The sequence below is a fragment of the Pelobates fuscus genome, chromosome 3, assembly GCF_036172605.1.
Source record: "Pelobates fuscus isolate aPelFus1 chromosome 3, aPelFus1.pri, whole genome shotgun sequence".
Taxonomy (NCBI): Eukaryota; Metazoa; Chordata; class Amphibia; order Anura; family Pelobatidae; genus Pelobates; species Pelobates fuscus.
The window spans coordinates 4302022-4559779 of NC_086319.1; the positions used below are offsets into that span (position 1 = coordinate 4302022).

Consider the following 257758-nt stretch of genomic DNA (forward strand, 5'->3'; position numbering starts at 1 on the left):
AGGAGGTGATAGCCGTTAGTGATAGTATATAGTTATTATGAGGAGGAGATAGCCGTTAGTGATAGTATATAGTTATTATGAGGAGGAGATAGCCGTTAGTGATAGTATATAGTTATTATGAGGAGATGATAGCCGTTAGTGATAGTATATAGTTATTATGAGGTGATGATAGCCGTTAGTGATAGTATATAGTTATTATGAGGAGGTGATAGCCGTTAGTGATAGTATATAGTTATTATGAGGAGGTGATAGCCGTTAGTGATAGTATATAGTTATTATGAGGAGGAGATAGCCGTTAGTGATAGTATATAGTTATTATGAGGCGATGATAGCCGTTAGTGATAGTATATAGTTATTATGAGGAGGTGATAGCCGTTAGTGATAGTATATAGTTATTATGAGGCGATGATAGCCGTTAGTGATAGTATATAGTTATTATGAGGAGGTGATAGCCGTTAGTGATAGTATATAGTTATTATGAGGAGATGATAGCCGTTAGTGATAGTATATATAGTTATTATGAGGTGCTGATAGCCATTAGTGATAGTATATAGTTATTATGAGGAGGTGATAGCCGTTAGTGATAGTATATAGATATTATGAGGAGGAGATAGCCGTTAGTGATAGTATATAGTTATTATGAGGAGGAGATAGCCGTTAGTGATAGTATATAGTTATTATGAGGAGGTGATAGCCGTTAGTGATAGTATATAGTTATTATGAGGAGATGATAGCCGTTAGTGATAGTATATAGTTATTATGAGGTGATGATGGCCGTTAGTGATAGTATATAGTTATTATGAGGAGATGATAGCCGTTAGTGATAGTATATAGTTATTATGAGGAGATGATAGCCGTTAGTGATAGTATATAGTTATTATGAGGAGGAGATTCCCGTTAGTGATAGTATATTGTTATTATGAGAGGTGATAGCCGTTAGTGATAGTATATAGTTATTATGAGGTGATGATAGCCGTTAGTGATAGTATATAGTTATTATGAGGAGGTGATAGCCGTTAGTGATAGTATATAGTTATTATGAGGTGCTGATAGCCGTTAGTGATAGTATATAGTTATTATGAGGACGTGATAGCCGTTAGTGATAGTATATAGTTATTATGAGGAGGAGATAGCCGTTAGTGATAGTATATAGTTATTATGAGGAGGTGATCACCGTTAGTGATAGTATATAGTTATTATGAGGAGGTGATAGCCGTTAGTGATAGTATATAGTTATTATGAGGAGGTGATAGCCGTTAGTGATAGTATATAGTTATTATGAGGTGCTGATAGCCGTTAGTGATAGTATATAGTTATTATGAGGAGGAGATAGCCGTTAGTGATAGTACATAGTTATTATGAGGAGGAGATAGCCGTTAGTGATAGTATATAGTTATTATGAGGAGGTGATAGCCGTTAGTGATAGTATATAGTTATTATGAGGTGATGATAGCCGTTAGTGATAGTATATAGTTATTATGAGGAGGTGATAGCCGTTAGTGATAGTATATAGTTATTATGAGGAGATTCCCGTTAGTGATAGTATATAGTTATTATGAGGAGGAGATAGCCGTTAGTGATAGTATATAGTTATTATGAGGAGGAGATAGCCGTTAGTGAGAGTATATAGTTATTATGAGGAGATAATAGCAGTTAGTGATAGTATATAGTTATTATGAGGAGGTGATAACCGTTAGTGATAGTATGTAGTTATTATGAGGAGATGATAGCCGTTAGTGATAGTATATAGTTATTATGAGGAGGTGGTAGCCGTTAGTGATAGTATATTAGGGATAACAACACACGAAAAGGACTTGGGAATTGTTATAGACAACAAACTATGCAACAATGTGCAATGTCAATCAGCAGTGGCCAAGGCCAGTAAGGTATTGTCATGCATGAAAAAGGGCATTCATTCTCGGGACGAGAATATCATTTTGCCTCTCTATAAATCACTGGTAAGACCACATATTGAATATGCTGTGCAATTTTGGGCACCTGTTCTAAAGAAGGATATCATCGCACTAGAAAAAGTGCAGAGGTGGGCTACAAAATTAATAAAAGGAATGGAACATATCAGCTATGAAGAAAGGTTAACAAATTTAAACCTATTTAGTTTAGAAAAACGTCGCCTGAGAGGGGATATGATAACATTATACAAATATATTCGGGGCCAATACAAACCATTGTGTGGAAATCTATTCACAAACCGGTCTTTACATAGGACACGAGGCCATGCGTTTAGACTGGAAGAAAGAAGATTTCGTCTAAGGCAAAGGAAAGGTTTTTTTACTGTAAGAACAATCAGGATGTGGAATTCTCTGCCTGAAGAAGTGGTTTTATCAGAGTCCATACAGATGTTCAAACAGCTACTAGATGCATACTTGCAAAGACAGAATATTCAAGGATATAATCTTTCAATGTAGGGTAATAACTGCTTGATTCAAGGATAAATCTGACTGCCATTCTGGGGTCAATAAGGAATTTTTTGTCCTAGCTTGTTGCAAAATTGTGCTTCAAACTGGTGTTTTTTTTTTTTTTTCTCTTTTGGATCAACAGCAAAAAACAGGTGTGAGGAAGGCTGAACTTGATGGACGCAAGTCTCTTTTCAGCTATCTAACTATGTAACTATGTAACTATGTAACTATATAGTTATTATGAGGAGGAGATAGCCGTTAGTGATAGTATATAGTTATTATGAGGAGATGATAGCAGTTAGTGATAGTATATAGTTATTATGAGGTGATGATAACCGTTAGTGATAGTATATAGTTATTATGAGGAGATTCCCGTTAGTGATAGTATATAGTTATTATGAGGTGATGATAGCCGTTAGTGATAGTATATAGTTATTATGAGGAGGTGATTGCCGTTAGTGATAGTATATAGTTATTATGAGGAGGTGATAGCCGTTAGTGATAGTATATAGTTATTATGAGGAGGTGATAGCCGTTAGTGATAGTATATAGTTATTATGAAGAGATGATAGCCGTTAGTGATAGTATATAGTTATTATGAGGAGGTGATAGCCGTTAGTGATAGTATATAGTTATTATGAGGAGGTGATAGCCGTTAGTGATAGTATATAGTTATTATGAGGAGATGATAGCCGTTAGTGATAGTATATAGTTATTATGAGGCGATGATAGCCGTTAGTGATAGTATATTGTTATTATGAGGAGATGATAGCCGTTAGTGATAGTATATAGTTATTATGAGGTGATAGCCATTAGTGATATTATATAGTTATTATGAGGAGGTGATAGCTGTTAGTGATAGTATATAGTTATTATGAGGAGATGATAGCCGTTAGTGATATTATATAGTTATTATGAGGTGCTGATAGCCGTTAGTGATAGTATATAGTTATTATGAGGAGGTGATAGCCGTTAGTGATAGTATATAGTTATTATGAGGAGATGATAGCCGTTAGTGATAGTATATAGTTATTATGAGGAGGTGATAGCCGTTAGTGATAGTATATAGTTATTATGAGGAGGTGATAGCCGTTAGTGATAGTATATAGTTATTATGAGGAGGTGATAGCCGTTAGTGATAGTATATAGTTATTATGAGGAGATGATAGCCGTTAGTGATAGTATATAGTTATTATGAGGAGGTGATAGCCGTTAGTGATAGTATATAGTTATTATGAGGAGGTGATAGCCGTTAGTGATAGTATATAGTTATTATGAGGAGGAGATAGCCGTTAGTGATAGTATATAGTTATTATGAGGAGGTGATAGCCGTTAGTGATAGTATATAGTTATTATGAGGAGGATGTTACGACACTCACCGCCTGGAGAGTGAAGCCGCCGTTTAGTCGATAATCCCCTTTCTCCAGAAATGCAATGTTAAGACACCTTTTGTCTTAATAAGTAAATCACCGTTTAGTCCACCTTCCCCTCTCACCGTATCAAGTCCTTGTTCGTATACTGTATAATCCACGAACCATAACCAGGGGAAGCAGTAATCTCTCGAATAACGATATCCACCAAACGGCATAAGTTCCCAATAATAGTCCTTAAGCGTAAATAAGAATCCCCCCAATAACGAGACTGAAGCTCCGTGTTGAGGGTCAAAACAAGATCTGAGGACTGGAACATCCAGCCTGCTTTTTATTAGGAAAAGGCACACACAGGGCACTCCCAGGGGGAGGATGAAAATAACCAATTATACACAGGGTAACACCCCCACCTCTCCTCCCCTCAGATAACCACATAACACAATTATACTGTACAATAATTTACCCCAGTTATGGATGTACCCCAAAACCAGGGGGTACACCTTTAAGTCCAGCACCGCTTGAAAGGTCTTGGTTAGGGGAACACTCTGTCCAAATCCCAGCCCATTCGGTTAAGGGGTTCGGGAGTTATGGATGATTGAAGTTTTGACCGACTGCACGGATCTTCTAGCCGAAAAGAGTTCCATAAGTTTTGGCCCTGCAGTCGGTCTCCGTTCGCCGGTTAAAATCATACGAAATCCTCATCATCCACAACTATCTCCGAGTTCGCTGGATTCCCCATAGCCGATTACAAGTAACTACCGAATGGCTCGTCGTTCGGTATTTCCAACACGAACTTCTGGGTGTATGGAGGTCTCAGCGGTGTTCGCCTGTTTGGGTATCCGTTTTTAGTTCCACGCGTTCACAGGCAAACACCGCTGTTCGCACGCAAGATGGCCGCGAACACGTGCAAAAGTCCCAAAATGGCGGCCACCCATATGTTAGACATGGAGTTCGTGCGAAATGAGGTGAACGGCTGGAAAACAGGCTGGAACGGTAAAACATGCTTCATAACATCACAAATCAGTCCTTTAGACGGATGGCCTAAAATAGTCGAATCCACTAAAGCACCAGACAGACGGATGGTTCCGTCACACGGCTCCCCCCTTGTGGAACACTCCGGCAGACCCGGCTTGAACCTGTGGCGGGTCAACTTGGGGATGTCCGGACTAAGAGGTGGTGGATATGTCGGTCTGCCGTGATAAGCCATCCGCATTTCCGTTCAGCTTACCGGGTCTGTAGCTAATAGTAAAGTTGTAAGGTTGTAATGCCAAGCTCCATCTCAGCAGTCTCCCATTGTCGCCTGAGACCCGGTTAAGCCAAACGAGGGGGTTATGATCTGTTACAAGGGAAAATTCTTGCCCATACAAGTAGGGACTTAACTTTTTCAATGCCCAGACTAGGGCTAAACATTCTTTTTCAACTGCCGCATAACTCACTTCTCGGGGTAGTAATTTTCGGCTGAGGTATGCGACAGGATGCTCTCCTCCATCTTCCCCAACTTGGCTTAACACAGCCCCCAGTCCATACATGGAAGCATCTGTGTGAACGAGAAAGCGTTTGTTAGGGACTGGGGCAGCCAAGATAGGGGCATTCACGAGAGCTTGTTTCAGTGCCTGGAACGCAGCTTCACAAGCCGGGGACCACAGGACCTGCTTAGGCAAATTCTTTTTCGTCAGATCTGTCAGGGGCTTAGCAATAGAGCTGTAGTCAGGAACGAAACGTCGGTAGTACCCTGCTGTCCCTAAGAAGGCCAATACCTGGATCTTAGTAGTGGGCGTGGGCCAGTTAGCCACCGCTTCTACTTTGGCGGGGTGGGTGTAACCTGGCTCCTGGGAGAAAGTTGCTTGCTTCTCCCATAACAACTGTTTCGCTTGGATCCTTTCTGTGGGGTTTAACCTGTCTCCTAACTGTACGAGGGAGGTGAGGTCAGTCTGGGGGTCCCTTTCTAATAGATCAGGGAGAGGCAAATTCTCAGGGTCATCTGTAGCTGGGGCACATACGGCTGCAATGTTCTCAGGTCGTTCTTGATACTCTTTCAGCATGTTCACATGAAAGGATCTCTGGACCCTTTCGTCTGAACAGCTGGCTATCAAATAGGTAGTATCGCAGATCTGCGCCACTATTCTGTACGGGCCTTGCCAAGAGGCTTGCATCTTGTTGGCCTTCACAGGTTTGAGCACTAATACTTTTTGCCCCACCTGGAAGGCTCGCTGTCGGGCACCCTGATCGTACCATCTCTTCTGTTTCCCCTGGGCCGCCCGGAGATTCTCCCTTACCATCAGGGACAATTACCATCAGGGACAGTTTCTCCATGCGGTCCCGAAGTTCCAGAACATATGGCACTATGGGGGTCCCTTCTTGCTCAGTCTCCCCTTCCCAGTGTCCCCGGATGAGATCTAGGGGTCCGCGGACCCGTCTCCCATACAGTAACTCAAAAGGGGAGAACCCAGTAGATTCCTGGGGCACCTCCCGGTATGAAAACAGAAGGTGCGGCAAGAATCTCTCCCAGTCCCTGCAAGTGTCCGTAAAGGTCCTCAGCATCTGTTTGAGGGTACCGTTAAAACGCTCGCAGAGACCGTTAGTCTGTGGATGGTAAGGCGAGCTAAGCAAGAGTTTAATGCCACATACTTTCCACAGCTGCTGGGTGAGCACCGCAGTAAATTGGGTTCCCTGGTCGGAGAGGATCTCTTTAGGGAACCCAACCCTGGTAAAAATCCTAACCAGGGCATCAGCAATCGTCTCTGCCTCTATGTTAGACAGCGCTACTGCCTCTGGATAGCGAGTGGCATAGTCCACTACAGTAAGAATATACTTCTTGCCTGATGGACTAGCCCTGGCCAGTGGACCCACAATGTCAACAGCTATGCGGGAAAAGGGCTCCCCTATAATAGGCATCGCTGATAGTTTAGCCTTAGGGTGGTCCCCCCGCTTTCCTACCCGTTGACATGTGTCACAAGTACTGCAATATATCCGCACAGCCTGGTTGAAGTTGGGCCAAAAGAAATTCTTGGAGATCCTATAGGCTGTGCGACAAGACCCTAGATGTCCTGCTAAAGGGACATCGTGCCCTATCCGCAGAAGCTCCTGCCGGTATTTCGCGGGCACCACCAGCTGGTGATTCTGCGGAGGGGCTATCTTCTTCTGGGAAGGTTTCGGGATTCTGTATAGCCTGTCCCCCACCCACTTATACCGCTCCCCGTCTATCCCTTCCTCTCCAGCATCTGCTCTGTCCCTGTACTTTTGTAAGGTAGGATCTGCCCGGGTTTCCCTCCCAAACTCCTCTGGGGAATCCCAACGTAAGGGGGTCTGAGCTAAGGTGTCAGTCGGGGAAAAGGGTCTTACCTGGGCCTCCTCGGCAGGTGGGCTGGTTCCAGAGGCACGGGTCTGAGAGCGAGTAGTCACTGGGTTAACGTCCAAGAGGCCCATTGGAGCATAGGCCGAAACCAAAGGGGCCAAATCATTCCCAAGAAGCACATCAGCGGGCAAGTCTTTCATAACCCCAACATCCACGTGTCTAGCGCCCACTCCCCAGTCCAGGTGAACACGGGCAACAGGTAACCGGAATATGGCTCCCCCTGCTACCCTCACGGCCACTGTGTCTCCGGTGTGCTGGTGTTCTGAGACCAAGTTCTTTTGGAGCAGTGTCATGGTGGCTCCTGTGTCTCTAAGTCCATTTACCACTCGGCCATTTAGTTTCACAGTCTGCCGGTGTTGCTGGCGATTGTCCTGATGGGCGGCTTGCACCGGGTCGGCTTCGTGCAAGATGCCCCAGAATTCCTCCTGCTCTACACAGTGAGCAGCAGGCTGTGGTGGTCGCTGATTCGGGTTGGCTGATCTCCTCCAGGACTGAGCTTGGTTAGCGTGGTTCAGTGGACACTCCGGGCGCTTGTGTCCCAACTGTTTGCACAGAAAGCACCGGATGGGTTGGGAATAATCCCTGGCATTAAATTTGGATGGCTGCACATAAGTATTGGTCGGTGGTACTACTGGGCTGCGATGCACTGGGGGTTGGTATGTTGTTGGAATCGGAGGGGCTGCTGGTCGGTATTCCACTCTGGTCGGAACTTTAACAACGGTATTGTCCAGTTTGCGAGCATCAGTATATTCGTCTGCCAACCGGGCCGCCTTGGGTAGGGTAGAGGGTTTTCTATCTCTGACCCACTCCCGGACCCCGGTAGGCAATTTCTCGAAGCAATGTTCCAGTAAGAATACCTGCAGCACCTCTTCCCCCGATACTGCTTGGCATCCTGCCATCCAGTGGGCTGCAGTACGGTGAACTCTGCAGGCCCATTCCACATAAGAATCGCCACTTTGCTTGTTGGTTTCCCTGAAGCGCCGTCTGTAAACTTCTGGGGTCACCGCATACCTGGCTAGGAGCGCATCCTTCACTGCCCGGTAGCTGGTGATCTCCTCCTCTGGGATGGCCCGAAATGCGTCACTAGCCCGGCCGGATAATTTCCCAGAGAGGATGGTGACCCATTGGTCTGTGGGTACCTGATGGAGGGCACACTGCCTCTCAAAATCGGCCAGGAACCCATCGATCTCTCCTTCATTTTCAATAAATTTTTTAAATGCAGCAAATGGTACCTTTTTCCTTCCGGAATCGTTATTGGGTACCTCTGCTGCTGCAGCTCCTCTTCCTTGGAGCGCTTGGTGTGCTGCTACTGCGGCTTGCACACGTTCCACAATGTCTGCTGAGGGGTTGGGGCCAAAGTGTGCCAGCCTTATTTGCACTGCCCGGTTAAATTGTATTTCCTCGGGTGTTAAATCCAAACTGCTGGGCACATTAGCGCTCTCCGTTCCCTGTGTTGCATCCATTTCCCTTAGCAAAGCAATAATTTCCCGTTTCTTTAAATTGCTTGCTGATCGACCTCGGCGTTCTATTATGTCCTTAAGAGTAGCACGTCTTAACTGTTCATACTGCATTTCTTTCCTTCTGTGTTGTGGGATTCATCCCGTCGCTTGCCACCAATTGTTAAGACACCTTTTGTCTTAATAAGTAAATCACCGTTTAGTCCACCTTCCCCTCTCACCGTATCAAGTCCTTGTTCGTATACTGTATAATCCACGAACCATAACCAGGGGAAGCAGTAATCTCTCGAATAACGATATCCACCAAACGGCATAAGTTCCCAATAATAGTCCTTAAGCGTAAATAAGAATCCCCCCAATAACGAGACTGAAGCTCCGTGTTGAGGGTCAAAACAAGATCTGAGGACTGGAACATCCAGCCTGCTTTTTATTAGGAAAAGGCACACACAGGGCACTCCCAGGGGGAGGATGAAAATAACCAATTATACACAGGGTAACACCCCCACCTCTCCTCCCCTCAGATAACCACATAACACAATTATACTGTACAATAATTTACCCCAGTTATGGATGTACCCCAAAACCAGGGGGTACACCTTTAAGTCCAGCACCGCTTGAAAGGTCTTGGTTAGGGGAACACTCTGTCCAAATCCCAGCCCATTCGGTTAAGGGGTTCGGGAGTTATGGATGATTGAAGTTTTGACCGACTGCACGGATCTTCTAGCCGAAAAGAGTTCCATAAGTTTTGGCCCTGCAGTCGGTCTCCGTTCGCCGGTTAAAATCATACGAAATCCTCATCATCCACAACTATCTCCGAGTTCGCTGGATTCCCCATAGCCGATTACAAGTAACTACCGAATGGCTCGTCGTTCGGTATTTCCAACACGAACTTCTGGGTGTATGGAGGTCTCAGCGGTGTTCGCCTGTTTGGGTATCCGTTTTTAGTTCCACGCATTCACAGGCAAACACCGCTGTTCGCACGCAAGATGGCCGCGAACACGTGCAAAAGTCCCAAAATGGCGGCCACCCATATGTTAGACATGGAGTTCGTGCGAAATGAGGTGAACGGCTGGAAAACAGGCTGGAACGGTAAAACATGCTTCATAACATCACAAATCAGTCCTTTAGACGGATGGCCTAAAATAGTCGAATCCACTAAAGCACCAGACAGACGGATGGTTCCGTCACATGCAATTCCAGTATAACCGATCATAAAACTCCCGAACGGAGCATACGAATGCGGTAACTCCCGATCAGCAATCCATCCGAAATCCTTCCACAGCTAGAAATAAACGAAAACGCTGTCCCAATAGTCAATCCCTCCGAGACAAAGCTCCGTTTTGAAGGTCAAGCAGAATGTGTTTAATGGGGGCTACCTGCCCAGTATTTATGCAGGTCTCCACCAGGTAGACACTCCCCTAGGGGACCTGGTGGAAGACTGAAAAACATATTAAACAGTAGCCAATCACAGTGGCTATAACACAAGCTCTTCCCATTTTACCCATAATACATCTCTTCCTATCCTGGAGATAATTAGGGAGAAACCTAATTAACTCCGAGGATAGGAACCATCGCCATTTTAAACCCAAACACAAAAAATGCAATAAAATACATAAAATCAGAAGTACCGAATATATAGTGTTCGTGCAACGTATCCCCAGATAGCCTGGATCTGAGGGCATATTCCTACCGAATAGCGCTCAGGTCCGATGTACACAGTCCAATCGCCATGGAGTCAAAGTCTCTCATAAGTCCTTCGGTATACGAATGACTCCATGGGACGGCTATCTGGGTAAGTTCATACGGATGAAAGAAACTCCCGAACGGAACAGTGTTCGTATGCCTCCAAGGGAATAGAAGGGGAGACGGCCGTCTCCAGCGGTGTTCGGTAGATAAAGAGTCCGTTTTTAGATCCATGGGTTTTGCACCGAACACCGCTGATTCGCCTCGTGTCCAAAATGGCCGCCGCCTCGTGTTCGGCATACGAACGACGACCACCCGTACAAAATGGAATGGAGAGGTGTTTGCGGTTAACCACAACGTTCTAATTTGTGGTCAAGGTGTTAATGAGCCACACACTCCTCTCCTGGGTGGCCGATGTTCGGTAGTTTCAATCGGTACTTTAGAAAACGGACGAACAACAGCGTACGGACAGGAAATCCACGAATCCAATGAAAACAGACGAACCAGCAATACAGGTCTTATGCAGCAGGGTTCGTCACACGGCTCCCCCCTTGTGGAACACTCCGGCAGACCCGGCTTGGCCCTTTAGCGGGTCAACTTGGGGATGACCGGACTAGGAAGTAGCAAGGACGTCGGTTTGCCGTGATAACCCATCTGCATTCCCATTCTGCTTACCGGGTCGGTAGCTAATGGTTTAGTTATATGGTTGTAATGCTAAACTCCACCGCAGCAGTCTACCATTGTCTCCTGAGACCCGGTTAAGCCAAACAAGGGGATTGTGGTCCGTGATAAGGGAAAATTCCTCTCCATACAAATAGGGACTCAATTTTTTCAATGCCCAGACCAGGGCCAAACATTCTTTCTCCACTGCCGCATAACTCACTTCCCGGGGTAACAGCTTTCGACTGAGATATGCGACAGGGTGTTCTCCTCCATCCTCCCCGACCTGGCTTAGCACAGCCCCCAGTCCATACATGGAAGCATCTGTATGAACGAGAAAACGTTTGTTAGGAAGTGGGGCAGCCAGGACAGGGGCATTCACGAGAGCCTGCTTAAGTGCTTGAAACGCAGCTTCACAAGCTGGAGACCACAGGACCTGCTTAGGGAGGTTCTTCTTAGTCAGGTCTGTCAGGGGTTTAGCTATAGAGCTGTAGTCGGGGACAAAGCGTCTGTAATACCCTGCTGTCCCTAGGAAGGCCAATACCTGGGTCTTAGTGATAGGTGTGGGCCAGTTCGCTACTGCCTCTATCTTGGCCGGCTCTGGTCTCTGGCTCCCACACCCCACCCTGTGACCCAAGTATTGTACCTCAGCCATGCCTAGATGACACTTTTCTGGCTTCAACGTCAGGCCAGCGGCCCGAATTTTATCCAGTACTACCCCTACGTGCACCAGGTGTTCCTCCCAGGACTCACTGTAGATCGCAATATCATCCAGGTATGCACAAGCAAATTCCTGGAAGCCATCAAGGAGCCTGTCCACCATCCGTTGGAAGGTAGCTGGGGCATTCTTCATCCCAAATGGCATAACCTTAAATTGGTATAAGCCAAAGGGGGTGACGAAGGCCGACTTGGGGATAGCGTCCTTGGCCAGGGGAATCTGCCAGTAGCCCTTACACAGGTCTATGGTGGTCAGATAGCGTCCCCTGGCAATGCGGTCTAATAATTCGTCTACCCGTGGCATCGGGTAGGCGTCAGTGGTGGTCCGCTCGTTGAGCCTCCTGTAGTCCACACAGAACCGGGTGGTCCCATCTTTCTTAGGCACCAGGACTACAGGGGAGGCCCAAGGGCTATCGGAGTGCTCGATGACCCCAAGCTGGGTCATCTCCTCTATCTCCTTCCGCATTCCTTCTCGGACTGCTTCAGGGATACGGTAAGGGGGCTGTCTTAAGGGGTTCTGTCCAGGGGTCTCTACCTTATGTACAGCTAGGGTAGTGTAGCCGGGTTCTTGGGAGAACGTCGCCTGCTTCTCCCACAGAAGCTGTTTCGCCTGTTCCTTCTCTGCGGGGCTTAACCTGTCCCCTAGCTGTACGAGATCAGTCAGATCCGTCTGGGCACCTCTTGCTAATAGGTCGGGTAAGGGTAAGCTTTCGGTATCGTCTGCAGCGGGGGCACATACTGCAGCTACATCCTCAGGTCGTTCCTGATACTCCTTTAGCATGTTCACATGAAAGGATCGCTGGATCCTGTCATCTGAACAGCTGGCTATAAGGTAAGTAGTATCACACACCTGAGCTAATACTTTATACGGGCCCTGCCAAGATGCTTGCATCTTGTTCGCCTTCACAGGTTTGAGCACTAGTACCTTCTGCCCAACCTGGAATACTCGCTGTCGGGCACCCCGATTGTACCATTCCTTCTGTCTCCCCTGGGCCACCTGGAGGTTCTCTCTTACCATCAGAGACAGTTTCTCCATGCGGTCCCGAAGTTCCAGAACATATGGCACTATGGGGGTCCCTTCCTGCTCTGTCTCCCCCTCCCAGTGGCCTCTAATGAGATCCAGAGGTCCGCGGACCCTTCTCCCATAAAGCAGCTCAAAGGGGGAGAACCCAGTAGATTCCTGGGGCACCTCTCTGTAGGCAAACAACAGATGAGGCAGGAATCGCTCCCAGTCCCGGCAAGTGTCAGAAAAGGTTCTCAGCATCTGTTTGAGGGTGCCATTAAATCGCTCGCAGAGACCGTTAGTCTGTGGATGGTATGGGGAACTAAGTATCGGTTTAATGCCGCATACCCTCCACAGCTGCTGGGTGAGCACAGCGGTAAATTGGGTTCCCTGGTCAGAGAGAATGTCTTGAGGGAACCCGACCCTGGTAAAAATCCTAACCAGGGCATCAGCAACTGTCTCTGCCTCTATATTAGACAGCGCTACTGCCTCTGGATAGCGAGTGGCATAGTCCACCACGGTGAGAATGTATTTCTTACCAGATGGACTAGCCCTGGCCAGTGGACCCACAATATCAACGGCTATGCGGGCAAAGGGCTCCCCAATAAGAGGCATCGACATAAGCCTACCTTTTGGGTGGTCCCCCCGCTTCCCTACCCGTTGACAAGTGTCACACGTGCTACAATATATCCGCACAGCCTGGTTAATTCCTGGCCAAAAAAAATTCTGCATAATCCTATGGCCTGTGCGGCGGGACCCTAGATGTCCGGCTAGCGGGACATCATGCCCTATCCGCAGAATCTCCCGCCGGTATTTCGCGGGCACTACCAGCTGTCGATTCGGCGGAGGGGCAACACTTTTCTGGGACGGCTTAGGGATCCGATATAACCTGTCCCCCACCCACTCATACCGCTCCCCCTCTGCTCCTTCTTCTCCAGTGTCTGCTCTGCCCCTATACCTCTGGAGAGATGGGTCTGTCTGGGTTTCCCTCCCGAACTCCTCTGGGGAATCCCAACTAGCTAACGTCTGCCCTGGGGTGTCAGTCGGGGAATCGGTTCTTACCTGGGTCTCAGCAGCAGGTGGGCCGGTTCCAGCAGCACGGGTCTGAGCACGGGTAGTCACTGGATTGGCTTCGCCAGGTCCCATAGTAGCATAGGCAGAAATCAGAGGGGCCAAATCATTTCCCAGCAAAACATCGGCAGGCAAGTCCTTCATAACCCCCACATTCACATGTCCAGCTCCCACTCCCCAGTCCAAATGAACCCGGGCAACAGGCAGGCGGAACACGGTGCCTCCTGCCACCCTTACTGCCACAGTATTCCCGGTGTGTTGGTGTTCCGAAACCAGGTTCTTTTGGAGCAAGGTCATAGTAGCTCCGGTGTCTCTTAGACCAGTGACCTCTTTCCCATTCAACTTAACGGTCTGCCTGTGGTGTTGGCGGTTGTCCTGCTGAGCTGCTTGGACTGGGTCTGCTTCGTGAAGGAAACCCCAAAACTCCTCCTGCTCAAGGCAGTGAGCAGACGGCTGAGGTGGCTGCTGGGCTCCGCCGGCTGGGTTTCTCCAGGACGGTGCTTGGTTGGCATGGTTTAAAGGGCATTCTGGTCTTTTATGTCCCATCTGCTTGCATCCATAGCACTGGACCTGGTTGGAGTAACCCCGTTTGTTGAATCGGGCTGACTGCCCATGGTTGGTTGCTGGCGGTATAGCGGGGGTACGTTGTGCTGGGGGGTGATATAGGTTGGTGGTTGGAGGTGCTGCCGGTTTGTATTCCACTCGGGCAGGGACCTTGGCTGCTGTCTGATCGAGCTTACGGGCATCAGTGTATTCGTCAGCCAGACGAGCAGCTTCATGGAAGGTAGCGGGTTTACGGTCCCTGACCCACTCACGAACTCCTGCAGGTAACTTGTCAAAGCAGTGTTCTAGCAGGAACACTTGCAGCACCTCTTCCCCAGTTACCGCTCGACACCCTGTCATCCAGTGGGCTGCCGTGCGGTGTACCCGGCATGCCCATTCCACATAGGAATCACCAGCCTGTTTATTATTGTCTCGGAATCGCCTCCGGTACGCCTCAGGGGTAACAGCGTACCGGGTCAAAAGGGCATCTTTTACTGCCCAGTAGCTAGTGAGTTCCTCCTCTGGGATGGCCCGAAAAGCTTCACTGGCCCGGCCGAATAATTTCCCAGAGAGGATAGGAACCCATTCTTCTGCGGGCACCTGGTGTAAAGCACACTGTCGTTCAAAGTCCGCCAGGAACCCGTCTATCTCTCCTTCAGTCTCAATAAAATTTTTAAAAGCAGCAAATGGTACCTTTTTCTTCCCATTGTTATTATGGGGTACCTCTGCTGCTGCAGCTCCGCTTCTCTGGAGCGCCTGTTGTGCTGCCACTGCGGCTTGTACTTGCACCACAATATCCGCTGCAGGGTTGGGGCCAAAGTGTGCCAGCCTTATCTGAACTGCCCGGTTAAACGCTATCTCCTCGGGTGTTAAATCCAGCAGGCCAGGCACATTAGCTATCTCCCTTCCCTGTGCTGTATCCATCTCTACCAATATAGCAATAATCTCTCTTTTCTTGAGATTGCTCGCTGATCGTCCTCTGCGCTCCAAAATGTCTTTAAGGGTAGCACGCCTTAATTCCTCATATTGCATTTCCAATCCGGGGTGTGTAGCTGGCCTTCAGGGCGGTGGGATTCATCCCGTCGCTTGCCACCAATTGTTACGACACTCACCGCCTGGAGAGTGAAGCCGCCGTTTAGTCGATAATCCCCTTTCTCCAGAAATGCAATTCCAGTATAACCGATCATAAAACTCCCGAACGGAGCATACGAATGCGGTAACTCCCGATCAGCAATCCATCCGAAATCCTTCCACAGCTAGAAATAAACGAAAACGCTGTCCCAATAGTCAATCCCTCCACAAACGAGACAAAGCTCCGTTTTGAAGGTCAAGCAGAATGTGTTTAATGGGGGCTACCTGCCCAGTATTTATGCAGGTCTCCACCAGGTAGACACTCCCCTAGGGGACCTGGTGGAAGACTGAAAAATATATTAAACAGTAGCCAATCACAGTGGCTATAACACAAGCTCTTCCCATTTTACCCATAATACATCTCTTCCTATCCTGGAGATAATTAGGGAGAAACCTAATTAACTCCGAGGATAGGAACCATCGCCATTTTAAACCCAAACACAAAAAATGCAATAAAATACATAAAATCAGAAGTACCGAATATATAGTGTTCGTGCAACGTATCCCCAGATAGCCTGGATCTGAGGGCACATTCCTACCGAATAGCGCTCAGGTCCGATGTACACAGTCCAATCGCCATGGAGTCAAAGTCTCTCATAAGTCCTTCGGTATACGAATGACTCCATGGGACGGCTATCTGGGTAAGTTCATACGGATGAAAGAAACTCCCGAACGGAACAGTGTTCGTATGCCTCCAAGGGAATAGAAGGGGAGACGGCCATCTCCAGCGGTGTTCGGTAGATAAAGAGTCCGTTTTTAGATCCATGGGTTTTGCACCGAACACCGCTGATTCGCCTCGTGTCCAAAATGGCCGCCGCCTCGTGTTCGGCATACGAACGACGACCACCCGAACGAAATGGAATGGAGAGGTGTTTGCGGTTAACCACAACGTTCTAATTTGTGGTCAAGGTGTTAATGAGCCGCACACTCCTCTCCTGGGTGGCCGATGTTCGGTAGTTTCAATCGGTACTTTAGAAAACGTACGAACAACAGCGTATGGACAGGAAATCCACGAATCCAATGAAAACAGACGAACCAGCAATACAGGTCTTATGCAGCAGGGTTCGTCACAGAGGAGATAGCCGTTAGTGATAGTATATAGTTATTATGAGGAGGTGATAGCCGTTAGTGATAGTATATAGTTATTATGAGGAGGTGATAGCCGTTAGTGATAGTATATAGTTATTATGAGGAGATGATAGCCGTTAGTGATAGTATATAGTTATTATGAGGAGATGATAGCCGTTAGTGATAGTATATAGTTATTATGAGGAGGAGATAGCCGTTAGTGATAGTATATAGTTATTATGAGGAGGAGATAGCCGTTAGTGAAAGTATATAGTTATTATGAGGAGGAGATAGCCGTTAGTGATAGTATATAGTTATTATGAGGTGCTGATAGCCGTTAGTGATAGTATATAGTTATTATGAGGAGGTGATAGCCGTTAGTGATAGTATATAGTTATTATGAGGAGGTGATAGCCGTTAGTGATAGTATATAGTTATTATGAGGAGGTGATAGCCGTTAGTGATAGTATATAGTTATTATGAGGAGGTGATAGCCGTTAGTGATAGTATATAGTTATTATGAGGAGGTGATAGCCGTTAGTGATAGTATATAGTTATTATGAGGAGGTGATAGCAGTTAGTGATAGTATATAGTTATTATGAGGAGGTGATAGCCGTTAGTGATAGTATATAGTTATTATGAGGTGATGATAGCCGTTAGTGATAGTATATAGTTATTATGAGGTGATGATAGCCGTTAGTGATAGTATATAGTTATTATGAGGAGGTGATAGCCGTTAGTGATAGTATATAGTTATTATGAGGAGGTGATAGCCGTTAGTGATAGTATATAGTTATTATGAGGTGGTGATAGCCGTTAGTGATAGTATATAGTTATTATGAGGAGGTGATAGCCGTTAGTGATAGTATATAGTTATTATGAGGAGATGATAGCCGTTAGTGATAGTATATAGTTATTATGAGGAGGAGATAGCCGTTAGTGATAGTATATAGTTATTATGAGGTGCTGATAGCCGTTAGTGATAGTATATAGTTATTATGAGGAGGTGATAGCCGTTAGTGATAGTATATAGTTATTATGAGGTGATGATAGCCGTTAGTGATAGTATAGTTATTATGAGGAGGTGATAGCCGTTAGTGATAGTATATAGTTATTATGAGGTGCTGATAGCCGTTAGTGATAGTATATAGTTATTATGAGGAGGAGATAGCCGTTAGTGATAGTATATAGTTATTATGAGGAGGTGATCACCGTTAGTGATAGTATATAGTTATTATGAGGTGATTATAGCTGGTAGTGATAGTATATAGTTATTATGAGGAGGAGATAGCCGTTAGTGATAGTATATAGTTATTATGAGGAGGAGATAGCCGTTAGTGATAGTATATAGTTATTATGAGGAGGTGATAGCCGTTAGTGATAGTATATAGTTATTATGAGGAGGAGATAGCCGTTAGTGATAGTATATAGTTATTATGAGGAGGTGATAGCCGTTAGTGATAGTATATAGTTATTAAGAGGAGGAGATTCCCGTTAGTGATAGTATATAGTTATTATGAGGAGGAGATAGCCGTTAGTGATAGTATATAGTTATTATGAGGAGGAGATAGCCGTTAGTGATAGTATATAGTTATTATGAGGAGGTGATAGCCGTTAGTGATAGTATATAGTTATTATGAGGAGGAGATAGCCGTTAGTGATAGTATATAGTTATTATGAGGAGGTGATAGCCGTTAGTGATAGTATATAGTTATTATGAGGAGGAGATAGCCGTTAGTGATAGTATATAGTTATTATGAGGAGGAGATAGCCGTTAGTGATAGTATATAGTTATTATGAGGTGCTGATAGCCGTTAGTGATAGTATATAGTTATTATGAGGAGGAGATAGCCGTTAGTGATAGTATATAGTTATTATGAGGAGGTGATAGCCGTTAGTGATAGTATATAGTTATTATGAGGAGGAGATAGCCGTTAGTGATAGTATATAGTTATTATGAGGAGGTGATAGCCGTTAGTGATAGTATATAGTTATTATGAGGAGGTGATAGCCGTTAGTGATAGTATATAGTTATTATGAGGAGGAGATAGCCGTTAGTGATAGTATATAGTTATTATGAGGAGGTGATAGCCGTTAGTGATAGTATATAGTTATTAGGAGGAGGTGATAGCCGTTAGTGATAGTATATAGTTATTATGAGGAGATGATAGCCGTTAGTGATAGTATATAGTTATTATGAGGAGGTGAGAGCCGTTAGTGATAGTATATAGTTATTATGAGGAGGTGATAACCGTTAGTTATAGTATATAATTATTATGAGGAGGTGATAGCCGTTAGTGATAGTATATAGTTATTATGAGGTGATGATAGCCGTTAGTGATAGTATATAGTTATTATGAGGTGATGATAGCCGTTAGTGATAGTATATAGTTATTATGAGGAGGTGATAGCCGTTAGTGATAGTATATAGTTATTATGAGGAGGTGATAGCCGTTAGTGATAGTATATAGTTATTATGAGGTGATGATAGCCGTTAGTGATAGTATATAGTTATTATGAGGAGGAGATAGCCGTTAGTGATAGTATATAGTTATTATGAGGAGGTGATAGCCGTTAGTGATAGTATATAGTTATTATGAGGAGGTGATAGCCGTTAGTGATAGTATATAGTTATTATGAGGAGGAGATAGCCGTTAGTGATAGTATATAGTTATTATGAGGAGGTGATAGCCGTTAGTGATAGTATATAGTTATTATGAGGTGATGATAGCCGTTAGTGATAGTATATAGTTATTATGAGGAGGTGATAGCCGTTAGTGATAGTATATAGTTATTATGAGGAGGTGATAGCCGTTAGTGATAGTATATAGTTATTATGAGGAGATGATAGCCGTTAGTGATAGTATATAGTTATTATGAGGAGGAGATAGCCGTTAGTGATAGTATATAGTTATTATGAGGAGATGATAGCCGTTAGTGATAGTATATAGTTATTATGAGGAGGTGATAGCCGTTAGTGATAGTATATAGTTATTATGAGGAGGTGATAGCCGTTAGTGATAGTATATAGTTATTATGAGGAGGTGATAGCCGTTAGTGATAGTATATAGTTATTATGAGGCGATGATAGCCGTTAGTGATAGTATATAGTTATTATGAGGAGGTGATAGCCGTTAGTGATAGTATATAGTTATTATGAGGAGGTGATAGCCGTTAGTGATAGTATATAGTTATTATGAGGAGGAGATAGCCGTTAGTGATAGTATATAGTTATTATGAGGAGGTGATAGCCGTTAGTGATAGTATATAGTTATTAAGAGGAGGAGATTCCCGTTAGTGATAGTATATAGTTATTATGAGGAGGAGATAGCCGTTAGTGATAGTATATAGTTATTATGAGGAGGAGATAGCCGTTAGTGATAGTATATAGTTATTATGAGGAGGTGATAGCCGTTAGTGATAGTATATAGTTATTATGAGGAGGAGATAGCCGTTAGTGATAGTATATAGTTATTATGAGGAGGTGATAGCCGTTAGTGATAGTATATAGTTATTATGAGGAGGAGATAGCCGTTAGTGATAGTATATAGTTATTATGAGGAGGTGATAGCCGTTAGTGATAGTATATAGTTATTATGAGGAGGAGATAGCCGTTAGTGATAGTATATAGTTATTATGAGGTGCTGATAGCCGTTAGTGATAGTATATAGTTATTATGAGGAGGAGATAGCCGTTAGTGATAGTATATAGTTATTATGAGGAGGTGATAGCCGTTAGTGATAGTATATAGTTATTATGAGGAGGAGATAGCCGTTAGTGATAGTATATAGTTATTATGAGGAGGTGATAGCCGTTAGTGATAGTATATAGTTATTATGAGGAGGTGATAGCCGTTAGTGATAGTATATAGTTATTATGAGGAGGAGATAGCCGTTAGTGATAGTATATAGTTATTATGAGGAGGTGATAGCCGTTAGTGATAGTATATAGTTATTAGGAGGAGGTGATAGCCGTTAGTGATAGTATATAGTTATTATGAGGAGATGATAGCCGTTAGTAATAGTATATAGTTATTATGAGGAGGTGAGAGCCGTTAGTGATAGTATATAGTTATTATGAGGAGGTGATAACCGTTAGTGATAGTATATAATTATTATGAGGAGGTGATAGCCGTTAGTGATAGTATATAGTTATTATGAGGAGGTGATAGCCGTTAGTGATAGTATATAGTTATTATGAGGAGGTGATAGCCGTTAGTGATAGTATATAGTTATTATGAGGAGGTGATAGCCGTTAGTGATAGTATATAGTTATTATGAGGAGATGATAGCCGTTAGTGATAGTATATAGTTATTATGAGGAGGAGATAGCAGTTAGTGATAGTATATAGTTATTATGAGGAGGAGATAGCCGTTAGTGATAGTATATAGTTATTATGAGGTGATGATAGCCGTTAGTGATAGTATATAGTTATTATGAGGAGGTGATAGCCGTTAGTGATAGTATATAGTTATTATGAGGAGATGATAGCCGTTAGTGATAGTATATAGTTATTATGAGGTGATGATAGCCGTTAGTGATAGTATATAGTTATTATGAGGAGGTGATAGCCGTTAGTGATAGTATATAGTTATTATGAGGAGATGATAGCCGTTAGTGATAGTATATAGTTATTATGAGGTGATGATAGCCGTTAGTGATAGTATATAGTTATTATGAGGAGGTGATAGCCGTTAGTGATAGTATATAGTTATTATGAGGAGGAGATAGCCGTTAGTGATAGTATATAGTTATTATGAGGAGGTGATAGCCGTTAGTGATAGTATATAGTTATTATGAGGTGATAGCCATTAGTGATAGTATATAGTTATTATGAGGAGGAGATAGCCGTTAGTGATAGTATATAGTTATTATGAGGAGGAGATAGCCGTTAGTGATAGTACATAGTTATTATGAGGAGGTGATAGCCGTTAGTGATAGTATATAGTTATTATGAGGTGATGATAGCCGTTAGTGATAGTATATAGTTATTATGAGGTGATAGCCATTAGTGATAGTATATAGTTATTATGAGGAGGTGATAGCCGTTAGTGATAGTATATAGTTATTATGAGGTGATAGCCATTAGTGATAGTATATAGTTATTATGAGGAGGTGATAGCCGTTAGTGATAGTATATAGTTATTATGAGGAGGAGATAGCCGTTAGTGATAGTATATAGTTATTATGAGGAGGTGATAGCCGTTAGTGATAGTATATAGTTATTATGAGGAGGAGATAGCCGTTAGTGATAGTATATAGTTATTATGAGGAGGAGATAGCCGTTAGTGATAGTATATAGTTATTAGGAGGAGGTGATAGCCGTTAGTGATAGTATATAGTTATTATGAGGAGGAGATAGCCGTTAGTGATATTATATAGTTATTATGAGGTGATGATAGCCGTTAGTGATAGTATATAGTTATTATGAGGAGGAGATAGCCGTTAGTGATAGTATATAGTTATTATGAGGAGATGATAGCAGTTAGTGATAGTATATAGTTATTATGAGGAGATGATAGCAGTTAGTGATAGTATATAGTTATTATGAGGTGATGATAGCCGTTAGTGATAGTATATAGTTATTATGAGGAGGTGAGAGCCGTTAGTGATAGTATATAGTTATTATGAGGAGATGATAGCCGTTAGTGATAGTTTATAGTTATTATGAGAGGTGATAGCCGTTAGTGATAGTATATAGTTATTATGAGGAGATGATAGCCGTTAGTGATAGTATATAGTTATTATGAGGTGATGATAGCCGTTAGTGATAGTATATAGTTATTATGAGGAGGTGAGAGCCGTTAGTGATAGTATATAGTTATTATGAGGAGATGATAGCCGTTAGTGATAGTTTATAGTTATTATGAGGAGATGATAGCCGTTAGTGATAGTTTATAGTTATTATGAGAGGTGATAGCCGTTAGTGATAGTATATAGTTATTATGAGGAGATGATAGCCGTTAGTGATAGTATATAGTTATTATGAGGAGATGATAGCCGTTAGTGATAGTTTATAGTTATTATGAGAGGTGATAGCCGTTAGTGATAGTATATAGTTATTATGAGGAGATGATAGCCGTTAGTGATAGTATATAGTTATTATGAGGAGATGATAGCCGTTAGTGATAGTATATAGTTATTATGAGGAGGAGATTCCCGTTAGTGATAGTATATAGTTATTATGAGGAGGTGATAGCCGTTAGTGATAGTATATAGTTATTATGAGGAGATAATAGCAGTTAGTGATAGTATATAGTTATTATGAGGAGGTGATAGCCGTTAGTGATAGTATATAGTTATTATGAGGTGATAGCCGTTAGTGATAGTATATAGTTATTATAAGAAGGTGGTGACCGTTAGTGATAGTATATAGTTATTATGAGGAGATGATAGCCGTTAGTGATAGTATATAGTTATTATGAGGAGATGATAGCCGTTAGTGATAGTATATAGTTATTATGAGGAGATGATAGCCGTTAGTGATAGTATATAGTTATTATGAGGAGGTGATAGCCGTTAGTGATAGTATATAGTTATTATGAGGTGATGATAGCCGTTAGTGATAGTATATAGTTATTATGAGGAGGTGATAGCCGTTAGTGATAGTATATAGTTATTATGAGGAGGAGATAGCCGTTAGTGATAGTATATAGTTATTATGAGGAGGTGATAGCCGTTAGTGATAGTATATAGTTATTATGAGGTGATGATAGCCGTTAGTGATAGTATATAGTTATTATGAGGAGATGATAGCCGTTAGTGATAGTATATAGTTATTATGAGGAGATGATAGCCGTTAGTGATAGTATATAGTTATTATGAGGAGATGATAGCCGTTAGTGATAGTATATAGTTATTATGAGGTGATGATAGCCGTTAGTGATAGTATATAGTTATTATGAGGAGGTGATAGCCGTTAGTGATAGTATATAGTTATTATGAGGAGGAGATAGCCGTTAGTGATAGTATATAGTTATTATGAGGAGGTGATAACCGTTAGTGATAGTATATAGTTATTATGAGGAGGTGATAGCCGTTAGTGATAGTATATAGTTATTATGAGGAGGAGATAGCCGTTAGTGATAGTATATAGTTATTATGAGGAGGTGATAGCCGTTAGTGATAGTATATAGTTATTATGAGGTGATGATAGCCGTTAGTGATAGTATATAGTTATTATGAGGAGGTGATAGCCGTTTAGTGAGAGGCGATAGCCGTTTAGTGAGAGGCGATAGCCGTGTATCTCGCGCTGTTCGCGGGAATCTGGCGCAGGCTGAAGGTGCGCGCGGCTCTGTTTGTAGGGGGCGGGATTTGTGGCAGGTGCATAAATGCCGGTGGGGGCGGGGTTGGTGTTAGAAGGCGAGTTTGCTGATGGGGGCGGGGCTAGTGGAAGAAGGCGGGGTTTCATTGGGGGCGGGGTTGCTGGGTTGCGCAGCCCTTGCCTGTGGGGGCGTGGTTGCGGGTGGGGGCGGGTCACAGTTTGATTTGTAGCGGTGGACGCGCATGTGACGTTGCCCGCGGTGCTGTGAGCGCGCTGCGCGTGTTTCCCCGTAGTGAATGCGCGCCCCCGGCGGCGGTGACAGACATGGCGGCTGCTGCGGACTGGCTGAGCTCCCTGCCCGGCTCCTGGGGATACGGCATCACACAGGGCGGCCGGGTCTACTTCATCAAGTAACCACCTGGAGGGGGAGGGGGAGCAATACGGGGGATATACTGAGCTGGGGGGCAATACTGAGCTGGGGGGCAATACTGAGCTGGGGGGCAATACTGGGGGGGGCAGATATACTGAGCTGGGGGGCATTACTGGGGGGGGCAGATATACTGAGCTGGGGGGCATTACTGGGGGGCAGATATACTGAGCTGGGGGGCATTACTGGGGGGCAGATATACTGAGCTGGGGGGCATTACTGGGGGGCAGATATACTGAGCTGGGGGGCAATACTGAGCTGGGGGGCAATACTGGGGGTGGCAGATATACTGAGCTGGGGGGCAATACTGGGGGGGGCAGATATACGGGGGGGGGCAGATATACTGAGCTGGGGGCAATACTGGGGGGGCAGATATACTGAGCTGGGGGGCAATACTGGGGGGGGCAGATATACTGAGCTGGGGGGCAATACTGGGGGGGGCAGATATACTGAGCTGGGGGGGCAGATATACTGAGCTGGGGGGGCAGATATACTGAGCTGGGGGGGCAGATATACTGAGCTGGGGGGGCAGATATACTGAGCTGGGGGGCAATACTGGGGGGCAGATATACTGAGCTGGGGGGCAGATATACTGAGCTGGGGGGCAGATATACTGAGCTGGGGGGCAATACTGGGGGGGGCAGATATACTGAGCTGGGGGGCATTACTGGGGGGGGCAGATATACTGAGCTGGGGGGCATTACTGGGGGGCAGATATACTGAGCTGGGGGGCATTACTGGGGGGCAGATATACTGAGCTGGGGGGCATTACTGGGGGGCAGATATACTGAGCTGGGGGGCATTACTGGGGGGCAGATATACTGAGCTGGGGGGCATTACTGGGGGGCAGATATACTGAGCTGGGGGGCATTACTGGGGGGCAGATATACTGAGCTAGGGGGCAATACTGAGCTGGGGGGCAATACTGGGGGTGGCAGATATACTGAGCTGGGGGGCAATACTGGGGGGGGGCAGATATACGGGGGGGGGGCAGATATACTGAGCTGGGGGGCAGATATACTGAGCTGGGGGGCAATACTGGGGGGGGCAGATATACTGAGCTGGGGGGCAATACTGGGGGGGGCAGATATACTGAGCTGGGGGGGCAGATATACTGAGCTGGGGGGGCAGATATACTGAGCTGGGGGGGCAGATATACTGAGCTGGGGGGGCAGATATACTGAGCTGGGGGGGCAGATATACTGAGCTGGGGGGGCAGATATACTGAGCTGGGGGGGCAGATATACTGAGCTGGGGGGGCAGATATACTGAGCTGGGGGGGCAGATATACTGAGCTGGGGGCATTACTTGGGGGGGCAGATATACTGAGCTGGGGCAGATATACTGAGCTGGGGGGCAATACTGGGGGGGCAGATATACTGAGCTGGGGGGGCAGATATACTGAGCTGGGGGGGCAGATATACTGAGCTAGGGGCATTACTGGGGGGGTAGAACTACTGAGCTGGGGGCAATACTGGGGGGGGCAGATATACTGAGCTGGGGGGCATTACTTGGGGGGGCAGATATACTGAGCTGGGGGGCAATACTGGGGGGGCAGATATACTGAGCTGGGGGGGCAGATATACTGAGCTAGGGGCATTACTGGGGGGGTAGAACTACTGAGCTGGGGGGGGCAGATATACTGAGCTGGGGGGCAATGCTGGGGGGGGCAGATATACTGAGCTGGGGGTGGGGGGAGGAGACAGTAGCTTGACCAGAGAGGGTAATGATGTCAGAAGTGAGGCAGTTACCTTGATGGGGCAGTAGTTGGGGACACGTTGGTGACTGCGCACCACATGGGCATGTTATGCCATTTAGGGTCTCGCACAGTATAAACTTTTATTGGTGGGCTTTATTAAGGGGCACCACATGGGCATAGTATGCAATTTAGGGACCCCCACACAAACTCACAATGTTATATCCATACACCACACACAGACATGGTACAGGAGAGCCACACAGACACACAATGGTATACCCTTGCACTACACACAGACACACAATGGTATACCATTACATATGTACGGTGTAAGGGTATACACACATTAAACCCGTTGAAAGCCAAAGCATGAGCACAATATACTCTGAGAGTACCACCGTGTACCCTGACTGGCATCATAGTAGCACTCTATACCCTGATTGTGTATTGCCCAAGCACCTTATACTCTGTGATATCCCTCTCGTGATATTAAACTTCACACGGATACATTCTAGCCTGACATGGGCATTACACAGGCACATTATACTTTGACAGGGGCCCCAAACAGACTTATTACATGAAGATACACATGTTGATTGACCACATATACAGACATATTCTGACTGCGCATTTACCCAGATTCACACAATGACTGCCCTCTTAGATGAGGATATGAATTAGTTTGGTGTATAAACTGTCTTCATAGATGGGGATATGCTTATTAAGCACCTACTCTGTACACAAATATAAGAATGCACTCAAATGCTGAATACTTATTGTAGATATACGTACTAACTGACACAAATACCATCCAAGGACTGGGCACCTACTGTAACCTATTTACATATACCACGTTTATATAGGCATGCTGAGATATATAGAAATGTAGTCCATATACTTTATACATCTACTTAAAGATATCCAAAAATGTGCATACATTGGCACACCTTTATGTAGGAATACACATACTGATCACATATATTCATTTGATTCATTTGCATGTTTAAGATTTTGCATTATTAACCAAATTTACCCATGTAATCGCAGATTGATGGCATGCAGGGTACATACATTTAATTATTAGGAGTACGTGAAAAAAAAAAGTGATTTTACAATTTCTTTATTTTCTCTCCACAGTGAAGAGGCTAAGAGCACTACATGGCTGCATCCAGTTACTGGGGAAGCCGTACTTACCGGCCACAGGAAGACTCCAGGTAAAATCTCATCTGTTAGCACTTCCTGAGCACCTCCATAATGTGTGTGCCACATTTAAAGCTTGCTGGACCTGTTAGCAAATGGAGATCCCTGGACCTGTGTATGTTGGGAACCATAAATTCATTATGGATCTTTTATCTGGCAGCTGGTTACCAATCAGATTCTTCCCCTGATTCTGCACCTGGTCCCACATTGGATTTTGTTTTTGCTTGATGGTCATATTCTTTGAATATTTTTGTGACCTGTATACACCATGTCTGTTTGTGTCCTAACACATTCTGGATCTCGACTTCTAAGGGTATCTCTGGACTCCATGGATTGGATTTTATTTTTATTTTTTTCTCTTGCCTAAATACACACAGGAACTTTTTTTTTTTTGTTTGTTTGTTTTTTTCGTCACATTTTTACCTGTGACCCCACTTAGTTCTCACATTCTCACCTATTCTGACCCCACTGGTTTAGTGTTTTTTTTTTTTTTCTTTTTTTTTATTCAAGTTGCCAACCCATTCCGGGTAGGGCTCTCCGTTGCCAGCCGCAGTCCCCCTTCCTGGTAGGGCTCTCCGTTTCCGGCCGCAGACTTCCCCTTGTTATGGTGCAGTGTTGTAACGCTGTATGGTTAGAGTGCTACATGGTTATGCTTGTAGACTATGAGCGAGGATGTTCCATTACTTTTTGAGTGCAGGTGTCTCCCAATTGACACAGTTTGTCCCCTGACCCTGGCAGCAGCACCACTGTTGTTGTTGGGTTTTCCTTATAAAACTCTGCAGAATGATTTTGCTCTTTGGAATTAATAGTCTAGTGCAGGCATAGGCAACCTTCAGCATTCGAGATGTTTTGGACTACACCTCCCATAATACTTTGCCAGCATTATGGGGTATATAGTCCACAACATCTGGAGTGCCAAAGGTTACCTATCCCTGGTCTAGTGTCTGGTGAGGGAGTTAGTAACTCGGACATTAGACTTAAAGGGACACTATAGTTACCTGAACAACTACAACTTAATTGTTGGAATACCTCCAGTGGCCGTCACTCAGACGGCCACCAGAGGGACTTCCTTTTATAATGTATGGCCCTAAAAAGGCCATTTACCCGTCAGATTTATTAAAATACGTCTAACGTGTGCAGGAGAGAGAAGGCACTGTGTGCGCGCCTTCTCTCTCCTGCCTGTCTGCAGAGGAGAGGGGGCGGGCAAAGACTGCAAGCTGATCTGTCAGTCAGCTCAGCTCGTGACCGCACTCATGTACGGTAGTGCGCTCAGGACTTCATAGGGCTGCATGACTACCACACTATGAAGTATGTGCTGCGAAGCCGCGCCTGCGCACAAGGGAGCAATGACGCTTCCACATGGAAGCGTCTGATTGCTCGCGCCCGCATATTTCGTAATTTTGATGAAATTGGCGGCGCGGCTTCACGAGGCTCCCGGCGCTGGAACCAGGTGAGTAAAAACGGCTGCCTGGAGAGTCCCTTTAAAGTGAGGACTTTTCCTTATGTGTACCTGTATCATGTCAGCTGTATAGAAGTGCATGGATTCTTGCCACCAGTGAGTGAGTAGCAAGATGCACACGCTTTCACGGTGCAGAATGTGATTTATAATCCACATTTTGTTATTGCCATTTATATAGCGCCAGCATATTCCGTAGCGCTTTACAATATTATGAGAGGGGAGATTTAACAATAAATGAGACAATTACAAAAACTTACAGGAACGATGGGTTGAAGAGGACCCTGCTCAGACGAGCTTACAGGCTATAGGAGGTGGGGTATAAAAACACAATAGGACAGGTAATAGAAGTCAAATTAGGTGGGTGTGGAGCAGAGCTGGAGGAGAGAGCAAGAGACCCGGTATGTGAGGTAGAGGTTACTCTGGGAGGCAACTCTCTTTCCTGAAGAGATGGGTTTTAAGGCACTTTTTTAATGATTGAAGAATAGGGAAGAGTATGATGGTCACTCGTCCAGCATGGGAATAGGACATTTCATTTTAGGCCGTTTCCTGGGCTGCCACGTAATAGTTTTATTGAATAACCTATCTGGGGAAATTCTAGTATTATGATCCTAGGTGTCATGGAGTGTCTTGCTGGCTCAGCGTCACAGGAGTTGTAGTTTGAACAAGTGGATAGCTATGTTGACAAAATATGTTATTTGAATCTAACTTGTATCTTTATGTATCCCCACCATGGTCCCTCTGCAAAAATGAATCTCATTGTGCAGATCGCTGCCTGTGCAGTTTCCAAGTGAGCAACCTGTTTAGTGAATAGGTGTTGTGCAAATGACCGCTTATAGCGTGTTGCCTTGTCATGCTTTGTGTATTTTATTATTTATTTTGTTTCAGTTCACACTATAAGTGGAGAATACATATGCAGTGAAAGATGGTTCTCTGTAGACATTGCCAAGTTGAACATCTCCCAGTTTATTTAGACAGCCGTGGGAATGATTTGCCGTTTCCAAATGTTTGTGTTCAGTGTTTTCCTTCAATCGTATGAGCATTGGCTGCCGTTTTGAGACTCTAATAATCATTTGGACAGTATTCACAGGAGACCAAGCTGGTCACAGATTAGAGGGTTATTTTTGCTGCATTTTTTATCCGTTTGTTGTCCTCTAATTTTTCTTAACCGGAGGCCGCCTATGGAACTTTATTATTTGTTTAAATTATTTGTATTTTTTTTTTTTCTCCCTGCAGTAATTCTTAGCACGTACATTGTTCACAGGTTGAAGGTATGACAGTGGCTGTACTCTGTGATTCTTCTCTATGGCTCACAAGGCTGCCACAAATACTCCCATATTTGCTTTTTGATTGAAGTGTGCAACAAGTTTCCTGATTTTCCTGATTTTAGGATCTAGTTTACTGCCCAGACACCCCTAGTGGGTACTGATATTGATAAGATGCCTGCTGGCTGCTTAATTGCTTGGTAGACTGTGATTTGCTGCACCCACCAGTATTTATTGCAACGTTCGCCCACTCGTGGTGTTTGTGTGAGATGTGCTTTTTTTGTCACATCCACTGTTAGGGCTATTATTTGTCTGCTAATGATAATGTGGAAAGGCGAACAGATTTTACCAGCCCTGCCGTGCAATATCACACAGCATTTAATTCCTCACCAAACTGCCAACCAGAGCCTGTTATTTGCTGTTTAGAGCCTTCACAATGTAGGTTATTGATATTTTCTCCAAAAATCAACAATGAAAACCTGCGTTTTCTTGAGTGTAGCGCTGAATGTGATAGAATAATACAACAGTGAATAGTGCTCTTAATTGCACTTACCCTCTTTTACACACTTGTATACATGAAAAAAAAGGGGAAAAATAGACAAATAATTGTGCAGTATGTTTAAGCTGAATTAAAAAATTTTTTTGTGAATTCTGAAGATAGAGTCAAGTTCACTCACATTTATTAGAGCCTTTTATAGATATAGGGCTCTAAACTTCCTGGCATCTGTGTCTTTTAGGGTAGACCACACGACCCCCCTCTCACGATATACGTATACGTGTTCTCCTCCAAGTTTAGATAGAAAAAAGACACAGGTAATCTGATCTGAGCGTAGTATTTCCAAATACTATAAATATCAATGAAAAAATAAGATATAGTATTGCTCACCTTTTTTAGAGCCTTTGTTAACCGGCTCTAAGTATATTGGCCTAGTGTCAATTTGTGGGGTGACACTACCCCTTTCTGGAATCACTTCGACAGGATACAGCAAAGAAGGTTGAGTATAAAAATATATTTATTATAAAATGAATATTCTAAAATTATGTATACAGTTTTACTAGAAAATAATAAAATCTGAAATATCATATATAAAATACAAATATTTGTTGCCAAAACGCGTTTCGCCGTCACACGGCTTCCTCAGTCGGCTTCTGATCTTCTTCTGAATGAAATCGCTTATATGTCTTTAAATCGACCGCCAAAATCTCCTAATTTTTAGTCCGGTGTGTTTCCAGTGGCTCGGATTGATGTCGTCGCGTCACTTCCGGTCCTCCGTACTACATCTCCCATGGTGCTGTGCGGATCTCGGCGTCACTTCCGGTATGTGTCAGCGGTGTTATGGGGAATTGAGTCCAAAGTGACATCGTTGAATAGTTCGTTTTTAGTCCATGATTGTATTTAAAGTATATAAATCATATGTTCCGGGTGGGAGTAGAACGAGATAATTGTGACGTTAGTATTCAAGAACAATTAACAGAAATGTGTAAATATTAAGATGACAATAAATAGAAATAAAATTATAAAAAAGAGTAATACATTATAGATTTGTCTATATTTGGTTACTTTGTTTAGTGTCATATGTCCACCCCTGCAGGTTTGGCTGGGGGTTGTTTTTATCCTTTAGACAGTGAAAGTGGAATACGATAAAGATGTAATAGAAGTAATTGGATCCCTTAATATTTCTAGCAGCATAGATTCTGAAGATTCTAGGGGTTACAAGTTATTTCTATTTTAAAGAGTGTAAAATTTGTGATTTGTTCTGACATAAAAAGTCTCCGAGTCTTTTCCAATATGGGTTGTGATCATATAAATGTCCTTAATTGTTATTTAATCAGGGATGGGGATGAAAAGTGAATATTAGTAATGTGATATATTAGTAATAAATTTTATAGAGAATACAGTCTGTTGAAGGAATATTTGACTTTGAATTGGTCTTTGAGTTTATTTTCAAGAAATTCTTAATTTGGTTGTGGTGCAATTGCTGTAGGCATAAAATTCTTAGAAGGGTTTGATTTTACAATTAAGATTTTAAAATTTAAAATTTAAAAAAAAAAAAAAAAAATCTTTTGTATATAAATATGAACTGGACCTCACCTTTTTTAAAATTTATTTAAAAGGTCTAAAAGGTTAAGAGGTTAAAGGAAATGGCAAAGTTCGAAATCCGCATTCAAACCATGGGGGGCTAGGGTGTTCAAATTAAAAATCCACTTTGTCTCGATTTTTCCTAGCTTCTTTATTTCATCCTCCCCTCTCCAATTTAAGGTGATTTTCTGTATAGCTGAAAAACTTAGAAATTGGGGATCGTTGTTGTGTACCTCTTTAAAATGGTTGGAAACGCTATGTTTATCATATCCTCTCTTTATGTTTCGTATATGTTCATTTATTCTCACGTATAAAGGACGCTTGGTTCTGCCCACATATAGGAGATTGCAGGAACATTGTAGTAGATATATCACTCTCTTTGAAAAACATGTAGTCATTTCTCGTATTTTGTATTTGTTTTCTTTCTTTGAATCCGAAAATTCTATAACGTGTCTTTTTACACTCTTTGTGTTTTTGCAGGCTGAGCATAGGCCACAGCCGAAAAAACCTTTCTTTTGAAAGAAAGGGGTGGGTTTTTTGTCTTTTATATGGTTGTGTACCAGTTTTTGTTTCAGATTGGGTGCTCCCCTGTATATAAATCTAGGCTTCTCTGGTAGAATCGAGTACAGCATTGGGTCGTTCCTAAGCATCGGCCAGTGTTTGCTAATTATTCGTTTTATTCTGTTGCTTTCTTGATTAAAATTACTAATGAAGGGTAGGATGTTGTGTTCTTTTGTGGTTTTTTGTTTATATTTCAATAGAGAGGATCTGTCCATTGTTTCTATTTGTTTAATAGTGTCCACAAGGGATTTTTCTCCATAACCCTTCTCTATAAACTGTTCTTTTATTCTTATGGCTTGGGTTTCAAACGTGCTTATGTCTGTGCAGTTTCTGCGGATCCTCATTATCTGTGCTTTTGGGATATTTTTTAACCAGGGTGAAAAGTGACAGCTGTTTAAAAAAATGTAATTGTTTACATCTACTGATTTAAAAAAGGTTTTTGTCTTAATTTGGTTTTCTTCTATAAAAATTGTGAGATCTAAAAAATTTACGCTTACTTTACTGTATTCTGTGGTTAATTTAATTCCCCAGTCATTGGTGTTTAAAAAAGTTAAAAATGACTTTAAAAGATCCTCTGAGCCCTTCCAGATAAAAAATGTCATCTATGTACCGCTTATAGGAGACCAGGTTCGTCTCCCAGTCCTTGTTGTTATTTATGAATCTCTCCTCCCAAAATGCCATGAAGAGATTTGCATAGCTAGGAGCGAACCTGGTCCCCATAGCAGTACCGACTTTTTGTAAAAAGAATTCGTTGTTAAACCAAAAATAGTTATTATTTAAAATGAGTTCTATTCCCTCTGTTATAAAATTAATTTGTTCATCTGGATAAAAATCATCATTCTTCAGAAAAAATTGTGTGGCTTCTATTCCTCTAGTGTGTGAGATGATTGTGTATAGTGAGCTCACATCTGCGGTGACTAGAATGTAGTCTGGTTCCCACTGTATTTCTTGTAAAATTTGAATTGATATTTTCTAATCTCATTACATCCGGTAGTGCCCAGCTACTTTGCTTATCTGCAGTTTATGGCTTTCACATTGAAACCTGTTTATTTTTCTTCTAGATTTGCCCACGGGATGGGAGGAGGGGTACACGTTTGAAGGTGCCAGATACTACATCAAGTAAGTGACCCTGGTTTCCCTATATGTTGGGACAGTTTAGGAATGGCCGTATTCACATCTGATGTTTAATGTATGTTTGTTACTGGTTGGGTTTTTACTTATGTTTACATTTTTTTTTGTTCAGTCTTGAATCCACCAGTTCTATAAAATAAACATGCAGGTAACCTTACCGGAGTGTCCCTTTAAAAGCTTGAACACTACTTCAACATTCTCATAGAATGGAAGTAGTGAATAGACTGTGTGCACTTATTTGTCTGTCACACCTGTTGACATGTGTTGCCTTACAAACTATGTATTATACTCCAGGCTGGAGACAAACAATCAATTGGATCCTAAGCCCTGGGTGGGATATCGTCCCATTTCTCAATGTCGCCGTATGCACATCATTTCACATTTGGAAAAAGCCAATTAAGAAGTATGTTGTGTGGTTTTTAATTTCAGATATCATATATTCTTTTGCTTTAGAAGAATGGTTCGTGAATAGCAGGTACATCATTTTCCTCACTTAAACAAAAAAAAAAATTCTTATGTAGATCAGGGCTTAAAATGTGTAGATATCTGCTTCTATCCAGGCCTTAAAAATTACTTGCTATAGCATACCCTCCTAGCGTGAATTTCTATTCATCAGGGCTTCGTTTTCACTCACTGGTGGCTTGATTAGATAATGTGAGCAATTTGTATATTCTTAAGATATTATAGATTTTATTTTTTTAAGCCACTTTGCTGTAAATTCATAATCTTCATATCTTGGTTTGAACTCTTCCACACCAAGAAATGGAGAATCCACAGCCAATCATGGCTCTGTTCAGTCTGTGGGAATTCTTGGCACTTTATATAAAACCCTGCACAGTTGACTTTACTTCATATTTAGTAGCATAGCGTTATTTATATATTTTGTGTCTGCGCGTTTTTTTTTTTTTTCTACCGATTTTTTTTAAATGATTATACCCACCTCTATGCAGCAGGTAATTGTAATCTATATCTATTTCATTATGTTTATATTTTTTTTTTTTTTTAAATTCTTTATTTTTGATACGGTTGAACACCACATGTACAATACACATCGATACAAATAACGCCACCTGAACATATGCAGGAGTCAATAGAAACATAAGGCACATCATATAAGGTACATTATAAGTCTCTTGAAGCTTCGTCGATGTCATCGGCGGGTTGGTATCGAGGATTGCACTTGAGGTCGTGGTGTCCCTCCATTTTCATATATATAAAACTCAAAAAGAACTAGAATGGCTATAGCATGTGATATACATGGCATTGAATATTTTACATATGTAGTAACATATCCTTCGGGCTATAGAAAAAACTTTGTCCGGCCTCGCCTGTTGGAACGCCTAATAGTGCAATCGTACATTTCCAAGAAAAGCTCCCTGTAGTAGCGTCCCTGTCTAGACAGGACGAGGTCTAAGCCAAGGTAGCGGAGAAAAAGAATATGCAGCCATTCAGAAGAAATAAAGAGAGAAACGGAAAGGAAGGAAAGATAGAAAAGACATAGAAAAGCGGGAACAGGAAAGATTATAGGATGAAGAGCCAGGAAGGGAAAACCAGGGAAGGGGGGGGGGGGTGGGAAAGGGAGGGGATAGTAGTCGCATGTCCTCCGCCTGTAGTTCGCAAAGTAGCGCCAATAACCCTAAACCTGTTGCGCTGTACGTAGCCCCGAATCTCCCTGCCCCCAAAAAGCTTGCTGCCTCCCGGAGGCCGCCAAATGAGAGCCTCAATATGCCTTCTAAAGGGAGGTAAACCGTGTTCACATCCGTCTTGCACCCAATCATAGAGGGAGGGGTCTGTAGGGCTACGCCTAGGACTCTTGCGCCCTAATCACTCATACCGCTGTCCATCCAAGGTGCCCAAACTTTATTAAATTTGGCAATTGTGCCCCTGACCTTTGCTGTGAGTTTATCCATAAGGAATGTATCTTTAATCTTCAGAAGCACTACCTGGATCGGGGGGGCGGAAGGTTGAAGCCAGACCTGAGCCAAGGCCCGCCTTGCTGCCAGGTTAATTTTGTGTACCAGTTTCTGCTCAGTTCTGGTCCATCCCTCTAGAGGTCTGGCCAGAAGGAACACCCATGGGTCCAGCTTAATCTCCCTGCCGAAGATATCCTTCAGCAAGTCCGCCACCCGTTTCCAAAATTCCTGGGCCTCAGGGCACTCCCACCACATGTGCAAATATGTACCTTTGTGACCGCAACCTCTCCAGCACATGTCCGTAGACAACCTATGCATTCTACACATCTTCACCGGGGTGGTGTACCACCTGAACATGGTTTTATAAGCTTGTTCCTGCATGGAGACACATATGGAGGATGTAGCTGCAGCCTCCCAGATCTCCTGCCAATCCACCCCCTCCAGCTCCTCTCCTAAGTCAGCCTCCCATTGTGCTATGTAAGTAAGTTCCCCCCATTCTGACGTGGATGTGCTTAAATGCGCGTATAAAGTTGTTATGAGGCCTCTTGGAAATTGCTCCTTTAGGCACATGTTTTCGAAGAAGGTGGGCGGCCGCAGCGCGCAGGCTTTATTAGCCGGGGTCTGTGCGTAATCCCGGAGTTGGAGGAATCGAAAGAAGTCAGAGGGGCGCAGAGCAGCCCTGGTCTCCAAGTCCTTAAACTGAAGGAGTGAACCTCCTTCGTACAGGTGGCAAAGGCGTTGAACGCCCGTACCCTCCAGCCCCTTAAATTCTCTAGCGTCCATTCCTGGGGGAAAAGCCTTATTCCTCAAAAAGGGAGTTAGTGGAGATGCCTGGGAGGACAACCTATATTTAAGTGACACAGTGTCCCATAATTTCATCGAATTTGCGATAGCCGGACATTCTATATGCGTCGTCGGTCTGTGTTCCCGAGGGACCCACATGAAGAACTGGGGAATATCCGGACCCATGAGGGATGCCTCCAAGTCAACCCACCTCCTTTCTTCCGGGGGGGAGTGCCAGAGGGCTACTTGTGTGAGCTGGGCCGCTAGATAATAAAAATAGAAGTTTGGTAATCCCAGTCCCCCCCTCGACTTCGCCCTATACAGAATGTTTCGAGAGACCCTGTGTTTCCTGTTCTGCCAAATGAACTTTCCAGCTGCCTGCTGGAGCGCGCCCAGGTCCGACTTAGTGAGTCGTACCGGGAGTGCCTGAAATAGGAATAAAATCCGGGGGAGTACATTCATTTTTACCGAGTGGATTCTACCAATCCATGAGATCGGTTTGTCTTGCCAGTGCTCCATATCCGCAATAAGAGTGCGAATCAAGGGGGTATAATTCTGTTGGAATAGCCGGGCGGGGTCCGCCGTCAAGTAAACTCCCAGATATTTAATATTACTCTTTGAGATTCGAATATTGTGTGCAGATCCCACGTGGGCAATTTCCGAGTCGCGCATACAAACAGGGAGTGCGCTAGATTTGGGTAGGTTCACCTTATAGCCGGCCAAAGCTCCATAGGACTCCAGTACCGTTGCTAACGCATGCATTGATTCCGTCGGTTCCGTCAGAGTCAACAACACGTCGTCCGCGAATGCGGACACCACGTACCGCTGATCTCCTATCGAGATCCCCCGAATCTCCTGGGTACAGCGCACTGTTTGCAGCAGAGGTTCCAGTGATAGGGCAAAAAGCAGAGGTGACAGAGGGCAGCCCTGCCTGGTTCCATTGCCCAAGGTAAAGGGTTTCGCGTTCGAGCCTGCTATGCGGACCCGTGCCTGAACACCTGTGTACATTGCCTTAATTGCAGTGACATAAGCGACAGGGAGGCCAAAGTGCCGAAGAACCTCGAATAGGTAAGGCCACTTAACTCTGTCGAAGGCCTTTTCTGCATCAAGCGATAGGATCAACGTCGGGATCTTCCGAGTCGCTTGCCTCCATATAAGGTCAATGTTGCGTCTAGTATTCTCATATAACTGTCTGCCGGGTATAAATCCCACTTGGTCTGGATGAATTAAGTGTGTTAAGAAGGGGCTTAGGCGGGTCGCCAGTATTTTGGCCAAAATCTTAGAGTCATGGTTTATCAGCGATATCGGGCGAAAGTTCTCAGGAAGCGAATCGTCCCTGCCCGGTTTTGGTAGGAGAACCACGTCGGCCAATGACATGTCCCTGTCCGGTACTCCCCCCTCCATGAGATCGTTGAACAACGTCTCAAGATGGGGTGTAAGCTCTTCACGAAAAACTTTATAGTATCCGCCCTCAAAACCATCCGGGCCTGGGGCTTTATTGCCCTTCAATGACGTAATTGCCGCGTCTATTTCGTCGGCCGTGATCCGCGCTCCCAGGACAGCAATGTCTCCTTCCCCCAGCTTCGGCATAGCCAAGCGATTCAATAAAACTCTCGTTTCCTCAATCTCGCGATGTTGTTGAGTGCTGTCGCCGCCGTCAGAGTGGTTATATAATTTGGAGTAATACTCTGTGAAAACCTTCGCGATATCGGTGGGATCTGTGCGATACGTACCTGTGGCGTCTTTAATCCGTGTGATATGGGAGTGACCCTGTCTCGGGCGGAGAGATCTAGCTAGTAACGTGTCCATCTTATTGGATTTTTCATAGTACGTCCTCTTAGACCATACCACTGCCCTAGCTGTATCATCCATAAGTGTCTCGCGTACTGACGTGCGTAGTTTCTGCACGTCCGCCAACATACTGGCGGACGGGGCAGCTTTATGTTTCTCCTCAGCTTTTCCCAAGGCCTCCAGGAGGGATGACAATAGTTGCATTTTGCGTTTCTTTTTTAACGTAGCTTCTCGAATAAGTATGCCCCGTATGACCGCTTTATGAGCGGCCCATACCGTAGCCGGGCGTACGTCGGACACCGTATTCCGAACGAAGTACTCCGTTAGTTCCCTGCGGACTGTCTCCACTACGGCCGGATCTTGTAGTAACGAAGTATTCAGTTTCCAGGACCATGGAGACGCCGAACACAAGTTGTCCATTGTCAACGTGACTTCAGCATGGTCCGACCAAGTGATGGATCCAATTGCGGAGTCCGAAACCCTGGACATCGCATGAGAGTTCACCAGGAACAGGTCGATCCTGGAGTAAGTGCCGTGGGGTGCAGAATAGTAAGTAAAGTCACGGTCATCAGGATGGTGGGCCCTCCAAACGTCCAATAGGCCCGTGCGCTGAATAAACGTGCGGAGCAGTTTATCTTGGCCCCCCCTACTGTGTGACCTTGGTATCCCGCTTCTATGGCTCCGGTCAGCCGCTGGACACGGGGCAGCATTAAGGTCCCCTCCTACGACAATCATGCCGTGGGGTAAACCATTGACAGTTTGGGCCATATTGTCCCAAAATGCAGCGGAAGGGTCATTGGGGGCGTAAATATTTAGAAAGTGGATCGTGTGGGAATACAGACTCCCTGAAAGCAGTAAAAAGCGTCCAGCCGGATCCATTATCACATTTCCCAATCGAAAAGGGCATCTATGGTGGATGAGAACAGCTACTCCATTCTTTTTATTTAGGGCTCTCGCCTCAAATACAGTCCTGAACGTATGATCCCTCAAAGTGAATTTCGCTGGTGCTGGCACATGTGTCTCCTGCAGGAATGCTATGTCTGGGTTTATACGTTTAAGTTCTCGAAACATAAGGCGCCTTTTTCTTGGGGCATTAAGGCCCTTAACATTCAAGGATAGTAGTTTCAACGGCATTACGGTGGGTTAAAAGGTGAGCTCGTCTCAACAGGCAGACCCACCAGGGGTCGACCCATATAAAGCAAATGAGGCACAGCGACAACCCCTCCCAAAGAGACGTGGGCGGGGAAGGGGAGAGAGGAAGGGGGAAGACTGAGGAGGGTAGAATAGAGGGGAAAAAGAAGAAGAGAACAATAGAATAATAGAAAGAACAATTGCCTGGTCTTACCTATCGCCAGGACAGGACGGGGTATATGTTGAAGCTCCTCCATAGCGCCGAAAGGGCGCCGGAGATGCCTAAACATAGACCAACTAAGCAAAGCACCCCTGGGGTGCCAAGCGAACCTATATTAGAGACAAAAATCGAATAAAGGGGGACAAAAATCCCCATAAAGGCAGGGGAAGTCGGACGGGCCGCAGGGAATGGAATCCCGAGGGACTCGCATCCCACTTCCCCGGTTCACGACAGCGGGCTGTTGGGCAAGGTATCTACATGGTAAACTGCAGGGCCTCAACAAAGAGGGGGAAGCAACTTAGGATGCCAAAGAGGAAGGCTACCATAGCAGGCCCAGTTGCAAGAGGGCACAGCCAGGAAATACACGGGTAATATGTAAGGGGCCACATAGCGTGATAACATGACCTGAGCTAAACATGTCAAACCTCAATTTACGCATGTATAACAAGATTGGCAACATATGTTAAGTGCACAAACGGATACAAACAGTCTAGATTAAACCCTTATCCCCTGTTGCATAGTGCCTCGTGGCCACTGAGGGCATTCTGGGGGGGGGGGGGGAGTGGAACACTAGCATTAAGAAGAAGCCCAAGGCCAAAACCCCTGAGAACCTGCCTGCCCCCCAATAAAACCCATTTTGCAACGATACCGTCAGTTGGGAAGCTATTATGTAGGGGAGGTAGGGGCATAAACGGCTTTCTTCCCCACAAGCTTAAACTTGGGCCCCGTATTACAGGACGGACCGGAAAACATAGTATGCACAGTTTCCCACATAAAATCCCCCGCCGCACCGGGTCCCAACCCCTCCCGGCGAAATACCCCACCGCCACACAATGAGCATATATCACAATCGGTACAAATATATTTGCAATATACAATCCGAGGGCGCCAGGTGACTTCCTAGAGCCCAGCCCGCCGCCCACCGCCCGCCGCCCGAAACCATTCCCGCACCCCAACATCAAAACCATCAAAACGAATATAAGACCCCAATCTCGAGGAACCTAACAATAAAGTCATAAACAAAAGGGTATGTGGCATTACAAGCCAACAGTCCGCAGCTGAGGGTCAGCCCAAGGAAACTAACGCGGGAGCCAAGGTGAGGCCCAGGGACGTGAAGCAACCCTAACCCACCCAAGTAGAACCAAGCCCACCCTCGAGACCGGGAACCCGTCGACCCACAGGAGCTATATCGGGGATCCCGCCATACTGGGCCCCAAAAAAGAAAATATAGGGAGCGGGGCTCCAGACCCACCCTCCCAAACAATATTATCCCCCCCGTGAGGCCTTACCAGCCGGTACAACAGCCAGCCAGCCTGGAGTTGCAACAGGAGATCCGCCTTCCTCATTCATCTGCCGCATACCACTCACGGGGGAGAACGGCGAGGACCTCCGCCGACGCCCCCGGCACCGCGAAGTCATCAGGAGTTTGGATCCCAAAGTCGCCAAGAAATTTTGTCGGGTCGCCATCAGGGAAGAGAAGTTTAGTGCGGCCATCTTTGAAGGCCATCAGCCGAAAGGGGTGCCCCCAGGCATACCTTATGGAATGTTGCTGTAACAGTTCCGTAATCGGGCGCCAATTACGCCGCCTCTGCAGTGTCAGCGGGGTGAGGTCCTGGAAGAGAGCGAGGCTTACCCCTTTGTGAACAATCGGGCGGTCCCTGCCATACTTCATCAGGGCCTCCTTCGTTTGGAAGGAAAGAAATTTAATTATCACGTCCCTGGGGTGCCGGTCGTCCGCCCTCCTAGCCCGGAGAGCCCTATGCGCCCTTTCGATGTGCCACAGATGATCCGGGACGTCGGGGAGCAGCGGTTTAAAGATCCCCAGCACGACTTCTCCCAGAGACCCTTCCCCCTCTTGCTCCGGTAAGCCCCGGAGGCGGACGTTATTCCGTCGCGATCTATTACCGAGGTCATCTATTGCCGATTCTGCGGTAAGTAGTTGGGAGGTTAGACGGTTGATTTGGGTGGCGGCAGCATTGTGGGCCACGACTGTGGATTCCACCCGGTGCTCTAGCGCCGCTGTCCGCACCCCCAAGGCCTGGATTTCGGCCTTCACTTCTGCTGTGTTGCGGGTAATCTCAGTGGCCAGGTACTCACGGACTTCCGCCAATTTAGCCAGGATTTGGCCGGTATCGGAGTCTGAAGAACCCATGGTCACGCCGCTCGCTGGGCTCGAGGGTGAACGGGGCGCACCATGACTGTCCCGTCCGCCATCTTGTGTGCCTGAGCGCACTGCTCGAGAGGCCGCGAACATATCGGTCACCGTTAGACCTGTTTCCGTCACTCTTTTCGTTTGTTTTCTCGAGGCTTTCCTATCCATCCTGCTTCCCCCACCGAATTCAGATGTTTTTAGGTATTTGTCTCTGCTTTTGTTAGCCGTTGGCACCGCGGTCGCAGCAGAGCCTTACCCGGACACGTCCAGCTCGCTCGGCCGCTAACCACGCCCCCCCATTATGTTTATATTATAGTGTCAATATAAGGTTAAACACATATCTGCACACCAATCAAGCCATAAGAATTGTGTGAAGAAAAAAGCATGCCATTCGTGTCCTTTTTATGTTTTATTGGTACCAACCCCCTCCCCCCCGCCTCATTATCTTCAAAGGACAGCACAGATTAAATGCTCTCCCTGTGTGACTGCCGTTTGTATAGCCGAATGACATGTGCTAGAGAAAACGGCGGCCATCTTGTTCGCACAAAAGGAGGTAGCGGGACTTGGTCGTATAGTGTCTAGAACTAAATCGGACGCCTGCTTCCTTTTCCCGAACAGCCAGGAGAGCGCTGTTCGTTAGTTTGGTTCCCACGAATCAGGGGAACAATCGTTACTATGAGCTAGGCGGCTCTGTTCGTGCATTATTTTGTTTTTATGACTTTTCGAAATGGATCGACCAAACAGCCTAAACTCATGGAACGGTTTCTGGGCAGGAGCCTCGTGTGCGGTCGGTCCATATGGGACTTCCTTAAAATTTGAAAACCCCTGAACTGATCTGGATGATATTTGGATATGTTGGTCACCCAGATCAGGGCTATCAGGGAATATAACATTTATGGGGATTTTGTTTTGGGGGTACTTTTCTAATTTTTATTTATTTATTTTTACGAAAAATGTTTTTTTTTTTTTTTTTTTTTTTTTTTGCCTGGAGATAATTGAGTTATTACTTTATCTGACTAAATCATCTCACAGGCAGAGAGGAGGGAATTACTTGTTTGTATTGGGAGTGTCACACTTTGTCATTTTATTGTCATTGGTTGTAAACTTTGTGTCCCTGTTCCCCACAAAGTCCATGTGGAGTGCCCCTTGCATGGGGACTTGCATAAAAGCCAGTGTGGCACCCATTAAAATCATTCCTGTTGTACCCTTCATGAAATCTAGGCTCATGTTTGGGTAACTGTCTACTTGGATGCTGCATTCGTCTGGAACCGTTCAAATCTACACCCGAACTGCCTGCTATAATCACTCAGGCTCAGCAGTTCGGGAGGAAATAGGCGTACAGGGTATCTACTATACCAGCGTTCGTAACAACTCTTTTCTACTGCAAAGGATTCATATGCAAATTAGTTTAACAAAGAATCAAATTTTTGCCTCGTTCCATTTTAACCCTTTAGTGACCAGACCGCGTTTCAATTTTTTTTTTACCGTTAAGGACCAGGGCTCTGTGACAAAATGCCTTTTGTCACTGGGTTTTCATGTGACAAACTGCCCTGTTCCACTGGCTTATGGAGAGCCGGATTGCCAGCCTCCTATCTCTTGACTATGGTACTGGGCTGTATGAGCCTTTAAAACAGTCTGTGGGCATATTGAGACTGTGACAATGCCCCTTTAAGACTGTGTCCCCAGACTGTTAAAATACTTTGTTCGTGGCTTTTTCCTATATGGTTCGGTAAATGGGGCTTACCGAACAGGCGGACCACACGCAAGTGGAAGTGTGCAGGCAATGTACCTCCCAGGATGGCGGTTAACCGCAGGTTAATTGCCGACCGCTGGGTGGGCGCCGTTCGTACAGTCTAACACGTGGCGGCGGCCATCTTTATTAGTCGAACGAGGTCAGCGGTGTGTGCCATCAAATCCATGGAACTAAAATTAGCTACACGTTTGCACGAACACCGCGGACCCTTACCTTCTCCTCCACTTCGACGATTCGAATGCACAGTTATAATAAGCTATTTGCACGAACGGTGCCCCGTTCGTGCATTCGAATGGGACTTAGTTATTTTTCTACGTGAACTGACTCAAACATTGGAAATAGACCGACCGCACAGCCAAATTCTGTGGAACTGTTTTGGTCCAGAAATCCTGCGTTCGGTCGGTCAAAAGAGGCTTCCTTAAAACTTTAACCCCATGGCAAATTTACTCTGTTCGTGGGATCTGAGCGCTGTTCACCTATATTGGGCGCTGAGATCCGAACTATCTGGGGATATGTTAAATGTGGGTGTTCTGTTTAATATAATAGGAATTATGTATTTTACTGTTGGTGTGGAATGGAGATATATTCTGTACCTGGAGATAATTGAGTTTACTGCAGTACCTTAAGCCAATTATCTCCAGGATAGAGGGGAGGGATTTTACTGTGTATGTGGAAGTGTTATTTTGTTAATTAGTGTTCCCATTGGTTTGTCCCTTTTGTCACAGTTTACCACCAGGTCCAGGGGGTGTGCCTCTGGCCTGAAAACTTGTATAAAAAGTTATTTTTGTGTGCATTAAACAGACCTGCTTACCCCTTCATGAAGTCTTGGCTCATGTTTGGGGGATTGGAGAATTGCCTATACTCTGGGGAATGCTATATCACAATACTCCAGAGAGTAAGCTCTTGCAAGAGGTTGTTCTTGTTCCTGCTCTTTGGACTTGGGAGAGGTTCACCCACTGGAAGCTGGAGCGCGGTCCAGGGTGGGTGGAGGACGGCGAAACCCCAACCAAGCTAAGGCGGTTCGTGGGGTTGGCGGTGGCTGTGGTGTCGAGTGCGGTGCTGATGGTCCTTGGCGAGCACTAGGAGCATCTTTTGACGGAGGCACCCAGTTGGGGTGGCAGGCGTTCTGTTACAGGCTCTTTTTACATTTGTGCGGTGTTTGTTTAGCTGTAATTTTCATCTCTCGTTTACTGTACCCACACATTATACAGTTTCTCGCCATTAAATGGTCTTTCTAAAGGTAAAACACACTATTTCAAACTTTGACCCCCAAAATCTGTTGTGCATCTACAACCGCCAAAAAACACCCATGCTAAATAGTTTCTACATTTTGTCCTCAGTTTAGAAATACCCAATGTTAACATGTTCTTAGCTTTTATTTATTTATTTATTTTGCAAGTTCTAGGGCTATAAGTACAAGTAGCACTTGGCACCGAAGGTATTAAACTTGGGGTATTTTGACTTTTTCATTGAACCATTTTACCATCAATCTATTTATAACAATGCACTCACAGGTCTTCAAATTCAAAGTTTTAGTATTTTAAATCTTATAAGCTATGTACATCCAAATCAACATTTCGACCCTATTGAAAAAGTCCTGAATTGGATGTACGCAGCTTATAAGATTTAAAATACTAAAACTTTGAATACCTGTGAGTGCATTATTTCTTTTCTATATAAATTTAACGTTGACGATTTGCACCCAGGCAGGTATCAACACACACTATATAGAACGTCATACAAAGTGTATCTTTTTCTTTTTTTGTGTCAATCAGTTTTTATTACGTTTTCAAAAGTAACAATCAAAGGTACAGTAGGTACAATGCTTATTCTGTACAGTGTTGACAATGGTAGACAGTTAAACTGAGGGCTGGCAACTTGTACACAGTAATGGGGTAGGTTCGATGACATGCAAGTTCACTTAGTAATTCGTTACGGAAGGTAGGTCGAGCTCTGACAAGCAAGTGCACGGTACAATGAAGAGTAACCCTCCAGACCTAGTTTCAACCCATCTCCCTATGCGTCAGGTTTTGTGTGTGGGCACAAAGATTAGAAATTGTGAAGGTATAGGTGGTCCTATTCTGATGTTCTAGTGAGTGTGTGTGGTAGGATTCACCTAAGGGCGCATTCTGTTTAGCTCTGGCTATTGTTTGTTCTTACGTATGGACAAACGCCTGGGGTAGTTATCCCGTTTTCTGCCCAGTCTCCGTCCTTATAGTAGTTAGCTTAGGTCCCACATCGGTCTGGGTATTTTGCCTCTTGGTTTATCTGCGTCCGATGTCTATGAGGGTTAGCCTGGTATCTATCAGGACCGTATCTCGACCTTCTTCCCCCATGGGATCTATCGAACCTAACGGTACAGTAAGTGTCAGGGTCAGTCCTGTCGGTGGGAGTTAGTAGCCTGAGCGTTCCTTGCTGCGGTCGCGTCCATCTCCCTGGTCGGATTCCAACCTGTCGGGTTGTTCCGTCTCTCGTCGTGTATCTTTTTCTTAATATATACATATATTAATAAAAAAAAACACATATTGAAATTACATACATATATATTATAAAATAAAATGTAAATATATGGAATTTTAGTCTAACTGTATTTTGAGATATATATATATATATATATATATATATATATATATATATATATATATATATATATATATATATATATATATATATATATATATATATATATATATATATATATATATATATATATATATATATATATATATATATATATATATAAAAAAAAAAAACCAGGAAAGGTACATTCAGATTACTCTGGTTTCCAAGTACGTCCTGGGGATGTTGCCTTAGCCCAACATCCAGGGGTTGTTTCTATCACCCAATTTAATGGTACTCATTTTATCTACCTCGGAAGGATGAAGGGCTGAGTCAACCCTGCCGGGGTTCTGCTGATGCATTAGCCCACTGAGCTATTTCACCTATACACATTTATATCAAATTATATATGTATAAATAAATTATGAAATTTACAAAATGAAAGCAAGTTACATTGTATCACTATCTGTCTGGAATCCCTGAATAACCCTTCGTGTGTGTTTGTGTGTGTGTGTTTGTGTGTGTGTGTGTATGTGTATGTATGTATAAATGTGGTGTGTGTTTTTTTTTTTTTTAAAGAAGGCCGTCTAAGGTATTAAACTTGGGGTATTTTGACTTTTTTTTTTTTTTTTTTTTCATTCAACCATATTACCACCAATCTATGCCAAATGCCAGTCTATTAGTATATTTTAGTAGCCACTTAGTCACAAACACTGGCCAAAGTTAGCATTTATATTTGTGTGTTTTTAAAAATGCAAAAAACAATTATGAACGCTAACTTTGGCCAGTGTTTGTGACTAAGTGGCTACTATAAAAGACTGGACATACCCCATTTGCAATACCTTGGGTTGTCTACTTTTGCAAATGGTATGCCATTATGGGGGTAAGTCTCATTCCTGGGCTACCATACGCTCTCAAAGGCAGCATAACCAATCTGTCAAATTTTAAATGTGAAAAAACTGCCTTATATTTGACCCTGTAACTTTCAAAAACACTAATCTGTATATGGGGGTTGCTGTTGTACTCGGGAGACTTCACTGAACACAAAGTTTAGTGTTTTTAAACGGTATTCTAACTGGCGGCGCTTCCGGAATCTAAACAGACCTCCAGTGTCACATTTTCCCCATAGGAAAGCATTGAATAATGCTTTCCTAGAGGGAGGTCTAATGCGCGAGCGGCCATCGCTGTGCATGCACATTAGGTCTCCGCCGCTGGCTGATGTTGGTGGGGCAGGAGCATGGGCGGAGCCTGACCCACCTGACCCAGCACCGAGGGACATCAGCGCTGGATTCAGGTAAGTGGCTGAAGTAGTTTCAACCCCTTCAGCCCAGCGGGGCACTGTAGGGACCTATGGTGCCAGGAAAACGGGTTTGTTTTACTGGCACTATAAGATCCCTTTAATGCAACTTACTACTGCAAAGGAATCTGGGTGGGCATATGCAAATTAGTCCAACAATAATGTGTGTGTGTATATATCAATACATACCGATCCTCCCTAGATTTATTTTATTTTGCACATGTAAGGGACATCTCTTATTCACTAACTGATATTCCCGTGAGCTGTTTCAGTTAATGTATAGAGCTGTCAGAAGCTGGTTCAAATTCTGTCTTTTGCCATGAATTGTTGCAATAGACAAGTTAGTCTGTCCTCACTCACAGGGGTTCAGGCATTTCCTGGAAGTCATAGTTTTGACCGACTGTGCACATGGTCCCATGCCCAAAACTGTTCCAGGGAAATCAATGCCAACAGTCGGTCAAGTTTGATGGTCTTTTACAGGTTTCCCTGCAAGGCCCATAGTCTGTGGGCAGGAGGCTGGCAAACGGGCTCCTCCAGTAGCTACATTTGAACATTGACCAATGTTTTGACTTTTTTACAAAAGAAGGAAAAAAAAAGTTTAGGAAATGAAAATATTCAGATCGTAAAGGTATCCTTTAACTTTCAATATTTCCCACATAGTCTGAAATGTTCACGTAAAAGGAAAAAGATGTTTTTTTTTATAGAAAAACAGATGCAATTGGTCAAATAACTTGTTTATAGGTATTTGTAAGGAACCTGAAGTTACTTGCGGTAAAAGTTACTGAAAATCGCAACATAAAGTAATAAGAATGTCTGTCTTAACGTAATAACTAAATCCAGTTAGATCTATATTTATAGATGTATATGTATGTTTTTTTTCTTGTTTTTTTTGGCCACTGGTGCCGGTTGTCTCCGTTCCACAAACGCTGCGAACGGAAGATCCCCATACAGGGCCACATTGCTCCCTTCTAATTGCACCGTGCCTACCTTTCTTGAGCAAGACATGATAGCGGAGCGGGTTGTCATATCTTTCGTGATTGCTGTAGTGTCTCTGAGAGCGTCACCTTGAGCTGTTGCCGCTTTGCGGATTCGATACTCTGAAAGTATCATGCTTGGCTCAGTGCCCCCTTTAATGCCCATGACAGTAGTTGGATGTAGGGCAGTAAGGCATCTCCTCCAATACTCTCTGGTATTCCACAAAGGTGGATATTCCGCCGTCTGTGCTGTGCTTCCAGTGATGTAACAGTCCGTGTGAGTTTCTGGACCTGCACTGTAAGATCCCTGCATTGCGTCTTGGGAGTGCTGTAGTTGGTGCTCCCTTGTGCTTTCTCTGGAGTCTACTGTTGTAAGACGCTGCCTGAGATCCCCCACTTCCTTCTGAGTGGTCAGCCTTCCACACTTCCCTCATCTCTGCCAAAAGGTCTTGTGTGTCCTTCATTATGGCGGGGGATGAGTTTTCTCTCTGAGTCTTGGTATTGGGCTTCTGCCAGAGGCCTCGCAAACGAGCCGAATATCGGACATTTTGAATGTCTCTGGAAGGCAGAATTTTTTTTATTTTTTTAACATTCTCCCCCCCACCCCCATTGTTGGCCCTGCGTGGGCGGCGGCTATGTGCGGGAGCTGACAGAGGTTTTGGCGTATTTTGTCGGTCTCTGGTACGGAGCTTCCCTAAAGCACGTCCGACTTGCAAGGAAGTTGGCCACGCCCCCCTATATGTATGTACTTTAAACTGCTAGAGCAATCATTATTAACATTTTTTGTAATGCTTATGCTGACCTGGAAATGGTAGATTCCATTTACTCCTCCTCCTACTTTTTTTTAGAAATGGTATGACGCATTGAAACTTCCTGTACCGTTTTAATGTAGGGAGAAGCTAACATTTTCTGCAAACTTACGATGTTCTATCCATGACTAGTGTCGTCTGACAGACTCTTAACTAGAATATAAATGAGGGTAAGTGAGGCTTTATGGACTAGATATCATGCTGCAAAATACATAAAAATGAAAATGTTTAACCCAAGGCTCGACAACTCCCAGGTGCTAGGCTGTCATGGCGACTAGAAATTTCCTCGACAACTCCCTGAGGTGGCCGGCTGAGGGAGAATGGAGGCGGGCTTGCAGAGGTAGCAGCAAAGAAGCTGTGATCTTATTTCTCTGCTGGGAGCTGGGATATTGCATCACTCTTGCCCTGGCATTACCAAACCGCATGCAAGGAAGCAGATCAGGAAGATGACAGTAGCCACTAGACCCCAGGGAAATGATCCACTCCAGCTCTGCAAAAGGTAGGTAGGCTCGGTGGACTTAAATTAAAAGTAAAAATACATAATTTGTGTCTGTCAGTGAGTTTCTGTTTAGGTGACCAGTCCCCCTCCAATCGCATACAAAAAGGATTTTTACTCACCCACAGCCTCCATGGCTGAGATCTCAGCCAAACCAATGATTTCCCATAGTAACGTATTCAGAGACTATTGCACGCCAAAATGCCATTCCTCATAGAGATACATTGAATCAATGCATGTTCAGCATATTGGAGACCCTGAAAACACGTGTCTAGTAGGGAAAACAAAACATACGGTTCATCCCTGAAAGGTAAAAAATACTTTCATAGAGTAGTACAGCAATAACCAATTTTTGGAAGGTACATTCTCTTTAGGTAGTTAACTCACATTTTAGTGAGCCTGTTCCAAAACTGGCTCAGGTAATACAGCTTTGTGTGTAATGTAGATATCATTCAGGAGTATTGGATCCTCACAGTGGAGATAGATGGGGGCACCAGCTCTTAACTTTTAAAACCGTATTTATTGCACCAAAGATTAAAAGCTTACATACCAAGTGCCTCTTATTCACAGTTCCATCAGTCCAGACTGATCTGATATGGGGCCCTCATATTGGTGGAATAAAGTGTGATTGGGTCCACGCTGTTTACAGCTGCATGTGATTTTTAGCACCAATTATATTGCACATTCTTTTGTATAAGTACTGTAAGCTTTTTCTCTGAAAAGGGAGTGTTTAAATTGAAAAACCTGCATGGACAGGCTAACACCAAAACCAGTCCATTAAGCTGTAGGGGTTCTGGTGACTATAGTGTCCCTTTTATAGTATGTGTTCTTGAAAATAAAACTTTATTTTAAAACAAAATAATCTGTCTCCTAGATGGTTTAACCTCTTTTGTACAAAACTAGAGTAGAAAGGACAAGTCACCTCAAAACTATGTATGTATGTGTACACATGGTGACCCAAAAGAAGGCATACTGTATATAGTTTATTTGCATTTTATGACATTACTTTTATGTTGAACACTATTTAATCTCGTAAGTGCTTGCAATGTCTTCCACCAACGTTGCAACATTTCTCAAATCTGTCTTGTACATTGACGTGTTACGACACAAGCTACGGTCCGCATCAATGTCCATAAATGCTTCTGAGATTAACTCTTTTATTTGTCCATTATCTGAGGCTTATTCTTATCTACACACAAAAAAAGAAGTCCCTGGTTCTGAGTTGTGGCACTATCATGTCACCCAGCAAGCTTGGGTAATTGTCACTATTAAAAGTTCTTTTGAAGACAAATGGTCCTGCAACACTTTTGCTGGACAGTCCACACTGTGATGCTTGACTGGCTCAGTTGAGATTTGATAACCAAACGAGGATTTTCATCTGCCGAATACACACATTTATGCCTGTTCACGTGGTCAGAATGGTTACACATCATCTGAAGAACTGCAAACGATGAGCTGGGTTGTCCTCCAGAAAATCATGTTGAATGTATTGGATGGTAAAGTTTCAATTTACACATTAAGCATTGTGAGGAAGTTCTCTATATGGATAGCTGCCAAGGCACACGTTGTGTGAACTTTTTAGGATTTATCACAAATATCAAAGCAACTTTCATCTCCTTTTTCCTTTGTCATACACGTCTTAGATCATCCAGATTTCGGTGCTTTAAGGAACACTATAGTCATCTAAATAACTTTAGCTAAATAAAGCAGTTTTAGTGTATAGATCATTCCCCTGCAATTTCACTGCTCAATTCACTGTCATTTAGGAGTTAAATCACTTTGTTTCTGTTAATGCAGCCCTAGCCACACGTCGCCTGGCTATGATTGACAGAGCCTGCATGAAAAAAAAACTGGTTTCACTTTCAAACAGATGTAATTTACCTTAAATAATTGTATCTCAATCTCTAAATTGAACTTTAATCACATACAGGAGGGTCTAGCAAGCTATTAACATAGCAGGGGATAAGAAAATCTCAATTAAACAGAACTTGCAATAAAGAAAGCCTAAATAGGGCTCTCTTTACAGGAAGTGTTTATGGAAGGCTGTGCAAGTCACATGCAGGGAGGTGTGACTAGGGTTCATAAACAAAGGGATTTAACTCCTAAATGGCAGAGGATTGAGCAGTGAGGCTGCGGAGGCATGTTCTATACACCAAAACTGCTTCATTAAGCTAAAGTTGTTCAGGTGACTATAGTGTCCCTTTAACCACTGCACCCGTTGCTTCAAATTTATCTCTAATACTATAAATTGTCAAACATGTTTGGTGGAGAAGCTTCAAATGCTTCTTGCCATGCTTTGCACACTCTCTGGGCATTTTCAGTCTTTCAGGACGGTTTTAGATGTTTCATTACATCGTTACTGCACCCCCGTAATATCTATTATTTTCACTTAATATTGAGTGCCATTTGAGTGATTTTGGGCACTGGGGGAGTTGCACACTTATATAAAATATTAAGCGCCAATCCATCACCCCAGTTTTCTTATTCCTGGTTATTCGACATGCATGATATAGAAAGGCTTGTGAAAGGCCGGCATGTACTTTATTACTCTGTTCTGAATAGAAACATAGAATGTGACGGCAGATGAGAACCATTTGGCCCATCTAGTCTGCCCAATCAAATGATCAAACTTGCGTATATTTATCTGGAAGTGGGTGTATAAGTCGTGGGTCTCTGTACACTTTGCTAACGCTTACTATTCAACTGCTAGAATCCTACAAGCGCTACGGAATCTGTTGGCGCTATATAAATGGCAATAATAATAGACGTAATATTAAAACTATTCAGCATTAATAGGTTATATTAGGTCTTCATTGGGAATCAATCAAAACCCCGAGTTATTACCTGGTAAGTTACTGGCAAACATTTATGCCCCTATATGCCAGTTTAGGTTATTCTCTATCCCTATCTCTAATATAATTACTTAAAGGGACACTAGTCACCAGAACAACTACAGCTTATTGAATTTGTTCTGGTGAGTAGAATCATTCCCTTCAGGCTTTTTGCTGTAAACACTCTTTTTTTTTTTTTTTTTTTAATTTTTTTTTTTTTGCAGTGCATATTAAGATAACATACAGGCATGTGGTGCCCCAAAGGCAGTCCACTTGCACAATTCGAAACATAGGTTACAATGGGGTACATAGGAACAATGCACAATTTTATATATATAATTAGATACCAGAGGATAGGTCACGAGTTTATACATAGTAAACATGCTATTCAGATTAAGAGGTCACGAGTTTGTATATAGTAAACATGCTATTCAAATTAAGAGGTCACGAGTTTACACATAGAAAACATGCTATTCAAATTAAGAGATCACAAGTTTATACGTATTAAACATGCTATTCAAATTAAGAGGTCACGGGTTTATACATAGTAAACATGCTTTTCAAATTAGGAGTAAGTAGTTATTATATAGTAAGTCAGCGTGTAGATTAGATGATCTGGCAATACCCTTATATCACAGTACAATGTATACTTTGCAGAGCCCCCAGTATAGACATAGGTTAACTAACTTTTCTGGGGTATGTGTAAAGGATCGTCACCGCTAGGTGGCTAGGCACCATGTTGAGCATACACAGGGTGCAGGAGGGTTTTCACTTAAAACCTAAGTGTAGCTTACTAACTCTTCGTAAACACTGTCTTTTCAGAGAAAATGCAGTGTTTACATTACAGCCTAGTGATAACTTCACTGGCCACTCCTCAGATGGCTGTTAGAGATCCTTCCTGGGTCATGGCTGCCTAAAATGCATCCAAACATTCAGTGTCTCCTCCTTCTGCATGCAGACACTGAACTTTCCTCATAGAGATTCATTGATTCAATTCATCTCTATGAGGAGATGCTGATTGGCCAGGGCTGTGTTTGAATCATGCTGGCTCTGCCCCTGATCTGCCTCTTTGTCAGTCTCAGCCAATCCTATGGGGGAGCATTGTGATTGAATCAGGCTACCACATGTCAGCAGACTGCTTGTTTTTCTGAGACAGACAGGGCAGAGTCAGCAGCTTCAGGCTTGAATACAGTAAGATTTTTACTATATTTATGGAGGCATGAGGGGCCCAGGGGGGCTAGATGGTGGGTTTAGCACTATAGGGTCAGCAATACAGGTTTATGTTCCTGACCCTATAGTGATCCTTTTAAGGGGGGGGTTCATTAATTCCATAATGGGTACGTTAATAACCACAGCTACGATTACCATTTCAATATTGTACGTCATTAGTCTAGATTTATTTTAGTATTCTATACTTGTGTCATGAATATATTTCATTCTAGACCTGGGGCGCAATTCATTAATCAGCCTATTTACGCTAGGTTTAAATAACTCTCTCATCTTTCAATTCAACCTGACTCGTTGTGGTATAGTCTAGGACTGGAATAGGCAACCTTTTAGCAGCACTGTGCCAATATAGGATTGGTATGTCCCGTAGCGTGCCGGTCCTATTTTTTTTTTTTTTTTTTAAATGAGGTGTGTATGTTGCCGTATTCTGCTTGTGTTCTTTATACTGTAATTGCTTTGTATTTGTGCGTATGTGGGCTGTTATATTGTATATGTTCATGAGTCTTTTGTGGTATTGTGTATGATACCTAGGAATGTGGGCTGTGTAGATGGAGGCTACTTGTGGAATTGTGTGTGGGTGTAGATGGATTTGTCACATTGTGTATTTGATAGTGTGTGTGTGTGTATGTGAGGGGCTGTTTGGGGTATTCTATGCGAGAGGCTGCATGTGGGGTTGTGTGCATGTGTATGGATTGTTGGTGGTGTTGCGTTTGTGTGGATTGTGTGTATGTTTGTGTGTGGGCTGTTTGTATTATGTGTATGAGGGGAGGGTTATCCTGCATTTCTGTGTATATCTAGCAGTGTGGGTGGCTTCCCTGGGCTCCAGCGTGGACAATGCTGGTCAAGGACAGGAGCTGCAACAGCTGCTGCGGGCTGCTCTAATCCAGTGTGGATTCCCATTCACAAGTGCTAGGAGGAAGTGATGTATGGTCACTTTACGTGCTACAATGCATAAATTGAGGATTGTTCTTCATCACCTTTTCGTATTAGCAGATATCTGAAGTTTCACTGAGACTCCTGATAGGACAGAGCCTGTTTGACTCTAACAGCCTTGAGTGCCGTGCATGGCACTCGTGCCGTAGGGTACCCCTGGTCTAGGATGTAGGTTTTTTTTTTGTTTGTTTTTTTTACTGAATATAAGGTAATGTTAGAATCCTAATGTTATAGGTTTCTAGGCCTCCCATGCCTTAGCCCATCGGCCCAAATCATAGCTAGTGCTTTGCAAGATTTCATAGTTAGGGCCTCACCAGTAACTTCCATACTATCTAATGCTCAAATGTGTCACAAAGAGGCCTACACCATGCCATTTCATAAGGTAGCCGCAACTCCCCTCAGCCCAACCTATAGATGAAGCCTCAGCATGCTATCACTAATCATTTTAAGCCAAGGTGCCTGCAATCTTAAGGAACTCTAATCACTGCTAGGCTCACTTAACTTTGACTTGAGGATAATCCTTCAAGGCTGGTCCTTTATTTCCAGACTACTCTGTTTATTAACTGAACCACCCAACTAGGATTATCTAGTCATCATAGATAAACACACAAACTGTGGCAGAGGCTTCTACACGAGTGGAATGGGAAGTCCATGTTTCTTCCACCTCTAGCAGATCATTTACCTACAATGTGGACTGATGCTAAATCTTCATCTTTGCAGCAATCTACAATAATGATGATTGGTTATGTGGCACTTGACCAACAGAGGCTAAAGATCTAGATGCTTTCAAGACACTTCAGTTCTCTTTGAGGTATACCCTACAGTAGCCTTGGCCCAAACCTTGTCTGAAAATCAAGCTATAGGTTTATTGTAAATACATTTTGGCAAAACATAAATTAAATAACTTTTTTTTTTCTTAGCACACCCAACAGCCTCAAGCAATGCAACAGAAACCCTAAACTTCACCAATTAATTATGGATTAAATAGCATTATTAATCATAGCAGAAATCTAGTGCAAGCAGCACTTTCAGCAAATACTATTCGGTCATATAACCGAGCATTCAAATATTTTATATCTACCACGATTCCTTTGAGAACATCTCAACCTTTCCCCCGTTTTCACACATCATAATAAAAATGTGCCTTACTGGGATGCTATATCACATGTTGACCTTATACCTTAATAAACATACTTTTGTGTCATCCTTTCAAATTGAAAACCTACTAAAGGTACTAGTTAACCTCAAACACCTAAGCGACTCCCTATAAAAGTGATCTATTTAGATAATCTGCCTTTACGTGGCTCGTACTAACCTAGTAATGAAGACTGCAATATACTTGGCATTCTATGGATTCTTTAGACCCACTAGCGAAAGCCTTACTAAAACAGAGCAGTGTTTACAAGTTGCCATTTAATAAAACATTCTCACTATTATACAGTTTGGCTCCCCACACGAAAACCAGCTTTAAACTTGTAAACTATGCTTCCAAATGTGTCTCTAGTAACATTCAATACCACTGCTCTTTTTTTTTTTTTCCCTTTTGCTTGTTTGTGATGTGCGATTTTTTTTCTCTAAACTTTTTGGTTTATTTTTTTTACTTGTCCATATTTCTAACATTCAACAAATGAAGCCCTCTTATTAGTTGCCTTAGGTGTGTTTGAGACACCTTTATTGCATATTTGTGCTGTTGAGGGATTTCATTCAGGGGGTTAAGTCATTTTGAGGCTGAAAAATCGCAAGTTGCATTTTCTGACAGTGTCTATGGTTTTCCCTGTTCTTGTGCAGGGAGTGAAGCTATACATCCATTCTGACTCCAGCTCTAAACTGCAATCCAACCCAGTAAGTGCTTCTCAGAGAATCATTGTATCAATGCATTAAAAACAAAAACTAATTTTATTTTCAAAATTTGATTTTTATTTTAAAACAAAGTTTCAGATTTTTTATTTTGAAATTTGACTTTGAATTCATCTCACTTTAGTGAATAATCCTGTTCATCTATGTATATCTTGTTATTGCAGCCAATGTATTGCATTTGCCATTAAAAGTCCAATGTGTCAGTTTTCCTTTAACCCCTTAAGGACGGTGGGCGTGCAATGCCGTCCTTGGGGACCCGGCTCTGAACGCGGGCGGCATAGCACGTCCACCCTGTCCTATGCACTTACCTGCTCGCTGGCGATCCCACACATCCTAATTATGTTTTACAGCTAAATATTTGACGTTAAATGAAAGCCTTCTATCTCCTGAATAAAATGATGTATAATAAGTTAGGGTGCACTTAATATGAAAGAGCTGAATTACTGTTGAACAGACAAATTGTCAAATTCCAGATTTTGTTTACGTTTTATTTTGATCATCACCTATACATTTGGCTCCATCCTTAACCCCTTAACGACCGCTGACGGTTCAGGACCGTCAGCGGTAAAACGTGCGTTTGGACCGCTGACGGTCCTGAACCGTCATAACGGTTTTGGGCTACTTACCTGATCGCCGTCGGTCCCACGGCGGCGATCAGTGCTCCACCCGGTCCAGGGGGGTTGCCTGTCTGCCCAGGCAGTCCCCCTTCGGCAGATCAGGACCCCACGGCCATGTGATCACTCGATCACATGACCGCAATAGGTGTCCATGTGTCTGCCTGCAGGGGGACTGTCTGTGCTGACAGGCAGTCTCCCTGCAAGTGAAAAATCCAAAATAAAGTGTAAAAAAAAAAATCTGTGTAAAAAAAAAAAAAATATGTGTATATATATATGCTATATATACATGTATTATATCTATATATACCTATATATAATATATGTATATATATCATATATATAATGTCACACTAAGTGTATTTTTATATTTATATATACGTATATAATTATAAAAATACACTTATATTTAAATTACACACGAATATATACAATATATATAATAACTATATATATGGTATATATATATTATTATAAAATACAAATAATATGTTAATAAAAATAAATAACAAAAAATAAAAATAATTTTTAATAATTAAAAAAAAATTATATATATATATTCAGTTTTATTCTAACAGTATTTTGATATTGATATATATATATTTATATCAAAATATACTTAGAATGTAATGATATATATATCTATGTATAAATAAATAAATAAAAATAATACGAAATATACATATGTCCACATACATAATTACATAAATAATTTCATAAATATACACGTAGACGTCAAATATATAAATATGTATATATATTAAAATTCTACGTGCATATTTATGTAATATTTTTACCTAATTAAGTAATTTTAATGATTGCAATTTGAGGGACCTGCCTGCCAACCCAGGCCAAAAGTCCAGATAATTTAATTTGCTAGCACTGTGTTTAACCCTGTAACTTTCTATGACACCCTAAATCCTGTACATGGGGGTACTGTTTTACTCGGGAGACTTCGCTGAACACAAATATTAGTGTTTCAAAACAGTAAAACATATCACAGCGATGATATTGTCAGTGAAAGTGAAGTTTTTTGCATTTTTCACACACAAACAGCTCTTTCACTGAGGATATTATTGCTGTGATATATTTTACTGTTCTGATACACTAATATTTGTGTTCAGCGAAGTCTCCTGAGTATAACAGTACCCCACATGTAGAGGTTTTATAGTGTTTGTGAAAGTTACAGGGTCAAATATAAGGCTTGATTTTACTTTTTTTTTTTTTATTGAAATTTGTCAGATTGGTTAGGTTGCCTTTGAGAGCGTATGGTAGCCAAGGAATGAGAATTAGCCCCATGATGGCATACCATTTGCGAAAGAAGACAACCCAAGGTATTGCAAATGGGGTATGTTCAGCTTTTTTTAGTAGCCACTTAGTCACAAACACCGGCCAAAGTTAGCGTTTTTTGCATTTTTAACACACAAACAAATATAAATGCTAACTTTGGCCAGTGTTTGTGACTAGGTGGCTACTAAAAAAAACTGGACATACCCCATTTTGAATACCCTGGGTTGTCTACTTTAAAAAATATGTACATGTTAGGTGTGTTTCGGGGATTTATGACAGATAACGGTGTAACAATGTCACTATTGATACATTTAAAATATATATATATTGAAACAGCAATTTCCTACTTGTATTTATAGGCCTATAACTTGCAAAAAAAAGCAATAAAGCATGTAAACACTGGGTGTTTTTAAACTCGGGACAAAATTTTGAATCTATTTAGCAGTTTTTTTCATTAGCTTTTGTAGATAAGTAAAAGATTTTTCAAGTAAAAGTCCAAAAACATGTTTTTTTTTTTTATTTTTCACCATATTTTATTATTTTTTTTAAATACAATATATGACATAATATATATACTGGTATGTAAAGAAAGCCCTTCTTGTCGTGAAAAAAACAGTATATAACTTGTATGGGAACCGTAAATGAGAGAGCGGAAAATTACAGCTAAACACAAACACCACAAAAGTGTTAAAACTGCTCTGGTCCTTAACGTACAAACATCGCAAAAACAGGCCGGTCCTGAAGGGGTTAAGGGATTAATGCTGTTATGTTGTGTTTGTGGAGGGATCCCACTGGTACAGGGTGCTCTTTGCAGTATTATTAATAAATCGCCTTGCTGGTGTGAATGCAGAGGATTCAGCCCTTTCAGGTTTTGTCCGTTTCTTGATTTCCTGTAACCTGAAACAAGCTTCTCCTGTTTGTCTTGTTTTCAAAGCCCAGAGTCGCACAGGTCGCAATGTGCCAATTGGTGCTCAGAGAATTCCCGTCCTTGTGGCTGGCTGGGAGGAGTTCTTACTCAGTGCTGTAGTAATATTGATTGAGTAATCACATCAGGCTGCTACATGTTCAGCAAACATAGCTCACATTTAAAGCACGGCGGCTCTGTCACTTGCTTGGAGATCCGGTTCTGTGACTTGACTCCATTGATCTATGTAATGGTACGGCTTTCCCTGCTAAGACAGTAGCTCCTCATACTTGAAAATCCTCTGGAAGAATGTTGGTGTTTCCCAGCCGAACACCCTCCGTGGTTTAGTTTTTCTTACTAAAGTTCGAGCCATCGATGGGTGCAGGCTGAGGCTGTTAGACACTTTAAAGTAGGTCTGAGCAAACCATAGATCCCCAGGTGTTGTAAAATTGCAACTGCTAAAGGATCATGGCCATTGAAGTTTTAGAACTGGGGATTTGTTTGTCCAGCCCTGTTTCAGTTACTCCATGTATCTTATCTACAGGTTGTACCTGCTGTAATGGTTATTGTGGCAGAACCACTGCTTGTCGGTTTTCCACTTGTATTTTGTTTTTCCCCTTGTATTTCGTGGGCTGTGCCTTGTTTTCCCGTTTGGGGGAGTCCATACGTACAGAACCCATTTGTACAGAACCAACCCGGTGCCCCATTAGAATGTTCACCCTAAATAATTAGGACTTGCACACCAACATAAGTGCAAAACCGCAAGGCAAGTAATTGAGTACTCCCCTGGGTGGCTGCCATTTTGTATAGACGAATGCTAACCAGAGGGAGCATTCGTATCCCGAAAGACGCTTCCCTTGCCTGGTGTTCGCACAGGAGCCTCGGGAATGGATACCGGTCGGGGAATGTACGGTATGGGGGTTACTAAGGTTGGTGGGGACACTTTTAGGGCACTGGCTATTTTGTTGGACTTTCTGTATTTGGGACATAGACTAGGTCCCCTTTCCCGCGCTCCCAGGCACAGAGGCTTCTGGGATGAAGACCCCTGTCGTTTGGCATGTAAGAACCCCTTGAATGTGGGACGGGCTTTTTGTACCTGGGAGACAAAGAGACTAGGGCCCTTTTATCGCGCCTTGGCTCCCAGGTACAGAGGATCTTGGGATAGGAACCCATATCTGCTTGTGTAGACGTACCCTTGCAGGGGGTTATGCATAAAAGCTGTGTGTGCGCACAATAAAATAGTGTTGTAGTCCCAGAGCTGAGTCTCCTACAGTTACTGGGGGTAATGGAGGTCTGTTTAATTTGATGGTTCCAGAGTGGCTGAAGGAAGGAATTGGCGGAGTTAACTGGTCGGGTTACCTGGGATCCGCTACAGTTATGTTCTCAGGGATACTCTGGCCTCATTTCCTGTTAATGGGGCGCGCTGTTTTGTAACCGTTTGCCTACTTAAACCAGATGCGATCGCCATTCGTAGGCTGAGGGTCAGCTATCGACTCTCAGCCTATGAATGACCTTCTGCTCCGATTTTGCACTAACCATCCCAGAACTGACTAATGATGTGCAGGATATGGTTACAACGCTGGCAGAATACTGCATAAACAGATTCCAGGCACCATGACCACTTCAAGTCATTAAAGTGTTTGTGGTAACCTTTTAACTAATATGTGGAATATGCTGAATCTGAAAGTCTGAATGCTGCATTATCTTCAATTGCTTTATGCAGTTTAATATTTGTCCTCGGCCCCTGGGTTAGGGTTTTTTTGGAATGCATTGCCTAATTTCTGATTTTCTTCATCTCCAGGCCCGGCGTAGCTCTCCATGGGATTGATGCAGAAGACGCTCTAGGTTCATCCTGTTTATATGGAGAATGTTTTAATTCTCACGCTCTGACTTCTTACAGTGAATTCCCATGGGGATCAGTCATCATTTATTCCCATTTCCTGTTTGGTCATTTTTAGTTTTTTTGTGAAAACTTTGTTAAAGCTATTAAGTGAATATGTGCCTATACATTCTGGGTTTTAACCTTCATTTTGTACCTGGTGAATACCAGATTTAAAGTACTGAGTAGGGATTCATTTTTATTTTTTTTTAGTCTCCCCCCCCCCCCAACTCTCCCTGCTTCTTACTTGGCCAGGGAGGGGGGATATAACATTCCCTGGTGGTTCGGTGGCATGGACTGTGCCGTGGGGGCCCCCACAGCAAGCTTTTGCTTACCTTACCTTCAACTCCCCTGTCTAACTCTCTCGGCCAGCATGCCGCACTGAGTTTTGCCATGGTAACCCGTGGCAACGCTCTGACGGCCGTGGGACTCACAAGATTTAGACCGGGATGCTGCTGGGAAGGCAAGTAAGAGCTTGGTGCGGGCCCTCCAGGACTGCCAGGCTTGTAATGGGCCCGTCGATCCAGGTCTGCATTATCGGCAATATCGGTATCTATAGGCCGATTCGATTTTGCTGAAAATATAGAATATCGGCCAGACTGATGATAGGTTGATCCTTAGTACTGAGTATCTGTAATGTATTACACTGCAGCTGTAAAGGAAAAATACGTATAATGCAAACCAAAAAAAGGTATAAAATCTTCCCCCCCTTCATTAGACGCTCACCCAGTCTCCACTTCTTCACAAGCGTAATAAATGTAACTTTTCGTGGCTCCCAACTGATTCCTCTCCTGCAACTGTCATTTAAAAAAAACAAAAAAAAAAAACACACAAAGTCTTCGGTGAATACTATTCTATCAATCTACTTCTCTAATACTACCCTTGCCTTTAGTGTCCCTTTACCCCACTCCCTCTAGCATGTAAGCTCACTGAGCAGGGCCCTCAATCCCTCTGTTCCTGTGCATCCAACTTGTCTGGTTACAATAACATGTCTGTTAGTCCACCCACATATATAATAATGAGGCTGGTTTAGTACGTCCCTGCCGGTACCATAGAATATACCCCTGTGACTGACCGCCTGGCACCCTGACCGGGTACGTCTGTCAATCGATGCTCCTAGTGCTAACCGAGGACTCCAAACACTCCACCAGACACAATCGGCACCGTAGACCCCACAAACTGCCGAAGCTTGGTTGGGGTCTCGCCATCCTCCACGCTCCCTGGACCCAAGACCAGGATCCAGCTTCCAGTGGGTGAACCTCTCCTACTCCAGAGAGTATAGCAGGAACAGCTCTTATAAGAGCTAGTGATTAGATCCCAGGGGAGTATAAGGAGTATAGCAATCCCCAGGTTGAATATAGCTGTCCCCTCTACACATGAGACGAGGCTCTATGTTGTGGTGAAGAGGAACTGACTTTAATGGTGCCACACTTGGCCTTGTATGACAATCCCCATGCAAGGGGAACGCCCACATGGACCTGATGGTAGACTGATTTACAACATCACAGACCAATAACAATAAGGTTAAAAGGCACGACACTTCCACACACAGCACACAATCCCTCCCCTCTGCCTGGGAGATAATGGAGTCAGATATTGTATTAACTCCATTATCTCCTGGCAGAAAAAACACATTTCTATAAAACCCCAAAAACACATAATATCCCCACAAATGTTACATTCCCTGATGGCCCTGATCTGGGTGACCAACATATCCAAAATCACTTGGATCAGTTCAGGAATTCTATGGAAGTTACATTTTGACCGACCACATGCAGGGTCCCATGCCCAAAACAGTTCCAGAGAATCAAGCTGTGCCGTCTGTCTACTTTGGGGATTCGAAGTGAAATCTAAAATACCGAACATATTGCTTCGGGAGTAGTCTCCGTGTATGTGCCTTTTTCATGAGTTTATACTTGCCAAATGCCGTTCGAATAGCCCAACATCCGTGAAAGGTAAGTAGTTAGCGGTGTTTGTGCCGTTGAGTGTCCGATTTGAGTTCCATGTACTCGATGACCAAACACCACTCATTGTGCTCGCGCCTTAAGATGGCCGCCACCACGTGTTTGAATGCTGCTTCGACCGTTTGAGAGTTCGAAGTGTTCCTGTTACAAGTCCAAAAGGGTACAAACAGTGGTTTCAACCAGGGTTTAACACAAAGGCAATAGTCATAGGGTAAGAGGCTGGCAAATAGCCCCCCCCAAGAACCAATGACCAGTTACTTTCGCCACAACCCCTACACAGATCGTAGCCAATCCCCAGCCGCATCCTTTCGGTACCATATAATCCCAATACTGTGCAGAGTCAATCCACGGCCATACCCTGCCAGTACCATATAAGATATCCCTATACTGTGCATATCCAGTCCCCGGCTGTACTTTGCCTGTACCATATAATATATCTCTATACTATGTTGCCAATCCCCGGCTGTACTTTGCCGGTACCATATAATATATCTCTATACTATGTTGCCAATCCCCGGCTGTACTTTGCCGGTACCATATAATATATCTCTATACTGTGTTGCCAATCCCCGGCTGTACTTTGCCGGTACCATATAATATATCTCTATACTATGTTGCCAATCCCCGGCTGTACTTTGCCGGTACCATATAATATATCTCTATACTGTGTTGCCAATCCCCGGCTGTACTTTGCCGGTACCATATAATATATCTCTATACTGTGTTGCCAATCCCCTACTGTACTTTGCCTGTACCATATAATATATCTCTATACTGTGTTGCCAATCCCCTACTGTACTTTGCCTGTACCATATAATATATCTCTATACTGTGTTGCCAATCCCCGGCTGTACTTTGCCTGTACCATATAATATATCTCTATACTGTGTTGCCAATCCCCGGCTGTACTTTGCCTGTACCATATTGTAACGGACCGTTTCACTTACAAGAGGATAAAACCCAGTTTAGGCGATAATCCCCTTTCCAGATGCACAGGCAGCTACTGCAAACACCATTCTCCCGACTGGAACCACACGAACACTGGAACAGCTGAACAAGAAAAGCAGACATCGGCTTACACTCTTGGCAGTCAGCATACAATCCCATTCCCCCAAAGACCGAGACGACACATCGCTTTGAGGGTTAAGCAAGAACTGGACTGGGACACCCAGTCTGGCTTTTATTACAACCAAGTACATACAGGACACTCCCAGGGGGAGGATGAATTTAACCAATCACATGGATGTACCTCCCACACATTTCCTCCCCTTAGATTAGCACTTAACATAATTATACCGTACACCTTTTTCCCCAATTCCTGGATGTACCCCAAATACATATGCTACACCTCCAAAACAGGTATCCCCTGATAGTCCTTATTCAGGGGGACAACATATTCAAGAATCAGGTCATTCGGATGAATGGTTCGGGAGATATGAGGTTCCAAAGATTTGACCGACCGCATGGGTAAAGTATCCGAAAACAGTTCCATGCATTTTGGCCCTGCGGTCGGTCACAAACAAGTGAATGAAACAGACGAATTACTTGGGTTATAGAGACTAAGGGGGATTCGCATGAATCCCCTAGTTCGTATGTTTCTTTCTACCGAACGGCGGGTCATTCGGTAGTTTCTATACGAATTTCTGGGAGTATGGAGGTCTCAGCGGTGTTTGCCTAGTCAAGTGTCCGATTTCAGTTCCAGACACTCGACGGCAAAACACCGCTGTTCGGTAGTTTAAGATGGCCGCCGCCACGTGTTTGTTTCCCGAATGGCGGCCACCCAGAGGACAAAGAATACATTACATGGATTGCCAATTACCTGTTTGCAACATTGTTGCAAACGGTAATTGGAGGCACACTTATTCCTGGGTGGTCTGGTTGTTCGGTAGTTTCACTCAATATAATGAATGGAGTGATTCTACCGAACAATCAGATGAATGCTGCATACATATCACCCAGGTTAAACTTAACACATGAATACATATACAATATACAGGCAGTACAATAGAATATGCTTCACAGTCTTAAAGGGACAGTAGTCCCAAAATGTCCATCGCTGATTTTAAAAGGGCCAGTAGCAGCAATATAAATTATTACATGCCCAAATATAGTTTTTAAAGTGCAACATGTCCAGGGGCCATAGTCAGCGGGCAGGAGGCTAGCAACCAGGCCTCTCCAGTTCACAGTGGCGAAGCTGGTTTCGCCACACATATAATATATCTCTATACTGTGTTGCCAATCCCCGGCTGTACTTTGCCTGTACCATATAATATATCTCTATACTGTGTTGCCAATCCCCGGCTGTACTTTGCCGGTACCATATTACCACTCAGTGCCTGGCTGTACCCTGCGGATACTGTATAATCTCGCCAATCCATGCCTTGTGCGTTAATGTTAATTGTCTGGATCATGCATTTATTACAGTTTTGCCCACACTTTCAATTTACATGGGGAGCAAGAATCCATTTACGTATAGCTTCGTCTATAGCTTGTGTTTTCTGTAGTAGTGAACACGTGATTGCGTGTGATCTCCTGTGATTAATTTCCGTGTGCTTGGGTGCCATAGTGACAAAGACGAGTCTTTCACATTGACATCTTGGGAATAACTTACTGCCTATACTTAGGCTTTTGTTTAACTGCAGCAGGTTTGTGGAATTTCATGTTTTTTATAAAGTTTGTGAAATAAATCAAAATAAGTTTTTTTTTTTTTTTTTTTTTTTGTCCTAATTTTGGAGGACTGATCTGTTTACGTATATGCCACAAATGGTGGCTGCTTTCTTCCCACGCCTCCGAAAAGACCTGACCTCTAAAACACAGGGTTGGCACAAAGTAATCCCACTGATTACTGTCTGTCTTAAACCATTAAAGACCAAATGTCACACTATCTGATCCTATAGCTCCATTAGTCAGCTGCTCCTCAAGGTGTCATGTGTTGTGCCAATCTTTCTTTTACGTGGGGCATTTATACCTTTCCATGTTTTTAAGGTTTATTCAATATAGTGTGAATTCTGGCAGATTACGAACTGAATTGTGCAATTTAAACAAACTTGGCTAGTTGGAAAAAGCATTGAATCTTTCTTCCCTTTTCGACTTATGGAATGTGATTTAAAATGTTTTTTTTTATATATATATATATATATATATTTTTTTTTTTGATCAGCGCACCCCAATTCTTTCTTCAAATAAACTTTTAAGCGATGCTGTTTATAGCAGAGCTTAGTAAGTGCAACTATAGAGAAAAAACTAGACTGAGTATGGTGTGAATTTTCTTTTTATTTTTCTATAAGTAAATACGAGGCTGTGCTCTGATAATTCTCTTTTCGAGAAACACATCTGGGTTATTTGCTACAATCTGTTTTAGGTTTCTGTAGAAATGACGTTTGCAGTGCTGTAAAGTGAGACTTCTGCTAACAGTCTCTTAAAGTGAAACTTTAAGTTTTTGAAGTGTTGTCACATGTAGTAATGCTTTGTGTGTTATGGATACTAATACATGCTCTGAGAACTGATCCATCCTTCCTAGAGAGACTGTTAAACAAGGACTTCCCTAAGGGGCACGCCACGTCAAGGCATGGACGTTAATCATCCTTAAACCACTTAATTTGTAAAGTGGTGTCTGATGGTTCTACCTGTTTAGTAGTTTTATCTATATCCTCTCGTAGACTCAAGTAACGTGTGGTGTAATAACTAAACCTTGTCCTCCTATGTTTCTTTATCTGTAGATTTAGAAGCTTGTCTACAGATAGTAAATGTGATATTGCTCAACATCATAATTGCCTAGACAGCATTCTGTAATTAGTCCGTCCTTTTGCTTCTTGTACTATATATTACTTGTCTTTCTGACATTTGATTTGACCTTTTGACTTTTTATGTTCCTCCGCTCTTGCTCTTATCCCGTGTCTTCCTCCCAGGGCTGAGATTGGCTGAAATGTCAGCCAGTTCCTGAGGATGAGAATGTGCGTGTATGTATATCTCTCAATACGGTAAAATGTGTTAACTTGGCCATGGAAGGTCTTTAGAACTTGCTAATAACCACACACAGGCGCTTGCCCTCGGCCAATGAATGAAAGACCGTCCTGTATCTCACAGAAAGTGTGTATCTTGCAACTAAAGTTACCTGCGCTCTCTTCTTAATCCCTATGTATATTTAAATGGAGGTCATTTAGTTACTCCAATGGCCACTGAAGGGAATGCCCACCTGCCAACGTCAAAGCAGACCCCCCCCCCCCCCCCCCAGACGGGTCCTACTCTTTCAACTGCCATTCATTTTGGGTTGGCCAGACCTGGGTAAGGGGGAGAACCTAGATTACTCCTGGCACTATAACCACTACAGAAGGTCTCAAAACCCTCCAAAAATTAATCTACAATAAAGCATATATACCTGCTGGTTAGCATCAGTTTGTAAATTTACCTGAAGAAAGACGATGCTGGGACATCTGTGTGTGTGTGTGTGCCAACTTCGCCACTGGTTCTTGAAGGGGACTACTTGCCAGCCTTTTACCCTGTGACTATGGCCCCTTTAATTTGTTTTGGCTGAGAGACCCTAATTGTGGCAATTGGGACTTTAAAAAATTTTCTTTGAACTTCAAAACAGTCGAAGTGGCCGACATTCGAGCACGTGGTGGCAGTTATCTTGTTCGCATGGACCAAAACCGCAAATGGACTTCTGGGGGACTTAGCCGCGAATGCCCTGGAACTACTTCCAGCATGAAAACCTTGTGGTTCCCGGTCGTTCCTCCAGTGGCACTTAGCCACGATTCTATGGAACTGTTTTGGGCATGGGAACATGCCTGGGCAAAAATAAGACTACCAGGAAATTCCTGAACCCCTGAACTGATCTGGGTGATTTTTGGATATGTTGTTCACCCAGATCAGGGCTATCCGGGGATGTAACATTTATGGGGAATGTTTTGGGATACTTATGGTACTTTATAAAAATGTTTTTTATGCTTGGGGATAATTAGGTTAATACATTCTCTACCTTAATTGTATCACAGGCAGAGGGGAGGGATTGTGTGCTGTATGTGGGAGTGTCAGGCATTGCTACATTGTTTCTATTGGTCATTTCTATTGTACATTTTGTGTCCTGTGCCCTATCAGATCCAGTGGGTGTTCCTCTGGCTTGAAAAGTTGTATAAAAATCCAACCTGTACCATTAAAGGACCACTATAGGCACCCAGACGACTTCAGCTTAATGAAGTGGTCTGGGTGCCAGGTCCAGCTAAGATTAACCCTTTCTTCTATAAACATAGCAGTTTCAGAGAAACTATGTTTACATTAGGGTTAATCCAGCCTCTAGTGGCTGTCTCATTGACAGCAGCTAGAGGTGCTTCCGCGCTTCTCACTGCGATTTTCAGTGAGAAGACCCCAGCGTCCATAGGAAAGCATTCTCAATGCTTTCCTATCGACTGACTGCGCGCGCAGTTTGTGCCGCGCATTCTGACGAGGAGGAGGAGAGTCCCCTGCCCGGCGCTGGAAAAATAGGTAAATTTAACCCCTTCCACCCCCTAGAGCCCGGCGGGAGGGGGGCCCTGAGGGTGAGGGTGGGGGTGGGGGTAGGGGGGGGGGGGGGGGGAAACGGGACCTAGAGACCCTATAGAGCCAGGAAAACAAGTGTTTGTTTTCCTGGCACTATAGTGGTCCTTTAAACTCTCAGATCATCTTGCACCTTCATGAAGCCTTGGCTCATGTTTGGGGGATTGGAAAACTACACTCTGGGGATTGCTATAATCACTATACTCCCTTGAGTATAATCGCTACGCTTTCGGGACTAGGAGAGGTATACCCACTGGAAGCTGGATCCTGGTCACTGGAAGCTGGGTCCAGGGTGGGTGGAGGACGCCGAGACCCCAACCAAGCTGCGGCGGTTCATGGGGTTTACGGTGGTTATGGTGTTACGGTGCAGTGCTGATGGTACTCGTAAGTACTAGAAAGCAACGATCGATGGCGGTACTCGATCGGAGTGCCAGGCAGTCAGTCACAGTATATAACAGAGAATAACCAAGACCAGGGTTTTTCATCCGGAACATGTCTGCATTGATTTCCTAAATTGTCTGAATAAAGTCTTGTCCCTCCTGCACTCTACGAATATTTGGGGCACAATCGCTAGCTGTCGGGCAGAGCGGATTCTTTGTACTCTTGTGACCCTAAAACTGTTACTGGTGAAAGACCTCAGGCTGGTAGGGATGGGAAGGGTGCTGTGACGTTGGTGGGTGATGTTGAGATAACATAATTTTTTTGTCTTCCTAACCGTGCACAACCTGAGTGCCATTACATTAAACTTAATGTCTCCTTTATCAATGGTATTCAATATGGAAGCTGCTATGTGTAATTGCTCAGCTCTGACCATGTTTTTCTGCAATTAGTAGGACATCTAAGCACCAAAATCCTTGGATGTTAATGGTAGAGATACTGCACTCAGTTCTGAGAATCTGTGCTCCCCACAACCCTGATAAGGTTCAGAGCCACAAGGGATGTAATTTACCTATTTTACATTCTGTAAATTCGTCACTTAAATAATGTGTTTGTGTGTGTGTGTCTTGTTTATGAGAACCATTGGATTCCCGCTTTGTAAAGAAGCGTGGGATTGGATCATCTGCAACCGTGTGGAGTTTGTCCGATGCTGGATTACAGGTAATTTCAGTCATACTGTGTACCCGCTGGGCAGGCATCCTGCGAGTATCTGTACTGTGTGTACCCGTTGGGCAGGCGTCCTGTGAGTATCTGTGTTGTGTGTACCCGTTGTGCAGGCGTCCTGCGAGTATATGTACTGTGTGTACCCATTGGGCAGGCATCCTGCGAGTATCTACTGTGTGTACCCGTTGGGCAGGCGTCCTGCGAGTATCTGTACTGTGTGTACCCGTTGGGCAGGCGTCCTGCGAGTATCTGTACTGTGTGTACCCGTTGGGCAGGCGTCCTGCGAGTATCTGTGCTGTGTGTACCCGTTGGGCAGGCGTCCTGCGAGTATATGTACTGTGTGTACCCATTGGGCAGGCATCCTGCGAGTATCTGTACTGTGTGTACCCGTTGGGCAGGCGTCCTGCGAGTATCTGTACTGTGTGTACCCGTTGGGCAGGCGTCCTGCGAGTATCTGTACTGTGTGTACACGTTGGGCAGGCGTCCTGCGAGTATCTGTACTGTGTGTACCCGTTGGGCAGGCGTCCTGCGAGTATCTGTACTGTGTGTACGCGTTGGGCGTGGGTCCTGAGAGTATCTGTACTGTGGGTACCCGTTGGGCAGGCGTCCTGCGAGTATCTGTACTGTGGGTACCCGTTGGGCAGGCGTCCTGCGAGTATCTGTACTGTGGGTACCCATTGGGCAGGCGTCCTGCGAGTATCTGTACTGTGGGTACCCGTTGGGCAGGCGTCCTGCGAGTATCTGTACTGTGGGTACCCGTTGGGCAGGCGTCCTGCGAGTATCTGTACTGTGGGTACCCGTTGGGCAGGCGTCCTGCGAGTATCTGTACTGTGGGTAGGCGTCCCAGTATATGAAAGGTGGGTGTTACCCCCCCTATCTAGCAGTGTGTATTTCGGTGTCATTGCATGCAGTATTTGTGTCTGCAAAGTGCTGTCTAACGAGGCTTTCCGTACTTTTAAACTATTAATGTTCTATCACTGGCAGGGGCAGACTGCTGAAGGACATTGTAGGCTTGTATTGCACTGCTGCTTAAAGGTAGTCTGGACGTCAGGAGCAGCTCCTTAAAATCAAAGCCTACTCTGCAGAGAGCGAGGCTGCCAACTCTTCATTTCTCCCGGCAAAGAGCTTCAAAAGCTGCAACTCCACTTCACTTGCTGCCTGCGTCCTGCGAAGTTCGATTGAGACAAGAAGGCTGTGTGATTCCAGCCACAGAGCATTTAATTCTCCGGACGCAGCGCAGTAAGCAATCTCTGGGACTGGCAAGGGTCAGGGCAGGGTCAGATCTTCTGTTTGTGATCTCGTGATGGGTAAATAGTTTCCTTATTTTAGGATGTAAACTGGGATCTGTGGACGTGTTGGACATGATGTGCTGCTGTGTTCGCTACTTGTAGAATTATTAACCCTGTACCTGTCATCTGGAGCCTTAAAGGGACACTATAGTCACCAAGACAACTTTCTCTTAATGAAGCAGTTTTGGTGTATAGAACATGCCCCTGCAGTCTCACTGCTCAATTCTCTGCCATTTAGGAGTTAAATCCCTTTGTTTATGAACCCTAGTCACACCTCCCTGCATGTGACTTACACAGCCTTCCTAAACACTTCCTGTAAAGAGTCGTGTATACTGCCTTAATTGCAAACTCTGTTCAATTTAGAATTTCTTACTCCTGCTCTGTTAATTGCCTGCTCGACCCTGCCGGAGCCTCCTGTATGTAATTAAAGTTCAGTTTACAGAGCAGGAGTGCGACAAAACCCCTATTTTTGCTTCCCCAGAGTCATTCTCCTACTCGGTTCAGACATTTCCTTAATATTTTATTCTTCTGTTCTGATACCATTCGAGGAGACTAGATACCGAACACAGACCACCCCCTTGGCTCATTAAGTTCAAACAAACCACAATAATTCAGTGCTTTCTTTGTGTGGCTGCCGATCGTATAACCGAACGCCACATAGTGGAGAAATTGGCGACCGTCTTGTCGCACGAAAGCAGGCAGCGGGACCTAGTCAGCAAGTGCCTGGAACTCTGAGGTTGCCACTCGACGGCCCGAATGCCTGTGGAGCTATACAAACGCCTGCTTCTGTTTGCAGCAAGCCAGTAGAGCGCTGTTCGGAAGGTTTGTTCGACTGGATCTCCCGAACAAACACTGCCCTATGAGCCAGGGGACAAGTTAACCTTTTTATCCATTCACCTTTTTATTTGTTTAAAAGCTCTTGAACTAGACCGACCGCTACGTCTGAAACTATGGAACTATTTTGTGTGCACAGATCCAAGCTATCTGGGATGTGTATACTATGGGGAATCGATTATGTGAAATTTGACTTCATGTATTTTAAAGTGTTTTGTAAAAAAGTAAATGTTTTCTGTATCTGACATAATTGAGTTTAATACAGTACATAACCCAATTATCGCCCACGTACAGAGGAGGGATTATACTATGTTATGGGGGAGTGTCCTGGACCTGAGAGTCAATGTCATTGGGTGATTTGTTTTGTACTGCTGTCCCCTCTCAGGTCCAGAGGGGAGTGCCCCTTGCACGGGGACCTGTATAAAAGACCAGCTATGTCTACCATGAAGTCTTGGCTCATGTTTGGGGGATTGGGAGTTATAATGGCTACAACATCTTCTATGCTTCACGGATATATACTCGTTTGGAGTATAGGGGATCTGTTACAAGGAGATACAAACTTTTAAAGTAAGTTACATCTGATTGAAAATGAAACCATTTTGTTTTCATGCAGGCTGTGTGAGTCACAGCCCGGGGAGGTGTGGCTATCGCTGCATTGACAGAAACAAAAGTGATTTAAATCCTAAATGGCAGAAAATTAAGAAGTGAAACTTCAGAGACATGATCTATACACAGACTGCTTCAGTAAGCTAAAGTTGTTTTGGTGACTCTAGTGTCCCTTTAAATATGATATCATTATTAACCCTCTACCTGCCACCTGGAGCATTAAATTTATATAGTTCTGTAGCGCTGTACTACATGGTTAATAACCCTCTACCTGCCACCACTACTGCATGGAGCCTTCAATACATGGTTATTAACCCCCTACCTGCCACCACTACTGCATGGAGCCTTAAATACATGGTTATTAACCCTCTACCTGCCACCACTACTGCATGGAGCCTTAAATACATGGTTATTAACCCTCTACATGCCACCACTACTGCATGGAGCCTTAAATACATGGTTATTAACCCCCTACCTGCCACCACTACTGCATGGAGCCTTAAATACATGGTTATTAACCCTCTACCTGCCACCACTCCTGCATGGAGCCTTAAATACATGGTTATTAACCCTCTACCTGCCACCACTCCTGCATGGAGCATTAAATACATGGTTATTAACCCCCTACCTGCCACCACTCCTGCATGGAGCCTTAAATACATGGTTATTAACCCTCTACATGCCACCACTACTGCATGGAGCCTTAAATACATGGTTATTAACCCTCTACATGCCACCACTACTGCATGGAGCCTTAAATACATGGTTATTAACCCCCCTACCTGCCACCACTCCTGCATGGAGCATTAAATACATGGTTATTAACCCTCTACATGCCACCACTACTGCATGGAGCCTTAAATACATGGCTATTAACCTCTACCTGCCACCACTCCTGCATGGAGCCTTAAATACATGGTTATTAACACTCTACCTGCCACCTGGAGCATTAAATTTATATAGTTCTGTAGCGCTGTACTACATGGTTATTAACCCTCTACCTGCCACCACTACTGCATGGAGCCTTCAATACATGGTTATTAACCCTCTACCTGCCACCACTCCTGCATGGAGCCTTAAATACATGGTTATTAACCCTCTACATGCCACCACTACTGCATGGAGCCTTAAATACATGGTTATTAACCCTCTACATGCCACCACTACTGCATGGAGCCTTAAATACATGGTTATTAACCCCCTACCTGCCACCACTCCTGCATGGAGCATTAAATACATAGTTATTAACCCTCTACATGCCACCACTACTGCATGGAGCCTTAAATACATGGCTATTAACCTCTACCTGCCACCACTCCTGCATGGAGCCTTAAATACATGGTTATTAACACTCTACCTGCCACCACTACTGCATGGAGCATTAAATACATGGTTATTAACCCTCTACCTGCCACCACTACTGCATGGAGCCTTAAATACATGGTTATTAACCCTCTACCTGCCACCACTCCTGCATGGAGCCTTAAATACATGGTTATTAACCCTCTACCTGCCACCACTCCTGCATGGAGGCTTAAATACATGGTTATTAACCCTCTACCTGCCACCACTACTGCATGGAGCATTAAATACATGGTTATTAACCCTCTAACTGCCACCACTACTGCATGGAGCATTAAATACATGGTTATTAACCCTCTAACTGCCACCACTACTGCATGGAGCATTAAATACATGGTTATTAACCCTCTACCTGCCACCACTACTGCATGGAGCATTAAATACATGGTTATTAACCCTCTACATGCCACCACTCCTGCATGGAGCCTTAAATAGATGGTTATTAACCCTCTACCTGCCACCACTCCTGCATGGAGCCTTAAATACATGGTTATTAACCCTCTACATGCCACCACTACTGCATGGAGCATTAAATACATGGTTATTAACCCCCCTACCTGCCACCACTCCTGCATGGAGCATTAAATACATGGTTATTAACCCCCCTACCTGCCACCACTCCTGCATGGAGCATTAAATACATGGTTATTAACCCCCCTACCTGCCACCACTACTGCATGGAGCATTAAATACATGGTTATTAACCCTCTACATGCCACCACTCCTGCATGGAGCCTTAAATAGATGGTTATTAACCCTCTACCTGCCACCACATGGAGCCTTTAATACATGATTATTAATCAACCCTCCGGCAGACAGGCGTCAAATACATAATATTTAACAAATTGCATGATCGCTTCTTAACAGGGAGCCTTAAATGCAAAATGATTGAATTTCCACCCAACACACCTAGGGTCACTGCTTGCCGGGTGATGGTCTTAAAACCTGAGTAGAGAGTTCCCACGAACAGGACTGACTCCTGCCCCATAGACAATTAAAAGACTTGACCATTGAGAATCCTTTATTCAGGCGAACTCTGCACATTCTAAAGTGATGGCCGTTACTAAGATTATGACAGTTTGTATTGGCTCCATGTCTGAAAGTCCAGTCTCTCTATGTACAGTGTTAGACAACGGTGGTGTGTGTGTGTGTGTGTGTGTGTGTGTGTGTGTGTGTGTGTGTGTGTGTGTGTGTGTGTGTGTGTGTGTGTGTGTGTGTGTGTGTGTGTGTGTGTGTGTGTGTGTGTGTGTGTGTGTGTGTGTGTGTGTGTGTGTGGTGTATATTTATTGAGATGGAGTGAATATTCATTTTAATTTTAATTTTCTCTTTTTGCTCGTCACGTAGTGTAACAAAGGGGAGTGTGCATTTTTGGTTCTAATATGTGCCTGTCCGCACGTTCCTATTTGCGTGTTTGAGCAAGCAGTTGGCTTCTGGAGCATCTAGTTCTGTAGGGATAAACTGCATATTTTTGTGATTTATTGGAAAGTTTATTTCCCTTTCCATCTAAATACCAATAGATTATCTGACTGTGGTTTTAGTCATTTCGCTTGCTCGCAGTAAATTTGTTGTGTGCGGACACACCTTGGTCGCAGTTATTAAGCTCTCCTCGCAGGTTGCCGTACACTATAAGTGTTTGTGAAACAGAATTATTATTTTTTCATTGAAATGTCCGTCCTGCAGCTACGGACAATCTGCAACTGAATAATTCTATTGTTTAATACCCCATTATCGCCCACTATTCACTTGTATTGAGTAATCTAAAGATAATTTGCTCACAACATATTTTCTGTTTGTTTGCATTAAACACTATCTTATGGAGCTGAGTCTTCCATGTATGTTCACCCCCTGTGATAAACCTGCTTACAGACACGGTTTGTGCCTTTTTGCACTTGAATGGCTATACTTCGAACCCTCGAAGCGGCACTTCGAACTCCTGAACAACCGCATGAACCCGAGACCACCCTGGAGCTTGTGAACACCTATTAACAACTTGGAACGTTTCTCACCGCAGTGTTCTAATTGTTCGTCTAGGTGGCGGCCATCTTGTTCGCATGGACGCAGGCAGCAGTGTTTGGGCATGAATCTCATGGAACTGGAATCGGATACAGAAACACCTGAACACCGCTGGACTTCCATCATCGCCTGCGTTTTGGTTTTATTCAATTTAGAAGGGCACTGTTTGGTGGGACCCTTTTATCTGCAGGAAGGGAAAAGCTCCAGGGTAAGACTACTGACCCCGTTCGTTCGGTAGTTTGTTTGTTTGCAAACTACCGAACTAGACCGAGTGCAAGCCCTGATTCTCTGGAAGTGTTTTAGGCATGGGACTTCCCGGAAATTCCTGAACCCCTAAATGTGGGTGAATTTGGGATATTTGCTCACCCAGATCAGGGTTATCAGGGGATGTAACATTTGTGGGAATTTTATGTGTTTTAATGTAATTTTGGGGTTGTATAAAATTTTTTTTTTCCCTGCCTGGAGATAGTTGAGTTAATAATTATCTGGCTCAATTGCTTCCCAGGCATAGGGGAGGGATTGTATGTCTGTATATGGGAGTGTTGTGCATTTAAACTCTATTGTCATTGGTCTGTGACTTTGTATTGTAGTTCCCCACAAGGTCCATGTGGGAGTGCCGCTTGCATGGGGACTTGCATATCAGTTGTGGCTATTATTAAACTGAGATTCGTTTTAACCCTTCATGAAGTCTTGGCTCATGTTTGGGGGATTGGAGAACTATATTCACTCTGGGGATTGCTATACTCCCCTGGGTATAATCACCAGCTCTTATAAGAGCTGTTCCTGCTATACTCTCTGGAGTAAGAGAGGTTCACTCACTGGAAGCTGGATCCTTGTCTTGGGTCCAGGGTGGGTGGCGGACGGCGAGATCCCTAACCAAGCTGCTGTGGTTTGTGGGAATCTACGGTGGTTATGGTGTTCCAGTGCAGTGCTTATGGTGCTCGCAAGTACTAGGAAGCGGCGATAGACGGAGATACCCGGTCAGGGTGCCAGGCGGTCCATCACATGGCGGTATACACACACGGCGTGTCCACCCTGGCATGGCGGTATATACACAGCGTGGATATTTAGTAAATCTTTCTGCCAGTCGTGTGTCGTCCCCCCCCGTCCCCCCCCAGTGGGAGATGTTTGATTACCATCTATTTGTGGAATTCTGAGTCTCATGCCTCGTTCCTTTGTTTCCCTAATAACAGGCTAACACGGCTTGGGGAACGGGTTTGTTGAGTTTTTCAGGTAGATCATTGAACACTTGGCCCGTCCCTGGATTAACCATTCCCGTCCTTTATTCCACCTGAGGATAGACTCACATTTTAATGCTCTAATAAACATTCCTCGTGCTACAATGAGACCTCCTGTATTTGGTATATCTTCCTAAAAGCCGATCTGCCCCGAATACCTTCATTTAGGGGATCTTTTCTGTGCCGTCAGGTTTAGACCGGAATGGGCAGAGGGCACTGGTTACATGGGAGAGGGGTTTAATTCAGAGAGTTAATCAATGTATTGACAGAGTATAATGGCTGCATTGTATGTGGCACACAAGCCGACCTATAATAAATGGACATGGTTCCACGAACGCTAGCGGAGCTGTGACGGCAGCACTCACTTGCTTTCTGATTGCAGGATCTATTCGCTTTTATGGGGGGTGCCATGAGTCTGAGGGTAGCCAATGAATGTGGGAATTGTGGGAGAACTCTGGCAAAGTCAGGGTATCTTGGGAGATGTTGCGGCCAGGATACTTAACACTTTAATAGCATTTACTGAGGTAGGAAAGCCAAGTCTGGGCGTTGTTTGAGAACCTTGCTTCAAAGGTTCACGTGATGTTCCCAGCCCAACGATGGTAACAGCACACACACTCTGTTATTCACTAAAGTCTAACTTATTAAGGCTCTATAGTGAGGTTCACATTTTTCGACCTAATATTGGAACTTGACATTGAAATCCTGACAACTCATACTTTAGTAAATATTTTGAGGGGAAATAAGCAGTAGTTTTCGTTAAAGGGTCCCACTAAGCACCATCACCACTTTGTGTAACTGTATAGAGCTCCCTGTGTGCATTGTCTGCTCTGGGAGTGTCTTAGAACTGTGACTGTTTGTAAAAATGTAATAGTTTGATGTACAGGATATAGGACATCCCACAAGAGGTAGATGACCATGACAGATCCTCCTACTCTGCAAAGCCCTTTTTTGTATGTAGCTTTGCCCTGAAATAACACAAATGTTCCGATTATTCTGTTAGTGATCTGCCTGGCTAAACTCATTACAAAGTGATCTTGTTTAAAATTAAACCTTGGCAAGCGGCAAAACACATTGAATCCTCTAAAGCCTGAATGGCGTCTCTTTGCTTTTAGCATGCGAGTTTTTAGAACACGCTGCCAGTATGTTATATTTTGTGAACTGTTCTCAATCTGCTTTATAAAACTATTGTTGTGCATTGAATGTAATTGGTTTCTGTGGAGTAACCACAGAGGGTTAATAATGATGTAATATTTAAAGAGGCACTATAGTCACCAAAACCACTTTAGTCTAATGAAGCAGTTATAGTGTATAGATCATGCCCCTGCATTCTCACTGCTCAATTCTCTGCCGTTTGACTATAGTATCCCTTTAACCCCTTAAAGACACATGACGTGGGACATGTCATGATTCCCTTTTATTCCAGAAGTTTGGTCCTTAGGGGGTTAATGTCGGGGTGAGGTCAACGAACAGTCCAGGTAAACCGTTCATAGGAAAAGCTCTTTGGCCATAATGCACTGCAGCTTGTCAAGTGCTAGATTTGCTATAAATATCCTGAGAAATCAATGCTGTTGGGAAACCCCTTGCATGGAGAGTTGCATATAAACCGGCCAGATGGCCTGTTGTACCCTTCATCTAGTCTAGGCTGATATTTGGGTATATGTCTGATTGCTTAGGGAATTTACTTGGATACGTTTCTTCTGGAGAACGTTCGAATCAACACCCCAACTGCAAGCTATAATCACTCAGCCTTTAGCAGTTCGGGTGGAAATGAAAGCGAACGGGTATCTGGAATACCAGCGTTCGTAACACGTCTACTTCCTTTTCTGTTGCTGAATTATGAAACATTTAGTGGGATTGCTGAGTTGTATAGGGAGAGGTATTAGCAGTAGAAAGAGGGAAGTGCTCATGCCATTGTACAGAACACTGGTGAGACCCCACTTGGAGTATTGTACGCAGTACTGGAGACCGTATCTTCAGAAGGATATTGATACCTTAGAGAGAGTTCAGAGAAGGGCTACTAAACTGGTTCATGGATTGCAGGATAAAACTTACCAGGAAAGGTTAAAGGATCTTAACATGTATAGCTTGGAGGAAAGACGAGACAGGGGGGATATGATAGAAACATTTAAATACATAAAGGGAATCAACACAGTAATGGAGGAGACTATATTTAAAAGAAGAAAAACTACCACAACAAGAGGACATAGTCTTAAATTAGAGGGACAAAGGTTTAAAAATATCAGGAAGTATTACTTTACTGAGAGGGTAGTGGATGCATGGAATAGCCTTCCAGCTGAAGTGGTAGAGGTTAACACAGTAAAGGAGTTTAAACATGCGTGGGATAGGCATAAGGCTATCCTAACTATAAGATAAGGCCAGGGACTAATGAAAGTATTTAGAAAACTAGGCAGACTAGATGGGCCGAATGGTTCTTATCTGCCGTCACATTCTATGTTTTTAATCACAGCCCAAAACGGGGCCATTCAGCCTGACTGACTGTGAGTGTATGAATCTCAGGAATTGGCTTTTCTGCCTAATTTCATTAATCTATTCTGATTGTACCCTCCTGCCTGTAGTCTGCCCCCGTACACGGCAGGGTTTATTTTACTGTCCTTATTTTCTCCTTGAAAACTTTTTTTTTTATAATTGGGGGGATTTAATCTCTGTAGTGCAGGGCCATCTACTGGTAATTGAGCAAAATTACAACACTTTGTAGAGTGTGTTTGTGTACACTGATCATCCACAACATCAAAACCACTGACAGGTTAAAGTGATTATACCGTTACAATGATACCTGCCGAGGGGGGGATACATTAGGCAGCAAGTGAGTCCGTTTTTTTTTATTTTTTTTATTTCATGTGTTGATGAATGATAAATGGCAAGTTTAAAATAAAAAAAACATTCTGAGTGACTTGGAAAAGACTATTTGTAGATAACATTTAGGGACAGGCTATAGACACCAGAACTACTACTATAAGCTATACCGTACATTAAGCTGTATATTACACAGTAAGCTGTATGCAGCACATTATGCCGCTGTAGTTGTTCTGGTGACAATAGTATACCTATAAGGTATTTTTCTGAACTCCTATATGTTTATATTCGGTGGGATACAGCCGAGATTATAAAACCCTGCCAATCAGAATGAAATTATCTCATGGTTCCAGATACATTAATCAATTTGTGATCGTATGTAGTAGGCATAAAATATTAAAGCTGGATGGAATAGGATATAACTAAAGCCATGATAGGGGATACACGTCCTCTATTGATCAGAATGGCTAGGAAGATGCTGTGCATGCGCTGGGAATATAGTCACTTTTTAAAATAAAACCCAGGATCTGTATAGAACAATAATCATAGCCTGCACCAAACCCCCCTTTCACCTTATTGTCTCTCAGGAAGTCTTTATTGAGGGTTTCATTGTTTGAAGTTTTTATATTTTCCAGTAACACATAGGTGTAGCAGAATAGACACTTACTAGCTACGTTTATTCCCTTATTTGGCTGTCCGTATTCCCCCTCCCTCCCCCCATCACAATACTGTGTCTTTTCCCCTGTTATTTCGAGTGGTTCCTCTCTGGCCGTTCAGAAAACTTCATACGAACGGAATCCATTCGTCTCCCGAACAAGGACCACCTTTGTGCCCCATTAAAACATTGACACCAGCCCCTTAAGTGTGAAAACCGCAAGGGAAACAATGAGGGCTTTCCCTGGGTGGCTGTCATTTCGTATAACTGAACTCGCGGCAGAGAGAATGGTGGCCATCTTGTCTTCCGAACGTGGGCAGCTGTACTTGGTTTCGAGTGCCTGGAACTCTTTTCGGCTTGACACTCTCTCGAGCACCGGTAAAACTTAGACCGCTGCCCGTTCTTGTTCCCGGCCACCTTCACGAATGGCAAGGGACACCTATTTCTCTTGAACTATTTTGGGCTTGCGCCTCGTGTCTGGCCAGTTAAAACTTCATCACGATGGCATTCCCGTTCTGCCGAACCGATCTAAGTGATTCTCGGATATGTTGGTCACTCAGAACGGGGCTATCGGGGAATATTCTATTTTTTTTTGGGGGGGGGGGGAGGGGGGAGGGGGGTTACCGATGTATGGTTTGGGTACTTCTGGAGTACAGTATATTTGGTGGATTTTCTGTTCCTTGAAGATAATTAAATTAGATGAGTTTACTCAGGCAATTGTCTCTCAGGCACTGAGGATCTTGGGAATGAATCCCCTGCATTTTCTGCTTGTGAAACCCCTTGCATGGGACTGGGCATAAAAGCAGTGTATGTGTCAATAAAATTGTTATTCCCCCAGAGCTGTGTCGTCTAGTTGTTGGGGAGGAGGTGGGAGATTCTTGGATTATTTTACTGTGTCTGACCTATCTGTTTTACTTGTTCCTGACTGTACTTTGATGTAACCAGCGGAGGAGAGTCCCTGCTAAGACTAGGGCTCTGCTACAATAGGCATCTGTCAGTTTGAGAAGTGGAGTAATGTAAATAGCATTAATTGGCCAGATTTTTAGACCCTGAAATTCTTAATCTTTTCTGTGTGACGCGTCAGAGCTGCTGAGAATTTAAACTAAGCGCCTGGCTTTTCTAAAAAGCTCTTTATAGGATAATCCTTTAATTAAAACTGTTACAAAGGATACAGTATCTATTCTAATGTTATTTAAAGGGATCAATATGGAGCGCGGTTGATAAAGACGGTAATTGGGCTTTCTGAAATGTTTGGTTTTACACTGAATCTCTGTATAGTGTAAAGGTGGTGTTCAGTCATTCCCTAGAGGGACGGGTTAGTCTTTCAGAGTCGGTGCAAGCATGCTTCTATAGAGTCTTTACAATGCTATTTAATAAAGGCTACTTCCTGTGAGTAGAGTCTCACAGATTTTACTGCAATAAAATACACATATTTGTGTTTAGGAACGTCTCACGAGTACAAAAGTACCACCCATGTACAGGTTTTATGGGGATTTGGAAAATTGCAGGGTCAAATATAGGGCACTCCCCTTTCCAGTTTTTACACATTAAAATTTGCCAGATTGGTTATGTTGCCATTGAGACCGTAGGGCAGCCCAGGAATGAAATTTACCCCCATCATGGCATACCATTTGCAAAAGTAGACAACCCAGGGTATTCAATTTTTTTTTTTTCCTCTGTCTTTTGTAGTAGACACTTGGTAACAAACACTGGCCAAAATTAGCCTTCATATTTAGTTTTTTTGCATTATTCACAAATAAAAAGCACTTTCACTGATGCTATCACCATAAGTTCATAATACGTGTTTTTGAAACACTCAGACTTGTGTTCTGCAAAGTCTGAAAAGTAAAATTGTACCCCGCCCCCCACCCCATGTACAGGTTCTATGGTGTATTATAAAGTTACATGGTTAACTTTCGGGCTTGCCAATTCTCTCAATATTGAACATGAAAAAATGATTAATATTACACGGTACTCTGCCCCACTTGTAGACTGAAATCCGTACTAATAAAACACTCCGGGAAGATCCAAAACAAAACCGTTTCTATATGTGAAAGGCTGAAGGACTGTATTTGTCGGTGGAGTTAGCGTTCCTATAAACGCTACTCCCCCCCCCCCTTCCTACCTTGACGAGGCTTGCGCTGTTCACTCCTGGCCTACCCGCCTCTCCATCAGCCGAAACTTCCAGTCCCATCATCTCTGTTTTCCTGCAAACTCACGAACCACCAAACAACCAATCGCTCAGGTAATCAGCAGGGATAGCTGCGTTCGGGCTATTCCCGCCATTCAACACTTCTCCAATTCATATTGCTACATATTTCATGCAAACAAACGAATGCTTAAAGCAAACGAATGCTTAAAGCAAACGAATGCTTAAAGCAAACGAATGCTTAAAGCAAACGAATGCTTAAAGCAAACGAATGCTTAAAGCAAACGAATGCTTAAAGCAAACGAATGCTTAAAGCAAACGAATGCTTAAAGCAAACGAATGCTTAAAGCAAACGAATGCTTAAAGCAAACGAATGCTTAAAGCAAACGAACGCTCAATACAGTGCATTTTTAAGCTAGTGTATTTTTTTTTAGCTCAGAGTTTGAATTTGCTGCTTTACTCAGGTAATTTACAATGTTGCTAAATTAATAGCATTATGTACTCTTTATGCATGTAAGAACTGCTGTAGCAGGTCTACTATATTGATACTGTTATTGTATTAACATTTATATCTATATCTGTCCCTTTAAAAATATATACATTAACCAATAGAGCATCAAACACCATAACCACTACAGTATGCCAGCAGAGCCCTGGTGCCTGCTACTGTAAATATTAAATCTGTTTTAAAACAATCTGACTTCTTATCTGGGATCTACCATCAGCTTCTCCCTAACTCTTTGCAGAGAAGAGCCAGAATCCTGGTTTTGTTGCCAGTTCTACATACCGTAAGTTTGTTTCAGTGAATCATTCAAATATGTCTTTTCATGCAATTACTGAGCCTTTCGGATGATATGTTTAATTCCGTATGGAAAAACTATTAATGTTTAAAATGAATGTGGCATTGGCTAGTCACATAGAGCATGTCAAGTAGTCCTAAGATGGGTCAATAATTCATAAATATGGTCAAATCATTCAGAATTTGTCTCATGTATTCCATTACGCTCATATTGGCATTCTGTCCTTTCAGATTTCAGGTCAATATCTTGTCGGTTATCAACCTGTCCCATTGATTTCATTGTATATGGTACATCCATTTCAGTACCTGTTCAAATGGGTACGCTAGCATCTACCCGAATACGCGATCTGTACCACACATATACAAACCTATATTCCGTTCCGTATTATACCCGTTTCTGGCTAAAGGGAATCATTAGCACATTGCCCATTTCAATTCGGACACTCGCTGTTCTGATAATTAACTATGGAAGTACTCATAGGAATAATGTTGCTATATACCTGCTACCCGTTAAGAAGGGGTTAAGAAGGGGTCATTGCTCCATAACCATATATTTTCTATATATTTTCTATATATTTTTTAAGAAACCTAAACAGCATGTAATTCAGTGAGAGTTTAAATTCCCTCCTTTTGTGCAGAATGCCTAATTTAAGTTTAACATGTATCACGTCTTGTCGGCTGATTCAGACCGATCAGTTTGATAGTGCAATTGCCAATCTCAATTACATTTACGTAAAGTTTCACATCGATGTTACCTATTATCTTCTGTTTAACTACAACCCATTAATCTACATAAGGCATAATCTAATACGGTTAATTAAGAGGTTAATATTTTAGAGGTACCTTAATGATTTCCTTTCCTTTAAAAAAAATACATCTGAATTTCAGGTTTAGAACAACATTCTACCATTTAGATAGCTACTGGTTCATTATTATCTCCTGTCTCTATCCGTTACAAATACAATTCATTCACGTTTCATTCTACTGCCTCTACAAGGCCACGCATTTCTACGATGGGGTATGGGGGCTTGATTTCCCGCCTTGCCTCGTCAGGCCACGGCACCACTCGATAACTCGTTATACGCTCATTCATATCACTATCTGTAAACAATCAGCCTGATTCTAACAAACCTTGCTCATTTTCTTCAGGTACTACCACTCTTTCATGGCACGACACCTTCCTAAATCTCCCTTCAAGGATCTACAGTAGCTATCACGGGAATCTTCAGTACCCTCGGGGTCTAAAGATGCTATACTATCAGCTATGTCTCTAAAATCTACAATATGCTAAACATCAATTTTATTTCAATTTCTCTCTTCTCTCCCTCAACTATAGTTCCTTTCCTCTTATTTGTTCCTCCTTTCCCTATTTTTTTTTTTCTCTCTCCTCGCTCTTTCCCCAACATAGGAACCTCAAGGTACCCAAATCATAGGTAGAGCCTCTCACCAGCTGCTTGGCAACTAGCAGGGCCTCGCCTGTCACGGGTAAGATAGCTTTTCGCTTCAGCACTAGTTAGCCAGCCAGTTCTACATAAACTCAACTGGTTTTATTGATCAGTTCATTGTTGTTGTTGTGTTTTTGTTTTTTTCAGCATGTCCCATGAAGCCAACAGGAGAAGAACCATCCCTCCCTAGCGCAACCGCTAAGCCATACACCCCCCCTAGGCCTGCTGCCCTTAGCATAACTCTATTATACACGCCAGGCTCTTTTAGATTCCGAACTATCCCCAGGAGGGTTTGCACAAACACTTACTCCTGCCAACTCACAGGGTAGGCCACATGCATCCCCCCTCCCCCCACACTATCTGAGTACCCACCCACTAATTCGTAGTAATTTTATCACTAGAATATAGTTCTAGCGAATACAGATTATGTTACGCATGCATCATATGCCCTGGCAAGCCATATACCCGTAAAAGTTAAATGTCATATATACAAGGCAATAAGAGTGGTCACTCTACTTGGGTCTTTTCCCACGCTTGGAAATAATTACACACGGGTTACACACTTGGTTGAGGTCAATCCCCGTAGACACCTTAGAGGTCCCAGTCTCCTCAGCTAGGTACATACCGTATACTGTAGACCACCAGCAATACTCCTAACCAACGCCTCACCTTTGATCTGTCTGTTCATTCGTCCACAATGCTTTAACGCCCTTATATTATCCACATAATTCTTTCTACACTGTGTCACAGCAGATACAAGTAATTGTGAGGGCGGGTAAACCACATGGCACAGTAAGACCGATTTCTCCAACACCTTCATGTTGCTAGTCATCCGACCCCCCCTTATGGTATATTCATGGGGGTAAGTGGTGTGTGAAGTGTTGCTTTACTACCAGACTCACTTTGGAGGGAGTAGCGGGGAAATATTTGATGCATTTGCAAAGGCTCACTAGCTACCCCTCATTATCACTAGGTGTATCACGGTGATACATTATGTAGTAGATTTCTTAATAGTGGAATAGAAACTGCACTCATACAAGGATAAAGTACACTACAGCACGGTAAGACTTTAGGCACTCCGTTTAGTTTGTCACGAGACAAACTACTAAAACATCACTGGACTTGATTTCATAGGTTCATACTGAATTCAGATGCCATACAGTCAAATCTCTCAGAGGATAACTAGTGCGCATTCGTGAAGTCGAAACCGGTTCCTTCAGCTGGGTACTCATAATTGGAAGACCGGCAATCATTGCTGGCTTCTTGGAAATTCGCTATGCACATTTTCCCTCTGGTGAGATCATTCAGTTACAGAAATCTCAATATCTGCCTGATGGAGATAGAGATTTAGATCCCCTGGCAAGGACAATCCTGGTCATGTGATAGGAGTCGTTAGAACCCGGGATTGGGGCTTCTATGTTCATCCTGCCAGGATCTGTCAAATTCCCAGTCTCTCGTACAGAAGTGACCGCTAATACTGGGTTACAGCAATCTACAAACTATTCATTGGGGATTGCTGGGTAAGAGTCTCTGACTACCATCTTTACGAAACACCGGCCTTAGTCGAATTACCTGATATATGGCGGCCGCATTCGCATAGAGAATCTTGGTAGGGCACGGCAGTCAAAGGTTATACAGATATGGCAGTCTGCAGCTTAATTTCATACAGGTCATTCATCTTCATTGACCATTATGAAGATAGTTCGCGGGCTGTCCTGGTTGCCTGACACTTTCAGCTCTTCCTCTATCAGGAATGCATCCCAGGCTAATCCAAACTGGCCACAAACGCTTTTGCCCCGTCGTTAGTTAAGATTTCTTCGTTCCTTACCCAACTGCCAAACACCAACCCAAACTCCACATTTCAACATTATAATCCGGTCTAACCTGGCTATTGGCACACAGCAACGAGTTGTCACGAATAGCCATGTCCGCTTACACTACATTACACACAATAGCACCATGGACATTCTTCGAGGGTTCTCAGTGGAATACAACGTCCACAAGTGTACAATTCAAATTAGGGTCTAATTTGCAGCATTTTGCCCCTTCATTATTTCAGACAATAGCAAACTCTTCCCTTTCAGACATACAGCACCACCTTCTGACAGCCATTTTCAAACCTGTGACGAGACCAATCTCGCCACATTGCATTGGAGGTGCCTGGTTTGCCCGCCTGTTGCCTCTGGATTATGGCCCTGGGAGATTGGGCCCTTTAAAAAGGGTATTCGGCCATAGCAGATTGTATGTCACTCATTGTGGCCTTCTAAATACTGTTGGGGAAGGTTTGGCACTTTTTATATGGCACTTCGGATGCAGCCGAAGTGTCGAAGTGGCCGCCATTCGACAAAGGAACACGTGGCGGCGCCCATTTTAATTTAGTCGAACACGGTCAGCGGTGTATGCTAAAGAATCTGTGGAACTAAAATCTGCTACGCAAATACACGAACACCACTGACCCTTACCGTCGCCTCCACTTCGGTAAAAGTCGAAGTACGTTCGACAATTCGAACATCCTTTTTTAATGTGCTATTTGCACGAACGGACCTGTTCGTGCCTTCAAAGAGGACTTAGCCGTTTTTCTACAGGAAATTGACCGACCGCACAGCCCAAATCTATGGAACTGTTTTGGGCAGGAAAATGTGCTTGCGGTCGGTCATAAAGGACTTCCGGCTATCTTTTTATCCACTGGAGGGATTTGTATGATTTTTGAGAGTGTTTATGTTTAAAGTATGCTAAATTTAAAGTTATGTCTGGGGGTGCCATTACAAAACCATACTCCTTTTTCCTTAAAAAGGCTTTCAACGAGGCTTTCAAGGTATACGTAATCATTTCATCACCCCACGAATAACATACCCCCGCGATGGAATTCTGGGTGTCGTCAGTCTCATTAGACAGCATTTGAATTACACAACCGGGTCGTATACCTCCTTGTATTAAACCTTCTTTGGCTTCCTGAGTTTTAGAAACTTCTCGATTTTAAAGCTAATCAGACAGGCATTATGTCTCACCAAGAAGGCTTCAAAGGGTACGGCCACTACCTCACGTCACTCCAACATTCTAATAGAAATAAGTCACTTACACTAGACAATCCCCTAACTTCTTAAAAGTCGATTCTACAAGTAACGCTATGCATTAAATCAGGTTGAGACCCTGCCTCTTAAATAAGACCTCTGTTCAGAATAAGGACCGCATCGATCTCATCCAGTAGCAGGACACCAGCACGCATGATAAATTAAGTTCACTTGGAATCCGCTATTTTATACAGATACAATCCGCAACAGGGGAAGAGGTAAGGCAAGCGCATCTTAGATTGTAATCATGTTGCTTTAAGTGTTTTCCGGCATTTCTTTTTCCCCCCTTTTTACAGGCCTTCCTCTACGTCGGTTCCGGCACACCACACCGACTTAATTCCAATCACAAGGTATTTCACAGTCACGATATTAACCGACCACAAATAAATTAAATAAATAAAATATATATATATATTTTTTCTCCTCCCCCCCCCCCCCCCCTGCACGACTAGTCTTTCATTAACTACGTTTCTCTCATAAAGTTACGTTTATTCTCTTTGTAGCATGCCAATAGGTTAAGCTCACAACTATTCATGCATATCTCCCATATGCAATCACCTCGATTCCTTTCGTCAGGCTCAGTACTGACAATAGGCATCATCGCTCACTATTTCTCCTAAGCTTTATACTGGTTCTGGTACTTAGCCCCGTGTATGATTTTAGGCTCCTCTACATTTCCTTCAAGTAGACTTCAGGAAGTGTCATCCCAGTATCATGTCTTACAGTATCAGGTATAGTGGTTAACTCGTTACATTTATCTTCCCCTGAGGCCTCATTCAGCCCCCACGGGAAACTGCTTGCATTCCCACCCAGCCAGGCATTTGGTAGATTACTTGGTGACTGTTTTTTCACAGGGGTTTTACACTGGCCTCATTGCCATCCCCACAGGCACACTTGAATGCCCTAACCATTGTCTGCGTCTAACAAACCTCTTACGGTGGACCACTTACTGTCCACAGAAACCAAGGCTGGTTTCATGATTGGCCCTTTCACAGCATCACCGTTTTCATCCTGGCGTACCAACCCCATTGTGGTAGCCGTGCACAAGTACTCAAATAAAAAAAAAGATTATCGACCTCTTTGCATCTCATTCTTCCATCCCCAGCATCAACTCTCTCCTACCCGTGTAATTATTGCAGTTTTCATAAACTTATTGCAGTTTTCATAAACTGCAATATTTACCTTGCAGGGTTAACTCCTCCTCTATTGGCTGTCTACTAGACAGCCACTAGAGGGCACTTCCGGTATTATAGCACACATTCCGTGTGCTATAGCGTCGCTGGACGTCCTCACGCTATGTGAGGACCTCCAGCATCGCTAAATTACCTATAGGAAAGCATTGAAAGCAATTTTCAATGCTTTCTTATGGGGAGGTCTAAGGCACGTGCGCATTAGGTCTCCCCCGGCGGGCACTCATGCGCAATTGGTCTCCCCGCGGGGAGGAGCGCGGGCGAACCCTGAAACAGCGGAGAGGGACATCGGCGCTGGATACAGGTAAATCACTGAAGAGGTTTTAACCCCTTCAGCAACTTGGGATGGGGGGTGGGAGGGTTTGTTTTCCTGGCACTGGAGAGTCCCTTTAAAGGTATTCTCAAGATTACAGTTCCCCCTGTCACTACCAGATTGCCAATAGATTTTTTATTTTTTTTTATTAAATATTTCTTTTATTATGGCACATGCGATATGGGGTACAGAAAAGAAAGAGGAGGCATTGTGAGGTAACACGAGTTGACGATAACAATATAGTGAACAATACACCTCTAAGAAAAGACTGCCATATTTTTTGTTTTTAGAAACGTCATGCAAACAGATTGATACAAGCTTGGTTAATAAAATAAAAATTAAGTATGCTAAACAACGCTTACGTTATGGTTACTGAAGTTAATATTAAGGGTAGGTTACATGCTAGGCAGGCAACAACTGTGAATATCCTGGTCAAATCTGATTGGGAACACGCTAAATATCACACAGTAGGCTCCTCAGGAAGTTAAATAATCTGCACAAGCTAGGTACACGCTATGACCAAAGCCCTCATAGTAAGTCGCTTAGGTGAACTGTTTGAAAAACTTCCTGTTAGCCCCGGCATCAGGCTATACATAAGTAGTTTAAGGGTACTTACTTAAAATCAAGGTGAGAAATAAAGAAAAATATTGAAAAAACGGCACCCGCATGCATTATGTAAAAGGAGACCTCTAGGAGGCATTTAACTGGTGAAGGCATAAAACGACTATAATATCATTAATCATTGAGATTACTCATGTCCCGCTGCAAAACATCACATTAGCCCTCTTAGACTGTCAAGTAGCCTTGTTACATTCTCTAGACATATCAAGCTTATAAGTCTGCAAATGATAGCTCAGGACGTGAGTAGTAGGTGACATAGCCCCGTGTGGAGAGTACAGCATAGAACATTTAGGCTAAGAGCGACATGCAATTGTGAAACTTGTGTGAGCAAGACAAGAGAGATGTTACACATTGGGGCTGTGAGGTTTACTTAAGAGCTAGGTCAGTCTCAGTATTGGAGGTAGTGGAAAGGTCTGGGCAGCGTCCTGAACTGCAGAGGCAGTGTGTAAAGGCCTCTACCAACTCCTGGGGTGCTTGTGCCCAATCAGCCTATGCCTCGTTTACAGGAGGGCTTCGGGTATGCTTGAGTGTCCCGCAGAGGTCGGGCAGAGTGGGGTGGTGTGGATGCCGTCGTTCTCCTCGGCCACTTGCCTTTACGCTGATCTGCGCAGATATTGCCGGTGTACAGAGTGTTCGGCTGGGTGAGTGGGACGCTCTTTGGCTGTGGCTGTGCTCGATGTGGTGCGGTATGCTCTCTTGCTGGCGGTATCTTCGCGGTTCTCTGCCAAGCCTTGGGTCTAGTGGTGGCCCTTGGGCCTTTTCGGGTCAGCCTCACCATGTGTCGCTGAGGAGTCGGTTTGCGTGCACGCGGGTGGGGTCTCCGCCTGCGGCGCCATCTTCGTGATTGTAACATGGGGTCGCTAAAGTGGCTGTAGCGGGGGTCCTTGGGCTTTTTGTCAGGCGTATTCGCCGGTTTTGCGGTCTGTTGCTGTCTGCTCTCCAGGCTTGCCCAGAGGGTGTCTATTATGGCTTCAATTCGTGCCCAAATGTGTTGCCATTTTGTGTCTCTGCGTTCACACGTGGCGTCCGCCATTGTGTGTCCCCCCCGTTTTTGCAGGCAACCCGCTGTGAGTCTGTTTTCTCACCCTTATAAGCCTTGATGCCAGGGGTGGTTGGACCGGGATCACCCCCGCCGGTCCTGAGGGGGGGGGGGAGCGGGTATGCAAAAGCTCGGTACCCCCAGCTTCTGGGCAAGGAGAGCGGCCGTCTCCCCTCAGCTCCATCTGCCGTGGGCCGCAGTCCGCTTTCATCGGTTCAGGATTGCAGGAGGAACTCGGGTCTGGTATCCTCTGGTTCGCCAGGGTGCCCCCGTCCTGGGTAGCTACTCCCGGCAAGATTTTAAGCTTAGTGGCGGTGGGTATTCTCCTTGTAGGCAGCATGTTTGTCGGGAGCTCCTCCGCCATGCGACCGATCGGCTTGCAGGTCAGGCCCCGCCCCCCAGATGGTCCTATTTTTAAGGGGATTTAAAGTGTTATGGCAGGAACGCTGCTTGTCGGTGAATTGCCTTTCTTTATATTATGTGTGTTCTCTCCATCTTTTTGTATATTGTGCCCGCATCCCGTTCGGTAGCGCCTCCACGAAGGGAATTAATTCGCCTTACGAAGGGAATTAATTCGCCTTCCAAATGGGGATAACCCCGATACCCCCATTTATAATGTTCGTTTAGAACCTTCACACCTCGCAACATAAGTATCAAACCTTATCAAAATTAGCAATTGATGAGCGCTCCCCTGGGCGGCCGCCATTCGTACAGATTAATGCCAGACAGGAGGAGTGTTCATGGATTGCTTCCTGAACGAAGATCTCCCCAGTGCCCCATTAGAACATTCCCACCAATTAATCAGAACGTTTTCACTTGCAACCTATATGTGAAACTGCAAGGTAAGTAATTAATGAGTGCTCCCCTGGGTGGCCTCTATTTCATATAAGCGAATGCCATCCAGGGGTTTCACACCAGGACCTCGTGAAAAGAGACTACCAGACCGAGTGACCGAGGCGAATATCTCTGAGATTGGTGTGGGCATTTCTGGGGCACTGGCAAGTTTTGGCGCGCTCTTTTCCCGCAGGCAGGCTTTTCTGTGGGAGACAAAGGGACAGAGCACAGAGGCTCTCTGGAAGAAGACCCCTGGCGGTTGGTGTGGGGAACCCCTGGAGATTTAGTGGCAGGATTTGGGGGACAACAAAGAACAGAGTCCCTCGGGGAGGATTGTGCGATGTGACCTTGTGTGTGTGATCCACATCTTGCACGGGGTATGCATAAAAGCTGTGTGTGGCCAATAAAATTGTGTTGTACCTCCAGAACTAGGTCTTGTCCAGTTACTAGGGGAAAATGGGTTTCGTTGCAGTGTAGGTGGTTCCTGACCTGCTGAAGGAAGGGAATAAGCAGTGGTAACTGATCAGGTTACCCGGAGGCCGCTACACAGTATATGAATATACATTGCATAAGCATGCCACAACGTCAATGTACCCCATTCTTGGCAAGTCCTACTCTAGCAGCCAAATGTCTGCTCTCATGAAATTAATCCACTTACTTGGGAAATACTTCCTGGGACTCTCTGCAGGTCAAGGCTAAATAGGATCCTGGAATGGGGCACCTGTGACAGGGAGGGGTGCAAAACTAAGGAGTTGGCATGGACTCTCAAATATAAAAATAAAACCAAGAGGGCTGCACTCACCTGAACATGCATACATTGTAGGGTGCTGCTCAACCAATTTAAAGAATATCCAGTGCACTCGCTCCTTTACTAAACCTCACATAATGTAAAAACTTTATTTAAAAACACCTCACCTAGGCAAAAAGAAGTCAATTTTGGATCAGGAGCAAAAAACAGATGTGAGAAAGGCTTTGCTTGACAGACATGTCTCTTTTCAGCCTATGTAGCCATAATTGATTTAATTTGAAGTGTATTCTGAGAGAGATTATATATATATATATATATACTTCTAAAAAAAAAGCTTTTTTTTTTTTTTTTCTATCGTGTAACTGCCTGTCCACCCCCCCCCCCTCCCCCCTCCTGTAGACAATGCTAAAGCTGGCTATTATGGCCATGGGATCGCAATGTCATTGCAATTACATGGCCCGGGAGTGTCGGACTTGCATCAAGTGGACTGCCTGGGATGGCGGCTAAATCCTAAGGAGGGCAGGTGCCTGCATGCTATGCCCGCCCCCGGCCGCGTTAAGGACCGCCATCCTTAAGGAGTTAAAGGAACACTATAGGGTCAAAAATATAAATGTGTATTCCTGACCCTATAGTGTTAAAAACACATTTTAACCCACCATCTCCCCGCCTCACCCTCCTGATATAAGCAGTTTATTTACCTTTCCCTTTTGGAAAGCATTGGATTGGCTGTGATAAATAGGTATGGTAAGCTGTATAAATAGGTATGGTAAGCTTTATAAATAGGTATGGTAAGCTTTATAAATAGGTATGGTAAGCTTTATAAATAGGTATGGTAAGCTGTATAAATGGGTATGGGAAGCTGTATAAATAGGTATGGGAAGCTGTATAAATGGGTATGGGAAGCTGTATAAATGGGTATGGGAAGCTGTATAAATGGGTATGGGAAGCTTTATAAATGGGTATGGTAAGCTTTATAAATAGGTATGGTAAGCTTTATAAATAGGTATGGTAAGCTTTATAAATAGGTATGGTAAGCTTTATAAATAGGTATGGTAAGCTTTATAAATAGGTATGGTAAGCTTTATAAATAGGTATGGTAAGCTTTATAAATAGGTATGGGAAGCTGTATAAATGGGTATGGGAAGCTGTATAAATGGGTATGGGAAGCTGTATAAATGGGTATGGGAAGCTGTATAAATGGGTATGGGAAGCTGTATAAATGGGTATGGGAAGCTGTATAAATGGGTATGGGAAGCTGTATAAATGGGTATGGGAAGCTGTATAAATAGGTATGGGAAGCTGTATAAATAGGTATGGGAAGCTGTATAAATAGGTATGGGAAGCTTTATAAATAGGTATGGTAAGCTTTATAAATAGGTATGGTAAGCTTTATAAATAGGTATGGTAAGCTTTATAAATAGGTATGGTAAGCTTTATAAATGGGTATGGGAAGCTGTATAAATGGGTATGGGAAGCTGTATAAATGGGTATGGGAAGCTGTATAAATGGGTATGGGAAGCTGTATAAATGGGTATGGGAAGCTGTATAAATGGGTATGGTAAGCTTTATAAATAGGTATGGTAAGCTTTATAAATAGGTATGGTAAGCTTTATAAATAGGTATGGTAAGCTTTATAAATAGGTATGGTAAGCTTTATAAATAGGTATGGGAAGCTGTATAAATAGGTATGGGAAGCTTTATAAATAGGTATGGGAAGCTGTATAAATGGGTATTTGGTGACTCAGTGATCTGTTATAGATCTTACCCATCTTTAGCCTCCATGTGGTTTCAGAGAGATCTCTGTATTAGAAGGGAGGTTATTTATTTTAAATGGGATTTTTCTGTGGATTACTGCACATGGGATGGGAAAGGCTCTGGTATTGTTAACTTTCTTCCACAGGAGGGCGCTTTTCACTCTGTTGTTGGAATAATGATCAGAAATAAGCAGTGTGATAATTCTGTGTAAACAGCATCTGAGAATTGCTGTGGGTCGTAGTGGGAAGCGGCCGTGGGAGGTGTTGAGAGACCGCTGTCTCTGTAGATCATTCATAAACTATAGTATTGTCATATTACAAGTTTCCTCCTAATACTAAATGAAAATTGGGAATCCTATTACTATTTGTTTAAAATGGATTCTGATTCTTATTTAGAGCTTCCACTCCTGTTCCACCCGATCATGCTGGGGGCGTTGATGTCAGAAATGATTGGGTTAAAGAATTGTCCGATGTGTTTTGCTTTAGAGCTAGCATTGGTTTCAAGTAAATTTCCATCACTTGTTCTAGAAGCTCCCTTTACTATGAAAGATTAAGTGCCTGTCTACAGGACTAAATTTACCCTCCTTAGTGCACCCTGGCCCATTCTAGATATATAGCTTTGGTCTGCTATTGAATGTATTAATGTGACTAGTTTGGGATATTGATGGGATGGGTCACTGTGAATAACTGCTCTATTGAACCTTCCTGTTTTACTGAACCCAATTTGTTCTCCTGGGTTTGGTACTTCAGAACTACCGAACACCAACCATCCCCCTGGCTCGTTAACTTCAAATAAACCAGAAACTTGCTCTTTCTTGCTGGCCTACCAAACACACACGCTCTGGTAAATGATGCTTTGCCTCCTGAACGGAGGCCGCGATACTTAGTCGTTGAGTGCGTGGAACTCTATATCGGATGCTTTTCTTCTCAAACCACGAGAAAGTCATACTATTGCCTGCTCAGTTTCCAGACAAGCCAGCAGAGTGCTTTTTCGGGGAAAAGACACCCCCGAACGGGGAGAACATTCGCTCACTACGAGCCAGGGGGATCCGTAGTTTATATTCGTATAGGAACCCCCGCAAGTTGATCGGTTGCTACCACTTTTCCTTTGCAACTATTTATCCCGGTGGATATTCAGCTATACTACATGTGTCTGAGCGCTATTTGGACAACTTGTGCGCTCAGATCTGGTCTACCCAGGGATATAAAATTAGTGGGGGTTCCTATCAGCATGTGTTTTGGGGTGTTAGTGTATGTACTGTACCTAGATTGCCTGGGAGATAATTAGTTTAAGTAAAAGCAAACTAACTTATGTCCCAGACAAAGAGGTGCCTGGGAGGGCTGTGACAGACAGAGCACTATTATCAAAGTTTCAGACTAACCTACCACTCTGGGTATAGACGATTAGTTACAGTGACTAGTGTGAGGTATTGATGCGATTGGTGAATAGATTTCTGATGTGTTTCTAATCCATTTAGCATGGGGTATGAATTGGATGGGTGGCAAGTTTGGGGATTTGCTGGGATGGGTGACTAGTTTTGGGTCTTTTGGTATCTTTCTTCGTCCACCTCTATTTATTTTTCTCACCCCTCTCCCCATGATCCTCCCTACAGTTGTCCTCCCCTCTGTGACGGACCACCTTTTCACTAGTTGTACTCGATCCATTCATTTTTTTTTTTTCCCCTGTCATTCGGGTGCCGAACCAAGTCCCTTTTTATACCTTCCGTATCCAGGCTATTTTACACTACACCGCTATAATCACTGAAGACCGTGATCCAGAGAAAGGGGAAAGAGCATCTTTTGGCGGCAAGACTTTTGTTTCTACCCAGGTATCCGTGTCTCCCTCCTTTTTACAGTTGTTCCCGCCTCCTTCCCACAGCTGCCTCCACCCCACAGTTGTTCCCTGCCACCCTCTTTCCTCCGCTTTTGTTGAAGAGACACTAGCATTGCAACCACAGGTCTAATGCATTTATTTTACAATTTTTGTCGTTTTTCTCTCGTCTTAGAACACACTCCTGTAATATTGTGAAAATGCAGGATGGCCTGGCATACCAGCCAATTCCATAGTTTTTAGGCCCTGTTACCAAATGCAGAGGATCTGTAAGACCCCCACGTGGCTGCCCTGCACATACAGCTATAGTACGCAGCCCTGTGTGACTGAATGCAGAGTGTAACGGATCCTCTATACTCCGGCTGAGTATATCCGTATAGAATCTCCCGACATCCAAGCATAGCTGGCCTTTTATGCAAGTCCCCAAGCAAGGTGTACGCCCACATGGACCTTGTTTGGGACAAGGACACAAACACAACAACCAATAACAACAAGGTTACAATACAAACCATACAATCCCTCCTCTGAATCTGGGAGATAATGGAGTTTAAGCCAGCCACTTAACTCCATTATCTCTAGTACAGAAAATATTCACTCTTTTAATACTTCACAAAAACACTTTAAAATGCAAAAGTCTTTTTCGTGTAGCCGAACCATCGCTGCCCTTAACTCCTGGGGTGCGGCCACTTGGTTTTTATTACCCGCGGTAACTCTTGCCATTTCATCTGTGTTCCAGCTAATGAATAGATTATTGACTCTACACTGTTCTAGTTATTACTACTCTCTCTTTAAATAGCTCCGATTAGCTCCTTCAATTTCTCGCTCTCAGCAGCTTGATGATTGTGCTTCAGAACAGTTCATTTTCCATCAGGACGCCATGGCAACCATTCTCGCCGCTAAGTGGGAAACTTTACAGCTCATATTTTGTTGGTTTTTAACTAATGCAGGATATTTGCACGATTTCAGGTGCTCGTTTACCTCAACGTTCGTTAATTGTGACAAAAACGAAACAAAACGAGCATGCATTTGACCTTGGACTGTATCATCCTATGTGAATTAGGACATAACATTTGTATGAATATTTTGTAATGCATTACAAAGATGGAAATAGAAGGGTGTGTCAAAAAAAGTGGACGTTAGTGGCTTTTTACATGCTACTAGTGGTGACCATCTCACCTGGGTCTCTAACGTACCTCAGGGCCAGATAATCGGATTACACAGAAATTGCTCCTCTATTAATGACTTTGAAGCTGAGGCTCATACTCTGAGTTTGTTTTTGGAGAAAGGATACCAACCCCCCACCCTAATCCATTCTCTTGGTCTATATTAAAGCCAGAAATATGGAGAGATCTCATCTCCCCTCACTCACCAGACATCAATGAGGAGATCCTAACAGTCCATCTTCCCACACAAGAATCCTTCTCAACAACTTGAGATTATACAGCTATTGGAGGAAGATCTATCAAGCAGGAAGATTCTCCCTTCCCCCCCCATTGTAAAGATAATATCAGCACTAGGGATGTGTCCCAGGAAAAGGGCCCTATCTTCTCCACGGTATTTAACTGTGCATATGATGAGATTATTGATAGCCTACATAGACACTGGACAGTTTTAAAGTTAGATCCTTGGCTCCAATTCAGTATCCCTGATAAACCCGAAGTCATTTTTAGAAAAAGCAAAAATCTAAAGAATATCCTTGTTCCCTCCAAATACAATCCTGAGTACTCGATTGCTCCTAGGCATCTACTCCCAGTAGGGAAACACTCGTTTGCCTGGCAGTATAGTGCCCTGAGGGTGCCCTCACCCTTAGGGACCCCCCCCCTGCCGGGCTCTGGAGAGAGGAAGGGGTTAAACACTTACCTTTCTCCAGCGCCAGGCGGGGAGCTTTCCTCCTCCTCTCCTCCTTCCTCGCGACGTCACCGGCATTTACAATGCTTTCCTATGGACGCTTGCATGCTCTCACTGTGATTTTCACAGTGAGAAGCACGCAAGCGCCTCTAGTGGCTGTCAATGAGACAGCCACTAGAGGTTTTGGAGGCTGGATTAACCCTCAGTATAAACATAGCCGTTTCTCTGAAACTGCTATGTTTATAAAAAAAAAGGGTTAATCCTAGAGGGACTTGGCACCCAGACCACCTCATTAAGCTGAAGGGGTCTGGGTGCCTAGAGTGGTCCTTTAAGCTGAAGTGGTTTGGGTGCCTAGAGTGGTCCTTTAAGCTGAAGGGGTCTGGGTGCCTAGAGTGGTCCTTTAAGCTGAAGGGGTCTGGGTGCCTAGAGTGGTCCTTTAAGAGTCAGAATGTGCAGAAATTTTTTGGTCCACACTTCACAACTCTACACTGCTCCTTCTACACTGCTCCTTCTACACTGCTACCGGTATCTTTTTTGGAGATACCGGCTGCGACTTACCACGTGTACCTGTTGTGCTTCACGACATGGTAGATGTCCAGCTGACTACACGAGCCACTACACCTCTTATCTCAGAATACCGTCCCAGGTCACTCCGGTCATTTGGGGTTGAGCTCGCTGGGCACTTTCATTTCTACCATCACTGATCTCCTGTGTTTGACTACTCCTCTACGATACAGTGTCTGGATCTGTGTATGTGGGCATCCCCACCGATAAGTACTCTTACTCTATCCACATTCACAGTTTTTCATGTTTTTTTTTTTTTTTTTTTCTGCTGTGGTTTATCCTATTTATTTAATTGATTTAACAAGTTGTATTTTCACTGGGGATATTCAACAATACTGTTGATCTACCCCTAATCCTCCGTTCCTTGGTCAGTTAATTTAATTTTTTACTAAACTACTTGTTACATTTATAATCCTATTTCTCTGATAACGTCTTAATTGTCTCATGTTGCTACATTCCTAGTTGTAGTCGTTTTGACGGCATTACCGCTATGAATGTTGCAATAACAATATTTATCGTTTTTATTACCTTGGAGCAGTTTGCGTGTGTTGTATATCAGGTTTAATTCTTTATTTACTTCTATACTAATACTTTTTATATTATGGGTTAATACTATGGATTCTTTCATTTTATCTTTTGACTCCGATTAGGAGTACTCACACTTTTTATATATTATCTGATAGAATGGTGTGTATAAATAGTGAGAATTGGGTGCAACACTGGGTATATGGAGAAAGATGGTCGCAATGTGAGTATGAAGATATATAACGAGAGACAGGCGCACTAGACACTTTTAATTTCCCTTTTTAGGCTGTCTGTATCCCTTGTAGCAGAACCTTTTTGTGTTTATTTTAAATTTTTTCCCTGTTATTTCGTGTGGTTCCTCTTTTGCTGTTCGGAAGACTTCATACGAACAGAATCCCTTTGTCTCGCGAACAGGGACCACCCCTGTGCCCCATTAGAACGTTGACACCAACCACTTAAGTGCGAAACCGCAAGGGAAACAATTAAGTGTTTCCCCTGGGTGGCTGCCAGTTTGTATAACTGAACACATGGCAGAGAGTATGGCGGCTATCTTGTCTCCCGAACATGGGCAGCAGTACTTTGTTGTCGAGTGCCTGGAACTCTTTTCGGCTAGGCGCTCGCGCTAATGCCGGTAAACCTTAGACTGCTGCCCGTTCCAGTTCCCAACCACTTACACCAGGGCTCAAACTTTTTAAACAGGGGGCAGTTCACGATCCTTCAGACACTGGGGGCTGGACTATAAAAAAAATTATGAACGAATTTCTATGCACACTGCGCACACACAAGCATAAGGACATAAATACACACACATACTGACATACATAAACAGACAGACATATACATACATTCTGAAATACAGACAGACATGCATACATACACATACACACAGACATACATACATAGCTAATTTTGCGTACTTTTTTTTTGTGCTGTGGCTGATGGGAGTCGTCGTGGCTCCCACGGTCTCTCTCTCCCCTCCCACGCGGAGTGAGCTGGGAGGAAGTGACCACCGGCTGTCACTTCCTCCCAGCAGTACTTGCGGCTGCAATTTTTTTTTTCTTTCAAGGGGCCTGGTCGTGCTATTGCACGGCCACAGCGCTGACCGGTCCCCTGAAGATATAGGGCCCATCGGGTGGCCCTGAATGCTTGGGCCGGGTTTAGGACCCTAGCGGGCCGTAGTTTGAGGACCCCTGACCTACACAAACAACGTTTGGGAGATATGAACTTCCGAACAGGAGGAGCATTCGTATCCTGAAATAAAGAGATTCCCTTATATGGTGGTCCCACCAGAACCTCACAAACGGAGACCAGCCAGGGCACTAATTTCCCTGGAACTGTTTTGGTCTAGTGCCTCGTGTCTGGCCGGTCAAAACTTTACCACTGTGCCATTCCTGTTCTGCCAAACCGATTTGAGTGATACTTGGATATGTTGGACACTCATATCTTGGCTATCGAGAATGTACTTTTCTTGGGGTTCTGGGTTATGGTTGAGGTACTTTTGAGGTACAGGATATTTTGTTGGATTTTCTGTACCTGGGAGATAATTGCCTGAGAACTCCTCTAATTTAATTCTCTCTCAGGCACAGAGGATCCTGGAATTGAAAACCCTGCAGTATTGTATGTGAAACTCGTTGCATGGGACTGGGCATACAAGCCGTGTATGTGCCAATAAACTTCAGTTGTAGTCTCGGAGTGTGTCGTCTCAGAGTGTGTCGTCTCAGAGTGTGTCGTCTCAGAGTGTGTCGTCTCAGAGTGTGTCGTCTCAGAGTGTGTCGTCTCAGAGTGTGTCGTCTCAGAGTGTGTCGTCTCAGAGTGTGTCGTCTCAGAGTGTGTCGTCTCAGAGTGTGTCGTCTCAGAGTGTGTCGTCTCAGAGTGTGTCGTCTCAGAGTGTGTCGTCTCAGAGTGTGTCGTCTCAGAGTGTGTCGTCTCAGAGTGTGTCGTCTCAGAGTGTGTCGTCTCAGAGTGTGTCGTCTCAGAGTGTGTCGTCTCAGAGTGTGTCGTCTCAGAGTGTGTCGTCTCAGAGTGTGTCGTCTCAGAGTGTGTCGTCTCAGAGTGTGTCGTCTCAGAGTGTGTCGTCTCAGAGTGTGTCGTCTCAGAGTGTGTCGTCTCAGAGTGTGTCGTCTCAGAGTGTGTCGTCTCAGAGTGTGTCGTCTCAGAGTGTGTCGTCTCAGAGTGTGTCGTCTCAGAGTGTGTCGTCTCAGAGTGTGTCGTCTCAGAGTGTGTCGTCTCAGAGTGTGTCGTCTCAGAGTGTGTCGTCTCAGAGTGTGTCGTCTCAGAGTGTGTCGTCTCAGAGTGTGTCGTCTCAGAGTGTGTCGTCTCAGAGTGTGTCGTCTCAGAGTGTGTCGTCTCAGAGTGTGTCGTCTCAGAGTGTGTCGTCTCAGAGTGTGTCGTCTCAGAGTGTGTCGTCTCAGAGTGTGTCGTCTCAGAGTGTGTCGTCTCAGAGTGTGTCGTCTCAGAGTGTGTCGTCTCAGAGTGTGTCGTCTCAGAGTGTGTCGTCTCAGAGTGTGTCGTCTCAGAGTGTGTCGTCTCAGAGTGTGTCGTCTGAGAGTGTGTCGTCTGAGAGTGTGTCGTCTGAGAGTGTGTCGTCTGAGAGTGTGTCGTCTGAGAGTGTGTCGTCTGAGAGTGTGTCGTCTGAGAGTGTGTCGTCTGAGAGTGTGTCGTCTGAGAGTGTGTCGTCTGAGAGTGTGTCGTCTGAGAGTGTGTCGTCTGAGAGTGTGTCGTCTGAGAGTGTGTCGTCTGAGAGTGTGTCGTCTGAGAGTGTGTCGTCTGAGAGTGTGTCGTCTGAGAGTGTGTCGTCTGAGAGTGTGTCGTCTGAGAGTGTGTGTGTGTGTGTCGTCTGAGAGTGTGTGTGTGTGTGTCGTCTGAGAGTGTGTGTGTGTGTGTCGTCTGAGAGTGTGTGTGTGTGTGTCGTCTGAGAGTGTGTGTGTGTGTCGTCTGAGAGTGTGTGTGTGTGTCGTCTGAGAGTGTGTGTGTGTGTCGTCTGAGAGTGTGTGTGTGTGTCGTCTGAGAGTGTGTGTGTGTGTCGTCTGAGAGTGTGTGTGTGTGTCGTCTGAGAGTGTGTGTGTGTGTCGTCTGAGAGTGTGTGTGTGTCGTCTGAGAGTGTGTGTGTGTGTCGTCTGAGAGTGTGTGTGTGTGTGTCGTCTGAGAGTGTGTGTGTGTGTGTCGTCTGAGAGTGTGTGTGTGTGTGTCGTCTGAGAGTGTGTGTGTGTGTGTCGTCTGAGAGTGTGTGTGTGTGTGTCGTCTGAGAGTGTGTGTGTGTGTGTCGTCTGAGAGTGTGTGTGTGTGTGTCGTCTGAGAGTGTGTGTGTGTGTGTCGTCTGAGAGAGTGTGTGTGTGTGTCGTCTGAGAGTGTGTGTGTGTGTCGTCTGAGAGTGTGTGTGTGTGTCGTCTCATTACTGGGTAGGAGGTGGGAGATTCTTTGCCTATTTAGCTTGTTCCTGATTGTACTTTGATATATCCAGCGGAGGAGAGTCCCTGAAAAAACTGGGGCTTCGCTACAGGGCGCACTGTATATGAAGATATATAGCGAGAGACGGGCGCACTGTGTGTGTGTGTGTATATGAAGATGTATAGCGAGAGACGGGCGCACTGTGCGTGTGTGTATATGAAGATGTATAGCGAGAGACGGGCGCACTGTGCGTGTGTGGATATGAAGATGTATAGCGAGAGACGGGCGCACTGTGTGTGGATATGAAGATGTATAGCGAGAGACGGGCGCACTGTGTGTATATGAAGATGTATAGCGAGAGACGGGCACACTGTGCGTGTGTGGATATGAAGATGTATAGCGAAAGACGGGTGCACTGTGTGTGTATATGAAGATGTATAGCGAGAGACGGGTGCACTGTGTGTGTATATAAAGATGTATAGCGAGAGACAGGCGCACTGTGTGTGTGTGTATATGAAGATGTATAGCGAGAGACGGGCGCACTGTGTGTATATGAAGATGTATAGCGAGAGATGGGCCCTGTGTGTGTGTGTGTGTGTGTGTGTGTGTGTATATATGAAGATGTATAGCGAGAGACGGGCGCACTGTGTGTGTATATGAAGATGTATAGCGAGAAAAGGGCGCACTGTGCGTGTGTGTACATATGAAGATGTATAGCGAGAGACGGGCGCACTGTGCGTGTATATGAAGATGTATAGCGAGAGACGGGCGCACTGTGCGTGTATATGAAGATGTATAGCGAGAGAAGGGCGCACTGTGTGTGTATATGAAGATGTATAGCGAGAGAAGGGCGCACTGTGCGTGTGTGTACATATGAAGATGTATAGCGAGAGACGGGCGCACTGTTTGTGTATATGAAGATGTATAGCGAGAGACGGGCGCACTGTGTGTGTATATGAAGATGTATAGCGAGAGACGGGCGCACTGTGTGTGTATATGAAGATGTATAGCGAGAGACGGGCACACTGTGTGTGTGTATATGGATGTATAGCGAGAGACGGGCGCACTGTGTGTGTATATGAAGATGTATAGCGAGAGACGGGCGCACTGTGTGTGTATATGAAGATGTATAGCGAGAGACGGGCGCACTGTGTGTGTATATGAAGATGTATAGCGAGAGACGGGCGCACTACGTGTGCTCTACACTTATAGACACCCCAACGCAGCCTGATGTGATGTATTTGGGTCTGATTCTGGTTTTGATCTTATTGCCAGTCCCATGGACTTTGTCTTGTGGGTTTTGCTGGGCTTTGAAAGAAATCCCTGTTATACAATGAATCCGGCTCCCCCTATTCTCATGGTATGTAAACCTTTTTGGAGTGTCTCTAGCCGCTCCATATTATCCCATGATGGGGTTAAATCATTCAGCATTAATTAGCAGAAGTCTTCGCACGGAGTGCGGCTTGTCGTATGTAGTGTTAGTGATGCTGGGAAGTAGGCCATCACATGCCGCGATGAGGCGTTTGCTTGTTTTAAAATTAGCAGCTGAGCATGCTCGCATCAATCTGGCTGTGAGCGTGCAGTCTGTCTGCTGGTACACGGCTCGCTCGCAGAGAAACATGCCTCTGTCACCATCTCTGAGCTCAGTTGATTTATGGCGAGGATACTGACGTTCAGTCCGTGAGTAATTCCCAACATGAACCTGGCTCCTTTAACATGTCAACACTGGTCTGAAGGTCCTGAACGTCTTTTTATTGCAGCTTAAAATAACGTGATCTCTTCTGTTCATTTTGCTTTCACCCATTAAGGTACTTTTTGTAAAATCTGCTTAATAATGAATTGTGTTCTACATTTTATTACACTTCAATGCAAACCAGTCTAAAAATTATTTTTTATTAATTTACTGAAACTTTTTGCATTTTGTATCTAAACTGATACATGTGAGGTAATCAAATCCGTAACCATTTCTGTACCAGAAGGATTTAATTGAACATTTCTTTAGCATAGAAATCGAAGAATGCCTATTGTTTGTTTTTAGGAAGGGTTAATGCTTACAGAGTGTCAGTCTATACACAGTGTTTCCATATAGTAAAAGATTCACACAGACCGAATACAGAATGGGTTAATGCTTACTGGGGGTCCGTATAGGAAGAGGTTAATATACACAGTGTTTCCATATAGTAAAAGATTCACACAGACCGAATACAGAATGGGTTAATGCTTACTGGGGGTCCGTATAGGAAGAGGTTAATATACACAGTGTTTCCGTATAGTAAAAGATTCACACAGACCGAATACAGAATGGGTTAATGCTTACTGGGGGTCCGTATAGGAAGAGGTTAATATACAGTGTTTACGTATAGTAAAAGATTCACACAGACCGAATACAGAATGGGTTAATGCTTACTGGGGGTCTGTATAGGAAGAGGTTAATATACACAGTGTTTCCATATAGTAAAAGATTCACACAGACCGAATACAGAATGGGTTAATGCTTACTGGGGGTCCGTATAGGAAGAGGTTAATATACACAGTGTTTCCGTATAGTAAAAGATTCACACAGACCGAATACAGAATGGGTTAATGCTTACTGGGGGTCCGTATAGGAAGAGGTTAATATACAGTGTTTACGTATAGTAAAAGATTCACACAGACCGAATACAGAATGGGTTAATGCTTACTGGGGGTCTGTATAGGAAGAGGTTAATATACACCGTGTTTCCATATAGTAAAAGATTCACACAGACCGAATACAGAATGGGTTAATGCTTACTGGGGGTCCGTATAGGAAGAGGTTAATATACACAGTGTTTCCATATAGTAAGATTCACACAGACCGAATACAGAATGGGTTAATGCTTACTGGGGTCCGTATAGGAAGAGGTTAATATACACAGTGTTTCCATATAGTAAGATTCACACAGACCGAATACAGAATGGATTAATGCTTACTGGGGGTCCGTATAGGAAGAGGTTAATATACACAGTGTTTCCGTATAGTAAGATTCACACAGACCGAATACAGAATGGGTTAATGCTTACTGGGGGTCCGTATAGGAAGAGATTAATATACACAGTGTTTACATATAGTAAGATTCACACAGACCGAATACAGAATGGGTTAATGCTTACTGGGGGGTCCGTATAGGAAGAGGTTAATATACACAGTGTTTCCATATAGTAAAATATTCACACAGACCGAATACAGAATGGGTTAATGCTTACTGGGGGTCCGTATAGGAAGAGGTTAATATACACAGTGTTTCCATATAGTAAAAGATTCACACAGACCGAATACAGAATGGGTTAATGCTTACTGGGGGTCCGTATAGGAAGAGGTTAATATACACAGTGTTTACATATAGTAAGATTCACACAGACCGAATACAGAATGGGTTAATGCTTACTGGGGGGTCCGTATAGGAAGAGGTTAATATACACAGTGTTTCCATATAGTAAAATATTCACACAGACCGAATACAGAATGGGTTAATGCTTACTGGGGGTCCGTATAGGAAGAGGTTAATATACACAGTGTTTCCATATAGTAAGATTCACACAGACCGAATACAGATTGGGTTAATGCTTACTGGGGGTCCGTATAGGAAGAGGTTAATACGCACAGTGTTTACGTATAGTAAAAGATTCACACAGACCGAATACAGAACGGGTTAATGCTTACTGGGGGTCCGTATAGGAAGAGGTTAATATACACAGTGTTTCCGTATAGTAAAAGATTCACACAGACCGAATACAGAATGGGTTAATGCTTACTGGGGGTCTGTATAGGAAGAGGTTAATATACACAGTGTTTCCGTATAGTAAAAGATTCACACAGACCGAATACAGAATGGGTTAATGCTTACTGGGGGTCCGTATAGGAAGAGGTTAATATACACAGTGTTTCCATATAGTAAAAGATTCACACAGACCGAATACAGAATGGGTTAATGCTTACTGGGGGTCCGTATAGGAAGAGGTTAATATACACAGTGTTTCCATATAGTAAGATTCACACAGACCGAATACAGAATGGGTTAATGCTTACTGGGGGTCCGTATAGGAAGAGGTTAATATACACAGTGTTTCCATATAGTAAAAGATTCACACAGACCGAATACAGAATGGGTTAATGCTTACTGGGGGTCCGTATAGTAAGAGGTTAATACACACAGTGTTTCCATATAGTAAAATATTCACACAGACCGAATACAGAATGGGTTAATGCTTACTGGGGGTCCGTATAGGAAGAGGTTAATATACACAGTGTTTCCGTATAGTAAAAGATTCACACAGACCGAATACAGAATGGGTTAATGCTTACTGGGGGTCCGTATAGGAAGAGGTTAATATACACAGTGTTTACGTATAGTAAAAGATTCACACAGACCGAATACAGAATGGGTTAATGCTTACTGGGGGTCCGTATAGGAAGAGGTTAATATACACAGTGTTTCCATATAGTAAGATTCACACAGACCGAATACAGAATGGGTTAATGCTTACTGGGGGTCGTATAGGAAGAGGTTAATATACACAGTGTTTCCGTATAGTAAGATTCACACAGACCGAATACAGAATGGGTTAATGCTTACTGGGGGTCCGTATAGGAAGAGGTTAATATACACAGTATTTCCATATAGTAAAAGATTCACACAGACCGAATACAGAATGGGTTAATGCTTACTGGGGGTCCGTATAGGAAGAGGTTAATATACACAGTGTTTCCATATAGTAAAAGATTCACACAGACCGAATACAGAATGGGTTAATGCTTACTGGGGGTCCGTATAGGAAGAGGTTAATATACACAGTGTTTCCATATAGTAAAAGATTCACACAGACCGAATACAGAATGGGTTAATGTTTTTTATGCTTGTAGAAAAGGATTGGGTCGATGCATGCAAAATTTCAGTATTGGAATAGTTAATGCTGCAACATTTCAGTGTTCAAAGGGTTAATACTTGTATGTTTTAGTATAGAAAAAGTTAATGCTTACATTGTTTTGCTGTATGAGGGATTCCGTTTTTCTCAGTTTTAAGAGAATGCTTGCATGGGTTGGTATATGAAAAGGATAATGTTTCCTTATTTCAGTATAGGAAAGGGTTAATGCGTGCATTGTGCTTATATAGGAAAGGGTTAATGATTGCATTGGGTCAGTATAGGATGGGGTTACTGATTGCATTGGGTCAGTATAGGATGGGGTTAATGATTGCATTGGGTTAGTATAGGATGGGGTTAATGATTGCATTGGGTCAGTATAGGATGGGGTTAATGATTGCATTGGGTTAGTATAGGAAGGGGTTAATGATTGCATTGGGTCAGTATAGGATGGGGTTACTGATTGCATTGGGTCAGTATAGGATGGGGTTAATGATTGCATTGGGTTAGTATAGGATGGGGTTAATGATTGCATTGGGTTAGTATAGGATGGGGTTAATGATTGCATTGGGTCAGTATAGGAAGGGGTTAATGATTGCATTGGGTCTGTATAGGATGGGGTTAATGATTGCATTGGGTCTGTATAGGAAGGGGTTAATGATTGCATTGGGTCAGTATAGGAAGGGGTTAATGATTGCATTGGGTCAGTATAGGATGGGGTTAATGATTGCATTGGGTTAGTATAGGATGGGGTTAATGATTGCATTGGGTTAGTATAGGATGGGGTTAATGATTGCATTGGGTCAGTATAGGATGGGGTTAATGATTGCATTGGGTCAGTATAGGATGGGGTTAATGATTGCATTGGGTCAGTATAGGATGGGGTTAATGATTGCATTGGGTTAGTATAGGAAGGGGTTAATGATTGCATTGGGTTAGTATAGGATGGGGTTAATGATTGCATTGGGGTCAGTATAGGATGGGGTTAATGATTGCATTGGGTTAGTATTGGGTTAGTATAGGATGGGGTTAATGATTGCATTGGGTTAGTATAGGATGGGGTTAATGATTGCATTGGGTTAGTATAGGATGGGGTTAATGATTGCATTGGGTTAGTATTGGATGGGGTTAATGATTGCATTGGGTTAGTATAGGATGGGGTTAATGATTGCATTGGGTTAGTATAGGATGGGGTTAATGATTGCATTGGGTTAGTATAGGATGGGGTTAATGATTGCATTGGGTCAGTATAGGATGGGGTTAATGATTGCATTGGGTTAGTATTGGATGGGTTAATGATTGCATTGGGTTAGTATAGGATGGGGTTAATGATTGCATTGGGTTAGTATAGGAAGGGGTTAATGATTGCATTGGGTTAGTATAGGATGGGGTTAATGATTGCATTGGGTTAGTATAGGAAGGGGTTAATGATTGCATTGGGTTAGTATAGGATGGGGTTAATGATTGCATTGGGGTCAGTATAGGATGGGGTTAATGATTGCATTGGGTTAGTATTGGGTTAGTATAGGATGGGGTTAATGATTGCATTGGGTTAGTATAGGATGGGGTTAATGATTGCATTGGGTTAGTATAGGATGGGGTTAATGATTGCATTGGGGTCAGTATAGGATGGGGTTAATGATTGCATTGGGTTAGTATTGGGTTAGTATAGGATGGGGTTAATGATTGCATTGGGTTAGTATAGGATGGGGTTAATGATTGCATTGGGTTAGTATAGGATGGGGTTAATGATTGCATTGGGTCAGTATAGGATGGGGTTAATGATTGCATTGGGTCAGTATAGGATGGGGTTAATGATTGCATTGGGTTAGTATAGGATGGGGTTAATGGTTGCATTGGGTTAGTATAGGATGGGGTTAATGATTGCATTGGGTCAGTATAGGATGGGGTTAATGATTGCATTGGGTTAGTATTGGATGGGTTAATGATTGCATTGGGTTAGTATAGGATGGGGTTAATGATTGCATTGGGGTCAGTATAGGATGGGGTTAATGATTGTATTGGATGGGGTTAATGATTGCATTGGGTCAGTATAGGATGGGGTTAATGATTGCATTGGGTCAGTATAGGATGGGGTTAATTCTTGCATTGGGTTAGTATAGGATGGGGTTAATGATTGCATTGGGGTCAGTATAGGATGGGGTTAATGATTGCATAGGGTTAGTATTGGATGGGGTTAATGATTGCATTGGGTCAGTATAGGATGGGGTTAATGATTGCATTGGGTCAGTATAGGATGGGGTTAATGATTGCATTGGGTTAGTATAGGATGGGGTTAATGATTGCATTGGGGTCAGTATAGGATGGGGTTAATGATTGCATAGGGTTAGTATTGGATGGGGTTAATGATTGCATTGGGTCAGTATAGGATGGGGTTAATGATTGCATTGGGTCAGTATAGGATGGGGTTAATGATTGCATTGGGTTAGTATAGGATGGGGTTAATGGTTGCATTGGGTTAGTATAGGATGGGGTTAATGATTGCATTGGGTCAGTATAGGATGGGGTTAATGATTGCATAGGGTTAGTATAGGATGGGGTTAATGATTGCATAGGGTTAGTATAGGATGGGGTTAATGATTGCATCGGGTTAGTATAGGATGGGGTAAATGATTGCATTGGGGTCAGTATAGGATGGGGTTAATGATTGCATTGGGTCAGTATAGGATGGGGTTAATGATTGCATTGGGTCAGTATAGGATGGGGTTAATGATTGCATTGGGTTAGTATAGGATGGGGTAAATGATTGCATTGGGGTCAGTATAGGATGGGGTTAATGATTGCATTGGGTCAGTATAGGATGGGGTTAATTATTGCATTAGGTCAGTATAGGAAGGGGTTAATGATTGCATTGGGTCAGTATAGGATGGGGTTAATTGCATTTGTTTCCGAGTAGGTAGGATTTTCTGCATAACTTGTGTGTAGGAAGGATTAAGGCTTGCAATAATTGTTTCAGATTTGGAGGGGCTAATGTTAGTCTTTTTACTAAAAAGAGGCGTTAACCCTTCACATTCCAAAAGGAGTTAATGGCTGCCTGGTTCCGGTATTAAACGGCTTAATGCCTCGTTTCGGTGTGGAGGAAGTTAATTTCTGCCTGGTTTCGATATTATTTCAGGGGTTAATGCCTTGTTTTGGCATGGCAGGGATTATTTTTTGGCATTTTTAAGTATTTTAGAGGTTAATACTCGGCTTGTTTCTGTGTGGGAGGGATTAATTCTTGCCTGTTTCCATATTGTTTCAGGGGATAAAAGGTAATGTTAACATGCGTTCAATGTGTGTGGGCAGGCTCTTTATTAACACCGATTTTAAAGACGTTGTGTGGGTCCCAGGCTCCTTCTTTAGGTGGGGTTTCAAACCCAGAATTGGGCATGGAGAAGGATAGTTACAGTGCCGGTGTGCCATTTCACTGCCATATTATACACAGAGTGGCTCAGACCTGCAGTTTATTCCAGGCTGTGTCTGCGTTGTCACAGTATGCTTCCTGTGCGTTGATGGTGTCTGAATGTCGCTGTTAATCCCATAACCTTCTTGTAGTCAGTGCTTGTGGCCAGCGATCCATCTTTCAGGGCAGAGGATTCGTGTCGATACTGTGCGGCTGCCAGTGTAATGTAAACAGAATACTGTGCTGCGGCATCACCCACGTATGGCACAGTCTGGCAGCAGCTGGTGTTTGTCAGGGTGTTGTGTGCGGAGGTTGCATTGTGTTCATTAACCCTTCCCAGACTGGAGGGACTTAAGCCTATGTCTTCTGAATAAATGTCACTGTCCAAACAATGGCTGGTCTGAGAGCAAGTAATGGAAGGATCCCAGAGCGCCATGGCTCCATGATTTACATTCAATAAAGTGTATAACAGCTGAACACAGATCTGTAGTGACGCCATATTGTCCTCGCATTATTTACATCTGTATCACTGCTGTGAAGAATTCAGTCTCCACATAGCACGCAGGACCCTCCAGGAGGTCATCTGCCTAACATTATCTGCTGCTCCTCCGGGGGCACCGCCTCATACACAGGGTTTAAATTGGTTTTCTGTGCATGTTTAAATGGTTTAGTGTTTGCTATCCTCAAGACCATCTCCTCTTGTCCCCCGACAACCCATCTTTATGTAGTGGTTTTAGTAAAACTTGTCTGGCAGTGTAAATATGGCCCTTTCATGAGAAACGGCACGGTTTGCATGTGGCTGTAAGCACTTCTGACTGCCTATAAAGGCACTAAAGGCTTAAATTTTTATAGAAATATTGCATTCAGTTTGTCTCTAACGAATGGTTGAAGCCCTGTGTATGTACTTGTTAATTTACTTTTGATAACATTGATTGGGACAGAAGATCTTATCACAGTGAGCACACAGTCCAATAGTCCAAGAAATGGTTACATGGAAGTTTCAAGGCTTTTTGATTAACACCTTTGTAGCTTTTTTGAGGGATGGGTGGGGTGTATGTGTGTGGTTTAAAGGAACACTATAGGGTCAGTAAAATAATAAAATCTTACTTGTATTCAAGTCTGCAGCTGTTGGCTCTGCCCCTGATCTGCCTGCTTGGCTGACATCATCAGAAGTGATTCTCTGAGCCAATCACAATGCTTCCCCATATGATTGGCTGAGATTGTCAAGGAGGCAGAGCAGGTGCAGTGCAGAGCAGGCACAAGTCGAACACAGCCCTGGCCAATCATTATCTCCTCATAGAGATGGATTGAATCAATGACTCTCTCTATGAGGAAAGTTCAGTGTCTCCATGCAGAGGGTGGAGACACTGAATGGCAGTCACACTGTGCAGCACTGACTCAGGGAGCACCTCTAGCAGTTATCTGAGGAGTGGCCATAGATCATACAAACTATTAAACTCAAAGCTGAAAATAATAAGAAACTTGCATATACAGCAGGTTAGCACTGGCCAGCCAATCAGGATGCTCCAATAACTGCTCATAAATGACCGACGTGTCCTATAAATGGAACACTGACCGTAGAGTAGGTAAAAGTAGTTCCAAAACGTTGCCTGGCACGCTTCTAAAGTGACTCCCAGCGATATACAGCAAGAACAAGGGGACACTTTCTTTCTACTTGTACAGAGACTAAAAGGACTCCCTAATAATTCATCATGGGTGATTTTCTTGGACCTATTATTTTCATGTAACTTTTCGTTTTTCTTTTCTTGTTTGGAAGCTTTCTCTATACGGTTTGACTATATTCTAGTCTCACGGGAATGTTGATAGCTTGTATATATTTTACGTTTATATTTTGCAGCACTTTCTGAATTTCTTGCACTTTTAAGTTGGCACTCTGCACTTTTAAATAGGTTATGCACTTTCACCCTTACGGTATATAGTTATATATGTTTGATTATTCACATGATCAGTTATATTTACTTGGAGACTTGACCAACAGTGGCAATGTTATGTAAATACATTTATAAACTTTCTTTTTCCATATCTTTATTATTTTGATTGCGGTATAATTTTGGTTATTTTTGTATATTTATTGTTATGGTCCTTGGAGGGTGACCCAGACACCAGTACAAAGGATTTGAGTGAGTGCATGCATATTGTATAGTTATTCATCAAAGTATCCAATAATCTTATCACTGCAAAATCCCGTGTCAACTACTCTATCCTGCTTCTCCTCGACCTTTCTGCTGCTTTTGACACTGTTGATCATTAAAGGATCATTAAAGGGTCAGGAACATAAACCTGTATTGCTGATCCTATAGTGCTAAAACCACCATCTAGCCCCCCTGGGCCCCTCATGCCTCCATAAATATAGTAAAAATCTTACTATATTCAAGTCTGAAGCTGCTGACTCTGCCCTGTCTGTCTCAGAAAAACAAGCAGTCTGCTGACATGTGGTAGCCTGATCCAATCACAATGCTTCCCCATAGGATTGGCTGAGACTGACAAGGAGGCAGATCAGGGGCAGAGCCAGCATGATTCAAACACAGCCCTGGCCAATCAGCATCTCCTCATAGCGATGAATTGAATCAATGAATCTCTATGAGGAAAGTTCAGTGTCTGCATGCAGAGGGAGGAGATACTGAATGTTTGGATGCATTTTAGGCAGCCATGACCCAGGAAGGATCTCTAACAGCCATCTGAGGAGTGGCCAGTGAAGTTATCACTAGGCTGTAATGTAAACACTGCATTTTCTCTGAAAAGACAGTGTTTACAGCAAAAAGCCTGAAGGGAATGATTCTACTCACCAGAACAAATGCAATAAGCTGTAGTTTTTCTGGTTACTATAGTAACCGCTTCTTCTCATCCTCCGTAATCTCTGTGTACGAGATACTGCTCTTCCTACCTCTCCCAGCGCTCTTTCAGTGTTTCTTTCTCTGGCTCTGCCTCTTCTCCCCAATCCCTCTCTATAGGTTTTCCCCAAGGTTCAATCCTTGGTTCCCTACTGTTCTCGATCTATACTGCCTCCCTTGGTAAACTCATCAGCTCCTTCGGCTTCCAGTATCATTTCTATGCGGATGATGCTAATTGATCTATCCTCTCCTGATCTCTCCACGCCCCTCTTGATTCGTGTCTCTGATTGACACTCTATTTCCAACTGGATGGCTGCTCATTTCCTGAAACTTAACCTGTCCAAAAGAAAACTGGTCTTTCCTCTCTCTCAAGTGTTGATACTTCTGTGTCTGTCTCCCTCCAAGTCAATGGTGCCATGATCAGCTCTACCTCGCAGGCTCGCTGCCTGGGTGTTCTCTTTGACTCAGACCTCTCCTTCACCTCTCATGTCCAATCAATCGCCAAATCTTGCCACTTCCATCTCAAAAACATCCAACCCTGTTTAACGCCTGATACGGCTATGGTGCTTGTCCGTGCCGCTGTCCTTTCTCTCCTTGACTACTGTAATCTGCTTCTCAGTGGTCTTGCGTGTTCCAACTTGCGCCGTTAACATCTATAATGAATGCGGCAGCGAGGCTCATCTTCCTGTCTGCCTGCACCTGTCATGCCAGCCCCTCTGTCAGTCCCTACATTGGCTTTCTGTAAGATATAGGACTCAATTTAAGATCCTGATACTTAATTACTAATCTCTACACCATGCTGCTCCAACTTACTTATCCTCACTTATACACAAATATGTTCCATATAGGCCCCTACACTCTGACAGAGTCCTACATCTAACCTCTGTTCGTACTCCTAAAGACTTATCTAGGGCTGCACCGTTCCTGTGGAACGCCATTCCCCTTTGTTAGACTTTCACCCAGTCTCCACTCCTTCAAAAAATCTTTGGAAACTTAATTCTTTAGGAAAGCATATCAATTAAACTGTGAACAGCTTTCTCTCCCCGCACCCTGATTCCTCTCCTGAAACTGTCATCAAAACACTAAGCCCTCGGTGAACACTATTCTCGCAACCTACTTTTCTACCCTACCTTTACCTTTTGTGTCACTATACCCCACTCCTTCTAGACTGTAAGCTCACTGAGCAGGGCCCTCAATCCCTCTGTGACTGTGTCACTATACCCCACTCCCTCTAACATGTAAACTCACTGAGCAGGGCCCTCAATCCCTCTGTTACTGTGTCACTATACCCCACTCCTTCTAGACTGTAAGCTCACTGAGCAGGGCCTTCAATCCCTCTGTTACTGTGTCACTATACCCCACTCCCTCTAACATGTAAACTCACTGAGCAGGGCCCTCAATCCCTCTGTTACTGTGTCACTATACCCCACTCCCTCTAACATGTAAACTCACTGAGCAGGGCCCTCAATCCCTCTGTTACTGTGTCACTATACCCCACTCCTTCTAGACTGTAAGCTCACTGAGCAGGGCCCTCAATCCCTCTGTGACTGTGTCACTATACCCCACTCCCTCTAACATGTAAGCTCACTGAGCAGGGCCCTCAATCCCTCTGTTACTGTGTCACTATACCCCACTCCTTCTAGACTGTAAGCTCACTGAGCAGGCCCTCAATCCCTCTGTTACTGTGTCACTATACCCCACTCCCTCTAACATGTAAACTCACTGAGCAGGGCCCTCAATCCCTCTGTTACTGTGTCACTATACCCCACTCCCTCTAACATGTAAACTCACTGAGCAGGGCCCTCAATCCCTCTGTTACTGTGTCACTATACCCCACTCCTTCTAGACTGTAAGCTCACTGAGCAGGGCCCTCAATCCCTCTGTGACTGTGTCACTATACCCCACTCCCTCTAACATGTAAGCTCACTGAGCAGGGCCCTCAATCCCTCTGTTACTGTGTCACTATACCCCACTCCTTCTAGACTGTAAGCTCACTGAGCAGGCCCTCAATCCCTCTGTTACTGTGTCACTATACCCCACTCCCTCTAACATGTAACCTCACTGAGCAGGGCCCTCAATCCCTCTGTGACTGTGTCACTATACCCCACTCCCTCTAACATGTAAGCTCACTGAGCAGGGCCCTCAATCCCTCTGTTACTGTGTCACTATACCCCACTCCTTCTAGACTGTAAGCTCACTGAGCAGGGCCCTCAATCCCTCTGTGACTGTGTCACTATACCCCACTCCCTCTAACATGTAAGCTCACTGAGCAGGGCCCTCAATCCCTCTGTTACTGTGTCACTATACCCCACTCCTTCTAGACTGTAAGCTCACTGAGCAGGGCCCTCAATCCCTCTGTGACTGTGTCACTATACCCCACTCCCTCTAACATGTAAGATCACTGTTCTGGGCCCTCAATCCCTCTGTTACTGTGTCACTATACCCCACTCCCTCTAATATGTAACCTCACTGAGCAGAGCCCTCAATACCTCTGTTACTGTGTCACTATACCCCACTCCCTCTAGCATGTAAACTCATTGAGCAGGGCCCTCAATCCCTCTGTTACTGTGTCACTATACCCCACTCCCTCTAGCATGTAAACTCACTGAACAGGGCCTCAATCCCTCTGTTACTGTGTCACTATACCCCACTCCCTCTAGCATGTAAACTCACTGAACAGGGCCTCAATCCCTCTGTTACTGTGTCACTATACCCCACTCCCTCTATCATGTAAACTCACTGAGCAGGGCCTTCAATCCCTCTGTTACTGTCACTATACTCCACTCCCTCTAACATGTAACCTCACTGAGCAGAGCCCTCAATCCCTCTGTTACTGTGTCACTATACCCCACTCCCTCTAACATGTAAACTCACTGAGCAAGCCCTCAATCCCTCTGTTACTGTGTCACTATACCCCACTCCCTCTAACATGTAAACTCACTGAGCAGGCCCTCAATCCCTCTGTTACTGTGTCACTATACCCCACTCCCTCTAGCATGTAAACGCACTGAGCAGGCCCTCAATCTTTCTGTTACTGTGTCACTTTACCCCAACTCCCTCTAACATGTAAACTCACTGAGCAGGGCCCCCAATCCCTCTGTTACTGTCACTATACCCCACTCCCTCTAACATGTAAACTCACTGAGCAGGGCCTTCAATCCCTCTGTTACTGTGTCACTATACCCCACTCCCTCTAACATGTAAACTCATTGAGCAGGCCCCCAATCCCTCTGTTACTGTGTCACTATACCCCACTCCCTCTAACATGTAAACTCACTGAGCAGGGCCTTCAATCCCTCTGTTACCGTGTCACTATACCCCACTCCCTCTAACATGTAAACTCACTGAGCAGGGCCTTCAATCCCTCTTTTACTGTGTCACTATACCCCACTCCCTCTAACATGTAAACTCATTGAGCAGGCCCCCAATCCCTCTGTTACTGTCACTATACCACACTCCCTCTAACATGTAAACTCACTGAGCAGGGCCCTCAATCCCTCTGTTACTGTGTCACTATACCCCACTCCCTCTAACATGTAAACTCACTGAGCAGGGCCCTCAATCCCTCTGTTACTGTGTCACTATACCCCACTCCCTCTAACATGTAAACTCACTGAGCAGGCCCTCAATCCCTCTGTTACTGTGTCACTTTACCCCACTCCCTCTAACATGTAAACTCACTGAGCAGGGCCTTCAATCCCTCTGTTACTGTGTCACTATACCCCACTCCCTCTAACATGTAAACTCATTGAGCAGGCCCCCAATCCCTCTGTTACTGTGTCACTATACCCCACTCCCTCTAACATGTAAACTCACTGAGCAGGGCCTTCAATCCCTCTGTTACCGTGTCACTATACCCCACTCCCTCTAACATGTAAACTCACTGAGCAGGGCCTTCAATCCCTCTTTTACTGTGTCACTATACCCCACTCCCTCTAACATGTAAACTCATTGAGCAGGCCCCCAATCCCTCTGTTACTGTGTCACTATACCCCACTCCCTCTAACATGTAAACTCACTGAGCAGGCCCCCAATCCCTCTGTTACTGTGTCACTATACCCCACTCCCTCTAACATGTAAACTCACTGAGCAGGGCCCTCAATCCCTCTGTTACTGTGTCACTATACCCCACTCCCTCTAACATGTAAACTCACTGAGCAGGGCCTCAATCCCTGTGTTACTGTGTCACTATACCCCACTCCCTCTAACATGTAAACTCACTGAGCAGGGCCTCAATCCCTGTGTTACTGTGTCACTATACCCCACTCCCTCTAACATGTAAACTCACTGAGCAGGGCCTCAATCCCTGTGTTACTGTGTCACTATACCCCACCCCCTCTAACATGTAAACTCACTGAGCAGGGCCCTCAATCCCTCTGTTCCTGGGTGTCAAACTTGGCTGGTTACAACTACGTGTATGTTAGTCCACCCATTGTACAGCACTGTGGAATTTGTTGGCGCTTTATAAATAATTGTAGAAATGTAAGTTCCCTACGCTTTGTACTTAGCAGGCTGGCAGCCATGCTTGTCTTCAGACTTTAAAACCCACAGCTGTACCGTGCTGATCTGTTATATTGTGAGAATTACATGGAAATTGCCAATTAAAGCGGCACTGTCATGCCGAATTCCGTTTTTTTTTTAACCCCCCTCCCGCCTCAACTACATCCAATCGACCCCCTAGTCATCCCCAAATGCCCCTATGCCCCCCACATTACCTATTTTTTATTCTTTATTTTCTGCCCGATCTATATTCAGGGCGCCGCCATCTTTGTGTGGGTAGGTGAAGTCCCTGTGGGACACGTCATCTACCCACACTACACAGACTGTGAGATTCCCGCACATGCCCAGTGAAACACCTGGACATGCGAACGGGAATTTCACCTATTCATTCATTCATCAGACAGACGAATGAATGAATAGAAAAAATCAGACGAACAAACTAACACTGTGTATCAGTGTTAGTTTGTTCGTTCGGTTTATTACAAGGAGGGAGCTACCGGCGTGCAGCTCCCTCCTTGCATTATGTAAAGACAGAAGCGGCAGGGAGCAGTGCTCCCCACCACTTCATTAGCCCCCCAGGTCCTCCCCTCACTCTATGGGGGTCAATATGACCCCCATAATAGCACAAGGGAGATTCAAATCTCCCCAATGCCCCTACTCGCTATATCGCGAGTAGGGGCATGTCCACTAAACAGTGAGCAGCCTGTGGCTGCTCACTGTAAAAAAAAAAAAAAAGGGTAATAAGGGGGGGACGGGGGACCTACTGTCCTCCCCCGCCGGCCCCCACCCCTGGACGGCGGGTGGGGGCCATAATGGGAATGAGGGGGGACCTACTGTCCTCCCCTCAGGCCCCCACCCCTGGGCGGCGGGTGGGGGCCATAATAGTAATAAGGGGGGGGGGACCTACCGTCCTCCCCTCAGGCCCCCACCCCTGGGCGGCGGGTGGGGGCCATAATAGTAATAAGGGGGGGGGACCTACTGTCCTCCACCCCCCGGCCCCCACCCCTGGGCGGCGGGTGGGGGCCATAATAGTAATAAGGGGGGGGGGACCTACTGTCCTCCACCCCCCGGCCCCCACCCCTGGGCGGCGGGTGGGGGCCATAATAGTAATAGGGGGGGGGGACCTACTTTCTCCCCCCCCCGGCCCCCACCCCTGGGCGGCGGGTGGGGGCCATAATAGTAATAAGGGGGGGGACGGGACCTACTGTCCTCACCCCCCCGGCCCCCACCCCTGGGCGGCGGGTGGGGGCCATAACAGTAACAAGGGGGGGGGGGGGACCTACTGTCCTCCCCCCCGGCCCCCACCCCTGGCCGGCGGGTGGGGGCCATAATAGTAATAAGGGGGGGGGGGGGGATCTACTGTCCGACCCCCCCCCCCCCGGCCCCCACCCCTGGGCGGCGGGTGGGGGCCATAACGATAATGGGGGGGGACCTACTGTCCTCCCCCCGCCCCCACCCCTGGGCGGCGGGTGGGGGCACTAAGTAAATTCCCCCACCCCCCCCATCAAGGTGACTAGGGGTGCCCAAGCCCCTAGTCACCCACCCCCCAACCAAATAAAAAATGCCCCTACCTACCCCCCTCACCCTAAAAAATAGTGAGGGGGGAATAAAATTGCTAACCTGTAAAGTAAAATTAAACTTACCATTCGACGTCTTCTTTTTTCTAAAATCTTCATTTTTCAGCCCCAAAAAAGGCCAAATAAAAAACCATCATAGCCGTCGAACTAAAAATAAAATAAAAAACCCGAGCGCAAAAAAAAAACCCGACGAAAAAGAAAAAACCCGAGCGCACAAAAAAAATAATCCATCTTCACCCATGGAGGGCTCCGCGCAGACTGAGCTCCGCAGGGCTGGGCAAGGCTTATAAAGCCTTGCCCCGCCCTGCAATTAGCCTAAGAACACTCTGATTGGTGGGTTTAAGCCAATCAGAGTGCTCTTTGTCATTTTACAAGCGTGGGAAAGTTCTTTGGAACTTTCCCACGCTTGTAAAATGACACAGAGCACTGTGATTGGATGGCTTGAAATCCATCCAATCACAGTGCTCTGTGTCATTTTACAAGCGTGGGAAAGTTCTTTGGAACTTTCCCACGCTTGTAAAATGACACAGAGCACTGTGATTGGATGGATTTCAAGCCATCCAATCACAGTGCTCTGTGTCATTTTACAAGCGTGGGAAAATTCTTTGGAACTTTCCCACGCTTGTAAAATGACACAGAGCACTGTGATTGGATGGATTTCAAGCCATCCAATCACAGTGCTCTGTGTCATTTTACAAGCGTGGGAAAATTCTTTGGAACTTTCCCACGCTTGTAAAATGACACAGAGCACTGTGATTGGATGGATTTCAAGCCATCCAATCACAGTGCTCTGTGTCATTTTACAAGCGTGGGAAAATTCCAAAGAACTTTCCCACGCTTGTAAAATGACACAGAGCACTGTGATTGGATGGATTTCAAGCCATCCAATCACAGTGCTCTGTGTCATTTTACAAGCGTGGGAAAATTCCAAAGAACTTTCCCACGCTTGTAAAATGACAAAGAGCACTCTGATTGGCTTAAACCCACCAATCAGAGTGTTCTTAGGCTAATTGCAGGGTGGGGCAAGGCTTTATAAGCCTTGCCCCGCCCTGCGGAGCTCAGTCTGCGCGGAGCCCTCCATGGGTGAAGATGGATTATTTTTTTGTGCGCTCGGGTTTTTTCTTTTTCGTCGGGTTTTTTTTTTGCGCTCGGGTTTTTTATTTTATTTTTAGTTCGACGGCTATGATGGTTTTTTATTTGGCCTTTTTTGGGGCTGAAAAATGAAGATTTTAGAAAAAAGAAGACGTCGAATGGTAAGTTTAATTTTACTTTACAGGTTAGCAATTTTATTCCCCCCTCACTATTTTTTAGGGTGAGGGGGGTAGGTAGGGGCATTTTTTATTTGGGTGGGGGGTGGGTGACTTGGGGCTTGGGCACCCCTAGTCACCTTGATGGGGGGGGGGGGATTTACTTAGTGCCCCCACCCGCCGCCCAGGGGTGGGGGCCGGGGGGGGGCAGTAGGTCCCCCCCCCCTTATTACTATGATGGCCCCCACCCGCCGCCCAGGGGTGGGGGCCGGGGGGGGGAGGACAGTAGGTCCCCCCCCCCTATTACTATTATGGCCCCCACCCGCCGGCCAGGGGTGGGGGCCGGGGGGGAGGACAGTAGGTCCCCCCCCCTTGTTACTGTTATGGCCCCCACCCGCCGCCCAGGGGTGGGGGCCTGGGGGGGGGGAGGACAGTAGGTCCCCCCCCCCTATTACTACTATGGCCCCCACCCGCCGCCCAGGGGTGGGGGCCGGGGGGGGGAGGACAGTAGGTCCCCCCCCCTCTTATTACCATTATGGCCCCCACCCGCCGGCCAGGGGTGGGGGCCGGGGGGGAGGACAGTAGGTCCCCCCCCCCCTACTACGATTATGGCCCCCACCCGCCGCCCAGGGGTGGGGGCCGGGGGGGAGGACAGTAGGTCCCCCCCCCCCCTTTATTAACATTATGGCCCCCACCCGCCGCCCAGGGGTGGGGGCCGGGGGGGAAGACAGTAGGTCCCCCCCCCCTCATTATCTTTATGGCCCCCACCCACCGCTCAGGGGTGGGGGCCGGGGGGGGGGGGACAATAGGTCTCCCTCCCTTATTTTACTTAACGGCCCCCACCCGTCATTTAGGGGTGGGGGGCAATATTTTTTTATTTTTTTTTCTACAGTGAGCAGCCACAGGCTGCTCACTGCTTACTAGACATGCCCCTACTCGCGGTATAGCGAGTAGGGGCATATTATTTACTAATACCAAGTCATTTTTACTTGGTGTTAGTAAATTTGGCTGAAAGACCAGTTTAGGTCTTTCAGCCTTTTAGTAGATAGCTCCCTGATACCGTGGGAATTAGGGAGTTATCTACTAAGCGGCTGCAAGATGCAGCCACAGCAATGAATAGGATCGGAGTTTCATTCATTTGAATGAAATTCCGATCCGAACAAAGTACCGAATTGCATCCTAACACCAATGGAGAAACAGTGCTCATTCTGTTAGGATGCAATTCGGCAGTTTTGCCGGCGTTCTGTCTAAGTGACAGGACTTTCGGCAATACTGACAGGAAGCATTGTGGGAACAGGGAGGAAAGCTAGGGATCATGGGAAAATTGCTCTGACCAGCGGAAATGAAGCACACTTTGCTCCTCCGCTGGTCAGAGCTGGTCAAGCGGAGGAATCCCATAAGACAAAGAGTCCCTACTTTGTCTTATGGTTTTAAAGAAAACTAAAGAAGAATGGAAGAAATGAATAACAGATCCCGAGAGAGGGTGAGAAGAGGAAGAGATTGAGGAAAGGTAAGTTCGGCATGACAGTGCCGCTTTAAGGTTTTATTAGAGGGGTGATCTCTCTGACGGGCTGTGAAATTATACTCAATTCGTTTAAGTATAAAACTGACCCCCTCCCCATTTAATAATAGGCACAGCTCAGCGAAACAGACTGCACCTCATAATGTGCTCAGTCAGCAAAATTATCTGCTGAACCTCCTTTTATAATACGAATGGGCTGCCATATACGTGGAAATTACTTTTTAGTTATAAGCTAGTTGAAAACAATGTTTCTTTTTCTGTATGGTTACAGTGTACACAGTTCAAGATCTGCCAAATATCCATTGTTTGTTAGCTGGGCAATGGCCTCTTATTATGAGAGACATTCTTTCTTTCTCGGTGCTGATACATTTCTGAGGTTACAATTTAGTTATAAGCTCTCATACACATATTGTTCTAATCCTCACTTTGTCCCCCACCATTGCTTGCTCTTCTATGGGTACTCCAGTCCTTACTGAGCTGTTTCGTAATGCCCAGATGGCATTTTCTCACCATCACCTCACCAGATAAGCTAAATGGGCTCCACTATAAACCGGGAGAGGCGATTCCTTGTCCTTGTGTTTTGATTTTAGACAAATAGTGCAGAGCTCTCTGTAAATTACTGTCGTTATGGATTGATACCCTGTAATGACCTCACACATGGAATAGACCAGAGCTCGTGCTGGCCCTGAAGGCCACAGGCTGCGAGCACTAATTTACTATTTTTGTTTTGTTTGTTATTCAATGAGATCATTCTAAACCATGAATTAAAATGCCTTTGCACACAGCATAGAGTGGCAAATTTCTTATTTAACGTCCCATCAGCCAAAATGATTGCGCTCCTCGTAAAGCTGTGTGAAGAATCCCACTTGTCTTTATTCCAGCTCTGTGTTGAGTGAAGGAGTAAGACTTGGTTTTTCCTGGATTGTTTGACCAATTTAGCAGGAAATGTATCTACCGTAGTTATTTTACTAAATAAGAATCTCCACTATTACAAAGTTTATTGCGCAACTGGCTACATTGTGCAAACTGCCGGAGAAATTCCTCCAATTAATCTGGATCAGTCACACTACAAATCTCAGCTCTCTGGACAGCAGATTATGTGAATTTCCCCAGAAAGATATTATGATAGCACTGTGTGATTACCTTGGTTTTTGTTTTTTGTGGTGAGGTATGTTACACCAGATTGCATTGCCTGTCGCTGTGCTATATTCATTAATTTGGTTCCAGGAAACCCATCTGGACAATCCACTATCTGCCCACCGCCTCTTCAACCAGCCACCCGTAATCACAACCTTCCCAATCAGTAATCACTGTCACTTCAACCAGCCACCAGTAATCCCCGCCACCCTAACCAGCCACCGATAATCACTATGACAGATTTTCTGTTCCTGGATTAAAAAGCTTTCTGTTCCATTCGCTTGTCTGTTCGGTAGATTGCATTCCCCTCCTATTCTAACATTGTCCCATTCGACTACTGAACAACCGCATTAACCAGAGACCACCCTGGAGCTTGTTAACACCTATTAACAACTTGTAATGTTTCTCACCGCAGTGTTCTAATTGTTCGTCTGGGTGGCTGCAATTCCTATGGATAACCACAAAGTGGCGGCCATCTTGTTTGCATGAATGCAGGCAGCGGTGTTTGGGCATGAATCTCATTTCACTAAAATTGGACACAAACTCCCGAACACCGCTGGACTTCCATCATCGCCTGCGTTCGGTTCCTTACAACTTAGAGGGGCACTGCTCAGTGAAATCCTTCGTCTGGATGAGGGGAACAAGCTCCAGGGTAAGAACATTGACTATGTTCGGTAGTTTGTTCGTTTTCCAAACTACCGAACTAGACCGACCGCAAGCCCTGATTCTCTGGACCTGTTTTGGGCATAGGACCATGTGCACGGTCAGTCAAAAATAAGACTTCCAAGAAATTCCTGAACTGTTCTGGGTGATTTTTGGATATGTTGGTCACCCAAATCAGGGCTATTGGTGGGATATAGCATTTGTGGGGGTTTTGTATTTTTTAAAGCCATTTTGTTTTTTTTTTATAAAATCTGTGTGTTGTGTCTGGAGATAATTGCGTTTAGTTCAGAGCTTGACTTAATTATCTCTCAGGCACAAGGGAGGGATTGTCTTATGTATGGGAGTGTCATGGATCTGAGAGCCAATGTAATTGTGTGTTTGTTTCTACTGTGGTTTACTCTCAGGTCCAGGGGGGAGTGCCCCTTTCATGGGGACTTGCATATGAGGCCAGTTGTGGTTACCAATAAACAAGTTCCTGCTTACACCCAACAGTCTCATCTCATCTGTGGGGGAAACAACTGTATCTATTCTGGGTATTATAATCGCTTGCTCTTGTAAGAGCCAGCCTGTTTTACTCTCTGGACTAGTAGAGGTCTACCCACTGGAAGCTGGATCCTGGTCTTTGGTCCAGGGTGGGTGGAGGACAGTGAGACCCAACCAACCTGTAACGCTGGAAGTGTGGACTATGGTGTCTGGTGCAGTGCTTGTGGTACTCGGTAAGCACTAGGAAGCAGCATTTGGCGGAGGCACCCAGTCGGGGTGCCAGGCATTCTGCCACAATCATTACCACCCCACCCAGCCACTTGTAATCAATATGGCCAGGTCAGCTACCAGAAATGATTGTCTCCTGGGACAGTCTGCCACTAATGGCTGCTTCAGACAGTCCACCGCTAATGACTGCCTGCCGGACCATCCGTTGGTAACCAGCATTCCTATGCTATGTGTAATTTGATTTAATATGGCAGAATTCCCATTGCTTTTGGTTAGATTTTTTTTTTTTAGATGAAATGTGGGACTCCATGTGAAACGTCTTTTCTGACCTGTTTTTGATGTTCCCAGTGTGAAATACCCTTGTATTGTGCATTTAACTTTTTATTTCCATTCCTATTGAACTCTGTGGAAATGGTTTGTTTCTGTGATTGGTTTTGCCGTAGATGTCCGGAGTAATTGGACACAGATTTGGCGATCTCTGCAGAGATGTCGCTTATCATTTTCTGACAGCCGTTCTGCTTTCATGTCAGAGTTTCCACAAAGACTCGTTTCACTTTGGCAGGTACCCTGAAACCTGCAGCAAGCGCGAAGAGCCCGTCAAAGAAAAACTGTTGGAGCGTGTGGCCATGTGTCAGTTTGATGTAGCCAGGGAGGTACTGCTGCCTGTTCCAGAGAGTCTATTGTTGCCATGAAGATGCAGGTTTGCAAGGTTTTCAGTTTCTCAGGAACCCCACGATTCAGTGGCAGGAAGAGGGCGCTATAAATTGCTTAGGCTTTTGGCCTTGGATTATATGATGGGGCTTTCAGCTTCTTTAATTATCTCTACGTATCTCTCTGTCTGTAGCTATTCCCACCGTAAAGCGTTTTGGAAGAAATTTGAAGTATAATGTTAAGAAGTGGAGCGATATAAAGTAGCTAAGCCCCTTTCACCATATGTAAACAAAAAAGGTTATACTTATACTCTGCTGGATAGGGCTCAAAGTCATATAAAGCATGTAGAAAAAAAGAGATAAAAAAAAAATCATAGTACAGATCTGCATGGATTCATATACATGTGTACTTAATATAAAAGTAACAATTTATTGTATACAATGTTAAAAAAGCAACAACTGATAGATAAAATGCAACTAAATAGCAGTGCAAACAAATTACTGCTTACTAGAAACGGTGAGCACAACGGTATATGTTCCCGTTTACTCACCTCAAGATTGTCCCACACTGCGTGACGCCCCCCTATAGAGGGTCCAAAGGTGTTCCCTTCACCAAATATAGAATATTGAAGTATAATGTTAAGTGGAGCGATATAAAGTAGATAAGCCCCTTTCACCAAATGTATCTTGATGTGAGTAAACGGGAACATATACCGTTGTGCTCACCGTTTCTAGCAGGCAGTAATTTGTTTGCATTGCTATTTAGTTGCATTTTATCTATCAGTTGTTTTTTAACCCCTTAAGGACCAAACTTCTGGAATAAAAGGGAATCATGACATGTCACACATGTCATGTGTCCTTAAGGGGTTAACATTGTATACAATAAATTGTTACTTTTATATTAAAGGACCACTCTAGTGCCAGGAAAACATACTCGTTTTCCTGGCACTAGAGTGCCCTGAGGGTGCCCCCACCCTCAGGGACCCCCTCCCGCCCGGCTCTGGAAAGGGGAAAGGGGTAAAAACTTACCTTTTTCCAGCGGTGGGCGGAGAGCTCTCCTCCTCCGATCCTCCTCTTCTCCTCCCCGTCGGCTGAATGCGCACGCGCGGCAAGAGCTGCGCGCGCATTCAGCCGGTCACATAGGAAAGCATTCATAATGCTTTCCTATGGACGCTTGCGTGCTCTCACTGTGATTTTCACAGTGAGAATCACGCAAGCGCCTCTAGCGGCTGTCAATGAGACAGCCACTAGAGGAAATAGGGGAAGGCTTAACCCATTCACAAACATAGCAGTTTCTCTGAAACTGCTATGTTTATGAAAAAATGGGTTAACCCTAGAAGGACCTGGCACCCAGACCACTTCATTAAGCTGAAGTGGTCTGGGTGCCTAGAGTGGTCCTTTAAGTACACATGTATATGAATCCATGCAGATCTGTACTATGATTTTTTTTTAATCTTTTTTCTACATGCTTTATATGACTTTGAGCTCTATCCAGCAGAGTATAAGTATAACCTTTTTTGTTTACATTTGGTGAAAGGGGCTTATCTACTTTATATCACTCCACTTAACATTATACTTCAATATTCTATATTTGGTGAAGGGAACACCTTTGGAAGTGTGGTAGCTGTTTTGATAAATTACTCATAACTGTATGTTCAAATAGCTCCATTCTTCTTGCCCCTATAGAGCATTAGTATATTTAGTGCTCCGGTAATAGTGAATTATTTTGTTTTGGAAGAAATGTTCAATGAATATGGTCCCGGGGAAGAATGGTCTCCAAGAACATTGGTAATGTTTCCTAATCTGTAGCTTTATTATATTGAGATGTTAAAGGACCACTATAGTGCCAGGAAAACACTCGTATTCCTGGCACTATACTGCCCTGAGGGTGCCCCCACCCTCAGGGTCCCCCTTCCGCCGGGCTCTGGGATGAGGAAAGGGTTAAAACTAACCTTTATTCCAGCGCCGGGCGGGGAGCTCTCCTCCTCCTCTCCACCTCCGATCCTCCCTTTCGGCTGAATGCACATGCGCGGCAAGAGCTGCGCGCGCATTCAGCCGGTCTCATAGGAAAGCATTTACAATGCTTTCCTATGGACGATTGCGTGCTCTCACTGTGATTTTCACAGTGAGAAGCACGCAAGCGCCTCTAGCAGCTGTCAGTGAGACAGCCACTAGAGGATTTAGAGGCTGGATTAACCCTATTATAAACATAGCAGTTTCTCTGAAATTGCTATGTTTATATAAAAAAGGGTTAAACCTAGCTGGACCTGGTACCCAGACCACTTCATTAAGCTGAAGTGGTCTGGGTGCCTAGAGTGGTCCTTTAAGGTACCAGTTGGGGGTTCTGTCTGCATGGAGCCTCATGATTTAGCCGTGCTCTTCTATTGCTGGTATTTTGTTAAGTTCCCAGCCGTTTGATTGTCTTTAGTCTCGTCAAGCAGTGAGTTATCTTCCCCATGTCCTCACACGAAATGGACAGAATTCCTAATTTGCTTCAGTGATTTGAAAGAGGACGTTCGAATTACAAAGTATCCTCTTTTGTAGACTGGCTGGCTGTCTCTTTAACCCTGAAAAACAGCACTCTGCTCAGCAGTAATAGTGTGTGTTAGTGTGCGTGATATTAATGTGCAGTCAGAATGATAGTGTTCTTTTAGTATGAAGATTTTATCCATCACCTTTTCCAGCCCCTAGAATAATGAATTACCTCAGGATTTCCTACCTAGATTTGTGTCCCTGTTCTTGGGAACTTGCACTGTAACTCAATATTGATTGCTTCCTCTATTTTCTTCGAGACAAGACACAATAAAGGGGTGTTTTCAGCACACGGTCTAAACCAGGCCCCCTATGCTGGTTCAGACCCCCTTCCCACCCTGCTGTATGGGTGCATGCCGCATATGGCAGCAATTCAACCAGAACTATGTACAGTCCTTGTGACATCACCACTGTAGGATTTCGACTCACACTGAAGGACCTTGACAGCTGGAGAGCTCATACCTCAGTATTTGAGTTGCTGAGTGCCTGGGAACTGCTTCAGAGACAAAACCACGGAATATCCAAGGTAGTCCTAAAGCCTCTGTCACCATTCAGCAGGGGGTTGTCCTGCATTTCTTCCATCATAGAGTAGGGGGTTCCCACAGCCTATCCCACCACCCTGTAGAGGGTCCACTACCTTTCCCACCACCATGCAGAGGGTCCACTACCTATTCCACCCCTCTGCAGGTCAAACTATCTATCCACCACCCATCCCACCATCCAGAAGAGGTTCCCACTAGCTACCCCGACTTCTTTGCAGAGGGTCCCACTAGCTACCCCGACTTCTTTGCAGAGGGTCCCGCTAGCTACCTCGACTTCTTTGCAGAGGGTCCCGCTAGCTACCCCGACTACTTTGCAGAGGGTCCCGCTAGCTACCCCGACTTCTTTGCAGAGGGTCCCGCTAGCTACCCCGACTTCTTTGCAGAGGGTCCCGCTAGCTACCCAGACTTCTTTGCAGAGGGTCCCGCTAGCTACCCCGACTTCTTTGCAGAGGGTCCCGCTAGCTACCCCGACTTCTTTGCAGAGGGTCCCGCTAGCTACCCCGACTTCTTTGCAGAGGGTCCCGCTAGCTACCCCGACTTCTTTGCAGAGGGTCCCGCTAGCTACCCCGACTTCTTTGCAGAGGGTCCCGCTAGCTACCCCGACTTCTTTGCAGAGGTTCCCGCTAGCTACCCCGACTTCTTTGCAGAGGGTCCCGCTAGCTACCCCGTCTTCTTTGCAGAGGGTCCCGCTAGCTACCCCGTCTTCTTTGCAGAGGGTCCCGCTAGCTACCCCGACTTCTTTGCAGAGGGTCCCGCTAGCTACCCCGACTTCTTTGCAGGGGGTCCCGCTAGCTACCCCGACTTCTTTGCAGGGGGTCCCGCTAGCTACCCCGACTTCTTTGCAGGGGGTCCCGCTAGCTACCCCGACTTCTTTGCAGGGGGTCCCGCTAGCTACCCCGACTTCTTTGCAGGGGGTCCCGCTAGCTACCCCGACTTCTTTGCAGGGGGTCCCGCTAGCTACCCCGACTTCTTTGCAGGGGGTCCCGCTAGCTACCCCGACTTCTTTGCAGGGGGTCCCGCTAGCTACCCCGACTTCTTTGCAGAGGGTCCCGCTAGCTACCCCGACTTCTTTGCAGAGGGTCCCGCTAGCTACCCCGACTTCTTTGCAGGGGGTCCCGCTAGCTACCCCGACTTCTTTGCAGGGGGTCCCGCTAGCTACCCCGACTTCTTTGCAGGGGGTCCCGCTAGCTACCCCGACTTCTTTGCAGGGGGTCCCGCTAGCTACCCCGACTTCTTTGCAGGGGGTCCCGCTAGCTACCCCGACTTCTTTGCAGAGGGTCCCGCTAGCTACCCCGACTTCTTTGCAGAGGGTCCCGCTAGCTACCCCGACTTCTTTGCAGAGGGTCCCGCTAGCTACCCCGACTTCTTTGCAGGGGGTCCCGCTAGCTACCCCGACTTCTTTGCAGAGGGTCCCGCTAGCTACCCCGACTTCTTTGCAGAGGGTCCCGCTAGCTACCCCGACTTCTTTGCAGAGGGTCCCGCTAGCTACCCCGACTTCTTTGCAGAGGGTCCCGCTAGCTACCCCGACTTCTTTGCAGAGGGTCCCGCTAGCTACCCCGACTTCTTTGCAGAGGGTCCCGCTAGCTACCCCGACTTCTTTGCAGAGGGTCCCGCTAGCTACCCCGACTTCTTTGCAGAGGGTCCCGCTAGCTACCCCGACTTCTTTGCAGAGGGTCCCGCTAGCTACCCCGACTTCTTTGCAGAGGGTCCCGCTAGCTACCCCGACTTCTTTGCAGAGGGTCCCGCTAGCTACCCCGACTTCTTTGCAGAGGGTCCCGCTAGCTACCCCGACTTCTTTGCAGAGGGTCCCGCTAGCTACCCCGACTTCTTTGCAGAGGGTCCCGCTAGCTACCCCGACTTCTTTGCAGAGGGTCCCGCTAGCTACCCCGACTTCTTTGCAGAGGGTCCCGCTAGCTACCCCGACTTCTTTGCAGAGGGTCCCGCTAGCTACCCCGACTTCTTTGCAGAGGGTCCCGCTAGCTACCCCGACTTCTTTGCAGAGGGTCCCGCTAGCTACCCCGACTTCTTTGCAGAGGGTCCCGCTAGCTACCCCGACTTCTTTGCAGAGGGTCCCGCTAGCTACCCCGACTTCTTTGCAGAGGGTCCCGCTAGCTACCCCGACTTCTTTGCAGAGGGTCCCGCCAGCTACCCCGACTTCTTTGCAGAGGGTCCCGCCAGCTACCCCGACTTCTTTGCAGAGGGTCCCGCCAGCTACCCCGACTTCTTTGCAGAGGGTCCCGCCAGCTACCCCGACTTCTTTGCAGAGGGTCCCGCCAGCTACCCCGACTTCTTTGCAGAGGGTCCCGCCAGCTACCCCGACTTCTTTGCAGAGGGTCCCGCCAGCTACCCCGACTTCTTTGCAGAGGGTCCCGCCAGCTACCCCGACTTCTTTGCAGAGGGTCCCGCCAGCTACCCCGACTTCTTTGCAGAGGGTCCCGCCAGCTACCCCGACTTCTTTGCAGAGGGTCCCGCCAGCTACCCCGACTTCTTTGCAGAGGGTCCCGCCAGCTACCCCGACTTCTTTGCAGAGGGTCCCGCCAGCTACCCCGACTTCTTTGCAGAGGGTCCCGCCAGCTACCCCGACTTCTTTGCAGAGGGTCCCGCCAGCTACCCCGACTTCTTTGCAGAGGGTCCCGCCAGCTACCCCGACTTCTTTGCAGAGGGTCCCGCCAGCTACCCCGACTTCTTTGCAGAGGGTCCCGCCAGCTACCCCGACTTCTTTGCAGAGGGTCCCGCCAGCTACCCCGACTTCTTTGCAGAGGGTCCCGCCAGCTACCCCGACTTCTTTGCAGAGGGTCCCGCCAGCTACCCCGACTTCTTTGCAGAGGGTCCCGCCAGCTACCCCGACTTCTTTGCAGAGGGTCCCGCCAGCTACCCCGACTTCTTTGCAGAGGGTCCCGCCAGCTACCCCGACTTCTTTGCAGAGGGTCCCGCCAGCTACCCCGACTTCTTTGCAGAGGGTCCCGCCAGCTACCCCGACTTCTTTGCAGAGGGTCCCGCCAGCTACCCCGACTTCTTTGCAGAGGGTCCCGCCAGCTACCCCGACTTCTTTGCAGAGGGTCCCGCCAGCTACCCCGACTTCTTTGCAGAGGGTCCCGCCAGCTACCCCGACTTCTTTGCAGAGGGTCCCGCCAGCTACCCCGACTTCTTTGCAGAGGGTCCCGCCAGCTACCCCGACTTCTTTGCAGAGGGTCCCGCCAGCTACCCCGACTTCTTTGCAGAGGGTCCCGCCAGCTACCCCGACTTCTTTGCAGAGGGTCCCGCTAGCTACCCCTGCAGAGGGTCCCGCTAGCTACCCCTGCAGAGGGTCCCGCTAGCTACCCCTGCAGAGGGTCCCTCTAGCTACCCCTGCAGAGGGTCCCGCTAGCTACCCCTGCAGAGGGTCCCGCTAGCTACCCCTGCAGAGGGTCCCGCTAGCTACCCCTGCAGAGGGTCCCGCTAGCTACCCCTGCAGAGGGTCCCGCTAGCTACCCCTGCAGAGGGTCCCGCTAGCTACCCCTGCACTCGGTCCCGCTAGCTACCCCTGCACTCGGTCCCGCTAGCTACCCCTGCACCCGGTCCCGCTAGCTACCCCTGCACCCTGCAGAGGGTCCCACTGCCTATCCATCTAATGACTAAGCCGGGTGATTCCTTCAATTTTCATGCACTGTGCAGGTCTGTTGGGCTCCCTGTGACAACTAGTGTTCCTGTGTCAGTGGAGTTGGGTGTGAAATTAAATCTGGGGTGTAAACTGCATAACGTGCTTGTGTCTGTTACGATAGTCTTTCGCTTTGTTTCCAATGAGTGGCCATGGATCTGACTGGTGACGGTGATATTCTTTAGATGACTTGTGTTTTTGTAACGGTTCCACGAGATTCTGTCGGCGTGGCCGCACAGAAACACCGCGGTCACGCTGACCGAAATAAAACTTGCATTGCTCGCGGCAAAACGCTACCCGTCCTGGTCCCCAGCATGTACGGCGTTCCTAGAGACGCCGGCTGCTGCGGTTCCAGTTTTAATAAGGATATAGCCTTTGCCCACATTAAACATGGCGCTTATGTATGTGCAACGTCACGTCAGAGGCCACATACAGCCAATTACAGTTTCAGGAGGGTTTATTTTAACCCAAATTGCCTTTTGATCAGTGCCCGTCGTGGTTTCCCTTTGATGGTTATCCGAGAGTGTTCCTGATCAGGTTTTTTTTTTTTTTTTTTTTTTACTTTAGCTTAGTTTCTGGTATCCTTGACTTTTGGGTTTTCCTAATCGTTGTCCCTGACCTCTGCAAATATTATGACTATCCCGGATACGTTAAGTCCGACCATCCTAAGGTCCATTAGACGCTGTCCTTAGTTATAGGTGTGATACTATTTCTGCATGCTGGATCAACCGTAATCCTGACCGTTATGTGCTGTAGACGTGACACACGTGGTCTTATCAATAAGGAGGATCCCGTCTGTTGTGAATATTTGCTGGGACCTTGTTTATTTTCTATTATCAGAGTACTAGACAAATGATGTTTTAAAACTTGCTTTGGTTCTGTCAAGCGTGTTGGGAAAGTCTGTAGTAAGGTTTGGGTGCGTTTTTATAATGGTTCATGCTTCCAATGCTTCTTGTGAATTGCAAGCTTTGTTGGCCAGGATGTTCTGTCCGCTGTATTCTGTGAATTAAAAACTGGTTAGTCATTAGTGCAGACATGGAATTTATTTCTTCTGATCTGTACGTTGCCTCCTCACTGTCTGCAAGGGTCGTTATTCCTGTATTATAATGATTAAAACCCAAGGCACTGGAAATCAAAGTGCTTCCTGATTTATTTTTGCTTCTGTCGATATTTGCAGAGGTTTCTATCCATATAAAATGGAGAACCATTCTCTTATCTTCTGCTTTTCCATGTGTGCGCTGCGGTCTGCATGCGGTTTTGTAGAAAGAAAGATTATATAATAAACGTGCTGCTGGCCCTTTGATGGTCTCAACATTCACTAATCACTTTTATTTGTGTAATCATTCCCACCTAATAAACCCTGATTGGGGCTATAACTGAGAATTGGGCAGAATTGCCAAGGGAGGATGCAATAGCTGAGCTGGGGAAATAGCTTTGTCGGAGAATTGTTTCAGCCAGTGTTCATTTCGTCGACTAAAACCATGGAGATGACTAAAATTCGTCTAAAACTAAAATGGCTTTTTAGTCAAAAGACTACGACTAAAATTGCATTGAAAGTTGCCGCCAGAATGAACACTGGTTCCAGTTAAGATACTGGAAATTGTAATTCCTGCTTCATTTTCAAGTCCTTTGTGTTCTCATTGGGCGGTCTGAAAGATGCAGATCCACAAGTTAACTTGACATTGTATTAACCCCTTCACGACGGGTGACGGACGAGGTCCGTCATCCTGGGGATGCCCTTAACGACGGGTGACGGACCTCGTCCGTCACGCGGTAAAATTAACCCCAGATCGCCGCAATCGCGGCGATCGCGGGGTTAATGGTGCTCCGGTCTGCCTCTGCATTAGAGGCAGACCGGGAGCACCGGATCGGGCTGTCAGAGTACATGTGCCCGCTCTGACAGCATGCCAGAGCGGGCACATGTGCTGTGTATACTCACCTCCGCCTCCCTGCACTTCCGGGTTCAGTGTGAAGTGCAGGGAGACGGATCTTCACTGATCCTGCCCCCTGGTGTTAAAAAAAAAAAAGTTAAATTAAAATCCCACCCCCCCCTTTACCCATATTAATAAAAAAATTAACCCCTTCCCTGCCAATTGATCACTGACTACAGTGATCAATTGGCAGGGATTACATTTTAATATGATCTGATTTTTTTTTTTAACCCCTGAGGGTTAATTCTTTTTTTTTTTAACCCTCAGGGGTTAAATTTATTTTATTAATTAATTTAAATATTTTAAAATTATAAATTTAGCTAGCTGGGGAGGGTGGAAGTTAGTGGGGAATTGGGGGATTTAGTGTTAGGCTAACTAGGGGTTAACGTTAAAAAAAGTTTTAAAATAAGCTTTAAAAAGTTAAAAAATTAAGTAAAAAAAAAGTTTTAATAACGTTTAAGTAAAAAATAAAAAAAAATAAACCCTTTACCCAGTCCAAATAAAAATTAACCCCTTGCCTGCCAGTCTATCACTGCCTACAGTGATCAAAATACAGATCACAGTATTATACTGTGATCTAATTTTTTTTTTACCTCTGACGATTAACTTTTATTTATTTTTTAACCCTCAGGGGTTAAATTAATTTAATTAACTAATTTAAATATTGTATAATTAAATATTTTGCTAGCTGGGGTGGGTGGGAGTTATGGGAAAATGGGGAATTTACTGTTAGTGCTGCTTACTGCTAGTTAGGGGTTAACGGTAAAAGAAAAAGCTTAGAAAAATGTTAAACCTGTAAAAAAAAGTTTTACGAAAGTTTAGGAAACTTTAAAAAAATTAATAAGCAAAACAAAAGTTTAAAAAATAGTTTTAAAAAGTAAAAAAAGTTTTAAAAAGTAAAAAAATACATTTAATAACGCTCATTACCACTACACCTGGTACAAGCTAGCGGAAAAATTATCCCACACTAATTTTCAAAATATGCCTTTTGAAATACCCTGGGATGTCTTCTTTAAGAAATGGTATGGCTTTATGGGGTATTTGGATTATATAGCCTGGTAAAATACTCTAAAATGGGACATGGGCACAGCGTAAAAATGTAAAGTTTGAAAAAAAATGGAATGGCTGTGTCCCAAATGTGCCCCTCCGATGTCCACATATACCTGGCAAAGGTACATACGGGGGTATTTTTGTACTCAGCCGACATAGCTGAGCAACATATAAAGTATTATAGAGTGGTGGTACACATAAGGTTTGCAAAATATACTGTGCAAACTCACTTTGTGTGTCAAAAAGGCAGAAAAAACGCTTATTACCACTACACCTGGTACAAGCTAGCGGAAAAATTATCCCACGCTAAGGTTCAAAATATGCCTTTTGAAATACCCTGGGGTGTCTACTTTAAGAAATGGTAGGCCTTTGTGGGGTAGTTTGAATTTAAAACTTACGAAGATGCTTGGAAATTGCACATAGGTCCAGCGTCAAAATTCAAAGTTCTGTAAAAACTGATATGGCTTGGTCTCCAATATGCCACTGTAGCTTCACAAAATAGTGCCAAAGACATTCATTGGGGATGTCTTTTTACTCAGAAGACTTAGCTGAGCATAATTTGAAGGTTTTGAACTTAGTGGCACATATGAAATATACAAAATGCCCAGCAAAAATGCAATCCGTATGTCAAAAAATGCACAAAATTATTTTTTACCACATACTTTGGCATATATTGGTGAATAAATGGGGGCATGCTAAGGCACAATATGCACCTTATGATATACCCTGGAGTGTCTACTTTTACAAATGGTAGGCCTTTGTGGTTTTTTTTTTGAACAGTCAAACTGTTATAATACCCCAAATAGAAGCATAGGCTCATTAAATCCGTCTCTCAAAATTCAACTGTGAATACTGAAAAAGACAGGTCTCCTGTATGGCACTGTAGCTTCACGAAATAGTGCCATAGACATACAATGGGGGTGTCCTTTTACTCAGAAGACTTAGCTGAGCATAATTTGGGGGGTTTGAACTTAGTGGCACATATGAAATATACAAAATGCCCAGCAAAAATGCAATCCGTATGTAAAAAATGCACAAAATTATTTTTTACCACATACTTTGGCATGTAATGGTAAAAAAATGGGGGCATGTTAAGGCACAATATGCACCTTATGAGATACCCTGGAGTGTCTACTTTTACAAATGGTAGGCCTTTGTGGGGGTTTTTGAACAGTCAAACTGTTATAATACCCCAAATGGAAGCATAGGCTCATTATATCCGTCTCTCAAAATTCTACTGTGAATACTGAAAAGGACAGGTCTCCTATATGGCACTGTAGCTTCACAAAATAGTGCCAAAGACATACAATGGGGGTACCGTTGTACTCAGCAGAAGTAACTGAACACATAATAAAACGTTGTACAGGAATAGCACACAACAACTTTACAAAATACACATGAGAAGTTCTTTGTTATACGTTTGTGTGCGAAAACCCCCCAAAAACACAATTTTACTCCAATATTTAGCAGAGGTTGGCGGTAAAATGGCTACGTAGAAAGTGTCAAAACAACCTTAGGTAAATAGCCTGTGATGTCTACTTTATATAAATATATACTTTTGTGTGGCAATTTTGTTTTATTTTTTTTAAATTTGAATTTTTATTGAAAGATTTTCATTGGGATTAGGGTACAGAAAAAAAAGAGGGAGAGGGGAGGGGAGGGGAAAACATATATAAGGTCCAGTAGAATACAGAACAGTGGCATACATTAAGTCATAAAGTCATACAGCAAATTACAATAGGATCCGTGGATTGGAAGCATTCCTAGATGACAACATAACATTAGAAACATTTTCACAACAGTGTTGAGTACCCAAAGGTGCTACTGGCACAATTTAGTTTCTCCTGTTACGGTATGGGTGTCTTATGGTTCCTTGCAAGGAGAGATTGCGGTATGCAATACTGTATAGTATAACGGTACATTACAAGAGGACACCTTGACACAGTGAGTGAAGACCCACGAAGCATAGTGATCGTCCAACAAATCGATCTTCGTATACTAAGTTCCCTGTTGAGCATAGTGCGGTAGTGGAGTTCATAAATTGCATACATTGAATAAGACAGTTAAAGTAGATGTTGTGTATAGTTATTGTAGGCCTAGTCTAGCGGTTCAGAGGTGTGTCGAGCTTTGCCGGAGTGTGTTATACACGCTCCCATATGTTCAATGCTCTCTGACCTGTTACATATCTGATAGGAGTCACAATTGTGTTACGAGCCCTTATCTTTCTGTATTATATATGCATTTGAGTTCCATTGGTTCCAGTTATATTGGGCTGTAGATATTTGTGTAGCCGAGTGTGCTGACATTAGTTCATACCTTAGAAACTGCCTAGTCTTATGGTGTAGTAAGTTAGGATGCGGGCATGTGGTCTGTTTCCAGTTAGCAGCAATAAGACTACGGGTAGCTAGGATTAATATGCTTAATAGCTGTTTATCCGTATGTGACAGAGTATCCGGTGTCATTAAAAATATACCAATTCGTGATGTCAGAGTTAAGGGCTGAAAGCCTACTTCATTCCATAAGTTTTGGGTCTCTTCCCATAAAGGTAAAATAAGGGGGCACTCCCACCATATGTGGGTCATGGTACCTTTGGATTGGAGACATCTCCAACAGCTATCTGGAGCGTTAGGGTAAATGTTGTGTAATCTGTCCGGTGTGAGATACCACCGATATATACGTTTTTTGTGAGACTCTACATGAGAGTAACAGGAGGTAACCCCTTTTAATGCCATGAGCGAATGAAGCCATTGATCATCCGTGAAGTTTTGAGGGTTTTCTTTCTGCCACTGGGATTTATAAGCAGCCTTCGGTTCAGGGGATTGCTCAATCAAGGTAAGATAGCTTAAGGACAAAGTCTTGGTTTTTATTGGGGATTTATAGCATCTATCATATAGTTTAAGAAGGTTCTTGCTTGGCCCTGGGGTTAGGTCTACTAGTGTGGCCACTCTAGTAGCTATGACGGCCTTCAATTGAAGGTAAGGAAATATAAATGAGTGGGGTAAGTCGTAAAGAGTTTGGAGTTCTGGGAATGGTAGGATCTCATCGTATCTACAAATATCAATTATTCGGGGATTACCCATCTGCTTCCATTTGTGTATAGACAGCCAAGGAGAAACCGCGGCTAGTGCCTTTAATGGTGCCCACGGCAGAAACTTACGATCAGGTATGTGTTTATGGTGTAACCTATCCCACGCTTGAATTGAGAATTTAGATAGTGGCAACAATGTGTGAGTATGTTTCCTCAAATGTTTAGGTGTCCACATGATCTCTACTGGGGACCCCAGTGGGGTATAATTGTTTTCTATATCCACCCATTGTAATGTGGACTTAGCTGCATGGAGCTTAATTGCTGTTTCCAACAGGGCCGCTTTCTGGTACTGTATTATATTGGGGGTGCCCAGTCCACCTTTTGAGGTCGGGACTTGGAGGAGACTAGAAGCCAGACGGGGTTTTTTACCTCCCCATATATATGTGGTTATAGTTCTCTGGATTTGTTTGCCTAGAGTCGGAGAGATCGGGATTGGTATCATCCGAAACACATATAGTAATTTGGGAAGAAGTACCATTTTAATTACGTTTATCTTCCCAAACCAAGACAGCATTACATCTTTCCACTTATATATCGTTTGAGTACACAGTCGTGGTAGTGTCGAGTAGTTATGTTTAATGATTTCTCTTAACGTGGTAGATATCTTTTATACCTAGGTATGTGATATGTGCCTGTCTCCAGTCGAAGGAAAATCTGTCTTTCAGCGATTGGACAGTGGTTTGTGGAAGTCTCAATGGTAAGGCCTGTGTCTTCGTTTGGTTCAACTTATAATAAGAAATGGCGCTATATTCTTGTAGTGTATTCATAAGATGAGGTAGGGAGTGGGTCGGGTTTGACATGGTAATGAGAACGTCATCCGCAAACATAGAGAGTTTGCATTCCGCGTTGGAAATGGATATCCCTGTTATATCATTGTTTTTCCTTATCCTATCTGCTAAGGGTTCTAAGGATAATACAAATAAAAGGGGCGACAACGGGCAGCCTTGACGTGTGCCATTTGTTATCCAAAAGGGTTGTGAGATAAAACCGGCATTAGCTACCTTGGCTGATGGTTAATTTTGTTTTATTTTATGGCTATTAGGCTTACAAGACAAACATACCAAATTCTAAAATCGCTCCACATTAGAATTTTATTTTACTCCTTGTGCTTTGTGACCTGTAACTACCAAAAAAAACTTAAAATCCCAGACACATTATATATTCTGTAAATCAGAACAAATAAATGAATTTATTTTTAATTACTTTCCTTAACCTGCACTAATTATGCACACATTATGATTGCAAAAACTGTAAAAAAAAACAATATTTTTAATTTTTTTTGCATTTTTCTGTATTTTTTTTATAATAAGTAAGCATTTATATATTTATATGTTATATCAAATTAAAGCCCTTTCTGTCCTTTAAAAAACAGTATATAATATGTGTCGGTGCAATAAATGAGAGAGATGCAAATTGCAGTTGAACGCAAACAGCAAGAAAATGCAAAAATTGCTTGTGTCATTAAGCGTAAGTCAAGCTTCTGAAGCTCTGTCCTTAAGGGGTTAAAGGAACTCTCCATCGAAATATATCATTTATTTTATATCTACGAGATTTACCCACAAAGAATACATTAATGGTTTGTTCTAATGGGGGGTGGGAAGGAAGCTTGCAAAACCTGCAGAGGTGCAGTCCCCGATCTCCCCAACAGATTTTTATTAAAAATGGAGGAAAGCAGGAACGATCCATTCCAGCACATAGTTTGCGTCTGTTAGCTCTGTGAAACAAATTCTCCCTGGCTGTCTGATTGTTGGTATCTGTCCCCAATAAATTACAGTTACGTTGTATAAACTATCACAGCTATGTGTGTGGGATGTGGACCAAAACCTTGGAGGGTCTCTGGCAAGTTCCAGTACTTCCATGGATTGTGATAGCATACAGGTTGGTGGGCCTGTTGAATATATTCACACTCACACATTGTGCACTTTGTAGAATTGCTCAGAGGTTTCTGGTTGTTACACACTCTAACAAACTCATAAAATACAGGTTGGGCCTTGTAGCAGTTTTTTCAATGTAACACAGGAACTGTTCTCAATCTTCCAACCTTAGAACCAGGGTGCAACCAGATCCGGGTTCTGCACCAAATCCCAAACGTAATACTTCAAAAGAAAGAATAAGTGCACTCCAAAGGTCAGTCAATTTAATGTCACCAGACTGTGCAGAATGTTTTGCACATTTTGGTGACAATAAATAGCCTGAAATTGAATCTTTGGAGTACCCTTATCCTCTCCTTTGTAGCAGTTTTTAGCGCTTTGTTTCCTGTTCCGTACAGATGGTTGCCATTGATTTTCTATGTTTTTGTCATCTCGCCATTTCTGAAATCTGGCTTATTTGCCTCAATTGGCCCAACACAGCAGGACAAATCCTGCTCTCGCAAACCTTAGAACAATAGTTTATTGATGGTCTATGACCCCAATAGCCAGGCATGTAGCCATCAGTCTTCATTACGAGTAATTATATTATGTTTTCCTCAGCATCTTTTTGTAGCACAGGTTGTGTATTGGCACCCATTCTATCATTCAGACTCCTTTACATCCCAAGCATTCTAGACTCCTATCCCAAATGTCTTGCACTGGTCTTTCTGGAAACTAGTGGACCCTTGCAAACAATTCTGTAAGATGCAAGTTTTCTTTTTTTAATGGATCAATTTGTATCATAATTTACAAACCGTGTATACAATGCATGATGTAAGGAGGGCCCATAAGTCTCTCACTGGTAAATGTCATGGATGTGTAATTACTTACTGATACTTGTTAGCCAATCGCCTGTGTGAGGGGAGTCAATTAAATGCAGTAATTCTGGTTCCAGCTTGTCCGCCCTAACAGAGCCTGTATCCTTGTACACATTGCTATGAGCTAGGTTCATTGTTTAGCTGCTACCAGTAAAAGTCTTTCTGTGATTTTCAGAGCCCCCTGCAGTGGTATCCTTGTACACATTGCTATGAGCTAGGTTCATTGTTTAGCTGCTACCAGTAAACGTCTTTCTGTGATTTTCAGAGCCCCTTGCAGTGGTATCCTTGTACACATTGCTATGAGCTAGGTTCATTGTTTAGCTGCTACCAGTAAACGTCTTTCTGTTATTTTCAGAGCCCCTTGCAGTGGTATCCTTGTACACATTGCTATGAGCTAGGTTCATTGTTTAGCTGCTACCAGTAAAAGTCTTTGTGTGATTTTCAGAGCCCCCTGCAGTGGTATCCTTGTACACATTGCTATGAGCTAGGTTCATTGTTTAGCTGCTACCAGTAAACGTCTTTCTGTGATTTTCAGAGCCCCTTGCAGTGGTATCCTTGTACACATTGCTATGAGCTAGGTTCATTGTTTAGCTGCTACCAGTAAACGTCTTTCTGTGATTTTCAGAGCCCCCTGCAGTGGATCAGGTGACATTAATTTATTTTTATTTTATTTAAAAAATCTTTTACCAGAAAGGATACTTTAAAATTTAGCTGTTTTCAAGTATGTCCTGGGCTTACAAACACTGCATTGTTACAATAGGGTATAAATAGAAGATTACAAAAATGATACTGTCTGTGTGTGTGTAAATGTAACACATAGGTAATGAATATAGTAAACCATAACAGGTGCATTCTGTATTGCGGCATATTGCCATGGATCTCTTAAAAGATTTTAGATTGAATGAAGATCAGACGGTGTCCCTGAGGTTATTACATAATTGCGGTGCTCTGTAGGAAAATCGAGCCACTTTATTTTTGTATAGTGGTCTGCTAAAAATTGTGCTGGTACTGGATCGGAGGTTAAAGGAGGTTGGAACGGCCGGGGAGAGCATTATACTTGGGTAGGGTGAGAGCTTCCCAAGCTGGAAAGATGAAGACTGCATCGGGATTCCAGCGATGGCGAGTTTAATTCTTTAAACATGTCAAAATGGTGGGTAAAGTAATTACTTTGTAGTACAATGTAGGGATCGACCGATATTGATTTATTTTTATTTATTTTTTTTAGAGCCGATACCGATAATCTGTGAACTTTCAGGCAGATAGCCGATAATTTACCGATATTCTGTACATTTACCATTTTGAAAAAATAAACTATTTCTAAAGCTAAATGCACAAAATATACATGCCACGTGTAGTGGATGAAGTGTGTATTAGTGTAGTGTCTATATAATGCAGAGTGTGTATAGTGAATGCAGTGAGTGTGTAGTATGTGTGTGTATATAGTGAATGCGGGGTGTGTGTGTGTGTAAAGTGAATGCGGGGTGTGTGTGTGTAAAGTGAATGCGGGGTGTGTGTGTGTGTAAAGTGAATGCGGGGTGTGTGTGTGTGTAAAGTGAATGCGGGGTGTGTGTGTAAAGTGAATGCGGGGTGTGTGTGTGTAAAGTGAATGCGGGGTGTGTGTGTGTGTGTGTGTGTAAAGTGAATGCGGGGTGTGTGTGTGTAAAGTGAATGCGGGGTGTGTGTGTGTGTGTAAAGTGAATGCGGGGTGTGTGTGTGTGTGTAAAGTGAATGCGGTGTGTGTAAAGTGAATGCGGGGTGTGTGTGTGTGTAAAGTGAATGCGGTGTGTGTAAAGTGAATGCGGGGTGTGTGTGTGTGTGTAAAGTGAATGCGGTGTGTGTAAAGTGAATGCGGTGTGTGTAAAGTGAATGCGGTGTGTGTAAAGTGAATGCGGTGTGTGTAAAGTGAATGCGGTGTGTGTAAAGTGAATGCGGTGTGTGTAAAGTGAATGCGGTGTGTGTGTGTGTAAAGTGAATGCTGTGTGTGTGTGTGTAAAGTGAATGCGGGGCGTGTGTGTGTGTGTGTGTGTGTGTGTGTGTGTGTAAAGTGAATGCGGGGCGTGTGTGTGTGTGTGTGTGTGTGTAAAGTGAATGCGGGGCGTGTGTGTGTGTGTGTGTATAAAGTGAATGCGGGGGGTGTGTGTGTGTGTATAAAGTGAATGCGGGGGGTGTGTGTGTGTGTATAAAGTGAATGCGGGGTGTGTGTGTGTGTGTGTGTATAAAGTGAATGCGGGGTGTGTGTGTGTGTGTGTGTGTGTATAAAGTGAATGCGGGGTGTGGGTGGGTGTGTGTGTGTGTGTGTGTGTGTGTATAAAGTGAATGCGGGGTGTGGGTGGGTGTGTGTAGGTAGGTATGTAATTTGTGTAAAATGGGGCATGGGGGACATTTTTTAAGTCCCCTCCCTGTTTCTTACTTGGCCAGGGATATAGCATTCCCTGGTGGTCCTGTGGCATGGACTGTGCAGTGGGGGCCCAGCAAGCTCTTACCTTCCCAGCAGCTCCCCTCTCTAAATCTCGTGGCCATGGTGACCCGTGGCAGCGCTCTGACGGCTGTTGGACTCACAAGATTTAGGCAGGGGAGCTGCTGGGAAGTTAATTAAGAGCTTGCTGTGGGCGGTCCTGGTATGTATTCTCTATAGGCAGATATTGGCCAGACCGATAATCTGTCAATCCATAGTACAATGTGGCAGATCTAGTTGTATAACGCATTAAGCTTTTTAAGGTGGTTTTGCAATGCAGGTGCGTACACTACAACCCCATAATCAATGACCGGCATTCGCATTTGTTGCTCTATCTGGGGCTTAGGCAGGATGTGTTTCTCGACAGGGCACCTAGTTTTAAATAAAATTTTGTAGAGATTTTTTTAATGTGAAGGCCAAAGGATAGGTTGGTGTCTAGCAACATGCCTAGATATTTGAAAGAACAGACTGCGGTCAGTGTACTATCTAAATTTGTTCTGATACATAGTTGAGGCTTTTGTAGTTTATGTAATTTAGGTATAGTTCCAAAGATCATTCTGACCATGTCTAGGAGAAATGTCTAAAGATTAGGAGGTAAGACAATTCTCATTATGTAGGGCACAAGAGGATTCAACACCAGTCTCTGTATGAGCAAGGCATGAACAGAAGATATGGGCCATCAACCCTGTGCTTTGTGACCATGCCAGCATTGTCCCATACAGTTGGGATAAATGTGGCACACGCTGTGGTACCATATACCTCAACATCGATATTATTACAATAGATTTCCCAATAGTTCATGTTCCAAGAATCACCTTGTGTTTTTTATGCCACTACTAGGGGGTATACTTCCTGCCTGAGTCTAGTGGTGTCCTAATGGCTGCACATTTACTGCTGGAACATCATGTTCATTATATATTTGAAGTCCTTTAGTGGATGTAAACATCTGGCGTATGTAGGTGATGCCCCTCACTTTATACATTTTCAGAGTGGACACAGGAGCTAGGGCGAGTCAGTAAATGGGGCAATCATTTAAAAATGCAGGCTTTTATTTTTATTTTATTTTTAGGCATTTCTCAATTTTGTTGTGACAGTAGTTAAACCTTACCTACTGTGCTTTACATGTAATGGCAGCAAGCAAGTGTATGTAACCTCATGGCCACGTGTATATCGATAACAGATACAGATTACTGAGCTCTGCTTGCCCACAGGGGAGCAGCCGCTGTCCTCTCACCTGTGCTGAAGTTTACCTTTTTAGGATTAATGTTGGTTTATCATGGCATAAACATCCTTTATTCCTTTCTGTTTGTAACAATGAGTGAATGGGGCACAGGGAATACAGCTGTCTTAATACAAGTTAAATCAGTGCAATTCCTCAGCTATGTGTTCAAATATTTACACACACCGCTGAAAGATTCATAATTCTTGCATAATAACGAAGACATTAAAGGACCACTATAGGCACCCAGACCACTTCAGCTCAATGAAGTGGTCTGGGTGCCAAGTCCCTCTAGTTTTAACCCTGCAGCTGAAAACATAGTTTCAGAGAAACTGCTATGTTTCACTGAGGGTTAATCCAGCCTCTAGTGGCTGTCTCATTGACAGCCGCTAGAGGCGCTTTTCACAGAGAAGACACTGGACGTCCATAGGAAAGCATTGAGTAATGCTTTGCTATGGCCGGTTTGAATGCGCGCGTGACTCTTGCCGCGCATGCGCATTTGGAGCTGACGTTGGCAGAGGGAGGAGAGTTCCCCAGCACAGAAGGAGCCCGGCACTGGAGAAAGGTAAGTGGCTGAGGGGGTTTTAACCCCTTCAACCCAGCGGGAGGGAGGCCCTTAGGGTGGGGGGGGGGGTGGGGGGGGGGACCTAATGACCCTATAGTACCAGAAAAACGAGTTTGATTTCCTGGCACTATAGTGCTCCTTTAAGGCTTTCGTCCCCACTGTTGTGGTTTACTGGAACAGGCTTATAGAAACTTAACAGAATTTAATCAAGTAAATAATTTGTCAAAAAGGAAAACTCAACTTGTCCCCAAATGGTGAGAGGTCTTCATATCGCTTCTAAACCCAGCTAGAACATATATACAAAACCCCAATTCGTGTCTGTCTCGCTGTTTTCCCCCGTTTTCTGGATCGATATAAATTCTAATTGAGTGTAATACAGTTTGACTGTAAAGTAGCGGTCTGTGTGATGATTCCCTGGTGCTGCTTGCGTGGGAAGTCTGTCATGTGTCTGGGGGTAGCAAGTCATGGCAAGTGAAAGGATCCTTTGTCAGAGATATTCCTGGAAAGAAACAGATAAACGTTTTGCTCGTTTTATAATGGCGGCTATTGTCGGCAGCGACTACAGTTGTGCTTTTTGTTGCAAATAAAGCTTGCTTGTCCTCAGTCAGTCTGTAATTTCCTTGGGAACAGATTTGAAGCTCATTGTGGCCGATGATCCCCACGGTTCCTTCAGTTTCCATCAAGGTTATCGTTGGGAATTTCAAGCGTAAGGTCAAAAACAAACCAGAAGCATCGCTAATTGAGAGAATGGTTCCAGTTTAGCGATTTTGTCCTTAAATTAGAAATTCACCATGAAATAATTTTGGATTCCAGACAATGCTCACTTTAGTAAAACTCTTGTGTTTTGAAGGCTTTGGCGTTACTGACTTGGAATGCTGATTCTTCTTGCTATGTTACAGAAATATGCACAAATTCCATTTACACCACAATAAATCCGGCTAGCGTTTTCTATGAAATTAACCGCGGTGCCAGTAACACATTCCGCTCCAGTTCTTACTGGTTCCTATAAGAAGCAACAATCTGTTTTCATGTGCGCTGTGAGGGTTGGATATAAATCAAAATGTGTTCCTCTTTGAGCACAAGTACTCCATGCCTTCAATATAACTTGATCTTTTGCGAATCCCCATTTCCATTCCTTGGAGACGTCTCGCATTTTATCTTCCCACTAGGGCATTTTTACGCTTCACATGGAGTAGCCGGAGATCAGTGGTTTTCCTTCTTAAATGTGGCTCACGTGGGGGAAGAGGTTGATCCCTCTAGCATGTAAGCTCATTGAGCAGGGCCCTCCACCACTCTGTTCCTGTACGTCCAGTTGTCTGGTTATAATTATATGTCTGTTGGTCCACCCATTGTACAACGCTACGGAATCTGATGGCGTTATATAAATTATAAAATAATAATACTGTAGAGTATCTAGAAAGGTGGTTAAAATCAATGTTGATTAATGATTGTTTTCTTACTGGGAATTATGTAAACAAGAAAAATGCTCAGAGTTCAGCTTCCTCTAGTGGATCACGGACTATGTCAGTTAGCTGCTTTCTATCTAATAACATCTCCTGACCTAAAGTCCGTTCCCCATGATGGTTTCAATCTTTGTGACCAGCCGAGAGATGGAATTTCACCCTGTTATCTTGGCGACGTTGATATAATGGGGAACATACACCCAATCCTAGAAGCAATAAGGGTAATTCCGTGGTTCACTGATTGGGGGCTGCTAGATGCGAGATGAGCAATGCTGGAATGAGGTTGGATCGGTGTCTAGCTGAATTTACACTTTATTCAGCAAGAGAGTAGGTACTGCCACACTCTGCACAATAAAGTGAGCCTTTCAAGCAGTCACTTACAGTAAATCATTCTGTAAATCTGCTTTTATAGTGGAGAGAGGTCACTTAAAGGTAGCGCTATAGTCCCCAGAGCTATATTAGCTTAATGAAGAAATGATGGTGTATAGACCATGCTCCTGCGGTCTCACTTGGCCATTATTTAGGCGTTAAATCACTTTGTTTATGCAACTCTAGTCATACCATTTGCATATTACACAGCCTTCCTGTAAAGTGAGATCTAATGTTTACACTACCTTTTTTTTTTGCAAATTCTGTTTAATTCAGAATGTAATATCTTCTGCTCTGTTAAATAGCCTTCTAGACCTTGCAGGAGCCTCCTATGTGTCATTCAGTTTACAAAAGGAAGTTAATATCTGATTAAAATGAACCCAGTTGAGCAGTGACACTGCAAGGGAACAATCTATACACTATCTATAAGTTCAGCCTTCCTCACATATGTTTTTCCTGTTGATCCAAAAGAAGGCAAAAAAACCCAGTCTGAAGCACTTCCAATTTTGCAACAAACTAGGAAAAAATTACTCCTTGACCCCAAAAGAGCAGTCAAATGTCTCCTTGGATCAAGCAGCTATTACCCCACTAATTAGAAATTATATGCCGATATGTTATGTTTTTGCAAATATTTATCCAATTGCAGTTGAAATATGCAGTTGAATCATGAAAAATTAAATACAAAGGTTCACTTATTTCCCCACTTAGCTCCTCAAGTACTCGTGGGTGAATACCGTCAGGCCTACATTAATTTTCTTCAACTGCTGTAGCACCTCGATCTACACACAGTCCTTATCAATATCCTTTAATATTCAATTCTGATCCGCATGCAGTCGTTATTACTAACCTTTAATATTGGTTACATCCCAATTGGCACACAGTCCTTATGGAATATTCTGATCTATATTTATACACTGAAACTGATAAAACCATATCCTTATTGCTCTTACTGTAAAAAAAAAGTTTTCTTTGATGAAACATCCTTAGATGAAATCTCCTTTCTTCCAGCCTAAATGTGTGACCTAGTGTCCTATGTATAGCCCGGTTTATGAATAGATTTCCAGATAATGGTTTGTACTGGCCCCGAATATATTTGTATCAGGTTATCATATCCCCTCTCAGGCACCGTTTTTCCAAACTGACGAGATTTACATTTTTTTAACCTTTCTTCGTAACTAAAATGCTCAATTCCTTTTTATCAATTTTGTAGCTCGTCTCTGCACTTTTTCTAGTGCCATGATATCTTTCTTTAGAACAGGTGCCCAAAATGGCACAGCACATTCAAGGTGTGGTCTTACCAGCGATTTTTATAAAGAGGCAAAATTATATTTTCATCCCGAGAATTTATGCCCCTATTAATACATGACAAAACCTTACTGGCCTTAGCAACTGCAGTTTAACATTGCATGCATATTGCTGCCTAATTTGTTGTCTATAACAATTCCCAAATCCTTCTCGTTTGTGGTTATCCCTAAATTGGGTGTAAATTGCTTCTGCATTCTTTGCATAAATTTGCATTTCTCTACGTTAAATTTAATCTGCCATTTAGCACCCAGACCCCCATTCTATCCAAATCCCTCTGCAGCAAAGCAATATCCTGCTCACATTTTATTACTTTACAAAGTTTTGTGTCATCTGCAAACACTGATACATGGCTTTCAATGCCTATTTCAAGATCAATTATAAATATGTTAAATAGAAGCGGTCCCAAAACAGACCCCTGAGGGACACCACTTACCACTGTTGTCCAGCCTGAAAATTTACCATTAATGACAACTCGTTATACTCTATCCTTAAGCCAATGTTCTACCCAAGAACATGAATATTCATCTAGACCAATTTCTTTTAATTTTTTTTTATTTTTTATATTCTTTATTTTTGTCGTGCTTGAGCAGTACAATAAAATATACCTTATACACAACAAGATTCAGAGTGAGGTTACTTGTACAAGGGAGTGTGTATACGATTATCAGCACTTTTTTAAGAAATAGAACAATAAGAGAAACGTACATTGAATCAGTCGATAAGACAGATGTTTAACCCCTTAAGGACACATGACATGTGTGACATGTCATGATTCCCTTTTATTCCAGAAGTTTGGTCCTTAAGGGGTTAAGCGATATGTTCTAAGCTTGCTCATCGTAAGGTTAACAGTAAGAAAACATAAGATAACAATTTGCTGATCTAGGCTAGTCCCGTGGTGGTCCCCTATAGTTAACTTGTATACACAGAGTTGTGATGTGAGGAACTCAGAGCAGGTAAACTCTATGTAGATACATTGGTTAAGCATCCAGAGGACCTTAGTGTATATTCAAGAGACACATGTATGTTCATAAGAGGTAAGCGTGAATGGATGGGATAAGTGAGTAACTGACTGCTTTTGAGGGAATGATCAAAAAGTAAAAGTTAAGTAGGCAGACTGAGCTTGTGTTTGTCCAATGTGGAACACAATAATGCAGTAAAGTCCCTTGGGTCCCCCAGGGACAAGTCTCTCTAGCCGGGTCGGCTATGGGAAAATCGATTTCCCCCGATCTCCATGAGGTGCCATATGACTCGTTCGATCTCTTGGTCGCAGAACTCGGCCGTCATTACGTCCTGGCTGGTTCACCCGATGCCTCGTTGGGGCTGTGCTATTCCCTGCTGAAGATGCCCGTGGGTCCCCCCCTGGGTGCGGTAAGTGAGCGGGGGTGGGAGGATGCGGTTGGTACCTTGTGGGGTCGTCTTTGTGGCTGTGGGTGGCCGTAGCGGGCCTGTGCTTGATTTCCGCGGTGTCCGTCGCATTGTTGCTTTGCGTGGTAGAGGTACACGTATGCCACTCCGCTGCCTTGTTTTGGCTTTAGATCCCGCTGGTAGAGCTTTCAGTCGTTGGGGATCGGGTGACGTCTGTTGAGGTGAGTGATTTGTGCTGAGTGGACTTGTGTCGCTTTGTTGCCATAGTTGCTCAAGTTTTAGACAAAATTCTGTGAATATGCGGTCCAGGTTGGACCCGTGTGCGAGTTGGGCCTCACTGTTGCCTGGGGGCTGCATGGTTTCCGCCATTTTAGGTGAGCTTTTCCTTTCTCCGGTCCCTCTCTCTCCGGCAATATCTCTGTATCAGGGGGGGCCCCCTGGGGTGGACCGGGATCACCCCCACCGGTCCAAGGGGGGAGGTTGCGGGGTTCCCGTTTGTGGCTTTTAGTCTCCGGATGGCTCCAGGTTGGGAGATCGGCCACCTCTCCGCCCCGGCACATGTCGGCCCGCATGCCTTTGCGGGTGTATTCTGCTGTCCTTCGTCCGCTCATGGGCCGCTTTACCGGTTCACCAAGGGGACTTGGAGGTGGTAAGTTGCTTGGGGTCTCGTGTAGTGAGTTGAAGAGTGCCTTTGTAGCTAATCCATTTTTCGTAGGGAGCTCCAGCAAGGCACATCTTCCCTCCATGACAGTCAGGCCCTGCCCCCCAATTTCTTTTAATTTGAAGACTAACCTATTGTGAGGAACTGTATCAAATGCCTTGGCAAAATCCAAGTAGATCACATCAACTGCAACACCCTGATCAATACTTCTTAATTCTTCTTAGAATGCAATCAAGTTAGTTTGACATGACCTATGTTTCATAAAACCATGCTGACTATTGCTAATAACAAAGTTCTTCCCAATGAATTCCTGAATATTCTTCCTTAATAGCCCTTCAAATATTTTCCCAGTCACAGAAGTTAAGCTCACAGGTCTATAATTTCCAGGCAAGGATTTTGAACCCTTTTTAAATATAGGAACGACATCTGCCTTCCTCCAGTCCTCCGGTACAATACCTGAAACAAAAGAATCATGAATAATTAAATACAGAGGTTCACTTATTTCCCCACTTAGCTCCTCAAGTACTCGTGGGTGAATACCGTCAGGCCCCGGAGCTTTATTTACATTCATTTTCTTTAACTGCTGTAGCACCTCGATCTACACACAGTCCTTATCAATATCCTTTAATATTAAATTCTGATCCGCATGCAGTCGTTATTACTAACCTTTAATATTGGTTACATCCCAATTGGCACACAGTCCTTATGGAATATTCTGATCTATATTTATACACTGAAACTGCTTCATTAAAGGAGCACTATAGTACCAGGAAAACTTTTTTTTTCCTGGCACTATAGGGTTATTAGGTTCCCAATGTGTGCAGGAATAGCCTCTTCTCCTGAAGGAGTTAATAAAAATGAATCATTTAATGTAGAACATCATTGTGTAGCAATTAATTCAGCAACTGAGAGTGGATGGAGTTTATTCCGTATAATCACAGAGCAAGTATACTTCACACACTAATTAGAACTAATTTTTAACTAAATGCTGGTGTTAATCAGCTAATGTGAATGAAAGGAATTAAGTTCTCACAGCTTCCTGCCATAACACGATGCCGAGATCACAGGCACAGCGCCGGTGCAGCAATGCCAGCTACCATTAACCCTAGATTTCCCTTCTGTGCCTCGCATTGCATGGAAACCCTGTAATTATAGAAGTCGGACTCTGTTCGTCTTTCTCAGACCATGGCTGTGTTCATGAACTTAGAACCTTCTCCAGGGATTCATTGGCTTGGGCCCCATGGCACACAATGGGTTAATAGGGAATCATCCATTGTACTGCGCTACAGAATTTGCTGGCGCTATATAAATAATAGAATTTTAATAATAATTTGGAGGTTGATGACGGGTATGTGGTGCTGTTGGCGACACTCCCAGATATCTCTTGGTATGCACTCTTCTCTCAAGCCATGCCATTACATGCATTGCTCTCACTGAATTTGGGGGCTGTAACATGTGTTGCTTAATGTTACAAATGTATGGTGAATAATATCCAGCACTTCACATAACTGCCCTGAGATTACCAGGGATCTTTCTGGACATTTACATAAGGAAACCCTTTTAATCATGGCAACTGGCCATTTATCACTTTCTATGGGCATGTTTGGACATACGGCCAAACAGAAACCGGTTGTGGCCAAAAAGCCAAGATTGATTGTCGTTATTGATCATCTGAAAACACGACATCGATAAACTGGTACCTCACTAAATGAATACTTTCTAACATTTACATATTTTTTTTCAGAGGACCATATGTGAATGACTTGGTCTGCATGGGACAGGGTTATTCACTAATGTGAGAAATAAAAGGGAATTAAAAGTAAATTGTGGGGGGGGGGGGGGGGGAGGAGTGGTTACACAGGGGGAGCTCCGTGACTAAAATTCAAGGGTTACACTGACCTTTGTGACACCAGTTGCTCTGAAAGATCCTCCCTAAGCAATGGGAAAGAAAAAGGCTGATAACACTGACAACCACTGACACAGGAGAACCCCGCAGCTACCTGTCGTAGCGTCACCAGCAGGGCCTCGATTCTCCAGCGAAGACTCCCACACGGCCCTGCCAACAACGACTGCCAGGTGTAATCCAGTGACAAAGAATGCCTTAAGTAGCCTCTTTGATGAGATCTGGTGCAACAGAAGGCACTGGAAAAACCTTAAAATGTGCGGCTTAGCATACGTTATAAAGGCTGCTGAAATACTACACTTCTTTCAGCAGCTGCTGTCGAACCTCTTCTCTGCCAAACAAGCTAAATTAGTCCTGCTGGATGACTGATACACGATCTCGGCCCCCAAACAGAGCCCACACAGGATCTCCTCATACGAATCCAACTTGGGCAGAAGAAACAAATGTTCCTGACCGCTGTCTGCAACAAGATTTCCTACCGATACGAGGATTGCTCTTTTACATTTTATCCTGACCTGTCTAAAGCCACGATTGACTAGCGGAGATCATTGAAACCCCTGATTACTGCAAAATATCACCATGATTCCTTGACTCTGACATTCGTCATACCCTCACGGAGCTACCAGCCGAAACAGGAGAGCAGCGACATACACCACACCCACCGCCCCAGGTTCGTCCACTTATCCCGGCTGCAGAAAGAGGAAACCCTGCGATAGCTGCTGTGATACCGTGAACATAGGCTTACTCTTTATATCTTGATTTTATTTTGCTTTTCGTGCATCTTTGTCTTGGTTATTTTACTTTGAAAGTTACTCCATTACTGCTTTTGACTCTTTAACCCCTTAAGGACCAAACTTCTGGAATAAAAGGGAATCATGACATGTCATGTGTCCTTAAGAGGGCCCAACCTTATTCGATACAGCTATGATTGCTGGCATGTTGAGATTAATCCCCTCCATGATTACTCACACTTCCCTTCCCCCACCCGCTAGCCGTGGCACTAAGTGGGTGCCTCCCTCACGACAGCTATTCATCCGGTACCCTATGCTAATACCAGAGGCGCTATCTTAGTTGTTCTGCCTGTTAAAGCACTATATAGAATGGGATGCAGTGTACTTCTTGTAGTTTCCATACCGAACACATTTCCCGTCACTTTACCCTCAAGCACTGTATTCTGCTCTGTTCCTCTTCAACATGGTGCGAGCCCAATGTTCCCAAATCTTATTATCCCTGGGCTATATGACCGCTTGTGGCATGTAAAGGACAAAGTAACAGAACGGGAAACTTCTTTAACTTAGTTTCCTTTATGGCTGCGTTGGTCTGAAGTTTGAAATTTACTTTGAATTCTCACTTTATTAACTATCCCTGCGCGTGTTAGCTGCAGGTGATTTATAACCATATCCCAGGGCTACAAGCAGGGGGCCTCTCTGGGATTCATTCCACAGGCTAATTACAGGCACCATCCTTCTAGAAACCTCGTCTCAGATCATCAGAACAAGCTACGGCCGACCTCCTCTCTGTAATTACTGTGTGGCTTTCGGATTCCATTGTTAATAGATTTGCTGGTGCAGATTTAGTTTAAATATCACAGTTTTGTGGTAGTCTGTCTTAAATGTTCTGTGTAATTTATCAATTGTATTTATTTTGATTTAAAATGTTGAAACTTCTGCTTTTATCTTTACTTCAGTATAATATTTTATCACCAGATAGGGTGTTATAGAGGTCCAGCTGTCATTGCTATGCTTTATTACAAAGGCTTTTACATACAACCAGTTCTGGCGCTCCATATCTGGTTTTCATGTTTTTTTATTTTCCTTTTTCGTTCCTCAGTCACAATGAGCGGAAGGTGACCTGCAAACATCCGGTGACCTCGCAGCCATCTCAAGATAACTGTATCTTTGTGGTGAACGATCAGTAAGTATTGAATACACACTTTTGAAAAGAATCCACTTTGTCCCGCTGTAATGGAAATTTAGACTTGGTTGAGGTTTCTACTGTAAAAAAGTAAGCAAAACCTCAAACTGGAAGAAAAGATTTTAAAGAATGTGAATGCAGCTTTGCAGAATGTGGTTTCATGCTGGAGGTGGAAACAAGTGGCTTGCTGACAATGGTCTATGGGACTGGGGAGGAGGGAAGTTTTTCATATTGGATCAATTAAAGTCTAATAATAAAATTATAGGGAAAAAATATATATATATATATTTTTTTAAATCATTTGGTGGCGGGGGAGAGTCATTTTCGTTTTTTGGCCAAGAGCATCCTGAAGTTTTGGTTTCGGCCCAGAATTTTCATTTCAGTGCATCCCTATATTGAACGCTTTGATTTTCTTTTTAATCCTGCCTTGCTCTGTCAGCAAGATGGCTTTGAGGTTCACTCTTTCTAATTTGTTACTTGTGTGTGTGTGTGTTGTTTTCTAACTAGGCAGTTTTGGTGTAATGATGGATGTGCGATCTGTCCAACATCGTTCAGATTTCAATGGCCTGCAGTTTATTAAGAGTGGCAGCCTCTTTCCTCTATGCGTTAGATTCACAAGCTTCCCTCTTCTGTCGCCCTTCTATTTACAGCACGACTTCCACAATGACCTCTCAGGAAAAGAAAGATCGAACTGTGAGCATGACAAGCGATGCCTCAAATTGCAATGTGATCTCCACTGCTGATCCCACCAGCCCCCTGACCAGAGTGAGTGATTTTCTCTGTCAGTCAAGGCTTGAATACTGTCTTGCATTGGACATTCAAAATACTGTGTATACTTTACCAGGTTTACCCTGATGTTTCTAATGTTTTGAACAGAATAGAAAATCAGGACTTTATAACCTGTCAAGAGTTTAATTTAAGTCAATATTATACTTAAAACATTTTTTTTCATTATTATTATTATTAATCAAACCAGAAATCTTTCTGCGTCCAACTTGGCTCTGGTCGTTGGGGTCCCAGGCAGCCAGTGGTAGGGATATCTTTTTAATGTATAGTGATTCCGTAGCTAACGGGTGCAGATTAAAGACTGGACAAATTTAGATGCATCGTTGGTTTTATTAATGATCTTTTCGCCTGTTAAATGGAGCGGAGATTGGACTCTGTGACACTGTTTTGATTTAATTATCATGTTTTCTCTTTCTCCCGAACAGTCCTCCCGAACGTCAGGAAAAGTTCATAATTTTGGCAAAAGATCAAATTCAATAAAGCGAAATCCAAATGCCCCAGTCGCTATGCGCAACTGGCTTTATAAAAAGGTAAGGTGACATATTCTTGGTCAGTCCCTATAGTTTGCCCTCACCATCCCATTGAGCAGATCCTATCTTCTTTTCATCTCTTCCTCATGTGCGACCTCACACTCCAATAACGTAGACCCTTGCTCCCCTCCCTCTTTCCCTTATATCGCATTGTGCCCCCACTCCCCTTCCGTGCGCACAACTAAAGGGGTGCATTTGAGTAGAGGAAATGTACTGAGGAGTGCCGTTAGTGAGGGCTTGTAGGTTTGTGTTAGCAGTTTGGATTTGATCCTGAAGGATACAGGAAACCAATGTAATGATTGGCAAACGGGTAAGGTGTGGGAATAGGAGTCAGTCAGGCAAATAAACCTGGCTACAGCAATCATCATTATTATTATTATTATTATTATCATAGCCATTTATATAGCGCCAACAGATTCCGTAGCGCTTTACAATATTATGAGAGAGGGGATTTAACTACAAATAGGACAATTACAAGAAAACTTACAGGAACGATAGGTTGAAGAAGACTCTGCTCAAACTAGCTTGCGGTCTATGGGAGGAGCTTGCGGTATATGGGAGGAGCTTGCGGTATATGGGAGGAGCTTGCGGTCTATGGGAGGAGCTTACATTCTATAGGGTAGACTGAAGTGGGCCAATGCAGGTATTAATGAGGCTGATGAATAGAGTTCCAATAGTCTAATCGGAAAATAATGCGCACATGAACATGGTTTTTGAGGTGGAATTTACAGGATTTAGAAACACACTGTATATGAGGAGAAAAAGTAAATCAAAAGCTACACCATGGCAGTGAGCTTGTGGAGATGGGATAATGGGTGTCCCATTGACATGCAGGGAGATGGGTGGGGGGGGACGAGGAGTTCATGGAAGAGAGGCAGCAAGTGATGCATTCCAGGAGAGCCGGAGTGAGGCCAGGGTAGGAGAGGTAAATCGGAGTATCATCTGCATATAGATTGTACTAAAATCTAAAGGAGTGGTTAGTTACCAAGAGGGGCAGATGGACAATAACTGAGGACTAAGAACAAAGGCTTGAGGAACATTAAGACAGGTACCGCGGAGGACGTGGCAACAGAGAAAGTGACACTAGATGAGCGTTCAGAAAGATAGGATGAAACCCAGGAAAGTACAGAGTCCAAGGTTGGCGGAGGGTTTGTAGAAGAGCGTGGTCAACAGTATCAAAGGCAGCAGAGAGGTCGTGGAGAATTGAGAGAGTACTGACCTTTAGATTTAGCAGCGATTACGTCGTGATTACGGTCACTTTGGTAAGGGCAGATTCAGTGGGCCAGTGAAGAATTTTTGTGATTTGTAAAACTTGGAGAGCATGGGAGCTAGATTGAAGAGGGTTAAAGACGGACCATGATATTTTTCCATATTTTTTTTTTTTTTTTTTTTATAATGCTGTGTGCCAATCTAGATTTAACCAAGGTTATTAAAAACAAACTGTATGCGGATCAGAATTTAATATTAAAGGATATGGATAAGTACTGTGTGTAGATCGAGCTTTTGTCTAATTTAAAAAAATATATTCTTAGCACCTAAGCAACTGTAGCTTAATGAAGTAGTTATGGTGTATATATCTTGTCTCTGCAGGCTTACTGCTGAATTCAGTGCCATTTAGGAGTTAATACTGTCCTAGTCTCACCTCCCTGCATGTGACTTACACAGCCTTCCTAAACACTTCTTGTAAAGAGTCATCTAATGTTTACAGTTCATTTATTGCACATTCTATATAAGAATTTATCTCCTGCTAATAGTTTGCATGAACCTTCAGGAGCCTCCTGTGTGTGTGTTTAAATTACAGAACAGTAGATACAAACTTCTAATTAATATCAATGCAGGCTGTGTCAGACACTGCCAGGGGAGGTGTGGCTAGGGCTGCATAAACAAAGTGATTTAATGCCTAAACAGCAGAGAATTGAGCAGTGAGACTGCAGCGGCTTGGTCTATACACCAAAACTGCTTCATTAAGCTTAAGTTGTTTTGATGCCTATAGTGTTCCTTTAGAGGATATTGACCAGGGCCATTTTTGAAAAGGGTTTCACTGATATAGTATTAAAGAAGAGTAAAGGTTGCATGTTAATTATAATGCGTTACATTTATTCAATGGGTTTAAAAATAATAATAAACGTATTACTACTACTCATGCAAAGTAGCAGGAAAGAGGGCAGAACGTACACATGACCGTCCATACAGCACAGACGCACACTGCCTGTATAAAACAATAACAGACCCATAGTATGCAGAGCGTTGACACACCAACCCAAACTGAGTACTGACCAACCCGACGCCTATTACACAAGTCCAAGACCAACTCCTGACATATTGTGAAAGTCAGCAAATAAAGCACTACTACGCACATGACTGCAAGGCAGGATGGTTAACAGTTTTAAAGTGACTAGCCCAACAAAGTTTAGCTAGACGACTATTCTTCTGTGATCCTCTTGTCTCTTCACAACTACTCTCGCAATTTAATCAAGATGTCACTCTACCCTAACTTCAGCTACCACTGTTACTTCTCTTGAGCAACAAATGTTAAATTACGTTAAGTTTTTTTTAATTTACCGTTACTTTAATCTAAAAATGTGCAATGCTTATATGTCACTATTATATTATACTGTGAAATGCTCAAGCTTACGACCGCTATCGTGGCAGAGTAAGCCGTGTTGTAAACCCCATGCACTCAAAAATAAAGAATAAAAAATAAAAATAATAATGCTGACAGACGTGAAGAGGGCCATGCTAAAAAGTGCTTACATTCTAGATTTTCTTAAGTGGTTAAATGCATAGGAGAGCAGTGAAAGTGTTATATCATTTATACAATATCCATGAGTACAAAACATTTCTTTTAAAATTCCTACAAATATTCTGTGCAGATATTTATTGTGATTGACTTTATATATATATATATATATATATATATATATATATATATATATATATATATATATATATATATATATATATATATATATATATATATATATATATATATATATAAAATTTATTTTTTGTTCCACAGGCAAACTCTGGAATGAAGTTGTGGAAGAAACGTTGGTTTGTGCTGTCAGATCTCTGCTTGTTCTATTACAGAGGTGAGTATAGTAGTAGCATTGTGCGTATTGCAGAGGATACAGTGGGCGGGCGGGGATATATACTGTTATTGGGGAGGATACAGTGCAGGGGGGATATATACGGTTATTGGAGAGGATACAGTGCGGGGGTATGTATACGGTTATTGGAGAGGATACAGTGCGGGGGCGGGGATATATACTGTTATTGGAGAGGATACAGTGCGGGGGCGGGGATATATACTGTTATTGGAGAGGATACAGTGCGGGGTTGGGGATATATACTGTTATTGGAGAGGATACAGTGCGGGGGTGGGGATATATGTTATTGGAGAGGATCCAGTGCGGGGGCGGGGATATATACTGTTATTGGAGAGGATACAGTGCGGGGGCGGGGATATATACTGTTATTGGAGAGGATACAGTGCGGGGGCGGGGATATATACTGTTATTGGGGAGGATATAGTGCGGGGGCGGGGATATATACTGTTATTGGAGAGGATACAGTGCATTAGGGATATATACTGTTATTGGAAAGGAGGATACAGTGCGGGGGCGGGGATATATACTGTTATTGGAGAGGATACAGTGCGGGGGCGGGGATATATACTGTTATTGGGGAGGATATAGTGCGGGGGCGGGGATATATACTGTTATTGGAGAGATATAGTGCAGGGGATATATACTGTTATTGGAGAGGATACAGTGCATTAGGGATATATTCTGTTATTGGAAAGGAGGATACAGTGCGGGGGCGGGGATATATACTGTTATTGGGGAGGATACAGTGCAGGGGGGATATATACGGTTATTGGAGAGGATACAGTGCAGGGGGGATATATACGGTTATTGGAGAGGATACAGTGCGGGGGGGATATATACGGTTATTGGAGAGGATACAGTGCGGGGGCGGGGATATATACTGTTATTGGAGAGGATACAGTGCAGGAGGGATTTATACTGTTATTGGAGAGGATACAGTGCGGGGCGGGGATATATACTGTTATTGGAGAGGATACAGTGCGGGGGCGGGGATATATGTTATTGGAGAGGATATAGTGCGGGGGCGGGGATATATGTTATTGGAGAGGATCCAGTGCGGGGGCGGGGATATATACTGTTATTGGAGAGGATCCAGTGCGGGGGCGGGGATATATACTGTTATTGGAGAGGATACAGTGCGGGGGCGGGGATATATACTGTTATTGGAGAGGATACAGTGCGGGGGCGGGGATATATACTGTTATTGGAGAGATATAGTGCAGGGGATATATACTGTTATTGGAGAGGATACAGTGCATTAGGGATATATACTGTTATTGGAAAGGAGGATACAGTGCGGGGGCGGGGATATATACTGTTATTGGAGAGGATACAGTGCGGGGGTGGGGATATATACTGTTATTGGAGATGATACAGTGCAGGAGGGATTTATACTGTTGGAGAGGATATAGTGCGGGGGCAGGGATATATACTGTTATTGGGGAGGATACAGTTCGGGGGCGGGGATATATACTGTTATTGGAGAGGATACAGTGCGGGGGCGGGGATATATACTGTTATTGGAGAGGATACAGTGCGGGGGCGGGGATATATACTGTTATTGGAGAGGATATAGTGCAGGAGATATATACTGTTATTGGAGAGGACACAGTGCAGGGGTGGGGATATATACTGTTATTGGAGAGGATATAGTGCAGGAGATATATACTGTTATTGGAGAGGACACAGTGCGGGGGCGGGGATATATACTGTTATTGGAGAGGATATAGTGCGGGGGCGGGGATATATACTGTTATTGGAGAGGATACAGTGCGGGGGCGGGGATATATACTGTTATTGGGAAGGATACAGTGCGGGGCGGGGATATATACTGTTATTGGAGAGGATATAGGGCGGGGATATATACTGTTGGAGAGGATACAGTGCGGGGGCGGGGATATATATACTGTTATTGGAGAGGATATAGTGCGGGGGCGGGGATATATACTGTTATTGGAGAGGATATAGTGCGGGGGCGGGGATATATACTGTTATTGGAGAGGATATAGGGCGGGGGCGGGGATATATGTTATTGGAGAGGATACAGTGCGGGGGCGGGGATATATACTGTTATTGGAGAGGATACAGTGTGGGGGCGGGGATATATACTGTTATTGGAGAGGATACAGTGCGGGGGCGGGGATATATACTGTTATTGGAGAGGATACAGTGCGGGGGCAGGGATATATACTGTTATTGGAGAGGATACAGTGCGGGGTTGGGGATATATACTGTTATTGGAGAGGATACAGTGCGGGGGTGGGGATATATACTGTTATTGGAGAGGATACAGTGCGGGGGCGGGGATATATACTGTTATTGGAGAGGATACAGTGCGGGGGCGGGGATATATACTGTTATTGGAGAGGATACAGTGCGGGGATATATACTGTTATTGGAGAGGATACAATGCGGGGATATATACTGTTTTTGGAGAGGATACAGTGCGGGGGCGGGGATATATACTGTTATTGGAGAGGATACAATGCGGGGATATATACTGTTATTGGAGAGGATACAATGCGGGGATATATACTGTTATTGGAGAGGATACAATGCGGGGATATATACTGTTATTGGAGAGGATACAATGCGGGGATATATACTGTTATTGGAGAGGATACAATGCGGGGATATATACTGTTTTTGGAGAGGATACAGTGCGGGGGCGGGGATATATACTGTTATTGGAGAGGATACAGTGCGGGGGCGGGGATATATACTGTTATTGGAGAGGATATAGTGCAGGGGATATATACTGTTATTGTACAGAATGAAATGTAGGTGGAGTTGTGAACAGCCATTTTTATTTTGTGGTTCTTTTTATATATTGTAATTGTTTGTTCCAAGTGTTAAATCAAGATGTTACTGGTGTCCTGCTCCCTGGTATCTCGCTAAATGGGCAGTGTGAGGGTGTAGTTGTGGTATTCATAATTTTATCCCTGGCACAGCAGATGTCATTTTACTGCACCATGCCGTGATAGATTGATCGCTTACTTTTAAAATCAATCCTAGCAATTTCACTGAATGGCCGATGGTGATTGGTTGTCAGTGAAGTAGTGTTTTGTGGCTAAATGCTTGGGCAATCTATTTAGCTAAATAGGCCGGCGTTTTTCTCAGCTGTGTGCATAGTAACACTCTGCTCCCTGCTGGAACCCAAGGACAGAACAATGTTACCTTCTCCCTGCATGGCTGCCATCAGGCGTTCCCCATAATTGAATGTCAGTGCTTGTTTTCAGCCTTTAAAGCCGGCTTGTTGCCTGAGGGTTTGGAGAATTCCCATCAGATCTTTCCTGTAAATAAACTCTGAATGTGGGCCGTTGCTTGTCACTGGGAGTAGAAAATGCATGTTCCTCTTGACAGTTGCAATCTTTTTATTCTTGGCTGCCTTGTTACTAGTCTGTCTATCCGAACACTATGTACATTGTAAAATATAACCGTGTAAAATACATTGTGTATACAGTATAAAATATAACGGTGTAAAATACACTGTGTATACAGTATAATATATAAAAGGGTATAAAGTACATAGTGTGTATCCTAAACCTTTACTTGCAGGGACGTAACAGATTACATGGCTGGCTCCGTAGTACACATCTTAACCCTTTACTGTTCTTATTGCGGGGAAGTAACTGATTCAATGGCTGGCTCCGTAGTACGCATGTTAACCCTTTACCGTTCTTATTGCGGGGACGTAACTGATTCGATGGCTGGCTCCGTAGTACGCATGTTAACCCTTTACCGTTCTTATTGCGGGGACGTAACTGATTCGATGGCTGGCTCAATAGAACACATTTAACCCTTTACTGTTCTTATTGCGGGGACGTAACTGATTCAATGGCTGGCTCCATAGAAAACATCTTAACCCTTTACTGTTCTTATTGCCGGGGACATAATTGATTACATGGCCGGTTTTGTAACCTAATGTCCACACATCTTCTCTCTTATCTGCTGATGTTGTGAGGGGCCTGGGAGATACTGTATGTTTATTTTATTTTATTTTATTTCTATGAAGACTGATTTATAAATTATAAATAGATCATTTTATAGATTGTGTCCTGTTTGACAGATGAGAAGGAAGAGGGTGTGCTTGGCAGTATCCTGTTGCCCAGTTTCCAGATCTCTCTAGTGACCCCAGAGGATCACATTAACCGCATGTTTGCCTTTAAGGTAAGGAACGTAGACTCCAAAGTATTTTCTTGTGAATGGGAATAGACAATTCAAATGAAAAGATAGTGGCAGGGAAACTTTGCATGCTTTGAGGCAACTGGGTAAAACATTGAAGGTACTTGGCAGTTGGCACCAACATGGGATGTGCCAGGCAGCTGGAAGAAGCAGTGGGGGGGGGGGGGGGGGCAGGGCAAGTCAAAGTAGAAATAGAGGGGCAGGGATCTGAGAAAAGCGGTGTAGAAGCGGGGCAGTTGGATGAAGCAGTTAGATAATCTCAGTTAGATGGTCTAGGACAACTGAGAGGAGCAGGATTAATATCAGAGACGCAGGAAATATATTTGACAATTGTAAACTGTGCGTCACTAGTCATTGGGTTTCTCTATAGGACCTTACTGATTTCTTGTTGATGCAAAAAATAATTCTAATTTCCTTCTCTTTTTATTTTCTAATCTCACATTGTTGGTTTCACATCTGAGTCTATCACACTGAGCTGTCAGAGCACCTCAGCATGGTGAGTACAGTTATCCAAACCTACAGCAAACTGTGATTTATAGAATAGTAACGCTGACTTTGCAGAATGTATAGTGTATAGAATCCTTCATAATTCACAGCCAGTTTATCAATACGTTGCTTTATTTCTGAGTTGTTTAATATTAACGTTTCGATTTCTGTTTTTGTTTTGCAGAAGCTTAATAGTTTGTTTAAATGATCGTGTGATTTCCTATCAGGCATCGCACCCAAACATGAGGACCTATTATTTCTGCACAGACACCAGCAGAGAGATGGAACTCTGGGTAAAAGCCATGACTGACGCCTCACTCGTGCATTCTGAACCTACAAAAAAGTGCGTTTTTTGCATGCGTCTTAAATGATTAAACTCTACCTCTGCCTGCCAGAGATCAATGCGTTCAGGGTTATTCACTAAACATTGTGCAGATTTCAAAGTGATTTTCTAATTTTAGGATAAAATTGCTGTATTGTAAGAATACTCCCATTTTCCGTTTCTTTTTGCCTGAAATTTTAAATTCACCTTGAAGTCTTAAGTCTGTGTATTTTAACCCCTTAAAGACCAAACTTCTGGAATAAAAGTGAATCATGACATGTCACATATATATATGTATATGTGTATGTGTATGTATATGTGTATGTATGTGTGTATGTATGTGTGTATATATATATATATATGTGTATGTGTATATATATTCAATCAGCTTGCCACTCCACAATCTACTATACAAAAATGTAGCTTTCTTGGGTGCAAACCCACGTTGAATATAGAATAAACAAAATAAATGGTGCACTCCTAGGTCTTCAAATCCAGAATTCTGTGTTTTATAAGATTTAAATCAAAACTGTCATCTGTGGAGGGAAAAAAATGGACATTTCGATCAAGCTCTTGATAAAGGGTCAAAACGTCATTTATTTTTTTCTACGCAGATGAAAGTCTTGATTTAAACCTTATTAAACATAGAATGTTGGATTTGAAAACCTAGGAGTGCACTCTTGAATTTCATATAGATATATCTATATTTAATTTTTTTATCGCACTTTAGTGAATAATTATGATAGACTTGAATTTTTTAATTCTGAGGTTAGATTAGAGATTACAACACCATAAATCTACATAAATGTGCAACAAATTAAATTGGCTTTTCTTTTGAAAATCTTCAATATTGTGTAAAAATATGAGGTTACCCTGCAAAATTCACAGAATTTTAGCGCTGGTTCCATTATTCCCAGGGTTACCTTGGTGTTAGTGAGCGTTGGTTCCATTATTCCCAGGGTTACCTTGGTGTTAGTGAGCGCTGGTTCCATTATTCCCAGGGTTACTTGACTCGGTGTTAGTGAGCGTTGGTTCCATTATTCCCAGGGTTACTTGACTCGGTGTTAGTGAGCGCTGGTTCCATTATTCCCAGGGTTACCTTGGTGTTAGTGAGCGTTGGTTCCATTATTCCCAGGGTTACTTGACTCGGTGTTAGTGAGCGTTGGTTCCATTATTCCCAGGGTTACTTGACTCGGTGTTAGTGAGCGTTGGTTCCATTATTCCCAGGCTTTGACTCTGTGTTAGTGAGCACTGGTTCCATTTTTCCCAGGTTTTCTTAACTCCGTGTTAGTGAGCGTTGGTTCCATTATTCCCAGGGTTACTTGACTCGGTGTTAGTGAACGATGGTTCCATTATTCCCAGGGTTACTTGACTCCGTGTTAGTGAGCGTTGGTTCCATTATTCCCAGGTTTTCTTGACTCGGTGTCAGTGAGCGCTGGTACCGTTATTCCCAGGGTTACTTGACTCGGTGTTAGTGAGCACTGGTTCCATTATTCCCAGGGTTACTTGACTCGGTGTTAGTGAGCGTTGGTTCCATTATTCCCAGGGTTACTTGACTCCGTGTTAGTGAGCACTGGTTCCATTATTCCCAGGGTTACTTGACTCGGTGTTAGTGAGCATTGGTTACATTATTCCCAGGGTTACTTGACTCAGTGTTAGTGAGCGCTGGTTCCATTATTCCCAGGGTTACTTTGGTGTTAGTGAGCGTTGGTTCCATTATTCCCAGGGTTACTTGACTCGGTGTTAGTGAGCGTTGGTTCCATTATTCCCAGGGTTACTTTGGTGTTAGTGAGCGTTGGTTCCATTATTCCCAGGGTTACTTGACTCGGTGTTAGTGAGCGTTGGTTCCATTATTCCCAGGGTTACTTTGGTGTTAGTGAGCGTTGGTTCCATTATTCCCAGGGTTACTTGACTCGGTGTTAGTGAGCGTTGGTTCCATTATTCCCAGGATTACTTGACTCGGTGTTAGTGAGCGTTGGTTACATTATTCCCAGGATTACTTGACTCGGTGTTAGTGAGCGTTGGTTACATTATTCCCAGGGTTACTTGACTCGGTGTTAGTGAGCGTTGGTTCCATTATTCCCAGGCTTTATTTTCGTGTTAGTGAGCGTTGGTTCCATTTTTCCCAGGTTTTCTTAGCTCTGTGTTTGTGAGCGTTGGTTCCATTATTCCCAGGGTTACTTGACTCGGTGTTAGTGAGCGTTGGTTCCATTATTCCCAGGGTTACTTGACTCGGTGTTAGTGAGCGTTGGTTCCATTTTTTATTCCCAGGGTTACTTGACTCGGTGTTAGTGAGCGCTGGTTCCATTATTCCCAGGGTTACTTTGGTGTTAGTGAGCGTTGGTTCCATTATTCCCAGGGTTACTTGACTCTGTGTTAGTGAGCATTGGTTACATTATTCCCAGGGTTACTTGACTCGGTGTTAGTGAGCACTGGTTCCATTATTCCCAGGGTTACTTGACTCGGTGTTAGTGAGCGTTGGTTCCATTATTCCCAGGCTTTATTTTCGTGTTAGTGAGCGTTGGTTCCATTATTCCCAGGGTTACTTGCCTCTGTGTTAGTGAGCGTTGGTTCCATTATTCCCAGGGTTACTTGACTCTGTGTTAAGTGAGCGCTGGTTCCATTATTCCAAGGGTTACTTGACCCGGTGTTAGTGAGCGTTGGTTCCATTATTCCCAGGGTTACTTGACTCGGTGTTAGTGAGCGTTGGTTCCATTATTCCCAGGTTTTCTTGACCCGGTGTTAGTGAGCGTTGGTTCCATTATTCCCAGGTTTTCTTGACTCGGTGTCAGTGAGCGCTGGTACCGTTATTCCCAGGGTTACTTGACTCGGTGTTAGTGAGCACTGGTTCCATTATTCCCAGGGTTACTTGACTCGGTGTTAGTGAGCGTTGGTTCCATTATTCCCAGGGTTACTTGACCCGGTGTTAGTGAGCGTTGGTTCCATTATTCCCAGGGTTACTTGACTCGGTGTTAGTGAGCGTTGGTTCCATTATTCCCAGGGTTACTTGACCCGGTGTTAGTGAGCGTTGGTTCCATTATTCCAAGGGTTAATTGACTCGGTGTTAGTGAGCGTTGGTTCCATTATTCCCAGGGTTACTTGACTCGGTGTTAGTGAGCGCTGGTACCGTTATTCCCAGGTTTTCTTGACTCGGTGTTAGTGAGCGTTGGTTCCATTATTCCCAGGGTTACTTGACTCGGTGTTAGTGAGCGTTGGTTCCATTATTTCCAGGGTTACTTGACTCGGTGTTAGTGAGCGCTGGTTCCATTATTCCCAGGGTTACTTTGGTGTTAGTGAGCGTTGGTTCCATTATTCCCAGGGTTACTTGACTCCGTGTTAGTGAGCGTTGGTTCCATTATTCCAAGGGTTAATTGACTCTGTGTTAGTGAGCGTTGGTTCCATTATTCCCAGGGTTACTTGACTCGGTGTTAGTGAGCGTTGGTTCCATTATTCCCAGGGTTACTTGACTCGGTGTTAGTGAGCGTTGGTTCCATTATTCCCAGGCTTTATTTTCGTGTTAGTGAGCGTTGGTTCCATTATTCCCAGGGTTACTTGACTCGGTGTTAGTGAGCGCTGGTTCCATTATTCCCAGGGTTACTTTGGTGTTAGTGAGCGCTGGTTTCATTATTCCCAGGGTTACTTGACTCAGTGTTAGTGAGCGCTGGTTCCATTATTCCCAGGGTTACTTTGGTGTTAGTGAGCGTTGGTTCCATTATTCCCAGGGTTACTTGACTCCGTGTTAGTGAGCGTTGGTTCCATTATTCCAAGGGTTAATTGACTCTGTGTTAGTGAGCATTGGTTACATTATTCCCAAGGTTACTTGACTCGGTGTTAGTGAGCACTGGTTCCATTATTCCCAGGGTTACTTGACTCGGTGTTAGTGAGCGTTGGTTCCATTATTCCCAGGCTTTATTTTCGTGTTAGTGAGCGTTGGTTCCATTATTCCCAGGGTTACTTGACTCAGTGTTAGTGAGCGTTGGTTTCATTATTCCCAGGGTTACTTGCCTCTGTGTTCGTGAGCGTTGGTTCCATTATTCCCAGGGTTTCTTGACTCTGTGTTAAGTGAGCGTTGGTTCCATTATTCCCAGGGTTACTTGACTCGGTGTTAGTGAGCGTTGGTTCCATTATTCCCAGGGTTACTTGACTCCGTGTTAGTGAGCGTTGGTTCCATTATTCCCAGGGTTACTTGACTCGGTGTTAGTGAGCGTTGGTTCCATTATTCCCAGGGTTACTTGACCCGGTGTTAGTGAGCGTTGGTTCCATTATTCCAAGGGTTAATTGACTCGGTGTTAGTGAGCACTGGTTCCATTATTCCCAGGGTTACTTGACTCGGTGTTAGTGAGCGCTGGTTCCATTATTCCCAGGGTTACTTTGGTGTTAGTGAGCGCTGGTTTCATTATTCCCAGGGTTACTTGACCCGGTGTTAGTGAGCGTTGGTTCCATTATTCCCAGGGTTACTTGACCTGGTGTTAGTGAGCGTTGGTTCCATTATTCCCAGGGTTACTTGACCCGGTGTTAGTGAGCGTTGGTTCCATTATTCCCAGGGTTACTTGACCCGGTGTTAGTGAGCGTTGGTTCCATTATTCCCAGGGTTACTTGACCTGGTGTTAGTGAGCGTTGGTTCCATTATTCCCAGGGTTACTTGACTCGGTGTTAGTGAGCGTTGGTTCCATTATTCCCAGGGTTACTTGACTCGGTGTTAGTGAGCGTTGGTTCCATTATTCCAAGGGTTAATTGACTCGGTGTTAGTGAGCGCTGGTTCCATTATTCCCAGGGTTACTTTGGTGTTAGTGAGCGCTGGTTTCATTATTCCCAGGGTTACTTGACCCGGTGTTAGTGAGCGTTGGTTCCATTATTCCCAGGGTTACTTGACTCGGTGTTAGTGAGTGTTGGTTCCATTATTCCCAGGTTTTCTTGACCCGGTGTTAGTGAGCGCTGGTACCGTTATTCCCAGGGTTACTTGACTCGGTGTTAGTGAGCACTGGTTCCATTATTCCCAGGGTTACTTGACTCGGTGTTAGTGAGCGTTGGTTCCATTATTCCCAGGGTTACTTGACCTGGTGTTAGTGAGCGTTGGTTCCATTATTCCCAGGGTTACTTGACTCGGTGTTAGTGAGCGTTGGTTCCATTATTCCCAGGGTTACTTGACTCGGTGTTAGTGAGCGTTGGTTCCATTATTCCAAGGGTTACTTGACCCGGTGTTAGTGAGCGTTGGTTCCATTATTCCCAGGTTTTCTTGACTCGGTGTTAGTGAGCGTTGGTTCCATTATTCCAAGGGTTACTTGACCCGGTGTTAGTGAGCACTGGTTGTAGGTTGGACATGACTCGTGGTCTAGGGTTGGTTTCTGGGAGGGGCCTAAGTCAGTGTATGTGGGAGCAGCCATAACATTTTCCCCTGGGTCTTTCTGCCACATACATTCTTGTGGCATTGCCATTTCTGCTCTTGTCTGTTGTTTTTCTCTGATTGTGTTTACGTGGCACAGTAGAAATCTCCAGAGTTAAATGGTTTTGTGGCCACATCTGTTCAGTCAGGACATATATAGACAGGCACATTTTGGGATGCCACAAATATTTCCCACAATGCTTCACGCGGTTCAGAAATAGCTCCTCGACGTCCAGGAGGGGGAGGTTTTTTGCTGTAATAAGCAGATTGGTTTCCAAGTTTATTCTCTGTAATGTTGGCAATGTCAGTGTATTTAAACCTTATGCTAAAGTTACCAATTGAATGGTGTTGGTGTAACCTAGCCCTTAACTAAATAATATCTACCTATTATTTCTTTAGAATATATATTTTTTTATTTTTTTATTCTAACATTTTAATTGGAGAAAGATTTTTGTATTTAAGTCTGTATAGGGGAGTCACAGCTGTTATCCCGTTTATGCACTTGTGTTTGTGGCAAAGGTTTGGACAATCAACTGACTCGACAAATGTATGAAAGTATACGAGAACAATCCTGGAGGAAGTGTCATGTATTGGGTATTTGTTTGGATATATCTGTATACTGAAATATCTCCTCTGCCTATCCCTAGGTTGGATCTTCTGAAGTTTGAGAATCCAGCACCTCCAGAAATGAATCATGTTCCCAACCACCGGCTATTGATCAGGCCAGAGGTGATTAATAATCAAAAAAATAAAGAGATCAACAAAAAGGCCCAGGAAGCTGAGAAATATGGCTTCCAGAAAGATGGCCAGGATCGTCCCTTAACTAAAATAAATAGCGTTCGACATCACCCTGGCTTCTCGGATTACGAAATTCTGGCGGCAAATGCTGCGCGGTACCGATCAGTGCATGCAAATGGGCCGGACAGTAGACACATGGAGACTCAGGGCCACATCTCCGAGACAGACGCCATCGATCACCAGAGGCTTCACATTCTGAACACTGAGCCTGAAAGAGTCATTCAGCGTACCAATTCAATGTTACAGCTGGAGCAGTGGATCAGAGCACAGCGAGAAAAGGAACCCGATGAGGATGGCAGAGGGTGAGTTCTTGATTACCTTCTCACAGTGAGCTAGCCACATACTCCCTGCTTATGGGGTCTCCCATCACATCCGCTGTCTTGATATGAAGACTGATACAGCCCCTCCCTTTCAGTGTGCGCTGAGATCATCTTTCTTTCTTTTCTTTTTCTTTCTTCACCACGTTTATCAAATTCAAACCTATTATATGTATTGTTTTTGCTATTTGCTAGTTTAATTATTTTTCCCGTAAAAACAAAGAATATACTTTCATGTTGTTGTTGTTTTTGTTGTTGTTGTTATAGTGCCATCAAATTCTGCAGCGCTTTACAATGGGTGGACAAACAGACATGTAGTTGTAACCAGACAAGTTGGACACACAGGAACAGAGGGGTTGAGGGCCCTGCTCAATGAGCTTACATGCTAGAGGGAGTGGGGTTAAATGACACAAAAAGGTAAGGATAGTATTAGACTAGTGACAGTTGCAGAAGAGGAATCAGTTGGGAGCTATTAACAGTTTAATTGATACACTTTTATGAAGAAGTGGGTTTTTAATGATTTTTTTGAAGGAGTGGAGACTGGTTGAGCATCTAACGGAGGAAGGAAGCGAGTTCCACAGGAAGGGTGCAGCCCTTGAGAAATCTTGAAGGTGAGCATCAGAGGTGGGAGTACGGACAGAAGATAGACGTAAGTCTTCAGCAGATCGTAAGGGCCTAGACGGGACATACTTGTGTATAAGGGAGGATAGATAGGTGGGAGCAGCATTATGTAGACATTTGAAAGCAAGAACCAGAATTTTAAATTGAGCTCTATATTTTATAGGAAGCCATTGTAGGGACTGACAGAAGGGTGAGGCATGGGAGGTGCGGGCGGACAGGAAGATGAGCCTCGCCGCCGCATTCATTATGGACTATAACGGCGCGGACTGTAGCGGATTACAGTAGTCAAGGCGAGAAAGGACAGTGGAATGGACCAACACCTTAGTTGCATCTGGCGTTAAGTAGGGGATATTCCTGGGAGAGCAGTGTATGAACATTTTTTTACCCAGCTGAGTTTTTGACAACTTATTTAGAAAAACACACTTAATCACAGAAACTAAATCGACACAGATTCCATTTTTTTATCTTTATTACTGAAGCCTGTTAATGCCACACTGTCTTCTTTAAAACTGTATAATAAATCTGTCACAATTGTCACTTTATAAACCATTATTTATTATGAATGTGACATAAGTCTTGTGTTTCTCTCTTCATTAAAGTGTCATGTCATATCAGACGTTGCCCAGGAACATGCCTAGTTACCGTCCCCAAGTTCTGCCCCGCTACCCAGAAGGATATAGGACCTTGCCTCGAAATCCCAAACCACGACCAGAAAGCCTCTGTAGCACTGCTGGGGTTGGCTATGATCGTACAGTGGTTCCAGCTAGTGTGGAGGAGAAACGGCGCTCTATTCGGGATGATACCATGTGGCAGTTATATGAATGGCAGCAGAGACAGTTTTACAACAAGCAGACCACGCTGCGGCGACATTCCTCCCTCACCAGCCCGAAAACAATGATCCACATATCCGAGCAGACGCTGCATTCAATCCCGCTGTCCCCATCACATGGCTCCATATCTGGCTATCATACTTATTCCCCTCATCGACCTTACAGATCCGAGGTGTCCTCACCAGTTCAAAGAGGCGATCTCACCATTGACCGGAGGCAGAAGACTCTCCCCAATAAGGTAACATCAGACCATTATTATGTAATCGTTCTATGAGTTGTCTGTATTTTATGGGATCACCTTAGTTTTTTCTGTAAATTACCTGTTCATGCATTCTCTGTCAAGGATCCAGTTTGGAGAAATCTATGCTGGGAAGATTCCGTTTTATTTCAATGTTTCTGACTTGCTCTCTTTCTTCCCATTTGAAGTCTAAGCTATAGTTAGTACGTTAAGTGTGCTTCGCAGGAGCTCTGCTTCTATAAATGTGATTAGCTTTGCTACATCTCGGTAAAAGAAGGTCCATCATTAAAACATTATGCCATATTTAAATATTTTCGACTAAATTTAAAAGACTTCTTCTTTTTCATAACCTTTGTGTTAACATTGTGAATTATGAAGCAGCATGTTGTGATACTGAAAGTATTAATTATGTAGTTAAACACCATTCATTAAACACGTCCCCAGATCTCGAAATGGATTAAAAATTGCCACTAACTCCTTGTTACATGTGACCCCTTGAATCCATGCTAGAACTGGCCCAATGCTAATATCCTGAATACATATTGTAGTCACTAGATGTCTGGGATTGCCAAGCTGGGTGTGACGAACTACACTTCGCCATTGTTTTTTGGAGGGGCCTGTTTGCCAGCCTCCTACCCTGGGACTATGGGCCCTGTGATAACCCATGTTCAAAAGTACTGTTTCTGCTCCTTGGACGTTTAACTGGAACAGATTCAAACTTGTGGCGGTGGCCATCTTAAATTGCCCAGCAGTGTTTTGTCATCGAGTGTATGGAACTGTTTTGGGCATGGGACCATGTGCACGTTGGGGCAAAAATAAGCCCAGGAAATTCTTGAATCCCTGAACCGATCTGGGTGATTTTTGGATATGTTGTTCACCCAGATCGGGGCTATCAGGGGATGTGGGCATATGTTGTATTTTGGGGTTTGTAAAAAAGTATGTTATTTTTTACGCTTCGAGTTAATGGAGTTAGTCCATTGTCTTTGTTAAAGGACCACTAGAGGCACCCAGACCACTTCAGCTCAATGAAGTGGTCTGGGTGCCAGGTCCATCTAGGGTTAAGCCTGCCTGCTGTAAACATAGCAGTTTCAGAAAAACTGCTATTTTTACATATGGGTTAATCCAGCCTCTAGTGGCTGACTCATTGACTTTTTTGATTTTCACAATGAGAAGCCGCCAGCATCCATAGGAAAGCATAGACAATGCTTTCCTATGGACTGACTGAATGCGCGCACGGCGTCCAAAGGAGGAGGAGAATCCCCAGCGCCAGAGAAAGGTAAGTTTTTAACCCCTTCCTCCAACTTCAGCCCGGCGGGAGGGGGACCCTGAGGGTGAGGGCACTCTCGGGGCACTATAATGCCAGGAAAACGAGGGTTTGTGTACAGTAACGGGGAGTGTTTTTATTGGATTGTGCATTTCATGTCCACGTGGGCGGTGACCTTGTGGGGGAAATACTGTATAAAAGAAGCAGCTGTCCCATTAAACCTTCAGTTCTACTTCACCCTCAACTCGCAGCCTCGTCTCGTGTTTGGGGGGGCAGCTATAATCACTACAGGGATTGCTATGATCTTCATACTCTCTTGAATCATCACGAAGCTCTTGGGGAAAGAGAGGTTCACCCACTGGAGCCCAGTCGTAGGTCCAGGGTGGGTAAGAGACGGCGAGACCCCAACCAAGCTACGGCGGTTTGTGGGGTCTGCGGTGCTTATGGTGTCTTGTGCGGTGCTGATGGTCCTTGGTAAGCACTAGGAACATCGATTGACGGAGGGTCCGTTACTGGGCATGTAGTAGCAGGATAGGTTAACTTCAAAGAACTCAAGGCTGGTGTCTGGGCAGATTCAATGACTGCTTGCATATCTCTCAGCATTTAATGGAATTGGCAGACAAGAAATGAAAAACCCAGCTCATGTCTTTGGGAGTTAACTTTATTTACAGACCTTGACCTCCCCCAAACTTGCTTCCAACCCTCGGCGGCAAAACGGTATCTGTCCAGTGCAATAACAATTCAAGGAAAACTGTCAATAGAATGTTATATATATATATATATTTTTTTTTTTTTTAAGAAACATTTATCTCTAGTTTAATATTTTTTTTATTATTATTTTTAAAGCTTTGTCAATACCCATTAAATTGTGAAGGCGACCTGATTATGTTCCGACCCTCAGTGATGCCATTATAAGTGCTCTGTGTTGCTCGCCATTTTGTGCATTGCAATGGCAGTTTCATGCTGCCGTAGGGTGACCGCATTTGGGAGGGAGCATGATCAGGTCACCATTGAAAGTCAAAGTTAATTTGTAAACATTTGTGAGTGGGGGGTGAGGCATAAAGTCTCAATTAAAAGTAAACTTTTATGAGAAAAAGAAGGTGGCGGCGTTTACGGTGTAACAGTGTTGCGTTGGCACACTATATTTATTATAGGCATTAGCGCTGTTTGGTTTGGAAACGTTTTTTATTTGCTCTCAGCGAGACCGACAAAGACTGGGCGAGTACAAATGGTAATGTGAAGTATTGTCTCCATAGCACACGTTCCTTCCTGACAGGAGGTCAGTGCCAGCAGGATTGTCTCTACAGCCAATTACGCCTCAGCTTCTACAAGACAAAACTGTAAGTGGCACTCTTATCTTTCGCTCTCTACAAAGCGTGCAAGCGTAGGGCTCCATCTTACTGAGAGACTGCCTACATTTCGTGGTGGCTACTAACTGGTGTCGATCGTAAAATACTTGGTGATATGGTTCTAAAAGGGTTCCATATAAACAGCCTATGGATAAGGGGACACCAAGCAAGATGGTTCTAAGAGGGTAAAATGTCAGTGAATGATTGGATCCTCACTGGGGTTTGTACAGGGTGAGAGGTTAATCCTGTGAGTGAGTGATTGGATCCTCACTGGGGTTTGTACAGGGTGAGAGGTTAATCCTGTGAGTGAATGATTGGATCCTCACTGGGGTTTGTACAGGGTGAGAGGTTAATCCTGTGAGTGAGTGATTGGATCCTCACTGGGGTTTGTACAGGGTGAGAGGTTAATCCTGTGAGTGAATGATTGGATCCTCACTGGGGTTTGTACAGGGTGAGAGGTTAATCCTGTGAGTGAATGATTGGATCCTCAATGGGGTTTGTACAGGGTGAGAGGTTAATTCTGTGAGTGAATGATTGGATCCTCACTGGGGTTTGTACAGGGTGAGAGGTTAATCCTGTGAGTGAATGATTGGATCCTCAATGGGGTTTGTACAAGGTGAGAGGTTAATCCTGTGAGTGAATGATTGGATCCTCACTGAGGTTTCTACAAGGTGAGTGGTTAATTCTGTGAGTGAGTGATTGGATCCTTACTGAGGTTTCTACAAGGTGAGTGGTTAATTCTGTGAGTGAGTGATTGGATCCTTACTGGGGTTTGTACAGGATTACATGCCGGTAGTGTAGACAATGTCTGTGTAGCTGCAGGCAGGACGCGTGTTTTTCTGAGCCAGCACTGCTTTATAGAATAAAAGTAAAGTAGAAATTCCTATTCGTTTCTTGGTAATAACTGCTGTCATTCTTTATTTTGTGTGTTTTCCCACTTTCTCTGTTTTTGCATTTAATCCTTGAATTGAAATTGACACTGCGCTGAGCACATCACACACAGACTGCTTTGGCACTGTTACCGTGTTTAAACGGTCTATGTAGGGAGACATTTTATCATGGTTGATGCATACTGCCATCTGCTGCTTGTTAAAGGAATTATCTGCAAGTTTTAACTTCCTGTTTGCTGCAATTATAAACTTATAGACTGTTCATTTAAAATCCAGGTTTATTGTACGATGCAGGGAGTGTGCAGGCGGCCTGCCTGTGCTCGATACAGAGTGGATAAAAATAGGGGGTAGGTGCAGTGCTTCAGTAATCCGTGACAAGGTATATGTGGAGAGAGCCAGAGAATAAATAATAGTGTAGTATTTAAAACTGTAGTGATGGGTAAAATAAAAGATGTGCACTCACACTTTCCTGGAGCTTCAATACAGCTCCAGTGTATGCGCCTGGGCGGAATAATCCCCGCCTATGGATCAAGTGCAGAGGTAATTCTTCAAATTATAGTTGTGGTAGGGGGTATCCTCCTAAAAAATAAATAAAAATTGTATATGGTGAAGTATGTAGAGCTATGAAGCAAGGGTAGGTAAAAACTATAAAATGTAAACTCACGTGTAATGGAGCTGTAAAACCTGGCTCCTCTGATAGCGCTTGAAGTGGTAGGATCCTGGTGGTCCTAGGAGGTATTATCGGCAATATCGGTATCTATATTGGCTGATACCGATATTGCCGAAAATACCGAATATCAGCCGATTATATCGGTAAAACCGATAATCGGTCGATCCCTAATCGATGCAGAATGTGCGGGCGGCCTGCCTGTGCTCGATGCAGAGTGTGCGGGCGGCCTGCCTGTGCTCGATGCAGAGTGTGCGGGCGGCCTGCCTGTGCTCGATGCAGAGTGTGCGGGCGGCCTGCCTGTGCTCGATGCAGAGTGTGCGGGCGGCCTGCCTGTGCTCGATGCAGAGTGTGCGGGCGGCCTGCCTGTGCTCGATGCAGAGTGTGCGGGCGGCCTGCCTGTGCTCGATGCAGAGTGTGCGGGCGGCCTGCCTGTGCTCGATGCAGAGTGCATGCGCACGATACAGAGGGGAGATGTGAACTTTCGTTGCTCTCTTTGGCTTCTCTACCCTCCAGCCTGAGGAACTCACCCTCCTACTTATCAAGCTGCGGAGGCAGCAAGCAGAGCTCAGTACCATCCGGGAACACACGCTGGCTCAGCTCCTGCGTCTCAAACAACCATCCAGCCCGAAGGTTAGCTGTGCATTGTGCTATTAATTTTTTATTATTGCATGTGCCCATTCATAGTGATCACTGCTAGGACACTCGTCATGTTACTGTCTGTAAACTTCCACATCTCGTCGATCCCATCCCTGAGCTGTCTAATTGATGCCTATATAGAGAAGGGAAAGCATGCTGTGTAAACTGCAATGTGTTACTTAGAATATTTCAACATTATGGAAAAGGTCATTAATAAACTCTGTTGGCTTATATGGTGACTGCCTCAGAATTGCTGTTTACACAGAGACCTTGCCATTTAATTTTATGTTCAGTTGCCTAAACTCAAACATTCTAAATTGGAGCCCAAGATCCCCGTCCATCCTCTAGTATAGAAACAAGCATGTTAAAATGCCAGACATGATGAGGCTTCTCTAGATATTGAGAGTAATTCAATGTTTTCTCTGTACCCACCATCAACGGGGTCTACGTCAAACTAAGGTAGGTTCTCTATCCTTGGCACTGGCCGAATCTAGATATTACCCACAATCCAGTAGGTTCTCTATCCTTGGTACTGGTTGGATCTAGATTTTACCCCCAATCCAGTAGGATCTCTCTTATTGGCACTGGCTGGATCTAGATATTACCCCTAATTCAGTAGGATCTCTCTCCTGTGCACTAGCCGGATCTAGATATTACCCCCAATCCATTAGGATCTCTCTCCTTGGCACTATCCGTATCTCTCCTTGGCAATTACGGTAGGATCTCTCTCATTGGCACTGGCTGGATCTAGATATTACCCCCAATCCGGTAGGATCTCTCTCATTGGTACTGGCTGGATCTAGATTTTACCCCCAATCCAGTAGAATTTCTCTCATTGGCACTGGCTGTATATTACCCCCAATCCAGTAGGTTCTCTATCCTTGGCACTGGCCGAATCTAGATATTACCCACAATCCAGTAGGTTCTCTATCCTTGGTACTGGTTGGATCTAGATATTACCCCCAATCCAGTAGGATCTCTCTTATTGGCACTGGCTGGATCTAGATATTACCCCCAATCCAGTAGGATCTCTCTTATTGGCACTGGCTGGATCTAGATATTACCCCTAATTCAGTAGGATCTCTCTCCTGTGCACTTGCCGGATCTAGATATTACCCCCAATCCAGTAGGATCTCTCTCCTTGGCACTATCCGTATCTCTCTCCTTAGCAATTCCGGTAGGATCTCTCTCATTGGCACTGGCTGGATCTAGATATTACCCCCAATCCGGTAGGATCTCTCTCATTGGTACTGGCTGGATCTAGATTTTACCCCCAATCCAGTAGAATTTCTCTCATTGGCACTGGCTGGATATTACTCCCAATCCAGTAGGTTCTCTTTCCTTGGCACTGGCTGGATCTAGATATTACCCACAATCCAGTAAGTTCTCTATCCTTCGCACTGACTGGATCTAGATATTACCCACAATTCAGTAGGCTCTCTCTCATTGGCATTGGCTTGACCTAGATATTACCCCCAATCCAATAGAATCTCTCTCATTGGCCTAGATATTACCCCCAATCCAAAAGAATCTCTCTCATTGGCCTAGATATTACCCCCAATCCAAAAGAATCTCTCTCATTGGCACTGGCTGGATATTACCCACAATCCAGTAGGATCTCTATCCTTTGCATTGGCTGGATCTAGACGTTGCCCCCAATCCAGTAAGAGCTCTATTATTAGCACGGGGTAGATCTAGATATTGCCCCCAATCCACTAAGTTCTCTATCACTGGCATTGGCTGGATCTAGATATTGCCACCAGTCTTTTTTTGATCTCTAGCGCAGCACCGGCAGGGTTTCAAGACTCACAAATGGGTAAGGTGTCTGCATGGCATGTTATTTTGTGCTGTTTGTGATGGTTCTAATGTCCTTTCCCTGAATGTGATTTTCTAAAGTACACATTTGGTGTGGCGATCAGTGCATCGTTGTTTAAGTGTTACTGAATTGCTATTTCATTGTGAAGGTGTGAATTCTTGAATTGGTTCTGTCTCACGGGCCATACTCTCCTCTCTTTATTCTTTAATGCTGCCTTCAGAATGAGATTCTGTCACGTCATCTTCAAAGAAACCTCATCTATGTGGATTACCAGGTGGGATTTTCTTGTATTTGTGTTTGTGAAAATATTAATGAAATCTGGTGACCGCGAAATGAACTGCCTGTGATTCAGGGAAATCAGAGGGTCACAAAATGCTGCATTTCCTCGAATCCCTTTGAATGCCACTTGGGTATTATTGACTTAGAATGATGTGGCTTTGTGTACGTTTTTCCCTAAATTCTCAAATAATTTTAAGGTAACTTTTTTTTAAATTCATGGCCAGAATTTAATACAAGGCACTGTAACTGCTCCGTGACCTTCCGGGTTCTCCCTCCCATCTGTCCTGGAGGATGACATCGGGGCCAACCGATCTAGCACTGCTCTGGAGATAGAGAGGTCCTAAATTGATGATCTCTGAAAGAGTAATAATGTAATTCTCTAGAAGTAATGTTTCATTGTTATAGAAATGTGGGGTCATTGTCTAGCATATCTGCGTTCTCTGCAAATCTTGAGGAAGAGGGCTCTCCGTGTTCTAGTAATAGAAGGAAGCATGTTAAGCCATTTACTCTTTGTTCTTTTAAATGTCGTGATGTCTCATGATCTGTAATCATTAAATGCCACATACCACTTTGTTTAACTGGGAATAATGGCTAGTTCAGTCTAGGTCAGACAGTCTCCATGTGGGTAGCATGTTCTGTGTTCTCCTGTGAGCGCCATGAGTAGCATGTTCTGTGTTCGTGCAGAGGGGAAATCATACTGGATGCTGGATAGAGAGGGTACAGAGGGGGCATTTTACTGTTTTTTTAAGAGAAATGGGGCATTTTACTGGTTTTCTCCTGTCTGCCAGAGATGGAGTTAATGCAAAGGATACTGGAGAGATGTGAAGCAGAGGGGTCATTGCACAGGGTAATACTGTCCATGTTAGAGCACAGATTGCTTCAGGTGATACGGACTGTGTTAGATAAAGAGGCGCATGCATGTTGTAATACTAGCAGATTTAGATGAAGTGGTGGATACATTTTACTACTGATGATAGGCAGAACATGCGTTGTTGGTGTGGAAGATGTGTGGGGTATTAACAATATTGTTATGGAGCGAAGTGTGCATGGGCTGTTACTGGCGGTGGTAGGTTGAGCGCACCGGCGGAGGTAGATGGAGTGAAGTGTACATGGGGTGTTATCGGCATTGGTAGGTGGTGTGGAGCGTGCATGGGGTGTTATCGGCATTGGTAGGTGGTGTGGAGCGTGCATGGGGTGTTATCGGCATTGGTAGGTGGTGTGGAGCGTGCATGGGGTGTTACTGCAGTGTAAGGCTAGAATGGTCATTTTCAGTTTAATGCGGTCTACTGGCTAATTTATGAATTCTTTCTTTCGGTGACTTGCTGGATGCAGTAGGTGGGAGTATTGCAGCTTTGTTGTTATTTTCCTTTCTGTTTGTAAGATTTGTGAAGGGTATCGCCAGGGATTAAATCCGTGAAACTTTATTTACAATGTCACTGTGCTCTAAACTGATATTTGCTGTGTGCTCCTCCTAATTTAAAATAGATGAAAGAGAACGAACCGTTAATCTCCATGGTTCACACCATGATTGAGAACTCTGCACTCAGACCCCATCTCTACCAGCAAGTAAGGTCCTCGCCAATGATAAGTCATGCCTGCCACCATCCGCAAACCCTCTTCCATGACATCACCTTCCTTCTCCTTCCCAGTGTTTCTGGAAACCTGTGTCCATTCTGCCCCAGACAGCATGGCTTCTCTCACCGCTCTGTGTGCGCCGTGTCTCCAGGATCATTGACCGTTTCTGCCGTTTTAAATCTATGAAATATTCCTGCTTTTCCCATTGTCATTGTAACTGTAATATGAACCTCCAAGGTTTTCCAAAGTTCTCCCCTTTTCTCTACCTATACCTTAAAATTCTATATTAGAAAATATTGAAATAAGTGAAGGAAGTATGAGATACAATAGTGAGATACAGCATAATGCACGTAAAGCACAGATCATTTACTTCAGCAGCACCTCTTTCGTTTTGGGTCAGAGTTCGACTGCACCTACAACGATGAAATCCTTTAATTGTTCCTATCTTTCAGTTAAAGCAATCCATCTGCAATATACCACAGTTAGCTAGGGAGACGGGACGAGAGACTGGCCTGCACACACTGCCCTGGGGAGGTCACAAATTGACCTGCTCTGTCATTGGCCAGTTGGAGTGATCGCTGTCCAGCTGAGAGATCGATGTGCGGCTGGAGCCTCATTGCAACTTTCCTAATATTGTACTTCCTACCCAGCATATGGAATCCAGTCAGTGGAAATGCTGCCTTGCTGCAATCCATCCTACGTAGTAAGACAGAAATCCCTCTCCACCAAATGTTCATGCTGACAAAAAAATAGTTGGGTGTTTGGCTGTAAGTGCTGAGTGGCATAGTTGGTTGTGCATGCGGAGTGGCGCAGGGCATTGCACTCACAGTGATCCACTGGCACACAGGGAATAACTATATAAGAGTCGAAATCCGTTGTGGGTTTTTTTTTTTTTTTTTCTCAATAAGTATATAATTTATTCCAGCAATTTCTGGGGTTTTAATTTAACTCTTCCGAATATGAAAACTCTTCAGAACGTTCTTTATTTGATATCGTTAAAGGAACACTATAGGGTCGGGAACACAAACATGTATTCTTCTACTGCATGCCCCCTAAATATATAGATTTAGATTATACCTTTACTCCTGTGTGCTGCTGCTGGCTCTGCCCCTGATCTGCCTGCTTGGCTGAATTCATCAGAAGTGATTCTCTCAGCCAATCACAATGCTTCCCCATAGGATTGGCTGAGACTGTCAAGGATGCAGATCAGGGGCAGAGCCAGCACAAGTCGAACACATCCCTGGCCAATCAGCATCTCCTCATACATACATTGAATCAATGAATCTCTATGAGGAAATTTCAGTGTCTGCATGCAGAGGGTGGAGACACTGAATTTCAGTCACATTGTGCAGCACTGCCCCAGAAGGCACCTCTAGCAGCCATCTGAGGAGTGGCCAGTGGAGGTATCCCTCGGCTGTAATGTAAACACTGCAATTTCTTTACTGCAAAAAAAAAAATTATTCTACTCACCAGAACAAATACTATAAGCTGTAGTTGTTCTGGTGACCATAGTGTCCCCTTAATTAAAAAATACTCCAGTCAGAGTCCAAGCCTTAAAACACATTTTTATTTTGTGAATAATATTATTCAAATTCTCTCTCGATTTTAACCCCTTAATGACACAACTTCTGGAATAAAAGGGAATCATGACGGAATATATCCGTCGTCTGTCCTTAAGGGGTTAATATGAGGCCGATCATGGCAGACTGTCCCAGTGTGCGATATATATTTCTGGTCTTTAACCCATTCTAGCTATGACTTCCCTGTTTGTTGAGCTGTTGTGATTCGTTGTGCGTTTGCATGAGGATGGTCACTCTTCAGTCACTATTTGGTGCTGGAAAGTGATCAAACCTTGCTCTACTCTACCGGTGTACTGTGTCACGAGTGCTGTCTACCCAATATCCTACTTTACATTTCACCCCGTTGTTAATTGTCTCCCATTTCCTGAGCTGGTCATTAACTGCGGCTTAATTGAAATGTTTTCTAGATTGTAGTATAATTGGCAGATTGTTGGAAAGCTGATCCCTTTTAATTTTGCTCCCCTTTTCTCCTTAATCTGTCTCTCTGTCCTTAGAAATCATTGCGGCCTGTCTCTCCCGCAAGAAGATTTCTAGACCTATCTTATAAAAGCTGCTGGTTATCTGCTCCAGGCGAGCGCTCTTGCTATGTTCCTGCTTAACATGTCAAAGGATTGTCTGTTAGACCAGTTTCTTTTTATCCAGAAGCAAAGGCTAATAACCCTGAAACAAATTATCATTTCTTTACCTTTTTGTTAAATATTTTCTGTAGGAGTAATAGGGGGGTGGGTACCCCATGATTATACAAAGTGTGCTGCGAGGGGTGGGATGGCGTTTTCCCTGGCACGGGGTGGGTACCCCATGATTATACAAAGTGTGCTGCGAGGGCTGGGGTGGCGTTTTCCCTGGCACGGGGCGGGTACCCAATGATTATACAAAGTGTGCTGCGAGGGGTGGGATGGCGTTTTCCCTGGCACGGGGTGGGTACCCCATGATTATATAAAGTGTGCTGCGAGGGCTGGGGTGGCGTTTTCCCTGGCACGGGGTGGGTACCCAATGATTATACAAAGTGTGCTGCGAGGGCTGGGATGACGTTTTCCCTGGCACGGGGTGGGTACCCAATGATTATACAAAGTGTGCTGCGAGGGCTGGGGTGGCGTTTTCCCTGGCACGGGGTGGGTACCCAATGATTATACAAAGTGTGCTGCGAGGGCTGGGGTGGCGTTTTCCCTGGCACGGGGTGGGTACCCAATGATTATACAAAGTGTGCTGCGAGGGCTGGGGTGGCGTTTTCCCTGGCACGGGGTGGGTACCCAATGATTATACAAAGTGTGCTGCGAGGGCTGGGGTGGCGTTTTCCCTGGCACGGGGTGGGTACCCAATGATTATACAAAGTGTGCTGCGAGGGGTGGGATGACGTTTTCCCTGGCACGGGGTGGGTGGGTACCCAATGATTACACAAAGTGTGCTGGGATGGCATTTCCCCCTGGTGGTGGCGGGGGGCAGGGGGGTACCCAGTGATTATGCCAGATACGTAGCGAGGGCTTGAATAGTGTTTTTCCCGGGGAGGGGGGGGCGGATTTCTTTCTTTTACTGTGTTAATTGGTGCAGACTAACAGAACATTAAAGGACACATTCAGTGTGCGCAGAGTTCTCCAATAAGGTAGTGGATTCCTATAAAATGAGTTGCTTTGATTTAAAGGAAGTGAATAACGTTTATTTTCTCTTTATAGATGTCACAAGATGATTGCAGAGCCCCTTATAAATACAGGTCTGAAGAGGTCGATGTGGATGTAAGTAATTCCATGTTCTGCATAGGGAGTCATGTTATTATTATTATTATTATTATTATTACTATTTATATAGCGCCAACAGATTCAGCTTATATGGACTTAAAGTGGAATAGTGAGGTTTTTGTTGGGGGTGCCGTGGGGGACCGCATTATCGGGGGTTGTACCTTTTGGGGTCCTGAATGAGGGGAAAACATGTTATTGGGGTTACCCAGAATAGAGGGTTTTGTATTTTTTGTGTGTAAATCACACTCCAAGTGCCATGGCAACCTATGTTCTTTATGGTGTTTGGTTCCCCCTGTCTCTCTGCATATCATGTCAATAAGTACAATAATAATAAAACACATAGCACTCTAAGCCTTCCCCTCACTTATGGATGTCACCGTCGGAGGATGGTATAATCTCTGCTTGTCCGCGTACTTGTATGGAAAACACCTTTTTATACAAACCTTCCTTCGTACCTTTGGTCCCACCTTTCATAAAAAACATGAATTAAGATGAGGACCACATCTGTTTTATGTATTTTTCTCAAAACATGATTTAAGTTAGGGATGCACTGAAATTTGACGTGAAATGAAAAGAAAATTTAGTTTTTTCGTATTGCATATGTTAACAGACATATCACAATGAAAAATAGTAATGATAACATGTGAAGTCAAGAATACTGCACTTGGGGGAGGGGAGGGGAACGCTATGGGACAGGGGAGGGGAGGGGGACGGGGGAGGGGAGGGGAACGCTATGGGACGGGGGAGGGGAACGCTATGGGACGGGGGAGGGGAACGCTATGGGACGGGGGAGGGGAACGCTATGGGACGGGGAGGGGAGGGGAACGCTATGGGACGGGGGAGGGGTGGACGAGGAACACGCTATGGGACGGGGGAGGGGTGGACGAGGAACACGCTATGGGACGGGGGGGACGAGGAACACGCTATGGGACGGGGGGGGACGAGGAACACGCTATGGGACGGGGGGGGACGAGGAACACGCTATGGGACGGGGGGGGGGGGGAGAATATTAAGGGATGGGGGGACCACTAAATAAAGGGAGAAGGGAAGTTTTTCATAGAAGATTAATTAAATTCATTAAAACGTCTAATAATAAAATCTATAGGGGGAAAAAAAATGTTTTAAATCATTTGGGGGAAATAGTCCTTTTTGGCCAAGGTCATCCAGAATTTTCATTTCAGTGCATCCCTAATTTAAGTGTATGTTTCTGTAATTTATTCTCCGTTGTGGAGGCTCCCTTTAAACAAAACACTGGCCTGTGCATATATATCTAGGATCTATAGACAGTGCCATATTCTGTCTGTGATCTTTAGAAAGTGATCCAGTGACATGTGTGTGGGATCTGTAGAAAGTGATACAGTGCCTGTGTGTGTGTGTGTGTGTGTGTGTGTGTGTGTGTGTGTCTGGGATCTGTAGAAAGTGATACAGTGCCTGTGTGTGTGTGTGTGTGTGTGTGTGTCTGGGATCTGTAGAAAGTGATACAGTGCCTGTGTGTGTGTCTGGGATCTGTAGAAAGTGATACAGTGCCTGTGTGTGTGTGTGTCTGGGATCTGTAGAAAGTGATACAGTGCCTGTGTGTGTGTGTGTCTGGGATCTGTAGAAAGTGATACAGTGCCTGTGTGTGTGTGTGTCTGGGATCTGTAGAAAGTGATACAGTGCCTGTGTGTGTGTGTGTGTGTGTGTCTGGGATCTGTAGAAAGTGATACAGTGCCTGTGTGTGTGTGTGTCTGGGATCTGTAGAAAGTGATACAGTGCCTGTGTGTGTGTGTGTCTGGGATCTGTAGAAAGTGATACAGTGCCTGTGTGTGTGTGTGTGTGTCTGGGATCTGTAGAAAGTGATCGAGTGCCGGTGTGTGTGTGTGTGTGTGTGTCTGGGATCTGTAGAAAGTGATCCAGTGCCGGTGTGTGTGTGTGTGTGTGTGTGTGTGTGTGTGTCTGGGATCTGTAGAAAGTGATCCAGTGCCGGTGTGTGTGTGTGTGTGTGTGTGTGTGTGTCTGGGATCTGTAGAAAGTGATCCAGTGCCGGTGTGTGTCAGCCTGTTACTGGTGTTACCTTATATTTCAGACCAAGCTAAGCCGACTCTGTGAACAGGATAAAGTTGTACAAGCCCTGGAACAGAAACTACAGCAGCTACACAAGGAGAAAGTAAGTGATTCGGTCTCCATTTTCCGATTCTTCTCCTGTCTGAATGGGGACAAATTATGCTTTCATTCTTTTATTACGTTTAGTACACACTGGAACAAGCACTGCTGTCTGCTAGCCAGGAGATTGAAATGAATACAGAGAATCCCGTAGCCATCCAGAGTGTGGTGCTGCAGCGAGATGAACTGCAGAGCGGTTTACTTAGTACATGTCGAGAAGTTTCCCGTGCCACGGCAGTAAGTGAGAAATGCGAGTGAGGGCAGATTTATTTCCCATCTAGTTATTCCTTTCAGAATGCCCGGCTGCAGGTGGCACTCTGTACACTGTTATTAGGGATTCTGGGTAATTTCCTGTATTACCCTATAATAACGCAGTATACAGAGAGCCCCCACAGACAGGGATTCTGGGTACTTTCCTGTATTACCCTATAATAACGCAGTATACAGAGAGCCCCCACAGACAGGGATTCTGGGTAATTTCCTGTCTTACCCTGTAATAACTCAGTATACAGAGTGCCCCTACAGACAGGGATTCTGGGTAATTTCCTGTCTTACCCTGTAATAACTCGGTATACAGAGTGCCCCTACAGACAGGGATTCTGGGTAATTTCCTGTATTACCCTATAATAACGCAGTATACAGAGTGCCCTCACAGACAGGGATTCTGGGTAATTTCTTGTCTTGCCCTATAATAACGCAGTATACAGAGAGCCCCTACAGACAGGGATTCTGGGTAATTTCCTGTCTTAACCTATAATAACGCAGTATACAGAGTGCCCCTACAGACAGGGATTCTGGGTAATTTCCTGTCTTAGCCTATAATAACGCAGTATACAGAGTGCCCCTACAGGCAGGGATTCTGGGTAATTTCCTGTATTACCCTATAATAAAACAGTATACAGAGAGCCCCCACAGACAGGGATTCTGGGTAATTTCCTGTCTTAGCCTATAATAACGCAGTATACAGAGTGCCCCTACAGGCAGGGATTCTGGGTAATTTCCTGTATTACCCTATAATAAAACAGTATACAGAGAGCCCCCACAGACAGGGATTCTGGGCAATTTCCTGTATTACCCTATAATAACACAGTATACAGAGTGCCCCCACAGACAGGGATTCTGGGCAATTTCCTGTATTACCCTATAATAACGCAGTATACAGAGTGCCCCTACAGACAGGGATTCTGGGTAATTTCCTGTATTACCCTATAATAACGCAGTATACAGAGTGCCCCTACAGACAGGGATTCTGGGTTATTTCCTGTCTTACCCTATAATAACGCAGTATACAGAGAGTGCCCCTACAGACAGGGATTCTGGGTAATTTCCTGTCTTACCCTATAATAACACAGTATACAGAGAGCCCCCACAGACAGGGATTCTGGGTAATTTCCTGTATTACCCTATAATAACGCAGTATACAGAGTGCCCCTACAGACAGGGATTCTGGGTAATTTCCTGTCTTACCCTATAATAACGCAGTATACAGAGAGTGCCCCTACAGACAGGGATTCTGGGTAATTTCCTGTATTACCCTATAATAACACAGTATACAGAGTGCCCCTACAGACAGGGATTCTGGGTAATTTCCTGTATTACCCTATAATAACGCAGTATACAGAGTGCCCCTACAGACAGGGATTCTGGGTAATTTCCTGTCTTACCCTATAATAACGCAGTATACAGAGAGTGCCCCTACAGACAGGGATTCTGGGTAATTTCCTGTATTACCCTATAATAACGCAGTATACAGAGTGCCCCTACAGACAGGGATTCTGGGTAATTTCCTGTCTTACCCTATAATAACACAGTATACAGAGTGCCCCTACAGATAGGGATTCTGGGCAATTTCCTGTCTTACCCTATAATAACACAGTATACAGAATGCTCCCACAGTAAATTACCCAGAATCCCTGTCTGTGGGGGCACTCTGTATACTGTGTTATTATAGGGTAATACAGGAAATTACCCAGAATCCCTGTCTGTAGGGGCACTCTCTGTATACTGTGTTATTATAGGCTAAGACAGTAAATTACCCAGAATCCCTGTCTGTGGGGGCACTCTGTATACTGCGTTATTATAGGGTAATACAGGAAATTACCCAGAATCCCTGTCTGTGGGGGCACTCTGTATACTGCGTTATTATAGGGTAAGACAGGAAATTACCCAGAATCCCTGTCTGTGGGGGCTCTCTGTATACTGAGTTATTACAGGGTAAGACAGGAAATTACCCAGAATCCCTGTCTGTGGGGGCACTCTCTGTATACTGTGTTATTATAGGCTAAGACAGTAAATTACCCAGAATCCCTGTCTGTGGGGGCACTCTGTATACTGTGTTATTATAGGGTAATACAGGAAATTACCCAGAATCCCTGTCTGTGGGGGCACTCTGTATACTGTGTTATTATAGGGTAATACAGGAAATTACCCAGAATCCCTGTCTGTGGGGGCACTCTGTATACTGCGTTATTATAGGCTAAGACAGGAAATTACCCAGAATCCCTGTCTGTGGGGGCTCTCTGTATACTGTGTTATTATAGGGTAAGACAGTAAATTGCCCAGAATCCCTGTCTGTGGGGGCACTCTGTATACTGTGTTATTATAGGGTAATACAGGAAATTACCCAGAATCCCTGTCTGTAGGGGCACTCTGTATACTGCGTTATTATAGGCTAAGACAGGAAATTACCCAGAATCCCTGTCTGTGGGGGCTCTCTGTATACTGTGTTATTATAGGGTAAGACAGTAAATTGCCCAGAATCCCTGTCTGTGGGGGCACTCTGTATACTGTGTTATTATAGGGTAATACAGGAAATTACCCAGAATCCCTGTCTGTAGGGGCACTCTGTATACTGCATTATTATAGGCTAAGACAGGAAATTACCCAGAATCCCTGTCTGTAGGGGCACTCTGTATACTGTGTTATTATAGGGTAATACAGGAAATTACCCAGAATCCCTGTCTGTGGGGGCACTCTGTATACTGTTATTATAGGGTAATACAGGAAATTACCCAGAATCCCTGTCTGTAGGGGCACTCTGTATACTGTGTTATTATAGGGTAAGACAGTAAATTACCCAGAATCCCTGTCTGTGGGGGCACTCTGTATACTGTGTTATTATAGGGTAAGACAGGAAATTACCCAGAATCCCTGTCTGTAGGGGCACTCTGTATACTGTGTTATTATAGGGTAATACAGGAAATTACCCAGAATCCCTGTCTGTAGGGGCACTCTGTATACTGTGTTATTATAGGGTAATACAGGAAATAACCCAGAATCCCTGTCTGTAGGGGCACTCTGTATACTGCGTTATTATAGGGTAATACAGGAAATTACCCAGAATCCCTGTCTGTGGGGGCACTCTGTATACTGTGTTATTATAGGGTAAGACAGTAAATGTAACGGACCGTTTCAGCATACAAGGGGAAAAATGCGTTTAGGCGATAATCCCCTTTTCCATAGACAGGCACAGCTACTGCAGAACATCAGAACTCACGAGCTGGATACGAAATAACACTCAGAACTGGAACAGCTGAACAAGAAAAGCAGACATCGGCTTACACTCTTGGCAGTCAGCATACAATCCCATTCCCCCAAAGACCGAGACGACACATCGCTTTGAGGGTTAAGCAAGAACTGTGGACTGGGACACCCAGTCTGCCTTTTATTACCAACAAGTACATACAGGACACTCCCAGGGGGAGGATGAAATTAACCAATCACATGGATGTACCTCCCACACATTTCCTCCCCTTAGATTAACACTTAACACAATTATACTGTACACCTTTTTCCCCAATTCCTGGATGTACCCCAAATACATATGCTACACCTCCAAAACAGGTATCCCCTGATAGCCCTTATTCAGGGGGACAACATATGCAAGAATCGGCCCATTCGGATAAATGGTTCAGGAGTTATGGAACTTTAAAGTATTGACCGACCGCATGGGTAAAGTATCCGAAATCAGTTCCATGCATTTTGGCCCTGCGGTCGGTCACAAACAAGGGAATGAAAACAGGCGAATTGCCTGTGTTATAGAGCCTGGAGAGGGTTTGAATGAATTCCCTTGTTTGTGGGGTTCTTTCTACCGAACGGGGGTCATTCGGTAGTTTCCATACGAATTTCTGGAAGTATGGAGGTCTCAGCGGTGTTTGCCTAGTCAAGTGTCCGATTTCAGTTCCAGACACTCGACGGCAAAACACCGCTGTTCGGTAGTTAAAGATGGCCGCCGCCACGTGTTGGTTCCCTGAATGGCGGCCACCCAGAGGACAAAGACCACACTGCACTGATTGCCAATTACCTGTTTGCAACATTGTTGCAAACGGTAATTGGAGGCACACTTAGTCCTGGGTGGTCTGGTTGTTCGGTAGTTTCCTCCATACAATGAATGGAGTGATTCTACCGAACAATCAGATGAATGCTGACACATATATAACCCAGGTTAACTGCATACAAAAATACATACATGACATGACAGTATTAAAGGCAGGATTACTGTACTACGCTCCACAGTCTTAAAGGTACAGTAGTCCCAAAAGTTCCAATATGTCCATCGCTGCTTTTAAAGGGCCAGCAGCAGCAATATAAATTGTTACATGCCCAAATATAGTTTTTAAAGTGCAGCATGTCCAGGGGCCATAGTCAGCGGGCAGGAGGCTAGCAGCCAGGCCTCTCCAGTTCACAGTGGCGAAGCTGGTTTCGCCACAGTAAATTACCCAGAATCCCTGTCTGTGGGGGCACTCTGTATACTGTGTTATTATAGGGTAATACAGGAAATTACCCAGAATCCCTGTCTGTGGGGGCACTCTGTATACTGTGTTATTATAGGCTAAGACAGGAAATTACCCAGAATCCCTGTCTGTAGGGGCACTCTGTATACTGTGTTATTATAGGGTAAGACAGTAAATTACCCAGAATCCCTGTCTGTAGGGGCACTCTGTATACTGTGTTATTATAGGGTAATACAGGAAATTACCCAGAATCCCTGTCTGTAGGGGCACTCTGTATACGGAGTTATTACAGGGTAATACAGGAAATTACCCAGAATCCCTGTCTGTGGGGGCACTCTGTATACTGTGTTATTATAGGGTAATACAGGAAATTACCCAGAATCCCTGTCTGTAGGGGCACTCTGTATACTGTGTTATTATAGGGTAAGACAGGAAATTACCCAGAATCCCTTTCTTTGGGGGCACTCTGTATACTGTGTTATTATAGGGTAATACAGGAAATTACCCAGAATCCCTTTCTTTGGGGCATTCTGTTTACTGCGTTATGATGTTTGGAATCCTGTGTAGTAAACAATTTCTGGAAAAAGTGCTCCTTCTCGTTTTTGCTCTTGTTATACAGGTTTCCATGGCAATTGTACTTTCTAAATAACCCTGATCTAGGTAGGGAGTTTGGTGTTGTACTTCTTCCCACAAGTCTCCTTGCGCTGTGCCGCGCACACCGTTTAATAAACCTGTTCTGTGTCCATTGGCTGGGAATTTAGTTAAATTTTACAATAGCACTAATTGGAAATGGTCTATTGTCTTGTGATGCAGGAGTTGGAGAGAGCATGGAGAGACTATGATAAATTAGAGTATGATGTGACCACAGCAAGAAACCAAATGCGGGATCAGTTGGATCGCCTCGGCGAGGTGCAGGTCAGAGAATACACTGCACTGAAAACTCAAACTCTGACTTTATACTATGGGCAGATAGAATTCCGGGTTTATGCTATCTGTAGAGAGAATGATGGGATATAGAATTCTGGGATTATACTGTATGTGGATAGAATGATGGGATATAGAATTCTGGGATTATGCCGTATGTAGATAGAATGATGGGATATAGAATTCTGGGATTATGCTGTATGTAGATAGAATGATGGGATATAGAATTCTGGGATTATGCTGTATGTGGATAGAATGATGGGATATAGAATTCTGGGATTATGCTGTATGTGGATAGAATGATGGGATATAGAATTCTGGGATTATGCTGTATGTGGATAGAATGATGGGATATAGAATTCTGGGATTATGCCGTATGTAGATAGAATGATGGGATATAGTATTCTGGGATTATGCTGTATGTAGATAGAATGATGGGATATAGAATTCTGGTATTATGCTGTATGTGGATAGAATGATGGGATATAGAATTCTGGGATTATGCTGTATGTAGATAGAATGATGGGATATAGAATTCTGGGATTATGCTGTATGTAGATAGAATGATGGGATATAGAATTCTGGGATTATACTGTATGTAGATAGAATGATGGGATATAGAATTCTGGGATTATACTGTATGTAGATAGAATGATGGGATATAGAATTCTGGGATTATGCTGTATGTAGATAGAATGATGGGATATAGAATTCTGGGATTATGCTGTATGTAGATAGAATGATGGGATATAGAATTCTGGGATTATACTGTATGTGGATAGAATGATGGGATATAGAATTCTGGGATTATACTGTATGTGGATAGAATGATGGGATATAGAATTCTGGGATTATACTGTATGTAGATAGAATGATGGGATATAGAATTGGGATATAGGATTATGCTGTATGTAGATAGAATGATGGGATATAGAATTCTGGGATTATACTGTATGTGGATAGAATGATGGGATATAGAATTCTGGGATTATGCTGTATGTAGATAGAATGATGGGATATAGAATTCTGGGATTATGCTGTATGTGGATAGAATGATGGGATATAGAATTCTGGGATTATGCTGTATGTGGATAGAATGATGGGATATAGAATTCTGGGATTATGCTGTATGTAGATAGAATGATGGGATATAGAATTCTGGGATTATGCTGTATGTAGATACAATGATGGGATATAGAATTCTGGGATTATGCTGTGTGTGGATAGAATTCTGGGATTATACTGTATGTAGATAGAATGATGGGATATAGAATTCTGGGATTATGCTGTATGTAGATAGAATGATGGGATATAGAATTCTGGGATTATGCTGTATGTAGATAGAATGATGGGATATAGAATTCTGGGATTATGCTGTATGTGGATAGAATGATGGGATATAGAATTCTGGGATTATGCTGTATGTGGATAGAATGATGGGATATAGAATTCTGGGATTATGCTGTATGTGGATAGAATGATGGGATATAGAATTATGGGATTATACTGTATGTAGATAGAATGATGGGATTATTCTGTATGTAGATAGAATGATGGGATATAGAATTCTGAGATTATGCTGTATGTAGATAGAATGATGGGATATAAAATTCTGGGATTATGCTGTATGTAGATAGAATGATGGGATTATTCTGTATGTAGATAGAATGATGGGATATAGAATGATGGGATTATGCTGTATGTAGATAGCATGATGGGATTTAGAATTCTGGGATTATACTTTATGTAGATAGAATGATGGAATATAGAATTCTGGGATTATGCTGTATGTAGATAGAATGATGGGATATAGAATTCAGGGATTATGCTGTATGTAGATAGAATGATGGGATATAGAATTCTGGGATTATGCTGTATGTGGATAGAATGATGGGATATAGAATTCTGGGATTATGCTGTATGTAGATAGAATTGGACTGTGCTGTTATACTATGGATGGATGGACTGTGCTGTTATACTATGGATGGATGGACTGTGCTGTTATACTATGGATGGATGGATGGACTGTGCTGTTATACTATGGATGGACTGTGCTGTTATAGTATGGATGGATGGATGGATGGATGGACTGTGCTGTTATATACTATGGATGGATGGAGTGTGCTGTTATACTATGGATGGATGGAGTGTGCTGTTATACTATGGGTGGATGGACTGTGCTGTTATACTATGGATGGATGGATTGTGCTGTTATACTATGGATGGATGGACTGTGCTGTTATACTATGGATGGATGGACTGTGCTGTTATACTATGGATGGATGGATGGATGGACTGTGCTGTTATACTATGGATGGATGGATTGTGCTGTTATACTATGGATGGATGGACTGTGCTGTTATACTATGGATGGATGGACTGTGCTGTTATACTATGGATGGATGGACTGTGCTGTTATACTATGGATGGATGGACTGTGCTGTTAGACTATGGGTGGATGGATGGACTGTGCTGTTATACTATGGGTGGATGGATGGACTGTGCTGTTATACTATGGGTGGATGGATGGACTGTGCTGTTATACTATGGGTGAATGGATTGTGCTGTTATACTATGGATGGATGGATTGTGCTGTTATACTATGGATGGATGGATTGTGCTGTTATACTATGGATGGATGGATTGTGCTGTTATACTATGGATGGATGGATGGATTGTGCTGTTATACTATGGATGGATGGATGGATGGATTGTGCTGTTATACTATGGATGGATGGACTGTGCTGTTATACTATGGATGGATGGACTGTGCTGTTATACTATGGATGGATGGACTGTGCTGTTATACTATGGATGGATGGACTGTGCTGTTATACTATGGATGGATGGACTGTGCTGTTATACTATGGATGGATGGATTGTGCTGTTATACTATGGATGGATGGATTGTGCTGTTATACTATGGATGGATGGATTGTGCTGTTAAACTATGGATGGATGGATGGATGGATTGTGCTGTTATACTATGGATGGATGGACTGTGCTGTTATACTATGGATGGATGGACTGTGCTGTTATACTATGGATGGATGGACTGTGCTGTTATACTATGGATGGATGGACTGTGCTGTTATACTATGGATGGATGGACTGTGCTGTTATACTATGGATGGATGGATGGACTGTGCTGTTATACTATGTTTTGCTGCTTTTAGCAGTAAAGAGAGATGCATAATATGTTCCTCAGTGTATTGTCAAGGACTCTTAAGTGATCTGCATGGTTTATCTAATTGTATGAGTTTCAGAGAAGCATCTGTTCCCTTTAAGACACCTGCTTTGAATAATTTTGCAGACCGAATCAGCCGGCATACAGCGTGCACAAATGCAAAAGGAGATCTGGAGGATTCAGGATGTTATGGAGGGTCTTAGTAAACACAAGCAGCAGAGGAGAGACATTGAAGCAGGTAACGTGTGCCCCATTTGGATTGCTGGTACAGGTCGATAAGTGTATATTACAATTTGTATGTCTATTTCTATTAGCCAGACACTGAATGTGTTCCTCTCTGTTTAATATCTGACAGGTAACAGTGATTCGGCAATGTCTTCTTCAGGAAAGAGTCCTCATGAGGTAAGAAACATTAAGCAGGATTCATGTATTGCACTAGAGGCCGTCCACAAAAGCTCTGCATAATCTTGTTTAATGAGATCCATGCGTAGCGCATGCCTATTTGCTAAGGGGACGCGGAGAGCGCACAGTTTGTACGCTTTATGTGAATACGGTCCCTGTTCTACAACCTCCAGGAGAAGGAAATAGCCCCGCCGCGTCCTCCACTGCCTCGCTCCTATGACTTTTCAGAGCAGCCTCCCTCAGTTCCCCCCTTGCCCAGTGACGGCAGCTCCTTCTTGCTGTGTCATAGCAGGGGCCCCGGGCACGTTCCTGAGGAGAAGACACCTCACCATGTCCAAGTCTATCACAGAAATGGATCCTATAGTGTAAGGGGCTGAAGTGCCGCAAACTGCTTGTAACCCTGTCCATCGCCATCTCATTGTCACCCTTGGCGTTAGTCTTAGTGCTTTATTTGTAGTTTTTATTAGTATTTGTCTTTGGTTATTTGTATTGTTGCTTGTCATTATTAATAGTGAAGATGTACTATTGAATCATCCAATAAGTGTATAATGCAGAGCTTTATCAGGCTGAGTGTCTACAGTGAGCGGGGACATTACCAATTAGCCGTGTTTTCTGATCTCCATTGCTACATAAGACACACTCTCGCACGAATATATCCACAAACATGCACCCTCAAAATACTCACTCTTCAGGGTCTGTGGCGGGGGGCGGGGAAGGTGTATGCTATTCATACATTTTGCAGCCTTTAAATTAAAATCTTTCCAATTAAACCAAATTCATAAACATTTAAATTTTCCAAAGCTGTTTGGATGGATACTGTGGGCAGAACAGAGGCTGAGATGGAAAGCACATTGGGTGGGGTGGCCGAGGGTTAGATTGGGATAGGCTGGCCGAGGCTCGGATAGGAAGCGGAATGCGTTGGTAGACAGAGGATCATGGATGGGAAGCGGATTGGATGGTTTGGACAGATTGGCACAGCTTTAGAAAGGAAGTGGATTGGATTATTTGCTATGGCTCTTTCTCTGTTCACATTTCATCACTTGTATTTATTGGGCTTTAATGTGAGCTCCGTTGTCAAAACACTGTGATTCACTCGTACTTTGTTTATAAATGTTCTTTCCTTTTTGAGGGGCCTGATTACCGGTTGTATAAAAGTGAGCCAGAACTTTCTACTGTGGCTGAAGTGGACGAGTCAAATGGCGATGATCGCATTGACAACTCTCTGGATATAGAAACTTCTGGAGCCAAAGGTTAGCTTCCAAATCATTTTTCTATTTGTAAACAATTTTATCATTTTATAGGTGGTTTATTTTACCTAGAAAATTACATAAGGTAGGGTGCTGGACTTTCTCTGTTTAATAGCTATATTTAGAGAGTGGGTCTGGTGCCGCGTCTGTTTTATAGAAATGTTTAAGGAAGGTAGAGGGCTATCTCTGATTTATAGCATTGTTTAGAGAGGGGCGGGGGCTGCTGATTTATAGCAATGTTTAGAGAGAGGGGCGGGGGCTGCTGATTTATAGCAATGTTTAGAGAGGGTGGCGGGGCTGCTGATTTATAGCAATGTTTAGAGATGGGGCGGGGCTGCTGATTTATAGCAATGTTTAGAGATGGGGCGGGGCTGCTGATTTATAGCAATGTTTAGAGAGGGTGGCGGGGCTGCTGATTTATAGCAATGTTTAGAGAGGGGGCCGGGCTGCTGATTTATAGCAATGTTTAGAGAGGGGGCCGGGCTGCTGATTTATAGCAATGTTTAGAGAGGGGGCCGGGGATGCTGATTTATAGCAATGTTTAGAGAGGGGGCCGGGGATGCTGATTTATAGCAATGTTTAGTGAGGGGGCGGGGCTGCTGATTTATAGCAATGTTTAGAGAGGGGCGGGGCTGGTGATTTATAGCAATGTTTAGAGAGGGGGCGGGGCTGGTGATTTATAGCAATGTTTAGAGAGGGGGCAGGGCTGCTGATTTATAGCAATGTTTAGAGAGGGAGCCGGGCTGCTGATTTATAGGAATGTTTAGAGAGGGAGCCAGGCTGCTGATTTATAGCAATGTTTAGAGAGGGGGCCGGGGCTGCTGATTTATAGGAATGTTTAGAGAGGGGGCCGGGGATACTGATTTATAGCAATTTATAGAGATGGTGGCGGGGCTGCTGATTTATAGCAATGTTTAGAGAGGGTGGCGGGGCTGCTGATTTATAGGAATGTTTAGAGAGGGGGCCGGGGTTACTGATTTATAGCAATTTATAGAGATGGTGGCGGGGCTGCTTATTTATAGCAATGTTTAGAGAGGGGGCCGGGCTGCTGATTTATAGCAATGTTTAGAGAGGGTGGCCGGGCTGCTGATTTATAGCAATGTTTAGAGAGGGGGCCGGGCTGCTGATTTATAGCAATGTTTAGAGAGGGAGCCGGGGATACTGATTTATAGCAATTTATAGAGATGGTGGCGGGGCTGCTGATTTATAGGAATGTTTAGAGAGGGGGCCGGGGATGCTGATTTATAGCAATGTTTAGAGAGGGGGCCGGGGATGCTGATTTATAGCAATGTTTAGAGAGGGGGCCGGGGATGCTGATTTATAGCAATGTTTAGAGAGGGGGCCGGGGATGCTGATTTATAGCAATGTTTAGAGAGGGGGCCGGGGATGCTGATTTATAGCAATGTTTAGAGAGGGGGCCGGGGATACTGATTTATAGCAATGTTTAGAGAGGGTGGCGGGGCTGCTGATTTATAGGAATGTTTAGAGAGGGGGCCGGGGATACTGATTTATAGCAATTTATAGAGATGGTGGCGGGGCTGCTGATTTATAGGAATGTTTAGAGAGGGGGCCGGGGATGCTGATTTATAGCAATGTTTAGAGAGGGGGCCGGGGATGCTGATTTATAGCAATGTTTAGAGAGGGAGCCGGGGATGCTGATTTATAGCAATGTTTAGAGAGGGTGGCGGGGATGCTGATTTATAGCAATGTTTAGAGGGTGGCGGGGATGCTGATTTATAGCAATGTTTAGAGAGGGGGCCGGGCTGCTGATTTATAGCAATGTTTAGAGAGGGAGCCGGGGATACTGATTTATAGCAATTTATAGAGATGGTGGCGGGGCTGCTGATTTATAGGAATGTTTAGAGAGGGGGCCGGGGATGCTGATTTATAGCAATGTTTAGAGAGGGGGCCGGGGATGCTGATTTATAGCAATGTTTAGAGAGGGGGCCGGGGATGCTGATTTATAGCAATGTTTAGAGAGGGGGCCGGGGATGCTGATTTATAGCAATGTTTAGAGAGGGAGCCGGGGATGCTGATTTATAGCAATGTTTAGAGAGGGGGCCGGGGATGCTGATTTATAGCAATGTTTAGAGAGGGGGCCGGGGATGCTGATTTATAGCAATGTTTAGAGAGGGTGGCGGGGATGCTGATTTATAGCAATGTTTAGAGGGGGCGGGGATGCTGATTTATAGCAATGTTTAGAGGGGGCGGGGCTGCTGATTTATAGCAATGTTTAGAGAGGGTGGCCGGGCTGCTGATTTATAGCAATGTTTAGAGAGGGGGCGGGGCTGCTGATTTATAGCAATGTTTAGAGAGGGGGCCGGGGATGCTAATTTATAGCAATGTTTAGAGAGGGGGCAGGGGATGCTAATTTATAGCAATGTTTAGAGAGGGGGCGGGGCTGCTGATTTATTGCAATGTTTAGAGAGGGGGCCGGGCTGCTAATTTATAGCAATGTTTAGAGATGGGGCGGGGCTGCTGATTTATAGGAATGTTTAGAGAGGGGGCCGGGGATACTGATTTATAGCAATTTATAGAGATGGTGGCGGGGCTGCTGATTTATAGCAATGTTTAGAGAGGGTGGCGGGGCTGCTGATTTATAGGAATGTTTAGAGAGGGTGGCCGGGCTGCTGATTTATAGCAATGTTTAGAGAGGGGGCCGGGCTGCTGATTTATAGCAATGTTTAGAGAGGGGGCCGGGCTGCTGATTTATAGCAATGTTTAGAGAGGGTGGCCGGGCTGCTGATTTATAGCAATGTTTAGAGAGGGTGGCCGGGCTGCTGATTTATAGCAATGTTTAGAGAGGGGGCCGGGCTGCTGATTTATAGCAATGTTTAGAGAGGGGGCGGGGCTGCTAATTTATAGCAATGTTTAGAGAGGGGGCCGGGCTGCTGATTTATAGCAATGTTTAGAGAGGGTGGCCGGGCTGCTGATTTATAGCAATGTTTAGAGGGGGCGGGGCTGGTGATTTATAGCAATGTTTAGAGAGGGGGCCGGGGATACTGATTTATAGCAATGTTTAGAGGGGGCGGGGCTGGTGATTTATAGCAATGTTTAGAGAGGGGGCCGGGGATACTGATTTATAGCAATGTTTAGAGGGGGCGGGGCTGGTGATTTATAGCAATGTTTAGAGGGGCCGGGCTGCTGATTTATAGCAATGTTTAGAGAGGGGGCCGGGCTGCTGATTTATAGCAATGTTTATGAATGATTGAGGGGCAATATTTGGAGGGCTTGGCCATTTTGTTTTATAGTGACCAATATTTTTAGGTTCCCACTTTCCGGTGGGCATTGTACCTCCACGGACGAAGTCCCCCCCTCTTGAATCCACAACAATTGCATCCTATGTTACTTTGCGCAAGAACAAGAAGCTGGAGTCCAAAGCGGTATGTATTTTACTGTTCATTATTTTGTAAAGGGAAATTAATGTTTACTAAAGTAACAATGCAGGGCCCAAGCAAGGATTTTTGTCTTTATAGGTGAAGATGCATTTTGCTGCCTCCCCTGACCCCCTCCCCCACCAAGAAGAAGCTGTTTTGTCACCTGTGATTGTCTTAACACGTCTTGCGTTTCTTATCCCCCTTGTGTGTCTTACACCTTTCTTTCTCCCTTTAGTGTATCTTATCCCCCATTTTCTCTGTGTTCCTTATATCCCTCCTTTGTATCTTCTCCACCCCACCCGCTTTCTCTACCCGCTATGTATATATCAGGAGTCCTAGTCTGCACACTGTATGCGTTATATCACTGTGTGTGTATTTGTAGTCAGGGCAATAAGCAGAGTTATGGTAGTGGTGTAAGACGGTTGTGGTGTTTGGCAGAACTTACCACCTATTCGTGTGTTTTCCCCTTTATTTAATTTGTTTTACCCTTTTACCATTCGGGAGCACTTCATACGAACAATCCTTTCATCTTCGGAACGAGGACCACCCCTGTACCCCATTAAAACGTTCACATCAGCAAATTAAGTGCGAAACCGCAAGGGAAGTAATTAATGAATGCTTCCCCTGGGTGGCCACCATTTCGTAGAACCGAACACACGTGGCAGACAAAAGAATGGCGACCATCTTGTCTCCCAAACGTGAGCAGCGGTACTTGGTCGTCGAGTGCCTGGAACTCTTTTCGGCTAGGCACTCACACGAACGCCAGTTAAACTTAGACCGCTGCCCGTTCTATTACCTGACCACCTATATGAACGACGTTCGGTTGATATGAACCGGGGCAGCATTCGGATCCTGAAATGAAGAGATTCCCTTGCTTGGTGATGTGACAAACTTCCATTTGCCACTGGGCATTGGAGAGGACTGATCGCTAGCCTCCTGCCCTGCGACTATGGCCCTGGGATGTATTGCCCTTTAAGAACTGCATTTGGGCATAATGGATTTTTATAATGCTGTTCCTTTAAATACTGTGGAGCAGTGTTACAATTTTTAAACTGGCACTTCGAATGCAGTTGAAGTGCCGAAGTCGTCGAAGTGGTCGCCATTCGACAAACGAACACGTGGCCGCAGCCATTTTAACTTATTCGAATGCAGTCAGCTGTGTGTGCAGCCAAATCTATGGAACTGTTTTCGGCTACCCAATTGCACGAACACCGCTGACCCGTACCTTCTTCGACACCGTGGCTGGAGACTAAGTCCCGTTCGAAGTTTCGAACGCTCGTTTGAATGGGACTTAGTAATTTTCTCGGTGTAAAATAGACCGATCGCACATCCCAAATCCATGGAACTGTTTTGGGCATGAAAATGTGCTTGCGGTCGGTCAAAAGTTACTTATACCTATCTGCTGAACGGATTCGAATGATTTTTGGGTATGTTTGTATTTGGAATGTGCTGATTAATATGTACCTGTTATTAATATTGGATGTATGGTTTTAGAGTTATGAGAGTTGGGTAAAAAGTATGTTTAAACTGTACGGATAATTGGGTTACCTCTCAGGCTAAGGGGAGGGAATCTGTGGGATGTAACCATTGTGTGATTGTGTAATGTATAATTGTATGTGGGCGTCTCCCTTGCAGGGGAGAATTGCATAAAAGCAGAGTGTGTGCCATTAAACCTGAGTTCTACTTCACCCTCAATCTAGAGTCCTGTCTCTTATTGGGGGAATTGCTATATCACTACAAGGGATTGCTATGCTCTGCATGCTCCCTTGGATAATCACTGCTAAGCTATTGTAAGAGCTTGTTCCTGCTTCACTCTCTTGGAGGAGAGGTTCACCCACTAGATGGGTAGGAGACAGCGAGACCCCAACCAAGCTGTGGCGGTTCGTGGGGTCTACGGTGGTTGTGGTGTCTGCTGGAGCGCTAGGAGCATCCTTCAACGGAGGTACCCAGTCGAGGTGCCAGGTGATCCGTTACAGGTGTTCGCACAGGAACCCCACGAACAAAGACCGTCTAAAGCACCTATTTTACTGGAACTATTTTGGGCTACTGTCCCCCCCCCCCCCGGGCCCCCACCCTTGAGCGGTGGGTGGGGGCCCTAAATAAAGATATGGGGGGGGACCTACTGTCCTCCCCCCCCCCCAGCCCCCACCCCTGCGAGGTGGGTGGGGGCCCTAATAAAATAATAAGGGGGGGGGGACCTACTGTCCTCCCCCCTGGCCCCCACCCCTGAGCGGTGGGTGGGGGCCCTAAATAAAGATATGGGAGGGGGGACCTACTGTCCTCCCCCCTGGCCCCCACCCCTGAGTGGTGGGGGCCCTAAATGAACACCCCCCATTAAGGTGACTAGGGGTCCCAAGTTATTTTATTCCCCCCTCACTATTTTTAGGGTGAGGGGGGTTTGTAGGGGATAGAATGTTTTTTTTTGGGGGGGGGGGGGGTGACTAGGGGCTTGGGACCCCTAGTCACCTTGATGGGGGGGGTTCATTTAGGGCCCCCACCTACCGCTCAGGGGTGGGGGCCAGGGGGGGAGGACAGTAGGTCCCCCCCTCTTATTGTTTTATTAGGGCCCCCACCCACCGCGCAGGGGGGGAGGACAGTAGGTCCCCCCCTTATTGTTTTTATTAGGGCCCCCACCCTCCGCACAGGGGTGGGGGCCAGGGGGGGGGAGGACAATAGGTCCCCCCTTATTGTTTTATTAGGGCCCCCACCCACCACGCAGGGGTGGGGGCCAGGGGGGGAGGACAGTAGGTCCGCCCCCCTTATTGTTTTATTAGGGCCCCCACCACAGGCTGCTCACTGCTTACTAGACATGCCCCCTACTCGCGGTATAGCGAGTAGGGGCATATTATTTACTAATACTAAGTAATCTTTACTTAGTATTAGTACATTTGGCTGAAAGACCAATTTAGGTCTTTCAGCCTTTTAGTAGATAGCTCCCTGATACCGTGGGAATTAGGGAGTTATCTACTAAGCGGCTGCAAGATGCAGCCGCGGCAATGAATAGGATCGGAGTTTCATTCATTAGAATGAAATTCCGATCCGAACAAAGTACCGAATTGCATCCTAACACCAATGGAGAAACTCTTCTCATTCTGTTAGGATGCAATTCGGCAGTTTTGCCGGCGTTCTGTCTAAGTGACAGGACGTTCGGCAATACTGACAGGAAGCATTGTGGGAACAGGGAGGAAAGCTAGGGATCATGGGAAAATTGCTCTGACCAGCGGAAATGAAGCACACTTTGCTCCTCCGCTGGTCTGAGCTGGTCAAGCGGAGAAATCCTCCATAAGACAAAGAGTCCCTACTTTGTCTTATGATTTTAAAGAAAACTAAAGAAGACAGGAAGAAAAGAATAACAGATCCTGAGAGAGGGGGGGAAGAGATTGAGGAAAGGTAAATTCGGCATGACAGTGCCGCTTTAATGATCGTTCTGCTAAGGAAAAGTTACCCTAGAAGCAACTATAGGAGACGGATTTGGGCAGTTCTTTTTCCTTACCTCTTTGATTTAAAGCAATGAAAATGATGAAGCGATCCTCCAGTAGTATTTACCACTGGGAAGCTGATTATGAGGTCCTACCTAATACCTACCAGACTATCGCACATCTATGCGAACTCATCGCCAACTTGCTTGGAGGTGTCTCTGGGAAAGGGATTTCTTGGTGTATGTGTTCTGGTCTTGCCCATGCCTAGAATCATGCTGAAAGCAATTAAGAGTTGATCTCCACAACATTGGGCACAATCTATTACACATATTTCCCTGATATGACGGAATTACCACATAGTATAGTAATAATCCATATTCTTTTAGCTGCACAAATAAGCATAGCATTTAATTTGAAGAAGACGTGCCCTTCTAGCGTCTGGGATGTGTTAGAAAGGGTTGAAATGTCTTTTCAATCTGAAAAAATGCCTTATAGGCTGATGTGTAGAGACTGGGTGTGTATGATGTGTATGACTGTGGCGGAGCTCTCTGCTCTCTGTAACCCAGCTGGCTACCCTTCGCCAGTGACCGCATTCTAGCTGGTGAACCGATTGGGGGGGACACTAGCTCTATGCACTCCCAGGTGCTGGACGACACACAGCCCTGGGAGCTTCTTAGTCCTTACAAGGACTTACCCCACTGCATCCTCCACAAACCGGAACAGTGATTAACCCTTCCACTTCCCCCCCCCCCCCCCCCCACCCACCCACAGACTGCAGGGGGTCTCCATTCAATTCAGCACAGGATACATCCCTGGATAGCCTCGGGTCTCAACTAGGATTCCTGCAAATAGCAGGGCTATCAGATGTACAGAGCCCGAGAAATAATCGTATAAAGTCTGTGCTTGAGGCTCTGTACATCCCCGCAATTAATTCCACAGAGTTGCTTGGTTTAGTCTGGTGAATTCAAACTTTGCGCTTAAACCAAGCAACAGCCAATCCGGAGACCAGCGCAAAACCAAATCGCACTAATCAGTACTCAGAGAGGAGGCGTTCCACCAGCCAATCTGTAAAAGGGCACAAAACCAAATCGCTCCAATCAGGGTGCCGGCCAATCATGAGAAAGGGTGCAAAACCAGTTTAAATGGTGGCCCTTCTCCTTTTGGCCGGCACGGACTTCCAGGCGACCAGCGGTACTCGGCGGCTGTGAAGCAGACTCACAGTTCCAGGGATTCCCGGCTGGGCTCACGTCTCTCTCTCTGATATCTCCACGTAGGTCGCACCAGAGAGAGCGCTCCTTGGGCAGTCACTAGCTCGGACAGTGATTGGGCTCTTTTAGGAGTAGAGGGGGCGAACAGAACAGCCAGTACCCTAAAAGTATCCCCACCAACCTCAGGGACCTGTTCATGGAGTTCCGGTGCGAAGACCCCGCAAGGGAAGAGTCTTCCTTTGGGATGCGAATGCTCCCTTTGGTTGGCGTTGGTCTATATGAAATGCCACCCAGGGGAGCACTCGTTAATTACTTCTCTTGCTGTTTCACATGTATGTTATAGGTGCGAACAATTGATTGATGTGAACACTCACGAATGGGAAACGGCGCATAATACACAAAAAACAAGGAGAAACACACGAATAAGCAGTGGGCACATGTGGATATGGCGTTCCGTCACAAATCTCCCCCTTGCTAACCTCCGACAGCCACAGCCTGACCCACACGGGTCAGCTCGCTGCTGTCTGGAGTGGACACATAGTGAGTGCCATGCCCGCAACAGTACTTATCCTCGGCCAGCCCCTACAGTCTGTCTGGATTTGCATCCTCCTAGGTACATGATGACATAAGCCGCCATTAGCCAGGTAGGCTGCCCAGTCCAGGCCCTGGTACACAGGGGTCTCTAAGCCCTTAGAACCCCCCACCCAAACAAGCGTGCCCTCCCGGCCATTCCATCATCTGTGTCTCTGCAGTTTTCCCAGCTGCCTGAGGATGATGGCAGTTGTCGGCTGAGCCTGTCGTGGCTCTGCTTCCCAGGAATCGTTGGGGTCGTGGCTGGCCCCTGAGAAGGAGAGGCGGATGCGTTCTCCTCCTGGATCTCACCCAGCTGCTGGGGGGTGAAACCGGTTGTCTCTGTTCCCTGGCCCTCATACTGCCGTTGGGGAACGAGATCGGTTGTCTCAGTTTCCTGGACTTCACACTGTCGCTGGGGAGGAAGGACTGAAATATTCTCCCCCTGAACTGCACTTACCTACTGGGGAGTGAGACCAGTTGTCTCCATTCCCAATAGCTCACACACTCGCTGGGGGACGAGATCGGTTGTCTTCGTTCCCTGGACCTCACACTGCCCCTGGGGAGGAATGACGGAACTCAACTCTACCGGGCTTGTACGGTCCATAAGCTCCATCCTTTTCGAGGCAGGCTGCGTTGTATAGTAAAACAGGCAGGCCTAGTCCTGTTCGAGCTCCCACTCCAGGTTAGCAAGGAAGGACTGATCTGGCTGCAGTTCCACTATCTCTGTAAGGTTCAGTATGTCTTCCCACTCATCTCGGATGCACCAGAAGCGTGAACAGTTGGGGTCCCCTAACCCTGGATCATCTTCCAAAGTCTCCCACAAAAGACCAGGGCCACCGTAGTCTTCTCCCTCGATACATTTTATATTGACCAGCAACGGGTAGATAGAGTAGGCATGACACTGTAAGGCCCGGTACGAGTCATCCATCCATACTTCCGTCATGACAAGCCTCTCCAGTTCTCTTACTGTCCCTCTAAGGGCTGTTCTCCTAGAAATGTCATTCGCAGCTCTAGTTGTCCCTGTTGTCGGTGGTCAGGAGTTCCTCGCTCCTGAAGTGTTGCGCTATGTCAATGTCCTCCTTCCAGAGTTTGTTTTGGATTGCCGCCCTCCATTCCAGGTCACGCTCCTCTAAGCATTTAAGGCAGGACCATAATCTTGGGACAGTGCTTCTCACAGCCTCTGCTGGAACTCCTCCTCACATGGGGACGCTGCACGTGTGCGAGCTCGCTCCATCTCCACAAATTCCAGGAGGCATGCAGGCATCCAGTCGCTAGGTAGCCATCCCACTTCTAACACCACTTGTGGCAGAGCTCCTTGTACCCCTGCTGGGTACCTCCGCCAGGGACCGCTGTAACGGATCACCTGGCACCCCGACTGAGTACCTCCGTTAATGGATGCTCCTAGTGCTTCCTGAGGACTCCAAGCACTCTGGCAGACACCACAATCACCGAATCCGAGAAACCTTTAAATTCTCCCAAGCATATGAATGCTGTAGACCATTGAATAGGAACCATACGAATAGGCTTGTACTCCTAGCAGTCAACTGGAACAGCATACAATAAATCCTTCCCCCCCAATAATGAGACGACACATCACTTTGAGGGTAAAACAGGAACTCTGGACTGGCTCATCCAGCCTGGCTTTTATTACAATAATCCACATACAGGCCACACCCAGGGGGAGGCATAAAATAACCAATCACATACATGGTTCAGCCCACACATCCCCTCCCCTCAGATAACATTAAACCCAATTATCCGGTACACTTTTCCAGCCAAGTTCTGGATGTACCCCAAAAACAGGGGGTACACCTTTAAATCCAGTATTGCTGGATAGCCCTTATTCAGGGGGGAAACATATCCAAAATTCAAGTCATTCGGATGAACAGTTCGGGAGATATGGGGTTCCAAAGATTTGACCGACCGCATGGGTAAAGTATCCGAAAACAGTTCCATGCATTTTGGCCCTGCGGTCGGTCACAAACAAGGGAATGAAAACAGGCGAATTGCCTGTGTTATAGAGCCTGGAGAGGGTTTGAATGAATTCCCTTGTTTGTGGGGTTCTTTCTACCGAACGGCGGGTCATTCGGTAGTTTCCATACGAATTTCTGGAAGTATGGAGGTCTCAGCGGTGTTTGCCTAGTCAAGTGTCCGATTTTAGTTCCAGACACTCGACAGCAAAACACCGCTGTTCGGTAGTTAAAGATGGCCGCCGCCACGTGTTTGTTTCCCGAATGGCGGCCACCCAGAGGACAAAGAATACATTACATGGATTGCCAATTACCTGTTTGCAACATTGTTGCAAACTGTAATTGGAGGCACACTTATTCCTGGGTGGTCTGGTTGTTCGGTAGTTTCACTCAATATAATGAATGGAGTGATTCTACCGAACAATCAGATGAATGCTGCATACATATCCCAGGTTAAACTCAACACATAAATACATATGTAATATTAAAGGCAGTATACTGGAATATGCTCCACAGTCTTAAAGGGACAGTAGTCCCAAAAGTCCCAATATGTCCATCGCTGATTTTAAAGGGCCAGTAGCAGCAATATAAAGTACAATATGCCCCAAATATGTCCAGGGGCCATAGTCGCAGGGCAGGAGGCTAGCAACCAGGCTTCTCCAGTTCACCGTGGCGAAGTTGGTTTCGCCACAACCGCTTCCTAGCTGGGGAACTAATAGGGGACTAGCTCTATGCACTTCCAGGGGCTGGACGACACACAGGACTTACCTTGCTGCATCCTCCACAAGCTGGAACAGTGATTAACCTTCCTTTCCCACCCCCTCCCCCCCAGTAACTGAACGAGACACAGCTCTGGGAGCACAACACTGACTGCTTTATTGGTACAGGCCTAATTTATACACAGACCCCTGCAGGGGGTCTCCATTCAATTCAGCACAAGTCCCTCAGTCTTAGGCTGGAGGGAGATGGTTAACAGATAACATCTCCCATTCTGGGAGATCCCAACAGTACAACATCCCTGGATAGCCCCGGGTCCCTACTAGGATCCCCGCAAATAGCAGTGCTATCGGATGTACAAAGCCTGAGAAATCATTGTATAAAGTCTGGGCTCGAGGCTCTGTACATCCCCCGTAATTCGTTCCGGTTTAGTCCGGTGAATTCATGCTTCGCGCTTCAAGCAAGAAACAGTCAGCCCGGAACAGACGCAAAACCAAATTGCGTCGATCAGCGCCCTGGGCGGGGAGGTGTGCAAACCCAGTTTAAATGGCAGCCTTTCTCCTATTGGCGGCACAGAATTCCAGACGGCCAGCGGGACTCTACGGCTGTGAAGCAAACTCACAGTTCCAGGGGTTCTCTGCTGGGCTCGCGTTTCTCTCTCTCTCTCGCTCTCTCTCCGGTGGATACCTCCACATAGGTAGCACCGGAGGGAGCGCTCCTTGGGCAGTCACTAGCCCGGACAGTGACTTAAAATCTTTTAGGAGTAGATGGGGCGAGCAGAACAGCCAGTACCCCAAAGGTTCCTTTCAGTTTTTCAATTAATGGATCGAGATCCTCTGCCATGTACTGAATTCTACGACTGATAGTGTTGTTAGACAAAGGTACATTTGAAAGCAGTTTCCCCGCAGATTCTCCGATCATAATGCTCACCAAATCTTAAGCAGCCGGTAGAATCTCTTGTTTTGTAATGGTATGGGGCTTTTTAAATTTCACAAATCTATATGCACTTGTATGAGGCTAGCAGGGAATTGTTTGGTATTGACAACTGCCGGTAAAATGTGCCCTGTTGTCCTTTTAATTCTTCTAACTTTCTGGTAAAGAAGTCACGAGATTTACCAACCAGGTTTGAATGCTTGGTTTCTAGATGGCGTTTTAGCTTACTTGGAATCATGCACTCTGGAGCCAGAATCTTCAAGCACACTACACGCTGGTGTCTCTCTTCACCATTGACATTTGTCGATGTAAAGCCAAAATCTACTAGTTTGTGGTGCATCCTCTTCATTTTCAGTTCCAGAGCGCTAGTTTTAATAAAACTTTGTCCATTTTTACAAGGATAAGATAAGCATACTTATTAAGTATTCAGATTCACTATCCTGCTTAATTAGGCTGTTATAGGTGCCTCAGGACATCAACAGCTAAATCAGTGGTTCTAACATCACCCTGATAGAACCCTGCCCTATTTCTATTATCCTATTTGTCATAAATGTAAAAAGAAAAAAATCCTTTTTTTTTTTTTTAAAACTAATATAAGCGTTTCCCACACAATATATCGTGGATAGACGTCATGTTGCCCGGCTCTGACCTCTGCATGAGTTTTTATGGATTTGCACAGTTTTTCATGTGTGGATTCATTCGCACAGTTTTCGTGAATTAACCCGACTGAATTCATAGTGTGGAAACATAGCACAGTATTGCAATATTCATTCGCACAGTTTTTCGGATTCAGTCAATCAGGTTTAGATCACTATCTTCTTTCCTTGTGCTATGGAGTCGCAGCAATCCATAGCACATAGGAAAAAAACTCAGGGCACCCTTATGTGCTTGTCACGGCGCCCCAGGGTATCTTTCCAGTTTGGGAACCACTGCTATACCCTATATATAGACATAGGGTATGGTGTAATTTGCCATATATATATTATCGGGGGTATAGTGTCCATGCTGTACATGATATATCGGGGTACAGTGTGTAAGTTGTATTCATGTTTTTTCAGGGTTATAGTGTGTATGCTGTATATATTGGAGGGTTATAGTGTGTGCAGTGTGCAATATATTGTATAGGGGGATGTACTCTGGGATAATGTGACTTTTTGTAAAGTTGCTTTTTTTCTGTATTTTATTTTCTGGTAAGGATCGACCACGGAGTGCGGTGGAACACCTTTGTATTACGGATAGCAGCAGACCCAGAATGACACTGGAGGAACAGCTAGAGCGAATGAAACGGCACCAACAGGCGTGCCTCAAAGAGAAGAGAAAGGGATTAAACTTCTTGGGAAGCTCAGAACAGTCCCCGTCGCCAAGCAATGCCTTCTCCAGGGAGAACTCGTTAAGGCTGCTACAAGTAAATTATAACTATCAATCATTTTCTGTTGCATTAAAAATGGGTTTTGCTTCATCATATGCACATTCCAGGCTAGAAGTGATAACAGGGGACTTCCTTACACCATAACCTATAGCTGCAGTTATAATACACTGTGTGCGGGGAGACAGGGGACCTCCTTACACCATAACCTTATAGCTGCAGTTATAATACACTGTGTGCGGGGAGACAGGGGACCTCCTTACACCATAACCTTATAGCTGCAGTTATAATACACTGTGTGCGGGGAGACAGGGGACCTCCTTACACCATAACCTTATAGCTGCAGTTATAATACACTGTGTGCCGGGGATACTGAGCAAGGGACCTGCTTACACTGTAACCTAGGACCTGATCATAGGGATCTGACAGGCTAGTTTGTCAGAGTTCCAGTGTCCGCAGCTTTCTGAACCATGTAGGGTATTGGTGGATGTAACTCACTGCCTGGCATGCTGTCTGGATGCCTCCACCAATCGCTGCTTCCTAGTAGCCTGGAGTACTATAAGCATGGCACCGGATACCATAAGCACCGTAGCCCACTTGGCTGGGGTCTTGCTGTGCTCCACCTAACCTGTACCCAAGCCCAGGATCCAGCTTCCAGTGGGTGGACCTCTCCTAATCTAGAGAGTCTAGCAGGTATAGCAATCCAAAGCTGGTATAGCTGTTCACTACAATCACAAGACAAGACTATGTGTTGAGGGTGAAGTGAACTCCTTTTAATGGGACCACAACTGGCCTTTTATGACCGTCCCCATGTAAGGGGCACTCCCCCCTGCCCATACAAACTAGGTCAATCCCTCCTCTGTACCTGGGAGATTATGAAGTCAAGCACTGAATTATCTCCAGACACAGAAAATACACATTTTTTACAATCCCCCCAAAATGCCCCCACAAGTTATCCCCTGATAGCCCCGATCTGTGTGACGAACATATCACAAAATCACCCAGATCGGTTCAGGGATTCAGGAATTTCCTAAAGTCAAAGTTTGACCGACCGCACGCATGGTCCCATGCCCCAAATCATTCTATAGAATTGTGGCTAAGTGCTGCTAAGGGACCGACCGAAGTCTTTATGCTAAAAAATAGTTCCAGGGTATTTGCGGCTAAGTCCCCCTGAAGTCTACTCATGGTTTTAGTCCATGCGAACGGCCACCAGGGAGTTGGCGTTCGGTTCTATGCGCATGAATGGAAAGTGCCAAACCAGGGGGAATAAAATATGGTTTACAGTCACTGACCTGGCCCATAGTCTTTTGGCAGGAGATTGGCAAGCAGGCTCCTCCAAAAGCTCGTGGCGAGGTTCCGTTCGCCACAGGGGAATAGTGTTGTGTGCGTACGCTGACGTAGAAATAATATGTCTAAAGCAAATCGTGCAGAGACAGGGTCCTTGTATCATACCCACTGCAGAACTATATGCTGTGGTATCCCGGTATGAAAAGTACTTTGCAGTAATGTGTCTTTGCAGACTCGCAAGAGAGAAGAAACTATATTTAGTAATATTCAAGATATCGAGAATGCTGTACGAGAGGAGAATCTGCAAATGCGGGAATCTCCTGCGCAGGAAATAATCAGACTAAAGGAAGCTGCAAGCACGGTGTGCAGTAAAGAGGTAGGGGGATACACCTTTCCACTTAATGATGGATTCTATCTGGCTTATGTCTGCTACATCACATACATTTTTATAGATTTTAATTGGTGTGAATGTTTTCTGTTTTTTTTCCTTGTGTGTATTTTATGAGCTGTTTAGACAGCAGTTCCATTTTCCACATAGTGATTTAATCTAGTTTTCACTACAGACGTTAATGGTGCAGGAAGAAGACTCTGTGGGTCTAGAGACGTGTCCTGAACCTGAAGCCAAAGAGGAGAGAACAGAGGACGCACTTGGACAGACAGATTCTGAAGATGCTGTGCAGGTTTTGGGAGGGAACAGGTACCCCAGAAGCGACTTGCATGTGCCTGCTAAAATTCTGTAAAAAAAAAAAAAAAAGTATGAGAGTATGACTTGTCATTTCTTTTCTGCTGATTAAAGATAAAATATATTCACTTGAATGGAAGTTGTTCTAAAAAATTTGTCTTTCGTACTTTCACAAAATTTGTCTTTCGTACTTTCACAAAATAACCGAAGAGAGTGCCTCCTGTCACAGCCAGTGCTATTGCCAGTTAAAGGGACACTACAAACCACAAGCGATTTAGCTTGAGTGCTTTGTGTGAAGAGTATGTAGTTTGTTTGGTGGTGGTTTTTTTTGTTTTTTCTGTTTTAAAGATAAATTGTCACTCTTATAAATTATAAAACTTTGTTACACCCCCTGGCTGTCAGACACAGTCCTGTTACTTCCTGGTTTGGTTAGCTCAGTGGATCTAACCTCAAGAGGCAGCCCTTCACCTGCCTTGCAAAGACTTCGCATTGAGCTGCATTGGGAAGGCTGTGATTGGACAGACAAAGTCTTGGCGGGGTTAGAAGGGGAGGGATTGTAAAGCCACTTTCGGTATATTATGTGTTTTGTTAGAACAAAATGTTTCTCTTGTTTACCTGCGGTATTATGTAAATAATTTGAATTGTTCTTGGCCTGAAACCCCATTATTCTAATTTGCATACAAGACAGGATAGTTTTTGGTGTAATAGAAGTGAGACTGATACCCTCTAGCTGCCATTTGAAAACCTTTATTTTTTTTTTCCTTTTAAGTATCGAAGTTACAAACCACAAACCTGATAACAGCCAAAGCAAGATGGCCGCTGCCAACGGGGAAAAGGAGCACACCGGCATCCTATTTTCATATGAGTTCTCTACGGACACTTTACGAAGACATGTGTCTCTAGATGGTATGCCTGTGTGGGTGAATTAAGATTCCCATTCATTTGTGGTGTTTTCGGGTAATCTATTTGTTTAGATACAGAAGATGTTATATTATGTTCTACTTCCAACCGAAACCTGCACGTTTTCTTAATCATTCTGTCAATAAAGTATGTGAGCTAGACTTGTAACCTGCATAATCTTCTAATAATAAAAAGGCCCAGTCACAATTTGCACAGCTTGTTGTAGCATAGCGCAGTAGTTTTACCTTGGATTGTAAGATGGCATGTCAATCCAAGGTAAAGCTACTCCGCTCGGCTACTTTGGCCTTAAATTCGAAACTCACTTTGAATTCTCACTTAAGTGGGTAACCCTGAATGAGTAAATATTTCCTAATTAAGTCTTCAGTAAAGGGAACCTATAGTCCTAAAAAAGTTTCCTTCTCGGTCCACCCCGCTTTGTGTTAATGAATCTTTACCAACCTTGTTACCAATGCCAAGACTCCAGCCTGTATCCAAACTGCCATCGCCCACAATCTCCTCCGATCCACTGCTCGAACTAGGCATGCACGGCCAAACGCTGCACTCCCACTGCTCGAACTAGGCATGCACGGCCAAACGCTGCACTCCCACTGCTCGAACTAGGCATGCACGGCCAAACGCTGCACTCCCACTGCTCGAACTAGGCATGCACGGCCAAACGCTGCACTCCCACTGCTCGAACTAGGCATGCACGGCCAAACGCTGCACTCCCACTGCTCGAACTAGGCATGCACGGCCAAACGCTGCACTCCCACTGCTCGAACTAGGCATGCACGGCCAAACGCTGCACTCCCACTGCTCGAACTAGGCATGCACGGCCAAACGCTGCACTCCCACTGCTCGAACTAGGCATGCACGGCCAAACGCTGCACTCCCACTGCTCGAACTAGGCATGCACGGCCAAACGCTGCACTCCCACTGCTCGAACTAGGCATGCACGGCCAAACGCTGCACTCCCACTGCTCGAACTAGGCATGCACGGCCAAACGCTGCACTCCCACTGCTCGAACTAGGCATGCACGGCCAAACGCTGCACTCCCACTGCTCGAACTAGGCATGCACGGCCAAACGCTGCACTCCCACTGCTCGAACTAGGCATGCACGGCCAAACGCTGCACTCCCACTGCTCGAACTAGGCATGCACGGCCAAACGCTGCACTCCCACTGCTCGAACTAGGCATGCACGGCCAAACGCTGCACTCCCACTGCTCGAACTAGGCATGCACGGCCAAACGCTGCACTCCCACTGCTCAAACTAGATATGCACGGCCAAACGCTGCACTCCCACTGCTGTCTGCAGCATTTCATTTCAGGAGTGAGTTTTATTTGGTCTAGTGGAGGAAGCTCACTTAGTGGCGGTCTTCCTGATTTAAACTTGCACTGTAAATATTGCCGTTTTCACGCTATACCATTGTAAAATGTTGCAGGGTTAAAATTACAGGACGGTCCTGGTGCCTTTAGTGATCCTTTAAGATCGTAATGTGGCTTAGTCCCAGTGTACATTATCCTTAACCCTTGGTTTATATTACTGATTAGTACAAAAAGCAATGGCTGAAAGCTCGCCAACTCCAGAGTACATTAAATGAATCTTGAATTAAAAACCACCCCTTCCACCATCCCAAATACAGGGTTTCAGAAGGTGGTTTTATGGTGTGTATTCATTACAGATGCTGCATGATAAAATCCCTCCGTTAGAAATCTGTATCATTGTGACAAGAAGTTTTTTGTTTGCAGCTAGGAACCTGACGTCTCTCCCAGAACCTCCCACGTTAGCAGCTCCTCCGGCACAGCCACAGCTCACAGAGGGCTCCCATTTCATGTGTGTGTAAGGGAACTCCCATTTTTAGCAAGTGAGTATCTTCCACGGCTTGAATGGCCACTAACGGAGTAATTGGTGACCACATTGAATGTTCAGTATTCTTTGATTTGTTCTTACCTTCCAAACTACACTGAATGTAAAATGACACATCAGACAGGACTAATAAATATTCCCAACGGTAATGATCCAAACCCTAAAAGTGCTGATTATCAGGAGAATTCTGCATGGTTATAAACACTTTGGGTTGTACTCTCATGGCTAAGACATGTTTGATCCTGGTGGTTCTGGTATTATATTATTCACATCCATGTCCCACTTCTTTACCCATCCCACCAAAATCTTGCTTCACTGGACCGACACTGCTGTTAGGGGTATGGATTTACGTGAAAGATGAAAGTGAGAGATTAGCATAGAGTATGTGTTTTCTGTGGGTTTCCATCCAGCACCAGATACATGATGATATACATGATGATCGAGAGGTATAACTGTTTTAGTGTTTTCTTTCAATAAGATTCAATAATTAGGCCCATCATAATTGTCTGCACAAGGCCCAATGAGCTCTTAATCTAGCCCTAATTGTGAATAAAGGTGGTTTGCTGCTGGGATCCGTCTGTACAGCTCTGTGATGTTACATCCCGACTCCAGCAATTCATGTACAGAATGATTCTTACAGCCCCATCGCTGCCCGCTGCACAATCTGCTCTACTAACAGCTAGGTAGGTTCCCACTATGGGGAAGGAGGAGGGCTCTGTGCACTCCATGCCATTTGTCACCTGGGGCTGACCATCCCTGATTAGCACCATTGTACATTGCTGTCTCTTGCGGTTATCTCTCACTGATGGCACAATCATTATTTGTGTCTTGCCATCATGTTATAATTATCTCGGTCTGTTCTACACTATTTAAAAAAAAAAAAACCTGTAAAAATCACCTCTAACTGCACTCGAAGCACCAAAACCACTTCATCTTAATAAAGTGATTCTCTATGCACTGTCCATTTTATTGTGACCATCAAAAAGAAAGGATTGTGTTTACATTTAACCTTGGTTCTAGTCACACTAAAAGCCACTCCAGGCACAATCTCATTGAAGGTTTTTGATTATTAACTATTCACTTTTAGCATTGCTGAGTGAATGGTCTTACTCCAACAGTAGAAATATATGTATTTATTTTTAATTTTAGAATATTCCTTTAACCTTTTATCATGTGATACTTGCGTTAAATGTACATTGAAGGTTGTCATAATCCACTTCAGACAAGGCACAGCCAGGGCACACAATGCAAATGAAGATAGACTGTAAGTTACTCTTCAACCCATCGTTCCTGTAAGTTTTCTTGTAATTGTCCTATTTATAGTTAAATCCCCCCTCTAATAATATTGTAAAGCGCTACGGAATCTGTTGGCGCTATATAAATGGCGGTAATAAAGAAACATTGTTTAGTTTCTCCTGTTGTGTCTGCTCTCTCTGCACTGTTAGTAAATGGAATTCCCTGCTGAATGTTATTCGTTCTGTACTGTTGATCATGTTTTTATGCTTTCTTTTCTTCCAGTATTTGAGGATGTGGTTGCATCAGAGAAGATTCTGTACAGTTTTTTTAACGCAATCACAAACCACAGAGAACGAACGCTGCGTCTTTTGACTGCTTGCTGCTACTGTTTTCTTGCACATGAAGATATTTTTAGAGCCAAAATCTGAATTTATTTGCCGATCACGAACGTTGTCTGCTTTCATTTATCATCACGGGTTGCCCTGAACTATTTTACATTATCCATGTTTAACACTTTCAGAACACTACGGTACTTTATTTTCCACTTGATATGTAAAATATATATTTATATTTAATATGTGCCATTTTATCATAGGATATTCTAAATTTTTGCTGTTATTTTTATGGTCATTTTGCAGTGTAAACTGTTACTGCCACAGCATTCAGAAACAAAAAAATATATATATTAGTCTATACGATTCTTCCAGGGCAGGTTTGTACAGCAATAAGCAGGCTCTTAACGATGGTACGTTAATGTACAGCTGTAAGCTAGATTTATTGTAAATGTGCGCCATCAGATCTCATTCCTTTTATAACAAGCCAAATAAATGTGATGTTGTTTAAGCACGGCCACTTCCTTATTGCTTACGAACCATTAATATTGTGTGATCTATGATGAAGATTCAGAATCTGTCAGGACCTCACCACTTAGGATAAAATAATAGCGTGGGGTTTATGCAGATTTATTAACATACAATCACAAGGAATGTAGTGGGAGCTGAGAATGAATGTCTAGCCAAGGAGGGAATTTTGAAGGAACCCCTCCAAAGAAAATGCACAAGGAATGTGTCTTCAGGAAATCATGGATTGCTATAGCAAGCCCTCCTTCTACGGCACAGTCTTTTTGGGAGACGATCAGTTGGGGCTTTTCATTGAGAAGCCTTGGGCACGAGGTGTGCATCAGCGTGGCTGTCCTGTATTACAGCTCATTGAGGTCTTTCAAAGGCAGAGCTAAGCTAGTAGTGCTGCAACTGGACGTGATGGGAGTTGCATGCCTAGTGAAGTTCAGTTGGTCAGCTACAGGAAGAAACGGTGTGTAATTTAGTTAGCAATTTAAGAACAAGTCAATCACTCTTAATTTAAAAATTGGGGATGGCATATCGACGCAAACCGAAGCTAGAATAGTTACTTATATGCCCAGCAGCTTTTGGTACTACTGCAAAGTGTAAGTTCACCTACCATGTATCAAAGCAAATCTGAGTCCTTGACCTTGTTGTTGAAAAAGGCAGAATCTCTAATGAGGCAGAAAGTGATGGCCCTGATCTGGGTGACCAACATATTCAAAAATCACCCAGATCAGTTCAGGAATTTCCTGGAAGTCACATTTTGACTGACCGCACGCATTGTTCCATGCCCAAAACAGTTCCAGAGAATCAGGCTGTTCGGCCGGTCTACTTCGGGGATTCGAAGTAACGTCCAAAATACCGTACGTAGAGAGTTTGTATGGCACTTAGTCTTTGTCTCTGGTTCGACTCCACCTAACGTTGTTCGACTCCCGTTCGAATGGGCGAACATCCATGAAAGGTAAGCGGTCAGCGGTGTTCGCGCTGTTGAGTGTCCGGTTTTAATTCCATGCACTCGACGACCAATCACCGCTGGATGCGTTAGTCTAAATAAGATGGCCGCCACCACCATGTGTTTGAATGCCGCTTTGAGAGTTCAGGAGTTCGAAAGGTTACTGTCCAAGTCCAAAAAGGCACAAATAGTGTTTTTAAACCAAGTCCAGTACAGAGCCCATAGTCACAGGGCAGGAGGCTGGCAAACAGGCCCCTCCAAGAACCAGTGGCGAGGTTACGTTTGCCACATGTGTTAAAGGGATCACGGATTAGTGCAGTTAGATATGCAGACTTTACATATCTGTTACATGCCTTGTAGCAGACACATGCTAAATCCTATTTTCACTGCCCCTAATACAACAAGTGATAACTGGTGTTAGATATACTAGGTTTACCCCAAGAAATGTTCCAGCACCACTTAAACCTGGGGCTGATCATCCTATCTAAATGTGTATAGCCAAAATAACTCTTAATGCAGCAGTTTTGGTGGATAGATCATGTCTCTGCAGTCTCACTGCTCAATTCTCTACCATTTAGGAGTTAAATCACTTTGTTCATACAGCCCTAGTCACACCTCCCTGCATGTGACTTGCACAGTCTTCCTAAACGCTTCTTGTAAAGTGAGATCTAATGTTTAAACTTCCTTTATTGCAAATTCTGTTTAATCCCTGAAAGACTGTGGGTGTGCTATGCCATCCTTAAGGAGTTGGTCCTAAATGCTGCAGGGCTGCATTGCATATCCAGGCCGTGCTTTAAACTTACCTGCTCACTTACGTCTCCTGCGCACCGGCAATCCGCTGGATTGTCTTGCCTAATTCCCAGACTGTCCCCCTGATGCAAGTCCAATCCTCCCGAGCCATGTGATCGCCGTAACTTTGTGATCACATGGCCAGAATAGCCAGCTTCAGCACTGCCTGGAATATCAGGCCGTCCCCAATGCTAAAAAAAAAAGTTTTTAAAAATACTTTAACAAAATAAATACTTAGATCGTGTGTGTATAGATATATAGAGAGAGATCGACTGTTGTAATCAAAATTATTCAAAAACAGGTTTGTCAATATTTACAGACTTTTAGCTGTTTGCAATGAACAAATCAAACAAAAGCAACTGAAATCACTCAACACAATGCATGCTTCAAGTGGTTTCCTAAAATTCAACTGAAAATGCAACTTATGACTTCTCCAGTCTCCAAATTATGACAAGCATCTTTGGTACTTAGTATAGCGCCCTTTTGCTGATATGACCTGCTGTAAACATTATGCATAGACACCAGCTTCTGGAAGGGTTCCTGAGGAATCGTGTCCCATTGCCACGGCCTTCATTTCAGTAATATTCTTGTTTGCTGCAACTTCCTTCTTCAAATCCAACGAGAGATTTTCTATGAGGTGATTGTGATGGTCACTGTACAACTTTCCTGTAACTTTACAAAACTCCATAAAATCTGTACATGGGGCTTACTGTTGTACACATACGTTTTTCAAAACCATAGTACTTATCACGATGATATCATAAGTGAAAGTGTCATTTGTGTGTAACTTAGAAACAATAACTTTGGCCAGTGTTTGACTTAGTGGCTACTAAAAAAGACTGGACATACCCATTTGTGCATACCGTGGGTTGTCTACTTTTTCAAATGGCATACCATGATGGGATTCGGTTTCATAACATAATTTTCAGACATAACCAGTCTGACAAATTTCAATGTGTATAAATAGAAAACCGTGCTATATTTAATACCGGGCAAGTTTGTTGATCAGCACTCATAGCGAATCCCCAAAAATACATTGGGATATAATTGTAGAAAAAGAATGCACAATAATGTTGTCAAAAAAGAAAATACATATTGCAAGGTACTAGAACAGCAGTCCACATGTATACTATATTAGGACAGGACTGTACATGTACTGGGAATAAAAGACAAAATAAAACTAACAGAGATGCAAGGCAAAACAAGAGGAAATAAAACTAAGTGCTATATATGCAAAACTATGGGCAATTAGTTATATTATATGATCATACATTGCATAAGCCTGCCACAAGGTCAATGTACCCCAACGTCAATGTACCCCATATTCAGCAGGTCCTACTCTAACTGCCTAATGTCTGCTAAATAAACAATAATAAAACACACACAGCACTTACCTGCAGAGGAAATGAAACCACTGCTGCAGGACCAAATTGAAACAAAAGTATTAATGAGAAGGGAACGGGTGTGGCAACAAAAAACAAACATTTAAAGGAATCCAAGAGACTGGGAATTCCAGGAACGGAATACAGGAATGAACCCAGAAAACCCAGCTTAAAGAAAACCAGACATAGAATAGAAAACCAAGAAAACTAAACAAGAATTGTAAAATGAGTACTCGATACCAGAAGCCAAGGCCAGACTTCTCCACAGGACAGGATGTGACATAACTCCCCTCTTAAGGAGCGACCTCTGGGCGCGACAAGCAGCTCTCAGGCAGAGACCAGGAAAGAAGCAAGGATCCAGCAATTCAGTCCTCAAGACTTACCGGAGGCAAGGATGCCCTAACACAGCAGAAAAGTATTTTGTGGCTCACAATGCCATTCCGAACTACTTTAATTCCTTTGGAAAGGTCTCCTGCAAAGGAACCACCAGCCAGGACCGAGATCCACTCCAGAATAGGAGCACTGTCACGAAACAGGAACCAGAACAAGGAACCAAGCATCACAAGAGAACACCTGAAGCGACCACTGTACTGCGTAGCAGATCAACCTCCTCCAAGACAAAAATAAGGAAGCCATCTCCAGCAAACTGGTCCAGATCCAGGATCTCTTGCACGCAGAAGAACCAGGCAGGACACGACACAGGCAGAACAGGTCAGGAAAGCTGCAAAGTCCACTCCACGAACTCCAAGTGCCTACGGCCATCTGTCATGGGTCCAGATATGGAGACCGGGACCCTGAGTGCCTGACGATGGGAGTCTCCAGCGTGGAAGTGGACCACCCACAGGGTGTTACAAAACAACCAATCATACACGTACATTACCGAAAACACTCCCAGCAATTACACACACAATCCTCCCCTCTGCTTGTGATATAATTATGTTACACAATGGGTTAACATAATTATCACATACAGTAAAAATACAGTTTTTACACATACCCTGTAACTTTAAAACCATACATCCAATCTCCATCTTACATATTTGAACTCGGCACACTTTAAACATAAACACTCTCATAAATCATACCAATCCCTCCAGTGGATAAAAAGATAGACGGAAGTCCTTTATGACCGACTGCAAGCACATTTTCCTGCCCAAAACAGTTCCATAGATTTGGGCTGTGCGGTCGGTCAGTTTCATGCAGAAAATGACTAGGTCCCATTCGAACGTGCGTTTGAATCTTCGAACGGGACTTAGTCTCTGCAGCTGAAAGTTCGGTGTAGGAGAAGGTAAGGGTCAGCGGTGTTCGGTGAAATGTGTAGCCGATTTCAGTTCCATGAATTTGGCTACACATACCGCTGACCTTGTTCGAATGAACAAAGATGGCCGCCGCCACGTGTTTGTTTGCACGAACAGCGGCCACCCAGCGCTCGGCAATTTACCTGCAGTAACCTCACAGCCTGGGAGGTAAATTGCCTGCACACTTTAACTTCTGGGTGGTCCGCCTGTGTGGTACTTGGTACAGTAAGCCCCATTTACTGAACCAAGTGGGAGAAAGCCAGGAACACAGTGTATTAAAGGTTTGGGGACACCGTCTTAAAGGGGCATTGTTCAACAAAGTCACAATGAGTCCCCAGACGGTTCTTAAAGGGCCATACACACCCAATAAAAGTCCATAAGTTTTAAGGGGCACAATATCCCAGGGGCTATAGTCATGAGGAAGGAGGCTGGCAAATAGGCTTCTCCACAACCCTGGGAAGCAGGGCAATTTGTCATTTTAAGGGCCAGTTACAAATGGCAGTTTGTAACAGCAAGTATTCTGACTATTCTCTGGTACTTTAAGTCTGGCCATTCTAAGGCCCAGTAAGACGTTGCCTTTAGTCCTAGGTGTGACATTCTACGTGCTGGAACCATAAAAGAAACCATTACATCTGCGGTAACGGATTTTTGGATCCAATATTTCTTTGATTTCATACTCTTCTTAGTCATTAACAATTATTGGTTAAGTTGGAGGATTGGTAGGTGATGTGTCATCTGAATGATAAGGTTTTAAAAGGGATGAATGGAAAACTGGATGGATTTTAAAGTTTTGGAGAAGAAGTTTGAATGTAACTGTATTTATTTGTTCAAGGATTTTGAAAGGCCCCAAAAACGTGGCAGAATTCAGAAAGCTTTTTTTGAGGGGCTTTGGAGTTTGAAGTATTTAGTGGAAAGTAGGACCTTGTCACCTATTTTAAAAGAGGGAATTCCTCATCATTTAAGATCAGCATAGTTTTTGTATTTATCCTTTGAGAGTAAAGGATTTTCTTTTAATTTAACATGAGTATCTTTAATATTAGATAAATAATTAGTTAGATCAGGAATTTTATCAGGGACAAGTTTTAGTAGGAATTTAGGGTTATAACCATAATTGGCATAGAATGGAGAGAACTTTGTAGACGTTTGAATATTATTATTGTAAGAGAGTTCAGCAACAGGTAATAGGGAAGTCCAATTATCCTGTTGGTGAGTGGTGTAAATAAGATATTGTTCCCAAAAAAAGAGTATTGCTCCAATTGCAATATCCGAAGCATCTACTTTGAGGATATATTAGAGAGTTGGATTGAGTTGTTTAAGAATAGGAGCACAAGTAAAACTACTTTTTACTACATCAGGAACTCTGTTCTTTTTTCACCCCAATGAAAAAGGTTGGTGTTACGGTTGCCTCCAGGCTGGCTGGAAGTTGGACCGTAGAAAGGATGCTCCTAGCGCTCACCAAAGGACCATCAGCACCGTAGACACCATAACTACTGCGTAGACACCATAAGTACTGCAGACTCCACGAACCGCCGCTGCTGGGCTAGGATCTCGCCGGCTGCTATCCATCCTGGACCAACGACCAGGCTCCAGGTTCCTGTAGGTGAACCTCTTCCTTCTGCAGAAGGAAGCAGGATCAGGAACAAGAGCTCATTAGCTAAGGGAGTATGAAGAGCATAGCAATCCCTGTAGTGATTATAGCTGTCCCCTACAAACATGAGTCGAGGCTGCAAGTTAGAGGGACAAGTCATTCTGTTTTATTGGCACCAAAAGGGCTTTCTTTTATGCAGGTTTCCCTTAGATAGGACCACCCACAGGGTTTTACAGAACAAACAATAACACACGTACATTACAGAAAACACTCCCAGCAATTACACACAAAATCCTCCCCCTCTGCCTGTGATATAATTATGGTACACAATGGTTTAACATAATTATCACAGGCAGGAAAAACTGTTTTTATACATGTACTATGACTTTAAAACCATACATCCAATCTTCATAACAATTACATATTCAGGATCAGCACACTTTAAATATAAACAAAACCAAAAATCACACAAATCCCTCCAGTGGATAAAAAGTTAGTCGGAAGTCTTTTATGATCGACCGCAAGCACATTTTCCTGCCCAAAACCGTTCCATAGATTTGGGCTGTGCGGCCAGTCAATTTTATGCAGAAAAATGACTCAGTCCCATTCGAACAGGACTTAGTCTCTGCAGCTGAAAATTCCGTGTAGGAGAAGGTAAGGGTCAGTGGTGTTCGGTGAAATGTGTAGCCGATTTTAGTTCCATGAATTTGGCTACACATACCGCTGACCTTGTTCGAATGAACAAAGATGGCCGCCGCCACGTGTTGGTTTGCACGAATGGTGGCCACCCAGCGGTCTGCAATTTACCTGCAGTAACCTCACAGCCTGGGAGGTAAATTACCTGCACACTTTAACTTCTGGGTGGTCTGCCTGTGTGATACTTGGTTCAATAAAATGATAAGGTGCGCTGTGTCTTTAAGACCCAAGTGATACAAAGTGCAACTAGTGCAATATATTATAATAAAGTGCAAAGTGTTAAAGTGCACTCAAATGTGTAAAAAAATGTTATACATACATATGTCCTCTCGAATTATACATAAAGGAAAAAGAGAGACATAAAGAACATGATAGTGTAAAATCGTTTTTAAAAAATATATATAAATAATAAATGCCAGAAGGGTGCACTCACAAACATGGAGCAGAATGAGCCTGCTCTAGCTTTAACTGCTTCTTCAGATATAGGACTGCATGAACGGAGATACTTCAAAATATTTATTCGCACAGCATAGAATAGTCACCTTCCTTCACATCCAAATTTCAAATAAATACAAAGTTCGGTAAAGTACAGCTTCAGGGTGTCGACTGTTCCCTTTGTTGTGTTCGCCGCTGTAGTAACCGTCTGTATCCGAAAAGACTTCCGGGAGGAGGGACTTCCTTGTATGCGTGACGTAAGGTGCGTAACTTTGCGTGATGACGCGTTTTGCCGTATTCACGGCTTCATCAGATCTGCCCATACATGTCCTATTCGTTCTTTTATACCCATCTTAATGGGTAGAATCAGATGGTTGGCAATCAAAGTCCATTACCTTAACGTTAATATCAATTGAATACATATATATAGAAAAACCAAAATCGTACTTTATTATGAAAAACTTCTTAATTAAAAATATCTTTATATTCCTATACTTACATAGAAAAACTTTATAAATATATTAGAAGTGTATTAAAAACAGGAAAAGTTTATATATTGTTAAAAATCACATAATTTCCTAAAGAGATATTTAAATAGACCTACTTAAAGAGACATTTTGAAGAGGCATTTTCAAGAGACATACTTTAAAACATGCAATTTATAAAAAAACGACATATTGCCTAAACTACATATTTACAATTAATATATTATACAAAAGAGAAAAATATATCTAAAGATAAAAGAAATATATCTAAAAAATGAGGAAAAAAAAAGAGGAAATATGTTATAAAAAACAATAAATATATACCATATGCCAAAATTAGCTTAAAAAAATTAAACAAATCGAACTCTATATTGAGTCCCCTAGGTTCTAACGTTTTTAGCCTATGGACCCATTGCATTTCTTTTTTGCCTATATCAATAATATGATTTCCCCCTCTCCATGATTTTTTCACTATCTCTATTCCCAGAAATGCTAGACCTCTAGGGTCTTTATTATGATACTTCTTAAAATGTGCCGAGACGCTGTGGCTATCATAGCCCTTAATAATGTTATTTACATGCTCATATATTCTTTTGTGTAGTGGGTGAATTGTCCGCCCCACATACTGTAATCCGCATGGGCATATTAATAAATAAATTACGTTTTTGCTAAAACACGTAATAAAATCTTTGATGTAAAACTCAGTATCTTTCGTATTATTTTTAAATTGACTAACCCCCTTCAGAGTGGCATTTTTACTGCACCTGCATCCTGCACATTTATTACAAGAATAAAACCCTTTTTCCCTTCAGATTAGAGGCAGTGCTTATACCACAGGGATTTCTAATCTGGAGGGAAAAAACAGGCAGGCAAATCTCAAAATTTTTAAACCCTCCCCTAATTACCTTCTTTCCAATAGGTAGCAGCTCCTCCTGAACATACCCAGTTCTTTGCCTGCCTTCGGCAGGGGAGGTTAGACAGGAGGTTCTCCAGGAAGCAGGTGAGAAGGGCTGAGGCTCGGGAGGCTCTGCTTCCTTTAGGTTCAGGTAAGTAGCGTTTCACACGCCGGACGGCGTGGTCTCTGCCTTTTTATGCCGTCCCTTGCCGTGCCAGGTGCCGGTCTGACGAAGGACGCAGGCGTGCGTCGGCTGGGAGGTCCTGTCAGTGGAACGCACGCACAGGTTGTGTTGCGTTCCACCAGGGAGTCGCAGAGCGCTATGCACATGCGCAATGCGAACCTTGATTCAGGCGCCAAATTTGAACTTGGCGTTTGGTTTGGCTTACAGGACTTAAAAGGAGCAATTTACCAGCAGCAACCTCTGTTTGCCAGGAGCTCTCAGAACGGTTGCAAAGTGTGTTTCTCACCTGCCCTCCAACACACTCTCAGGCCATTTAAGGTAAGACTGATTAAGTTTTTATTTTAAATGGTTTTAGCCTGAATCTTTAAGGAGAAAATTTTGTTTATTTTCCCTTTCTTGTTTTCTGTTCCCAGTATGTCTAATCCTGAAAATCTGGATAAAGTTGCTGAGAAGGGGAAACGTACATCAAAAGCCAAGCATTTAATGTGCTCTGTGTGTGGCCAACCTATGCCAGATGGTTGTAAAAAGAAACTTTGCTCATTGTGTTCAAAAGAAGCTTCAGAGGAAGCAAAAAGAACAGAAATGTCCACTTTCTCAGCTGGTTGCAACAGAGTATGCAGCAATCATTTGTGGATATGCAGTCGGCAGCATTGCAGTCAGTCCAGGCTTCGGTTGCCCAGGATTCACAGATTGTAAAACATTCTAAGAAAAGACCGAGATCTTGGGAAGTTTCCGATACAAGTTCAGGAACTAGTGGTTCGGATTATGGCGAAAATTCCGGTAGTGACTCATCAGATGAGGAATTTGCATTCCCAGAAGAAGCCATTGGGAAATTGATTAAAGAAGTGCAGTGCATTTTTGAGATTGAGGAGACAGGAAAAAAGTCCAAAATGTTTCCTTTTCACCCACAGATTAAGGAGTTGATTTTAAAAGAATGGAAATTCCCGAGCCACAAGCCGTTTATTTCTAAACATTTTAAAACTATCTTTTCCATAGAAGCGGACCAGGACTGTAAGCTGGATACAGTCCCTGTAGTGGACGTTCCTATTGCTCAAATAGGAAAGAAGACTACATTACCGATTGGGGACTCAAGCGGGCTGAAGGATGTCATGGAAAAACGCATGGACTCCTCCTTAAAAAAGTTGTTTCTCTCTTCAGCAGCCCAAGCTAAAGCTTTGATTGCGGGGGCATCCGTTGCCAAGGCCCAAAAACTATGGTTGGAAGAGCTAGAAAAGGTCTATACGGGAGAAACAAGGGAAGATCCGGTAAAACTGTTAAAAAAATATCAAGATGGCAGCTGATTTTTTAGTAGATGCCTCTGCAGAAAGCCTGAAATTATCGGCCAAGAATATGGGTATTTCAACAGTCGCCAGAAGAGCACTTTGGCTTAGAAATTGGTCAGCAGATGCGGCATCTAAAAATACACTGTGTGAATTAGCTTTTGAACCAGGAAGACTGTTCGGCTCGAAATTAGATGATCTGCTAAAACAGATGAAGGAAGGAAGAAAAGCTTTACCAGAGTCATATAGGAAGCAGTTTAGAAGCCGGAAATCGGAGACGCTTCCCTCATTTAGAAGTTCTTTTCGTAGAACCTATTTCAGGGGTCAACATAAAAGAGCCTTTGATTATAGGAAGAAGGAAAGATTTACAGACAAGAGAAATAAAAAATTATGACGCCAGGCCAGTGGGAGGAAGGTTGAGTCACTTCCTAGATCACTGGAAAAAGACAACATCAGATCGCTGGGTCCTCGCAGTGATAAAGGATGGGTACGCTCTAGAATTATCACAAACCCCAAAGAAAATGTTTCTATGTTCCGAGGTTCATTCTCTCGATATGGAACTCTCTCTGATGCGAGAAGTATCAAGTCTGTTACAAAAAAGAGTGGTGGAAGAAGTTCCTCTAAAGGAAAGACATCAAGGCCCATTTTAGACCTAAAAGCCGTAAACAGGTGTATTATCAAAAAGAAATTCCTCATGGAAACAGTAAAATCAGCTACTCTGCTTATTCATCCAAAAAGTGGGTTTGCGTCCCTGGATTTAAAAGATGCCTATCTTCATGTACCCATAGCAGAATCCAGCAAAAGTCTTCTAAGGTTTGCTGTGTGCTTCCAATCGGTAACCAGACATTACCAATTAAGAGCACTGCCTTTCAGCCTGTCATCGGCGCCCAGGGTATTCACAAAGCTTCTAGTAGTCGTCTCAGCTTTTATAAGAGGTATGGGCATCTCTGTCATTCCTTATTTGGACGACTGGCTGTTGATTGCAGAGTCACAAGATCAGCTACAGTTAGACCTGGGGACAGCTATAAAAACGCTGGAAAATCATGGCTGGCTAATAAATTTCAACAAATCGGAATTAGTGCCAGTTCAAAGGATTCAGTTCTTGGGTCTAATTTTGGATTCTATCGCTATGAAGTTGTTCCTGCCAGAAGAGAAGAAACTAAAAATCAAGCGATTAATCCGGAACCTCAGAGAAAAAGGTGTTTTTTCGATCAGAGAAGCCATGTGCTTACTGGGTCTGTTTACAGCCTCAATCCCAGCAGTCGGTTGGGCAAAAGCCAGAATGAGACCTCTACAGAGAAACATTCTGCAAGTCTGGAATCGACAGGAACTCGGCCTAGAGGGGCTTATGAGGTTCAACAATCTAACTTTGAGAAGTCTGCATTGGTGGACCTCTTCTCGATTCCTGCACGCAGGTCTTTCATTCCAGATGAAGTCCTTCACTATAATAACAACAGACGCCTCTGCACTGGGCTGGGGGGCCCATTTGGGAGACAAAGAAGCAGGGGTGTTGGCAAGAGAAGGATATGAGAAATTCCTCAAACTTCAGGGAATTAAAGGCCGTATGGATGGCGCTCTTGGCATTTCAGTTTCTCATCAAAGATCAACATATTCAGATTCGTTCAGACAATCGAACGACAGTGGCATATTTGAACAAACAGGGAGGTACAAAATCAACAAAATTGGAAAGTCTATGTTCAAAGATCATGCTGTGGTCAGAAGTTCACCTTATTTCGATCTCAGCAGTTCACATTTTAGGAAAATTCAATGTGGTGGCAGATGCCCTGAGCCGGCATCATTTGAAGCAAACAGATTGGTCCCTGTCATGCAGAATTTTCAAGCTCATTACAGACCGCTTCGGTGTTCCGGAGATAGACCTGATGGCCTCCAGAATAAACAGGAATACAAGACGTTTTGCATCCCTAAATCCAGCAGACAAGCCAGATATCATAGATGCTCTGTCAGTACCATGGAAGTTCAACCTGGCATATATTTTCCCGCCAGTAGTTCTTATTCCCAGAATACTTCAAAAGATAAAGCTGGAAAAAATAAGGATTATCCTAATCCTTCCCTGGTGGCCAAGAAGAAGTTGGTTCTCGGTTCTTCTGAACTTTCCAGGGTCCACTTTTTGGAAGCTTCCTCTATCGGAAGAAATTCTAGAGGACGCCATGGTGCCTCTTCCGACCCTTCGGAGATTCCAATTGATGGCCTGGTTTCTGAACTCCAGATTTTAGAGAGTAAAGGTCTGGATCCTGAAGTTATAAAAATTTTGTTGGCTACTAACAAGGAATCTACTTCGAGGATCTACGCTAGGATTTGGAAGATATTTTGTCAGTGGTGTTGTAGGTTTAAAGTCAACCCGGTTTCCGCGTCCATCCAGAAGATTCTAAGTTTCCTTCAGATGGGATTTGCAAAAGGTCTTAAACCTGCTTCATTGAAATTACAAGTTTCTGCTATCAGTTTCTTCTCCCACAGATGCTTAGCCTCAAATATTCTGATTTCAAGGTTCTTCAGAGCTCTGACACGTTTGGTGCCCTATGTTAGGGAAACCTGTCCTCCCTGGGATCTAAACTTGGTCCTTTCCGCGCTTTGTGAGCCACCCTTTGAACCATTGGAGGAAGCGTCCCTGAAGATTATTTCGTTAAAAACCGTTTTTTTGGTGGCTATCACATCAGCTAAAAGAGTGGGTGAGATCCAAGCTCTTCGGGCGAATTTTCCTTTTTTGGTTTTTCATCAGGACAAGGTGGTTCTAAAGCTCGATCCTTCATTCATCCCTAAAGTTTTATCTGTTGCGAATGTCAACCAAGAAGTTGTGTTGCAGACCTTTTGTCAGAATCCGTCTAATGCCTTGGAAAGTAAATTTCACTGCCTAGACGTAAAGAGATGTCTTTTGCAATATCTAAAAGCTACGGAATCCTTCCGGAAGGATAACAGTCTTTTTGTCTTGTTCGAGGGCACAAGAAACGGTATGAAGGTTTCAAAGAGTTCACTGGCTAGATGGCTGAAGGATTGTATTCTGTTGGCATATTCCAAGAGTGGCACGGAAATTGCAGGCCCTATAAAGGCCCATTCTACTAGAGCTGTTTCTACGTCATGGGCTCTGCGAGCAGCTGCTTCGCCTTCTCAGATTTGTTCAGCAGCTACTTGGTCCTCTCTCCATACGTTCGAGACACTACAAGTTGGACATACTGGCCTCGGAGGATGCAGCTTTTGGGCGTAAGGTGCTTCAAGCAGTAGTGAAATGAAACCCGCCCTCCGGATCTGCTTTATTATATCCCTGTGGTATAAGCACTGCCTCTAATCTGAAGGGAAAAACAAATTTTACTTACCGTAAATTTCTTTTTCCTGAAGATTAGAGGCAGTGCTACAATTCCCGCCCCTTTTTCTAATAAACTCAGTAATTTTGCAGCTATTTGGCTTATGTATTTTCTGGGTATGTTCAGGAGGAGCTGCTACTTATTGGAAAGAAGGTAATTAGGGGAGGGTTTAAAAGTTTGGAGATTTGCCTGCCTGTTTTTTCCCTCCAGATTAGAAATCCCTGTGGTATAAGCACTGCCTCTAATCTTCAGGAAAAAGAAATTTACGGTAAGTAAAATTTATGTTTTTTGTTATCTAAAAACGTCTTGGGAATTTCCTTTCTAGGATGATTAAAAGTGAGAATTTGTTTAAAATTTGGAGCTCCTCTAAACATGATAAAGGGTTTCTCCGGGATAATTTTACTGAGTTCATTATCTTTCTTTAAAATATGCCAATGTTTATTCACTATTGATTTCATTTTATTGCACTCTTGATTAAAATCAAAAACCAAGGGTAATATTATTTCTTTCTTTATTCAGAATTTTTTAGATCTATTTAGGGAGTCTTCTATTACTTGACAGCCTTGTACATGGGGAATAGAGGTATATAGCGAAGACACATCGCAGGTTACCAATATATATGTACTCTTCCATTTAACGTTTTTTTAAAAATTTATAACATCTAATGTATCCTTTAAGTACGAAGGCACAATCTTAACTAGATCTTGCAGCCATGTGTCTACATATTTCGAGAGATTGGCAGAAATAGAATGTATCCCTGAGACAATGGGTCTTCCGGGGGGGTTCATTTTATCCTTATGAACCTTGGGTAGGGTATAGAAGACTGGCATTCTGGGGAAATCATTATGGAGAAATTTGTATTCATCCTCATTCAGAATGCCGTCTTCTCTTCCCCTATCCAACAATTCATACAGAGATTTCTTTATTTCCTCTATAGGATCTTTTTCTAAAATTTTATAGACATTTCTATCTTGGAGTTGTCTATGACATTCCTTTATATACATCTCTGAATCTTGTACCACTTTGTGATTTTTAACAATATATAAACTTTTCCTGTTTTTAATACATTTCTAATATATTTATAAAGTTTTTCTATGTAAGTATAGGAATATAAAGATATTTTTAATTAAGAAGTTTTTCATAATAAAGTACGATTTTGGTTTTTCTATATATATGTATTCAATTGATATTAACGTTAAGGTAATGGACTTTGATTGCCAACCATCTGATTCTACCCATTAAGATGGGTATAAAAGAACGAATAGGACATGTATGGGCAGATCTGATGAAGCCGTGAATACGGCAAAACGCGTCATCACGCAAAGTTACGCACCTTACGTCACGCATACAAGGAAGTCCCTCCTCCCGGAAGTCTTTTCGGATACAGACGGTTACTACAGCGGCGAACACAACAAAGGGAACAGTCGACACCCTGAAGCTGTACTTTACCGAACTTTGTATTTATTTGAAATTTGGATGTGAAGGAAGGTGACTATTCTATGCTGTGCGAATAAATATTTTGAAGTATCTCCGTTCATGCAGTCCTATATCTGAAGAAGCAGTTAAAGCTAGAGCAGGCTCTTTCTGCTCCATGTTTGTGAGTGCACCCTTCTGGCATTTATTATTTATATATATTTTTTAAAAACGATTTTACACTATCGTGTTCTTTATGTCTCTCTTTTTCCTTTATGTATAATTCGAGAGGACATATGTATGTATAACATTTTTTTACACATTTGAGTGCACTTTAACACTTTGCACTTTATTATAATATATTGCACTAGTTGCACTTTGTATCACTTGGGTCTTAAAGACACAGCGCACCTTATAATTTTATTGTATTCACAAGAGTGTTTTGAGAAGTTTTTACACTTATTTCTTGGTGCAGCTTTATTTAAAGGTAGATAACATTCATTGGAGACTAGTATTTTACGAGCGCCTACTTTTTACTTGTTTTTTCTGTGATACTTGGTTCAGTAAGCCCTATTTACTGAACCAAGTGGGAGAAAGCCAGGGGCAAGTTATTTTACAGGTCTGGGGACACAGTCTTAAAGGGGTATTGTTCACCAAAGTTACAATATGTCCCCAGACGGTTCTTAAAGGGCCATACACACCCAATAAAAGTCCATAAGTTTTCAGGGGCACAATCTCCCAGGGGTCATAGTCATGAGGAAGGAGGCTGGCAAATAGGCTTCTCCACAACCCAGGGAAGCAGGGCAATTTGTCATTTAAAGGGCAGTTTGTAACAGTTGGTTCTGTTTTGTTAGGTTTGTAAGAGGGGATATTATTTGAGAAAAATCCTTTATAAATTTTCTATAGAAATTGGAGAATCGCATAAAACTTTGAACATCCTTTTTTGATTTAGGCTGGGGTCATTTTTTGATGGCTTCACTTTTTTGAGGATCCATACGTATTGAGGAATCGGATATTCTATAACCTAAAAAAGGAATGTCACTCTTTTCAAACAGACATTTTTCAGATTTAGCAAACAACTTATGAATTCTTAGGCAATTTGAGAACCTTTTTTACTTGATCAATATGTACTTCTCGATTTTGTAAAAAAAAATTAAAAAAAATTAGGATGCCATCTAAATAGACAACCATAAAATCGTCTAAGAAATCTCTGAAAATATCATGAATGAAATATTGGAAGGAAGCTGGGGCATTACAGGGGCCGTATGGCATTACTAGGTATTCAAAATGGCCATACCTTGTTCTAAAAGCTGTTTTCCATTCATCTTTGGCTCTTATTCGGAGATGGTTTTAATCTCCACCAAGATCTAGTTTGGAAAATAATTTAGCATTTTTGATTATTTCCAATATTTCAGGTATTAATGGGAGTGGGCAATGGTTCTTTATGGTTAGTTTGTTTAACTGACAATAGTTGATTATGGGTCTGATGGTTCCGTCTTTATTAGTAACAAGAAATATGCCTGCTCCGGCAGGTGATGTAGAATGGCTATATGAATCATTTTGCTCAATTTGTATTAAGGTAATCACAGAGCATTTTAAGTTCAGGTTCTGAGAGGGATATAAATGACTTTCCAACACATCGGTAGGGCAATCACATGGTCTTGAGGGAGGTAGTTTAGCTGCTTCATCTTGAATTTCCATATAATAGTCTGGTATGTTCATGGTTGCAGAACCCACTAAACTTTTTTTACATTCAGAAATGCAACATTTTGAGTTGAAATTGATAGTGTTTGGACCAGTTGATAGAGGGATTATGTTTTCATAAACCAAGGTAGGCCTAAAAGCATATCAAAAATAGAACAAGAAAGGATATTAAATGAGATTTCTTCAAAATGATTATCATTGATGATTGATTGGCGAGCAGTGGTTTGAAAGAGAATCGATCCATAAGAAATAGAACCATTTGACTCATTTCTTGTTAATGAAACAACCATTAGCTCCTGAATCGATGACAGCTAAAATGTTGTTTCTTTTTTCCCATTAATAAAGATAGAAAAATAAATTAACTTTTTGTTTTTTTAAGAATAATTTGACGAGACAGTCATAGTAAATTTACCAGTTTTGTTCCATTTTGAAAGGGGACAATCAGGAAGTTGCTGTAAGGAAGAGGCACAATACAGGGTGCCTCCTTCAATCACTGCTTCCTAGTACCATAAGCACTGCAGTGGAACGCCATAACCACCGTAAACCCCACGAATCGCCACAGCTTGGTTGGGGTCTTGCTGTCCTCCACCCACCCTGGACCCAAGACCAGGATCCAGCTTCCAGTGGGTATAGCAGGAACAGCTCTTATAAGAACTTAAACTAAGGGGAGTATTGTGATATAGCAATCCCCAGAGTGTAGTTCTCCAATCTCCCAAACATGAGCCAAGACTTCATGAAGGGGTAAAGCATTCTGTTTAATGGCAGCCACTACTGGCCTTATATGCAAGTCCCCATGCAAGGGTGACACCCACATGGACCTTGTGGGGAACTGCAGCACCAAGTCACAGGCCAACAACAACAACGGTTAAATGCATGACATTCCCATATACAAACAGCAGACTCCCTCCCCTCTGCTTGGGAGATAATTGAATCAGGAACTGTACTAATCTAATCCAATTATCTACAAGCACAGAATTTTTATTTTTTTTTTAAACACCCCAAAAGTACCCTAAAAATACATAAAACCCCACCGTACATACCCTGATATCCCCGATCTGGGTGACCAACATATCCAAAAATCACCCAGATCAGTTCAGGGGTAGAGGAATTTCCTGGAAGTCTTGTTTTTGACCCACCATGCACATGGTCCCATGCCCAAAACAGTTCCAGAGAATTAGGGCAAACAGTCTGTCTCTCTGTCTGGAGTACAAAAGTACGTACTTCACATGAACAGAGCCTTTTAAAGTGCATTGGGCAAGGTATATTGCAGGGCCCATAGTCCTGAGGTAAGAGGCTGGCCAGCAGGCCCCTCCAAGAACCCATGACCAGGTTCAGTTCGTCACAGGGCCATAATCACAGGGTAGGAGGCTGGCAAACAGGCCCCTCCAAAAGCCAGTGACAAAGTTACGGTCTTTACAAAGTGAAATGAGTAGGTTGAAGAGAAAACATAAGTTTCCATTCGTGAATAAATACCCTATAAATGGATCTATCTCCATTAAATTTAGTAGGGGGGGAAATGGTTGATTCGGGAGGATGTACAATGAATTGCATTTTCAAAGTATCCACTTGTATTTGTATGTCATTTACTTTTACATGAATTGATAACCTTGGTCATTATAAACATGACCATAGCGCATCAAATAAATGGGATACAGGAAAGAACAGAGCAGGGGAAACCATGCATATCATTACACACAGTGCAAATACAATAAGCATTATCATATACTGTAACGTTTTACCGCTTACATATAATACAATCCTCAGGAAAAGAGAGACACAGGAGAAAAAAAAAAGGTTTTAATTTTTTTTTTAAATTACAAAAAATGGGAAAGAAGTTCTAAGTGACATTGTTTATCATTAACGCATATTGATCTCTTATCTCCAGCCACTGATGCCATCTTCGTTTATATAGGTTCTCTCTACCCTTTATTCGGCTTGCCATTCTTTCATAAAAGCTGAAAGAGTAAAATTTACTCAGGACCTCTGATATTGATGGTGTTTGTGTAAGTTTCCATTTGTGAGCGATAGTAATCTTTGTTGCTGTTAGGCAATGGGTAAAGATGTATTTTTACTCCCTGAGCTGTGTGGGGAATATATGGAAGTAAAAAGCATTCTGGTTTAAATGGAATATTAATCTTCAATGCTACCCTGAGAAATTTTTTACCTCCGCCTATAGTTTAAAGGAACACTATAGTCACCTAAATTTCTTTAGCCAAATAAAGCAGTTTTAGTGTATAGATCATTCCCTGCAATTTCACTGCTCAATTCACTGTCATTTAGGAGTTAAATCACTTTGTTTATGTTTATGCAGCCCTAGCCACACCTCCCCTGGCTATGATTGACAGAGCCTGCATGAAAAAAAAAAACTGGTTTCACTTTCAAACAGATGTAATTTACCTTAAATAATTGTATCTCGATCTCTAAATTGAACTTTAATCACATACAGGAGGCTCTTGCAGGGTCTAGCAAGCTATTAACATAGCAGGGGATAAGAAAATCTCAATTAAACAGAACTTGCAATAAAGAAAGCCTAAATAGGGCTCTCTTTACAGGAAGTGTTTATGGAAGGCTGTGCAAGTCACATGCAGGGAGGTGTGACTAGGGTTCATAAACAAAGGGATTTAACTCCTAAATGGCAGAGGATTGAGCAGTGAGGCTGCAGGGGCATGATCTATACACCAAAACTTTGTTAAGCTAAAGTTGTTCAGGTGACTGTAGTGTCCCTTTAATAATGCTCAACTATAATGCTAATTCTTTTATATGAATTTCTTGCATAGACGGTCTGAGTAATTCAACTCTGGTTTGTAAGGCCTGAAAGGCTTAAACTGAGGAAGTAGTCTCCATTTAAATTAGTTTGACAAACATGGCACAATTAATCTGTAATAACTTTAAACAACTTTTGTCAAGCAAATTAATAACAAAGACCACTTACCAGGAGGTTGATTTTCAGAATGGGAGCGGGAACTGTACGTTAGAAGAAAAATTAATTTTAGGGAAATCCAAGAGCGCCGTTTATGTTATAATCCGGGTAAGCAACAAATGGGCAATCCTTAAGTTGAAATCCAAAAGAGTCATTCAGGCGATAATCCGTGTAGCGGAATGAACCTTTGAACGTTACACTTTATTCCTTCTATGGGCTGTCTGTATCTACCCCTTTGTCAGGGATCTTACCTGATGTAGAGTCCGGTATGCAGAGATATACGCTCACCCTTGCAAATAAACACAGACCAAGGTGACCAGGTAAGAATCCACCTGGCCTGTGAGTCTGTGCACGGGGGCTGTGCAGGATATAGCTCCATGTCGCAGTACAGGCAAGGACATAAGCAGGAGGATCGTCGAGGAGAAGCCAAAGTCAGAGGATTCCAGAGGTCAGGAGAAACGAGGGTAAGCCAGGGTCAGGAGCCAGGAACAAACTTGTGAACACACAATCTGAATACGCACAAACAGGAACCAAAAATGTGAACCAGAGTGAATGAACTGACAAAGTTCCCAGGGCGAGGCAGTGCTTATATACCCAGCTAATTAATGATCTGCTTCAGGTGGGCTAGATAGACAGCGGCCATGGGTAAAGTCCAGCCCCCAGTGCTGGAGACAAGGTGAGGATAACCATAGGCTGAAACAAGAACTGGAGTGTGGCTCCAAGGCAAGACAGCATGACTGTGGCACAGAAGGACCACAGTTCAAATCCCCTGTTTGGTACTAGTAAAACGGCCATGCCTGGCCGTCTGGATGGCACGGTGGAATCGTGATATTTGTCCCTCCTTAAACTCTACCTCTGGGCGAGAACTGGTTCTTTAGAGTTCTGGTACAACTCATTTTCGTTTTCACTATCCATATCAAGATATTCCTTGTAATCAAAGTCCCCATAAAAAGTGCCTTAACAGCATGGGGCTCCATAGTACCAGCTTCTGGTACCGCTGGAGAGAGGTCAAGGACATCGATGATGCGAGTGCAGGTGGAAAGTACTTCAGCAGGAGCAGAGTTCACGCTAGCAATGCCTTTTCGAACATTAGTAAAACCTTTTTACAAACGATTGTACTATTAGAGGCATATGTACAATCAGAAGGTAGGTCTTCTTTGAGCCGGCAGGAAGTAGTGATGGTCTTAATAGAAGCATCTTCAGGAGGAGGTGCAGATGTGTTTGCAGCAGAAGATGGAGACCTCTCAGGATTATGGGTTATGTCGATTACCGTGGTCTGGGTACCCTTTTGTGTCACGGAACGTGGACATGGCTGGCAGCAACCTTGGCATTTCTTTTCCCAGGCAGAGTTGCAGGGATGACAGGATGGGTACAACATTTTGAGGCCAGTGTGGGCAAGTAGGGCAGAGGGAAATGAAGTTCCCTCTTTCTCCACAGTAGAAACAAAGACCACAGCTTCTCCTTCGGTCTCTTTCCTTGGAAGACAACCTGGTGTGGATGACACAAATCTCCATGGGCTCCTCTTTGTCCTTTGGAGCGTATCTCCTTAATTATCTCCAAGCTAAAATTTTTTATAAATTTTTATAACTTTATGGTTTTGTATCACACATGAATAAAACGTATATTTTTATGAACCACACAACCTGGGGACAAACATATAAAAAATTCGTACAAATCGGTTCAGGGGTTACAGAGATATTGAAAAAGTCTCTTTGGACCGACCGCACGCCTGTTTGCATGCCCAAAACAGTTCCACAGATTCAGGCTGTGTGGTCGGTCTATTTCTGCCCTGAAAATTGACAAACTCCCGTCCGAAGGCGGCGTTCGAATAGTCGAACGCAGTTCGACTTCCGTCGAAGTAGTCCGGGGTAAAACTCCTGCAGTGGTCGTTAGTCGAGTGGCAGTGTATTTCCCCTGAAAAGATGACAAAGTCCCATTCGAAAGGGACTCCCCCTTTCCCTACTTTCCTTTGTGGGTCAGACGAATAGCACTTCTAGGTCATACAAGACGCCATTTTGATTTCACCTTTGCTCCATGAGGTCTCATACTCCAAGCTGTGTCCAGGAATCCTGCTGCAGGGCTTTCTGTTAATCCAGTGGCTTTCTTTCCGGTCAGCATCACATTTGGTGCCTCAGGGACTCTCAAACCGTAAGTTGACCCACCTGTCGCGCCAGGATTAGTTCCCACGGCGTTCAGCACAGCACGGGTCCTCACTTTACGGTTTCCTTTTGTTTTGCACGGTTATTTCATTACCTAATACTCACCTAGCTGTTCATGTAAAATCTGTTGTTTAAAATCTGTTGGGTTATAATCATCTGTGCGGTTAAAACTACAAACAAAATAAAAATTTTCTCCTACACACTGTCCCCTACAGGTCTTTGGGTGTACTACAGGCTTCTTATACATGTTTGCATTTCATGTACAAATCAACTAACCACTGCATTTTCGCCCACATACTGACCCCTACCGGTCATTCGGTATACTACAGGCTTCTCAGACATTATTGCATTTCATGTACAAACCAATAAACCACTGCATTTTCACCTACACACTGACCCCTATCGGTCATTTCGGTGTACTACAGGCTTCTTAGACATGTTTGCATTTTCATGTATAAACCACTAAATTTTCACCTACACACTGACCCCTACCGGTCATTCGGTATACTACAGGCTTCTCAGATATTATTGCATTTCTTGTACAAACCAACGAACCACCGCATTTTCACCTACACACTGACCCCTATCCAGTGGCGTACACACAACCCATGGGGCCCCGGTGCGAAAACTGATCCATGGGCCCCCCCCGCGCGCGCACTTACTCTGCGCGGGCTGGGGCCGCAACACATGACGGCGGGCACCTGGTCGCAGGGCTGCGACCCCTGCGACCACGTTATGTACGCCAGTGCATGCATAAACACATACACTTAAAGGACCACTACAGACACCCAGATCACATCAGCTCAATGAAGTGGTCTGGGTGCCAGGTCTCTCTAGTTTTAACCCTGCAGCTGAAAACATACACTGAGCCTCTGACACTGACAGCCGCTAGAGGATTTTCTGCGATTCTCACTGTGAAAATCACAGTGAGAAGACGCTGAACATCCATAGGAAAGCATTGAGTAATGCTTTCCTATGAGCGGTTTGAATGCGCGTGTGGCTCTTGCCACGCATGCGCATTCGGAGCTGAGAGGCGGATTGGGGCGGAGAGATCCCCAGCGCCAAGGGAGTCCGGCGCTGGAGAAAGGTAAGCGCTTAAGACACACACGCACACATTAACTGACAGACACACACTCAGTGACAAACATACATACACACTCACTAACAGACGCACACAGACACACACTAACACTAAGACAAACACACTCTAACACTAACACACACCCACACTCACTAACATACACTCACTAACATACACTCACACACTAACACACACTCACTAACATACGCTAACACACTCACACACACACTAACACACACTCACTAACACACACTCACACACACTAACACACACACACACTAACTAACATACACTAACACACTCACACACACACTCACTCTAACATACACTCACACTAACATACACTCACACTAACATACACTCACACTAACATACACTCACACTAACACACTCACTAACATACACTAACTCACACTCACACTAACTCACACTCACTAACATACACACTCACACGTTTTTTTTTTTATTTAATCCCCCCAGCCTCCTTACCTGTGGGAGAGCTGAGGGGATTCCCTGGGGTCCAGTGGTGTCACCCGGCGGGCAGTCAGGCAGGCGGGCGCGCGAGGGAGCACTGTCCCCTGTGTGCTCCCTCTTCAGCTCCCTCGCGCGCCGCGTACTGATGCCGGAGCCGGAAGATGATGTCATCTTCCGGCTCCGGTATCAGTGCGGTGCGCGAGGGAGCTGAAGAGGGAGCACACAGGGGACAGTGCTCCCTCGCGCGCCCGCCTGCCTGACTGCCCGCCGGGTGACAGCAGGGCCAGCCTCTTCTCCTGGGGGGCCCTGAGGTGGCCGGCTCCTGGGCCCCCTAGGAGAAGAGGCTGGGCCTGTGGGTACATACCTGGGTCGCAGGGCGGCCGGGCCCCCTGGTGGGCCGGGCCCGGTCGCAGCCGCGACCCCTGCGACCCCGGTATGTACGCCACTGCCCCTATCGGTCATTCGGTGTACTACAGGCTTCTTAGACGTTTTTCATTTTCATGTACAAACCAATAAACCACTGCATTTTCACCTACACACTGACCCCTATCGGTCATTTCGGTGTACTACAGGCTTCTTAACCGTTGTTTGCATTTTCATGTATAAACCACTAAATTTTCACCTACACACTGACCCCTACCGGTCATTCGGTGTGTAACGGATCACCTGGCACCCCGACTGGGTACCTCCGTTAAAGGATGCTCCTAGCGTTTCCTGAGGACTCCAAGCACTCTAGCAGACACCACAACCACCGAATCTGAGAAGCATAGGAATCCTCTCTAGCATGTGAATGCTGTATACAGCCAAATAGGAAAAAACATGCGAATAGGTTTACACTCCTAGCAGTCAAACTGGAACAGCATACAATAAATCCTCCCCCAATAATGAGACGACACTTCACTTTGAGGGTTAAACAGGAACTCTGGACTGGCTCATCCAGCCTGGCTTTTATTTCCATCTCACACATACAGGCCACACCCAGGGGGAGGCATAAAATAACCAATCCGAGATATGGTACAACCCACACATCCTATCCCCTTAGCCTGAGAGATAATCCACTTATTATACAGTTTAAAACATAACTTTTACACAATATCTATAACTTCAAAACCATACATCACAAATCACATATTCAGACTCAGCATACTTTAAACATAAACACTTCCAAAAATCAGGCAAATCCCTCCAGTGGATCAAAAGTTACACGGAAGTCCTTTTATGACCGACCACCAGCACATTTTCTTGCCCAAAACAGTTCCATGGATTTGGGCTGTGCGGTCGGTCAATTTCTGGCATTAAAACGGCTAAGTCCCATTCGAAGTGTGCCTGTACTTCGACTTTGGTCGAAGTGTCGAAGTGGAGTTGATGTTAAGGGTCGGCGGTGTTCGAAGTTAAAATGGCCGCGACAACTTCGGTAACTTCGACAGCTTCGACTGTGTCCGAAGTGCCATATACAAAAGTACCAATCTGTCCCCAAAGTATTTAAAGGGCTAGGGACAGTATTATACAATCCACATGCCCAAAAGTAGTTCTTAAAGGGTCAGTACATTATGGTAGCAGTCCATAAGCCCCAATTCAGTCCCTTAAAGGGCAATACCTCCCAGGGACCATAATCACTGGGCAGGAGGCTAGCAACCAGGCTTCTCCAGTTCTCAGTGGCGAGGTTGGTTCCGCCACACGGTGTACTACGCATTCTCAGATATTATTGCATTTCATGTACAAACCACCGAATTTTCACCTACACACTGACCCCTGCCGGTCATTCGGTGTACTACAGGCTTCTCAGATATTATTGCATTTCATGTACAAACCACCGAATTTTCACCTACACACTGACCCCTACCGGTCATTCAGTGTACTACAGGCTTCTCAGATATTATTGCATTTCATGTACAAACCAACGAACCACGGCATTTGCGCCAACACACTGACCCCTACCGGTCATTCGGTGTACGACAGGCTTCTCAGACATTATTGCATTTCATGTACAAACCAACGAACCACTGCATTCGTGCCTACATACTGACCCCTACCGGTCATTCGGTGTACTACAGGCTTCTCAGACTTCATTGCATTTCATGTACAAACCAATAAACCACTGCATTTTTACCTACACACTGACCCCTACCGGTCATTCGGTGTACTACAGGCTTCTCAGACATTATTGCATTTCATGTAGAAACCAACGAACTACTGCATTTTCGCCTACATGCTGACCCCTACTGGTCAATCGGAATACTACAGGCTTCTCAGACTTTATTTCACTTCATAAGCAAACAAACTAACTACAGCATTTTCGCTTTTATACTGACTCCTACGGAATATTTGCATGGTTGCACGCTTAAAATATAAGTCCTTCCAATTACGTACTTTCACATATTAGGTTATTCAGCAGCCAGTCATGGTTCACTACACTCATGTTTCCGGGTACAGTTGTTTTCCGACCAGTAAGGGTATCTAATCATACTACCAGGTATATACACATGCTTATGTGGTATTTACATACATTTTCTGTTTTCCCCTGGTTACATCCTTAGAGTACTGGCAATTAGGGACTATAGGTTTCCAATAGGTATTCTCCTTTCTTGGCATCTACGCCTGTCGTATAGTGGTCCCGCGAGGCCAACACCCCGCCTCAACGCTCGGAGGCAAACACCCATCGGGCCACTCGTAAGCTAGCCGCCTTGCATGGTATATAGAGAGGGCCTCACCTGTCACTCCCCTACCCTTTTTTCTGGTTACAGTCACCGAGAGGCCAACATCCTGCTATTAAGTTGGTGGCCACAAAATTCCCTTGCGCCATTGCATAGATAGAGCCTCTCAAGCCACTTGGCAACTAGCAGGGCCTCACCTGTCACAAAACAAAGGATTAATTGTTTCGCCATGCGGCTTTAGCTAGCAAGCCAGTACTAGCACACTGTGGGTTCATATAATAAAATCTTCTTCTTTCACTTGGAGAGGATGTTGCTAGTCCCACACGACAATTTTGTCCTAACACAGCGGACGATCCCGTTTCAGGCTCCAAGCTCTAGCACCTCAGAACTACCAGAGACAATTGGGTCGTCTCATTCTCTTTGGCAAATCCCAGATTTGCAACAATTTCCATGTTGGCACAAGTAGTTTCAGTGCATGCAGACTGTGGCAGGTATGTTCCCAATACGTCAGGGCACATGGAAACCATGTGTCCCAATAAATGTACCCTGAACATTACTTCACGTCTGTAAACATTATGCATTTCCAGTACTTTCTAACTCATCACCCTTCCAGACATTTAGTTGATTTCCTAATCTCCAATTTTAACCCCTTAAGGACCAAACTTTTGGAATAAAAGGGAATCATGACATGTCAGGCATGTCATGTGTCCTTAAGGGGTTAAAGGCCTTCCGGACAGGTATTGCCATATACTTTTGAGGAAATCTAGAATGCCCTAAGTTGCAGTCATCACAGCAGCATCCAACAGCTAGCAATACACTCATGGCCCAAGAATGGCAGAAAGATTTCTACCTGGGCCTCTCCGATCTACACCATTTACCGCGTGGCGCAATCCCATTGGGATTGTCACAGGGAATCTTCCCTCACACTGTAACTGATCATAGACTTATCTGCACCTCACGCCTCGGCTATGCCAAGTCTCAACTCCCTCATACCCTTATGAGGAGTCTTCATTACAGCTATCACTCAAGCAGCGGGGGAAGCCTGGTTAAGTAAAACTGATATCACAACGCATTTCAGACTGCCATCATCCACCCTACACTGGCACTTACAGGGCATTTATGGGCAGCAGTCATATATTTCTTCTCCTGCTTAACTTTCGGGTCAAGAGCAGCCACAATCTTAAATATATTCGTAGAACTATTTGCTGGTTGTGGTTAAACATATCCAGATGCCCCACAGTCATACACTCCCGAGATGATTTCTTGTTGGTCAAAAGGAACGCCTTTCCCTCTAGAAGCTTCAAGGAAGCCATTAGTATGTCTGAACACTTGGGGGTCCAAGTATTCCCTAAGGTCACAGAAGACCCAGACACTATCGTTACATTCCTGGGCATACAACTTGACTTGGCATCCTTGCCAACAAGTTACCACATGAGAAATAGGAACAGTCGCAACAACACCAATTACCAACTCCTGCTTGGTACTCGCAACCGCATGGAACTACAATCCCTGCCAGGTTCCTTAAAATTTGCAATGCGCATCATACTGCAGGCTGCGCTTTCATCTCAGACCACTTTGCTTTTTCCACACTCCCGCATGATGATCAGGGGCTGTCCCTAGACAACCAAGCCACGGCAGACCTAACCACACGTAATGGTAAACTACTGTGGCAGTTGACGTGGCAGCCGCCATGGCAGGGGGTCATTTATGGTCAAGGTCATGGATTACATGAACCTCGCCAACATAGCCGGGCTCTGACTAAACTGGCCTTGTCCACCAGCACTCAACATGCTTGCTACAGGGTTTCCACTTATACAATACGTTTCATGTTGGACCATGACTTAGCTGGTTTGAGGTTTCACCATTTATGGCATTCACTTCTTTTGCCACCTTAAGTTAAAAATTCTCGCACAACATGGTTAAACTTTCTCACGGACATTCAACACTATACGTATTTCTCCTTCCCAAACAACAAAGGTTCCTATCCTCCTACCCCATCCATACCTTACTTAGAGACATAGCCAAGCGGACGTTCCCGCTACAACTAAATACTGGCCATAGACATACAATGTTGAAACCATATCAGAACCACTCGACCATGCACCTTCCGAGCCATGCACCAATGCAGTCATCAAACTGCTACCTATCTAGCCTTTAACTGCTTTCTCAAGGTATAACTCACTATCAGCTGCAAACATCATAAACAAGAGTGCCTGTTGACCTCTTATTGTTCTAAAACACACAATACCACTATGTCCAGTCCCTTCCTAAAACTAAGACGAGTCAGATGTGTGAACCAGTGCATATAACCTACTATCTTACAAGCAATGCTGGGTGCCTGGTTTAAGGTACTGGTTACGTTCTTGGGCACGCCACCATACGCACCACTGAACCATTACTGTCACTGTACAATACTGTCCTTACCACAGGTAAGTTCATGCACTATATAGCCAAGATATCCCCGCACACGTTAAAGACACGGGGCCGCTCGGAATCATAGGCTTATGCGACTTACATACCACAGCCGATTCAGGAATTAGGAAGCTTTCATTAAAATGTCTACCTGATGGTTAACAAATGCACTATGATCCTGTATAATGTTTTGCATTAATATTTCTCTTTTTGCCCACTTTTTACCGGCCTACAGCATACGTCGGTTTCGGCACACCTCAACCGATTATTCCTAAAGCTACATCGCTACAACCATCTTATTCTATATCATATGAGAATGCCCCAAACACAAATTGGAAGGCATGGCCTGAAGTTGTGGGAGGGGCTATAGACCTACATAAGGGACTCCCCCTTTCCCTGCTTACCTTTGTGGGTCAGACGAATAGCCCCACCCTCCACTCCCATTGTTTATATTTCCTCTATGTAAGCCCACTTTTTACCGGCCTACAGCATACGTCGGTTTCGGCACACCTCAACCGATTATTCCTAAAGCTACATCGCTACAACCATCTTATTCTATATCATATGAGAATGCCCCGAACACAAATAATAGATGTACATATATATCATATATATCATATATCATATATATCATGATCCTGATGAAAGTCAGTAGTGACTGAAACGTTGATCCTGGATTTTTAAATTATTCCCATTAAACTTTGGACTTTTAACTACGTGAGTGCAACCATTCCTTTGAATTACCTATATATATAGATAAATACATATAATTACATAAAAGATTACATTAGTATACACGTAGAATTTAAATACCTATAAATGCATATATATTAAAATTCTACGTGTATATTTAAATAATCTTTTAACATAATTATGTGATTTGATTAATTAAAATTTGATTGACATGCCTGACAACACAGGGAGAAAGTGCAGAGAATTTAATTTGCAAGCACTATATTTGACCCTGTAACTCTCCAAGACACCATAAAACCTGTACATAGGGGGTACTGTTTTACTCGGGAGACTTCGCTGAACTCAAATATAAGTGTTTCAAACTGGTAAATTGTATTACAACGATGATATTTTAAGTAAAGTGAGGTTTTTCACATTTTTTACAAACGAACGGCACTTTTATGGTCTATATTATTGTTGTAATATGTTTTACTGTTTTAAAACACTAATATTTGTGTTTAGTGAAATCTCCCGAGAATAACAGTACCCCCCATGTACAGGTTTTATGGTGTTTTGGAAAGTTAGAGAGTCACATATAAGGCTTGCGTTTCATTTTTTTCACATTGAAATTTGCCAGATTGTTTATGTTGCCTTTGAGAGCGTATGGTAGCCCAGGAATGAGAATTACCCCCATGATGGCATACCATTTGCAAAAGTAGACAACCCGAGGTATTGCAAGTGGGGTATGTCCAGTCTTTCTTAGTAGCCACTTAGTCACAAACACTGGGCAAATATTGCTTTTTTCACACAAAAACAAATATGAACGCTAACTTTGGCCAGTGTTTGTGACTAAGTGGCTACTAAAAAAGACTAAACATACCCCACTTTCAATACCTTGGCTTGTCTACTTTTTCAAATGCTATGCCATTATGGGGGTAATTCTCATTCCTGGGCTACCACACCGTCTCAAAGGTAACATTACTAATCTGGAAAATTTCAATTTGAAAATGGAATGTTCTATATTTGACCCTGTAACTTTCCAAAACACCATAAAACCTGTTAATGGGGGGGACTGTTGTACTCGTGAGACATTGCTGATTACAAATATGTGCATTTTTTTGCAGTAAAACCTAACAGTATTATGACATTCACAGTTAAATGTCAGACGGAAATTCAAATTTAAAAAAAAAAAACTTTTTTCTCACATTTTTTTAAAAATTTTATTCATAATAAATTATGTTCCATATATGAATAGTTAATGATAAATTAAAGCCCTTTTTCTCCTGAACAAAATGATATATAATAAGTGTGGGTGCATATAATTTGAAAGAGGAGAACTACGGGTGAACAGACATATAGCGTAAATTCTAGTTTTTGTTTACGTTTTGTTTTGATCAGAACGTGCACTATTGACTCCGTCCTGAAGGGGTTAAAGGGCCAGAAACAGTTTTTGTCTTTAAGTGCAAGGCAAGGTGGATGATGGGACATCATAGAATAAAACAAAGGGTAGAGGTTCCCAGGTAACATGGACGTTGGTTGCTACAACATAGATTGCAGATCGAATGTAAAACAGGGGGATCTGTTACACCCCTTACCACCCTCAGACCAACGGTTTCTGCAAACGGTTCAACAGAACGTCAAAACTAATGCTCCGGGCATTCGCAGAGATTCATGCCGCACCTCCTGTTTGCTTACCAGGATGTGCCGCAGGAGTCCACAGGGTTTTCCTCGTTTGAGTTACTCTTTGGGAGGAGGGGGCCCCTAGACCTTATCCAAGAACAATGGGAGGGTGATCATAGCCAGGATGGTATCCCCATCGTTCCATATGTGCTAGAGTTCCAGGACTGTCTGGAGGAATTGACTAGGTCCGTTCGGGAGAACCTCCAGGCGGCACAGAACCACCAGCGCACTTGGTATTGTGGGGATATTTATGGGATGATAATAATAGTAAACAGAGAGAATTTCCCACTATTTAAATTCTCAGATCCCAAAGAACGTATTGTGTAAGTGAAATGTATACCATATAAATAAAATCACAAATTGTTTATAAAAATAGATACAATTTATTTTTAACAATTTAAATAATAATAATGAGTAACATGCGTGACAATAATCAATGACTATTCAGTATAATATGAATATGCCATACAATATGGTAATATAAACTTCCACTGGTTAATACAGTATAGAATCTACAACATAGCTGTCAAGAAGATTTATGACTGTCTTTCACAGAGACAAAAAAAAAGTTTCACAGAGAGAACAGAATTCTTTAGAGTGCAGCGTGAAGTCGTAAAAGCTTTAGCTGACAGAATAACCCTTTCAATGCTGGCTAGACCTCCTAGGTATTTAAGATCTATTCTTATGTAATTTTAAATAAAATAATATTTAAACCAGTCATTAGTCATTTCCTGGATCCATCCAATGAGAATCTACATGTTCTATAAGCAGAATTTTATTAATTTGCCTAAACAGATATTTAATCTTATTTTATAGCAAATCAATACAGCTGGATAAATGTCACGATATGCTAATATGTGATAATAATTACATAAATATATGATTAATATTCTCCACCTGCAGAATGGAAAGTTAATATATATTTCTTAGTTAACTAAGATTTCTAAATATCGAAATCTGATCGTGATTTATCCAGTCATATATCATGCTACTAGAAAATATAAATTAATTTAAATTAATTAAATTAACCCAGTATAATTACCAGTAAGTGGATATTTCGTCAGATTGGTAGGTAGTCTCAGGAACTTGTCTGTCATGGGTCTCTTTCTCTGCATGGAGTGTAAGAGTTTCTGAGTGTCATAGGCCTCTCTGCATTGTCCCCGACTGCTCCTTCTCTGCTTCCTTTGCATGCCCTTGCATCTGCCTTGATCTTTGATTGCTCTGATTGCCGATTGCCTGATTCTCTGAATGAATCTCTCTTCCCTTTGGCTTAACTTTTAAAGGAACAGATTCTCTGTTCGTCACTAGTTTATGAACCAATAGCAACACTAGGGGGTGGTTCCTTTCTAGATAACCATTTTAGTATTTGGACTGTAGATGGCAGTCTCATCCCACTAAACATACCTATCCAGGAAAGAGTTAACTTTTCCTGGTGGCTATTTTGACGTCATTGTGGCTTATCTATATGTTGCCTATAACTTAAGTATCCTTTCACTTCAAAGGGTCTTTCTCAGTTTTGTCCAGACTATGTGTCTGCAAATTCTGCTATCATTTATAATATGACAGTTTGTGAACTAAGTTTCACCTTAAATTACAGGGAATCTTGTACAATATCGAAATTAAAATTAATTATTTAATCTTCTCTGTCACAAATGTCTGGGTTTAGAAATGATTCTATTCCATTAGCATTTAGACAGTCTGTCCATCCCCCGTTCTCATTCCTTATCTCTAGGTTGAATATACTAAGCATTCCTTAGCAAAGGCAAAGAGGTTAGTTTTACAGAAGGGATAGAAATCTTGTGTCTTTTGTTAGTTTGAAAATAACAAAATGGAGTCTGGTCTGTTCAAAGTGACTTCAGAATATACACTTTTAATTTCTATCATAGCACAAAATGTCTGCCGATATAAATACCCTGACATAACCCCCCTTAGTGATTATCTAAGCAACGATTAATTTAGCTTAGACTAAGCACTGTAGAAGTTACAAGACATATTGTGCAACCACATCATTTCCAACATAGGCCCGTGCGTGTAATGAACATGTTTGTATATTTTTGTACCTGTAAGAGTTTTGAACTTTACACTTAGTACAATCAACCATAATAGCATTAATATCATAACACACCCAATAACAATCTTAACATGAATGAACCAGTCAACACGATCAATAAGGTCAGTATCTAACTCAGAGTATTTAAATGTGTCCACAGAAATTTTATCTTTCTTGATTGACATTTGGATAGTGTGGTTGGGCTTATGGTCCAGCAAGAACTTTAGATTAGGATCTAGAGGGATATCTAGATTCTGGAAGGGATCCACCATCTCAAAAGCACTTTCGATGACGTCAGTGTACACTGGGTATAGTGTAACGTCACCGATGGTGATACGAGAGTCGTGGGGTACCTTGATCAGTGATGCAGGTGCTGGTAAGGCAATTACTTTATTAGTCACCTGGTCCCTGCGAAAAACACTCATGTTTTTAAGACACGTGCTTACCAACCATTTATCTTTTACTAAGATAGCATGTACTAACGCATTACTGTCGGTTTTTGACATAGTTACTTGACATGTTTCAGAGCCATGTTTAAGGTACTCGATCCCACACAAAGCATTGGTAGAATCGTACACAAAAGGTTTTCCATCACATTGGAAATTATTGTCTTTGAGTTTTTCACAGTCATTAAAAATGGGTATTGAATACCAATCTGGTACCCACGGTTGAAAAGCCAAAACATCTGGGGTTTGGACTTTTACATGGATATTTTCCTTCCATGTGCCAACGTTGTAAATTGTTTTCATTTGAAAAATGTTTTTGGGAGTTACATAATGGTATGGCCAATAAAAAGCAAATCTCCATACGTTCCGGGTCAATTAAGAGAGGTATAGCGCTCCCCATCTCAAAGGCCAGATTTAATTGCATAGGCTCAATTGTTTCTCCATCCACATTGGCAAGCATCGCATGAACAATATCCTTGGATACAAAATACAGAGGTATGCGTCCCCCTGCCAATTCGATCATTCCAGTTTGCGCTTCGTCAAGAAAAGCAAGTGTGTGGAACAATATTGGGTCATGCAGAAATAGAAGTTCACGCTTAAATAAGTCATGACTGGTGCAATTCCGTGGATTTGGCAATGAACTCCGAATGCAAATTTGTTGTAACAACTGTGTCTTGCACAATAGTTAACACGTCTTGAAGAAGTGTTCTTTGCTGGTTTATCACCTGATGAATATCGTTAATGTGTTGCTTTAGCGCATAGATTTCCATATCCAGCTTTTGGACAGTAATAGAGTTGGCTGCAGACATTCCAGTTGCGACAACTGCACCGACAGTGGCACAAACTAATGCAACAATGATGGCGGTGAGGAACCTTTTGGGTCGGTTGCTCATCGAAATAGAACTGGATACAAATGGTTTCTGGGCTTGCTCCAAGATGTTTAGCACACGGTCCTGTGCTCTTTGGAGGTGCATCTGGTACCAAGTCTGTAACTCAGGAAGCTGCATCGATGAAATGTTGTATGCCTTCTCGATGGAAATCTTGGGGTCCAAGCTGACGAACACAGTCGCTCAGTGTCTCCAATAAGATGGCGGGGGGCTCTCCATGTACAGTCTATCAGTGTCTCCCGTAAGATGGCGGGGGGGGGGGGGGTTCTCCATGTACAGTCTCAGTGACTCCAGTAAGATGGAGGCTCTCCATGTACAGTCTTTCAGTGTCTCCAGTAAGATGGCAGGGGGGGGGGCTCTCCATGTACAGTCTATCAGCGTCTCCAGTAAGATGGCGGGGGGGGGGGGGCTCTCCATGTACAGTCTATCAGTGTCTCCAGTAAGATGGTGGTGGGGGCTCTCCATGTACAGTCTATCAGCGTCTCCAGTAAGATGGCGGGGGGCTCTCCATGTACAGTCTATCAGTGTCTCCAGTAAGATGGCGGGGGGGGGGGGGCTCTCCAAGTACAGTCTATCAGTGTCTCCAGTAAGATGGCGGGGGGGGGTCTCCATGTACAGTCTATCAGTGTCTCCAGTAAGATGGCGGGGGGGGGGGGGCTCTCCATGTACAGTCTATCAGCGTCTCCAGTAAGATGGAGGGGGGGGGGCTCTCCATGTACAGTCTATCAGCGTCTCCAGTAAGATGGCGGGGGGGGGGCTCTCCATGTACAGTCTATCAGTGTCTCCAGTAAGATGGCGGGGGGGGGGGGGGCTCTCCATGTACAGTCTATCAGTGACTCCAGTAAGATGGAGGGGGGCTCTCCATGTACAGTCTATCAGTGACTCCAGTAAGATGGCGGGGGGGGGGGGCTCTCCATGTACAGTCTATCAGTGACTCCAGTAAGATGGCGGGGGGGGCTCTCCATGTACAGTCTATCAGTGTCTCCAGTAAGATGGCGGGGGGGAGGGGCTCTCCATGTACAGTCTATCAGTGACTCCAGTAAGATGGAGGGGGGGGGGCTCTCCATGTACAGTCTATCAGCGTCTCCAGTAAGATGGCGGGGGGGGGTCTCCATGTACAGTCTATCAGTGACTCCAGTAAGATGGCGGGGGGGGGGGCTCTCCATGTACAGTCTATCAGTGTCTCCAGTAAGATGGCGGGGGGGGGGCTCTCCATGTACAGTCTATCAGTGTCTCCAGTAAGATGGCGGGGGGGGGGGGGGCTCTCCATGTACAGTCTATCAGTGACTCCAGTAAGATGGCGGGGGGGGGGGCTCTCCATGTACAGTCTATCAGTGTCTCCAGTAAGATGGCGGGGGGGGGGGGGGGCTCTCCATGTACAGTCTATCAGTGTCTCCAGTAAGATGGCGGGGGGGGCTCTACATGTACAGTCTATCAGTGTCTCCAGTAAGATGGGGGGGGCTCTCCATGTACAGTCTATCAGTGACTCCAGTAAGATGGAGGGGGGGGGGGCTCTCCATGTACAGTCTATCAGCGTCTCCAGTAAGATGGCGGGGGGGGGGTCTCCATGTACAGTCTATCAGTGTCTCCAGTAAGATGGCGGGGGGGGGGCTCTCCATGTACAGTCTATCAGTGTCTCCAGTAAGATGGCGGGGGGGGGGGGCTCTCCATGTACAGTCTATCAGTGTCTCCAGTAAGATGGCGGGGGGGGGGGGGGGGCTCTCCATGTACAGTCTATCAGTGTCTCCAGTAAGATGGAGGGGGGGGGGGCTCTCCATGTACAGTCTATCAGTGTCTCCAGTAAGATGGAGGGGGGGGGGGCTCTCCATGTACAGTCTATCAGCGTCTCCAGTAAGATGGCGGGGGGGGGCTCTCCATGTACAGTCTATCAGTGTCTCCAGTAAGATGGCGGGGGGGGGGGGCTCTCCATGTACAGTCTATCAGTGTCTCCAGTAAGATGGCGGGAGGGGGGGCTCTCCATGTACAGTCTATCAGTGACTCCAGTAAGATGGCGGGGGGGGGGGGGTCTCCATGTACAGTCTATCAGTGACTCCAGTAAGATGGGGGGGGGGGGGGGCTCTCCATGTACAGTCTATCAGTGACTCCAGTAAGATGGAGGGGGGGGGGCTCTCCATGTACAGTCTATCAGTGACTCCAGTAAGATGGAGGGGGGGGGGCTCTCCATGTACAGTCTATCAGTGTCTCCAGTAAGATGGCGGGGGGGAGGGGCTCTCCATGTACAGTCTATCAGTGACTCCAGTAAGATGGAGGGGGGGGGGGCTCTCCATGTACAGTCTATCAGTGACTCCAGTAAGATGGAGGGGGGGGGGGGCTCTCCATGTACAGTCTATCAGTGACTCCAGTAAGATGGCGGGGGGGGCTCTCCATGTACAGTCTATCAGTGTCTCCAGTAAGATGGCGGGGGGGAGGGGCTCTCCATGTACAGTCTATCAGTGACTCCAGTAAGATGGAGGGGGGGGGGGCTCTCCATGTACAGTCTATCAGCGTCTCCAGTAAGATGGCGGGGGGGGGGTCTCCATGTACAGTCTATCAGTGACTCCAGAAAGATGGCGGGGGGGGGGCTCTCCATGTACAGTCTATCAGTGTCTCCAGTAAGATGGCGGGGGGGGGCTCTCCATGTACAGTCTATCAGTGTCTCCAGTAAGATGGCGGGGGGGGCTCTCCATGTACAGTCTATCAGTGACTCCAGTAAGATGGCGGGGGGGGCTCTCCATGTACAGTCTATCAGTGACTCCAGTAAGATGGAGGGGGGGGGCTCTCCATGTACAGTCTATCAGCGTCTCCAGTAAGATGGCGGGGGGGGGGGTCTCCATGTACAGTCTATCAGTGTCTCCAGTAAGATGGCGGGGGGGGGGGTCTCCATGTACAGTCTATCAGTGTCTCCAGTAAGATGGAGGGGGGGGGGTCTCCATGTACAGTCTATCAGTGTCTCCAGTAAGATGGCGGGGGGGGGCTCTCCATGTACAGTCTATCAGTGTCTCCAGTAAGATGGCGGGGGGGGGGGGCTCTCCATGTACAGTCTATCAGTGTCTCCAGTAAGATGGCGGGGGGTGGGGGCTCTCCATGTACAGTCTATCAGTGTCTCCAGTAAGATGGAGGGGGGGGGGCTCTCCATGTACAGTCTATCAGTGTCTCCAGTAAGATGGAGGGGGGGGGGCTCTCCATGTACAGTCTATCAGTGTCTCCAGTAAGATGGCGGGGGGGGGCTCTCCATGTACAGTCTATCAGTGTCTCCAGTAAGATGGCGGGGGGGGGCTCTCCATGTACAGTCTATCAGCGTCTCCAGTAAGATGGCGGGGGAGGGCTCTCCATGTACAGTCTATCAGTGTCTCCAGTAAGATGGCGGGAGGGGGGGCTCTCCATGTACAGTCTATCAGTGTCTCCAGTAAGATGGCAGGGGGGGGGGGGGGGGGGGCTCTCCATGTACAGTCTATCAGCGTCTCCAGTAAGATGGCGGGGGAGGGCTCTCCATGTACAGTCTATCAGTGTCTCCAGTAAGATGGCGGGAGGGGGGGCTCTCCATGTACAGTCTATCAGTGACTCCAGTAAGATGGCGGGGGGGGGGGGGGTCTCCATGTACAGTCTATCAGTGACTCCAGTAAGATGGGGGGGGGGGGGGCTCTCCATGTACAGTCTATCAGTGACTCCAGTAAGATGGAGGGGGGGGGGGCTCTCCATGTACAGTCTATCAGTGACTCCAGTAAGATGGAGGGGGGGGGGGCTCTCCATGTACAGTCTATCAGTGACTCCAGTAAGATGGCGGGGGGGGGCTCTCCATGTACAGTCTATCAGCGTCTCCAGTAAGATGGCGGGGGGGGGGGGGGGGGCTCTCCATGTACAGTCTATCAGTGACTCCAGTAAGATGGAGGGGGGGGGGGCTCTCCATGTACAGTCTATCAGTGACTCCAGTAAGATGGGGGGGGGGGGGGCTCTCCATGTACAGTCTATCAGCGTCTCCAGTAAGATGGCGGGGGGGCTCTCCATGTACAGTCTATCAGCGTCTCCAGTCAGATGGCGGGGGGGGCTCTCCATGTACAGTCTATCAGCGTCTCCAGTAAGATGGCGGGAGGGGGGGCTCTCCATGTACAGTCTATCAGTGTCTCCAGTAAGATGGCGGGGGGGGGGGGGGGCTCTCCATGTACAGTCTATCAGTGACTCCAGTAAGATGGGGGGGGGGGGGGCTCTCCATGTACAGTCTATCAGTGACTCCAGTAAGATGGCGGGGGGGGGGGGGGCTCTCCATGTACAGTCTATCAGTGACTCCAGTAAGATGGCGGGGGGGGGGGGGCTCTCCATGTACAGTCTATCAGTGACTCCAGTAAGATGGGGGGGGGGGGGGCTCTCCATGTACAGTCTATCAGTGACTCCAGTAAGATGGAGGGGGGGGGGCTCTCCATGTACAGTCTATCAGCGTCTCCAGTAAGATGGCGGGGGGGGGGGGGGGCTCTCCATGTACAGTCTATCAGTGACTCCAGTAAGATGGAGGGGGGGGGGGCTCTCCATGTACAGTCTCAGTGTCTCCAGTAAGATGGAGGGGGGGGGGCTCTCCATGTACAGTCTATCAGCGTCTCCAGTAAGATGGCGGGGGGGGGGCTCTCCATGTACAGTCTATCAGTGTCTCCAGTAAGATGGCGGGGGGGGGGGGGGCTCTCCATGTACAGTCTATCAGTGACTCCAGTAAGATGGAGGGGGGGGGGGCTCTCCATGTACAGTCTATCAGTGACTCCAGTAAGATGGCGGGGGGGGGCTCTCCATGTACAGTCTATCAGTGTCTCCAGTAAGATGGCGGGGGGGGGGGGGGCTCTCCATGTACAGTCTATCAGTGTCTCCAGTAAGATGGCGGGGGGGGGGGGGGGGGGCTCTCCATGTACAGTCTATCAGTGACTCCAGTAAGATGGAGGGGGGGGGGGCTCTCCATGTACAGTCTATCAGTGACTCCAGTAAGATGGCGGGGGGGGGGCTCTCCATGTACAGTCTATCAGCGTCTCCAGTAAGATGGCGGGGGGGGGGCTCTCCATGTACAGTCTATCAGTGACTCCAGTAAGATGGAGGGGGGGGGGGCTCTCCATGTACAGTCTATCAGTGACTCCAGTAAGATGGCGGGGGGGGGGGGGGTGGTCTCCATGTACAGTCTATCAGTGACTCCAGTAAGATGGCGGGGGGGGGGGGGGCTCTCCATGTACAGTCTATCAGTGACTCCAGTAAGATGGCGGGGGGGGGGGGCTCTCCATGTACAGTCTATCAGCGTCTCCAGTAAGATGGCGGGGGGGGGCTCTCCATGTACAGTCTATCAGTGTCTCCAGTAAGATGGCGGGGGGGGGGCTCTCCATGTACAGTCTATCAGTGTCTCCAGTAAGATGGCGGGGGGGGGCTCTCCATGTACAGTCTATCAGTGTCTCCAGTAAGATGGCGGGGGGGGGGGGGGGGCTCTCCATGTACAGTCTATCAGTGTCTCCAGTAAGATGGCGGGGGGGGGGACTCTCCATGTACAGTCTATCAGTGTCTCCAGTAAGATGGCGGGGGGGGGGCTCTCCATGTACAGTCTATCAGTGTCTCCAGTAAGATGGCGGGGGGGGGGACTCTCCATGTACAGTCTATCAGTGTCTCCAGTAAGATGGCGGGGGGGGGGCTCTCCATGTACAGTCTATCAGTGTCTCCAGTAAGATGGCGGGGGGGGGGCTCTCCATGTACAGTCTATCAGTGTCTCCAGTAAGATAGCGGGGGGGGGGCTCTCCATGTACAGTCTATCAGTGTCTCCAGTAAGATGGCGGGGGGGGGGGCTCTCCATGTACAGTCTATCAGTGTCTCCAGTAAGATGGCGGGGGGGGGGCTCTCCATGTACAGTCTATCAGCGTCTCCAGTAAGATGGCGGGGGGGGGGGGGGGGCTCTCCATGTACAGTCTATCAGTGTCTCCAGTAAGATGGAGGGGGGGGGGCTCTCCATGTACAGTCTATCAGTGTCTCCAGTAAGATGGCGGGGGGGGGGGCTCTCCATGTACAGTCTCAGTGTCTCCAGTAAGATGGCGGGGGGGGGCTCTCCATGTACAGTCTATCAGTGTCTCCAGTAAGATGGCGGGGGGGGGGGGCTCTCCATGTACAGTCTATCAGTGTCTCCAGTAAGATGGCGGGGGGGGGGGCTCTCCATGTACAGTCTATCAGTGTCTCCAGTAAGATGGCGGGGGGGGGGCTCTCCATGTACAGTCTATCAGTGTCTCCAGTAAGATGGCGGGGGGGGGGCTCTCCATGTACAGTCTATCAGTGTCTCCAGTAAGATGGCGGGGGGGCTCTCCATGTACAGTCTATCAGCGTCTCCAGTAAGATGGCGGGGGGGGGGGCTCTCCATGTACAGTCTATCAGTGTCTCCAGTAAGATGGCGGGGGGGGCTCTCCATGTACAGTCTATCAGTGTCTCCAGTAAGATGGAGGGGGGGGGGGCTCTCCATGTACAGTCTATCAGTGTCTCCAGTAAGATGGCGGGGGGGGGGGGGGGCTCTCCATGTACAGTCTATCAGTGTCTCCAGTAAGATGGAGGGGGGGGGGCTCTCCATGTACAGTCTATCAGTGACTCCAGTAAGATGGCGGGGGGGGGGGGGCTCTCCATGTACAGTCTATCAGTGACTCCAGTAAGATGGCGGGGGGCGGGGGCTCTCCATGTACAGTCTATCAGCGTCTCCAGTAAGATGGCGGGGGGGGGGCTCTCCATGTACAGTCTATCAGTGTCTCCAGTAAGATGGCGGGGGGGGGGGGGGGCTCTCCATGTACAGTCTATCAGTGACTCCAGTAAGATGGAGGGGGGGGGGGCTCTCCATGTACAGTCTATCAGCGTCTCCAGTAAGATGGCGGGGGGGGGGCTCTCCATGTACAGTCTATCAGTGTCTCCAGTAAGATGGCGGGGGGGGGGGGGGGGGCTCTCCATGTACAGTCTATCAGTGACTCCAGTAAGATGGCGGGGGGGGGGGCTCTCCATGTACAGTCTATCAGTGTCTCCAGTAAGATGGAGGGGGGGGGGCTCTCCATGTACAGTCTATCAGTGTCTCCAGTAAGATGGCGGGGGGGGGGGGGCTCTCCATGTACAGTCTATCAGTGTCTCCAGTAAGATGGCGG

The 257758-nt window shown here is 44.3% G+C and overlaps 1 protein-coding gene across 8 annotated transcripts; it reads left to right on the forward strand.

Moving 5' to 3' along the window:
- Positions 1–23989: 23989 nt before the first annotated feature.
- Positions 23990–216782, forward strand: PLEKHA5 (pleckstrin homology domain containing A5). 8 transcript variants are annotated; one of them, XM_063446624.1, is made up of 30 exons: positions 23990–24150; positions 27004–27080; positions 33490–33547; positions 154285–154368; positions 155019–155133; positions 155580–155684; positions 158704–158776; positions 162864–162964; positions 163693–163808; positions 169818–170270; positions 171506–171974; positions 174495–174578; positions 176661–176777; positions 178820–178873; positions 180364–180444; positions 183704–183763; positions 185832–185912; positions 185996–186145; positions 191455–191556; positions 194879–194990; positions 195108–195154; positions 195328–195519; positions 196284–196404; positions 199669–199784; positions 209794–210003; positions 211484–211627; positions 211815–211948; positions 212703–212839; positions 214586–214701; positions 216222–216782. In XM_063446624.1, exons 1-29 carry the CDS (start codon positions 24065–24067, stop codon positions 214678–214680), a joined length of 3774 nt encoding a protein of 1257 aa, XP_063302694.1. In that variant the 5' UTR covers positions 23990–24064; the 3' UTR covers positions 214681–214701; positions 216222–216782. The 8 variants fall into 8 exon arrangements, with proteins under 8 accessions (XP_063302694.1, XP_063302695.1, XP_063302698.1 ...); XM_063446625.1 differs by lacking the exon at positions 180364–180444; XM_063446626.1 differs by lacking the exon at positions 195328–195519 and having other exon boundaries at positions 23991–24150.
- The last annotated feature ends 40976 nt before the right edge of the window (positions 216783–257758 follow it).

Bases quoted from the DNA above. Each gene is read 5' to 3' on its own strand.
- PLEKHA5 (XM_063446624.1), top strand. From the start codon at position 24,065: ATGGCGGCTGCTGCGGACTGGCTGAGCTCCCTGCCCGGCTCCTGGGGA. The intron at 163,809-169,817 runs GTGCGTTTTTTG...GCCTATCCCTAG, and splicing joins CATTCTGAACCTACAAAAAA to GTTGGATCTTCTGAAGTTTG. The intron at 196,405-199,668 runs GTTAGCTTCCAA...CAATATTTTTAG, and splicing joins AGAAACTTCTGGAGCCAAAG to GTTCCCACTTTCCGGTGGGC.